Below are 288,358 nucleotides of genomic sequence, written 5' to 3' on the forward strand. Positions count from 1 at the left end.
GAAGACTGCCAGTGAGGGGGAGCTCACCACCTCCTTAGGCAGCCTATTCCACTGCTGAACTGCTCTGACTGTGAAAATTTTTTTTCCTGATATCTAGCCTATATCGTTGTACTTGTAGTTTAAACCCATTAAATCAACCAGCTCCCTGGTGATCATTCATAAATGTTTACACATGAAGAAAACACCAAATATATATCATACTCTTGATTATTTTGCAAAATTGTCATCTGTTATCCCCAAACTAAATGTCTGATTTCTCAATGTTCCTGTTAGTATTAATTTTTCTTAAAAGAAAATTGCTTGAACATAAAGTCCCTGAGAGGAGAAACAGGATAAAATTCACCAAGCAACGAGCAACGATGGAAATTGTGTGTGAACTTCTTTATACTGAACCTATGATATTATGTGGAGGAATGAGCTCCCAGAGGATATTAGGGCCTTGTTGGAATTGGCACAGTTCTGGTTGGGGTCCACGATCCGGTAATATCAATGCCCCCTCCCCCAACACCCCTTTTTAGTAATATCTGGCCTTGGATAAATTTATTGGCAGGGATAAACTTTCTGAATGACAATGACACGTTGTTTCTATTGATGCTTCTAATTCATGAATTGGTTTAAATTTCTAAAGTATTGTTAATCTTTAATGCGCCTGTGAAAAAAGCACTATATACCTTTTGATATTTTATTTGGCTCTGCCTGTCTTTTAGGCTGATAAACATCAGTGTTACCTATGACTGAAGCTATATCAGGAGCTATTGATGACAGCTACCAAGTGAGCTTTAAAACAAAGAAGCAGAGGTTCAAGTTCCACATTTGTACCTAGTGTAGTCTAGCCTGGGTGTGGTGGTTTTTACAGTGCTGTGGCTGAGCATCAGATACAGAGACATGTAGGAGTCACTATTCATGCATATTGATTTGGATTTTACCAATGCAAGGTAGCTTTACGGTGTGGAGAAGATTTAATACTTTGCTAATAGATTTGGGTGGCTGGCTGTGTTGGTCTGAAGGAAAAGAACAAAGTTTGAGTCCAGTGGCACCTTTAACATTTTGTTTTTTCCACAAGGCCCAGAATTAGGCATACCAGCCTCTCAGTGGTACCTAGGGATCCCTCAGAATTATAGTTCATTTCCGGACTGCAAAGGTCAATTCCCCTGGAAAAAATTGCTTTGGAGGGTGGAACCCGTAGCATTGTACCCCACTGAGATCCCTGTCCTCCCCAAGCTCAATTCACAAATCTCCAGGAATGTCCCAACCTGGATCTATCAACCTTACCCCTACCTAACTGTCCCCCAGTGATGGCCAGGGGCAATCTGGTAACCCTACCCTGAATTCTTTCAATAACTAGTAATTTGCTGTTTTGAAGTCATCTATACCATAAAAGTCAAACCTTGGCTTCTTTCTTCTTTGGCCATCATATCTGTCTGCCCCTCCAGTTGCTAACTTTTACTGATTTCATGGATCTTATTTTCCCTTAAAAAAAAATCTTCCTCAAAATTATCTTAGCCAATCCCCTCCAATTCCTTGAAGCAAACAAATCACAAAAAGCTCTTTCAGTGGCAATTAATATTTGTTTTAATAAGTAATGCCCCAATGTCTGTAATCTTCATGTGATGAAGCAGCCTCTGGGAACAGGAAGGGTTTTCCAGCAACAGATCCCTGCCCTCTCAAGCAGGCTATTTCTATTGTGCCCAACTAGGGTTGACAGCTCCTGGTTGGGAAAAAAACTGGAGACTTTGGAGGTGCAGCCTGCAGAGGACAGGGTTTGGGAAGGTGAGGGACTTCAATGGGGTATAATGCTATGCAGTCCGCCTCCTAAGTCTCTGGAAATGAGCTGTAATTCTGGGGGGTTTTCAGGTCCCACCTTTCATGAACTCCTTGCTGCCATCATCTAAATTTTAGATGAAATTTCCACATAATAAAACATGTTCCATACTGACAGACAAACTTAAAGTAGGAGGTGATTGGTTCAGAGCCCTGGAGGGGAGGGGAGACATTTAGAGGTGATAGGTTCAGAGCCCTGGAGAGGAGATGGGACTTTGAGGGATAACTGCTACAAAAGTTCTAACAGCTGTCTCTTCTGGCAGTCGCTGGGCAACTTCTTGGCCACTGCATTTTCTTCTTGGGCACCTAGAATATAGATACCTGCCATGTTAATTGGGGGACTGGACAGGGAAGGGGGGGTGAGGGAAGGGTTGTTCCTCATGAGAAATGGTGCTAAAGGACTGATGGGGTTAGAATACAGTCAGGGCACATCAGGAAAAATCAAGTAATCTAACACCAATGCTGTGGAGAGGGACACTACCCCACAAAATAGACAGGGAAGGATAGTGTGTTATCCCTGTTAGGAAGAGGGACATATAAGAGCTTATTGACCAAAATTATAGAAGAGAAAATTTCAAATATCATCCATACTGTCAGAAGACTGAAAAGGGCTGAGGTAACCATAGAAACTCCAGTGACAGGCTCTGAGCCACAGGAAGCACAGACAGACCAGCAAGGCTCCTGCAAATCCAGAAAGTGCAGGAAGATCTAAATAAGAAATATTTAGAGCCTGTAACAGTAAATGATCAACAAGTAACAGGCATGAGAGACACAGGGGCTAAAGTGACTTTGCTCAAGTCTGGGCTGGGAAATAAAAATTGGATTTTTTTGGGAAGTTTGTACAAAAAGGCACAAGTAACCCAGAATTCAAGTGGAGTTAGCTGAACCCCCAATCAAATACAAAGGCTTTACAGGAAAGTGGACAGTGAGAACTAAGGTTTCCAATTTTATTAGGCAATGACTTGGCCTTGCAGACAAGAACAGTAACTGCAGATGCCATCAGTAGGCCTCATGCTTCAGAAGGGCAGACATCACCAGCCAAGCAACAGACCATGAGCCCAGTGAAAGCCAGGTTTGGCGGTGGGGCCTCAAAAGGGTACAATGGGCTTTATTGCTATTGCTAGAATATAGTGACCAGACGTCCGGAATCTCACGGGACCACCCCGCCTCTGGGCCAAATGCCCCGCGTCCCTCCAATGTCTCTAAATGTCCTGCAACTCGCTCGGAGGCTGGGAGGGAAGGAATGAGGCGTGTCCCTTCTGGGGCTACCTATGGGCGGGGACAGCAGTGAGGCGAGTGAGGCAGGCAGCTGTGAGGGAGGCATGCCAAGTCTCCTCCCCGGAGGCAGGGCGCGCACGCAGGCACAACCCAGTGAGTTCCAGGCTGGGAGGAGTTCAGCGGAGTCAGTGAGCCCAGTTGGTGGATGAGAGGGGCAGGGGTCGGGGAGGGGGTGGCAGCGGCTGGGCGGGCAGGTTTCCACACAGCCTCGTGCATGGATTGCCTTCCGGGCCAGCCCAGGTGTGCACCTCCCCTTCAGGCTGCCTCCTAGTCCGGAGGCACCTGAGCCGTGCATCTGGTACTGCCCCCCCAGGATCCGAAGCAAGGCCCTTCCTCTTCCTTGCAGGAGCTCAGCCGGCAGGAAACGAAGAGGGCAAAGGAAATGGCCGCAGAGGAGGCCGAGCAGGGGAGGCCTCCGCTCGCCCCCTGGCCCGCTATGACTCATACAATCGAGGGGCAGGCTGCAGCCCCCCTCAGGGTTGCCAGCTTTGGGTAGGGAAATCCTGGTGGCATGTCCCACCTTTCAGCCAGTTAATTCTGGTCACTTTAAGTTAGAACATAATATCTGCTTTATCAGAGAAGTAATCTGGTAATCAAAGCACGATCTAAGTAGGCAGAAGAAACAATTTTATTTTCAAAAGAAGAGAAAGAAAAGCAAATCAGAAATCTGCATGGCATCAAAGAAGGCAGAAAGCAGAAAACTTAAAGCATATTTCTCTTCCTCCAAGAAGGGCTCATTTACTTATAGTGTTTTATTCTCAGATCATGGCCTAAAAGAGCAAATCCAAGCAGATATAACTCAGAATTTTACTCAGATCTATCCAATGGGGGTTATAGCATTTTTTGGATTGCACTGCAAGCCATATGCTGTACAACTTGGGAAGGAAGCCAGAAGTTGCCTGGAACTACTACCACCCCCCCCCCCGTTTTGCTTCTTTTTGTTCTTTCTTTAATTTATGGGTTTCTGTTTAATTGAAATTTCAAGCCAGTGATCATGTGTGCCAAGCGAAACAGCCAATGAGAGATAGAAAGTAACCAAGCAACTGTGTGTTTGAACCTTTAAATTTATGGTATTCAGTTAGGCTATCCATTCTAAGGGACGGTCTGGCAAAAAAGATCCTCCCAAAGAAATCTAAAGCATATTCACATTGTGATGAGAAACTGAGTTATACCCTTCTAAATCAATTTTCTTAAATAATTTTACCTTTGTAATTGGGGTATTTGTTTTGGATTAAACTGCGAAAGACCTTTTTGTCTGACAAGAGGAAGTTTTGAACTAACTGGAACAAAGCAGGATAAAACAAAACAATATTTTCTACTGCTGAAGTTCACCGGGAGGGTGTCATGTTTTAATTTCTCCTCTACTTTATTTCTTATAATCTGAAAACCTGAAGTTCAGTTTCCTTCACTTGAATGTTACAGTTAACATTATTGTGTACTTGACTAATAGGCTGTTACACTAAATGCATCAAGCTTATACAGATTCTCCTCCCAGCTGATATCTATTAATTAATTTAAATATTTGTATTCTACTTTTGCTTGTTGATCAAAGCAACTTACAAGTCAAAATTTAAAACATTATGATTTCAGTCCAAGAAAACAAAATCCTAGTTCATACCCCTGCCCAAGAGATGCCTCCAGTTTCTACCCTCTTAAAATACCTGACAAATAAAATTGCAGCATTTCCTGGTGAGATATATTTCTGCCATTTATCTCCTGACAATAATCAGGCTGCTCCATTATAAACCTCCAGTTCTCCCAGGTATTATGAAGACTGATGGATCTTGAACTAGTGCTCTTGACATTAGTTTTCTTTACCTAATTTTGAAGTAATAAACAATGTTCCATATAACCTCATAAAGACCACTGGAAATATTTCGTTGTCCATTTTATGGTGATTATAGCATGTAAATCCAAACCTTTTGTGCATGGGGTTGGGTTTTCTCATCACATCCTATTTAAATGCTTTTAGTACTACAATTACTAATTAAAATGCCAAATGGAGGAAACCAATACCATTAAATCATATTTACTAATTTTGCCCACTGCACAGGATATTTCTGATGAAAGAATTTCCAACATTCTTCCTGTAATCCCCTAGGACAGGGGTAGTCAACCTGTGGTCCTCCAGATGTTCATGGACTACAATTCCCATAAGCCCCTGCCAGCATTTGACTACCCCTGCCCTAGAATATTCCCCAGTATCTGATTATACTGGCATCGATCCTACAAAAAAAATGGGAAGGTAGTGGCACCTTAAAGACTAATGCCATTTATGGCAATATGAGGTTTTGAGTCAGAGTTCACTTTAGTTTCATCTGAGGAAGTCAGTTCTGACTTACAAACACTCATGCTGGAAGACATGTTGTTAGTCATTAAGATTCCACTAGACCTCAGTTTTGTTTTGTAGAACAAACACATCTACCCCTCTGGATCAGTTGTGGAGCTTGTAGATGGGAATCAAAATCACATCTCCCACTGCTAAGAGTACAAAGAAACCACCTCAAGACCCTCAGTGCTAAGGGGAAAAAAAAAGAAACTCAGGTAAGAAAGAATGGCTTACCAAACTGGATATTCTAAAGGTCATCTGAAATACTAGCCTTTTTCCATCACAGTAATTGATTAATTCCTGATGAATAAAATTTAATTAAATTTAAAAGAAGAGAAACATTTGCATTATTTAATTTCCCCCCAAGCAGCAGTATTTCTACGTTTTGTCTCAACTGTAATTATTGTGTTGAATTCACCAAGGAATCTTCTGAACACCACACAAATATCTCAGTGCTGCCATTATAGGGGGGAAAAAAACCCTCCAACACTAAAAACACGTTGCTAACCATCTGGAGGCAAACTTTCAAAGGGAAAATCACATCACTAGAATATCTGACCCATACAGCGTCTTGCAGATGTTTGGGGATAGCTTTTGCGATATAGCTCATTTCAAGTTCTGTATAGTCAAAAACAAATTGTGCATTTACGCAGCTAAAGAGTAACTGAATTCCCAGAAGCAGGTTCAAAAGCTTTTCTGTTTGTCCAGTCTCCACGTTCTGCTACTTTGGCAAGGAGGTATTAACAATGACTTGTTAATAGTCAAGAGCATACTTTTGCCATATGGGTTCCCGGACAGACTGTAGTGTCATCTGCCTCTATTCGAAATCACTCCACCCTCTTTTTTTTTTTCAAGTCAATAAGTGAGGTCATTGTGACCCGGCCTTGGATTAAGTCATGGTTTTAGACATCTTCTTTCATCTTGACTGCTACCTCATTCAGGAAACTTGCTGTGTTAAAGTTACTGAGTCACAGCACAGGGCTTACAGATCAAAACAGTGCATGGAATTCACAGTTTCTGCCAATGTGCCATCCAGATTTTGGTTTATAAACATGAAAGGCCTCAGACACTAGTTTTCCTTCACTTGCATCAGGGATTCATGCCCCATGTGCTGTCTTTTATTTATTTAATTTAGACATTACACTGTGTCCAAAGCAAATAAATTGAGACATAGTATATAAATTATCCATTCTGATCTTACTATATCTGTCTATTTGCATGTAAGGTTTAAATGATTATTAGCTGAGCTGGACAAATACAAGTCAGAGATGATATTATAAAATGGTGCTTCCATTTAAAAAAACAACTTTGGTTATTTGATTTACGCCTTTGCAATCAGAGAGTCTTATATTTTAGGTTGATCTATCTGTATGGGAAAGTGAAGGAAGAGTTTACCACCCATATCAGTGTTGGAATATGCAAGTTCCTTAGCATGCATGATTCAAAAGGATATGAAGAATATCCTAGAAGAAGCACTGGGGGAGATGTGTCTTTAGAATAGTTAGATTAGGAACTTCCTGATATTTTTCAAATGATCTTCTACATGGCTGTACTGGAGATTTTCTGATCCTTTGAGCATATGTCCATCCTGCTTGCCTCCAAAACAGACAGAATGCATGCAGAACAACAGTGAGATAATTAGACCATTTCCACATGAGGAATCTGTCCCTGGACAGCCTTCAAATGTTGGTGGTTTTTAGAGCCCCCTCCATATGATGTCACCTGCATCCCAAGGCTGTCCAGTAGCTGGGTCAAATTTTGTCCATTTTAAAATCACCAAAACTGGATCTACAACCATAATGTGTGCATAACATTGATGAGTAACCAGTGAGCAACCAGGGGCAAGCCTGAATGGAGGGAGAAAAGTGCAATAATCTCTGCACCTTGTTGTCCCATGTTGACACCTGCCCTTCCCTCTCCATTTCCTGACCCAAGTAATTTTTTTTAAATGGCATAGTCCACCATGCAGTGTGACCATAAAGCTACATTGTCAAAAGTATAATGAAATCTGCAAAGTGTCCACAGTCTTTTGGGGATCAGGTAGGCAAAACATAGCCCCTTTTCTGTTTCCTGGAGGTGGGGAATGAGCTAGGAAAGAGGGGTGGGTGGGTGGATGATCAGGCAGCCTTCTCCCAATCATACTGAGGTCTGAGCACTTTGTTTTTAAGTCAACCACTAACACAGAATGTCTTTTTGGGCTCCAGGGATAATGTCCAGGCTTCTCACAACTCGGGAAGGCAAAACACAGCCCCCATTCTGTTTTCTGGAGGTGGGAAATGATCTGGAAAAGGGGTGGGTGGGTGAGTGATTAGGCAGCCTTCTTCCAATCATACAGGGGTCTGAGTGCTTTGTTTTTAAGCCAACCACTAATACAGAATGTCTTTTTGAGCTCAAGGGACCATGTTCAGCATCTCAGAAATCCACCCAGACAAAAATGAAATGCGAAAGAACATGAATCTCCCCCCAAAAGTGGGGGAATGCTTTATCGTTCTGGCATTTCTCCATAGCAATGCAGTAGTGTTGATTTTTTTAATTAAAATGCATCTGTGCTATAACATTACTGCCTAGCAACATGGAAGTGCCTTAAAAAATAATTTTGGGGTGGGGGAGGGGAGTTTTATTCCAAGAGAGAGCTGCTGTGCAGTGCTTGGTGGCTTGCTGTGATTGACAAGCCAAGGAGTGGAGGGAGAAGTTCATGTCGATTTTCCTTGCAGCTTCGTCAGGAGGCAAAAAGCCATGATGAGCCAGAGGGAATACGCGGGAAGGGTCTCCCCATGAGGAGGGCTCTAAACACGAGATTTATCATCCTGCGTTTGCAAGAAGGAGGCCACTCGCGTTTTACCCCTCCACGTGGAAATGGTCTCTGACTGGACTCTATATCTCTTCCTATACAATGGTTCTTTCTCTTCTAAATAACACTATTTTATTCTTTTAAGCAGTTTCGTGCTCCACTGCTCTGCCAACAAGCAGCCCCAAAGTATCATAGAGCCTTAGCTGCTATTTTGGAGTGGTTTCTTTTCTGTGATATGATCACATACAGTGCAGTCATGTGGGCTTTTGGGGTGCCACTTTTATGTGAAAGACTAGTAATCAAGCCCGCTGCAGGGGAATGCAGCGGGCGCTAGGTCCTCCCTCCCTCCCTGGGGGGCCCTTTCTCCACAGAGGAGCACCCATGGGCGGGGGGGGGGGCTCCCTGGTCTTCCTCGCCCCCCTCCCACCACCCCGCCGCCTCAGGCCGGCGGCGGCCGCTCCCCTCCCTACCTGGGCCATGGCCGCGGCGGCGCGGGGGCCACCGGCGTCTCCATCCTCGGCGGGCTGAAGCGGGCGCCGCTGCCAATCGGCGCCAGGGGAGAACCTGCTGGGAGGCGGCGACGGAGGCGGCGACAGCTGCTGGGGCGAGAGCGATGCCGCCTCCGCCCCCAGTGAGCAGGCGCGGCGGCGGAGGGACGCGAAGGCGGCGGCCAGAGGCTAGCTGGGCCGGGAGCCCCGCCGGCGCCGGCTGTGGCAGGGAGGTCGTCCGGGCGCCCGCCGTCAGCGACCAGGAGCAGCCCCGCCGCCCGTGACGGGAAACTCCGGAAAACCCCGCTTGTTTGGTTTGCGGCGGGCTGACGCGGCGAGAGGCGCTTCGCGCCTCCCGCCGCGTCAGCCCGCCAGGCAGGGACCCCCCGGCAGCCGCGCTTCGCGCGACTGCCGGGGGCTCCCTCGGGCGGCGGGCTGACGCGGCGAGAGGCGCTTCGCGCCTCTCCCCGCGTCAGCCCGCCAGGCAGGGAACCCCCGGCAGCCGCGCTTTGCGCGACTGCCGGGGGCTCCCTGGGTCGGCGCCCTGACGCGGCGAGAGGCGCTTCGCGCCTCTCACCGCGTAAGGCCGGGAGGAACTGCGAGCCGCGCTGCGCGCGGCTCGCAGTTCCTGGAGCTGGGAATCGGAGGGACCAATCGGCAGGCGCTTCGCGCCTGCCGATTGGTCCCTCCGATTGTCTGTCGTGAGGAAGGGTCCAATCCGGACCCTTCCTCATCACGGACTAATCCCACCTCTACCCCTCTTAGCGATTTATATAGTCCGTGGCGCCCGTGGCGCCACGGGCGGTTTAAAGATGGCGCCCGTGGCGCCACGGGCGGTTTAAAGATGCTCATGACCAACCCTGCCTTGCAGTTCCATTATTCACTAGGTCTGAGGGAGCAGAGCTAGCCAGAATAGGTCCCCTGTGGCCACAGCTTGTGAGAAATCCACTGTGGTCTAATCATTTGGACAGTCACATGCCTGGGAGGTTTTCCTTTGAAATGGGCCAGTTCACACATGCACTTTCTTGGATAACTTCCAATTTGATAAGCCACAGCTGCCAATATAGTTTAGTAATTATGGCATGTAAACCAGGTATAAATTGACTTTACATAATAGAAAAGTCTTGATTTTTAGTGATTACTATTTAATTGTTTGATTCAGACATGCAAGTCATTGTTTGCTGGTACAGCCAGTAATTGGTGAATGTGCATCTGAGAATGACTTGTAATGTGTGGAGATTCCCTTCTGCCTGATACAGAAATAGGAATGAGTCTTCTATTCCGGGATTCTCTGCAATGCCAATTTTCATACAAAAATGTTTACTCTTCTGCTTTCTAGATGCAGGACGGGATTCTGCTGGGAAAAGGAACCCAAATGCAAGTGATCTTCTAATGCTGCTGGCTGTGAAATTTCTTCATAATTTTGGGTAAATATCAGCTGCTTGAAATCACGTGGATTTCCCCAATTCTAATTATCCTGAATGCTCTACAGCAATCATGTGTGTGTCTTTTTACAATTTAGTTCTTCCTGAATTTTTAAATGAAGTAAATAATTCATAGGCTTTTATGGTACCGTAAAAACTTTGAAAAATGTGCTGTGTGTGCTTGTGTGTGTGTGTGTGGCCTTGGCACATGGTCCTTATGAATTGCTTCAATGCTTCAATGCCGAACATGGCATTTGTTTGCCTTTTCAGAGGCAAGAATGTACAAACAAAAGGTGCCAATGCGTTAAATGTTAATATTTTGGAAACTTGCAGAAGTGTATGTCGGGGGGGGGGGCGATTCTCACTGAAATGAGCTGTTGAATAGTCTTACTGGGAAGAGTGGATTGCTAGTGTGGTTTTTTTTTAAAAAAATAAAAAGCAAAATGTAAAAGAAGATAGACATATACTGAAGCAAAGCAAGACATCAGCCCTCAAAAAACATCAAGCCTGTCTTGGGAAATTAATATTGAGGCAGAATCCAAGCTATAGCTGGAAACAGAACTCTGTCGCTTTTAGAATAAACAGCAAAAACAGATGCCCCAATCTCATAAAATAAACATGCAGTGAAAGGGTAACATGCACATTAACGGCAAACTGATTCAGTAGCCAATACAGTATGATGAGAAAAGAATACACAGTATGGTGTGATGCACAATTGAAGCCATTAGCCATATGGTACAGTGTGAAGACGGCTCGTATGACGGGAAACGGCTGTATACTATGTGGTTTATAAAATAATTATGCCATGGCAAGCAACATTTTTATAATTATTGGCAATTTTAAAATATTTTTTTGTGATGCTAGGAACATTTACTAAGTTGAAGGATGTCAGCAGAATCTGCATTCTCTCCGTCGATTGTGTTTTTAGGCTATGCAGGGAGCTGCCATACTGAAAATAGCGGCCAATTTACATGAGATTATGGTAGACGTTATATGATTTTTGAGGGAGAAAAGCAATGGATGTAAAAATGTAGTGGGAAAAAAATACTTGGATGTATATTACTTGCCACCTGTCAAGAAAGCCTCAATTCTGTATTTGCTGCTGTCTCTTCCCCCCTCTCCCTTAGCAAGTAAATAGGGGAAGAAATAAAAACGCAGAGCTCTGGGGTTGTCATTAGCAATCACAGAACTCATTTTTTTTTGTAAGGGGGAAAACCTGAGGGCATTTGGGGGGATCCAGATAGTTTTGGTGAGGAACTGGCAACCTGTATGATGCAAAGGAAGCGTGCTCATTACTGGAGTAATTGCTAATGTTCGCATACATACAGAAGTAATAGAGACTAATGGTAATTTCCCTCCTAATGTCTTGCTGTTTCCAGCTTGTATTTATTTTCAAGTAAGTATTTTCTGCACAGCCAGTTCCAATAGTTGGGTAGTGTCTTAGCCCTAGGAAGTGAAAAATCCAGATTTTTGTTACACGAAGCCGTATCTGTTTGGAGCATGTGATTTTCAACCACACCAGAAAATCCTTCCGTTTTGCAGAGTTTGAAAGCTCAAAAAGGCTCTAATGGATCACAATTTATAACACCATTAGTATCAGAACACAGATATGAACATTTAATGCATTCACTAATATTAGGCCATCCCATTATTATCACATCAGGCTGTCTGGCCTAGAGAGTGCAAGACGAGCAGAGCACAAACTTGGAAGAAGAGAGAGCGGTGAGAGTATGGAACTGACATGGACGTTTTCCAGTTATTACAGTCACACATACCTTTCCAAAGGATATATTTCTTTCTCTTGACAGGTAGAAATATCTTGACAAATATCTTGACACCTAGCCCACTGGTTAATATTGAGTACTTTTGTAATTCTGCATAATGCTTGCCTCCTTGTTTATCCTATTTCTGTTGTCATAGTATTTTTCAAGTTCTGGTATTTTGCTATTGTTCTTCTGATCGATGCATGTGAGAACTGGAGTCTAATTTTGTTATAAAGTACAGAGAGTGTTGCTGTGGGAAATGAGCAACAAATAGCAGATAATGCAATATAATAATAAAATCAAATGAAAATGTATAATTTTTCAAAAAGGAAAAAAATGGAGCCAAAATAATTGCACATCCCTATTTATTTAGAGCAGGGCCCCCTGGTTTTTGAGCCTTTGGAGCTCTGACATGGTGTGTTGGCCACAGCCACAAAATGGCTGCCTCAGCTTGCCTCCAGTCACACTGTGAAGATTCTTGTGCAGTAGTGGCAGCTGTTGTCAAAGCAATGCTCAACCAATCAAATCTCCCATGGTCAAAAAGAAGCTTTGGTGGCCCAGTGACTCACCAGATCCCATCCATTTTCTAAAAGCACTTTCTGGGCACCAGAAAAGGTATTGGCAGGTAACATGGTGATCCTAGGAACCATGTTGGTGACCCCTGATTTTGAGTAAAAAGGTAAAGGTATCCCCTGTGCAAGCACCGAGTCATGTCTGACCCTTGGGGTGACGCCCTCCAGCGTTTTCATGGCAGACTCAATACGGGGTGGTTTGCCAGTGCCTTCCCCATGATTTTGAGTAGTTCCCCCCCATTTAATTGAAAATTGCCTCAATTACATGGGTAGTTTGAAAACAATTAGCCATACTAATAGGGGACTCACAGAATTGTGCTGTTCAGAGAAAACATTCAGCCTGTGTGATGTATGGATCAAGACTGTTGACCTGTATACTGACTTGCAAAAAGTCCCTCCCTTGAACAATTTCTATTGTGGATCACTCTAGAACAGCCTACTCAGTTTGTAAAGCCAAATACAGCCAACTGACCATATTTAAAGGCCCAGCACATGCCCAAGAAACCTTCTGTTTTTGCTTCCTGCCTGATAGTACAAGAGGATATTCTCAGAAAATATGACATTTAGTGGTTACTATCCTGGAGTAGTAAGGAGAAGCTCCACATCCAGTCAATCTCTGAATATCATTGCTAAAAGGTAGTGCTAAGAGGTACTGTTTGCTGGTCCAACAGGGAAGTGGTTGACCACTGGGCACAACAGACTTCTGAACTAGCTGGACCACTGGTCTGATCAAGCAGACCACTTGCATTCTTAAACCCATTGAAATCAGTGGGCTTCAACTGGAGTAAGTCACCATAGAATTGCACTGAACGAGTTTTAAAACAAACAAGGTCACACTGAATTTTACACTTCCGATGTGTTATAAGAAAAGAGAACGTATGATTTTTAAAATCACACTTCCAGGGATTCAATTAAATTATGCTTGTACTTATCCAATAGATATATAAAATGAGTCAAATCCTTTGTTTATTTTTAATAGCATCTGGTACCTAAGATTCTGTACATGGAGATGCATGAGTTTAAAGTGCCATTAATTTGCATCCAATTTATAGAGATCCCAGCAAGGGGCTTTCAATTGCCTACCTTTACAGTTTTCCTTGGTGGTATCCCTTCTAAGTACCTACACTGCTTAGCTTCTGAGATCTGATGAGATCAAGCGATACAATGCCATCTTCCCCCTGCTGTAAATGGAGATATCTAGAAACTCCTGTCTTCAAAGTAGTAACACTACTACTGAGCTTCTTTTGGGTGAATTTGGATCTTGTTCCTAGGGCTGCCAAACCCACCTATTGGAGATGGAGATCTTCCACTGCCAGGCCCCCGCCGGAAGCGCAAACGCGCATGTGCGAAACTGCTGTGTGTGTGCATTTGCGGCCACACCGGGCGCAAACATGTGTGTGTGGCAGGTCCGCGCATGCGCGTTTGTACAGGTCCTGGGTCGCCCTCTTCCCCACACTCCTTGGAAGCGGTCCGCAACCGGAAAAAGGTTGAGGACTGCTGTTATAGAGGGTTGCTATACCAGGCCACACTTGTGTTTCACACCTTACACTTGATTTCTGCCATATACAATGTTGATGATTTCATTCCATGTTCTCACTAAACTTTCTACATTCAGGTCATAAGAAAACATTAATTCTTTGTTAATGGCATACATTATTCAAACATACAGTAAGGTCATATTTTTTCATCAGTGGTGACAACATTACAAAGGAAACAGTAAAAAGCCTACTTTAAAGCAATAAGATTTTATTAAGTATATATTAGTACATGAAAATAATGTTTTTTTAAAAAAAGAGATTGTGCTGAACATATCCCAAGTACCGTAGTGCTCCAGTGGTCAAATTCATTTTGCCTGGGCACAGTACAAAGGAGCCCGCCCCTCCCCCCAATTCATGCTCTAAAATACTTTTTTTGAAAAAAAATTATAAAATGGAAATGTTGTTAAAAATGCCAGGAAACACAAAGCAACATCATACCAAGATGAGACGCAATATGGGAGATTTTTCCACCCCAGGATATTTTTTTTTAATTCTGATTGTTCATCGATGAAAGGAACTGGCATACACCGTGGAACTGGTTATTTTATCTTATCCAATATTGCTCGCGAAGATACCACTTTCATTTTTGCCAGCATTTGTAGTGTAAATGAGGAGCAACCTATCGTAAAATGATGCGACTGAGATCAAAGGAAGTAATCCCTGCCACCAAGCTGAAATCATTCTGGAAAACTGTTTTTGATTATGGTTAATGATGTAATCAAGCCAGCAAACTGCACGGAAGTTGAGAGTTGTCGTGGGATTACAGTTTGCCATTAAAGAACACCTAATAATGTGAACCAAAAAAAAAAAGTTATGGCCGTAATAAAATAAGATATTAGTTAATGTTTACTTTAATGGCACAGGGGATGAGCTTTGTTTGATTAGAATAATGATAGGTGCTTTCCCACCAAGGAAAATTACAGAAATTTTAGAACAGAAGAGAGGACCAATAATACATAGGGGGAGGGGACAGGACCACAAGAGTCGTTTTTAACATCTTTGATTTCATTATTTAAAGACCAATTATTTTTCTGTCCCCTGTGGGATAAAAAATAAAGAAAAAAGTGAAAACTTCTTTCTTAATGGCAGAATCATTCCGAGACATCTCTGATTCATTTTGTACTTGGTAGATTACAGTTTTAGAGTCATCAGTCAGAGGAGCCCAGCCAACCGACAGACCTGAAATCATGTCCTTTGATTGTAATTGACAGGAAAAGCATTTAAGGTAAAGGGGAAAAATATTTTATTCATTTCTGATTACATGGTGATGTGATTTGGTGACATAATACAGCGGTGAACTGAAGCCAGAAAGGCCATAATTCCTACTTCAGGTCTTTGACATGATGTAGCCCTTTTGGCTTCTTCAGGCCACTGGCGCCAGCTACAATACGCTCCTTGATGGAGGCTAGGCAAATAGATATGCAAACAGCTTTAAAATAACATTTCTCTAGGCCATGTAGTTCAGAGCTAAATGGCCATACAATATTTCTTTCTCAAAATTTATCCCCTCACCTCTTGGGAAAAATCTTTTTTCTTTGATAGAGTCTTAAAAGTAATTAAGAGAAAAACCCTATTTATTGCCACATTAAAAAATTAACTCAAGAGCTGATCAAATGCAGTTAATTTCCATGCAGGAGAAATGCATGAGATATGATAACTGTTTGTGTTCTATTTCTATTTCTTTTATATCGTTTTGATGTCAACAGTTGAATTTCCTACTGGTGTAATACCTTTCTGGTGGCATAAGAATATAAGAGCTCTGCTCAATCAGACGCTAGTCTACCAAGTCCAGCCTATCGCCCTATGCCCCTCGCAGGGCTTTGCGCTCTGTGGGTGAAAATCTGCTGGTCGTTCCCGGCCCTAGGGAAGCACGCCTGGCCTCGACCAGGGCCAGGGCCTTTTTGGTCCTGGCCCCGACCTGGTGGAATGAGCTCCCGGGAGAGCTGCGGGCCCTGCGGGATCTTTCAACGTTCTGCAGGGCCTAAAAAATGGAGCTCTTCCGCCAGGTTTATGGTTGAGGCCGGGGCCAATAATATAGATCTATGCCCCCCCCGGGGACTCGGGATTCGGACCCGAAGTAAACATCATCAGGACCTCCTCTCCACCGGCCAGTAGTGGGAGGGGGGGAAGTTGAGTTGCCATTCTCTGCTATGCCGGTAATATTGGTAATGCTATTATTGATTTAATGGGGTTTTAATGGGGATTCTGGGACACTGTGACCCGCTACGAGCCACAAGGGAGTGGCGAGAAATAAATCTAATAATAATAATAATAATCCCATATCACAGTTCAACCACCTTACACGGATTAACAGTGAACCCTTACCAACACTGAATGTTGTCGCCCACTCCCCCAAATTGTGGCGATCCTCTTGGAGCTCTTCACAGTAATTCTTGGTTTTCACAGTCATGAATAATTTTGTGTCATTTGTAAACCTGGCCATTACACTAGTCACTACTAGTTCCAAATGATGAATGAATACATAGTATTATCCTTAACACCAATCCTTGTGGGATTCCACAGCTTACTTCCCCCCATTGTGACATCTATCCATGACGTTAAATTTACTTAGGAGTCTTTGGTGAGGTACCTTGTCAAAGGACTCTTGCAAGTCCAGGTATATAATATCTAACTGGTCATTGTTGTCATGCTTGTTCACTTTCTCAAAGAACTCCAAAATGTTGGTGAGGCAGAACTTCCAGGCAGAGTTGATGCTGCACTGGAAGTGGGCGGCCAGATGCTGCTTAAATCAATGTGAATTGCAAACAGTAAAATATATACAAATTTAAAATCTGTCCCAGCTAAAAGAGTAATAGAAAAATTATAATTCTGAACATCTTACCACTTCTTACGCTCTGAAAGGCTTCTTAGGCTGCAGTGATCGTACACAGGGCATATAATATTTATAATTAACCAACATTCAAATGCGGCATAAAAAAAACACATTATAAAATAGTAGTTAAAAACAAATCACAACTGCAAAATCACAGAGCACTGACAGAATGAAATGAAGGAAAAATAAATTTGAGTGCAGTGGCACTGTTAAGACCGACCCAGTTTTATTCAAGGCATAATCTTTCATATGCATGCATACTTCTTCAGATACAATGAAACAATTCATCCTCAGCCACTACATATAGCCACTAAATATAGGTAGAGAGGGGTAGATTGTTGCTAGGGAGGGCTAGTTAAGAGTCAAGATGCATAAGTCACTGGACAATTGTAGTTGAGGTTGGATTAAAGTGGTTGATAAAATCAGTGAACAGCAGTAAATTAGCATACAAATACAAGATTTAACAAACAGGTGTTAACAAACAAGACCTGAACAAGCATATGCCTTCATCTAATGCTGGGCTTACTTTGCTTATTCTGTTGGGGATCCTGTTGAATTCAGATTGATTTGAACTCTGGTCTTCTTCTATCCCCACCCCATTGAAACAGAAAGTGTTCTGCACTAAACTGGGGAAGCTTATAACTGGGCGGGGGAGCCAAACACAGCAGGAGCCTCTTTCTTTTCTTGAATGGGGGTAGTGGTAGTGGTGGTGTTGGAGAGGAATGGAGACAGCAGGGGAGGGGGAAAGAAACCAAGAGGCAAATCTCTGCTGAGAGAAGTTGGGGCTTCTGGAGCGCAGTCACTTTAAGACAAGCCTTGCAACCAGGAACCAGGAAGACTTTGAACTGATGCCCTGGCCAGTCAGAAGACTACAGTGAGGCAGCAAGTTAATTTGGAAAAAGCAGAGAGCTGCACATTTACTCATGGCAGTTTTTGAAATATAGAGGCTTATATCCACTCCAGGGTATCACGGGGGAAAGTAGAGTCACCATGAATCAATCATGCTTGTTGCAGAAGGAAAATTTAAAGTGCCCAAAATCAAAATGCAAATAGAATTCTGTGTAGATGGGAGGGATTCATTTGAACTAGGACTGGGTAAAAAGCCCCGTACAGATTACACCCTGGACACTGGGACCAGGTAAGCTGCTGAAAAAGCACTCCACTAGCTGGGGTGTCACATCTAGGAACCTAACCTCTGTTACTTGTGACAGACAAAGCAGGGCCTGCAATGTTGATCTCAGATGACATGCAACATGTGTTGCAATTTCCAAAAGAAATATATATTTCACTTTACTATGCTGCTGTGTGGTCCCCAGATGTGTTTGATGAAGCTGCATTTTTGTTTGATGTCTGATCACAGTGGGTCAGCGAACCATGACTGGTGGAGGAGAGGCCAGAAAGCACAAACTCCCCGATGCCCATCAGTTTTTTTTTAAAGGAATGCTCTCTACTTCTCATCAGATCAGAGAAGCCAAGCAGAGCTGGCCCCCGTTAGTATTTGGATGGGAGACCCCTCAAGGAATTCTTGGGTCACCAATCTGAGGAAGGGAATGGCAAGCAACCTCTGGTAGTCTCTTGCCTTGAAAACCCTATGGAGTCACCATAAGTCTGCTACAAGTTGCCAGCCACTTTACACACACACACAGCCTGAGTGAACTCATAACACTTTCTGCAGCCTGTTTTTGTCTATGTGAAAGAGGGGCAGTAAGCATGTCATTCTTGGTCTTTATGCATATATCAGAACAGAAGATCCTTTCAAAAAGCAACAGCAAATTTAGTAGCTGTGCAGAGACTTGTGACCCAGCAGATAGTGTGTCATGATCTCTCTGAAGTTCATCACTCAAGGATTTGAAACTGTAGCTCTCGATGCTATGCATGGTAGCAGCCATGCTGGGCTGCTGCTGGGCATGCTGCCCTGGCACTTTCTACATGTGCATGGGGGAGGGAATTCCTCAGCATATGCAGGCTGGAAAGCCAGATACGCTGCCTGGTGACAGCAGCAGTGGGGGGGGGGGTAGAGCAAGGGGCATGGGGCTCCCACTGTATGAAAGCCCAGCTCTGCCAATTATGCAGTGTCAACCCAACCTAGCCCCCGTGGCATCCCAGGGAACATGGAAGATACCGCGTTCCCTTACCGTGGGTCTCCTGGGGTGCTGTGCCATGCTGGGATGGCGGTAGTGTTGTTCACAATTGGGGCTGCCCTGCTGCTGCCACTCTGGCTTCCCTGCCCCGTGGAAAATCAGTCAAAGACACTGCTGGATAGTTTGTTCCTATACAATTTCCTGATCACCAGCCAAGTTGATGCCTTCCTCAGTAACTCTGTGAGGCTGCTCTAACATGTTGGAGTCACCATGGAAAAATTCTGTGACTGGGCTTCCATAGGTAGACACTGATAAATTGCTTTGTTGAGATGTGCAATATCAAGATGGTTTCACATGGAGGCATTCCAGAATAACACTGAGGATAACATAACTGGTGAATACATACTGTGAGATGCAGTGAACCTAAGCATATGTCACCTTCATTGAGCATATAAGGTAGCAAGAGACTCTGGTTCTGTTTTTATTGCGGAAGTACTGCATGATCCTAATACTCTGCTGTTTCCCTTATTGACTTACCTACAAGAGAAAACCAGTTTTAGGCTTCAAGTGACAAATTCAAATTCTTCTTTCCCAACAGATAGTACCCTCCCCCTCTGCCCGATTGGCTTGGAGAATTTAATTCTGGATGATTGGTAATATGACAGTAGTGGGATTTTATTTTTAAGACAGAAGGTTGCAATCAGAAATCAAATATAATTAATTATAATCACATCTGCATGGAATAAAAGGATGAGAGGCCACACAGAAATATGATTACCGAATTTATCAAGCAAGTATTCAAATTCTTTTAGAGTTAGGTGAAGCCATCTTGACTAACCCTTTGCCTTCAAAGGACACCATCTATTAGAAATTTTTCCTGCTCAAGCCTGTTGGAAATGAATGAAGTTCTACTAGACCATGCAGAGAATTTTGAACAAGATTGATGCCTTAATAAGCAGTGAGTACAGTATTTGGTGGCGTATAAGACTACTTTCCCCCCCTAAAAACATGCCTCCAAGTGGGGGGGTCGTCCTATACACCGGGTGCACTTCAGTTGGGATAGACATAGCTGCCCATAGGGGCCCACAGTACTGTAATGTAATGTAACAAACTCTATATTTTGAGTGGAAATGTTGGGGGGTCGTCTTATATGCCCAGTTGTTTTATATGCCGGCAAATACAGTAATCAGTTTATGAAAAAAGCCTTGTCAGATGTTGAAAGTGAGGGCCCTAATCCAGACTAAAAGCCATGTTCTCTTCAGGGAAGTAAGATATAGCTAGTCAATATTTATTCTGCTTTCATGTTCATTACAGAGATGAGGGAAAGTAAAGTGAACAGTAAAAAAAATCTATTCAATATACTTTAAATCTAAGAAGATTTGTCCTAAAAAAAATACAACTCTGAACCAGCAGCAGAAAATATCTGCAGGAAATGATGTTTTCCTCCATATTGTATATTTCATTGTGACCCAAAAGTAAAAAAAAAACTGCAAAAATTAGTAATAATAAATCTTTCAATGTGAAATCTGTGTATATTCCTAAACTAAGCTAATACAGACGATTCTCTTAATTATTCATCATTAGCAAATAAAAATCCCAATGAAACCAAAGATCTTCTTGCTTAAGTTCAATTAATATAAATTTGGGACACATTAAACTTGTGAAATATTCTAACCTTGTTCGTAGTGTTAAATTCCATTTTGTGCTTTCCTATGTAAATATTATTTTGCATCAGCCTAAAAAAAATAATCACTAACACAGATGTCAAGTCTTCCACAGATTTTTCCATTTGGAAAGTTAATTTAAGCTAACTACCCTTTAAATCAAACTTTTGGATAATTCTGAGAAAACATGAATAATCCTTGTGAAGAAAAAATGTCCATATTGTAGTATCTTTCTTTTCAAGAAAGGAAAATAACATATCAGAACTGCTTGTAGGACCCCTCAAGAGGTAACAGGAACCAAAAAAAAGGTCAACAACCCCCAATGTCTGTAGGCCTATTGGAGGTGCATCAAAAAGCTTCTAAATTCAATGTAGTTATAAAAATACAATTTAAATTAAAGACAAAGTACAGCATGCAAGAAATCCACAATTAATTTTGTAATGCATTATCTTCTTTGCACAGACAAAAATCTTAATAATAGGCAATGGGCACTATGTGGACTGTTAGTCACATAGATAGACCAAGGAACCAGATAAAATAAATGGAGGCTTCTAAATTCTCAAAAACAGAACCTCTTCTAGGCAAGCATTCACCGTGTCCCAGCTTGTACTTTCAGTGTCCATGTCAGTGTTCTTCAATCAAGTAGGGAGCCAAATTTGTGGAAAGTCCCCCAGAAGTCCCCCAGCACATATGTCATTGTTTATGACATATTTCTCAGTACACATCTGAATTAATTGGAAAAAATAGCATTCGTCAACAGGAAAAAATAATCTGGATAACCTTATTTCAGGCCGACATTCTGTATCTGGCCCAGAGAAATCTCCTATCGATCTGTTCATTTTAAAGTTTTAAAGTTCTTGTCTGCTTCACAAGTATATGCACTTATCTTGATTTTCTTCACTTGAGACTTGTTCAAGCATTCATCAGGATGGAGTCATAGCTGTTACGCCTGCCCTGGCTCCATGCTTTAATATTTCATTTGCCCAGAGCCAACACAACATATCTGCATAAGAACAGGAGAGGACAATCACCATACAGGAGCCAGTGTTCAGAGACTCTGGAACACTTAATGAACTGATCCAGTAGGCATAACTATGATCATTCTTCCATACTGTCATTTGTTCCTGAATTAACACCTGTGCATAATTTTCTTGGCTTTCAAGGAAGTGTGACCTGTTTCTGTTGGAAAATATCATTTTAATTGCTGATGGGGCTATTAGATTTCTACTTGCTAGAATTAATACATAATAGGAAGAAAAAGAAGAAGAGTTGGTTTTTATATCCCACTTTTCACTACCTGAAGGAGTGCCAAAGTAGCTTATAATCACCTTCCGTTCCTTTCCCCATGTGAGGTAGGTGAGGCTCAGAGAGCTCTGAGAGAAACTGCTCTGTGAGAACAGCTCTAACAGGACTGTGGATAGCCCAGGGTCACCCAGCTGGCTGCATGTGGAAGAGTGGGGAATCAAACCTAGCTCACTAGATTAAGGGCCAATGTTCTTAACCACTACACTACAATGGCTAATTCAGAAATGTTGGCTCCCATTTTATCAATTCTACCTTAACAAACCTCCATGTGCAGTGCAATAAAATTATCTTAAAGGTTACCAGTCCTGAGTTATAGATAGGGGAAACGCCACTGATCCCCTCCTTATAAATATGGATCACTCACATTGTTGTAATTCAATAATGATAAATACACAGGCACTATCTATGTTTAGGAAGATGAGAAAGGAAAATGAATTTAAGGAAGCAATGTATCCGTTATTTTATTTCTCACAACAAGCTGTTTCTATAGTGTGTGCGATATCCAGGTTTGTGTGATGATTAAAAACAACTTTACAGCAAATGAAAGGTAAGTTATAGTTACTGCAACATTATCCCTAAAATTACCATTTGAATGATAAGCAATTTGAGGAGTAATTATAGTGCACACTCTACATTCAATGCATTCTGATATATGGATAATTACTCCTGGTAATATGCTTTAGTTAGATATTACGACAACAATAACAATTTATTGCAAAATTAATTCCTTGGCACAATTTAACATTTATTAACATGAAGTCAAAGTGAATTGGTTTATCGGGGGCCACTTGTACGATGCCTTCCCCTGTTCATGTGCTAATTGGTTATTATAGGTCATTTTAGTATTTTACTTCAAATTAATTTGGTTTCAAGGTGCATTTGGTTTGAAAAGGACATGCTATTTACAGCTCATGTGGTTTTATTTGGTAAAAAATAGTAAGGTAATGTAATCATCTTTGGTAATAGAATGATGGATGAATGGAAAAACATTTTTTTTTATGAATCAGGTCAATAGTACTGATGATTAGTACATTGTTAATCAAGTCCCTCAAATTGCCATCAAAAGCTTTATCTTTTTCACTGACTGGTAAGAGGATCATGAATATTAAAGAGATTCAAATGGATCTGCACTCAGATAATATGGAGCACTACAAATGAAAAGGCTAAATGAACCCAGGCTGTGACTTTATGTATTGTTCTATCTCTTAACTAGGGAGGAATGCCTAATCAATTTCTATACTGATACCAGGTTTCATATGCAGAAGCTCCACGGAGATAAACATTTCTGTATAATCTGCGTGGCTCATGGACGAAATACTCATTTAAAACTTCACATCTCTAATCCCAAATACATTGACTTGAAAATCAGATATATTGAAGTCAATGAGATGGAGCCCCTTGGCAAGGCTGTTTTAAAGGATGGCATTCATCAGGTGTTTCGGAGAGAAAGGCGAAAGAACAGCACCATTTATTGCGGATCAATTTCAGGTTTCCCCCCTCCATTGCAATCAAAAGCTGTAGTTCCATGGAGAATGGCACTGAGATTATCTTCCCCCTCCCCCGCCCACCATGTAAAAACAGACTTGTGAGCTGTTGTATGTGAAATGAAAGCAACAGTTATGTGAAACAATTTCATTCGATAACTGGCTTCAAAGCAAAATTTTGTTGCTGATACAAGGATACACAATTGCTTTGGTCCTCGCCCCTATCTTTTGCCACATCTTGTGTTCTTTATTTGAAGCTCTACAAAGAGGAAATGAGCTTTACGGCAAACAGCCTTAGTAGGCGAAAGGCCGGAAGGGTATCTGAAAGACATGTGTAGCAACAAGGATGCAAATGCAGTATTTCTTTCTGAAAGCAATATCCTGGAATTCTGTTATGCCCATGTGAGTCTCACAGCAATTATGACAATACTTATGCACCTTACTAAAAGAAAGGGCATGCTTAGATCATCAGCTGATGATAGACCACTGCTGATTCTGTTGTGCCTTTTGTTCTCTGAGCCTGGCTCAGGTCTGCTCCCTTAGCTCTGAGGAGAGGACTGCACGTGGCAATGAATAATGGGCTGCTGCTGAAAACAGTAGTTCCATCTTGAAATGTCTTCCGGTTTTTGAAAGATCTGCATCAACTTACCCATGCCCTAATGTATTATGATGTACCAGTAGCAGGGGTGGCGGAATTTTTATAATAATGGAATGGTCTCAGATAATATGGACAGGGAGGGAAAAATAATTAATTAATCAATTATATGCAGTTCTACTTGGAATTCGACTTGGAGCCTTGACCTTCACCTACTTGTAATCAAGCTATTGATATATCTAATTTTCAGAATTAGATATATATATATTAGATTGATATATCTAATTTTCAGAAACCTAAATGTAGATACTTAAATCTGGACTCTGGAGACTGGAGCCACAACCAGATCATTCTGAGAAAGACCGCCGCTTGAAGAAAATCCTGAAATCAGAAAAAAGAGAGAGAGAGAGAGAGAGAGAGAGAGAGAGAGAGAGAGATTGTATGTGTGCATGTGTATGTTAGATGTTCCCAAAATAATAGAATCCAAACTGGTCCCTTTAAGAAAGGAGTGGCCATTGTAGGAATTGCTAGTAAGAGAGTCAGTTTAATTTTAAAATGTCTAAATTCTAAATTTAATAAAGTATATTGTTTATGTATTTTAATTATGCTGTAAACTGCCTCAAGCCTAATTTGGGAGATGGTCTGAAAGAATAACAACAACAACAATATTGCTAACCTTCAAACCTTGGTTTCTGTTGGGAAACAACGATGTGTGTGGGGGGGTTTCCAGGGCTATTTTGACCTCCCAATCCACCCCTACTTCCCCCTACTCACCTGGAGGGAGGACTTATTGGGTAACTTGCTACCATTTTATCTGTACAGCTCACCCAGGTGCAGTGGTTGTTACTGACAACTTGGGGGGTTAGTGGCAGCCTCCAATCAACTTGTGAGACTTGGTGTGAAAGAACAGTGGCAACCACACAACTCATATGAAACTTCCAGTTGGGAGCTAGGAATCTCCTGGAATTACAACTTATCTCCAGACTGCAAAGATCAGTCCCATTGGAGAAAATACTGACTTTGGAGGGTGTATTCTATGGCACGGTCACTCACGGGTTCCACCCCTAAATCTCCAGGAATTTCCCTACCCAGAGCTGACAGTCCTGTTGAGCAATTTACTACTGCACAACTTTTACAATTTGGCCAGACTTCTTCCAGGGAGAGGCTGTTGGGAGAGTAAGGGAGGGAAAGCTGATAGCCAGCTAGGCGTAGTGGTTAGAGTGTTAGGGGTAGGCAAACTGTGGCCCTCCAGATGTCCATGAACTACAATTCCCATGAGCCTCTGCCAGCATTCACTGGCTAGGGGCTCATAGGAATTGTAGTCCATGGACATCTGGAGGGCCACAGTTTGCCTACTCCTGTACTAGGATCTGGGAGATCCAGGTTCAAAACCCCACTCTGGCATGGAAGCTGGCGGGGCGACCTTGGGCCAGTCAACCTCTCTCAACAGTCTACTTCATACAGTTGCTGTGAAGATAAAATGATGCAGAGGAAAACAATATAAGCCACTTTGGCTCCTCACTGGGGGGAAAAGGTGTGATATAAATGAAATAAAATAATAAAGCTGAATATGGGGGGGGCAGATAAAAGGTAGGTTGGTTGGTGGATGGGAAAGCAGGAAAAGGGGGAGGATACACAGGTTGCCAGGAGGAAGGAAAGAAGAAATAGTACAGGAAAAAATGAGATATACTTCACAAGTCCTTGTGGGTTCTTCGCTTGCGTCCATTGAACCCTTATCTCTTAAGTGTAATCCTCTCTCAGGAATGGCAGCTTTAGTTACCTCATACTTGAAGCCTTCTTTGGCTCCATGGACAATAACAGGGGAGGGAAAAAAAGTAGTGAGGCAAGATGAAACTCCTCACTTGGATAAGCCTTTGTTCCTGATCACACAACTAACCTCTCAGTCCGTTAAATCCTTTGGTGGTCCCTGTGCCATTTGTTCTTGTTAACAAATATTAAAAGAAAGCTTCCTGTTCCACAGTTTACAAATGACTGTTTTGTAGACATTTCTACATGACATCCATATTTCTTTAAATGCCACTTTAAAGAGAATTTGTGCTATTTTTTCCTTCTCTTAGTAACGTCCCTGATGTTTTTCTACAAACTGAAAATTAACATTGATTTGCTCTAGTTAAGTGTTAGCACTTTTCTAAAACTGCTGAAAGAAATTATAAATTTCCTTAACAGTAATGTGGTACTATTATTAGAAGCAGGCATCCAATTCCCAAAGCACAGTATGACTAGTTTCTGTGGCTGGGGTGTGATGAAGTTGAGTGTGACCTGTTCAAAAGGCAGGGTCAGAAGTTCAGCTTGGCCAGGTTTTTGCTCTGAGTTGCTATCTAATTTTCCTTAAGCTCTTTCTAACAAATAATACACACGGGATATAAACACACAGGAAAAGGTCCAAAGTAACATCTGTGTAACTTGATGGGAATGATTTGGCTCAGTGGTAGAGCATTTCCTTGGCATACAGAAGGTCCCAGGCCCAATCCCTGCCCAATCTCCAGTTAAAGAATTTGGCAATAGATGATGTGAAAGACCTCTACCTGAAAGCCTGGAGAGCCTCTGCAATTGAGTTGACAATACTGACCTTGATGGACCAAAAGGCTGATTCAGTATAAGGTAAACTATGTGTGCTTATATATTCACATCTGTCTGCTCTTTGTATATTTCCTGAAAAATCACTGCAGAAGATTGTGCGTGTTCTGCCCGACACAGGAGAAATAGGATGAGACAACTTGATGTCAACCAATTTTGGGAGGGGGGGCATTGAGGAGGGGGAATGGGCAGGAGACCCAACTATTAATTGTGCCATATTGCACTGTTCATGAAAGGGGAGGTGAGGGAGGGTCTTCCTCTTCTCATTATTCTTGGTTGACAAATCCTAGCTAGTTGTCACCATACCCATTATATTAACAATGCAGCCCTCCTTTTTGCTTAAAGAGTACCCACAGAAGAACAATTATTTCAGTTAATGTACTTGGTTTATTTTTAGCATTCATAATGGCTATAGAAAGGCATTTATCGTTCATTACCATTGTTCACTTTCCCAGTGGTACTAGGTTGGTTCACTCCAGAAGGACCAGGGGGAGATGTCATGACATGACACAAAAGGACTGGGGATCAGACAACATGCTTGTCATATCCTGAGTTCTGCTAGGAAGGATCTCATCACACAATCCAATGGAAACTGGTGAGTACTATTTGACATCCTTTGAATATTAAAAAAAACCTGTCTTCTGCAGAGTCCGACTATTGGCACACATCAGATAGAGGAAGGTCTTTTGTAACAGTGGTCCCCAACCCGCGGTCCGCGGTCCGGTGCCGGGCTGCGAAGGCCTCGGTGCCAGGCTGTGGCTCCTTCTTCCCTCCCCCCCGAAGCGAGAAGCTTGCCAGGCTGCGAGCAAATCGGCCGCTTTAGCGGCAGTCCACACATATGTGTTTGCGCTGGGGCCGTGCGTGCTCGGGCCCCCGGGCCGCCCTCTCCTTCCAATACGACGCAGCGGTCCGCAGCAAGCGAAAGCTTGCAGAACGCTGTTTTGTAACACCTACATAAGCATTTTTTTCCTTTCAAAAAGCAGGTGCATAAAGCCCCAATTCTGAATGGGAAGTGGTATATATAGGGAAGATGTGTAAGTACTATATGTCCCACTGGGGCATATGTACAAATCCTGAGATCCTGAAAAGTACCTGCATGTTTGCTCCTATGAGACAAATGGCACCTCTATGAGACCACTGTGAAAATTGAATGAAGTTAGGAAAACTTTAATGCTACCCGTCCATGCACTAATCCAAATTATTGGGTACAGGGACATTTTTAAGAGTGCTCATACTGTCACATATTTGCCTAATATTCTTTAACTGGCAATGCTTTTAAATTAGACAGTTTGCATAATTATTTTTCATTTTTTTTAAAAAACATTACATTTAAAAATTATGTCTCCTGATTTGTAACTCTGAAACTCATAAATGGGATGGATTGATCCCCTGTTTCTACAATATTCTGGGTTCTTACAATAAATAAGGGAAAGCAGATGAATTCTTCAGTAAAGAAGAATTCTTCAATAAAGTCATGGAACCAATTTCTGGCAAAACTGGAGGGGGTGTCTAGTTTTGTACTAAAAGTGAAAAGCGATAAGTAATGGAAATATAATCCATTACTTGCATGAGATAGAGAGAGGTGACAACTTTTTATTAAGGATGTTTAGAAATCAAATGTTTGTAAATCAAATCTGAGAATTGTTGAGTAGAAATGTTATGACTCAGTTATTTTTCCATTGGCAGTCTTCATTTTAAGCACAATGAAGGTAGCTGGATATGAGCCAGATAAAATATTGTTCTGATGCCATTCAAGACAATGTTGCATATCCCTGATCCATATTAATATTACTGGTGATTTCTAATTTCATATAGTTTCCATTTCAGCAAAGCCTTGGATTCTGCTTCTTTCACATGTACAAAGGCTCTTTTGCTCTCCAGTGTGCCATATTGTGAAGGATTTAGAGAATTCTGCCTGGTATATATATAATCTCTGTATGTTGTGGTAGAGCTACACATGTTCCTTGGAGTCTTGCATCAAACACAGAACATTTTGAGGCTCTATTTGCACAATATTTCTTTTTTTAAAATGATGGGGAAAGATTTGTACAGACATGCACAGATGTGCATGTGTATAAATAAACTTGGGCTTGTCCCACATGGCACAATTTATATGTAAGAAGATGAATAGGTACATCTCTACTGTGCTTTGATCCCATGCAATTTATTCATGCCTGTTTTCCATTTCCCATATCACTGGCATAAATATATATGTCACATACATTTATCTCCCTCTTTTACTATATTTAGAGGCAATCCTAAACATGTGCTTACACCCAGGAAGGTGTAATTAGGATTGCAGCCATAAGCATGTCCTTGACAACTTTCGTCTGTCTTGCTCACAGAAACAGAACATAATCAACAAGTGTTACCAGCCCTGGGTTGAGAAATACCTAGATATTTTGGGGGTGGAGTCTGAAGAGGGCAGGTTTGAGGAGAGGAGGGATTTTAAAGGGGTATGATTTATTTGCATTTATTGCATTTATATACCGCCCTCCCCTAAGGTTCTGGGCGGTTCACATGGAATGAAAACAAGAATGACACATCAAACTCAGCAACTATATCGAATGAAAGGCAACAGTAATAACAATAACAAACAGAGAAAATAACATTCTAACAGATCCATGGTTGGTCAGTTCAGGAGTATGGGTTCAAGGAGGGTGGGTCAGTTCAGGGGCCCAGTAGATGTTATTTAGCTTTGATCGGCCTCAACCAAATGACTGGTGGAGGAACTCCCTTTTGCAGGCCCTATGGAATTGTTTTAGTTCTGTTAGGGCCCTGATCTCCTCTGGGAGCTCATTCCAACAGGTGGGGACCTGGACAGAGAAGGCTCTGGCCATGGTTGAGGTCATGCAGACTTCCTTGGGGCCAGGAATTAGTAGCTGGTTGGAGGAGGCGGAGTGTAGAGCTCTTTGAAGGGCACAGGCAGAGAGGCAGTCCATCAGGTACACTGGGCCGAGACCACGTATGGCCTTGAAGGTAATTACCAAAACCTTAAGCTTAATTCAGAATGCTACTGGTAATGAGTGCAGTTTCTGGAGAACAGGCTGGATGTGGGACCTCCATGGGTGTCTGTGAGGCCCCTGGCCACTGCATTTTGGACTAGCTGTAGTTTCTGGATCAAAGTTAAGGGAAGGCCTGTGTAGAGCTAGTTGCAGAAGTCTAGCTTAGAGGTGACTTTTGTGTGGATCACAAAAAAGGCTGTTTTGGGGCCATGTAGGGTGCTAGTAGTTTGGCTTGGTGAAAGTGGTAAAATGCCAGCTGTGCTACACTTGTGACCTGGGCCTCCATTGAGAGGGAAGCATCTAGGATCACACCCAGGTTCCTGGTGGAGGAGGCTGCTGATAGCTACAGACAATCCAGGTTTGGAAGATGTGCTTCCTTGCTTGGACCCTTCCTGCCCAACCATAGGGCCTTCATCTTTGAAGGGTTGAGTTTCTGCTTGAGCCACTTCGTCACTGCTTCCTGGCAGATGGCTAATGCTTCTGGGTGAGTCCACCTCTGAACATGGCTATTTTCTCTAGGTGAACTAATCTCTCTTGCCTGGACACCAGTTGTAATCCTGGGAGATTTCTAGCTACCACCTGGAGGTTAGCAACCCTAACCAAACTTCAGGCTTGCTTTTTCCTCAGTTGGTCCTTTGTCTGTTTCTTCCTTACTATCATTTGTCTTTGACTTTAGGCTGGAAACCTACAGCTGGGACAAGTTTTATTTTTGTATAGTTGTTTTTTGACACTTCAGAAATAATCTGTTCCACTTAATATTTCTGGTAAGGCCTAGGAGGAGGAGCTGGTCTCATGGCTTAAGTGCCACTCACAGGGTCTGTCCCACCCCTGAGTGCCTCTCCTCCAACCAGCTTGCCTGTATGTCCAGTGGCCAGCCAATTGCCTTCCATCCCCCATCCCTGACCACCCCCTCCCTCCTTCTACTTCCCTCTGAGTCTCAGAGGCTGCAAATCCCTGCTGTTTGAGAGCTGCCCCTGCTGGTGAGTTGCCTGCCTGGGGGCCTCCAGCCTGCAGCCTTTCCAGGTCCTGGTGGGAGAGAGAAGCCATCTGCAGAGTTCTTCCACCCCCACCCCACCCCCAAACTAGCACCCAATGTTTTCCTGAATGCAATGGGCTTTGTCCCTAGTAAGTAAACAATTACCTTTAAAAAATTAAGATGGATACCAACTACAGCAGTGATCTGTTCATCAATTCCAGTCTCTGAAATGATTGAATGGAGCCTTCTGTTTTAAATTATTCACCCAGCATCTTCAATTGGTTGATAGCTTATAATCATGGCAAGAACATTTTGTCATATGAGGCAAACACAATTACACTGCATCATAAAACAGCCACAGTGAAGCCCCCCCCCCCCAAGTCCATTTACAGTACGGAAAGAAAGCAGCTCTCCCTCACTGGCCTGCCTTGGCCCTCTCTGGCAATTAAAAACAGCCTGCTTTCTCTATTGTGTGTATATGTTGGCCTTTTGAAGAGGAGGACTCCTAGTGTGTTTCCATATTAGCCTTTTTTCCCCATCAGTATCCCCAACATTTACTTAGTCTTTTGATTCCTAAAACCTAGAAATGTCTCCCTGATGCATTCCTAGATTATACCCCAACCCCCCACAGACCCTTAGTAGTAACCTGATTTTTTTTTGAAGAGCTCATTTGTGGCATGCAAAGAAAATGCACTTCACCGAGGTATGGCTACTCCTGCTATCTCACCTGTCTTCGGAGTATGGATTAGGTGATGGCTGGTGATTGTGTGCAGTCCTAATGTATGGCTGGAAGCAATTCTGCTGAAGCTGAGTGCGGCTGGGCTTGCATGGGAAATTGGGAGCCTACTGGAAATCTCCGTGTGCAACATCTTCAGCGTCAAGATCCTCAGACTAGATATGGAATCCAACAATCAACAAACAATCCCATCTGGGTCTGTAGAATAATTCTGCCAGACAAACTGCCATTGCACTGATTGAAGAGCACCTTGGCACCCAGTCTCCTCACCTTTATGTCTGGGGAAAGGAATCTCAAGTGAACATGAAAAGTACAATAAAATCAGAGTCCAGTAGAACCTTTAAGACCAAGTAGTATCTTAAAGATGCTACTGGACTCTGATTTGATTGTGCTACTTCAGACCAACACGGCTACTCATTTGAATCTATGAAAAGATAGTGGAAATCTGAGCTCAAAACTAGATGTCACTGAGTCCATTGGTTCAACCTTTGGATGTCAATGTCATTTTTGAGAAGAATCCTTTTAGGGCATCCCCTCTTTCTCTGTCTATGCCTTTTCTAATGCTGTAACAGCCCATCACACCGAAAGGCTGCCTGGGAACAGGACTAAATGCTGAACTATGACTGTCCGCTTCTCCCTGCTTGCAACCTTACATGCAGAAGCAAAAATGGAAAATGCTGTAGCAAAATAAAGGTCCATGTGTACAAAAGGGAGGGACAAACGTGAAAATGTGTTTTCCTTGTTGGAGGTACCCTGTCAAAAGTCTCAGGGGCCAGGTTTGAAGGCTCTGTAGCTTCTTTGGCCAGGCTGTAGGACATTGTAGATTGAACACGAACACTGAAACAGAATCTTTGATGCTGGGAAATGCTGAATGCATGTGGAAAGTAATGCTATTTTAGAAAAAAAAAAAAAACACCCCACCAACTTTTATTGAGTCGTATAATTGCACATAAAAGCACAAACAGAAGTCTGATGAAATTCAATGAACTGCTTAATGCTTTTAATCTCCATATCGTGCAAAAGGGTGAATTCTTCTTCGGCATCAGTCTAGCTGTTTTCAGGACTCAAAACCACTTCAGGTTGGTCTTCCAGTCAGATTCCAGCCAGACGGCATGACAAACCATTCTAAAGTTGTATGTGTAATTGAAACTGCCAGCATTTGCCAAGAAGGGCATGTTTCTGTTTATTTTGTTATGAAAGAGAAGCCCTGGATGTGATTGATCAGTTTCTGCAAGATTTCTTGCCCTTGTGTGACAATCCAGATTATATCTACTCCTCAATCCCCTTTCGCCCTCCCCCCTTCATTCTGTCCTGCTCCTCTCATCTTGCTTGGTGATACCTGGCAGTGACATGCTGTTTGCCATGATGAAAGCTTAAGCAGGAATAGACATAGTTCTCTTTAGTGCATGATTGCCTGGTTCTAGATTATTTTAATTTTTTGTTTAATGTCAGGTCAAAGAACAGGTTTCATAGAATCATAGAACCATAGAGTTGGAAGGGACCTCCTAGGTCATCTAGTCCAACCACCCACACAATGCAGGACACTCACAACCCTATCACTCATCCACTGTAACCTGCCACCTGCTTGAACCTTCATGGAATCAGCCTCTCTGTCAGATGGCTATCCAGCCTCTGCTTAAACATTTCCAAAGATGGAGAACCCGCCACATCCCGAGGAAGCCTGTTCCGCTGAGAAACCTCTCTAACTGTCAGGAACTTCTTCCAGATGTTTACATGGAATTTCTTTTGAATTAATTTCATCCCATTGGTTATGGTCCATCCCTCTGCAGCAGGAGGTTTAATGTGGAAAGAGTTGTCATTCCCAGAAGCAACAGTGTGATAATAAAGGTTTGATAATAAGCAACATAATCCCCTCGCCCCTTTGGCATTACTGCTCTGGCTCCTCAGACTACTTTGTTAAGATTAAACTCCATTGACTAAACTGGAATTGATTTCTGATTAGGCCTATTTAGGGTTTCTCCTGATGTGTACGAGAAATTATCCACATAGAACTCAAAGGAGTACCTTTTAATTCCCCTCCTAGCCCTTCCATGTGTATGGGGCTCAACTATCGCCAGCAACATCAGACTCTGTATGTTTTCCAGGAGCTTTCTGGCATTAAAATAAAATAAAAAGAGAAACAACAGCAGCCCTCCCCCCCCCCCCCACCTTGCAAGGGAGTCAGAGTCATTGTGGCAGAAGGCCAATATTAGTGTGCATTCCATGTGGAAGGCCCCATGTTCCGTCTTTAGCATCTCCAGCTAAAACAATGTCATAGCAGAGCTGGGGGGAGGGGAGGGGAGGGGGACTGTCTGTCTGGTGCCTAGGGAAATGCTGCCAGTCTGAGTAAACATTGTGATGGATAGATGAATGGCCTAACTGTGTAAGGCAGCTTCATATTTCCATATGTTTTAGTTCTTTGAAGTAGTGGCCACACCAACCACATGGAATGTTTCATGTCTTTGAGGAAGACTTCAGCTCAGTGGTAGAGCATTTGATTTGCATGCAGAAGGTCCCAAGTTCAGTTTCCATCATCTCACTTTAAAAGAAATCAGGTGGCAGATCTGAGAGACTATTTTAGAGCAATCCTGTGCTCATCTACTGGGAAGTAAGCTTTATTGTGTTCAATAGGGCTTAATCCCAGGTAGGTGTGTTTAGGATTGCAGGTTAAAGGGATCTGCCTGTTAGTGAAGACTGGGCAAGATGGGCTAATGGGGTTACTGACTATAAAACAGGTTCATTTTTCCCTCACTGAGATTTCTTGTTTTATGACTTGGGAATTTGATATATATATATAGATAGATTTGTGTGTTTCTTTTGTTGGCCCCTGTGATTGTACAGTGAAATTAGTGATCCAAAAGAAAGTACTTCAGGTATAATTCTGTGGACTTACTGACTGCAAGAGGCAGTGATGGCCACTGGTTAACATGGTGAAGAACATTAGGTAGTTTCCTGGAGACTAATTCTCTAGGGGAGATGAACAACCATGCTATCTACATGGCTTCTTTTTTGGACAATATGGAAACATCGTGAGGATTACTGTTAGAAACAAAACCTATCTATCGGCTCCATTCTGTATCCCACCCTTCCTCCAAGAAACACAGGGCAGCATGGTTCTGCTCTTCCAATTTCATCCTCAGAACAACCCTTTGAGAGAAAACAGCTGGGGAAATGAGATTAGTGGCTGAATTGAGATGCGAATTTAGGTCATCCAAATCCTGGGCCCATTCCGCACAAGGACCAATGTTGCCAATTGGTTTCACAAAGCGAAAATGCTAATTTAAATAGTGGAATCTCAGCATTCTGCATACCTTCATTTGTACTGGAATCCAGTAGTGTTTCATTCGTTCCCCACAGGTTTCCGGTCTCACAGGAATTTCTAGAAAGGAAGCAATTTTTTTCTGTGCTTGTTCCTGCCCCTGGCCATCAATCAAACGGAACAGCCAATGGGTGGTTGTTATCATGCTCCTGAAAAGCCCCTTTCCCTTTAAGCACAGTTTTTTTTTTAAACACACACATTGCAACGAATATGCCTTGATTCCTCGCAACATAGTAGAGACCCATCTATCTGGCATGTGAGCTGGCAATTCATCATTACCACGCTCCCCCGAGTGGAAAAAAAATCCCCCCCATGGGCACAATTTTTGGGGGAATTAAAGAGAACTGGCAAACAGGGGGCTGTGTTGTGCTTGGGGACTTAAAAGGTAAAGGTAAAGGTATCCCCTGTGCAAGCACCGAGTCATGTCTGACCCTTGGGGTGACGCCCTCTAGCGTTTTCATGGCAGACTCAATACGGGGTGGTTTGCCAGTGCCTTCCCCAGTCATTACCGTTTTACCCCCCAGCAGCAAGCTGGGTACTCATTTTACCGACCTCGGAAGGATGGAAGGCTGAGTCAACCTTGAGCCGGCTGCTGGGATCGAACTCCCAGCCTCATGGGCAAAGCTTTCAGATGGCTGCCTTACCACTCTGCGCCACAAGAGGCTCATGCTTGGGGACTTAGGGGAGCTTTAAAGCACTTCTGTGGAGGGACTGTAGCCGAAGAAGCCTCGCTGGGTGAATGAAGCCTCGCTGGTTCGTTGCTTTCCCCGCTCCGAGGGGAAAAAAATGGCGATCACTTCGGAGAGCCAGGGGGAGGGACTTTGTTGCAACTGCTACATTGAGAACGCACATGTCTTTTTCACAAGTGTTGCAGGTTGTTGGCAAGAGTGTAGTGATTTTTTGAGGGTGAATCCACTTTTCCCGATTCCCCGGAAATCGCTACAACGAAGTGATTTTGGCGCTAGTGTTGCAGGAGTGCTGCAGATAGCTCATGACGTCATGCGGAACGTAGTTTTAGTGGCGAAAACAAAATGCAAGACTAGTGCTGTATTAAAGTTGTGCGGAATGGCCCCTGGTCTAACTCCTGCACCATACTTGGTGGATCCTCGGTCTGGTTAAATCAGGGTCTTACGGTCCTTGCTGCTCTTTTAGACATCCAGTTCCAGTGACCATACATCTGCACTTGTAAATGAACCTGAGACACCCGACATGAGCATTCTAGCAGGACTGGATTCTAGATCTCAGAAGACTGAAGACAAACTAGACAGAGATGAGTCTGGGTTCTCTGCAGCCATGCAGCAGTGGTGAGGAAAGGAAAGGCCTGCAAATGCCACCATTGGGGAGGGGGAGTAAAGGCTTGTTCTATCCTGAGAGGGTGTTTTTTTGTACCAAAATAGTGCAGAGGGGAGTAATTTCCTCATTTTTGCTCTTCCATGTGCACAGAATGCTCCACACGGAGCAGCAATAATAGGGAAATCACTCCCCTTCCAGTGCTATGTTGGTGTGGAAAAATGACAAGGGCGGGGAAGAAGAGGAAGAAGGCTTGATTTTTATATCCCGCTTTTCTCTGCCAGAAGAAGTCTCAAAGTGGCTTATAATCGCCTTTCCTTTCTTCCCCTGTGGTGGCATTTAGGTCCCCTTTATTTTATATTTATTCCTTACCTGCTTTGGGCCTGAACAGGACAATGCTACTGGCAGTGAAATATTCTCTCAGAAGCAGCTTGTTAATTTGGTTAGTCTTGGTGGCATTACTGTTTGGAAGTAGAAGTTGGGTGAGAAGACTGGTGCTGTCCAAGAAGCACCTGGGATGCCTTTAATTATCAGGCTTCTCAGAAAACCTCTCTTTCATTGTACCCCTTCAGCTATGGATTCAGTTCTGGCCTATTCTGAATATATTTCATGCAGAATATATTTAAATGCAGCCTTTGTAAGCATTCTGTTACTGGAATTCTCAAAATATGTTTTACTTCTTTCCTCCCTTTGTAATTGGTTAGAGAGAAAGGGGGGTGGCTTCTAGTCTCCTGAGATAGTGCTTCATGTGTTACCTGAGAAGACACTTTCTCTTTTTCATATGCAGAGGTCTCAGTAGTTTCCTCGTACTTATGTTCGTAATGTGGCAAGCTGGTGTTTTGTCTTATACAGTTGGACTAGTGGGTGTTGTTGCCTCTGAAATGTACAGAATGCAGGTAAAAAAGGAAAGCACCTTCTTCCTTTCTTCTGTACTTCTCTACCTGGACTCACACTGAATAGGTTTGTGAATGGAGATTTCTAGGACTTTTTACTAGACACAGCAGCCTGCATAGCCTGCCTTAACACAAACCAGTTAGAGCTGGAAAAGCTAAGTAGGGTCAGCCATAGTTAGATCTTAGATGGGAGACCACCAAGGAAGAAGGACCATAATAGCCTCTGATCCTTTCTCCTCTGGAATGCCCTAGGATTGAGGTCATCATGTCAGTTGTGATTCATGAGCACATTCTTCTTGCTGGATGAGCAAACTGCTTTATTGTAATGACCTGGAGGTATTTCTCACCCAATTTCTACCCCTGCGTGCTCCCTACAGAAACACTTTGGATTCTGAGGGTGGCTCTAGATTTCAAGGAGGGTATTAGGAGGGGCACTGGGAGACAGGCTGAAGTTTTACAGTTTCTTTTGTGCTCAAATGTGGTTAGATTATGCTGAATGTTGGGAAGAACGGAAGGATGATGCCCCTTTTCCAATGCAGGCACTATGAACTCAATAATGCAAATCCAGCAGTCAAAACTGTGTGTGCTCCATTGTCCTCAGAAAGGACAATCTGTGAGGTAAGTGGAACTGAGCGAGCTCTTTGTGAACAGCTCTAACAGGACTGTGACTAGCCCAAGATGGAGGAGTGGGGAATCAAACCAGACTATCCAGATTAGAGTCTGCCACTATATCAAGCTATATTATTTATTTAGAATATTTTATCTCTATGTTCTTCCACACCCAGGATTCAAAATCACTTACAAGATAAAATTAACTTTAAAATACAGCTTACAAAACCACGTATCCCCAATAAATGCCCGGTACAAGCTTCAAGAAAGAAACCAGAATTCATTCCTTTCCTTCCTGCTCTGGTGCTTGTCCCTCCCGCTGAAGCTTTAAGTTACCAACAGAAAGGGAGGTCTAAATGCTCCACAGTCTATATAGACTTCACGTTTCTACTTTCCTCTCCTCCTAAATATACTTAAAATTCACTGGTTGGTAGTGGAACTCCAGACATGTGACCAAATTTCCCCATCTACTTCTGCATCCCTTGGCATGCCCTAAAGCTCCCTCCTCAGAGTTCAGAGGTCACTTGGAATAAGGAAAGACTTCCCCCAACCCTCCAAATACCCCCCCCCCCCGAAATGAATCTTGGAAACAACCCACTGTTTCCACAATTAAAGCCTGCCCATATTCAAACCAGGACTTTTCCCCATCTGGCTGTGAATTGTTATTTCTTTCTTTCTGATATCACTTTGTCTCACCAACAACTTGAACTGACACCCTTGTTCCCTTGTCCTTCCAGAGAGAATGAGGGGCATAAGGTAGTTAGCAGCACATGTATCACTAGCATTTTTAGTGCCAAAATTTAGGTCAACAATTGAAAAAAATATGGCACCAGTATCCCATGACTACTATGACTACCTTTCGTTTTAGATTTGTTCCTAACTGCGTTAAATGTATAGGTCAGGAATCAGTTCTTAATGCATAATTTAGGATGTCCTGAGGAGGGTTACAACTTTTTGCTAGATCGGGATAAAGGAGTGATTAACCTAGTCTGATTCTACCAATTCCAGCCGCAATACATACATACAAACATACAAATGCTCAGCTTCTTTTCAGAAAAAAAAATGGTAGCTGCATTGAAATGCAAAATGTTTTTGCCTACAAGATTCATTATTCATAGTATGGCATATCATCTCTGATGACTCATTTAAAACAAGATCTCCCTTTTTGTTATCAGATCTCAGCTCTTTTATTTCTGTTTTATTGGCCTGGAATGTGCATTTTGGTCCCCACATTTACTCTTTCCTGCCCTCTTATGGCAGCACATTGCAAATCCAAGCAGCTGATGCATTAGGAGAGGGGATCTTGTGTTGAAAAATGAGAAAAGCCAACTCAGTTTTTGCTTTGTGCGTGGAAGCATGCTTTGCTCGGCATATTTCCTGCCCTGGAAGATAGGCACAAGCTCTGCTTTATACAAGACTGCACTGATTTGCTACTAATTCCAAAACCTCTTGCACTATTACTTTTAATCCAAATTTTGACAACGGACAGTGGGGAGGCGAGAAGGAAGTGTGAGATGGCTGTACCAAGGGATATACATAAGTACATGCCACATTTACATGTGCATGTACATAAGAACATGTACCTAAACACACATCATTACATGTATTTAGCTGTAAAAGAACACTAAAGCCAAAGGCTTCGTGCATGAAGGAGATAACTTTGAGATTGAGTTTGAAGCATTCTTGACATGAAACCAAGCAAATGCCAAGGGGGAAAGTAGTGCTGCCTGAACTGTTCCAATGACTCCCTTCTGCTGAGTCTTCTTTTAAAAAACAACAACAACAAGGAAATCTTAGCAGAAGTCATTACAGCCTGACCCTCTACCACTAACACTATCAAGGCCAGTGCTCATCCCCCCCCCCTTGCAGTCAAATTTTAAGAGATCATAAAAAATGACATAGCTTTCTTCCTGAACTTCTGCTTCCTTGCTTTGATATACATTAGGTTTGGAAAGTACATCTTGCCACATGGGAGATTGCTTGAAATACTACAGCAGTGGAGCTGCATTACATGAAAGCCATTTGTAGGAACTGGCTCCCGACCCCCTCACCCCCTGCCATGATCCCAGTCATTTCAACCAAGCCAATCCAAACAGAAGAAAACAAAAGCAGTTGGGATGGCATGCTTGAGACCGCAGGAAGCACCATGTGGGAGAAGAGGAGCTGCTTTACGGAAATAGCTTACCACACAGTGTTACCTCCACCCATTTGCCTTTCAAGCAACAATCCATATGGCAGATGGGAAGTTGGAATGGAGTGTGCCATCTATGGCATCAGGCTGTTTCAGATCACATTTGTGGATATCTCCTAATGAACAGTACACAGAAAATAATGTAATGCCAGGAGAAGAATTCTGCTACCTCCACAACTAGTGGGTTCAGTCAAAGGTGTCATTTAAATATAACATTTTGTGTCTCAGCTGGCTGAAATTTCTATAGTTGAAATTCCTATAGTCTATGGCCTCTCTTTCTGACATTATACGACTGGTATTATTGAGTTGGTAAATGTCTATCATAGAGAATACCGTTCCTGCAGAGACATCCGTGAACACATTGTCCCGTGAAGCTATCACTGAAGCACACATCATCTTTCCAACCTTCCAATTTAAGGCATTGTTCCATGATTCTCATTGCACAGTGAATATGACTGCTTCCATTGAAGATGGCTGTTGTGGGTGATGATAGGAAAACTTTGTTTTCTGTATGAGTGCTGTTTCACATGTTAGGTCAACAGCAAAAAAATAGTTTGTGTGTTCATAAATATAGACAATAACACAATAATATATATATTTTAAAAATAATCCTGTTTATTGTCCAATCTTTGGAAGCCAAGGGAAAAATTCTTTATAATGCATGCTGAGGAGGAATCTGGTATAAACCAAATGCGTTTTGACCCTACTGGGCCTTCCTCAATGGTCAAGATTATTAAATAATGCACTCATATCTAAAACCACTGAGGAAGACCCAGTAGGGTCAAAACACATTTGGTCTGTTCATGTGCAATTAGTTTTTTAATATAGTTTTTACTTTGCTTTTAACCTAATATTGGTGCACTGTAATTGTTAAATTTTTATATTGTTTTATAGCTCAACTTTTGAGTTCCTGTCTTTGGTAAGGTTGGGTTTTTGTTCCTTTTTTGGTTTTGCAGGAATCCGGTATAGCAATGCCTGTTTCATAACTTTCTTCAACAGCATTTACCAGTGAATGACACGGAGGATCAGTAATCACTAGAAAAATACCTCCTGCAGTTGCTCAGTTTAAATGTGAGACAAAAACCATTGTGAAGCAGGTGCCGTTGTGAGCTTATGTCTTGATTGGTTAATGCTAATGATTGAAAGCCACATATTAAGTCACCAGTTGAGACTGAAGCCCACATAGTATACATATAAGGAAAGGAAAGGGGAATGATCCCGGAATAGTGCCTTTTAAGCGTCTTGTTGAAAACCCTATGGTAAGTTTCTTCCCCAGTCTCCATGTTTGGGGTTAGTTCAGTGTGAATGTCTCACAGGTTCTATGCTTGCAATCCCCACATCTTCCTTTCACTTGGTTGCTTTGGTTGCATTGGACTTGACTTTCGACAGCTTGTGCTTTCGACTGCTCATGTTTTGCACTCACATCTGTTGCTGTTACTTACAAATGTTACTATCAAAGCAGTATCTAAGACTGCCCGGTGGTAAATAACAAATTAAAGTAATAAATAAATGCAGTCATAGCAAATCAGTCCAGGAGTCCATGTCAACCAATAACAGAACCTGCCCATGATTATTTAATGAAAATGAGCAATAAACAGGAGTCATGTGCACAATTTAGCAAATAATGTTCAAGTTGCATTTATTTAATCCACTATGCTTTCATTCTTATTCTTTGAAACATGAGTCTACTATAAAATTAGTTTTACACATAAGCTGTATTTCGAATGTTGTTTCTCTTAATCAATTTATTCATTTTAAGCCTGTTCATTGTTATTTTAATAGTTTTCAGTTTCTTCGTATACAACGACAGGAGCATTTGCATATTCACCTTCAATAGTCTTCTTTCTAAGTAGAGTATCCCATAACATATCAATATCCCTGGCTGTCCAAACATCTCTAGTGTTAACACCATCACAGAAGCTATATCTGATCCTATATCACTACAGCGAGCACACAACTTGATCAACAAACTTAACATATTCTATGAATATCCGCAGAAACGATTGTAGTACCAATGAGTATAGAATGATTATAAAGAAAGACCACACATAATAGTGGCCATTAGAAATGTTGTGAGTACAAAGCTATAGCTATAACTATCTCCGAACTGCCATGCTTCTTCCTTATTAATAAATACTACAAGTTCAAAAGACATCCTTTAATATGGCAGTGTGATGGGTGAAGATATGGCACTGCACCATATATCTTTTGGGCTGTTATTGAACATATTGTGGATTAAGCAGATAGGCATATTTAAGATTCATGGACAATATGGTGAGGAAGCTCTCAAAGATATTTCACTGTATTATGATTATGTTGAGAAAACTTTGGGGTTTTCAGGACCTGTTTAGATGAATCCTAAACGGGAGGAAAGAGAACTTTTTCTAGGAACTTGGTTTCTTAAACTTCACTTTCTATCCTTAGGGGACTGTGCTTTCTTAGAAAATACTGGTAGTGTCCCTTGCAAGATTACCCCACGCTGCCTTGATATGATTAGCCACTATTAAATTTTCTTTTTTTTCCCTACATATTCTTCACATATTCCATCTTAATGCCTGTTCCTTTCTCTTTCAATCTCTTGCCCCGCCTTTCTCAATATTTTTTACAATTGAGATCCCCCTGAAACATTGTTTAGACTTCAAGAACCCCCAGAAGTGGTGCGATCATACAGATTATAGTTGGGAAGCATAGCTGTGTCCATGTCCACCTGGAGCTCTTCCTCTTCCAAACCAGTACTGGCCCATTATTGGCCATTGGAGGGAGCAGGTCAACATGACGATATATGGGTATATCATGGATAAATGTTTAATAAATTTAAAAAATATTTTAAAAATTTATCAACTCCCACCCATTTGGGAGAGCCTTCCAAGGCCATCAAGAAACCCTGGGGTTTCTTGGTTGAGAAAGCATTCTCTAGCTCCATCCTGTGGAAATTTCCTTCTGTTAAAGTGGCAAATATTCTAGTGTTTTCCTCTGTTAAAGTGGCAGACATTGTCTGTACAGGATATTCTTCCCAGCCATTGCTTGTCTTCCCTATTTTGGCTTTTGCCTATGACTCGATTTTTTTTTTACTCTGATATTAACAATGGGTATTTCAGAAGAAATGATGACGGTGGTCCTGAATTCTTACAGGAAGAAAAGACGTGTATATGCAGTTTGATATGGAAACTGAAGAATAAATTGCTACCGAAGATCAACTGAAACATGTTTTCTAAAATACATTTTAAGGAACAAAGAGACTAAGCATGCTCCCAGAAATCCATATATCATTGTGAATATTAATGACTTGGAACTGATGTACACATTCATGTCCATTGCTTGATCTCATATTACTTCACTATCCAACACAATGGCTCACAGCCAAATTTGTGAAATGAGTTGTATTTGAGTTGGCATTTAGGAGTTCGAAAATTACATCCCCGTGGTAATTAATCTGTAATGTAAACTGGGGTGAACAGATGTTGGGATTGCAAGATCTACTTTGTTTTTAATAGACTAGCCATCAGAATATCTTAAAATGGCTCACTTCTTGTTGTCTTCCTTAGTAGTCCAGGGAAATTTCACAAAAATGTAGAGGCTGCTGCTAAGAAAATTCTCAAACAGAATATCACTAATTGGATTTCTATAACATAGGATACCTGCAGTAAAGCTTCTTCAGCTGACCCCAGAGCACAAGCTGTTCCGTATGGAGGGAGCAGTGAACCAGGTACCTTGGACCCAAGCTATATAAGGCCTTAATAATATTTTTTTAAAGAGGCAGGTATATGTATTGGGCTTGAAAGCATACTGGTAACCAATGTAATTACCACAGAATAGAAGTCTGCATTTGCTGTGCCAGCCTCTATATGCTGGCTGCATATTTTGGGTCATTCTGGATCAGGTGAAGCTTCCAAATCATTTTCAAAAGCTTATGTCCAGTATTACACTAAACCACCCTGGATGTTACAAAACACACGTGAGACTGTAGCTCCTGAGGTTTTCTACTAAAATTCACAGCTGGTGAACCAACCTAGTTTGGAAAAGTTCACTCCTGGCTACTGCAATTGCAAACGTGTCTCTTTAGGGGGAGTACAAACCCATCCAGTCAAGGCTGAACACCTATTATTGGATTAGCTTTACTCATAACTCACAGCATTGTTGTTTTATCTCGATTTAATTGTTCACCCTCATCCAACTGTTTATATCCTCCAGACGCCGGTTGAGTTCATTCAGGGCTTTCCTGGATCTTTATGGAAGGAAGCTGAGTGTCAAATTCAGACTGGTGAAAACTGGGAATGCATGAGCATTATCTGATTCAGTTCATCGTCCTCTTGATGGTCACCAATGAGGAACTGACTGTGCATTGATCATCTCCCTGTTCATGGACACTCTGGGACTGTTTGTTGAGTTAGTTTTCAAGTGTTGAAACAGCACAGAAAAACTGACAGTGTTTCACATATGCACATTCCCAAAGCCCAATGACAGTCCTCCCTCATAGACTTGTTGTTGTTGTACATCACACAAGCATCATAAAGAGTGAGTAAACCAATCTGTTAGCCAGCCAGTGATAAGTAATCCTTTTTAAAATTCTTCCATTTGGTTTTCATTTAATATTTGTCAAGATGATTTTCTAAACAACATGCTGTTTGCTTCTGGGGAATTTATACAACAGGATTCTTACAGTTTGAAGTAACATTACTGGTAAACATTGTACAAACACAATATTAAAGCAGCAACTTTTTTGTGGCCATTCCCATCACAGAGCAAGCCCTAAAATAGTGTTTATTTGTGCACAGATTCAGCTTGGCTCTTCTCCCACATTAATTTTCATAAATAAAAATAAAAATGCATTGATTACTTGTAAATTATTCAATTCTAGAGGCCTGCTAAATCGGCAGCATCCTTGCTGAAGATGAAAATTACCCTCAACCAATACATGTAAGCAGTGTAGAACTATCCTCTTGAGGTGGTTCAGTCTAATTGGATCTTTCATGCCTCGGAGGTTCTGGGCTACTTAAAGCTAGACCAACCAGATAGTGATCTGTCTGTGACTATGGAATTACAAAGAATTTTTCCATGCCCAGATTGTGTTGTCCTTCCCAACCAAGATAAACGTGTGACCTGCTGTATGTTTTTGGATCAATTCAGTGGACTCAGATCTTTGGTCATCATGGTGGTCATGCCTCCCAAACTATTCCCAGAACACAAAGATGTTAGCATTGACCTTGAAGTTCCTGAAAACCCATAGTCTGGGAAATGCCAACAACAACTTGTTCAGTTCATTCAGTTAGTATAGTGGGCCGTACAATAAATAAATGCCAGTTCTTGCTAATGAGTCCATGGTCATTAGGGGGGGGGGGGCACCTTCAAAAGTCACTGAACTTTAAACAGACAACCTGGTTAGGGTCATAGAATCACAGCCTAAGGCAAGACCACTATCCTAACCTCGAGAACATCTGTTGAACGTCTCCTGTTGAGAACTTTGTGAGGCACAGCTGGTAGACTCATACCCTCATGTTCATCCAGACATGACTCTATAACCCATGTCATATCTGCATGAAGTTATATTATTTTCTCTTCCGGTATTAAACAAAAGTTTGAGCTCCCTTCTCTGTACCCATCTCATAGCTTCCCAATGCCATACCATTTGCAACCTGTAACTCTAGTGATGTTACTAGAAATGCCCCTGCATACCACCCCATTCCCCTAGTACCTAGACTCATAGCAAAATGAGAATCAAGCTGCTCCACCAGTTCTGATAAGTAAGCAGCACAACAGGCCAAAGAGAAACAGAATGATGGAGTTCCTGTTTTTGTAGCTCATCAATTTCCTCTGCAGAATGCAGAGAAGATTCTGATTTTATACTGATCAGTTTAGAGTGGAATTGTTCTTCTTAACTATAGTTGGGGGTACCAGGCATGATGTCCATATCAGATCACATAATGCTGAGAACATCTGTGCATGAAATGCAGAAGAACTTGAATGAATTCTGGAGAACCACCAGATAAATTTTTGTTTTACTTACTTTACCTTGTTTTTAATGAAGACTTGATGAGATTAAAAAAAATTAATATTTTGACACACAGTAGGTGCTTCAATTAAACACTGGCAGAATCAATTGCTATTCTTTTCTTCAGTAATGAAAACAGGGCTTTTATTTGAAATTCTTGGTACAAATGTGAAAAGCAGCATCTTCCGTTCCTTCATTAACTGTTTTATTTGAGAAAACAATTAATAAAATCAAAGTCAATCTTTTTTCTCGCGAATCCTCTGAGGTTAAAATAGATTAGTATTCATATAGTTTTTTTGTTGGATATTGGAAAGCTGAACAACACATTTTATTTTGAACAGCAGGGGAAAAATGAAGAAAACCAGAGTTAATTACACTGGTGATGTTAGGCCTTGGAATGGTTAGGGAAGCACAAGAGCTCCTGTTGCAAATTTCTGGGTTCAGGACATTTATAAGTTGTTAGTGAAATTCTCATAGGGCTGAAACTTACTGTAAAACAGCATGGGACCCAAATTGTTTTATTTTCCAAACTTGGAAATTTGAAAAGAAGGCAGCACGAGCAACAAACTAGATTAATTTTTATCACAGATTCATTATATCAGATTCATTTTTTATTCATGTTATTACATTAGTATAATAATACGATTTTAATTTTTAGAGCTGTAGGCATTTAGGTAATACCAGCTGTAGTACTGTGTGCAAGCGAGATGATTTAGTTTAAATCATTCTAACTGTACGGAAGCTGGTGGGATTGTGCTGAGTCGTACCAACTAAAAATCTGACCTCAACAGTATTTCTTACATTTTTCCTATGAAGCAGCCTCATCGTTCCTATTCTCATTAAACATTTATTTAGAATCAGCAGTGTTCTCGGCACTGTATGGGATGCAAAATTAACACGGTTCTTGCCCAGTAGGCTTATGAATGAAAAACCGAGAACCTGTGTATGTCTATTTGGAGGTAAACACCATGAAATCGATGGGACTTCCAATTAATTATAGTAAGGACCATGCAAGTTACATGGACACCAGGCAAGTGAAGAAAGAAGAGGCAAGGATTTGATGAATAAAGAAAAGCACCTTGAGAAGGGATTCAGTAGAGGGGTAACTGGAGGGATGAATGCTGAAGGAAGGCTTTTCCAGACACAAAAAGTGGCACGGAATAAAGTTTGAAGTGTCAAATGGATGGGCAGGAAGTTGGAAGGAAATGTATTCAGTAAACCACTAAGGCCAATGGATTTTATTAGGAGTTTTCCGTAAAAATCATTGTTTAACAAAGACTTTTGGGGTAAATTGCCTTTTGCAACAAAATCCATTTACTCCCTTAACTTCCATCCTCTGCTCTTGAATTTGATTCTTTGCTGCCTGTTGAGGAACATTCATTACGGGGGGGGGGATGAGTGAGGGGTGCTATTTGCACTCAAGCTCCACTTCTTCCTTGTACTTGGTTTGCAGTTGCAGGAAATCACTTGGGTCTCACTGGTTTGCTTTCAGCAAGTTGCAGTAGTAAATGTGCAAGTCAATGGGAAGGGTTTAGTAGTTCTGGCTCAGATCCTAATTGTGCTTTGTGCTCAATATGTGGTCTTAGGAAATTCAATTGTTTCCATCTAGGCACTCTATCCTTAAGAGTGACCAGTGAATGCTTTTGTGAAGTCTACCAGCCAGGCATGAGCACATCAGTGTATTTCTTTCCTTTGTTCCCAGGATGTGGTACTCAAGAAAGATATTGCTGATCTTTAGCTATTATGGCTGACAGCTTCTATGGGTGGTTCTGGAGTACAGCTTTTTGGGTAAATAGAAGCAAGGGAAAATCTAGTGAAAAGGACTTGATTACATCAGTGTAATCAGAAATACCTCCACTGTGGGGAGCATCTGTCTCCCAGCATCAATGGCTTAAGCTCTGCATATCTTAAAGATAGTCTGTCCATGTGTCTCCCATCACAATCCTTTAAGTATTCAGAAAACTTCTTAATTAGTCTGTCTGTGAACCACATTCCCGCTGCAGTGAGAGTGACCATCCCAGAAACATCTTCATAATATGAAATGAAAACTCAAAATGATTTCCTCCTGCTCATAACTGGAGCTATTTTTAACAACACACAGAAATGGAGAGTAGATATCACTATGTGGAATCTGTTGCACAAGACAACAAAGAGACCAAACTGGCCTTGACCAGGGCCAGAGCTTCCTTGGCCTTGGATCCAGCGTGTTGGAACACTCCAGCGTAAGAGATCAGGGCTCTTAAAAAATACGGCCTGCAAGAGGGAGCTGTTGTGCCACAACTATGTTTGATGACTTCATAAACTGCTGGCCTCCCTGCCTGAGAACCCACCCACCAATAGAAAACCCTCCAAGTTCTGGCCAACCCTCAAGAAAGGTTCAAATTATCAGGAGGAAGTTTTTTAATGTTTAATTTATATAATTATTTTAAAGCTTGTTGTCAGCCTCCCTCAGCTGACCAAGGAAGGTCAGAGTACAAACAAAAATGTGCCAGTTGCTGGATCTGGGTGATTGTGTCTTTTATTTGCAAAGACAAGAAGGAAATATTATGGGCATGTTTACTATATCAGTGTAAATACCATTAGTCTGAAGCATGTCAAAGCAATCTATTATGAATTTTGTCTTCCTCCCTCCGCTTTGAACATTATACATCTTGTTTTGTGTTTTTTGCTTTTGACTGTTTTTGGTTGCCTGTGATGAGAACTATGCTGGAGCACACACTCGATTTGATGGTGATGCCCTTGAACGGATTCATTTAAACTGATAGAAATCCATAAGCATAAAACCCAATATTATTTCATGTCTAATATTATCATTGTGGCAGGCGCAGTGCATCATTTCTGCTGGAATTGTTTCTCCTAATGCACAAGTTAGCAGAGTGCATTATAGATGAATGTTTGCTGTTGGCACCTTTTAACCCTCTGCTTGTTCATATATTCATTTAAAACTAAGCACATTGGCTGGTGGAGAACAGAATACTATCAATGTTCCAACCTAGTACCTAGGTATATTCAAAAGCTGATGCTGTTTGGTAAAATGCTTGGAAGTGCTGCACAGCTTTCATCAATTAACAACTTTACAGGAATTACAATTAACATCTTCTCAAGTGGTTGTAAGTTAACATAGTTCACGCAAGACTATAATACTTTCGGGGAAAATGTATATCCAGAAGTGCAATAGAATGACACAAACTTCTAACCTTGCTATTAATACTGTTCTTTATTGTATCAGTTCATTTCCCCTTTTCTAACACATCCAGCATGCTACACAATTGCAAGAATGAGGGTGTATCATAAATACCCCCAGCATTTATTAATGCATTTTGCATTTTCTGGTGACACGAAAAGTACCATTAGGCAGGCATTTAATTAAAAAAGCAATGGTGGAAGATATAGTGGCTTCATTTTACTGTGGATAAAGCTTTACAGAAAGGGAGCTCTGCCTGATTTTTGGAGATCAAGGTTTTCCCAAATCATCATAATATATTTCAGCTGCATGATCCATGAGGTTAATACAGCCTATAATTAAGAATTGGTATTTCACAGGTGTCCTACTGTCTGGGGGGAAAAATAACCCTCCATCTTTCGAAATTATGGGATGCAGCCTTGCAAGAGCAGAATGTAATCTGCTCCCAATTTGTGTCAGCTTTCTGCGTTGGGAGAAAAAAAGATCTCAAATCCTCTCTTAAAACTAGGATTCAGTGGAAGTTGTGCTTGGGCTTCCTGAGCCCAATGCAATTAGGCAGCAAGTGACTGTATGCCATATGCATTTATTGCTCTTCTTAGCATGTGTTACTTTGATGTGTTAGGCAGGAAAGCTAACTCTTTCTTGGTTAGCCTTCCTCCTGGGTCTTTAGACTGCATAGCAGTTGAGCGCAGACTTTGAAACACAGCCTAATTTAGAGGCAGATGCTGCAGCTGCTGCTGTCATTTCAGCCATCTCTCCCCCCCTTCCCCACTTTTGCTTTGATGTCAGCTTAGAGCCCTTGTTGATGCATTCGTACATCGGCCCCTTCCCCAATCCACAAAACAGAACCTGTATAATTTTTTTTTTCTGTTTGTTTTTGCCTCTAAGTCTTGATTCAAGCTGCCTCATACCTTTTAACATTGAAGGCTTTGACTTGTCTGGAGTAACACATTCTGGCAGCCTTGTTCAAAAATCGCACTAGAGAAAGAAAGCTTTAGGAGAGAACACCCCCCCCCCCCCCAATCTCTTTGAATCTGTCTGTTTGATGTTCAGGGAAAGGGTCCTGCTACCAGAAGAAAGAAGAGAGTTTGTGACCCATTCACACATGTCTGAATTATATATAGGTAGCATCAAGGATGGAATATTCAAGTTTATTTATTTATTTATTTGATTTGTAGATCGCTCCTCTCTGGCAACAGTCTCAGGATGGTTAGCAGCATGCAAAACCCATGCATGCATGGTTTTAAATATAGGGCTTTCAGACAGGTTAGGCTTGCATCAGTGAATTGCTGTGGGAAATGGTGCTTCAGACAGCCCTTAGATGAACACATATACACTTGATACATGGTGAAGTTTCCTTTTCTCCTGATACTTCAGGGTGAAAGAGCTCACCGCAGGATAGTTTATAGGTGGCATCTGAGTTCAACAAGTCTAAAGTGTCTGGCAAGCACAGGCTCGAAATGTGTTTCCTTCCATCACAAAAGAACCAAGTAGCAGACACCCACATGTTGTTCCCACTTCCAGTATTCTGGTACCTCATTGTTTAGTTTTACTCTTCCTAGGCAGAAACATCCTGGCAAATAGATGGGGAAGAAATGGAGATAGTGACAGATTTTATTTTCCTCGGCTCCAATATCACTGCAGATGGTAAAGGTAAAGGTAAAGGTATCCCCTGTGCAAGCACCGAGTCATGTCTGACCCTTGGGGTGACGCCCTCTAGCGTTTTCATGGCAGACTCAATACGGGGTGGTTTGCCAGTGCCTTCCCCAGTCATTACCGTTTACCCCCCAGCAAGCTGGGTACTCATTTTACCAACCTCGGAAGGATGGAAGGCTGAGTCAACCTTGAGCCGGCTGCTGGGATTGAACTCCCAGCTTCATGGGCAAAGCTTTCAGACTGCTGCCTTACCACTCTGCGCCACAAGAGGCTCTTCACTGCAGATGGGACTGCAGCAAAGAAATTAAAAGACACTTGCTCCTAGGGAGGAAAGCTATGGCAAATCTAGACAGCATCCTAAAAAGCAGAGACATCACCCTGCCAACAAAAGTGAGTTTAGTCAAGGCTATGGTCTTCCCAGTTGCAATGTATGGCTGCGAAAGTTGGACCATAAGGAAGGCCGAGCATCAAAGAATTGAGGCTTTTGAACTCTGGTGCTGGAGAAGACTCTTGCAAGTCCCTTGGACTGCAAGGCGAACAAACCGGTCAGTCCTAGAGGAGATCAACCCTGACTGCTCTTTAGAAGGCCAGATCCTGAAGATGAAACTCAAATACTTTGGCCACCTCATGATAAGGAAGGACTCCCTGGAGAAGAGCCTAATGCTGGGAGTGATCGAGGGCAAAAGAAGAAGGGGACGACAGAGAATGAGGTGGATGGATGGATGGAGTCACTGAAGCAGTAGGTGCAAACTTAAAAAGACTCCAGGGAATGGTAGAGGACAGGAAGGCCTGGAGGCTCATTGTCCATGGGGTTGCGATGGGTCGGACACGACTTCGCACATAACAACAACAAAGGCAGAAACAGAAGTAGGCAGAAACAGGAGGCGTATGTGTAAGTAGATGTCAGATAAATAATCGTATCAATTTCAAGATTCTGTGATCAGCATATCTACTTTTAACAATTGCTAGGTATAAAAATGTAAAGGTATCCCCTGTGCAAGTACCGGGTAATGTCTGACCCTTGGGGTGATGCCGTCTAGCGTTTTCTTGGCAGACTCAGTATGGGGTGGCCTTGCCAGTGCCTTCCCCAGTCATTACCGTTTTACCCCCCCCCAGCAAGCTGGGTACTCATTTTACCGACCTCGGAAGGATGGAAGGCTGAGTCAACCTTGAGCCGGCTGCTGGGATTGAACGCCAAGCCTCATGGGCAGAGCTTCAGACTGCATGTCTGCTGCCTTACCACTCTGTGCCACAAAAGGCTCTTTGCTAGGTATATACATATGTAATTTATCTGGGTTCACATTCATTTCATTTTGTTAAGGAATATTTTTCCTTAATGCATCCATAGTAATGGATGCATTACTATGATAATGGCTACATTAACCAAATAGATATTAATCAAGTTGGTGATCTTTTCTAATAGTTTAAGGCTGAACTCTTAAGAACACTTTAGTGAGAATAAATGAATAAGTGGGACTCTGAGAAGACCTACTTGAGATTCTCCTTCAGGTGGAAAAATATTTCTTCCTGTGACATTTCTCTACCATCTTGATTGAATGAAATTCCCAAGAATTGAGTCCAAGAATTCTTCCATTGCAGATTCATCTGGAGAACAAAAGGGTCCTTTTTCTAGGTTTCTTGCAGAGATATAAACATGGAGGCACTAAGTCCTACGCCCAGGGAGTCATTAAAGATAAAAGTAAGATAGAGCTAAATTATCTCAATAAAATATAAATAAATTTCTAAAGAAAGAAAGAAATTATGTCCTCTCCTGGTCAAAAGGAGGAGGCAGCAATGAGTGAGGGATCATAATACCACCAGATCCAAGTTTCCATGAATGTTTCTGCACAGTGGAGGTAATTTCATAATTTCAATATGGCCCTGAACTGCCTAACTCAAGCTCTCCTGGTCTCATCAGATCTTGGAAGCTAAGCAGGGTCAGCCCTGTGTAGTATTTGGATGGGAGACCACCAAGGAAATCTAAGATTGCTATACGGAGGCAGACTCTGTGCACTGGGAAAAGGTTTGATTCCATACAAATATATAGAATTGTTCTGTTTGCTTCAGCTATTCTGTTATCTGGGGCTGTATTATATTAAGTTTTAATCTAGCTTTTCTCACCGTGATAAGGAGATAGTGTCAGTCTGCTCACCTGCCTTGCTGGAGAGAGAAGCTTGGGGGAGGGGTACTGGAGTGAAGATTCGGATAAGATCCTCATGTGGGGGATGAGGATGGAAAGTGTCATCAAGACCGTTTACGCACTGGAGGTTTCTTGCCTGGCTGCAGGCTGAAGTTTTAGTCATGGCAGGTTGCCCCACCTCTTCCTGCACCCACACGGGGGAGCATTTGGCCCAGTGCACCTCCTGCCTCCAATTTGTGCTCCCGCAAGGGAGCTTAGACACTGAAGTTCCCAGTGCATAAACGGTCCAAGTCATAGCCAACTTATGGTGAACCTGTAGGCTTTTCAAGGTAAATGTTGAATACATGTTTGCCATTGCCTGCCTCTGCCTCATATGGATCCTTCTCATAAACATTCCTTACTGTTGACAGAAGCATCTTCTGGTGATTTCTTTTTTTAAAAAAATGGTGTTTGTGTGTGTATGCAGAAGGTAAGAGTAGAAATGATTAAATAGTATCTCACATTCTATGGTCTTGCCTCTTTAAACTGCAACTTTCTTAGTTACAAACTGTGAAAGACTTCTGAAGAATTAATCACATGTAATGTGCATTTATTGCCTCATGATTTGGGAAGGGGAAGTACTCTTTGATATCTGTAAAGCTGCTGGAGGAAAGAGGAGGAGGAAAAGAAAAGAAATTTCCCCATGAGCTACCTTCAGCAAGTACAGAATAACCAATTAGATGAATTATTGTGTTAAGTGAATTAATTATTGTGTTAAGTAATTATTGTGTTAAGAAGCTGCAGCAAGCACAGAATGTTGTGGTTAGACTGCTGGTCAGGACGTATTATCAAGAGCATGTGACCCCAATACTACGGTAATTACATGATCCATGTCTGAGCCCCAATGTAAGGTGTTGGTTTTGTTCTTTAAAGTCCTACAGGATTTGGGATTGGGGTTTCTGAAGGACCGTCATCTCCTGCATGTTCCTGCCTGGAATCAGAGTCACAGAAAGAGGCCCTCTTGATTGGAAGGTAGAAAGGCAGCTAATAAGTGTTTTAAATTCTGGGTACAATTTTTTTAAAAATTGCATGGCTGGGAAAAGTACAGGAGGGCAAACAAGATTATAAGAATCTTCTAAATAAATCTAGATGACTAGGGACGTTGTAGCTTAGAAAACTGATGACAGAGGGGTTCATGATAGAAAAGCCACTAAGAAAAGCTTTTGGGATAGATAGTGACATGTTAGATTTTAAGAAAAAATAGTATTCAGCCCAGTCTTAATGGTAAATACATTTACTGCTGCTGTCTTTGTCATTTTTAGCAGAAGAGTCCATTCAGACATCTCTTACTTCCTTAAATCAGGGAAGAAAACACTATATCTATAGGTTGGTCATAGGTACATTTTGAAAAATGTAGACTCTTCTTGACATCTGCCAGGAGGATCTCCAAGTCCTTCTACTTGTAGAAAATAGTGGTCATGGTCTATTTTGGACTGCAAATCACATCTTTAGAGTTTGCTTGCTCCATTTTTTTAGATATCAAATTTATTTTGGCACACCAGGGATGAGGTAGTACCCACAATGATATCTACAGTAGAACCTGATTACAAGTAATTCCAAAAGAATGGGTTAGCTGAATGTCAATCATACAGCTAAAAAAAATTCACCAAAGAAAATGTGATTATTGTTCCACTGGATGCTTATAGCAAGGTTTCGGTGCCTCACCCACAGATTTGTTGCCTGACTTTTATTAGAAAAGGTCAAATTTTGAGTAATTGTTTGATGGTATAATTAAGCCTAATTAACAAGTAATTCCAGGAAGACTGAACTTATTATAGCAATGATTTTGTAGTGACAGACTAACAGAGAAAGTTCATTTTTAACTCTTCAATCACATTTCATCTCTTTATTAGAGAGAACGCAAAAGAGTACAATACTTGGCTTGATCCAGTTCTGCAATACCTGTTCAGCTGATGCTGGTGAAATAGGAAAAACAGTTCCCTTTGGGCCACAAAATAATTATGCTGGAGATTTGTGACTTGTATGTACTAAAGACAGGTAGAACACAAGTTGTAGCAAGGAGGCAAAATAAGCAATATTTTGTGTGAAAGATAGCTGAATCAAACTCTATTTGACCAAATAATCTTTCTTAGTTGAGATTGTATTTTATTGTTATGATTTTCTAAGAATGCATAAAGGATTGTATTTCTACAGAATTAGGGGGGGGGGGAGTAACATTTTCCTTCATTGTTGGTGACTGTATTTGCTGGCTGGCTTTAGTCAAAGGAGGAAAAATGGTATTGTCTTTCCTAGTCTATAATTTCTACCTAAGAATTCTCTTTCCCTGTGAACAACATTGTTTTTTGTTTATAAACTTGTGAATTATTACCACAGAAACTACATTTTCCATAGCATTCCCCCTCCCCCTCTGCAAATCTCAGAGACAAAAATACAAGGCCTGGTCTTGCCTGTATATCTTTTATGTCCCCACCTCTCCTTTGCTTTTATGCTGCTGGTGGTCTTGAGACATGGGGCACAGATGTTTCTTTCTCTGAAATCTTTGGGTTTGTTTGTTTAAGTTGCTTCTGTGGGAAAAAAGCTTCCGTGTGTGTGTCTGTGTCCTTATATCTACTGACACCTTTTCCTTCTATGCAAACAACCTGCTACTGTTATTTAGACGGAGAGGAAAATACCATACACAACACATGCTAAGCAGGGGAGGCAGGTATACATATGGCCACCATGAAACTTCACTCTCAAAGTCAATGTTTTCCCTTAACAAGGGCCATGTGCCATGCTTTTGATTTCATGCCCTTCTGCTTGATTCAGTCTTCACAGAACTCTCACAGTTTATTGGATTTGCGGGCACTCATAAAACATTTGTTTCTATCTACAACTTGCAAAAATGTGTCCATACAAATACTAAATGTACCCCAAGCTATTTCTCTGGCTTCAGCACATTTCTCTTACTTGTCACCTTATTGTCATCCATTGAGTAAGAACAGGCTTTTGCCTGTTCAGTGCCTTTTGCCTGTTCAGTGCAGCATTGGCCTGAGCAGAAGGGCATCCATTCATGAAGCATGACATTCTTGCCTTCCTCTCTCATGATTCAGACCCAAATACCCCTCCATTGCTGCTCTGGGGGATAGAAGCAGCATTTGAGGGGGGATATTTTGGGTCGTAGCAGGAGATGGAGGTGAAACACTGAAACACTCCATTGGATCCCAGCCAATATATTCAGCTAAGCTAGAACATTCAGCTAGAGTGCTTTTTTCCCCAAATGTATTTTAAATTTATTTTTATTAACTGTTAATAGAAGAAGAAAAAGGAGAAGTAGAAGAAGAAGGGTTGGTTTTTATACTCTGCTTTTCATTACCCAAAGGAAGGGTGGGTTATAAAATTAAAATTTTATTAGGGATGGACACAAACATAAAAATCCCAGATCAGTTCATGGCAGCTCTTGATCTGAGCCCCAAACCATACCCCAAACCAAACTGAGCCAGAATTTTCCTGAATCCAAAAAGCCAGTTTGGGCACCCTTTCTCTAGGCTATGATTTTGCCACAGGTGGGAGGAAGGGGGGAAAGCCTAGGAAGGGTTAAATGTCTGGAAGTCCTTTAAGTATTGAATTTTGCTTCCCCACACTTTACAGTGTGTGTGTGTGTGGGGGGGTCAAAACAGATGGGTTAAATGGCTCCAAGCCATTTAAACTTAACAGCTGATAGGCAGTCCCAACAAGCCATTGATTTAAGTGGCTTGCAGACATTTTAGCCTAACAAATGCCTGTCTGCTGTACCATTCCTATGTTTAGATCAAAGGCCTTGGCCAGATCTACATGTGCTGCAAAAGGACATGGTAGCAGCTTGAGATGTTAGATTCTTTTGTACCTTACTGTTTGTTTGTGCCTTAGTGCAATGTTGCAATCAGGGCAGGAGCCTAGCTGAGCAAAGTGGGGTGCAGTACTGCAGGTTGCACTGTGTTTATATGTCGAGGTAACATGGTGGGATATAATAAGCTTGTTGAAAGCCCATTCTGTATTTTGCCACTGAAAAATTTGGCACCATCTACATGGGTGCCTCCATAAGACCATTTTTAATGCCCCTCTCCCATTTAAAAAAACACTCTCTTTAGCTTGAAAACTAGCTCATCAGAGAGAGGGTTACTAATTTTACACTTGCAGGGGCTTTATTTAATCACATGTCCTTATGCACATTGAGATCAGTATTATCAACTCAGACTGGCAGCTGTTCTCTAGGTTCTCTGGTAGGGGTCTTTCACTTCACCTTTTATTTGTTCCTTTTTAACTGGAGAACCCAGGGAATGAATCTTTGACCTTCTTCATGCTAAGTAGATGTTCTACTACTGAAACATGGATCCATGGCAGTCAACATTACAACTGTCCTTAACTGCAATGAAGAAGAAGAAGAAGAGTCGGTTCTTATATGCTGCTTTTCCCTACCTGAAGGAGGCTCAGAGTGGCTTACAGTTGCCTTCCATTTCCTCTCCCCACAACAGACACCCTGTGGGGTGGGTGAGGCTGAGAGAGCCCTGATATCACTGCCCAGCCAGAACAGTTTTATCAGTGCCGTGGTGAGCCCAAGGTCACTCTGCTGGTTGCATGTGGGGGAATGCAGAATCAAACCTGGCATGCCAGATTAGAAGTCCGCACTCCTAACCACTACACCAAACTGGCTCTCGAGTCAGTTCCTCCATCTCATCCTGCAGCTTATGCAGAAGCAGCTTTGGTTTGTATTGTCTCCTGAATGCCTTGCAGCTCAATGATTCTGACAGAGTTACTCTGTGATATCAGGTCAAAGGTTGTGTTTGCAAGAATGAGGCTAGGCTTTTTTGGCCACAGTGCAGGTGCAGCGTCAACAGTGTGATATACTGCAGGGAGGGGGGCAGGGGAAGACAGCTGTGGGCTGCTTTGAAGTTCAGAGGAAGCTTTCTTATTGGAGCCTAAAGCTGGGGAAACTCTCAGTTCTGAAGGATGAAGAGAATCCTCAAGTTTAGACAAGGAAAGCAGCAAAAAATCAGACCTCAAAGTCGGTAGGTGGTAGAAAAGAAAATTAAGATAAACTATGCATTTGCCAAGTCCCTCTTGGTCAACAGTGGGGAATGAGGGGAGGTAAGGCTGCCAGATCCAGGTTAAGGAACTCCAGGAGATTTGGGGATGGAATCTGGGGACCACAGGGAACTCAGTGGGGTAAAATGCATCCATTTTCTCTAGGGGTACTGTTCTCTGAAGATGAGCTGTAATTCTGGGGGATACCTAGGTCCCTCCTGGAGACTGGCATCCATAGCAGGATATGCATCAAGTCAGAAATCAGCAAGTAAATGTGGAGAAAAGGAGGATTGGTATTGCACAGGATGGTGGGAATAGAAGGATCTTGGTAGTGATGCCATAAACAAAACCAGAAAGTGTGATAAAAAATGGTCTTGCAGATTGGTGCAGTAAAAGAAAAAAAAAAACAGGCGGCAAAAGACAAGTAGTAGTTACAAGTTCCTGACCCTAACCCCTTAGCACTCACTGTTGTACAAGCAGGAGCTTTGTAAATTGTCCCTTCAAAAATAGAAATCAATAACAGCTTAATAAAGACTTATGACTAATTAGTACTAATAATATCCCAAGCAATACTACCTCTAGATTGGGTTTTTGTTGTTGCTGTTCTTTTTTTTTGCAGTGGGGAAAGCTGCTTTATTGAAGAAGCATTTTAGACTGCAATTGTGCACATGCAAAAAGGATGTTCTGCAAAACACATTTTGAATTTTTATGGCTAATGTTTTTTGGGTTTTTTGCAATAAGCTCTTCCATATGAAATGCTCTGATTTGCAGAAATGAAAGCTTTCTGTAAATTTGATTAGGCATCTAAACACATCATCCCAGCCAGCGAGCAAGGCCTTGATTATTCACAGGTTTCTTTAGAGTGTAACGTGGAGGCAGTTCCACTTGGGATCATACCTTTACTCTAGATAAAGAGGATTTAGAGTTAATGGGTTTGCAGTATAGCATCCTCTTCTAAGCTGAGGATGAAGCAGCTGCATAAATGGGATGGTGTAATTTATTAATGTAATATGTATATGCCTGTTATGACAAGTGGGTGGTTGGTGTCTCTTTTTATTCTTCATAGGAGCACCTTGTCCTAAGTAACTAAGCCAATATTTCCGCATCTTTAACTTGCAGCTGTTCGCAAGCCCAGATTTGACTAAGCTAAAGAATGACTAAGCTAAAGAACGTTTTATAGTATGCAAGGTCTAGTTTGGTCTCACATAAGTTGTACACCTGGTATTTGAAGAGTACATTTCCTATTTAAAAATTATATGCAACAAAATTAGTTAGGACAAATAAAATCTAACCCCATGAATGAAAATCAGCTATCACAACAGGTTAGTTGTCTCTGTGTCAATGTCATACCACCTCCAAGTTATGTTAAAACTTGTACTTCTCAGTTATACACTAGTACCATCCTTTCTTTGTATTGGTCAAACAGCCAAGATTCTGTGTATCACCATTGTAACAATGGTACTTGGAGACTAGGGATAGTCACTAACTGGCTGAAGAACAAAAGTTCATCACAAATTCTGGCTAGTTTCTGGTTCATGAACTGATGATCCACCATTAACTTCCACAGATTTTGATAAAGTTTGTGGTGGGGCAAGAAGAGCATAAATGATTTCTGTTCTTCATGAAAAACAGCTGAGCATTTTCTGCTCTTCATGAAAAGTTATGGCGTGCTGAAAGCAGGGCTGCAATGGCTTGGAACTATTGACTAGTTTGGTTAAGGAAATGGCATATCAGTTCATGAGTTGGTGCATGGTTCAGCCACAAACCATGAACTGAACCACAAAAATGTGATTTGTGCCCATCCCTATTAGAACACTAGAATGTACATCTACTGAATCATTCACATTGCATCTTCACTTGTCTAGGAAGTGATGATGAATGGATTTCCCTATTTTACTTTAACAATATTGGCAAGCATTTTGTGGAGCTGAACAAATTCACTATATAATCTTAGACCAGTTCTTGTCTCTCCGGTGAGTCCTCAGCCCACCCTCTTCAACCTAAGGATAGCAGGGCTGACTTACTTTACAAGATCATTGCAAGGATTATTGAGGAAATGTATGTGAAGCTCTTTGAACACCAACAAAACACCGGGATCTAACTTGCTTATGCATGAGTAGCAAGTGTTTATCCCCATATACTTGTATGTGGACCTATGGGAAATTCATTAATCCCTCACATCTCATATCCTTTCTCCAGGGAGTTCATGTTAACATGTGATCAGCTTCTCATCCATTTTAAGTTTATAACTTTCCTGTGAGATAGGTTGGGCTGGGAAAGAGTGATCAGGAAAGAGTAACCCAAGGTTCATGGCTGAGGGGTATTTGAACAAGGTTTCCTCAGTCTAATCCAACACCCTAACCCTTATGACCCTCACTGGGTAGTTCATAGACTCAGGATCTTCAGAAAAAGAGCCAGGAATATCACTTGAGGAAGAGTGATATTTGCACTGTAGCAGCCCCCAACTTGACCCATCAGTTCTATGGGCTAATCTTTAGCTGGCTGTTGACATACTACCAGCAGAACCTCCAGCTGCCCTTCCATATCTTGGAACATATATGCATCAGCCATGCTGGACCAGGACCTGGACTATTAGGCCTCCATTATTCTCCTGTATCTAGCAGGAAAAGCAGAAATAGTAGAGAGAAGAGTTCTGGCAGACCATGCCTAAGCCAATGAGCCAGGCCATTGCTTTAGGTGACTTAATCCCATGCAGAATTCTGGCCCTATTAGGACCTATCTGGGTGAGTTCCAGAAGTTACCATCAGAACAGCTAGGGGTGCCTTTTCCTCAATGCATTTTAGCTGGGGGTGAAGAAAGGAGCTATCATCCAGCTTGCAAGGTTACTAGCTTTGTGCTCCAGAGGATGCTATGGTTTAATTAGCAGTGGGGAAGGCACTGGCAAACCACCCCGTATTGAGTCTGCCATGAAAACGCTAGAGGGCGTCACCCCAAGGGTCAGACATGACTCGGTGCTCGCACAGGGGATACCTTTACCTTTACTTTAGAGGAGATTGTCTGGCTTGGGCATCTGAGGCTGGAAAACAAATATACCACACTGCTTCTCTATTTCTTTCTGACAGTAGTCCCTCATGTTTAATGATGCCATTCTGTAGGACATTTGACTTTAAGGAGAAGCTTTTCAGTGGGATAGTAGGGCAGTTGAAGGTGGAGGCACATTGCCCTCATATACAAGAGGAATATTTTTCTTTAGTCATTCTAGTCTTCAAAATACTCTCCAGTCATATCCCCCTCACAACAGGACTTTTAGTGAATTAATTGAAGCTGAGAGGCTATTCTGAATTATGATGGGCCCCAAACCATGAGGGTGATTCTGAGTACAAAAACCAGGTTCAGTAATCCTACACAAAACTAATAACATACCAGAGATTGTGTGCATGGCTCCAGAAGCTTGGACTGGAATGGCATATCCATCATTCCATGACCAGCATTGTCAGATTTGATAATGCTGATCACCTGCCTGTGAAGGTTTAGAACCAATATCATCCCCCCCCCCCCAGTTGATAGCTCTCAGCTGACAAGTTCATAGGCATATGTGCGGAAACCTGGATCTTTGGCTGAAGTCCCAAATCTTCCAAGGTTTTCAGCCTACTACTTATCTGTTGGTACAAAATAAAGAAAAAGCTGTCGAGGTTTTTTCTCTCCCAAGAGCAAGAGCTTTTGGACACCAACAGCTCTGTGATTATTGAGAGTTGATTTTGTGATGATGTGTCTTTTCCCTGCTCTGGACTATCAGAGGCCAATTTCATGCTGTGTAAATTCACTAATCATGCAACAAGGTAGCAATCAGGTGGTGGGTGTGTGATTAGTTTGCTCTCATTTTTTTCCCAGATGAACTTCAACATAAGAGCCATCACCTAATTGCCAACCAGGCAATGTATTTGCCAGAAGGTGAAAAATTGGGCCTAGACAGATCCTAATTTGGAGGTGATTTAAGAGTATCTGAAAATATACCAATGCGGCTGAAGCGCAAAGTTAGACTTGTTATTGGACTCCTGTGTGTAACACAAACACGATAGGATTTCCTGTCGTCTGTCTATGGCTCTATAATAATGTTCTCCCCTTTTATTCTCTGGATTTTGTTCTATATATTTCCCCAAAGAAAGCATTTAGATAAACTATTTCAAATGCCTGCCAAATTTGCATAGGGGTTATCAAAATACATAATTTCATGTAGCTTCCCCTCCATTTGCTGATCAAATATGTTCAGAAATTTGTTGAAATTTGTGTATTAAGTTTCAACAGGAGTCTAAAGACAGTGATAAAGAGCATTCCCATCGAATACTCGGAAATTAATCTGGCAGTTTGACCCAGTAACCGACATGCATACTAAAACACTGATGTGAATTGAAAATAAAATAACCACGCTTGACAGATATAATAGTTTAAGTGATTTCAAATTAACCACATCCCACTGACCGCAAGTGAAGAATGTGTTCATTCTCCCGCAATGAAACATGCTCTAGGGACTCATTATACAGAGTAGAGTAAGTAAAACCAGAGTGGAGTAATTGATGCTGAGGAGGAAGGAAGAATGACAGCTATTTAATGATTCTCAAACTTATACATAAAGATATCAAAGTGCCTAATGTATTATTTTTCTCTTTCTAAACTAGGTATATTATAGGCTTACGTCTGCATTGCATAGCAATTGCCAGCACTTGATATGGCTTTTAGGAATAATGAATTATGACAAAAAAGGCATCAGCTGCTGCATGGAAATAGCAAATAACAAACACCTTGTGCCACTAGGACTGTGTGTGGAGATACATCATGTGGCTGGCTGTTCAGTGGAAGAGGCCATTAAGTAAGGCCCTCCATTTTTCTCTTTCTGTCGCCCTTTCCCCCCTGGCCATTTTATTCTTAATTTCAAGAAGTCTGATCTTTTTTTCAATACTTTGCTTATTTGTGACAGTAATTAAATATATATATAGAGAGAGGTTCAGAATGCGTACAATAAAACAATAACATTTTGCCACATGGAGACAAAATGGGTATTGGTCTACCCAGAAATCAGTGCTATTGTGCTAGCTTGCCGCCTAAGCATAGTCGTTGAAAGGATTGAAAACTTTGGCCACATCTTAGATTAGTTTCACTTGAAAGCACTTTGTTTGATTTGATCACCTGGTGTGATCAGAGAACTACAAATACCATGATAATATCTTTACACTCTTTAATTCCGAGTGTTGGTTCCTCTGCAAATCATGAAATCTGAATAGCAAAGCCAGGCAATCAAAGGGTGGAAAGGAAATAATTCTGCAGGTCTGAATCATTCCCAAGTATTGATAAAAATATTATTCCTTACCCTGGGATAATACCCCCATACCGCACACACACAACCAAGTTATGTTTCTGCAATCCACTTCTGTATCTGCAACATATTGTAGACTACTAAGGTTCCAAAAGTGACAGAAATACAGCCTTAAATCTTGTAGTACTTTACGTGGTAGCTTGGGTTGTCTTAGGAACCTGGCCAGATGTCAAAGGCTCTAACCAGTGTTGTGTGATGGGGCCTTCTTAAACAGTGATCTCAGGGAAGTACTCGGCATCAGGTAAGTCAGCAAATACTTGACTGAGGGCTGGGTATGGTGTGGCCCCCAGCTGGTTTCAGATAGAATCATAGAATCACAGAGTTGGAAGTGATCTCCGGGGTCATCTAGTCCAACCCCCTTCAGTATGCAGGAACTCACAACTACAATTAATAGTAAAATGTCTACCATACGTTGGTCACTAACAATGTGATTCTGTGTAGAGTTATTTCAATCTAGGTCCACTGAAATCATTGGGGATCGGTGGGAGAAAATCTGCATCTAAAGGGAGTATGTTGAAAACAAAATGTCACTGTCCCTAGAGGCATCCATCCCGATATATTAGTGCTCTGGGAATCAAGACAAGATGCAGGTTTGTCAGTTCTGGGCTGGGAAGGCCTGGGGATCCTTGGCTTTAGGGAGGGCACAGAGCTCAGAAGAGTATATTGCCATAAAGTCTGTCCTCTAAAGTAGGGGTAGTCAACCTGTGGTCCTCCAGATGTCCATGGACTACAATTCCCACGAGCCCCTGCCAGCGTTTGCTGGCAGGGGTTCATAGGAATTGTAGTCCATGGACATCTGGAGGACCTCAGGTTGACTACTCCTGCTCTAAAGCAGCCATTTTCTTAAGGTTAACTGATCTCTGTAGTATGAAAATCAATTGTAATTCTGGGAGATCTTCAGGCCCCACCTGGAAATCAGTAACTTTAGCCAGAGGGTATGTTGCTTTGACCAGGTATAATTGATCTGCCTGACCAGTAAGGCAGTAAGGAGTCAGGCCAGGCTGGAGATAGAAGAGCAATGGAAAAAGGAAGGATTCCTAGGACTACAATGGCATCTGAGGACTCTAAACTGCCTGTGCCTCTCAAAAAGAAGGATAGAGAACTGAGGAAGCTTTTATGCCTGAAGGAAGAAATAATAAGCAGTCTCCCACCTTAACTGTCATGGCAAAACCTAACCAAGCCATGATTGCACATATACTGGTGACTTCCAGGTTGGATGATTGGAGAGATATCAAAAACTACAATTGGTCCAAAATGTGGCAGCTCAATAACTGTTAAGTGGTTCACATCATGGCTATTTTATTAGTTCTACATTTCCCTATTTGTTTCCATGTTTAACTCAAAGGATACTTAAAGTACGGTAAGGTGAGGTACTGAGGTAACACGTAGACCTTATTTTCTACAATGAAGCTATTTTAACCACTGAGATAATCTGGAAATGCCTTGTGCCATGTCCTACTCCTATAGGGATTTAATACATAATGGAGCCTTCTTTCATGTGAACACCAAAGTCATTGAATTTCTTTCCTTGTGAACTTATCTGGTACCATCTTTGGTTTGTAAATTTATGTGTGATTTAAAAAAACTAACAAAATAAAACAGAAGATAAAGAACCACAAGATAGGCTTGGATTGACAGACTTTATAGTTTAGGTAGGTAAGATGAGATGCTGCCCTAGCACTGGCAGGTCAGACTGAGCCAATACATACCTAGTGAGTTAGAAAGGCTAGTTGTGACTGCATCCTAATTGACATGATTTAGGACCAAATACTTTCTATGGACCCATGTTGTTTTTCAGTGCATGGCATCTGTGTGGATTCACTTCTTTGGAACTTTCATTGTGAGAAGTTGGTGGGGAAGGTTGGAGAACGTCTTGCAAGATACTATAATGGAAATGGTATTGTTTGCTGACTTTGCATCCAAGTTGGTTTCTTCACTATTATGCTCCCTGAATTCCAAATCCAATTGAGAATGTGGAAGTACTTGGGGAAATAACAGGGCCATTTCGCACGGCTTCAAAATAGCACAATGGTTGCTAATTGAAAACGCTACTAATTTGCCTTAACGCACGACGTCGCAGACAATCTGCAACACTCCTGAAACCAATCAGCAAAAAGCGCTTCGTTGTAGCGCTTTCAGGGGAATCCAGAAAAGTGGATTCACCCTCCGGATAGCGATACACTCCTGCAACCAATCTGCAACACTAGCGCTAAAGATCTGTGCGTTACCATTGTTGCGGGTTCTTCAAAGTCCCTCCTCCCGAGCCTGTCCTCCAAACTTCCGGCGAAGCGATCGCCATTTTTTTTCTCCGAGCGAGCGGGGATAAACGCACCAGCGAGCCTCTTTCTGTTTAGAGGCTTCCCTGGCTTCAGTCCTTCACCTTTAGTCACTAAGCACAAACCACATAAAAGCCCGTTTGCTGAAATAAAGTCCCTTTATTTTTTACACATTAATTCAGCCGAAAATCGGGCCCGTGAGAGGGGGGGGGGATTTTTTTTTTATCACTCGAGGCAGCGTGCCAACGATCATACAATCAAACGACAGCTCACATTAGGCAGCTGGATGGGTCTCTCCGTTGCAACGAATCTACCTAGATTCGTTGCTATGGGTCTGTTTTTTTTTTTTAAACCTTTCTTAAAGGGAAAGGGGCTGTTTGGGAGCATGCTAACGGCTGCCCATTGGCTGCTTGACGGCCAGGGGCGGGACGAGCTTGGCAATAGCACTTCCTTTCTAGTGATTTCTACCGAGACCGGAAGCCTGTGGGAAACGCTAAAAAATGCAACTGATTCCACTACAAAGGCAGGTATGCATAACGACGAATTCCACTATTTTAAATGGTGATTTTTCATTCTGCAAACAATTTGCAACAAAGATCCCCATGCGAAAAGGCCCACAGTCTTCCTCCTTATTCGTCTTTTTTCTTCTTCTGTTGATTGTGAAATGATGTCAAAATCTAGCGTTTCACTGTTAGCATTGCCCATATCCATACAATAATCCCAGTTTACTAGCATGTAAATCCCAAGATCTCCATGTTAAAAAAAATGCAGCTTTATACTGAAATATTCAGTCTTAATGTGCAAATCTGTATCAAAATACAGGCATGAACTGGAACAAAGTATAACTAAGTACACAGCAAATTAATCTATGTATTATAGTGGAATACTTTATTAGTACCATCTGTGCCCATTGGCTGCAGGTGAAATGAACACAAGTTTGGAATTAGAAGTAAGAGGATAAAAGTACTCTGCAGAGAATCAGAAATGAATGTTCTCCTTTCTTAATGGCTGTCCATTCTGCTACTACCAGACACCTTAAGGCCAAATCTGAGTTTTGATAGGTTGTCAAATGGTTCAGATATTATAGATGAAATCCTTCCGGGAGCAGCAGCTGGCTTGTTTTGTAAGCTGCACAGTTATTTGTGGCGATGGGGCTATATATGTGCCTTAGGCTTTCTCAGATGGTTAAGCTTCCTTTTCTCCAGGGTTTCCTTTTTTATTCATCTTTGATTGTGAGGAATTCACGCTCTGCAATGTGTGCTTAAAGCCAAAGCCTAACAATTATTTTGCATTATAGCCTTTTAAGACCTTTCCATTATAAATAACCGCATTTGAAAGCTGGCCATTAATACGTTGGGTTGAAATGTATTATTCACAAAAGGGAGAAAAATGCCACATTAGTCTTATTTGAAACACAGAACAAATTCTATTGCAGTATTCTCCACGCTTTGTCCATAGAATCAGAGAAATTAGCGATAAAGAATGGCTGGGAGGGGGAATCTTTTCTAGTCTCCTCATTAATGTGAAATTATACCCTGGAGTATATTCTCAATTGCTTTGTCCAATCTCATTTTAAATGATCTAGACAGCCAATGTGTTCAGTCCTAACACTGCAGAAACTGGTGCAAATTTCTCTTCTTCTATGGTCCAGAGCAATGGTAGGATGGGAACTGCAGCCAGTGACACATGTGGCTTATCCCAGAGTGACTTTGTGAGTGTGGGCTTATGTGGCCAATAAAAACTGCTTTGAGCATTAATTTTGACAACAGTGGATTTAATTTGTAACAGAATAGTGTCTTTTTCGTGGATCATGTGAACCTGATTCATAGAGGAAGCAGCCTGGCACTCATGTCCTTTGAACATCACAAATACTATAATGGAAAGAGAGATACTACATCTACCAGAAGCACCCAGCCTTTTCTGTTCCCAAACTTCAAACTGATTTCCTGTCATAATGAACAGAATTGGACAGAATTGTTATGATTCTATATAATATAAATATAATATAAATACAAGATCAGTGTAGTCTTTCACTGTTGTCTTCAAATACTTTTTCAACGACATGCTGTTTTAGGGGTTTTGGGTTTTTTTGTAATGACACATCTTTTTTGTTATCAGGGCCACTTCAAAAATGGCTGCCATGGGATATGTGGGGAGAGGAAAGGGAAGATGACTGTAAGCTGCTTTTAGACTCCTTTGGGTAAAGTGGCATATAAGAGCCAACTCTTCTTCATCGTATGGGGGACAGTAATTGGTAGGTTCCAAGACCAACATCCTCCTACTATGGAAGAAGTAGTTTCTGACTAGGTGCTCCCTACAGACACAATGGTGATGCCTCCTGCATTCTTCTGAAGTACCTCCTGTTCTAATTAGATGGAGAAAAGCCAGAATGGATTGATTTTGTTTTTGGAGGAGATACTTTAAGAAAGAAGGAAGTGGGCACCAAGGAATAAAACAAGGGGGGCCATGATGCCCATAGATGCTACATTGAACATCACTGCTTTAGGGGATGACTCTGAAGTATCTTGCAATTGCTTCCCCATATTTACCTAGGGGCATGTCCATAAGGAACTGCTAGATCAGCAAAGCAGAAGTACCCGTAGTTATAGTAATATATAGTTCCACAGTAATATATAGCTCCACAAAAGCAAGAACACTTCAGTGTTCTGTTTCTGTAATTGCTGCTTTTGAGACTAAAAAAATTGCTAAATGTGCTTGCGATACTCATAGAAATCTGCTTTCACAATAAAAACAATGACACATTAATCTGATAACATTTTTATTTTTATTTATTCATAAGATTTATAGGCTGCTGATCTTGGCTGGCCAGCCAGCTAGTGGCAGCTAACAAATTTAAAATTGAAGTTGAAATGTGAACATTTTGTACAGAACTAAGGCTTGGTTCCAAAGATATCCACAGTTGCTTCCAGTAGTCTTGAATATTTGCAGCATTTCCAACTGAGCATCAAGGAGATTTTCATGAGGCAAGTGAGATAGGGCATAGTATTCATGTAATAACAATCCTGAATGGAGAACCTAAACCAGGGGTAGTCAAACTGCGGCCCTCCAGATGTCCATGGACTACAATTCCCAGGAGCCCCCTGCAAGCATTCACTGGCAGTTTGACTACCCCTGACCTAAACTGTTCTTTGGACTCATGTCTAATTTTTTCTTATTTCATATTTTTGTGTGTGCGTTTTGCATATTTAGACATCTGTACATGGGATCACCAAGGGCCATTTCGCACGGGGATCTTTGTTGCAAATTGGTCACTGAATGAAAAATCGCCATTTAAAATAGTGGAATTCGTCGTTTTGCATACCTGGCTTTGTAGTGGAATCAGTTGCGTTTTTTAGCGTTTCCCACAAGCTTCCGGTCTCGGCAGAAATCGCTAGAAAGGAAGCGCTATTGCCAAGCTCGTCCCGCCCCTGGCCGTCAAGCAGCCAATGGGCAGCCGTTAGCATGCTCCCAAACAGCCCCTTTCCCTTTAAGAAAGGTTTTTAAAAAAAAAACACACCCATTGTAACGAATCTGAGTAGATTCGTTGCAATGGAGAGACCCATCCAGCTGCCTGGGGTGTTTGAGCTGTCGTTTGTTTGATCGTTAACACGCTGGCTCCGTTTGATTGTTTGATCGTTAACACGCTGGCTTCGAGTGAAAAAAAAAAATCCCCCCCCTCTCACGGCCCGATTTTCGGCTGAATGGAATGTGTGAAACTGAAGGTCACTTAGTGACTGAAGGGGAGGGACTGAAGCCGGGGAAGCCTCTGTTTGAGCTGTCATTTTATCGTGGCCATGCTGCCTCCGAGTGGAAAAAAAAAAAATCCCCCCTCCCCCCCCCCCACGGGCGCGATTTTCAGCCGAAACAGTGTGAAAAATAAAGGGAAAATACATCAGCAAACGGGCTTCTGCGGGCTTCTTGTGCTTAGTGACTAAACTGCTCTGAGGAGGGACTGCAGCCTGGGAAGCCTCACTGGCTAAACGGAGGCTCGCCGGTGAGTTGATCTCCACTCGCTCGGGGGAAAAAAATGGCGATCGCTTCGCCGGAAGTTTGGAGGACAGGCTCAGGGGGAGGGACTTTGAAGAACCCACAACAATGGTAACGCACAGGTCTTTATCGCTATTGTTGCAGATTGGTTGCAGGAGTGTATCGCTATCCGGAGGGTGAATCCACTTTTCTGGATTCCCCTGAAAGCGCCACAACGAAGCGCTTTTTGCTGATTGGTTTCAGGATTGTTGCAGATTGTCTACGACGTCGTGGGTTATGGCAAATTAGTAGCGTTTCCAATTAGCAACCATTGTGCTATTTTGAAGCCGTGCGAAATGTCCCCAAGAGTCAGACACAACTGAATGGCTGGCGACAACCAGTTAATGTATTACAAGTCGATGATCAACCTGCTAACACTCTTTAGTCATCATATGGCATTGCTTTCTTCATTACCAAGTATGCAGAGGTTGCAGATATTGGAACTTACTGTTCAATGCTACGCCAAAGGTTGCATGAGAGCTCTGGTGTAGATAGCAAGGTTTTTTCAAAACTCTCTCTCATTTCCCTTTCCCAACCTGTGAACCTCCTTTCCTTATCCCAAAACATGAACATTTAAGATGTAGGAGGCCAAATGGATTCTTTGATCTTCAAAAACAATTTCCAAACCCTTCTTGATCTGTATGGTCTGTTGCAGAGATTCAAGGTTCAGCTGTGTCTTCACTTTCAGTGAAGAAACAATCAGGAAAGTTAAACATAATGATTTCATGCCGAGACTATAGTGCAAACACATACTTAACCATCATTACCTCCTCTCCATATAATAACAGCAAACATCTGTATTGTGTACTGAAATGTTACATGTAGCATTTCAATTAGATATGTGCTGAAGTGTTAGATTGTGAGATACAGGGTAGTGATGGTATCTGTGATCCATGAAAAACAAGGATCCTTTTTGCCTAGCTAGAAAAAAGGTAATACAGATTTTTGGAATATAGTGTTTGTTATAAGACCAATTTCATTGCAGAACAAAGCTGGCTTTTCAAGTAAAATCCATATGCTGAAGCATAATAATGTACATTTGCTAAAACATGATACGACATAAGCCTTTTAACAGCTTAAATGTAGGTTCATTTGAGCTTTTGAGCTTTACTGATTTCCTCTTAGGAAAGTACTTTTTGCACACGTACTAGTAAGACTGAACACAATTAAAAGGTATCAGATTGCCTATATCTTTTCAGCCTCAAACATCAGGCCCAACATGGCAGAAGCATTAAACAAAGAACTTAAAATGGAAGTAGTTAAATAATGCTAATAGATTTGTCAGACCCACACAACAGAATGTTAACTACTGAGAATACCAAGATCAGGTGACATTTTTAACTACCATGGTAACTTTTAAAGCATATTAAACCAAAAATCATAGGAAGTGTAAAACCTTACAGTTACATGAGGCCGTTGACATGCTCACAGACCAAGGAGTGAAAGGAGGATCAAAAAACAAAATACAACACTAAACACAGTAAGATTGATGGTCTTGAAAAATCTACCCTGAATTAGAAATGGTATTGCAGTTTAAGCAAGTAATGTTTAGAGCACTATCCCCTTTTGTGAGGGGAGGGATGCCCCTAAAGAACAATTGGAGTATTTTGTCCTTAAAAGAAGCTGTTCAAATGGAACCTGTGAATCAGTGTGGGATACTGGTTTCAGCATCAGACTAAGATTGGAAGGCCCAGAATTTGAACCCCCACTCAACCTTGGAAGCTTGCTGGGTAATCTTGGGCCAGTCAGTCTTTCTCAGCCTAACCTGCCTCACAGACAACCCAAAATATAGAGCTGTTCAAACCAAAGTCAGACGTTGTGTATATTGACATTATTCACACACAATCCTTGGAGCAGGTGGTCGTTTTCAGTGGAAATTCCTCTTCTTATGATACTTCCTGTCTGGCAAGGCTGCTGTTTTGATCATGAAGGCAATGGTTAGTTACTGGGTAAATCTTTCTGTTCAGAAGGGTTTTTTCATATACAATGGTGGTTTTTTCAAGTGAGTTTGACTTTATTATATAGCATTGCATAATGAACTTTAGGATAAAGCGCTCATCACTATGTCAGCAAAGTGGTGCAGACTACAGGCAGAGAAGGGGTTTCTGTTTTAAGGAGACCTCCTCCCCCCAGCTGTGCAGAAAATTATGACTATACTGTAAATAACACAAAATAAGAAATGACCCTCCCAAAATAGACTGATGAGGAATGAATATGTATTTGAAGTTTAAGAAGGCTTTAGGATGCTTTGGTCTGATCCTGCGTTGAGCAGGGGGTTGGACTAGATGCATGGCCCCTTCCAACTCTATGGTTCTATGATTCTATGATTCTAAGGCTAAACTTTAAGATCTGCTTAGGTGACAGCAAGATGAGACATCTGAAGCTCTGGACCAGTGTGTCATCAGTATTTGATGATGCTCCACGATAGCTGCTATCTTCCTACTAGGTTAGTATATGAATGCTGTCATCTGGGAGAAGGATCAATGGAAGCTCAAACTAAATCCAGGCAAGAAAGTGGTTGTGTTGATTGGAAAGCGTGATCTTCTAGAAAAGACCGATATACTGCTACTTGATTGTATGAATTTATCTTTGGTAGTTCATATTAAAATTTTGAGGGTTCTATTGAATGGAGAGAAGCTGGAATGACAAGAAATGCTTTTTTTGCCTTTAACGTCAGAAATGTAAGCTTCTGGTGAAGATTCATCAGGCCTTCAAAGAAAAGATGTTCCCATCTTAATGCATGTTTTTATGAATGTTCTCCCTTATCCTAGCCTATCTCACTGGGTTGTTGTGAAGTGAAATGGAGGAGAGGAAAACTTATATCCCTGAGTTCCTTGGAAGAATGGTGGAATAAAACTATATAATTGACAGAATGAAGAACTTTTAATGCATGCATGCATGCATGCATGTATTGAGTTATCCCCAATAACCCCTGATAAAATCAGCCAATAAAACTCCAGTATGTGTGTCAGCTAAAAGTCCTCCCTCCCTTTCCCCATACAAACAACATCCTGCCTCAAGGGTAGTGAGGGGTGGCCTGATGACCTGGCCCAGCCTGGGGAGGGACCCCTGATCCTATCTGACATATACCACTGACTAGATCTGAAGTTGTAAGAATGGGTTAACAGGAGATATATAGATGTTAAACATTATCCTGTATTAACTGTATTTACTTTCTAAGGAAATTCTAATTTGGTGAAGGTTCCAGGAATATGGATGAGCATGAACAAGCTAATGAAGTAAAGTTCTTGATGAATTTTGGCCAGTTCTTGGTTCACAAAGTGAAGTTTGTGGCAGGTCAACTGGTATGAACTTTCAGACTTTCAAGTTGTTCATGGAGGTTCGTGCTGATTCATGAATGGATACATTTCCAGACAGACTATCTTTGATCAATCTAAATGTTTACTAAACTTCAAAGCAACAAGAGGGGAATTGGAGGGAGGTTCCCTGTGACTTTGACATCTCAAGTTTGTGCAGGATACAATCGAACTTCCTGAACCTGTGCTTGTCAAAATGACCACCTGTCTACTCACAGGGGACCTTCCCCAGATATTTCTCTACATGCTGTCAAAGTTTGGTGTCTCTAACTTGCACAGGGCATGTTCAATACACTCCTGAACTTCTGCCTGTTGAAATAACTTGCATCATTTCATTAGAAAGCACTTTCCTGGGGTCACCTTCTTTGAGGGGGGGCATAATTTAGACCCTGTAAACCTCACCAAACCTGGAGGGCAGATAAAGGACAGTTGGCCATATATCTTGTGTGCGTTTGATTTCTCCAGCATGCTGGGGGGGGGGGGTCTGTTCATGAACCTCACAGGTTGGTCAAGACAGGGCAGCTGAGACAGGATGGAATAGAAGTCCCAATAAATAAACAAATCAAACTGTTTTGTGAAGTGGCTAAAAGTTTGTGACCATCCATGTTTCACAAACTGAGCAAGCCACAAGCTGAACTTCATTTTCCTGGTTCGTGGACCAGGAATCATCTTTTCCCCAGCCTGCCACTTTATGGAACTATTGTTCTCCAAAATAGTAATGGAGGTGATTACAAAACCAATTTAATGTAAGACCAGCCTAAGAAAGGTTCAAGTCAATGCCTGGGTTGTAATAATATGGAGGTACATGGGACATAAAAGGTTAAAAATGAAAAAACATATTAGATTGCTGAGTTTCACATTTATCTGATTTCAAGATATCTCTCTTGACTATTTCTGCAGAGCTAAAAAAAAATGGAAATGTTACTCACATCTGATGAAAATACTATAAGCCTCAATTGCCTCTCATTTATTGGATGTAAGATATTTTGTTTGGAAAACAGGAATATGTATATGTTGGAAATGTATCACTTCTAATGATCTTCATGCATCTTGTAACATCCTACCCATTACTGTAAAGACATAGGCCATTTTGGGATCACCAGAACATATCCATGCAAATTATGCAATGAAATCCTGATGATGTATATGGGCTCTGAGCAGGCACACAGTTAACAGCATAACATATTATTCATTAAATTTACCCGATAAATCAACTGGACCACATTCTTTTAAATTATTGGCTTCAACTGAAGCTATTCTGTTTTGTGCAAGCAGAGACCTTTGCCACTTTGATTCAGAGAAATTAAGCTGAAACGATAATTGCAGTACAGCGAGGTTGGATATGAAACAGCTAGCTAGAGAGCTTTGTAACATTTGAACCATAATAGTGATTGAGAAATAGAAATCCAGCTCTTAATCCCTTAAATTACTGAGTGTTTCTTTATATATTCTGGGTTGTTGTATCTCCCAGTACTCATTCCTGACATTAAAATGCAGCTGTTTTCTTTAGCTGCTGTTTTGCTTGAAATGATCTCTTTGGCTAAAAAAATGTTTGTAGCTTTAAAAAAATATATTGTCAAGTGGCTACTGCATGTGTAAATAAGGTCTGAAGGGGTTTCTGTTTTCTTTAAAGCACATCGTAAGCAGACCAATAATGTCTGTGAACCTTGCCTGCAAGTAGGGTTCATGCCGAACTAGTATATTTTCAATTGAATGTTTTTGTTTTGTTATTGCTTCCTTTTAAAGAAAGCAAGCTGCATAAATAATTAATAAAGAGTGCCTTTAAGGGATTGAAAATCCAAACAATAAACAGGATGTTCTTGAGTGTCCTGCATAGTGCAGGGGGTTGAACTAGATCAGTGGTCCCCAACCCCCGGTCTGGGGACCAGTACCGGTCCATGGATCAGTTGGTACTGGGCTGTGGCTCCTCCTCATTCACCTCCCCGGCTGCTGCCTCGGGGGCTGCCCTGCCACTCTGCCACCGGCTCACCTTTAGTGCTTTCCAGTGGCTGCCATGGCTGGGGCTCCCCCTCAGCATGGCACTGCACAGCTGCTGCTGGCAGCACCCCCGAGCGGGTGGCGGGAAGGGAAAGCAAGTGGAGCAGGGGCTCAGGTGGCAGCGGCGACGTCCCTCAGCTAAAGACTAAACACCCCCCCACCCGGGCCTCAGTAAAATTGTCAAGCGTTGACCAGTCCCCGGTGATAAAAAGGTTGGGGATCACTGGACTAGGACCTATGAGGTCACTTACAGCTCTAGGATTCTATGATTGTCGTGGTCCTATTGAAGGGAGACAATGTGGCAGTACCCTCCACAAAATCCTGTTTATCATGTCAGTCTCAACTGAAACTTCTCTATTTAAAGTTATTGATAAGCAGGATGTAAGGTAGGTTCTTTCATTCCTACCAATTTCATATATTTAGTGTTGAGGAATTTAATCCATGTAGTCATCAAAAGCTAGGCTTTGAACTTGAGTCATTGGCTTGTTTTGATGATGATGATGATGATGATGATGATGATGATGATGATGATGATGATGATGATTTCAGTTTATTTCCCACCAGTCCCGGCAAGCTGGCTCATGGCGGGTTACAAAGTCAATCCCATGGCATAGACAATAAACCCCCCAATAAAACCCTATTAAAAAACATTGAGTGGCATGATAGTAATTGGCCAATGACATGTGAGTTGGCTTTTGGCATGAACAAGGCCACAGCTTGATTAACAACGTGATAGCACTTTCCATGTTCATGGCTGCTTTCATTCTGTTTGAAAACTGGAGATTTCTATTATGGTTTCTTGGTGTTTAAGGGACATATGCTTTAAAAGGGCATAAAAACAAAGTACAAAAAGTAGCAAAGAAAAATAATCACAATGAATCTGTAATTTATAAAAAAATTATTTAAAAGGCATATATATACATCCTTATAAAATGCCATCGATAAGCATTGATTGCATGATTTAAAAAAGAAAGGAACTATTGCTTTTGTTATTTATTTTTGTTTGGTTCATCTTAACTTAGAAGGAATACTTATAGGAGTAATAATTGAAATTCATTCCCAGTTTTCTCCTGCCCAGTTCTGTTTTCTGATTTTGAATAGCTCATTTTGCATATAAAAGCATCTAGAAGCCAGAAGTGAGGTATTCTGCAATTGGGGATGCATCTGCTCTTTGGTCCCTAATCTTGACCTATTTATTTCCTTCACTATGTTTCCCCCCAGAGTTGAACCCAAACAAATGATAACCTTATACATTTAGCTTGTTATTCCTGTATGGTCCTTGAATCTGTCAAAACACCCTCCTAATGCTGTGTAATAATTGATTGCTAATCTTCTGCCTTTCCATGTGGACTGGCAATTCCCATTTCATTGCGTCTGAGGAAGTATGTGTACACACAGAGCCTTACACCTGGAATAAAACTTTGTTGGTCTTATAAGTGCCACTGGACTCAAACTTTGTTCTACTTACATATGTTTATTTATTTATACTGAAGCTTATAGGCCTCCCCTCTCCAAACGGTCTTGGGGTGGCTGACAAATACAGTGTAGACTTACCTGGAGCCTGCCCATTGATGCTGCAGATGAGCAAGCTCAATTGAGACATGATTCCCGTGCTGCTCCAGCAATGGGAAAGGTGGGCATGATGTGAAACACACAGTGCAGAGATGGGACGTGGGGGCGGGCTCATGGCACCATTATAAAGGGTGCCACATGCATGAGCCCAGCCTCCTTTTCCCTGTGGCAGCCAAGCTGAGCAGCTTCCTACCCACCCACCCTGTTATATACTGGTTGCTGTTGAGTTGTTTCAGATAAAGTAATGTTGGCCTGGGGTGGCATGTTTTCTTGTATGAATCCATCACAGCTGGGGGGGGGCTGTTGATTTCAGCATGGGATGGAGCCTGCTTTTGGGAGGCAGTTAGATCAGGGACATCGAACTCCTCATGGTTAAGGCCCTCCCTAAGAGGTGGTTGGCTGCGAGCAGGGCAGGGCTGACCCAATGGGGGAAGGCAAATGGGCTTGCAGGGCCATGTGGCCTGGGGGAGGTGTCCAGAGGAAGTCTGAGACTCTCTTTGGTATCCCAGGTGGGTACACCTCCCTTGGATGGGACCCATTGGCTAAGGGACCCATGTTCCCAGGGGTGGAACCGGCTGGCTACCAGGGCACTGCTGTGGTCAAGGTTCTTGTAGTTGGCTGATCCACATATGCAGGCTCACTCTCCCATGCTGGGCCAACACTCTGATATGCCAATAAATGTGTGCAGTCCTTAGCCCAACACGCCCTCCTGCAAGTCAATAGCATTTAACAATTAAAAACCCATACCGATTTCTTAAGTTGGAAAATCATCTAAAATCATATCTATAGTTATGTGCTGAGAAATTCATGTAGTCAAAATTACTTCACAGTCTTCAGTCTTCTTATCCCAGAGCAATCCCAGTGAAGTCAGCAGAGTTGCTGCAGAGAATACAACGAGTGGATTATAGTTGTTCCTTTAATGTTTCTGAGATAGATGTGGAATAGTATTTTATACCCAGCTTACATGACGTATTAGAGAAAATTCATTTATGGGGGGAGAAGAATTGATCATGAAACCAAAACAGAATGTGTTTCTGTATTTATTTCCTTCCTAGGGTTGTTGTTAACATCTTTCCTTGCGCTTCTTCCTGTCCCAAATATGAAAAAGTTAATCTACATTACCTCAACTTAGGATAATTTTTTAAGCAGCAGGAAACAGAACTATCTGGCTGCGTAGATAATGATATCAGCTGCCTCCTTCCAATACAACAGGTGCTTTGGCATAAAAATGTATTTCATCATACTGAGATGATGACATCAGATCATACTTCAGCCTAATTGTGAGCCACCTCCATTAATCCTCAAATAATTAAACAGCCTTTATGAGCAGTGCAAGGTGAACAGTAAACAATAAATGTTCTTTCTTTAACTCAGTCCAGGTTTAAAAATGCATTGTTCTCCTCCCTGAGAACAAACTTTAAATTAATTGTAAATCACATATTGTATAAGAGAGTAAATCTAATGGAGATTCAATTCAAGTTTCATTTCCATGTCAAATTAATGGAATGACATGTTCTGGAATAAGACATGTTCTGGAACAAGCCAGAAGCACAAGCAAGGGAGTAGAAGCATAAGCCCCATGCGTCCATTTATATATGGGAATAATGGGAAAGCTGTGAAAGATTGGACATCTGATTTATATGGCATCAAATCTGATGTTGTCTTTGGACTTTTAAAGGCATACTCTGTGAAACTGCTCTGAAGTTGGGCTAATGTAGAAATGCACCACTTGTGTGCCTATTTATTTCAGTAGTGGGACTTGCTTAAGACATCCCCCAAAGAAGGCTGGATAGCATTTGAATAAAACATGGATACTGGAACAAGGGCTTCCATGGCTTTCTCCCCCTTCTGTGAGTCAGTGATATTTTTACACATTGTAAGCTTGTGGGATAAATTAGTCTTTGAACAAAAATAATCATACCAACCCATTCCATCACTTGATCTAGATCAGCAAAAGGTCAACAGATATCTCTACTAGTTTGCCTTTAAATCTCATATTGAAAGAAGATGAAACTTTTATTTAGTTGTGAAGGGTAATAAATAGGATTTGATAACCCTATTATGAGTTTATTTTATCCTTTAAAAAGCCATCTTGATTAGTGCCTTTTGTTATGTCACATTAAAACATGTTAAACATTCAAATGGTTAATGTTTGTAACAGAGTGCTCAGATGAAATATGCCCGTAGCTTAATATTTGCTGATGCCGTTAGAAATCATCTACCTAAAACTCAGGAACACTTTTTTTTTTTTAAACCCTAACAAGTATTCATTCATTGCAAGCACATCTTTAATGGGTTCTTTATTATGGTTTTTGAAACTGAACAACAGATTGCACATCTTTTGATTTGGTATGATAAAGAATAAGTAGACAGAACGGAATGTGAATTAACAGTTCCTAGGGTAAAGGAGCAGAGATGCATAACAAATAAAAGATTATGTTGTTCTGCCTTTAATTTTAAAATATAATACTGACCTTCTTTAAAACAGATGCTAGCTCCACAAGCCAGATGTGTCTCTAAGCAAATTAGTTATAAGAAATACATCCAAGGACATGGCCATTTAAGGATCAATAAATTATTCATCTGTCATTTGTTGGTGAGCAAGGTTTATGCTGACATCTTTGACATGAACGAAAGTGTCTCTGTCCACTGTAATGGCATTAACAATTTAAGAGAGGTATATATATTTTTAACTAAAAGGGAAGTGGCTTGAGGAATTGCTGTTTATCGCCGCATGCATATACACACCTTAATTATTCATGGCACATCCACTTTCCAAAACCCCCATAATCCGTTCCGTTACTTGTGCAAAATGAAAACTTAAATCCTCCTATTTGGAGCAAGTACAGCTATAAAAAGGTTTCCAGAACTACCGATTTTGAGCGAACCGTTCAAGAGCACTTTTTAAATTCAATTCTTCCCGTGCGATAATTTCTTTTTAAAATTTTTTTCCCCCTGTAAGCAAAACTCCTACTGGATATTTTTTTTTAGTGGGCTCAGTTGCAACATTTGGATGACCATATGGAACTCTTACAGGCATTGTGGGACCATGCAGCTATGAAATCTGATCACTATCTCCCCAGTGACAGCTGGAGCCTTTACACCATCAGAAAATTTTCAGACTTCTAATTTGTCATAACTACCTCCTGTGGAAAGGAAATATGTTATACAGTCAGATGCAAGAATCTGGCACTACATAACTACAATTGCTGCCTTCCTTCCTTTATTTCTGCATTTCTGCTTCATATGAATGCCTCGGCTGCCTCTTGTGCCTAGATCGGGCAAGAAATAAAACACACACGTAATAAGTAGGAAATAAAAATCTCATCGCCACCTGGGAGTCTTGGAAAACCACAGGTCACTCTTTCAGGAGTTCTTTTAATAATACAATTATGTAGTGTGGAGGAAAAAGCCTCTCCGATCATTTCTTAAATTCCACTAACAAAATTGCCTACATGAATTTTAAAGTTTAAAACTTAATGATATGCCTCTGCTTGATGTTGATGCCCATATTGGGATTTGTTGGTGGAGGAAGACAGCATAACATATGGGCTGAGATAGCATTTTGTCCCTCTCCCATAATACTAGAACTCAGAGAAGGCCTCAGACTGTATGCCCTGTGTATTGGCACTCCTGGGCAACTGGTTGCCCACCACTGGTCTGATCAAACAGGGCTCTTCTTATGTTCTTGTCAAAGCATAGGAAAGGTTATTGAGATGCTATAGTATTGGATGCTCCTCTGGGTTTCTTCTGCTAAATTTTCCTTCAACTGAGTTCCTCCAGTAGAGAATGTTGAAGCCAGTTTTTCTCTGTTGGAAGAAGACTTGGTGGAGGGGAGTCATTGGATCTTATTTAATGAAAGGGTATTATAGGTTTTGTTTTGGATGTTGCATGTTAACAAACATCCATTTGTAGCTTTGTTACCTGGTGATAGAGTTTTGGCAATGATTTTTTTGGGGGAGGGGCAGCATTTTTAACCTGGAGATGTTTTGTTGTGTTGCTGTTTCTTTTAATTATTGTTTTGCTGTTAGTTTTTAGGATTACTATTTTCTTGCTGGTTTATGCTGCTAAAAGTTAATTTATTATGTCTTGTAATATTGCTTTTCAGCATGTATTGTTTTTTTTCCATTCACAATTCTCCTAAAGCTCTGGATTGTTCAATTCATTCACTAAAGTCTGGAACAAGTTTTCTAATGTTTGTTCCATTCCCATTAATACATTAATCCATTACTAGGCAGTACAAAAATAAAATGAAGAACTCTGTGGGAAGAAATCTGACCAAAGAAAAGGTGTTAGGGAAAATAAAACTGCTTGTATTCTAGTAACCAAAATATGAAGGAAATCTTGGAAAATAATTGCTTGTAGTACCAGAAATGATGAAAGACTTTCCATTAAAATGCAATAAGGAAAGGCCATACCTAACCCTAGGAATAAGGAAAGAGACTGCAGGAATAGCATCATGTTATGTAGCAACCTGCCAGTACTTTTGAAATGGACAATAATGACAAATGGACACAAGGGATAAAACCCCAAACACACTGTGAAATCTTATCCTGGACAGATGCTTAGTATATATTATCTACCATTGACAGATACCCAAGGTGTATGTTTTTCTATACTTTCACAGCTCAATATGGCAATTAAATATTTTGACAAGGAACAGGGGAGATTCTGGGAGTAGATTCTGCATTCCATCCTTGTCCAGTAAATGTTAAGAATGAAAGCCAGTTTTCAGTTTGGCTTTGCTGACTTATAGTCAGGGCCGGATTTACATGAAAAGAGGCCCTAGGCTATTCCACTTATGTGGTCCTTTCACCTCCCATTTTTGTTTGAAAATTACATGAGAGATAATAAAATACATCATTACTGTGATATATATCAATATGTTAAATGAAACATGTTGTGATTGGTACTAACCTTTATAAAAAAATGTGGAATATAGGCCCCTCTTGATCTTTAGGCCCTAGGATGAAGTCTAGTTAGCCTATAGGAAAATCCAGCCCTGCTCGTAGTTATCGCTGGTCTAGTTTTTATTTACAAAAGCCACATGGCTCATTCAGGGCCTGTACCCAACTTGCATTTCTGCTTGTGCATAGCATCGTGTGAATAACTGCAGGTATTGCAGAAGTGCTATTGTTTGTGAAAGTGAAACTAGGGATGTCAGTCACCAGGTGGGACCTGAGAAGCTTCCAGAATTAGTTCCCCTGGATAAAAAAGGTGCTTTGGAGAGTGGACTTTATGGCATTAAACCCTGCTGAGGTCTCTTTCATCTTCAAACCCTGTCCTCTATAGTAGCGATCTCCAACCTGTGGGCGGCGGACCACATGTGGTCCGTAGACTAACTGGAGGTGGGCTGTGAAGGACGCCTTCCCCCCCCTGGCCCTTTACTTCATCCACAATCCAGCAGGCGCACATGGGACTATCTCGTTGCAGAGAAACAAGCTCAGGGTTCCCATTGATTTGTCATTGTCATGAGTTAAAATTTCCATGAAAATAAAATGTTCCTTATGTTCATTGTTGTGGCGTGTCTGTATCTTATTTTGAAGGGATGTTTAAACATTACCATAGTGATCAGAGAGCGTTAGGGCAGTGGTTGAGAGTAGAGGAGTAAACTACCCCCCCCCCACCGGGCCTCAGTAAAATTGTCAAGCATTGAGTGGTCCCCGGTGATAAAAAGGTTGGGGACCACTGCTCTATAGGCTCTACCCCCAAGACTCCAGGAACTCTCCAACTCAGATCTGACAACTCTAAGAGAAATGTGAGGATAGCACAACCTCCTCCAGCTGAGACACCCTTGATTAGAAGGGTCTCCATCTTATTTTGGACTCAGTTGTTTTTAGAGACATCTCCTTTTTTAGAGACTGAATGCCGGGGGACTTGAAACAAAGAGGTCTCATAATGGTATAGGGTACAGTCATGACATTAGAAAATCATAAAGAAGAGGAAGGGTGAGTTGGCCCTACAAACTGATTAAGTGCAATCTCCTCTAGCTCAGACTTCACTTTATTCTCAATAACAAAAGACTTTTCAACACAGGAATATCCTGTTGTATCCTGGAGATGTCTGCCCAGTCCAAGGGTGTTATTATTTTATTAACCATCACCTGGCTCATTTATTTTTCTGTTTTTCTCACTCAAGAAGGGCAATCAAGTCATTAATTTACACTCCATCCTGTTTGAGGAGCTATCTTGGGTCACTCAAATTTTTGCATTCTAGTTCACTTCAACTTAATTGTGCCCATGAAGATTTTGCCTTCATGGCAATTGAGATATTTTTCCCACCAGTTTGACAGGAGTTAACTTTAAAATGGACAAAATGGGATTCAAACTTCACATCTGGGACCAATCAAGTTCCTGGGAAAGTGAATTCCCATGTCTAGCTATGGGATTCTCCCCCATAAGACCTTCCCAGTTCAGTGAAATGTGTGTCACTATTACTTGAACATCCCTGCAACTGTATTGCAGGATCCTTTCCAGACCTCAATCCCAGGATTTAAGGTTATATATCCCTTCCCTAAAATTCATCATTTCCTCCCTTTTCCTTTTTATCAAGAAGAAGAAGAGTTGGTTCTTATATGCCACTTTTGTCTACCAGAAGGAGTCTCAAAGCAGCTTACAGTCGCCTTCCCTTTCCTCTCCCCACAACAGACACCCTGTGAGGGAGGTGAGACTGAGAGAGCGCTGATATTACTGCTCAGTCAGAACTGCTTTATCAGTGCTGTGGCAAGACCAAGGTCACCCAGATGGCTGCATGTGAAGGGATGGGGAATCAAACCCAACTCACCAAAGTCGGCTCTCCTAACCGCTACAAGCTGGCTCTCTCAAGTTCACTATCTTGCTGATGTGTGTGATTACTTAGGGAATTAGTTCTCATACGCTTAGTGTAGGTTCTTTACAGTTTTTCTTTTCTTTTCTTTTGTATGCAATAAAGCAATTTGTGTTTAATCACGCTCACTCTTGTTCTTCATCATTTTATTGTGGGGTACCCCTACCAAGATCTACCCTGGTATACATAGACCAACGTCCTACATTATTCCTTTCTGGAACTCTTCTAAACCCAATTTCCCCTTTCTTGGGTCCAATTTGTGCAACAGATACTACTGAGTTTACATTTTCATTCTCACATTGCCGGATCCAACTCTCTGATTGACACAAGCTCCTCCCCCCCTCCCAGAGTGAGCTTCAAGGTAGAGTTAGTATTTGAAACTAGGTCTTCCAAGTTCTCTTACAGCACTCTGACCACTACCCAGTACTGGCTCTCTTTTTAATCCCATCATGCATGGGATTGCACAAGTAAGGAGTCTAAATGATTCATTTGTTTGGCTATGCCAAGTAGAGTCAGCAAGAAAAAAAATGTAGACAAGTTCTGTCAGAATCGTTGGCTGTTTGTGAACATTTAACACCACAGTATCTTGGTCCAATATGATACAAGAAGTTTGGAAGTCAGGCTGCTTTTTGAAGCAAAGTTTTGTGAGATATCCATTAGCCTCTTAGCCTGCATCGGTTTCCCTTGAATAGCAACACACCAACTGGCTCCACTGGGAGCAGAATTAGAAGCTCAATATTTTTCAATTAATTATGCATGAGATAAAGATACAATTAGTCCCATTTCATTACTATTGGCAGCTGGCCCTGGAAATTTTTAATAGCATCAGGGTGAAGTAGAAACTTTGAAGCTGTAAGAAAGCTTTGGTAGAAAATTAATGTCAGGTAGTCAGGTTATGGATTAACAGTGGTCCTGCGTTGTAATTAAGGTTGTCTGTCTTTCTCTTTCTGTGGTTGTTGCCTATAGCAGACATCAGGGGAAGAAAAAGCCTGTGCTTCATTATCTGTACCTTACAGTAGTATAATTTAAGCTGACTAAGCTTTCTAAGTATGCCACAGTTTAATTTGTGTCAGAAGTAGTTTCCTAGTTGTAAGGAACAATGAAAACAATATTGCAGTTGCCCATAATTCTTGTTTAGGATTCCCAGGTGGCCAATGCAGTAAACATATTTTTTTCTCCTCCCCCCGCCCTTTCCCACAATTATCCTGATGGCTGGCAACATTTATGAAAGACCAGTCTAGTCATAATAGCTATAAGAATCTGTGTCTAGTCAGGGTGCCACCAGTTGCCAGATGCTGAGGATTGCAACAGACCTCTTGTGAGCTTCTTGAAGGCATCAAGCTGACCATTCGTGGAAACGAAGCAGTGGACTACATAGGAGTGTGGTCAATCTATCAGGGCTGTACTTATTATCGCAAAATGATTTGATGTCTATTAATCGTACACATGGTTTCCAGTTGAGTATGTCCCCATAGTCTTTCCCAATGGGTTGTGTGTTATTTGAACTAACTGTTCAGACTTATCAAGGCAAGTTCTATCCAGCTTCAAATGATACATCATTGACCATGCAAATACAACCATATGAACTTGGCTTTAATTGACAGGAGGCTTCAAAATCAATGTTTAAATATTTTTAAAGGAAGGCTCTTGAATTTTTGTGTGTGACGATTATGCATGTATAGACTTTTTCTTTCTTTTTTTTTACTTTGATTAGAATTTTGAAAAGAAGTTTTTTAAAAAGCACCAGCTGGATTGGGGCAGGTCAGCAGTACTTGTGTTACTCAATCTGTCAGCTGCATTTGATGTGGTTGACCATGAGTTACTGACCTACCGCCTCACTGGGGCTGGGATTTGGGGAACAGTCCTTCAATGTCCCTGTAAGGACTTGGGTTGCTGCATTTTGAACCAATTGGAGTTTCTGGAGCAGTCTCAAGGGAAGCCTTGCATACAGCAAGTTGCAGAAGTCTAATCTAGAAGTGATTATTGCATGAATCACTCTAACTCGATCTGACTTCAAGAGGCACAGGTGGAAAAATGCCAGGGGCTACCTTCATGATTTAGGCCTCCATTCATAAGGAGACATCCAAAATCATGCCCAAGTTCTTGACAGAAGGCAATAGTGTTAATTGGCCTCTGTCAACTGCTGGAAGCTGTATCACCTGTCTTTTTGCATGCTAGTCCAGCCAGAGGACCTCCTTTTTGACTGGATTAAACTTCAACTGGCTCTGCTTAAGCCAGTCCACCATAGTCTCCAGACACTTGGCCAGCCCATCTGGTAGGGTCAATGGATGGTTTTCCATTACCAGAAATAACTGGGTGTCATCAGAGTACTGATGGCAACCTTCCCCAAAACTCCAGATCAGCTATGTGCAGGGCATATATAAATACTAAATAGCATCAGGGAAAGTATGACTCCGTATGGGACTATACAACTGAGGGCCGTGTGCTTCTACATACTTCTAAAATTGTCAGAATTAACAAGTTGTTTTTAAACAATATTTTAATCCACATATTGCTCACCTTCATGGCAAGCTCTATTACTGTGATTCCTATGCTTATTATTGGGACATCATGAATTTGGGGAAATTTGGGATGTCATTTTGCTATGTAGGTTTTATTTTATTATATCAATCTGAAACTTCCCCACCAAGGATATTTTTTTCCAAATGTATCTGGGTCAGGTAGAAACATCTGTTCTGTAGATTCAAATGTAATGTTGAAAAAAAGCATACTTTTATTTCAGAACATAAATTTGGATTCTGTAAGGCAACTTCTAGTTGACAGAAGAAGGAGCAATGTATTCTTGACAGGCATCTTTCCGAATACATGGAGGAAGGTATGGTGATATTCCCCTAGAGGGTTTTTAAATTAATGGGGAGATGTTAATTTGTTTTATGTTAGTCAGCCCAGCATATGACAGCCAATTTATTTACTTTAAAAAAAGAATTACATTTTGGCACCAGATCCCACTCTTCATCTTTATCATCAAGTTTTGATTAGAAGTCTTCCAGCGCAGTCCTAAGCTGAGTTGCTTCCTTCTAAACCCACTGATTTCAATCCTCTTTCGAATTGCATTGTTGGTCAATAACAGCCAATGTAACGTGGCTTTGGGATATCACAGTGTGAAAAACTGAGATGTATTGAACTCACAACTAAAGGAAAATGCCTTACGTACGATTTGTAACATGGTCGCAGCTAGGATCAATGGAAGGCTGCTTTATATAGGAAAATTGCAACATCATATCTTGTCATGTTTCCTGTGTTATTCTGTTGTATTGAATTTATGGAGGGAACGTGGCATGGTATATTCTTATCAGATTTTTGGAAGCTAAAGAGGGTCAATACTCGGGAGGGAGATTCTGCAGGGGTAGGCAACAACAAATCATCTTTGCTTCCTTACTCAACTTGGAAGCTCCTTGCTGTGGTTGCCAGACGTTGACTGCAACTTGGCAGTTTACATACGCAGACACACATTGGTTTCATGCTCAAGACCATTGGTCAAATGAGCCTTTCACTTAAAGGAAAGGCTGCTATTCTAGGTTTTGCACACTAGAAAACATCTGTTTTAACTGTACTAATTTTAACGTTGCAGTTCGTCAGTTCCTTAGAGTTAAAGAAATTCTAGGCTTGTCAATTTTAATCATGACGGAGATACCCCTACATGCCACTGGATTATTTATTTAACAAACAAGTCTTAATTGTTTCACTCAAATATCAGAGTCTTTTTCAAGCATGTGTAACAGGACTGTGTGCTACCAGTAATCCTCCCGATATAAGTGGACACCATTTTGAATAGGGCAATGCATGCAATCTCCAGCTTCCAACTTCACAAATACTGCACCAGACTTTTTAGGGTATGTGGCTGCACATACCAAAGCTGTGTATGCATGAAAGAAAAATGCCCCATTCATAAAAAGTGGTAATTTATCTTTAAACCACCCCGTGGCGCGGCACGCCGCGGAATAAATAATTGAGTAAGGGCTGTCGGGGAGGAGTTAGGGCAGGCCTTGTCCAGGATAAAAACTTGGAGGGCCAAATCAGGAGCCACGAAGCTCCCCATTGGAGGCTTGGCCCGGCCTCGCCCGGCTGCCAGAAGACTCACCGCGCCGAGAGACAAGCCGCCTTACGACGTTGTGAGTCCTCATGGCGCCCTCCCCTCACCCTAGGGAAAGGAGCAGGGACGCCCCGTCGAAGACGTGATGTCCCTGCTCCTTTCCCACCCCAGGGACCGTCGCAAGTGAGCCCATGCCGCCATCCGCCGCCATGAGATGGATCCCCGCAAGTCCCACCACCAACCTGCCACCTTGCTGCCAGCCCGCGCACCCAGGAGCGGCCTGCGCCGCCAACCAACGCCGCCACACACCTTCGACTCGCCGCCGCCGCCCGCCACAGCCGCACCTACTCACGCTGCCCACCTGTGCCTCCCGCCACACGCTTCGCTGCCGCGAACAGCCTCCACCCCTGGCCGAGGTGGTATTTATATACCACCCTCCCGAAGTCTCATCAAACAGGTTATATAATCATATAAAATATATATAATCATATATATTGGAAGGATCACAGGCAGTGGTTGGTACTGGGCAAGCTGTCTTAACAGAGGCTGCCTGAGGACAGAAGTTGACCTAAGTTAGTAAGCATTCCTTATTGCTACAGGTTGGAGCAAAGGCTCTATCACCCCACCTTCCATCCATCAAGCTATGGGTCTAGCTGAGACTGCACAGAGTGTAAATAATCTAAATAAATAAGGAGTGGGGGGGGGTGAAAATAATGAAGGTGCTAGAGATTGGTTGACTTTGAAAGTCAAACAACGAGCAAAAAATTAGCAGATCCCACCATTAATTGGTTCATGGTCCACTTAATTGACTGTGGGGGGAAACTCATTGTATGCAAGTTATTTGTGGTCCTCAGGCAACTTTGGAAACTTTGGAAAGAACGATTGTGGTCACTTTGAACCTAGACTGTTCACGTGTTCCTTCCCATGTTTGAGGTCTGGAATAATTTTGCCTATAGTCCTGTTCCTGAAAAAGGCCCTAGAGGAGAGATTAAATATTTCAACACTAACCAAAGGGATGAGACAAAGTTCACAAAATGGAGAAACAGTAAGCAGTAGTCCTATTTAGGACAAACCCAGACTTTGTTCTGTTCTCCAGGGCAAGGTAGTTAGATGCCAGGAACAGTGTTTTTAGGAATCTTAGGGACTAAACAGGAATGCTTGAGCCATTTTTTTTTTGGCCCATTTTACAGCCTATTATGCTGACCTATGATTTCATCCTTTCTTGTCATTGGAATTGGAAATATATAATCAAGAAGAACACCTTGATGATAATCCTAATACCAGGGTACATTCTGAGTGAACACATTTGTTGCTATTTGGACACAGACCAAAACCAACAACAACAATAATCAAACACCACTCCTATGTTTGCTGAGGATGTTGCCGTGTTTGTGATTCAAGTGTGTTCTGCATGGCTTTGATTCTACTGAGAAGTGGCTTAGCAAGAGGAAGTAACTTCAAGATTTTGGGGACGCCACGGGATGTTGCCTTTCCCATCCTCGCTTCTCCCCCACCTACTGCTCATCTTTTGTCACCCCTTCTTCTCCAATTTTCAGGAAACGTATGGGAAGGAATTGAGGCAGGCCTAATGCTTCTCACTTGACTTTTGTTTCCATTGGCCTTAATTAACCTCTCCCTAGGTAGATAAAATATGTGATTATAATTTTTAAAAAGCAAATCCCTTTTTTACTCGCCAGGCAGGTTTTTTGCAACTCTATTTGAAACCTGTTTCTTACAGCCTTGAATGTAATTCTGTGTGCACCAGTGGCCCATCCTGCTAATTTATCCCATATTTTCCCCTTGGGCAAAATGGAATTATTCTAATACTATATAATTGTTTTTCATTTCCGGTGTCTTATTTTTTGTTGTTGCCCATCGTTTTCTTTTATTCATGATCAGGACTTCTTTGGATGTATAATTTACCATAGCCACTCCAAATTGCTCGCTACTTCACTAAGAACAGTGAAGAATGCACATTGCTTCATATAGCTCTTTGCATTTGAAGGGAAGTGCATGATGAAAGCACCCAATAATTTTCAGTGGCTAAGATACAGGAACAAACACCTCCCCCCCGCCTCAGTAAAAGATATTCAAAAGGAAAATGTGGTAACTCCTGCCAGGGGAGAAGTATATGAGGATGAGAAATTTAGAGATGCTGGCATGTGGTAAAGCTACAGGCAATCAAATCGATTGCCCACCACCTTACCTTTCCACTTGATAATTGTTACCTGTTTTCACCCATGGTCATTCATCAGTGATCACATAAAATTTTGCAGGCTGCTGGGAGAAACACAGGAGGGGCTTGAGCTTTGTGCACTTTCATATATATGCAACCCTTTTTATATTACTGATGATTCCCTCCCCCCATCTAAACATTGAGCTCAACTATTAAGCAGGCACACTCATTAAGAACAGATCACTGCTCTGAAGCAGAGCAGTGGTCAGTCTTGTCCAGCATCCTGTCTCACACAGTGGCCAACTGGTTCCTCTGGATGGCCAACAACAGGGTATGGAGGCCTTCCTATGATGTTGCCTCCTGACTATGAGATTCCTCTCAGTCACCATGGCTAGCAGCCATTGACAGACTTATCCTCCACAAATCTATCCAATCACCCTTTAAAGCTGCTTATACCTGTGACCATCTCTACATGCTCTGGAAGCAAATTTAACATTTTAACCACTTTCTGTGGAAAGTAATATTTCCTTTGATCTGTCTTGAATTTACTGACCATCAGTTTCGTTGGATGCCCCCAAGTCCTAATATTTTGGGAAAGAAAATTTCTCTTTGTCAGCTCTCTCTACCCCGTGCATAATTTCATGAACTTCTATCATGTCTCCCCTTGGCTGTCTCTTTTCTAAACTTAAAAGTCCCAGGCTCTTCAGCCTTTCTGCATAAAGAAGGTGTACCACCAACTTCTTAATCATCTTGGTTGCCCTCCTCGGTATTTTTTTCCTGTTCTGTGTTGTCCTTTTGGAGATATGATTTATGCAGGTTTATACAGGGACATTACAGTATTGGCCATTTCATTCTCAAACCCTCTGCTAATAATGCTTTTTTACTGTTGCAGCATACTGGGTTGACAATTTCATTGATTGCAGAAATGCAAGTTGATACAACAGTCAATACAATGACATATCCAGGACTCAATAGGGACAAAGGTTTTTTATCTCACTATTCATGCTAACCTTGTTCAACTTGTGTATCCATATTCCTCACCATTTATTTTATTTGTGATAATGAGACTGTAAGATATGGCAATGGAATGGAATTTTGAGTTTGACTCCCTGACCTTGGGATAGATAGTTACCAGCAATTCCCTGGCAGGAATGTTTCACAGTTGTATGGAAATGGATGGAGCAAGCAGCATATGGGGAAGTGAGAGCCTTTGATCACTGATAACAGGCAGTTTGGTCCCTCCTCCTGTTTTTGTAAACTACACTAAATTCCAGGGGATTGATTGGCTGTTTTGACAAAGGATTATCATTGGCTGTATTTGGTTGTGACACAGTCTACTGATGTAGCAGAATTGATTTTGCTATATATTCCCTGTCTTGTAAGGAGATCATAGTCTGACAAAGAATGCTTGCACTCGAAAGCTCACGCCCTGAATAAATCATTGTTGGTCTTAAAGGTGCTACCGGACTCTGATTTTATTGAGCTCCATGTTCAGACACATTAGCTTGTAATTAACTTAAGAATGTTTTATCCCAATGTCTGTCACCTTACATTTACCTACATTGAACTTAATTGTCACATTATTCTATTTATTTTGAGATTTTTATATCAAACCCTCATGAATGGTCACCTTAGGGCGGTCACCCACTCCCCCAGTTTGGGGAAGTCCTCTTGGGGTTCTTCACAGACAGCCTTGATTTTCACCGTCCTGAATAATTGTGCGCCATATGCAAATTTGACCACTACATTACTTAACGTTAGTTCTAGTCCGTTTATGAATAAGTTAAATAGTACCAGCCCCAACGCCAATCCTTGGGGATCCCCACTACTTCTCTCCATTGTGCTTTCTGTCATTTAACCAGTTTTTAATCTATAAGTGAACCTGTCCTTTTATCCCATTACTGTTATGTTTACTCAGGAGTCTTTGATGAGGTATCTTGTCAAATATTTTTTGAAAGTTCAGGTATATAATGTATACTGGGTCACCATTGTCTACATGCTTGTTCAGTTTCTCAAAGAACTCCAAAAGCTAGAAGAAGCAAGATTCCCCTTGGCAGAAGCCATGCTGATTTTCCTTCACCAGGATTTGTCCCTCTATGTGCCAACAATTCTCTTTGATTATAGTATTCTCTCTTTGATTCCCTAGTATATGCAGTGACTTCTAATAGAATTTACTTTGTTCCTAAAACCATGCCAGCTTAACCTTCTGAGTTTATATTACCAATTTTTTTGACAAGGTATACAATACTTGCTTAATATAAATCAAGTAACACCAGAGGAGCAGTCAGATAAAAACCTGCTCATCTTGAAATATCTCCTGTCATAAAGAACTGTTACTGATTGTAAAGATTTGGTGCCAGTTTTTAGACTGAAAATCAGGTTGCCTAACAGGAGGACAGTTATGAGCTGACACAGGTATGGGATGACACACACAGAGGTTCTTTATTGGCATGGATGTGGCCACAGCTTTATTAATACCCCAGCAGGAGCATCAGGCAACCCAGGGAAAAACCTGTGCCTCCTCATGATCAGTGGACCACGAGGAAGCCCTGACCCCAGTGGTGTGACTGGAGTTGCTGAGCCCTTGGCTCTCCAAGGCTACTGGAATCAGAATAGAGAAAAGCAACTTTATGTTGGGGACCCAATGGACATGGGCCTCTGTTTAGTCCCCAAAGTTGCCTGGGGATGTGAGCTTGCCTCCCCAGCTGTGGAGGCACCAAAGCTCAGCATCTATGCAACCACTTATGGAGGCCCCTCCCCAGCTGTTGGAGAGTCTGGTTTGCAGGTACAGACTCCCCCAAAAAGAACCTCCCCAGGCCCAAACTGCCAGCTGTTACAAAACTATAACAAACAGTAACACTGCACAAAATATGGAGGCAACTTTGGTATCCAACAACTCTAACATAGACCACACTAAATTTGTATAACATATATGGTAACAATTTGATAACTAACAATTCTAACAACTTAACATCTGCTATATGGTGGGAGGGTGGGCTCTAGCCTCATGCTGGCTGACCAAGGAGCAAAGAAGCCAGGTAACAGGCAGGCTGCCTCTTTAAAGAGCTGGTCCTGCCCCTGGTCAGCATGAGTGTCAACACTCCATGTGAGCCACACTCATGCTAGCTGGCCTCCCCATGCTCCCTCCACCCGTGCGCCCTCCTTGATGGCCCCGCCCTCCACTTTGGCAACTGACCGCCTTGCAGTAAGAGTGTGGCCATGCTTCCCTTCTTTGGTGGGCAACTCAACACATACTTTTCCTGTATAAAGTTTCACATTGAATCTTGGCATTTTGAGTTAAAGAATCTCAAGTGTGAGCATTCAGAAATACAACTGAATATTAGAAAGACTCCAAACAATCAGACTTCATAGTGGTGGACTGAATAGATTAGAACCTGGTACAACATGCAAATAACTCTGAATATCCACAGAATTTCAAAGTTTCTTGTGGCCAAACATCTTGAAAGTGATGTCCTGGATTGCAACTTTTGCTGTTATTTTGTTGAATTAATCATCTAAGCACATGTATCTAAGTACAGCTTCAACTCTTTTTCTGGCCAGTCCAGTTGCTCCTAGCTTCTGTGCCTTATTCTGCACTCTGGTCTGCAGGTGGGCCACACTGGTGGTATTAGCTAAAGTTGGTTCCTGAAGTTGGTCAGAGCTAATAGCTCTCCATTGTTGAACAAGGCAGTTAGTTCAAACAGTTGATGGTGGGTGGTCATTAACCGAACTGCAGCTGCAACCTGTTTCAAGTAACATAGCATTTTGAGGATAGTCTCAAAGGGAAACTTGACTTTTGAGGTTGGTTCAAGCTCCTAGAATGTAATAGAAGATACTTGCTCCTGGACCTGCAATAATTAATAGGGCTTAATCACATGCTGTGTTGCTGCCTTATGGATAACATGTAATACATTTTGCAGTGGTGTGACTACCTAGATTAATGGACATTTTCTGAAATCCTTTCTACTATTTGAAATCAGCAGCTATCAATGAATGTTTCTCTAACATCAAGCTATTTGGATTATCCAAGGATTCCAACATGTCAAAAATGATCCCCCTTCTTAGAAAAATGATGAATGCTATTAATCAAAGTTCCCTTCTCAAATATTCCCATAGTTGGCCCTGGGAAAATTTGGCATAGATGTTTATTTTCAGAGAAAAAAAATGGTATTAGCAGTGTGCAATGCTTTTATCCTTTCAAAATATTAAACTTATATCTTAGTCCATGTGTATATCAACTGAAATGAAGAGCCAAAAAAAGTATACCTGTTCCAAATTCTTTTAACACAACAAGATGTCTGTTGTCTGAAGAGGACAACTTTGCAGTTTTGACAGCCATTTAGCAGAGTTCTGAAGGAGACAAAAATCCTTTCCATTAGTTAGTTACAAAAAAAAAAAGATATATCATCTTCAAATTGATTGTAGGTTTTAATGTTGACAGGTCAGGATATGTTTCTGCATTCCTTTTAGTATTCCCCTATGCCAGCAAACTGATCACTGCTTTGTATCCAAGAGCAAGTTCTAATGTAGCCTTTCTGAACTTTCTTACAGTTGAGAAACTCCTAAAATATTATTCAGACTTTGAGAAACCCCAGAAGTGGTGCAATTGTGCAAAATATGGTTGGGAAGCATAGCTGTGTACATGCCAACCCAGGATCCCTACCCTTCCCACCCCTCTAGGCCAATCATTGACCACTGGTGGGGGAGCAGGTCGACATGACTATATATGGTCATATCACCCAATAAATATTTAACAAATTATATATATATATATGAAAAATTAACTTGCTCCATTCAGAAAACCTTCCAGGGCCATCATGAAACCCTGGTTGAGAAAGCTTGTTCTAATGCCTATAAACACAACCACAGAGATAATATTTCATCTCTATTCATCACATATGAATAGTCTGCTTAATTAGGGATGCTTCAGAAGGTGGCCATGCCAGGCTGCAGTACAACTACTAGATTCAATTCTAGTAGAACTTTTGTCTTCAGAATACTGTGCTACACAAAACAAGTTGTAACTTTGGTTAAGCATCTGAAGAGGGGAGGTTTCACTTTTGAAAATTCCTAGTCAGAAAGTCTTATTAGTCTTGAAGGTGTCACTTGTCTCAAATCTAATTAGGGATGATTCCCCTCGACAGTCTCTCTCCCTCTGACTGTCTGTCTGTCTGTCTACACATAGGAACCAAGTAAGCCAATACAATCAAGCTAATAAAAACAAATTATTCCAATAAAAACAAATCAGCAAAACAAGCCATGTCAATAAAACAACTCAATTGTGATGGGAAACAACAGCAACAACATTTCATATGTATGGATATGTAAGATGGATGGTGGTAGGAGTCTAGCTTTAAAGATGTAGCTTACTATTTTAAAATATATGAAACAGGTGCTCAATTGATTCACAGGAGGACATTTTGGGCTGGAATAAGATGTGACACACCAATGTTGGGATAAACAAGGCCACGGGAGGGTTGGCACAGCATGGGAGAGGGACCTAGCAGTCAGTGGCCTGCACCACAACCCACAGAGACCAGAGGTACCCGGGGGATCTGCACCATTCCCAGCAGGGAGAGCAGATCCCCTGGCCTACTGCAGTCTGCCCTAAAAGAAGCAACCTATGCGGGGGAGCCAATGGGCATCCACCTCATTTGACTGTCCCCAGGCCACCTGGCAAAACGATCCCCTGGCCTCCCAGCCAGGTAAGCTGCGCTCGTTTACAGGCCATCTCTTATGGAGGTCCCAAACCCCAGGGAGTCCAATCACACTCCGGACTCCCTGCCAACAGGCTCCATCCCATGCAAACCTGCAACTGTGACAAAATATTAACAGAGAAACATCCACTTCAAACATCGACATAGGGTGGGTGGGAAGTTGCTCCTTGGTGTTCTGAAGAAGAAGCTGGACCCACACACATGGCACCTTTATAGGCACCACAGTCTTGCCTTTCCTTTTTACGCTGTGCGTGCTGCAAGCATGCGGTGTGCCAGAGCCCCTGGGGCAATTGCGGCCGCCTGCAGCCAGCCCTCTGCAGTGTTAACTGGCAGCTGTGGTGAGTCCTTGAAATGCATTGTAGCCTACTTATGAAGACTGCTATCTTATCAGTAGATTGCTGTATACATAACAGCTCATCACAGGAGCTTAAGAACTTCTGGTGCAATATTTTAAGGTGGTGGGAAGAGAGAGAAATTGATGGTTTGTTATTTTATCCTTGTTTTAACTGAAAATGATTTTAACTATTATTGTAAGCCATCTTGAACCATGAGGAAAGGTGAGGTAGAAATTTTTAAAATAAATATATATTACCTTTTCCAATATTATTGCAGTCAGGCAATCATGAATGGGTTTGCATTGAGATAGTCCTTGAAAAAATCCTCCAACACTACGTGTAGAGAATGGAATGCAGAACTGATGACAGGATGGCTATCAAGGGGTCAGTTGTTTTCCATTGTTCCAGTAGCAAAATTATACTTCTGAGGAAAGGAGATATAAAATGGCTTGAAAGATACTGTAACTGAAGATTGAAGTTGGCACCTCAGCCATTGTGTCTGTATCAAAATAGACAACTTCATGGTACATCAAAGAGAATGATCTCAGTGACTGTAAATCAAAACTCTTGGCTGTGTTATGATGAGGAAGCTTCAGAGACAACACTGTACCTTGGGCCACTCTTGGCAAGTGTTGGAGAATATTAGCCTTGTTAAGTTTGTAGAGGATCATTTTTTTCAGGTGTCTAGGTTGAAAGTGGAATCCTATAAGCAAGACTTGTTGCCACAGGCTGTTATACTATCCTTTGACAGAGCACTAGAGGCATGGGCCATTTGTCAGCTCTTTACAGGGTTTATACAGTATTCTCTACAAAGGTTTTAGCTATTGCACCTTTAAGAGCATTAGAAGAGCCCTGATGGATCAGACCAGTAGTCCATCTAATCCAGCACCCTGTCTCACACAGTGACCTACAAGTTATTCTGGTTGGTCAACAACAGGGCATAGAAGCTGAGCCCTTTCCCCTGATGTTGTCTCCTGGCGTTAAGAGAGCCAGCTTGGTGTAGTGGTTAGGAGTGTGGACTTCTAATCTGGCATGCAGATTCTGCACTCCCCCACATGCAGCCAGCTGGGTGACCTTAGGCTCACCACGGCACTGATAAAACTGTTCTGACCAAGCAGTGATATCAGGGCTCTGTCAGCCTCACCTACATCACAGGGTGTCTGTTGTGGGGAGAGGTACGGGAAGGCGACTGTAAGCCACTTGGAGCCTCCTTCGGGTAGAGAAAAGCGGCATATAAGAACCAACTCTTCTTCTTCTTCTTCTTCTTCTTGTAAGATTTAGAGGATTAGTGCCTCTGAACATGGAGGTTTCTGTCAGTCAGCATGGCTAGTAGCCACTGATGACTTATTCTCCATGAATCCATCTAATCCCCCTTTAAAGTTTGTTCCTCTAGCCATCACTACATCCTCTGAATACATTTCTGTGTAAACAAGAATTTCCCTTTGTCTGTCTTAGATACCTTTGAATTCTAGTATTTTAGGAGAGAGACTTTTGGTCATTTTATTCTCAGCCCCTTTCCAAATGTTAGGGGTTATGTTAGGGATTAACATAGAGTTTGCCTTTTGCACTGCTGCAACACACTGGGTTGATGCTTTCCTTGAGCTATGCCTTGAGCCACTATGACCCCACAATCTATTTCCCTCTCAGGCTCAGCAAAATCAGTCCCCATTAGCTTATAAGGGAAACTGGGATTTTTTTGTCCCAGTGTGCATCACTTTACATCGCCCGTCTTAAGCTTCCACCTTATTTTCATCGACTAATTGACCCCCAAAATCAGAAGATTTTTCTTTTGGCTGACCTCAATGTTTCCCGGCTTTTGTTTTGGTGGGTAGATTTCAAGGAGTACCCTATTTTAATGCATGTGCATCTGTGGCAACTTAAACCTTACCTCTATCGATCTATCTATCTATCTATCTGTCTGTCTGTCTGTCTGTCTGTCTGTCTGTCATATATAAAAGAATAGGATTTGGGGCTATTAGGTAACTCAGCGGATTGCAAATATACAATTATGCTTGCAGTTTCAATGCCAGAAACTGGATTCATGCAGCTCTTGTCCCCACCATAAGATGATTTCATACGGGGGACGGGGGGATGGGGACGGGACGTAAAGGAGTTATGTGAAGAATCCAACATGCATTTGAAAAATCAGAACTTCAGCACTCCCACTCCATGTCTATCTAGAAAGATCCAGATTCTTCCTTCTCCTGGCTTCTGGCTTCCATTCTGCATACCAGCCAGTTCCCAACATACTCGAGCAAATTCCATCTCCAATCCTGAGCTTAAACTTGAATCAGCCAATAAATATATGTTAAATCACTTTGAAATCTTAATTCTCTGTACGTGACATACAATGCTCTTTACTGCAGTTTAAAAATGTGTTTAGTGCGGGGGATGTCCAGATACTTGTACATGTTATTTGAAACTTATAAAATTATTGTTGAAATCTCAGATGTAATAAATTATATATTTTCATAAAGGGAATTATTGGGGGGACGGGACTAGTAATAGTATAACCCCCAGGCACTGGGTAAGTGCTTCCATCATGTCAGAACAGTTGTAGTTAATAAAGCTGTATTCCCAACAACAAAGGGCTTTTAGAATATTTCTCACTTGAATTACTTTGCTTTGTGGGTTTTAAAGGTAAAACCGTTGGCTTGGGGAATTCAAAAATAATGTTTAAAACAAAACCTGTGAAATACCATATCAAATATTTACAAGCGAATGGCCTTGTTACAAGCAGACATGGAGTTATATGAAAATGAACATAACAGCAATGGCATAATAAACAGATGTTCAGCCCAATCACATGCATGATTACTCAGAAGTAAGTCCAGTTGACTTTAACAGTGCTTTCTCCCAAGTAAATGTCCCTACATTTACCAAGAAGATTTGCAAGGAACAAATATGCATGGGAATTCTATTTTACTCTCTTCTCCCTTTCTCAAATATACCTGGATGTTGGAAACTGTGGAAGTAATCCTGAGCACTTGGATTTACTTGGATGCAAGTCATAGAATCATAGAATCATAGAGTTGGAAGGGGCCATACAGGCCATCTAGTCCAACCCCCTGCTCAACGCAGGATTAGCCCTAAGCATCCTAAAGCATCCAAGAAAAGTGTGTATCCAACCTTTGCTTGAAGACTTCCAGTGAGGGGGCGCTCACCACCTCTTTAGGCAGCCTATTCCACTGCTGAACTACTCTGACTGTGAAAAACTTTTTCCTGATATCTAGCCTATATCGTTGTACTTGAAGTTTAAACCCATTACTGCGTGTCCTCTCCTCAGCAGCCAGCAGAAACAGCATCCTGCCCTCCTCCAAGTGACAACCTTTCAAATACTTAAAGAGGGCTATCATGTCCCCTCTCAACCTCCTTTTCTCCAAGCTGAACATTCCCAAGTCCCTCAACCTATCTTCATAGGGCTTGGTCCCTTGGCCCCAGATCATCTTCGTCGCTCTCCTCTGTACCCTTTCAATTTTATCGATGTCCTTCTTGAAGTGAGGCCTCCAGAACTGCACACAGTACTCCAGGTGTGGTCTAACCAGTGCCGTATATAATGGGACTATGACATCTTGTGATTTTGATGTGATGCCTCTGTTGATACAGCCCAAAATGGCATTTGCCTTTTTTACCGTTGCATCACACTGCCTGATCATGTTTAGTTTACAATCCACAAGTACCCCAAGGTCTCGTTCACACACAGTGCTACCTAGAAGCGTATCCCCCATCCAGTAGGCATGCTTTTCATTTTTCTGACCCAGATGCAGAACTTTACACTTATCTTTATTAAATTGCATCTTGTTCTCATTTGCCCATTTTTCCCATGCTATTCAGTGGAATTTACTCCCAGGAAGTTATCTCTAGGATGGTGGCCTAATGCATATGACTCATGTGTTAACTAGTTCTCTAGAGACCATTCCCATCCATACAATCATGTCTAACTACCTACTCTGCCTTGCTTGCAATTCTTCCCTTGGCTATGTTCAAGGAAAGGGCTGGCAGTAACGGGCCCTGCCAAAAGCTCAGGGACCTGGCAGCTTTAGTTTTAGTCCAAAGTAAATTGGAATAATAATTGATACACCTTCATTTTAATTGATTCGCAGGGTGTATTTTGCCAATGAAGATACAACTCATATTTGGCATTAACTTGGCCACAGCTGTTTATTGAATACCCAAGGAGAGTTGGCCCAGCATGGGGAGCCTGAACCCCTCAGTTGTCAGGCTGCTTGAACCCAAGGGTCCATGGATGCCCTGAGGCCCACTCCATCCCAGCCGGGAGAGCAGGCCCCTACGCATCCACATTCCTTCACAGGGAAGTGACCCTAGCAGGGCCCACCAGGCATCTACCTCACTTTGGTACCCCTGGCCTCCCCATGAGCCAGGTAGGCCACGCTCATGTCACTGCCAGTCTCGTTAAGGAGACACCAAATCCTCAGGAATTCCAGTGCGCAAACTGGAATCCCTGCCAACAGACTCCAACCATGCCTACACCACACCAAACCAGAACAAACCAACACTGACAACCAGGTGGGAGGGAGGGAAGCTGTTCAGGCTGTTGGAGTGCAAGGATGCCGAGGTGGAAGCACGTGGAGCCTATATAGGTTCCTGTGCTCCGCCTCCCATGCACGAGAGTGGCTGTGTCTCTTCCCATGGCCCCCGCTTGCCACCATCATTCTTGACCACCTCCCACTTCATCAATGGCAGCTGTGGTGAGTCCCAGCCACTAATTAACATTATTGGAGTGGTTCTGTACTCTGCTAGCTGAAACATTTCTGCACCAAGAATCCCAAAGCAAGATCACCTGAGGTTTTGATCTGAACCTTTGGAGTAAATGCCAAACTATATGACAGTAATTTTGTTCTAGAAGGAATCATTTTGTTCAAACTGAAAGATAAAAGAACTGCTGGATCCTGATCTATAACTAGGAGGTTCAGATTTCTCAATTGCATGGAACGCCTTTGTCTGAGGCACCAGTTATGGCTGCCCCTTAAAAAGCATGATTTGGCCAAAGTAATACGTGCTCTGATCACATCCAGATTAGGGTAACATAATGCATTTTTGATGAGCTTTACATTGCCATCTCCAGGCTGAGAAACTCCTGGAGATTTGGGGGTGGAGCCTAGAGAGGGCAGGTTGTGGGAATGGAAAAACTTTAGGAAGATATAATGCCATAGAGTCCACCTTCCAGAGCAGCCATTTTCTGTAGAGGAACTGATCACTGTAGTTGCAGTTCTGGAAGATACTCAGGCTCCTGTTTAGCAGCAGGCTATTAGTTGGAGCCTGGATACTGAGACCATGTAAATCCTGTGTTGAAAGATATGCACTGATTGCCTGTCTGTTTCTGGGCACATTTCAAATTGCTAGTTTTTTTAACCTATAGAGTCCTAAATGACTTGAGATCAGGGTACTTGAAGGACTGTCTCCACCTGCATTGTCTAGCCCAACAGTTAACATGTATCCCAGTGTTTGGTGGTGATGCAAGTGGTGACCAGAGACAAACCTTTTCTGTTTTGACGCCTTGCCTTTGGAATGCCATCCCACATGTGGCTCACCTATTTTACTTACTTTTAGACATTCCCTTTAAACCAGGGTTTCAACTAAAGGGGTTTTACTGGTGATCCCTGACCTAAAAGAAATATGTCTGGCTTCAACCAGGGCCAGGGCTTTCTCTGTCCTGGCCCTGAGCTGGTAGAAGGAGCTCCTGGAAGAGCTAAGGGCTCCCTCTAAAACTGAGATTTGAACAGTCCTAAATAAACCGATTGGCCAAGCAGCTGGCATGATTGTTCTAAAGATTATATGGCTTTAAAGTTTTCATATCATATTTAAACTTTAATTTCTTATGTATGTTTTATGAATTAATGTTGGAAGCTACCTTGAGCCAGCATGCTGGGAAGGGTGGGTTATAAATGGAATAAATAAATAATTTTTTGGAAAAAAAACAACAACAAACGTTTTATAGTCTGCTTCTAGCCCAAGGATCATGCTGTCATTTTAGGTTGTTCAATGTGCATTTTATGCTGCTGTTATGCCCTGGCCTGTTTTTAGTATTTGTCTTGTTACATATTTGTTTTAATGGATATGAAATAGCTTAGCTGTAGGCAGCCTTGAGCGTGCAAAATGTCTAGATAAATAAATAAAATAAGTATATTCACAAATAGGTCTTCCTAGTTTTGAATACAAATTATATGGGGATGTATTTGAGGCAACAGCAATCTTGCTGCAACAACTAGATTGTAAATAGAATACTTGGTGGATGGAGTCTTTATACTCTTCAGCCAGGAGCAAGCCTGATTTAAAACTGAATGCCTTGAAGGAGATCAGATCCTTGACTAGTAATACCATAATGTGGAACTTTATTAGTGCTCTGGCTGGGCACGCACCTTTTCTCCAAGGCCCAGGAAAGGGCAGACTCCCAGTGTCTATTCAGGCCACTGCCATTAAAATGAAGGATGTGTGAAATGTTATTGCATCAAGAATTCAACTTCTATGCAGTTTTGATCAGCCTTGGAATCCAGTTTTTCCCACACAGAAATCCTGGAAGTCAATTAATTGTGAGGGAAAGAATCTGGAAGGTGTGCTTATATTAAAGAATAAACCTTTCAGAAATATAATTCTCTTTGATGTTTCATAGTACGGGGATACAATAATAATTTATGGGAAGACGAAATGAATTGACAAGATATTTGGCACAAGTATAGAAAAGCATACGGTATAAAAAGGTATTCTGTTAATGTTTAATATTTTTAACCTTATGAAGCAGATCACATAGCTTTAATAGTGGTAATTTTGCTAGGATCTTTAAGAAAAGTCTGTGTTTGCTTAAAATCTATTTGTATATTATTAGTAAATTTGTAGCACTGTAAAGACAAGCTGGTAGATATGCCTTGAGATTTAGGACAGGTCTTTTTTTTAAGTTTATTAAGAACAACGTTCCATCTACATACAAATAACAAGTAAGTAATCCATACAAAATAACAACATTTACAAAAATAAACTAATGATTTAAAAGCATATTTAAAAGCAATCCCAATCCTAGTTAGATTCATTACCATCATCAAAATCTAATGTATTCTCCATTCCTAACATAGTGGACCCCCAAATACTCTCAATTCTCTCATTTTTTTCTGGTATAATGTCAATTTAATCAAGGTATAAGTTTCTTTAACTCTATCGCCCCAAGTATTCAAATTGGGAAGTTTCTTTCCTTCCAAACATTAGCAAAGTTCAAGGAGATGGCTAGCATTAAAGAATAAAGATAACTTAAAATGGCAGGCATGTGATGAATTCTCCTCAATTTGCTAACATTCGCTAACATCATGACATCACCACTTTGTGCATTTCTTCCCTAACTGTGGTCAACCTGGTGGAATGAGCTCCCGGAAGAGCTGAGGGCCCTGCGGGAATTACCAGCATTCCGCAGGGCCTGTAAGACGGAGCTCTTCCGCCAGGCTTATAACTGAGGCCGGGCGGAAAGAAGATCAGCCCTCCCCTCACAAACTGGCGGTAGAGAGCGTCACCCCCCACCGTAGATGAGGATGCGGAGAGCAAATGAGTAGGCTACGCCATCGCTGTTACAATTATTGTAAATCATTGGTTTTATTGTCATTTTATGGTTTTAGGGGACGGGTTTATGTAAGCCGCCTCGAGCCTTCGGGGGGAGGCGGGGTATAAATATAAATATAAATATAAATATAAATATAAATATAAATATAAATATAAATATAAATATAAATATAAATATAATATAATAATAATAATAATAATAATAATAATAATAATAATAATAATAATAATAATAATAATAATAATAATAATAATAATAATATGCAGGTGGAAAAAATGGCACAATGTGATAATACACGTTTGGGTGAGGTCGACTGAAGCTAATCAACATCTACTGGGACCCCGAACCTCCCTCCCTTCAATCCATATGCCTGAACTGACCAACCATGGGGCTGTTAGATTGTACTCTGTTAGAATGTTGTCTCTTTTTATTGCTATTATTATTACTATTACTATTCATTCGACACAGCCATTGTTTGATGTATGCTCTTGTTCCTTTATTTTTCATGTGAACCATGCTGAGCCGTAGGGGAGGGTGGTAAATAAATGTAATAAATAAATTAAAATAAATAAAATAAAACTATAATATGGGAAACTATGGACAGAAAACAGGGGAAGAAGGAAGAAAATGCAACACTGAGGAGCAGGATTTGGTAACATATAGACTGTAAATGAATTACTGTTTTTAGCCTTATAATGTAATAAATTCAATAATAATAATAATAATAATAATAATAATAATAATAATAATAATGTCTAGGTTAGGGTATAGTGACCAGGTTTACCACCTTTAGCGGGACAACCCCGCCTTTGTGGCATCCACCTCGCGTCCCACAGCATTCCCCAAATGTCCTAATTTTAAAAAAGAATTAAATTTTTTTGGACGCGCGGCAGCCCAGCAGGCGGGCTGGGCTCAGGAGGCCCCCGTGCAACAGCAGCGTTGCCCTGAAGTGCTCTGTGTGATGTCAGGTGCCCAGGCTCTGGGGCAGGGCTTGTGCGGCACTGCCATTTCCACCGGCTGTAGAGATGGGCTGGTGATGGCGGTGGCTGCGGGGCCCTGAAGGGCAGTGCTGAGGATCGGGCGGGCAACAGCGGTGCCTTGTGGCCTCCCACAGCAGCAGCTCCTCGTGTGGTGGGGCACCGAGGTCTGCCGGTTGCAGCCGCCCCTTCCCGAGGCCTCTGCTTAGCCACGCCACTGTCCAACCCTTCTTCTTGAGGCAGGGGGAGCGGCACTGGACTGGAGCGCATGTGCCTGGCTTTCCCTGCGTGCTGGCTGCATCAGTCCAGGTAAGCCCAGCCAGAGCGAGACGATGCTGGTGACACAGAGATGGGGACAGCCAGCCACCCTCTCCCTTAGCGCCTCTGTCCCAAAGACAGGGCAGCCCTGCCTGCTGGATTTCCCATGCCAGCAGCCGAGAGGAAGAGTCCTGCCTCCCAGGATGTTCCAGGCAGCCCATGGCTCCAGAGTGGTCAAGATTTTTAAAATGCTAATGCGGGACCCAGGGGGCAGTAGAGGATGCCCCGCCAGCGAAGCCCACCCACGCCTCCCCCCCTGTGTCCCATGCTTTATCATCTGGTCATCTTAGATTAGGGATGAGTGCAAACCAACTCACGAACAAAATTCATCATAATTTTGGCCCAGTTTGTACCCCCTGAACTGAGGCTTAGGAGAGGCACCTCCCCTGAATATTTCCCTAACTTTGGTTCAGTTTGGTGTGTGGGTTCAGAATAATCGATATGTGTATTAAAAAATACAAAAGTATTGCTACATAAAATATTAAGATAATAAAACAATGTTAAAAACAATGTATTGATGGAAACGAATAATATGTTATTGTAGGTAGGGGGGGAAGGGTTATAACATGTAAAGAAGAAGGGGGAAGAAACCTCAAAGGAGTTAACTGCAGGGACAGGGAATCAATACATCTTCTAGAACAGTCCGCAAACATAAGAGATAAGATGGCCTATCCATTACCCATTACAATCGTTCAGACATTCTTTCCGATCTAATTCTAGTAGAGATGTAAAAGAATTTTGCTACCATGTTAGAAATGAGTGGGTCTTTATCCCTTAGCAAAAATTTAACTAGAGTGTCACTATTATGAGATGATAAAGATGAATGTCTAGAGTAGTAGGATAGTAAAGGTAGGATTAGATGTTTTCGGGAGCTTTCATAAAAAGGACAATATAATAAGACTAGTAATCAAGCCCATTGCAGTTCTAAATGCAATGGGCGCTAGCAGTGAGTGTGGGTTGGGGGGTGCTGGCAGGGGCCCGTGGAAGCGGACGTGCAGCCATAAATGACTAAACTAATTATCGAAGTTGGGCCGACTGGTCAACGGGGCGAACTGAGATCGGGTGGCGGCTGTTCGGCGCGTTCGCTGCTCCGGCAGCCAGAAGGCCGGCGGCCCCCGCCCCCCAGGCTCTCTGAAGCCCTGCCCGGCCGCCCCCCCACCCCACCCGATGCTCTCTGAAGCCCTCTCCTGGCTGCTGGAGTGGCTGCGCAGCGTCTCCGACGCTGCGAAGCCGCTCCAGCAGCCAGGAGAGGGCCGGCCGCCCCCCCACCCCACCCGACGCTCTCCGAAGCCCTCTCCTGGCTGCTGGAGCGGCTGCGCAGCGTCTCCGACGCTGCGAAGCCGCTCCAGCAGCCAGGAGAGGGCCGGCCGCCCCCCCACCCCACCCGACGCTCTCCGAAGCCCTCTCCTGGCTGCTGGAGCGGCTGCGCAGCGTCTCCGACGCTGCGAAGCCGCTCCAGCAGCCAGGAGAGGGCCGGCCGCCCCCCCACCCCACCCGACGCTCTCCGAAGCCCTCTCCTGGCTGCTGGAGCGGCTGCGCAGCGTCTCCGACGCTGCGAAGCCGCTCCAGCAGCCAGGAGAGGGCCGGCCGCCCCCCCACCCCACCCGACGCTCTCCGAACCCCTCTCCTGGCTGCTGGAGCGGCTGCGCAGCGTCTCCGACGCTGCGAAGCCGCTCCAGCAGCCAGGAGAGGGCCGGCCGCCCCCCCACCCCACCCGACGCTCTCCGAAGCCCTCTCCTGGCTGCTGGAGCGGCTGCGCAGCGTCTCCGACGCTGCGAAGCCGCTCCAGCAGCCAGGAGAGGGCCGGCCGCCCCCCCACCCCACCCGACGCTCTCCGAACCCCTCTCCTGGCTGCTGGAGCGGCTGCGCAGCGTCTCCGACGCTGCGAAGCCGCTCCAGCAGCCAGGAGAGGGCCGGCCGCCCCCCCACCCCACCCGACGCTCTCCGAACCCCTCTCCTGGCTGCTGGAGCGGCTGCGCAGCGTCTCCGACGCTGCTAAGCCGCTCCAGCAGCCAGGAGAGGGCCGGCCGCCCCCCCACCCCACCCGACGCTCTCCGAAGCCCTCTCCTGGCTGCTGGAGCGGCTGCGCAGCGTCTCCGACGCTGCGAAGCCGCTCCAGCAGCCAGGAGAGGGCCGGCCGCCCCCCCACCCCACCCGACGCTCTCCGAAGCCCTCTCCTGGCTGCTGGAGCGGCTGCGCAGCGTCTCCGACGCTGCGAAGCCGCTCCAGCAGCCAGGAGAGGGCCGGCCGCCCCCCCACCCCACCCGACGCTCTCCGAACCCCTCTCCTTGCTGCTGGAGCGGCTGCGCAGCGTCTCCGACGCTGCGAAGCCGCTCCAGCAGCCAGGAGAGGGCCGGCCGCCCCCCCACCCCACCCGACGCTCTCCGAACCCCTCTCCTGGCTGCTGGAGCGGCTGCGCAGCGTCTCCGACGCTGCTAAGCCGCTCCAGCAGCCAGGAGAGGGCCGGCCGCCCCCCCACCCCACCCGACGCTCTCCGAACCCCTCTCCTGGCTGCTGGAGCGGCTGCGCAGCGTCTCCGACGCTGCGAAGCCGCTCCAGCAGCCAGGAGAGGGCCGGCCGCCCACCCACCCCACCCGACGCTCTCCGAACCCCTCTCCTGGCTGCTGGAGCGGCTGCGCAGCGTCTCCGACGCTGCTAAGCCGCTCCAGCAGCCAGGAGAAGGCCGGCCGCCCCCCCCACCCCACCCGACGCTCTCCGAACCCCTCTCCTGGCTGCTGGAGCGGCTGCGCAGCGTCTCCGACGCTGCTAAGCCGCTCCAGCAGCCAGGAGAGGGCCGGCCGCCCCCCCACCCCACCCGACGCTCTCCGAACCCCTCTCCTGGCTGCTGGAGCGGCTGCGCCGCGTCTCCGACGCTGCGAAGCCGCTCCAGCAGCCAGGAGAGGGCCGGCCGCCCCCCCACCCCACCCGACGCTCTCCGAACCCCTCTCCTGGCTGCTGGAGCGGCTGCGCAGCGTCTCCGACGCTGCGAAGCCGCTCCAGCAGCCAGGAGAGGGCCGGCCGCCCCCCCACCCCACCCGACGCTCTCCGAAGCCCTCTCCTGGCTGCTGGAGCGGCTGCGCAGCGTCTCCGACGCTGCGAAGCCGCTCCAGCAGCCAGGAGAGGGCCGGCCGCCCCCCCACCCCACCCGACGCTCTCCGAAGCCCTCTCCTGGCTGCTGGAGCGGCTGCGCAGCGTCTCCGACGCTGCTAAGCCGCTCCAGCAGCCAGGAGAGGGCCGGCCGCCCCCCCACCCCACCCGACGCTCTCCGAAGCCCTCTCCTGGCTGCTGGAGCGGCTGCGCAGCGTCTCCGACGCTGCGAAGCCGCTCCAGCAGCCAGGAGAGGGCCGGCCGCCCCCCCACCCCACCCCACCCCACCCGAGGCTCTCTGGAGCCTTCCCCTGGCCTGACGCAGCTTCAGGCCAGCGGCAAAGGAGCAACTGCGAGCCGCGCTGCGCGCGGCTCGCAGTTGCTGGCGGCGGGAATCAGAGGGACCAATCGGCAGGCGCTTCGCGCCTGCCAATTGGTCCCTCTGATTGTCTGTCATGAGGAAGGGTCCAATCTGGACCCTTCCTCATCCCGGACACATCCCGCCCCAGAACCCCTTACTGTCTTATTTAGTCCGTGGCGCCCGCGGCGCCACGGGCGGTTTACAGATGTGCGAAATTGTCTCAGGTCGGGAGTTATCACAGGGGCATACACTTAGCTCCAGAGGACGATTGAGAAACCTGCCCTCGAGGGCGGCTGAGGGGAATGATTTAAAACATGCTCTTGAGAAGGCCCAACGTGGGTTCAGAATTTAAACCTAGCAGCCAAGCAAGGCAGTCCAACTGCCAGCCATTTCAGTGGCTTCCCACATTTTGAGATGGTTGAGGTGAAATGGATGGTTTAAATGGCTTCCAGATTGTTACATCTAATAGTTGAAGAGTGGACCTGCCAAACTTTTAGGTTTAAATAGCTGTCAGCCATTTCAGTGGTTCATTTTGCTTCCCTTCCACTGGCGGGTTTGGTTCTCTTTGGGGGTTCTGTTTAGGAACATCTCAAACCCAATTCATGCCAATCTCTATTTTAGGGTTTTTCCTCCCTCGAATAAGGTGTCCATACATGAACATACATGAGTCAGTCATTAGGGGAATACACTCTGTAAAGGATGGTGTTTTTATTTGGGGGCATATTTTTCATGATTAGTTAGATTTGTGTTTGTAACAAAGTTCTATGTGTGTCCCTACCCCACCCGCAGTAAATATGTGTTCTGATATCCTAGTGATAAACACCTTCTGGATTGTAATGTTCTCCTCAGACAAAACATTTTTCTTACCATGATCACACATGCACAAAATGAAAGAGAATATATTTATGTTCTACATATTGAAGTACAATGCCTCTCTTTTCAACTAAAACACCATGTATGAAATTTTCATATGTTGTACCATTTATAAAAAGCTGATCAAAGAAACCACAGTAATCTGCTTTACAAAGAGCTGGAATTAGTTGTACTTGTGCCTGTTACTGCTTTTTAGCTTGTTTGTAGATATATTTTTATTGTTTTTAATTATTAATGATAAAGTAATTGGATATCTGTATCAAATATTAAAGGCTCATCTTTTTCAGTGTAAATTCTAATATTTTACTGGATGAAAACAGTTTGGTGTTTCTCTATGAACAAAGTTTCATTTGAAATACTTGCGCTTACTTTGTTGTTATTTTAAATAAAAGGCAGGTAACCACTGTTCATTTGAGACATTGTACACTATCCTAGGAGTAAGTCCTCTTTCTCAATTATACTGACTTCTGAGTAGACCTGCTTAGTATGGTTCCATTGGTTCTCTTAATTAATTACCAAATAGGTATTTCAGATGTAATGAAAGCCAAAACTAGAAAACCATTCTGGTTTCAATATCCACACAGAGCTCCTGGGAACTCGATGACAGGACTAACAATCCACAATCACTTGCCTGTGTATTCTGTGATTTGGGTCCAAAGAAAACACACCTACTCTGAAAGCCAGCATGGTGTTTAATAGTGGTGGATTGTAATCTGGAGAATCTGGTTGGTTTATCCACTCCTCCGCATGAAGCCTGCTAGGGTGACCTTGCACCAGTCACAAACTGTTCAGAACTCTCTCAGCTTTACCTACTTCACTAGGTAACTGTTGTGGGGAGAGGAAGTGTAAGCCACTTGGAGACACCTTAAGTTAGAGAAAAGTGGGGTATAAAAAACTACTACTACTAGCCTGGGTAAAGATGCTCAGTAGCTCCCACACAATTGCTCCAGGAGTTTCATTTCATGATCCCAGAGAGCCAGCTTGGTGTAGTGGGAAGGTGCAATGGCCTCTAATCTGGAGAACTGGGCTTGATTCCCCACTCCTCCACAAGCAACCAGTCACAGTTCTCAGAGCGCCTCACCTACCACACAGGGTGTCTGTTGTGGGGAGAGCAAGGGTAGACAATTGTAAACTGCTTTGAGCTCCTTCCGATAGTAAAAAGCAGGGCACAAAAAATGAGCTCTTCTTTCTCTTTCTGCACTGATGATAAGTAGTAACTCCCTTTGAGTCCAATACACATAGACTTAGATCCTATGCAGCATGAGAGGAGCACCATTATATAAACAGTGACTTCCATGCCTCCCTCCTTTGGAAGTCTTCTGTACTATCTGAAATAGTGCCTATTTGGGAGGGTCAAAATAGGAGGCTGTGGTAAAATGGGGTAATCAGCAAAAGGAACCTCCGCTTTGGTGAGAGGAAGTGATAAGAGTTTTGAATTCCATCCACAGCTGTGATATGTACTAATTCGGTTTATTTATGTTTCAATTTATAGGTCGCCTCTTTCCACTTTTACAGACTGAAACAGGTAATCCAATTTCATTCAGATTTGTTTCTTCCATAATGGATTTTAAGGCAGTCTCCACAGGGGTCTCTGGTTTCTGGCCCAGATCTGTCTAGCTTTGAAAATATTGCTGACTCAGGGGTCTTCCATTCATGCTCTAGTACACATTTAGCTATGTAACCTGTGTGCCATTATTGTGGTGCTGACTGAAGACCTGTTTAGTGAAACAAATAAAAGACTGGCTAAAGCAACGAAAAATACTGCCAGAAATCAAGTGTTGTTGGATGGGCAGCTATGTGAGTCTAGAATAAGGTGACCAGATTTCAACATTGGTAAAGTGGGACACTATTGACTGGGGGGGGGGGGGTTTCCTGATTTAAAAATTGGTCAATATGGAGCAACAAAAATTTTCATAGAATGTATAGAACACAAAAACAGTATTGTAATATTTTTTTTACTTGCAACATAAGTACAATTTGCCAGGTGCCCCCAGATGGCCCTCTAAAAGTGGGACAATCTGGTCACCTTAGCCTAGAATGATTATCTGTTGCTATAAGCAGAACTTTTCCTAAATTTGCAGTTTGTTCCAATCCACAAGTTTCTTCTAAAAGCATGTTGATAGTCACTTTGATCAAGATCTGCCAGAGAACAAAGCAGGGACAGAATCTCTACATTGCATGTAGAAAGCCTCTTGTTCAATGCCTGACATCATTTGGTTAAAAAGATCAGAGAATTGCAACAAGATCTCTACAAGAGACCCTGGCAAGTAGCTTCCTACCAAGAGTAGAGAGCACTGACTATTGTAGACCATCAGATTCCTTTGTTCAGTATAACTGGAAATGTTGAACTATCCATTAAGATTGCATTCAGAGTGTTTTGCAGCTGAGAAATTTGGAGAGTTTGTGATAAACCTAATACATTAGCCACACAGATAGTAGAGCTCCAACTTTAGTTCATATCAAAGTCTTCCAAACAAAGAATTTTATGATTTCCCCTCCCAGTCTCTGTGATTTGCACATCTGTCTCTTAGAAACAAGCCTCAAACCACCAACTCATTTTACACAGGCCACCATGCACCTGTTCAACAGTAATAACTTAAAATTCACTCTCGACCTTAAGACCTAAACCAGATGCCAAGAAGTGACCCGAAGGAGCAAGGCTTGCGATCCAGTTACCAATCCCTTGTGGCATCAGTTCCTCTGTGGTAGTTCCCCTGCATCCATAAACAATGCTCTAAACAAAGATATATGAACACAATAAATCCAATGTGATATTGGCAACCTTTCCTACCTACTGGTAGATTAATGAAAAAAGTGTGCAAACAAGAATTTTATAGCTATACATTTAATCACACATATATATGTGATGTAGAAATTTGTGTGAGGATTATTATCAGATCAGATGAGGTTTAGATCAGGAAGGACGGTGGTATGGAAGATGAGCAGGGTCAAAACTTGGATGGGAGATCACCAAGGAAGACTCTGAGTAGAAAGCAATGGCAAAGCACCTCTGCTTCTCATTTGCCTCAAAAGCACTTTGCTGGGATCACCATAAGTTGGCTGCAACTCGCCAGCAGTCATGGACGTATGCATCTGTGGATCCAGTTGTACCCCTAGCAACATTATCTAAGACTGCAGTTTTTTAAAAAAATGAGTAAATGCAAGATGCACATGCAGAAACAAGTACACAGGGCGAGGGGGAATTACTCTGTCTTGAGCACTGAGATAAATGACTGCTTCTGTTATGGCACACATATAGGAGGACATAAGAACATACAGATAGCTCTGTTGGACCAGACCAATGGTTAATTTAGTCCAGCAGGCCCACTGACAAAAGACCTTGACAAGCTGGAAATAAGGCCCACATATAGCACATCTATAAATGTTCTTTTGGTAGGAGAAGACACATGAAAGTCTTCTATTGCATCTGGAGAAAATGTCTCCTGGATGAAGATGCCTTCCTGAATGGAATGGATATATGGAATCCAGCTGTATAGTGTGGTTAAACACAATTCCTGGTAGTAAAATTGGGTAGATGTGCCTTTGTTATTCTTTTTATTCTTCAAAATCATTAAAAAATAACCTTTGTTAGCCAATGTTATATTTCTTAAATGAAAATGTTGAATGCGGGATATACACACACAAAGAGAAAGAGAGAGGGAAGGTACCAGGTACTAACTGTGCTTCCAAATGTACAATTCCCAAGGGAAATGTAACAAGAAATGTGAACAGAACAGATTTGTTTGTCAACATGATGTCAATGACAGATTTATCTTGCTGCTAAGCAATGATTCTCATTGAATTGCTAGCTGCTGTGTTGAGATACCAGAAAGGGGACCTGCATACAAGATTACAAACTAAGAAATATGGTCTAAAATTATTTCTCTGGAAAATGTTGTGTGTTCTGGTTACCCAACAAGCTTTCAAAAGAGGACACATGTATTGTGTACCCCCCATTTCTGAGTCCAGAATATCTTCAGATGCCCATCTTAGCCAAGGGTTACTTATCCTAGGTTCACTCAACTGCTGACAGACATTCCCAGTTACTTATAAATATTCTCAGGGTTTTTTTGGGAACCCATTTACTGGTACCCTGGAAAATCCCAAATACATCTATCTATTTTTAATTCTATAGAGTTCTGATTAGATATTTTTTCAGACATCTAGTTGGACTGGAAATATCCAAATGCACGTCCCTATTGCAAACCATTAAGATGGGGGAAATGAACTAACTTCTTTTAAAATATCCTGTTTCATCAAAGCTATGAGTGATTTAAAGTCAGATTAAAATGGAGGTGACAAAGAACAGAACTCTATCCTTCATTCAGCATACCATATGAAGGAATTAGATTATGTCAGACACTGACAATTAAAATGACCAGAACAGAATATAACCAATACATCGGCCAAATTCTTTTTGTAAAAATGGAGATTACATTTACAGCTCTTCTGCCATGAATTTATTATCATTGTCTGAAAAAAGGGGAGGGGCATGGAGGGACAGCACCAATTTTGTTATTTTATGCTCTGCAGTTGGAGCCCTACAGCTCTGGAAGAAATCCAAACAGCATTCTGCAATTCAGAGGTTGAAATAGAAAAGGGCAGGAACTAATAAAACACTATAAGTTTAAGAAATGTGCTTTGAGAACAGAATGCCCTTTCAGGAATTCAATAACAAGAAACCTTCCCATGACAAATGAACAGGTGGGGGTTGTCTGTGGCAACACTCAATTGAGGGGGAAGAAGTACATCACAAAAACAGCATCTATTAACACTGGTGCTGCTGCTCAGCGTTAAATTAATCTTTGATGGCAGTGTTCCTAGTCTGCTGTTTGATGAGCAGTTCAGCTATTGGCAAACCAAATTGTCTCATCAACCAGGTTTGTTGGCTCGGAGAGTTAAAACAGGGCTTCTGTCCAGACACATAGCCCAAGAGTATCGATATTGGGACCATGTAGCATCCCTTCTCCCATAAGATCTAATCTTATGATATCTTACAAGTGAACATAAGCAACAATCTACTCATGTATGGTAAGCTGGGTCTTATGTGTGTAAAGTTCTGCCAAGTTGCAGCTGACTTATGGTGACCCTGCAGGGTTCTCAAAGCAAGAGATGAATGGAGGTAGTTTGCTGTTGCTTGCCCCTTTATAGCAGCCCTGGACTTCCTTGGTGGACTCACATCCAAGCATTATCTAGGCCAGCCCTGCTTAGCTTCTGTGACCTGATGAGATCAGGATAGCTTGGACCATCCATATCAGGGCAAGATAGGTCCTAAACTGCACATTCTCAGACCTAGTACATTTATTTTGTAGCAGTCCTTCAACCCTCTACAAGCTCAGGAGTATCTTACAAGCACCCCTCCACATTCAGATCAGCTCTGTGGTTAAGTGCACCACTGTTGCAGCATACATGAAGAGTGTCTGTAGCATGCCACTCTAATAGAAGACTTGCCATATTGTACCTGAGCACATCCAGAAGCCCTCTTCTGCTTGGCCCAATGCCTCTGTCACTGTTTCTGCAGGGAGCAACTATGTGCAGAACCACGGGAAGAGCATGCAGATAGTGAGGCATGGAGGAGCCTTAGTTCAGATTGAAGGACACCTTTGCCTAAACATGACAGTGGCATACTAGACATGGTGTCACTAAAGTGGAGAAGAAGTTGCAAATTTCCTCCCCTGAAAGGGCATTTAAATTCATGCAAGATTTCACCTTTGTTGTTAAACTATCCTATGACTATTTCTTCTTTTGATCTTTTATCATATGTCCATCAATAGTGGTATAGTTAGTGGCTTGTTGTTGTTCTTGTTAGGTGCAAAGTCATGTCCGTCCCATCGCGACCCCATGGACAATGATCCTCCAGGCCTTCCTGTCCTCTACCATTCCCTGGAGTCCATTTAAGTTTGCACCTACTGCTTCAGTGACTCCATCCAGCCACCTCATTCTCTGTCGTCCCCTTCTTCTTTTGCCCTCAATCGCTCCCAGCATTAGGCTCTTCTCCAGGGAGTCCTTCCTTCTCATGAGGTGGCCAAAGTATTTGAGTTTCATCTTCAGGATCTGGCCTTCTAAGGAGCAGTCAGGGCTGATCTCCTCTAAGACTGACCGGTTTGTTGGCCTTGCAGTCCAAGGAACTCGCAAGAGTCTTCTCCAACACCAGAGTTCAAAAGCCTCAATTCTTTGACGCTCGGCCTTCCTTATGGTCCAACTTTCACAGCCATACATTGTAACTGGGAATACCATAGCCTTGACTAAATGCACTTTTGTTGGCAGGGTGATGTCTCTGCTTTTTAGGATGCTGTCTAAATTTGCCATAGCTTTCCTTAACAGGAGCAAGCATATTTTAATTTCTTTGCTGCAGTCCCCAGTTGCAGTGATCTTGGAGCCCAGGAAAATAAAATCTGTCACTACCTCCATTTCTTCCCCATCTATTTGCCAGGAATTGAGAGGGCCGGATGCCATGATCTTTGTTTTCTTGATGTTGAGTTTCAAGCCAACTTTTGCACTCTCCCCCTTCACCCACATCAACAGGCCCTTTAGTTCCTCTTCGCTTTCTGCCATTAGAGTGGTATCATCTGCATATCTGAGGTTGTTGATATTTCTCCCTGCAATCTTGATCCCAATTTGTGACTCATCTAACCCCACCTTTCTCATGATGTGCTCCGCATACTAGTTAAATAGGCAAGGCAACAGTATACAGCTACAGTATACAGTATGTAGTTAGTGGCTACAGTAAGTCAAATGGGACTAATTGATGATCACTGGAGGAAAAGGGGAAGAGTATAGAGTGAGGAGCAGGGGCAGCAGTGACCAGAGTGATATGTGGGTCCTGCCCATTCCCACACTGTTTGCTGCTGATGCTGCCTTGACCAGGTTATGGTGTCATGTAAGCATGGAACTGTTTAACTCTAGAAGTAGCCATGCTGGACCTCCCTGTGTCAAGAAAATATGAAGTTGCCTTATATGGAGTCAGAACCTTGATCCATCTAGTTCTTTATTGTCCACAGTGCCTGGCAGAGAAAAAAATACCTGAGATCCTTTAACTGGAAGGTACGAGGCTCAGTAAAAGAGCATCCACTGGGCATGCTCTGCAGAGGGCTTCAGTTTCAATTCCCAGCATCTCCAGTTTCAATCACTAGGTAGTAAGTGGTATAAAAGACTGTCCGAGCGAGAATGGAGGGTTAGGGAACAGGGGATACAAACAAGATGAGAGAGACTGTATGGATACGCCTGGACTTCAAAGCTGGAAGGAAGACGCTAAAGACACTGGCCTGCTATCGGCAAACAGAGAACGGCCCCTCGCAGATAATGCCCAGACAACCCGTGACAGGGGCGTGGAGAAAGGGAGTTGTCAAGTAAACCTCCCCGCTTGCACGCCCCAAGGAAGGGCCCGCCTGAGAAGCCGCCGACGCTGGAACCTAGAAAGAAACACTTACCTGGGAGTAGGAGGAAGCTTCCGGACACCGAGGATCGACCGGGACGGAAGGGCGGGGGCGGAAAGAAGGGTTATGTAGGAGGGCGGGGTCCAAGGCGGGGAATATAAGGTGGGGTATGCGCGTGGTTGGGGGTTGGTTGGTGTGAAGGAGAAAGAAGGACGGTGTTGGTGTCCGGTGAAGGGAAAATAAATCAAGCCTACGTCGTGGTTCCTGGGCGGAAAGAAAGGGATGCCACGGCAGAGAAGGGCGAACCCTGCAATGGGACGAGGAAGAGCCCCACAAAGACAGAGGTCTGAGACTCTGCAATGCTCCTGCTGCCAGAGTAGACAGCACTGCCCTTGCTGGACCAGTGATCAGACTTCATGTGTATGAAATGCCAGAGACTGAAATCGGGTATTTTGCATGCAAAGCATAGGTTCTCCCCCAAGAACTTCCACATTCATTGCAACTTGATTTTGTAATGGTTGATATATCATCAATTTTGTCATCAACAACATCCCTTATTTTCATGCATTCCAAAGAAACTGAACAAAAATATGCTTATCTTATGATAACACATCATGAAATCTAAGAAGAAGGTAGGCTGCATGATCTAATCACCACCATCAGTGTCTGGGAGAGGCAGTGATAAGCATAACAAAGAAAGCACAATAACTTTTGCATGCTCCAGTGTTAATCCAACATCTGTCATTTTCTAAGAATGTCAAATAAAGTACCAGAATTTGAATTGGGACTCCAAATTACAGCTGAGGACACACGTTTTTGGAAAGGGGGAGGGAAGGTCTCAACATTCTCAGCAGGGGATATGTTCCATAACAGATGCACCAGAGGAAAAAGAAGGGGGAAAAAACCCCAGATGTAGATATGGAGAGAAGCTAATCTCTGCAGAGAAAAGCTGTTCCACAATGCCGACATCACATGGTGCTATATCTGGTGTGAGCAAGTCATTATGGTGGTGTATTCTAGTTCATTTGTTATTAGAGAGGGTTGTTGTTGTGCTGATTGCAAGCAGTCAAGTGTTCTGAAGAAAGAATCGAGGATACTGAATGGAGAAAAACAATACACAAGAGCCTAATGTCTTTAAGAGGGTAAATTATTCTTTCCTTGAGAAAGCAGCACAGTGGTAATGGGCAAGTCTGCCAAGACGGTTTCTAACAGAGGTAAATAAAGGAACAATCAATTGTTTCTTCCTTTTAGGTGAAGTTCTACTGAATTTACACAGAGTTGGAAAATAAACCTATAGGTTGTTCCCTCTTTATGTGGTCATGTACAAACAATCTACGACGAAGCTACGCCCCAGTCTGTGGGGATTTTGAGTTCATATGAAGCTCTGTTCAAGACTTGAATACAAATAGAATAATTGCAAGGTACATGGCTAATTCTGAGGACCAAGAAAGATACATGGCCTTCTCAGTGTTGGTCCTCTTTTTGGCAAGGAGGTTCTGGTGCTCTCTTTGATAGCATTCAAGCAAACATCTTTCCCCAGATTGTTGACTTCTGCTGAATGGTCTTTTAACTCTATAATGAGCCTGCTAGATATTGTTGCCATTTTAAAAATCAAAGACAAATGCCTTGGAACTTTTTTTTTCTTTTGAAATGTTTTAGGATGCATGTGGTAGTATTTTATTGTGATCTAGTGGTTTTTGTGAGATGATAACTGCTGTAAGAAAAGCAGGTGTTTATATTTATTTATTTTATTTTATTACTAGATTTAAAGCCCATCATATATTTGAGTACAATGGGCACTAACAGGGTGGCGACTGGCCCCAGCTGCCTTGCAGCCCTCCTAGCCCCCCCCCCCAGCACGCCGGTCCTGCCATCTTTCCACCAATGACCCAGTTGGGCGCAGAGAAAGGAGCCTGTGCCTCTTGCTGTGCCAAAGCCTTTTCCCCACCTCCACCCCCTCCCCGAGGCCCCAGCTTTGGTGCAGCGAAAGGAGCTGGCCCGCCATGTCTCCAATGCAGCGGGCCTGCACCTATCGCTGAGGCGAAGCCTTTCCCCTGCCCCCTCCCTTCCCCAAGGCCCCAGCTTTGGCGCGGCAAAAGGAAACACCTTTCCCCCACCCAGGCCCATGTCTTCGATGCAGCGGCCCTGCTCCTTTCCCGGCAGCAAAGCCTCTTACCCCGGCTCCCTCACCTGCAAGTCTGGGACGGGCCAAGGGGCCAATCAGGAGCCACGCACTTCATGGTTCCCGATTGGCCACTTTGAGTTTTTATCCCGGACTCGCCCTGCTCCTTTCTCTTCTCACTTACCCTTACTACATTATTCTTACCACTCCCGCAAAAGCAGTTTACAGATTGTATTTCTATACTGCCACTCCCAGAAACTGGCTTGCGGCAGTTCACAACAGTATCAATAAAATTCACCCCCAAAACAGTAAAACGTTATCAAATATAAATACAAATACAAGCACAAGATGGTGGCATTTTAAAAATTGCTCCCCATATTCTGGGCATCGGTCCTTATATGTATGTAGTGGCTGGGAGATGGAAACAGGCCCCTGACACATTCTACCACCACAGTAGGAGCCAGGAGCCGTGGGGGGAGGACCAAATCTAATACCCCAGGGTTCCCACCCAGCTTCAACAAAATGCCCGGTGGAAGTACACCATTTTGCAGGCCCTGTGGAACTCAGAGAGTCCTGACAAGGCTGGCAGCTTGTCCAAAAGCTCATTCCACCAGGTAGGGGCAAGGACTTAAAAGGCCATGGCCCTGGTCAAGGCCAAGCATGTTTCCCAAGGCCCCAGGACCTTCAGCAGATTCATACCCACAGAGCAAAGTGCTCTGCGGGGGAGCATAAGGAGGCAGGCTGTCCCGAAGGTAAGTAGGGCCCAAGACACATAAGGCCTGAAAGGTCAAAACCAATACCTTAAACCAGATCTGGAAGCAAACTGGTAACCAATGAAGTTGTTTCAGTGGCGGCTGAACATGAGTCCTCCAGGAGGACCTGGTCAGGATGCATGCCACTGCATTTTGTATCAAGTGCAATTTCTGGGTGACGGACAAGGGTAGGCCTGCGCAGAGCGAATTACAGAAGTCTCGCCTAGAAGTGACCGTTGCATGGATCACAGTGGCCAGGTGTTCTGGGGCCAAGTAGGGCGCTAGTAGCCAGGCTTGGCGTAGATGGAAAAATGCTGTCTGAGCTACTTTAGTGATCTGAGCCTCCTTAGACAGGGAGGCATTGACAATCACTCCCATATTCCTGGCTTGTGGTACAGATGACAGTTGCACCCCATCCAAGCAGGGAAGACCTACCCAGCCAGAGGACCTCCATCTTGGAGGGGTTGAGTTTCAGGTGACTCTTCGTGATCCATCCAGCTACAGCTCCCAAATGTATCTGGAGGGGAGTCTGTCCGGCTGTCCATCAGAAGATAGAGCTAGGTATCATCCGCATATTGGTGACAGCTGGGGCAAGAATACAAAAATATATCTATATCTATAGATCAAAACAGCAGTCTATGCTGGTGGCATTTCCAGCCTCAATGGAACATTCAGCATTTCCTCCTTTATATGTCAAATTGGGTCATGGCATTTCTATGTGGATCCTTTTCTTTAGATTTACCCTTGGAAAAAAAAGTTCTGTCTGAAAGTGCTCCAAATTCCTTAATTTACAGAAGAGCAACCTGGGTATGTTGTTGTTTTTTTCTAGACATTGTTTCTTGTTGATAGTAACCATGAGGTCAGCAGAGGCAGGAGGAAAAGTAGATAATTTACTCTTGGATAGTTGATTATTGGAAATTGAATGTGCCAAGTAACACCTTGGATGGTATGGTGCCTGAGAAGAGGTGGATGATGTACAGGCATGCTATCTGTAGTGGCTTATCCATGTGGGCTTGTGTGACATTGCAGTCACTAAACATGCAGGTGGGGGCTAAAAGGATTTGATTGCCTGTGGCATTCATTTTCAAAGATCAGAGACAAAGACTGTGCGAAGATTTCTTGTGCTGGGTGGAAAACACCACAGTGTATCCATAGGATCCAACTCAAATGGGACCATAACACTGCACAGCTTCTTTTTTTTTAATTGAAAATTGAATCCAGTGTGGCTTCATTTATGAAGAACCACACATAGAAGGCTTTGAAGGGCCGCTCCAGGAGCTAACCAGTAATTTGGTTACTCATCCAAGCTTTCTTCTAAAAAGAGATGCTTCTACCCGCACACTATCTTAAAAAATTGTTTTATTTTACATTTTATGCTTCCAGTGGATGAAACAGTCCATCAACATACTGTATACTTTGACGTTACCATTGTACCTTGCGGCCAAATACTGACGTTATATTCATTTTTACTGTGTTTTCAAAAAATAGTGGGACCATGTCATGCAAACCCCTTGCCTAGAAAGGGGTGGGAGTTATAGAAGGAAAACAGCAGCCTTCCAATGCCCCCCCCCACACTGCAACCAGTTCCAAATGTGCCACTGAGCCGATAACATCTCATAAACACCAGGACAATAGCACCAGCTGCTCCTGACTCTGAGGGAATGCTGTTTCCTCATATCTGGGTATAAATGGCACCCTCCTTCCTCTCCCCAAAGGAAAGCCGTCCTTGAGAGCTGCCGCAAATGTATAGTGTGGATATAATGGCATTTTGCACAAACAATGGGATGCGATATGTCTCTCCTGGCTCCCAGTCCCCATAAAAAGATAGAAGGAAACGATACACTAAAACAAGCAAAACATAAAATGTGTTTGCAACTGGAATGCTTTAAAAAAAAAAAAACACCAGGCTTTTTTGTAAACCCCCCTCCCCCCTTTATCCTATAACTATTTCAGTGCCTTCCCTGTTCCTCATTGGATGGTGCCAATAAATCTGGCCACATGCCAAGGGGCTTTTGCATCTCAATTCTGTTTAGGGGTGCCACATGAGTGCCTCCTAATTCCTGACGTTTCTTGGAAGGGCTTTTGGGGAGGGAATGAGAACTTGTGGCAAAGTGCTTCATGTTTGCCTAGGTTGAAATGATAGGCCCATCAGAAAAATATCGCAAGTAGCTCCACTCCAATCAGGGATGCTCTTTAGTGCCTTCCTCACACTGCCAAATGCAAACGGAAGGCTCAGCCTTGCCGTGTCTTAGCCGGCACTCCAGAGAATTATGGCGTTACTGCCCATCTGGGTACACTCTTGGCATGGCTTGATTCAGTTGCACACCATTGTTTCGGCTTTTTTAATTTAAATAATAATAAAAAAGAAACGTGTTTTCTAAGCTGTTGTTGCTAACGGACCACAGCTGTTTCGTGCTGCTTCTATATTTTAGTGTGGCCCCATCTGTCCTCAAGTCCAACCTTTCTTTCTAGATTAGCAGCGCAAATACACACAGAGGTGGGCATGTTGTATCTGCCTAGGTGTCATTTATTTGTTTCAAATCGGCTATCGCCCTTGAGGCAGCCACCGTGCATTGAACAGGAGAACAGATTAAAACACATTTATAAATATCACAGAAACGTTGTCGAGGCCAAGCATAAACGAACCAAGCAAACCCGACAGAATGGCACAAAGCCAAACATGGTGCAGCAATTTCAGGAAAAAAAGTTCTGGCAAAACTATAAATCCCTTAGATTAAGGGAAAGCCCCCATATGGTTTGTTGGCTTTATTTGACCCCGTTTTTATTTTATTTTTAACAATTTATACCTTACCCCTCCCAGCATGCTGGCTTGGGGTGGCTTCCTACGTGCCCAATGGAAAACCAAAGTTACTTCCAATAGGTTCCCTTTCTTCATTTTATCCTAACAACAACCCTGTGAGGTAGGTTAGGCTGAGCCAACATCCCAAGGTCACTCAGCAAACTTCATTAACAAAGTGGGCATTCAGACCTGTGTCTTAAACCCAAAACTCTAACCCAGGGGTAGTCAAACTGCGGCCCTCCAGATGTCCATGGACTACAATTCCCATGAGCCCCTGCCAGCAAACGCACCATACCAGTTTCCTATGTGTGACCACAGCACTGTTTTTTTTTAATGAAGAAATTATGGCATTATAGAAAGGACTGAATCCTTTGCACACTGATAGAAGTTAAGTAGAAGCAATTGTAGCACCCAGCTTCTACACCACTGGAATTCTGGAATTCTGTTAGCCAGTCTATGTTTACGATTTAATATCTCTTTTAGAATGCAACACTGCTATTTGCAGAGTGCAACAAACAGAATTAATCTAGCACACGCACACAAAGGATATCCCACAAACCCACTTTGAGACTCAGTGAGAAAGGTGAACTTTTAGTAATATAATAAATTAGGTCTCTCTACATCCTGCTCCTCAGCCTACAGGTTTTGGAGCTGCTTACAATAGAACAAAATACAAAAAATAAAGCCCCCACCACCCACCACAAACAACACACGACTAAAGCAATTAAAACAAGCCAATTCTAAGCGTATAAAAATGTGCCAAGTAAGTAAAGCAGACATGTTCTACAGAAGAAGAATATATAATATTTAGCCATGTAAGTGTGAGAGTTTATCAAAAGCAGGGTCGTCAGAAACATGGCAGATGTTGAATAGTCATCATAGTTTTTGCTTGGACAACAACAGCAACTGTGTTCTGTTAGATACCTGCTCTGCCAGGTGTTGTAAATGGTATAATGAGAATATGTCATTCAGGAACATCAGATACCTATGGTTACTCTCTCAGACATTTTTCTTATACTTTAGTGGCAAAGGGAAAAAAATTACAAACAGTGTCTAGTTCTAGGTGTCATTCAGGAAGGATATCAACAAGTTGAAATGTTTTCAGAGAAGGGCAAATAGGATGGTTGACTGGAATCTATACCTTATGAGGAATGGTTGAGAGAGTTGGGTATGTGTAGCTTGGAGAAGCAGATAGCAAGAGGTGATATGATAGCTCTGTTTAACTATGTAAAACGTAGACCTGTTGAAGAGGGGGGCAGCTTATTTACTGCAGTTTTAGAGACAAGGATTAGGAGCAATGGATTCAAATTATGGGAAAGGAGGTTCCACTTAAATATTAGAAAGCATTTTCTGATGGTGAGGGCTGATTGTAGATGGAATATGCATGGCTACCAAGGGTCTATGGAGGTGAGCTATTTATAGGATTATCTTCCATATGATACATGGATTGTGTATGATTGGTACCCATAGTGTTTCAGAGTAAAGACCATTCCTCAAGTCCTATCTCATGTAGAATTTTGGGGTCTTAATGAGTGCCTGGTCACAATTTATGAACCTATTCAAAAGCTTATTTAAAGAAAAATTTAACTGTACTTAGGGTGCCTCAGTGTCTTTAGTGTGGACTGAGCTTGGTTTACACTCAATCAGAAATGTTTTGTCCGTTGCCTTGTCTAGAGTCTGTAGAAAGGAAGAGGTTTCCCTATTAGCCTACTTATTTAAGGCAAAACTTTGCATTGTTGTGATCAGACGCCACCTGCAAAGTTGGCAAAATAATTAATTGCTAATTCTTTGCTAATTCCTTTGGCTGGCTACAAATATATCCTCAAAACTGATGTCATGTTAGACGAATACACTAATTCTTGATACAGGCTTTCTCCCTAGTACAAATTGTTTAAAAGGGATCAGTGCAGATCTTCTAATCTTTCCAACATTACTTTTGACATACTAAAAATGACCTTAACATCTATCCTGTTTCAAATTAGACCTTCAGCTATTTTAGCTGGTTGCTGTTTTCAACAACTGATCGCTATACATTTGTGCATATGTAAAGCCTCAGTTCTGGAAAAATTCCATGTAATATTTTTTCCCTCTTTACTCAGAGTCTAAAAGCAAATTTCACAATAAAATTTTGAAAGGCTTAGATTCTTCCACAGTGGAAGAGAAATTAATTTTCCTTCTCACAGACTCTGATCTGTCTTCTATAGAGTGGTGTGGTTTAATTCAAAGTAAGGACTAAAACATGTATGTGAAGTCTAAAATATTTTACTGATCCATTTTCATCTTTGTAAGGTTCTTTTCATATGTTTTAATTTTGTTTTGATCTACTATTCATCATTACTTTTTCATTTTATGTTTCTTTACTTTTGTGTTTTAACTGCAATAGCACTTGACCTCATACAATGAATTCTACCAGACTTGGCTTGGATACGATTAACTTGGGGTTAGACTGAGAGAATCTTTCTCTGATTGTCTATGGCAGTGCTTGGCAGTAAGAGAGAGAGGGCAACAGAGAGACTGTAATATACCAAGCACTTGCATATTTTTAACAGGACATCCCAAATTCACATTTTCACACAAATTCACATAGATAAAATTGAAAGGGTACAGAGGAGAGCGACGAAGATGATCTGAGGCCAAGGGACCAAGCCCTATGAAGATAGGTTGAGGGACTTGGGAATGTTCAGCCTGGAGAAAAGGAGGTTGAGAGGGGACATGATAGCCCTCTTTAAGTATTTGAAAGGTTGTCACTTGGAGGAGGGCAGGCTGCTGTTTCTGCTGGCTGCAGAGGGGAGGACATGCAGTAATGGGTTTAAACTTCAAGTACGATATAGGCTAGATATCAGGAAAAAGTTTTTCACAGTCAGAGTAGTTCAGCAGTGGAATAGGCTGCCTAAGGAGGTGGTGAGCTCCCCCTCACTGGAAGTCTTCAAGCAAAGGTTGGATGCTTTTCTTGGATGCTTTTCTTGGATGCTTTAGGATGCTTAGGGCTAATCCTGCGTTGAGCAGGGGGTTGGACTAGATGGCCTGTATGGCCCCTTCCAACTCTATGATTCTATGATTCTATGATTCACATTTGAATCTGCACTTTAAATTGCCCTTTTGGACTAGCCTTCCACTGCTTAAATGTACCTTCCTTACCTTTTAACTGCTTCGTTAAGCATGCAGGCCTTTTTAAAATACCAGTTCTGCAGTAGTTAGTGTGATCTGCAGTATACATTTTATCTGAGTTTCTAAAATTGTAGTTTTAAATAATCCCCAAGCTTCCAGAAGGAGTTTGACCCTCCATCCCTATGAGTTTCTTCTTCACAAGCATCCTGATTTGAGAGAAGTTACCCCTTCTAAATTTAAATGTTACTGTGTTGGTCTTTTTGAGCAACTCCCTATTTACATAAATGTTAACTGTAATAGCATTATGGTCACTGTTCCTAACTGATGCTATCATGTTTACGTTTCTCACTAGGACCCATTATGCACGGGGGGAATGGTGGTGACTAAAATCACCAATAACACACAGAGCCGGCTGCAACCAGCCACAGCTTCGGTGCATGCCACCGAAAATGCCGCATTAGCGAAACGCAGAAGAAAGCACAGCTTCCGGGTGACCGGGGTGCAACCAGAAGCGGTGCCAGGATTGCCGCGTGCATAATCGGTTACTCTGGGTTTTGCCGCCGTCACGGCCCGTCCCGTGCATAGCCGGTGTACTTCGCGTCTTCCCCCTCCGCGTTTTCCATGTGACCCGAAATCGCCGTTTCGGCGGCCATGCATGGTGGGTGTCAAGGAATCGATGCAGAGCCAAGGGGAAGCGAGGTGAGCGTGCCGCTGCATTGGCGAGCGTCGGAGGCGGAAGCCAGGAAGGGCGGAAGCAGCCTGCGCAGGCCCAGCCCTGCCGGGTTTGTTGGGCACGGAGGGGGAGGGAGCATGTTTCCCCTTCTCCTTAGTTTACTCCCAGTTCGCCACTCCCCTTCTTTGCTGCCCCGGTTCCTCTGCCCCATAGGTTTCCCCTTTATATTGTTTCCCCTACTTTAAGCTTTGTATTGTATATTTCTGCTTTGTTCATTCACACTGTTTTATAAAGTTTTTGTATTTTCTTAGAGACCTCGCCTCTGTTCTCGTTTGTGGTTGGGGGGGTGTTTGGGAATGGGTGGGAGGTGGGTGGCCGGCCTCTCTGCCATCCTTAGCTGCGGCGATCCCCTCGCCCCCTTCCACTGTGAGCTCTCCGGCCGCCTTTCCGTCCGTGTTCCCTTGGGTTCCCCCCAGCCTGCGCCGCCGTTCATTCCGGCAGCCGCTTGAGCGGTCGTGCTGCCTCCGACCCTCCGGCCTCCCTGATTATGCACACAGTCAATTCGGCGCCGCCTCCGGTTGTGCCCTGGTCGCCCGGAAAGCTGCACTTTCTTCTGTATTCCGCTAATGCGACTTTTCCGGCGGCGTGCACTGAATCTGCAGCCGGTTGCAGCCGACTCCGTGCGTTATCAGTGATTTTAGTCGCCGCCATTCCACCCCGAACGTGCGCTAAAACCCCCGTGCATAATGGGTCCATAATGGGCCTAGGTCTTGAATATTACTTACGACCAAGTCCAGGATCATGTCCCCTCTGGTAGGTGATCTGACCATCTGTTCCATGGCACAGTCATTGAGAAACCTAATATGTTTCTCCTGACATGAAAACATATTGACCCAATTAATGTGGATAGTTAAAATCACATATTATAACACAGTTATTTCATCTAGCTGCTTTCCTTAATTTACAGAATCACAGAATCACAGAGTTGGAAGGTGCCACATAGGCCATCTAGTCCAACCCCCTGCTCAACGCAGGATCAGCCCAAAGCATCCTAAAGCAATTCTTTTGCTGTTTTTATTCATCTTTGACCTGGGAGGTAAGAACAAACTCCCACAGTTAAGTTTGACCTGGGAGGTAAGAACAAACTCCCACAGTTAAGTTTCCTTTTGGGCCTACTATTTCCACCCATAGCTTTTCTGTAAGAGAATCTATTTCACATAGATTCTCAATTTTACTGGACTGTATACTCCCTCTGACATATGGAGCCCATCCACCTCCACCCCATGCCTCCCTATCCTTCCAATATAATTCGTATCCAGGCATTACTGTATCCAACTGATGATCTCCATCCCACCAGGTTTCTGAAATGCCTACAATGTTCTTCTCTGGCACGAAGCTTTCCAGCTCTCCCCTTTACTCTTAGATATTTCTATCACTCAGGAGGCAGCTAGCACAGTTGCTTTCAGATTGGAGAAATGTCTTTTTGCTCTTCTGAGGCATATGCAGTTGCAAACTATTTGAACACATGCACTGAAATGGATATCCATTAATGCATGTCAATTCACTCTTTTGTGATCACCATTGGTGTTTATTAAAAGAATGGTAATGGGCAGCTATTGATTTCTTTTAAAATTAAAATATTTTTCTCTATCACTTTTCCAAAAGCCTGAATTAAACCATAGAGTGAATATGTTTTGAAGATATAAAGATTGTTCATCAGGACAAACTGGGGACACTTGGCAACCAGGTAAAAACAAAGAACAGGCTTGAAACCAGTAAATGGCCTTGATAGAAAAAGGATTTTAAAAGCCTCTGTGTTTAATCAATTTGATCAAATTTAACCTCTGGTAAAGTAGGCTTTGCCTGCATAAGTCATGCACACCCCTGCTGTGTAGAAAGAGAAAATCTACTGTATCTAGGAAACTACAGCCAGCTAATCAACCTTAACAATATATTATTTTCATGTTTTAAAATTTTCCTCTCTCTGTCTAAATCTTATGGGCAAGCAAAGAGAACATAAAGGACCTGTGATGCCGTTTGTTTTATAGCCATCAAAGTTTGGCTTCTAGATAAAATTTACTTTTTTCATAACCACACCAACCATGTACCAATAATGGAAAGCTAGTAGGAACAAGTTGGTCTTGGTAACAAGAGAGTAACAGTAGTAATAGAGGAATCTTAATTTTATATATTATAATGAACATGATAGAACAGACAGAGAGGCCTTAACCAGAAAAAACATTAATTATGATAACAATCAAAGCTTTATATTGTAGTAGGAGCTTCTTGGTTCAATGGAGATAGGAATTAATTCATGGTTGTGTGCCCTGACATCACAGTAGATTTTGTCTGAGGATACAGAGTGCTTTGAAATGTCTATGTCATCTTGACCTTTGACATTCCTGGCATTACCATCCTGCAGAACAAGACTGATTTTCTTAATAGACAGTACAAGAAGGATGTCTACTGGCCACCTTGAAGGGGATTGTTATTCAACCTATTCCTAAGGATCTTTGAATCCTCTTGACTTGGGCTCTTAACAGAGCTTTCTTGGGACAAGCTGATTATCACTGCAATTCTGAATAGAGTTCCAACCTTCTCAGCTCATTGACTTTGTTGGACAGTGAAGAATGTCATCGTAACTGGCTGACAAGTTCATACGCTTGTAGATGAAATTGATTCTGATTATTTTAAATTGAAACTGACTTGAGCACCCTTGCAAGTCACCAGGACCGTTTCTGCACTGAAGACTCACCTAGCTGTCATTTGGGCACGACTCCTGTTTTTTTGATTCGGGTACACTCCCTGGATCATTTCCGAGTTCTGCATTTGGGCTTTCCTCCCCTCGTTATCCAGGCTGCAATTCGCCATTTGCTTTCCACATTGGGGTGGGAAGCCATGATGCTTTAATTCGGGTTTTCATGCACCCACCATTTTGAGTGTTTGGGCACGCCCCTCCCCCTCGCCATTCTACTGTTGTCCAAACAGTCATGAGCACCCTGCTCCACAGCAGCTCCCGTTTCTGGATTACTTTCTATTGCGAACTTTAGATGACATAATTTCTGCTGTCATTGTGAAACTTCTTAAAATGTTTCCTTTCAATTCTTACTTTGATGTGAGATCTGTTTATTATGTTACTTCTGTATATTATGCTGTTTACTATGTTGCTTCTGTGATTTTAGCTTAATATATTGCTGTTTGTATGCAATTTACTTTATAGACATATAACCTGGAACGACATAAAATAATTGTGTCTAAAATAGGTTCTCAAATCCATATATGAAGACTGTGAAGACTGCAAATAGGATTGCCAGGCTGAGTCTGGCAATGAGTGAGAGATTTAGGAATCAGAGAATCATAGAATAATAGAGTTAGAAGGGACATCATGGGTCATCTAGTCCAACCCCCTGCACTATGAATGACACTCACAACCCTATCACTCTTCCACTGTAACCTGCCACCCTTTTAAGCCTTTACAGAATCAGAAGGTGGGAACGTGAAGACAATTATGTCAACACCATTGCTGGCATTACTGTGTAAATTCTGGGTACAACCCAGAACTCAAAATGGGTAGCTCTAGAAAGCATTAGAAGTGCGATAGAAAACCTAGAAGTGACAGCAGAGAGGATGCTGGTGGCTTAAAAAAATTCTTCCACCACTGCTCAGTCTGGCTATGGCCAATGGTAGCGATCAATGAGAGACCTCCTGCCATAAGAGAAAGACTGGCAACCATAACTGTAAGCCATGAAAAACTTGGGCAGGTTGGTCGATCATAGGCAAACACAGGAAGCAGCTGCTCTGGGACCAGAGATACTTAATGTTCCCACTAAGACAAGGTCCCAGATTGGTGCAATCCACACTCAAACTTATCTGTTGGTCTCCTGAGGCTAGGAAAACCAGTAGAGGGGGTGGAATAAAGACTGTAATGGATATTCTCTCAGGCAGCTGTCCCCAACCCTAAGTCCAGGGACCAGTACCGGGGTTTAGATCAGTCAGTATTGGGCCGTGGCTCCTTCTTGTTCTCCTCAGCTGCTGCCTTACTTAGGGGTTGCTCTGCCACTCTGCTGCCGGCTCACCTATGGTGCTCTCCAGCGGTCGCCATGGCTGGGGCTCCCCCTTGGCGTGGCACTGCGCAGCTGCTGCTGGCAGCACCCCCCAGTGGGCGGCAGGAAATCAAGGGCGTGGGCGGGAAAGCAAGCGGAGCAGGGGCTCAGGCGGCAGCGACGTCCCTCGGCAAAAGACTACCCCCAGGCCTCAGTAAAATTGACAAGCGTTGATCGGTACCTGGTGATAAAAAGGTTGGGGACCACTGCTCTAGGGGATGGCCGATATGCTACATCGTGTCCCTTCCAGAGTGAGATGGTGCCACATCCTGTCTCTTGGGAAAGTTGTCAGGGAGGGCAATTTGCAGCATCAGCCTAAGCACACTTCTGAGTTACACACTTCTGAGGCTACACACTTCTGAGGCTATTAAAATCAAGGGTGTAAATCTGTTTGGGGTTGCATTGTTAAGGACCAAAGAAGTTGCTGAGCATCAAACTTGTTCCAGCAGAGGGGACATCTCTTGCTTGGCCCCAGATTTCTTACCCAGATCCCACAAACATCTGGTGCAGGCTCTAAATTGGTGGCTGAGGAAGACAGTGTTTTGCATACAAATATGCATGTAAAGGATTTACAGCCACTTTTAGAAAAAATAGTATTCTAGTCAAATTGGGTTTTTAAAAATTATTATTATTAGTTTTATATGCTGTTCCTCCTTGAAAAGCAGATGGTCACTCTCTGGTTTTCCCTTGGTTTATCTTTCATGGCTTAAGGAAATATTATTTCCCTGAACTTATTAATGTATTCAAGGTAATACATATTATATACTTTGAGTATACACATTTAAAGCAGCAATTATCTTTTATATACACACATTTGCTGGAGGGAATTTTGTTTTTTATTTATTCCTAATTTTAAGGGCAATCCACATCTCAAGGCAGTCAAAAGTGAAAACTCCCATTGATTTTAATGCATTTTGATTATGTTCTCTACTTTGCTTTCTTCTTCTTGCGGCTGATGCAGAAAGGGGGAGGGGACCACTTTTCTCCAGAAATCCTCATACGAAAACAGTTAACTGGTTATACGAAATCTGCAAAATATCTTAGAATGTCCTGAACTTCTTTGTTGAATATTCATTAAATATCTTTTCCTCAAAGGGCATATAAATCATGAGAAATGCAATACATACACATTTTAAACTTTGACAGAAAACACACATATTTCTAAGATAAAAGGTCCCCCCCTCTTTTTTAAGCACTCTCTCAAATCATATATAATCAGGAACATTGGCAACAAGGTTTCATGGAGAAGGACTGTGCAAGCCTCAAGAAATCCAAATGAATTCAATCCCATTAAACGTAATGGTGTGGTAAATCTCACTACACCATCTGCTGTAGAACACTGACACACTATTGGAATTCCACATCTTATTTACATAACAGATAAGAATGTGTAGGGAGATTTATATGGCAAATGAATACCGAGAGAGAAAAAAAGAACCCCTAAGTTACTAGTCTGTTCACATCTGGAGGACATCTATTTTGACAGTATATATTGTGTATGTATGTATATTAAAGATATGGTCATTTAGCCTTCTTGAAAGACAATCACCCTTCTAGTTATTATGCATTTAGCAAAAAAAAAAAAAATCCTTCCAGCATTAGAGAGTTATTCAGTACTTTCATGAGGCAAAACTGTTGTCTTTCTCTAGATGTGTACATTTTTGAAAGAAATGGTAGAAAGGACATATCATATTTAAAACATCTGTGTGAAGAGTTCAGCAAATCACCTAGAGGCAAAACATTAAGGGAAAATATGCCACACATTTATTCCTGTCTTCACTTACCCATTAAGATTGACAGTCTTCTACACGTGAAATGAGATTTGTAACTTCATTTACCTGGTATGGAGGGGAGGGGGAAGAAGACTTCCGTATCATATTATAGCTGAATACATTCTGCACAATGCAACTTTCTTTCTTTCTTTCTTTCTTTCTTTCTTTCTTTCTTTCTTTCTTTCTTTCTTTCTTTCTTTCTTTCTTTCTTTCTTTCTTTCTTTCTACTATGTGTACTACTATGTGTACTACAGTGCATACACCATAACACTCTACCACATATTCGTCTGCCTCTCTGATATTTATCATTTATCACTCATTATGTCCCACACTGGTTTTCTCTCCCAATCCACCCCTTTCTTTTCATTCTCCATATCTTTTGAAGAAACATGCCTGACCAAGCATTGACTTATTTTACTATTTACTACTATCGCCAAATCACTTTATTTATTGCTCTCCAACATTGCAAAAATCTGCTTCTTCCCTTTGGATGTTGACGGTGTTTCATAAATGACTATCAACAGTAACAACAGGTAGGTAGAATGGGTTTCTCTAACCTTTTCCAGATGGAGGAAAAAGCCCCTGCAGAAGCTCATGTGGCAGCAGTGCTAATCAGGCCCTCCATTGTCCCAAGGCAAGGGAATGCAGATATTTCCACATTCCCTTTTTTGTGTGGGCACCAATGGGGCCTATCCCAGGCCAGGGTAATGTGGAAGGTCCCTCCAGGCCCAACTCCTCCCCCTAATACAGCATCCCAGAAGGGACAAACAATGCCCCAGTTGGCTCTGCAGCACTTTGTAGTGGTGTGGAACTGACCGGGGCATTTTAAAAAAAATTCATGAAGGTTTTCATGAAGTGTTAAAAATATCCCCCCTTCCCCAAACAGACACAGTGTGGCGGAACCTCTCTGCCCTGACTGCCTCATGTGTAGGCAGTAATCTGGGGCAGACCGGGTCTGGCAGGGAAAACCTTCCTCCAGGGAAGGTTCCTCCAGGGAAGTGGTAGGGCCTTGTTTCAAACAAGTCTATGAAACACAGTGTTATTGCAGAGTGGCACATTTACCCATGCATTGAAGCTTACTTTGAAAAGCAGTATAAAATATATTTTTTTAGAAAACTGAATAAGCTAAATGGTAACATTTATCGTTGGGGTGCTATTTAATTTGGTCTCCAAGAGAGAGCCATAATGTATAAACAAAACTGTATCAACTATACCCATACAGTATGTTATAGGATTTCACTAATATTTATTTGCTTGTTGTTTATTTATCTTTTAATTTATACCCCGCCCCTCACAGCATGCTGGCTCGGGGTGGCTTCCAACATTTAAAATAATAAACAGACATGGTAAAATTACAATTTATCAATAATTTAAGTTAATGTAATAATAAAATCATAAAATTTTAAAAATCAATCCTTTTAGTTGTTTTGCCAATTAATGTGTTCCATAATATTTGCTTATATATTTGTATTGAAAATATTACAGGATATTTACTTGAGGCTCCATTGTATGGAATGATAGAAACTAAGTTGTTTTCTTCTACTAGGAAAAAACGAAACTGAAAAGATTCCACCCATCATTCTTCCTGGGGATAAAGAGAGCCAGTGTGATGTAGTGGTAAGATTGGCAGTCTCTAATCTGGAGAACCAGGTTTGATTCTCCACTCCTACTCCAAATGCAGCCAGCTGGGTAACCTTGGGCCAGTCACAGTTCTCTCAAAACTCTCTCATTCTCACCTACCTCACAGGGTGTTCACTGTGGGGAGCGGAAGGGAAGGAGATTATGAGCTGCTATGATAAAGCTGCTTTTGAAAAGCCAAGTTTTGTTTTTTGTTTTTTGTTTTTTTGTTTTTTGTAATAAAAACTTATTTATTTATTATATTTATATACCACCCTCGCCAAAGGCTCAGGGAGGTTTACATAGGAACAAACTTCTGCAAAGCTCACTGAGCTGCTCTTCCTGGAGAAGCAGGAAGTGAGTGGGAGCCCTCCTTAAACAAATGATCCTTAGCCACTGCAATTCCATAATAACCATTAGATGCCACTAGTGAGCACATAGGCACAGCTTGCCTTCTTAAACAGCTTAACAACAGCCCTTCAAAGGTGACTTCACCAAATTATTTGATGATTGCAGTTCCAACTCCTTTTTATCCCACCTGGAATAAATCACTTGATATCTAAGTAATTAGAGCAGGAGAGACGGCATCACAGTATAGATCTCATCAGATATCTGAAGTTAAGCAGGGTTGGTACTTGGAAGGGAAGGAGATCACCAAGGAAGACTCTGCAGAGGAATGCAATGGTATGTTACCTCTGCTTCCAGCTTGCCTTGAAAGCTCCTTGTTAGGTTTGCCATAAGCCATACAGCCAATCAGTTAAACAGGTCTATTAATATTTAAGCATATCTATCTCGCAATATTTAAATAGTAGCAACTGACAAAGTATAAAATAGAACAAAACTCTCTTCTTTTACTGGGAACTTGAATTAAACAAATAATTTCATGGAATCTGGCAGGAATATGTACACTGTGGATGAACAACTGTTTCAGCAAATGTTCCGGGCAAAACCCTAGCCTTCAGAGGGGAAATCACTTGCTAGTTATGTCTGGTTCCATTAAGATCAGTATTGTTGCACTGGCAAATTACTGCAATGTATTTTAACAGTAATGGGTGATTTTGTGACAGCCTAAAATATATAGTTTACAAGCTACCACCTTTCATATAAGGCCAAATGTGAGCCTAAGGATATTTTCCTGGAAAATGCAACAATTATTATGGCACAGATGTCAGTCCAGCTCCTATGATTCATTGTTCTTTAGTTAATAAGAAAACTGTCAGAAAGTGTTCAGATATATATAAAATGAAATTCTCTTAAATATTTACCCAGGGCTTGGGATTTAGAGATTGCTTGCCCATTTAAATAGAACAGAATCAGTTAAGTGGAGCATCCCTTCCAAATATGTCACTGTCAAATCAATTTTGGTCCATAGGTCCATAATGGGAAGTCCATAAAAAGGAACAGAAGTATATCCATGCTGTTCTTTTATGGGGTCTTTCTTATGGGCTTTGTAAAGAAATGGCCAGATAGCTGCATAGCAAGTGCTGATAATTCTCTCTTCCAGTTATGGATCATCTGACAAACTAGTCATAATACCTCAATGATAGCATAGCACCTCTTAAAATACTCTGCATGCTTCCAGCACATCTTAAAAAATGTTTTTAAAAAACGGCTTCTTAGCTACAAAGTGTTTAGGTTTCCTCAGGCAGCATGTGTTACCAAAGCACAGGTTACAACTGAATGTTACACATCCAATTGCGCTTCCTTATAGAACAGAAATGGAATCACATTTGAAGTTGCATTGACGGGAATAAGAGGAATTTTAAAATGCACTTTCCTTTTGGCTGGATCATGCACAGAAATCTTAACTTTTCTCCCTCAGAAGTCAGTCATTGAGGACGAATCAGTATGAATTCTGTAAGGGAAAAGCTTGTCTCACTACTAACATTCTACTAACATTTTTGAGTTCTTTGATGGGGTGAACAAACATACGGACATGGGTGACCCAGTTTACTTCCAGAAAGCTTTTTGATAAAAGTTCCTCATTAAAGGCTCCTAAGTTAACTCAGCAGTTGTGGGATAAGACAAGTTCTCTTGTGGATTAAAAACTGGCTAATAAAAAGGAAACTGAGAGTGACTATAAATGGGAAGTTTATAAAGCGGAAGGTGGTAAACACTGGAATACCTCAGGCACAGGACTCATTACTAGTTCCACTGCTTTTTAACTTGTTCATTAATGATTTGGGGTTGGGAGTTAGAAGTGAAATGGCTACGTTTGCAGGTGACACTACGTTCAGGATTGTGAGAACCAGGGAGGACTATGAGAAGTTCTAGAGGGATGTGGGTGATGTGGCAAATGATGTTCAGCATGGGTAAGTGCAAAGTAATGCACAACGGAACCAGAACACTTGACTATAAAGATACATTGATGGGATCTGAACTGTTAGTAACTAACCAGGAAAGAGATTGTGGACATGTGGTGATAACTCACTGAAGATGTCAACTCAATGTGCAACTGCAATAAAAAAGGCCAGTACTATGCTGGGGATTATTAGGATGGGATTGAAAACAAATGAACTAGTATCATGGTACAGCCTCATTTGGAATACTATGTACAGTTCTGGGTGTAAACTGCACGGAGCTTTTATTCCAACTCCAGATCGATTCAGTCGCTGCCCTCTACACAGAATGCGATTTCCGTTTGGATTTGGGGCAATTTAAAATTTCCTTCTGCAGCAAGAAGGATTGATCCGGATTGACCCTACATTTATTGTGTGATATCTTAGAGTGCTCTTAATCCTGAATATATTATAAAATGACATTATTTTGAATCTGGGCTCTCCTCCGTGGTAGCGGACCCGTGATTAGCTACAGGTGGTCATGTGACAAGCCTGCTTTAAAGGAGAAGCCCCTAATTTCTCTCAACTTCTGTCGGCCTTGGATTTTTTTTGTGCCTTCTTCATTGCCCCCCCTTCAAGAAAAGAAAGGATTTTTTCGTCCCTCCTCTGACTTCTTTGATCCTCTCCCCCCCTTCAAGAAAATAAAGAAAGAGTCTCCATTTGCCTCCCCCCCTCTTCTGAGCCTCCCTAACCACATGCAGAACACTTTTCTGTTTCAATGGGGAGGGGGGGGGGAAGAGGAAGGATACAAATTCAATAACAGGATACAAATTCAATAAGTAAATGTGTTGGTTCCAATCAACTTTTCTGCTGGTGAAAAAGGAAGGGAGGGTCCTCTCTGACCACTCAAAGAAGCTATACTGGGTTTCATAGGACCTGCATATATAGTAGCCATCTGAGATTGCTGAGTGGGATGGAGAGATTCAGCAGAAAGCCAGCTAGATCCAAATCAGTGAATGAGAATTCATCTGGGAATTGCTTCCATTTCAAGTAAGTGGATTATTCTTATTCATACATGATAGGTCATTATCTGAGCTGGCTTGCCAGGGAGGATGGTCTATAAACAGACAAACAAACAAACAAACAAAATCAACTATTTATTTATTTGGCTTTTTGGCTGCATCTGTCCAGATGGTCTCGAGTGGTCTACAACATTTTAAAAACTCATATAAAAATATAATATCAATTAATTATTTAAAAGTAACCAATTTAAAATTTAATCAGTTTAAGAGCGTGCTCTGTTGTTTCCCCCACAAGCCTGGAATAGTATAAACTGAAACCTCTGGTGTCCTGCCCAGGCTTGCATGGAGGAAGTAAGGCCGGTGGCTATCACCCAACTAGATTTGAGTCCAGGAGCACCTTAGAGACCCACAAGATTTACAGGGGATGAGTTTTCAAGTGTCAAAGCTTGTTTCCACTGCAGACCAGCATGACTACCCACTGAAATAATGGCTATGTGATATCTGCATATATATTTTCTAAAAATGTTGTCCCAGATTAAATATATAGCTCCTTCTTTACCAAAGGGGTATATCTCATGATATCTTCAAATTTCAATGTTATCTCCCATTCACTCTCACATGGGCACTGTTCTCACAAATCTCTTGATATGTAAGTGCCACAGGTGAAATGCTTAATTCATTGGACAGATGTATTATAGGGGAACCAAGCAAATAACAGTGTGATGTGAAGTAAACATCTCTACAACTCTATTTATAATCTGCCTTAAAAAACCAACCCCCTCCACTCAAATTTCATGCTGTGTGGCAACCAGCTACCTCAGGTACTGGCTTAAAACAAAAGATGCAATATGAGATTAATCCAAACCATCTCCATCTTTCCTTCAGAGGGCTGGCGTTAAAAGACATACAGAGAGAGAACATTTGGAAGGGGAAGAATCATTTAATTGTTAGACTGTTAGGGAGGGACAGTGAGGGGGAGATCATTTTAATTGTTTGTTCAGGGCATGAAAAGCAAAGCCTCAAAGGCAGAATACTGGCTCTTTGATCTTTAAAGGTTTATAAAAGGATAGTCTCACTTGTGTTTATTCAAATATTTGCAGGTAAACGCTGATAATCCAAAGTGACTCAAAGCAGCAGAATTTAGCATAAATCATTTGCATATCAAGAACCTGAATATAAATACCAATTCAGACATCTTAAATGTTGCTGGAGAACTAATAATGGCTTGAAACAAAGATGGTTAATGTAAGAGCTAGGCCAAAATGTGTATAGTAAACATTTCATTTGATGAATTTCACCTCTGAGCATGTTTGTTAATTATTGGGAAGACAGGAGAGAATTAAGGGAGCAGAAAAGGCAGCTACAGAAAAATGGTTGGCTTGGCTATTTACCTATATTCAGGTAGTCATGAAAACATCATGGCATGCTTTAATTTAATTTATTCATTTGACTGAGATTCTGCACTCTGCATTAAAACTATGGTACCCGATAGTTGTTAAAAATAAACAATGTTTGTAGGTTACTGAAGTAGTTGCTTATTCTAGTAGGGATTGTTATGTAACATAGCCAGAGTGGTGTAGTGATTAGCATGTTAGACTAGGGTCTGGAAGAGCCAGGTTTGCATCACTGAAACTTGCTAGGCCGGTCTTACACTTTTGGCCTCACTTAACTCATAGGGCCATTCCGCACCGGGATCAATGTTGCAAATTGTTTGCGGAACGAAAAATCGCCATTTTAAATAGTGGAATTCGTCGTTATGCATACCTGCCTTTGTAGTGGAATCCAGTTGCATTTCTATCGTTTCCCACAGGGTTCTGGTCTCTGCAAAAATAGCTAGCCAGGAAGCGCTATTGCCGAGCTGTGTCCCACCCCTGGCCATCAAGCAGCCAATGGGCGGCCGTTATCATGCCCCCAAACAGCCCCTTTCCCTTTAAGGAAGGTTTAAAAAAAAACAAAAAACACACCCGTTGCAACCAATATGCATTGATTCGTTGCAACGGAGAGACCCATCCAGCTAGCAGGTGGTGTTTGAGCTGCCGTTTCATCGTTGCCACGCTCCCCCCAAGTGAAAAAAAATCCCCCCCCCTCACGGGCATGATTTTCGGCCGAAAACAGTGTGAAAAATAAAGGGAAAATAAACCAGCAAACGGGCCTCTGTGTTGCTTGTGCTTGGTGACTTTAAACAGAGGGACTGCAGCCGGGGAAGCCTCACAGTGTAAACGAAGGCTTGCCAGTGCGTTGATCTCCGTTCGCTCAGAGGGAAAAAAATGGAGATCGCTTCGCCGGAAGATCAGAGGAGAGAGCTAGGGGCGGGACTTTGCAGAAACCGCAACAATGGTAACGCACAGAACTTTCCCGCTAGTGTTGCAGATTGGTTGCAGGAGTGTAGCGCTTTCCAGAGGGTGAATCCACTTTTTGGGATTTCCCTGAAAGCACTACAACGAAGCGCTTTTTGCGGATCGGTTTCAGGAGTGTTGCAGATTGTCAACGACGTTGTGCATAATGGCAAAACTGTAGCGATTTCAATTAGTAACCATTGTGCTATTTTGGACGAATGCAGAACGGCCCATAGAATTGTTGTGAAGATAAAAAACGTTGAAGAAGTGAATGGTGTGGGTGGCCATTGGGGATAAAGCCAGGGTTTACATGAAAATAAATAATGAATTAGAACCAATTCAAATTATTTATACATGTTGTTAAATTATGATGTTGACTTTATTTTTGTGTGCAGCTTGTTGTTGATCTGAAACCAAGCTGGGTTTTTATTGCTGATGAAAGATGCCCATTTAAAACTGGATGAAGGTCAGTCATCTTGGGCAACGCTATTGGATTGATCAGTAGCCTATTGTCATCTCAATATGACTCTAATTCTTCAGACATCCGTTCTAAGAACAGTGGCTCCTGACCAAGCATGTGTCCCACATTTTCCATTGTACAGATACAAAGAATCCATTCATTTTCTCTGTCTTCTTCCTATTTTCCTTAAGCAATTATTTTATACCTTTGTCCTCCAAAGGTCCAAATGCTTCCCTAGCCAGTTTCCTGCTCCTAATATTTGATGAAATACTTATTGTTTGTCTTTATATTTTTATTTATTTATTTATTTGATTTCTATACCGCCCTTCCAAATGGCTCAGGGCGGTTTACATACAACATGGGGGATACATGGATTCTCTTTTTCCTCATCTTTTTACCTTCTTATATTTGTTTTGCCAGAAGTTGTGCTTTCTGGTCATCTTGATCAGAGAATCCTTCTACTGTTTAAAAGACAACTTTCCCCCCTTTTATGGTTTCCTTGAGTTGTTAACCAGGCAAACATCTTCTTAGACTTTGTGTTGCATTTCCTGATTTGAGGTGTGAATTCTATGGGCTTCATTTTGAAATTGTTTCCAGGCATCTGGTAGGGATCTGACTCTGCTAATTCTCTGTTTTAAGTTCTGACTTGGTTGTACATATGTTTATTCCTTTGATGACACCCTTTATCTCTCCTTAAACCCTGCAAACTTTTTGTTGACTTGAATGCTGGTCCCCTGGAACCCCTGGAGTTGCACTAACATTTATAGTTGCTAGATGTTGATCCTCACTCAGAAAAGGCCAGAGTTGCTATACCTCTAGACCAGGCTTTCTCAACATGAGTTTCATGAAACCCTGTGGTTTTTTGGCAGTCATGGAAGGGTTTCCCAAATGACTGAGAAATGGCTTGTTAAAAATTTATCAAGTGATATGACCATATATATGACCATTCATTTTCTCTGTCTTCTTCCTATTTTCCTTAAGCAATTATTTTATACCTTTGTCCTCCAAAGGACCACATATATGTTCATAACGACCAACTCACTCACTCCCAAAATGGCCAGTGATGGGCCTGGAGGGGATGGGAAGGGGAGTGGCCTTGGGTGGGTTTGTACACAGCTATGGTTCCCAACCGTCTTCTGCATGACTGTACCACTTCTAGGATTTCTCGAAGCCTGAAGAATATTTCAGGGGGTTCTCAATGATAAAAAAGGTGAGAAAGGCTGCTCTAGGCTATGACAAATGCTACAATAGACAGTCATTTATGCTATCTAGACAACTTGTTTCTAGACATTTGTCGTATGGTGCAAGCACATTTGCTCAATCAGTGTGAGGTTAGCTGAAGTTACCCAATATTTTAACATTTGCCCAATTGGTAACCATTCTTATTCCCCTCTCCATCTCAAGGGGCTTTACGCACCGGGATCTTTGTAGCAAATTGGTCACTGAATGAAAAATCGCCATTTAAAATAGTGGAATTCGTTGTTATGCATACCTGCCTTTGTAGTGGAATCCAGTTGTGTTTTGTAGCGTTTCCCACAGGCTTCCGGTCTCGGCAGAAATCGCTAGAAAGGAAGCGCTATTGCCGAGCTCGTCCCGCCCCTGGCCGTCAAGCAGCCAATGGGCAGCCGTTAGCATGCTCCCAAACAGCCCCTTTCCCTTTAAGAAAGGTTTAAAAAAAAAAAAAAAAACAGACCCATTGCAACGAATCTGTGTTAATTCGTTGCAACGGAGAGACCCATCCAGCTGCCTGGTGTGTTTGAGCTGTCGTTTGATCGTTGCCACGCTCCCTCCGAGTGAAAAAAAAAATCCCCCCCCTCTCACGGGCCCGATTTTCGGCTGAATGAATGTGTAAAAAATAAAGGGAAAATACATCAGCAAACGGGCTTCTCTGTTCTTTGTGCTTAGTGACTGAAGGGGAGGGACTGAAGCCGGGGAAGCCTCTAAAATGAAAGAGGCTCGCTGGTGCGTTTATCCCCGCTCGCTCAGAGAAAAAAAAAATGGCGATCGCTTTGCCGGAAGATCAGAGAAGAGAGCCAGGGGGAGGGACTTTGTAGAAACCGCAACAATGTTAACGCACAGGTCTTTTTTGCTAGTGTTGCAGATTGGTTGCAGGAGTGTATCGCTTTCCGGAGGGTGAATCCACTTTTGGGGATTTCCATGAAAGCGCTACAAGGAAGCGCTTTTTGCAGATTGGTTTCAGGTGTGTGGCAGATTGTCGACAACGTTGTGCATAACAGCAAATCAGTAGTGTTTTCAATTGGCAACCATTGTGCTATTTTGAAGGTGTGCAAAAAGCCCCCAAGTTCTACCCCTTGGTTTTGATTTAGGGAAGCAGGGTAGTACATTCCCTCCAGCCAGTTTGGTGTAGTGGTTAGGAGTGCGGACTTCTAATCTGGCATGCCAGGTTCAATTCTGCACTCCCCCACATGCAACCAGCTGGGTGACCTTGGGCTCGCCACGGCACCAATAAAGCTGTTCTGACCAAGCAGTGATATCAGCACTCTCTCAGCCTCACCCACACCACAGGGAAGGCGACTGTAAGCCACTTTGAGCCTCCTTTGGGTAGGGAAAAGCGGCATATAAGAACCAACTCTTCTTCTTCTTAAGTAAACTCCACAATAAGAAAGATAAATCTTCCTGAGAGAAATGACATCCGATGGCGAGAACACCCAAAAAAAGGGCCTTCACATATTATCATCATAATTGGGTGATCCATGACACTAGGGAGCACTTAAGATATGGAGAGCCAATACAGCATAGGCCTTTAAAGGACAATGCCACCATCTTGAATTGGGCTTGGAAGCAGATTTGAAGATGGGTAAAAAGTGATATTGCCCCAGACAGCATTCTTATTGAAGAATTCTGTGCCACCTGTAGTTTCTGGACACTTTTCAAGGGCAGCCCCATGAAATAGTCTAACCTAGATGTTATCAGCTCATGTTACACTGTGACAAGATATTTTTTACATAGAAAGGCCACAGCTGTTTCGCCAGTAGAAGCTGGTGGAAGGAGCTCCTAACAAGTTCACCGCAGTAATTCAACCAGAACTAATTCTATTTGATATGGCCCTAGTCTTTGAGATAAACTTCCTATTCATATTATGTTTGTTGCAAGTGAGAAAGTTAGTGCACATGGCAGCTGGAGATAACTCTGGGATAACATAGCATTCATTTATAGGCAGTGTATATACACACACTGTGCAATGTTGTTCTCATGTCTGTCAAAGTGACAGACTTGAATGTTATGAGGCATCTCTCCCGCACCCCCATAACTGGGAACAATCTGTGTGCATTAGCTTCCCTCCCCATCATGCTTGCTTTAAACAGGGTTATTGTATTTTTTAATAAATCCCATTACCCAAGAAACTGCCAAAAAACATCCAATCATTCATTAAAAAAAACAATCAAGCAGGTTTCCCTGATTGTCACCTCTAGTTGTTCACAAAAGGCAAGAGAGACTACCTACAAAGCCTGTGTTCTGAGCACCAGAGGGCAGAGGGGCTTGGCACCTTCATAGCTTCAGGCGTGCCCTCTGATGATGGCACCAGACACTGACACTTTGTAAACTTCTCTGCTGGTGTTGCCACAGTTCCCACCGTTCAGCACCTGCAGCCCAGCTGCTCCCCTGCAGCTTTAACTCATTGACATTTCAGCAATCTGCTCAATCCACCTTATTGCCTCTCTTGCTTGACGCGGTTTTGCTCTTTTACTTGGTTAATCTGCACATAATTGGCTTTTCCCTCCCTTGTTCTTCTCACCGGATTCAATTATTGCTCGGTTAAATTTCCAAACTAGCAGCAAGCTGATCCCACTCTGACCAAGCTTCTAACACCCTTGGCGATGGTTGAGTTCTCAATATTCTTCTTTCCTTCTCTCTCTGTTCTGCATTCCTTCCTTTGTGGACATTCCTAGATCTTAGTAGGTCAGGTACAGTCATTCAGCATCTCCAACTTTCCCTGTGCAGCCCATATAGATCTATTGTATCTCTATACCACACATTCAAAGCACATAAGTATTCAAGGGACAGAGTGTTCCTAGACCATCTTTTCTTGCATTTCTAGTTTAAATGAGTTTATGGAATCCCGATGCAGAATCTTAGAGTATATGATGATGGCTACCTTTATGGGTGGTTTAACATGGTAACTCTAAGTCACTATTTTGGATTTTGCCACTATTTTGGATTGTGTCATATGTATTCTCTTGTACCATGTGGTTTATGCATATACCACACGCTTAAAAAAACAACCCACCTTCTCAATTTGCAGCATTTTCCATGTCACCATTCTTTTTCTCCAAACCACCAAGCCCTTTCATAGATCTTTGACTTGCTGATAGCTTTATTTGTATGTTGGTTTCCCTGAACCTGCATCCTCAGCACATATGAAAAGTATTAATAAGTAAAAGATCAATCAGCAAAAGTGGGAAATATCAGGGAAAACAATAGCAAGCCTTAATTTGCAAGGCAAAACTGAAAACAGTCTGAGAATTTTCTGTCTGGAAATACTTAGCAGCAATTGTCACAGCTATTATTAAATCCTTCTGGGGTAAAATGACATTTACTTAATGTGTGTGTGGGGGGGTTAGAGATTTGAAACTTAGCATGAGGTAGACTATTTTGGGATAGGTACAAAGAAACTGGAACTGTTACATCTTGAACCAAGGGGAATTCAACTTAAGATGTTGATAGAGTGGTGGGAAATCTACCACAGATAAAAAAAAAACAAGATGTAGTGAACTTGCTTCTAGTTCCATAGAATTCTTCCATAGGCTAGATTGGGAGAAGCAGAATGAAAATACAAAGACTTTGCTGGTAAAGGGCATGGTGGAAGGCCTGTGTACAATATGTGACATTCCTACAATGGTAATCCAAAAGCTCATGGGTAACACTGAAATGCACCAGGACATATAAAGAATACCCACCCTATCATGCAAAATGTAAGCATTACATGCACTGGATGCATCTCTTTCACTATTTGGTATGCTGGTCCTAATACAGAGAGCAGAAGTAAAGAAAAATTGGTAGTTATATTTACAGTGTTTGAAATTAGTTATAGAGGACACTCTATAGTTATAGAGGACACTCTATAACAGGGGTAGTCAAACTGCGGCCCTCCAGATGTCCGTGGACTACAATTCCCAGGAGCCCCTGCCAGCACCAGTTTGACTACCCCTGCTCTATAACAAGACACTCAAATGTGTTATCTAACCACTGGAGAGCATGTAGCTTTCCTGCATAACAGAAACTTCCATCATGGTGCCGTCTATCTGTCTAAAGCAGATGCTGTTCTACATAGAATATTTTATAAACAGCCTGGAAGAAGCATCGCCTGAGGGTAATTCTTGTAAATGTCATATTTGGTTAGGATATTGGGAATGACCCATTTCACTCCAAAAATGACCCATTTCACTCCAACTTAATAACAAAGTTTATTTCCTAGTAATATGTATATGGACAGGTCATAAATCAGCATGAGTCCAAGGCACAGGTCATATGCCTGTAAAAATGTAGGTGTAATTTTGTGCGCCATGACAAACGTGATGCTGGGTTGGTGAGACTGATATTTCTACCCTAATTTACCTCTGCTTTTCAAAAATAGCATATTTGCAACTTATCATCTGTGAACCAGCTTGCTAGATCTTGTCTCTTAGTTACACTTGTGCAATTTTCTTCGTTCAGAAAAGTAAAATTTTCACAGTTTCTTGTACATGCTATCATGATTGTACAGTGTGGAACATGGCCTGTATGCATCTCAACCATCTCCCCCTTACAGCAACACATTACTATTCATTTTTTAATTAGAAAGGCAAGATAAAATATGAGTGCTGAAGGAATAGCAGCAAGTTTCATAGAAAGAACAGTTGCAACAACAACAAACCCAAAGGGTACAAATATCCACTGCTCTTCTAATATTGGAGCACTTGCTCCAATAGATCTAATAGAAAGATTCACAGCAAATACAAATATACAGGAACTGTTGAATCAGTAAAGACCCAAGTTCCAATATCTGCCGGGGGCCTATTGCCATCTTTCTAATGGACCTCATAAAGTGTCCCCATCTCCAACACCCCCAAAAAAGAGAAGGGTAAGAACCAGCACTGCAGGCTTTAGATATTTAACCTCCATTTAATTGAAACAGTTAAATTAGTTCAGATTTGAAGATCTGGTCAATGTATTTAAACCATAGTCCTGCAGACACTTAAACCCACTGAATTCAGATCCTACTGTGTAGTGTCTGCATGTTTTAAAGGATGCAATCTTAAGAATTTACATTTTACATCTAAAGCAGGATTATACATCTACATTGTTGCCATTTTAAAAAAATATAGTAAATTAGACAATACTTTCTCATTTCAAATGTTCCCTCTGACTCTTTCCTCTGAAATTAAGTTCATAAGCTATTTTTTACCATTCTCTGTGATCTTGCTTGCCAGAATACTGCTTTCAGATTTGAATGCTTAATTTCAGTTCCGAAAAAGCTGTAACATTTTAACACACTTTCCCCATAAAGTCACTGAGTAAATTGCCAGGGATTCAGTGATGTGATCCCAGGAAATCCTGATTAATAGCTTGTCGGTAAAGTCAGACCACCCTGCACGTATTTAGGGAAAAAACTGATTCATTTCATAGCCATCCAAATTGTAACTGAGCTTGTTAATTTACTTATTTTTTTGGTCAAAGAATGCCACCATAGCAGCAGAAACATTCACATTCATATAAATTCAGATTCAATCCATACATGTCTATAATAATGAAATATTTGTGTGTAGGATTATACATCGCCACTCATTCTAAATGGATAGGATTATTTCTAGAGATTCCTGACTAGAAATAACCCGACTGAAAGAATAATGAAAACTTTTGGGAATTATTCTTGTAAGAAATAAAATAAATTAAAGTGAATTTTTAAAAGTCTGCTATACCTCAGAATCTTGGGTCTCTAGAAGGCAGCGAGTATACTCACAGTTTTAAGGGATAATGTATACATTTTGAGATTAAAAAAAAATAGAATGAATGATAGAATCCTCATCTATTACAATAGGGGCAGCGTATTAGGTGGTTTTTCAAGAGCCTTGGAAGAGTGCTCAGACTTTGAAAGGGGCTGTCTTTTCTAATTGCAGTATAATTAGCAAGAAAGAAGAAATGCTAACTGTGACAGAGGCCTAAATTCTTCTATTGTTACTGTGGGCTAAATAACACAAAGTGCTGAGAGCTGCTCATGTCCTACTGAGTTGAATGAAGATGATGGTCCCTTGCATTTCACAGGAGGAATCTGCTTGCCTTCGGAGATATACTTCAGAGATATTGTCTTGAACAAGGCTTTGTGGTTATGGGTAAAAATTTGGCCCAACCTGTGACATGAATTTTAAAAACAAAGCGAAACATGAAAGCGTCTCCTCATGTAAAAGATTGTATCATAATTTTCATGTCCTGAACTACATTTGTAGCCAATATAAGTCAAAAGCGGTTAGTGCCAATTCTGAAGAGCCTAGGGCTCGATAAACACATGCAGAAATGTTAAGAATCATGCAATTAAAAAAAATTCCAAGATGCACAAAGCTTTTAATCCACTGTAATGTTCTAGTCATTTTGAAAGAAGGGGTTCATAAGATAGCATTGTACTTTTTAATGGGGAAAATAAAACATGTTTGAGCATTAAAGTTTACATTGGTTGTAAGGCATAGAAAGGCAATGAGTGTTCTGCTATTAAATAATACAAGAAAGTGGTCTTTTTTGCCTAGCTTTCCTTTGCTTAAAGTGATTGATGTAGAATTTTACTGCCATCCAATGGTAGGGACCTAATATAGCCTAAGTGAAAGTCTAATGCTTTTTGATCCCATTACAGCCTAGGGAATTCAACTTATGTAGTTTGCTTAGAACTTACATCAATATATCTCATTTCCTTACACAGCAAGAAGAAATATGACTACAGTTTCAATTTATTGTGTGTTTTCCTAATTTAATCTAACTGTGAATTATATAATAGCACTGTACATAATTACCTACATGAATAAATCAACCTGGGTCATTTACTAAACAGAGTGTTAGCACATAACATAACACTAATTCACATACGCATTTTATTATATTAGTTTAAAATGTACTTTTTAATCAATTAATATTTCCTAATAAGCAAGGTCCATTTTATTTTATTTGGAAAAGGCTGTCCTCAGATGCTGCTTCTTAGTTCAGAGAAAGGAAAGCTACATTATTTCTGTTTTGCAAAGGGGAACATGGGTGCAATTCTGTTTTTTCCAGAGGGTTTCTGTGCATGGAGGGCAAGTTGCAGAATGAAGCCGGACAAAAGCACACACTGCCTCTTCCTCTCCCACCAACTCTGCACCAAGTAAGCAATGGCTTTGCCTGAAGACAACCTTGAGCAGGGCATTTCCACATTTTTTATTGGATGATCTCATCCAGGAACAGGCAGCCCCCAGCACATATGCCAAACAGTGGCACACTTTTGCTGGACAAAAGTACAGGTATCAGTGACTTGTCACAACTAGGAGCTGGAATGGTTGGCTGGGAGCCAGCAGGACAGACTCATTTCTGAAGAGCAGAATTTGGAGTGTGGTAGTTGGTGTAAAGTGTTTTCAGCATATTCCACCAGGATTCGGTTGACATTATGACAATACATCCCAACTGAAGTCTCTCCCCTTCCCAAATGTCACCCTTCTAAGGCTCTTATCTTCAAAATCTCCAGGTTTCTTCCAACCTGGAGTTGGCAGCCATAGCTGGATCATTCAGAGCTACAGACGTCAAACCATGGACTAAAGGTCGGGGCTAAGAGCAGTTTGTCTCTTGTCCTTTGAACTATACAATGGACTCATTCCTCTGGTCATTCCCAAGTTAAATACCTGCATGGATATGGAACAGAAACTCAGTTCATATTCTGAGACAGTGTGGCATAGCGGTCAAAGAATGGCGGGCTCTAATAGAACTGGGTTTGATTTCCTGTTCCTCCACATGCAGCCAGCTGGGAGACCTTGGGATAGTCACAGTTCCCCTAAAAATGTTCTTGCAGAGTGGTTCTCTTGGACCTCTCTCAGCCCTACCACAAGGTATCTGTTGTGGGGAGAGGAAGAAAAAGATGTTTGTAAGCCATAATTATCATGTCAATTGAATAAAAAAAATATTCAAAGTCCTACACGACACAACTTCAAAACCAATAACAAAAAATGAAAACCAAAACTAATGAAAAATAAAAATTGCAGGGAGCAGATGTATGTGGAAGTATTTTACACAAAGCAAGTCGTTATAGGCAGCCACAGGAAAAGGTTACAGCAACATCAGTGGAACAAAAGACACTGTGGCACGACAGGTAAAAACCAACCCAAAAAGTTTTTTTAAGGGTGCATATAGAAGTTGCCTTCTTTTTTATTCCAATATGTGACAAGGTTCCAGGATTTAATACCTTGTTTCATCTTCGCTTTTTCACAGAATGAACTGCTATCAAGTTATAGGTGCCTTGTGGTGATCCCACAGGAATATCAAGGCAAGAAACTACCATAAGTGGCTTGTCATTGCTGGCTTCCACATAGACAACATAATGGTTTCCCTTATAATTACAAATCAGGACCCTCCCTGCTTAACTTCTGAGATCTTATGAGATTGGGCAAGCCTGAGCCAACCAGGCCAGGGCATACTAACAAGTGCATATATTCAGTACACGTGTCACTGAAATAGGGATGCATGATGGATTACAAGAGCAGCAAAAGCATCGGAAGGCCTCGTTTGGCAGATTTGCAACACTAGTGTTCACAAAGCAAACAGGGGGTACAAACAGACATAGTCTGGATACCAGCATCCATAACTGAAAATAGAGGTGAGTTTATACATGGTCTCATGCAGAGCCACTACTGCAGAAGGAACCGAAGGCAGCTATGGGAGAGACTTCTCCTGATGGGCACCCAGATCCAGTGCTGTCATACAAAGAATTTACAGGTACTTTGCACAGGTTGCAGCCAAGTTTAAATAAAATACTGGGGGAGTGCAAAGTCCCACAGGACAGTAATGGGCAAGACATACTATTTCTGAGTTCTTTCCTTGGCATCTGAAATTGTAAATTGCCACAAGTTAGCCTTGGGAGTGGCGGTCATACAAATCCAATTATAAATAAATAAAATAAAATCTAGGGAATGTAATAAACAGGAGACCAGAGATTAGTGAGCTCAGGTATCTTTGATGAAGACCACTTTTCAGACTTGATTCCCACATCCTGAAACATAAGTTGGAAACGAAGTGGTAGAACAAGCATGACTATTTAAAACTGCGGATGGAGGATTATATTTTGGAACTCTCATGTAGGACAAGAACTCCCTGCAAATGGAAACCAGTACAGAACCCTTCACTTTGCTGGGCTAATGCTTAATACAGCTAATGCTGTATTTCTGCTCAGACTTTTTTAATGTAAGGAAGTATTCAGACCAGGAATCCACCAGTCTGATTCCAGGTCTACCATCCCAGGGCTGTGCTATTTCATTCTCCTTCACATGTGAGCCATACCTTGGTTTAGCTGGCCAGAGTTTTTCCTAGAACACAGAGATTTTATGGCTCCCTTCTGTTGTAATTGTTTGCAGGATGTATCCACAATGAATTGGGTCACTGAGTAGCATACTGCTTTGGTGATAATCATGTTAATGTATTCCAGACACAACAGCTAAGTAAAAGAAGACTAAGTACTGAATGTAAGAACAATTTTGCTTCACAAAGGACAAAATGTCTCATAGACAAAGAGATACTAAAAATGTTCCACTTCTTTCAGGAGCGGGGGGGGGGGGGGGAAGGGGCTGGAAATGTTCAAGTAGGTTAGAAAAAGTGATGTATGGGGGGAAATTCTTTGTGGCTTCACAAAAACAAAGGTGGCAACCTTATCGCAGCATGATAGTAATTATGTATAAGGTAAAATGTGTTCTTGACTCCAGTGTGATAGTGTTTATATATCAGGTGTAGTGCAATTTTTAACTTTAGTGGGTTAGTAATTAAATTTAAGGTATATATGAATAATACATGGTGAATGAAAAGCAACATTATTATAAGAAAGGGAACGGAAATAACCAGTTGGAGATGTTATTACAGAATTTGGAAAAATGCAAGCTTGCAGATGTTTATGTACCCCATCGTAAAAGATTCATAAGAACACCAAGGATTTATTCCACCTAACCCGGGAGCAGAATAAGAGAAGAGCTCTCAGATGTGAATATGGCCACATCAAGAAACTGTTGTTTTCAAACAACGTTGTGATTAGAACTAATTGGCTCATGACTGAATTATCCAGACCAAAAGCCATTTAAACTCGGGCCCGGCCGAACCTCCTGGGACAAACTTTGCAGAAGCAGAGATGACTCCTATAACCTTTGCAGTACTCCCACAATGTAAACAATATTATTCTATCTCTTGGAAGCCAGAACTCAATAACACAAGGGCTATGCAACTTTTAAAAAATGTATTTCCCCTCAGAAAAGAGTATTGTAATTCTGTGTTAAAACATTGTACCACAGTGGTCGTTAGCAGCTGAGGGATACTTAAGTAAGGATTCATATGGACAAGGTTGGGTTTTTTAAATTACAGCATAAAGGCTGAAGGTGAGAGTGAGCAACAGGGCAACCTGGCCAGCTGCCCTTATCTGATTGGCTGCTTTGCTTTCTCTGCAGCCAATGGAGACTCGTGCTTCAATTGAATCAAGCTGAGGGTCTGGAAAAATCAACCCATAGCATAATTGGCCCTGAATCTTAAGGTGTTTTTTTCCTTTTTAAAATAATAATAATAATAATAATAATAGTAATAATAATAGTAGTAGTAGTAGTAGTAGTAGTAGTAGTAGTAGTAGTAGTAGTAGTAGTAGTAGTAGTTGTTAGATTTATTAGATTTATTTCCCACCACTCCCTGGGAAGGCTCGTGGCAGATAACAGTTGTCTTAAAACCCCCAATTAAGACCCCCCCAATTAACCCCCAATTAAAAGACATTAAAAATCATAACATAACATGGCGGCAGCCAATCACAGTCTACTCCCACCTACCAAGGCGATAGAGAATGGAAGGAGGTGATGTATACTTCAGACCCCCGGGGGAGGGGCAACGCAAATAGCAACTGTTTAGCAGAAAATTATCCCATGTGAAACAGCTACTACTTACCTGTTCTTATGGCTATTTGGACATAATGTCTAGCAATACCGAGTTAACACAGAGATGCCCAGCTTTTCTCTTCACAACTAATTTCTTCTCTAAACATTGGGGAGGGGTCACCCAGCCATGCTTGCACATGGCCTATTATGGAGGCCCCCTTCAAATGTGGAGGCCAGCACACAGGATCAGCCTCCTCCCTTGCTCCAAACCCACAAACTGTGACAATATTTATTTATTAACTTTCCCAAACAAAACCAGTACTTAGATAACAACATATGCCAACATCACAAACTGTCCAACAGAGGAGGGTTGGGTGGGTGCCTTGGTGGTGAGGGAGGGAAGAGGCCTCAACACATGCCTGGCTTGACATACTTCCTTTGCCACTCTGCCTGGCACACCAATGCATTTTCAGCCACCCTGGAGGATTCTGGGACCCATAGTCCCCAGCCTTCAGTCCATGCCTGGTCCCTCCAGGCACAGAGTCCCCTGCAATGACATTGGCAGCCCTTATAAGTCCTGGCTGCACATTAGTATTTGGATTTTAACTAATATGAGCCATATTATGAGGGTGGTATAGAAATTTAATTAATAATAATAGTGATAATATATCATGACATTCACAAGCCTTCTTCTAAGAAGGTATTTGCATCTTTGATAAAAACTCCACATACATTACTATATAGTAAGTCTTGTTTCTAGCTCCCCTTGCAGTTTTCCTGCCTACCATTCATTCCACTATAGATCTACACAATTCGCAGTCACACGTATTCCTCTTTTTCATTAGCCTCTCTTCTCTCTGGCCCCCTGCTGTCCTTTTCTTCAGACCTCTGCTCCTTTAGCTTCTGAGAGACCCTGAGAATTTTTTATGTACCCAGGGCCTATCTATATCACAATTCCAACAAGGAAGGTACATCATTTTCCCTTCTACATTTTAGTTTTACAACAATCCTGTCAGGAAGGTTATACTGAAGATGTGTGGCTGGCTCAACATCACTTAGCAAGCTAAATAGCAGAGTGAGACTTGAACCCTGACATGATAGACTGTACTTTAAAAGCTCATGAGTATTTTATAAATGTGTGCTGGGCTGTGAAGGGTTGATGCCTCACAGAGCCAGAGAGCCTTTGAATAGCAGGCATTTCAAATGGATTTTATTGGATGGAGTCAGTTGAGGGGATTGGGAACTGACTGATGAAGAGAACTCAGCTTAGCACTGGCTTAGGACAGGGAACGTTGACATGGATGAGGGGATTGCTAAAGACCCCTGTTCAGGTCTGAAATGGGGGCAGAGCTTCTAGTTTAGAGAATTAATTCTCTGCCCAATTAAAAAGGGAAATAGCACAAAGGACTGGAGTGATCCTTGGTTTATTTAGACAATGATTTGGTGAACTTGGTAGTGTATCTCTGCCTTCTGAACCTGTTAAACTCAAAAACAAATACTTTAGCAGACCCTGAAATAAAGCCTCTTATCTCAAAGACGATTTCCACACAAGGAATCTGCCTCTGGTTGCTAGTGGGTTTTAGAGCCCCCACCACATGATGTTGTCTGCATCCCGAGGCAGTCCAGGGGCTGGCTTGAGTTTTGGCCAGATTTGCCTTGGGATAAGGGAAATTGCCCAAACTGGAGTCCATTCTGCACATCTGCCAATGTTGCTGGATGTCCGCGGCAGCCCGAACCACTACAATTTGTAGTGGAATTTTGACATTTTGCACAGTGAAAATTGTATCACAATATTCATGTACCCATAGCACTTTTTTGGTAACACACATGTTTCCTGTCTTGCAGGAATTGCAAACAAGGCGCTCTAAATTTGTGGCGCTTCTGCCTGCCTCAGCCTGTCTATCAAACTGAAGAGCCAATCAAATGGATCACCCTTGTGGCTTCGAAATGCCCCTCTCCCTTTAAATTTTATCTTTAACAAATCTGTTAACACACGTGGCAACAAATACGTGTTAATTCATTGCTTCTTTGCTCCACACGGAACTATATTTCTTTGTATTCCTCCCTCCCAATGGCTTTTTACACAAGGCTAAGCCAGGAGGGAGAGCCTCTTGTGGTGCAGAGTGGTAAGTGGCAGAAATGCTGTCTGAAGCTGTCTGTCCATGAGGTTGGGAGTTCGATCCCAGCAGCTGGCTCAAGGTTGACTTAGCCTTCCATCCTTCCGAAGCCAGGGGGGAGGTATTCATTGGAGATGGGAAAAAGTCAGCTGAGGGAGCTTTCACTTTTCCTCCATCCACGCTAATTAATACGGTCTGCTGGCAGACATGCGTGTAATCGTTGACATGCATCTCCAAGAAAAAAAAGCATACAATGCATGTTAGTGCAGGCAGGACAACATTCGGGCACACGGTGTGCAAGGGACTCTGTGACGTTTTGATGTTCACTTTGAAAGTTTAAAGTTTAAAACCTTCTGTTGAACGAAAAGTGCGTTTGCTTGTTTGTTGCTTTATATGGTTTACTAGAAATAAAGCCCATTTTATGTCAAAATAAAATGGGCACTAGGTCCCCGTCCCCGGGGAAGCCCTTGCATGGCGAAGGCTTCGCGAGGGGGGTGGTATGACGTGGCACAGCAAGCCGGTTCCCGCAGCCGAGAGAAGGCCGGCGTGGCCCCCCCAACCTCCCTGAAGGCTTGGGAAGCGGGGACGCGGGGCAGGAAAGAAGCAGGGCCCTGTTGTTGTGAGGTTATAAGGAAAAGGTACAAGTACTTGTTCATTCAAATTGCCTGAAAAAGAACAGTGGGAAGAATCAGAAGCTGCAGGATAACTAGCCATAGTTAACCCCTTCCTGACTCAATTCATTCTCATCCTTTCTGTGCATCACCTTCCCCCCATCCCCTGAATGCTTTGCTCCCTTCTTATGTCCACATTGGCAAGTGAGAACAGTGTGCAGAAAACTGGTGTGAAATACATATATCTATGTGCTATAGGAAATTTGCAAAAGGAACAGAAAAATGAATTTCCATTTTCTCTTAACTTGGTACCTGTGTTTTCATATCAATACAGTTCTGCAATAATTAAATTAAATTTTATCTTTTACAAAATGCAAACCCATTTAGAAACTAGGCAAGCATGTGTCTGAGTTCTTCATTGCCCAGCCAAATAGACCCAGTGATGTGACTCACAGATGATCACAAACACACACACCACAATATTTGCAGTACTTGTAGTAATGATGAACACACTCGTCAACATTCTTTTTGTTTCGGTGACATATAAATAAATGACATCAAACATGGCATAAAAGAAACAAACAGCCATAGAGAAACTGAGGTGATCTGGAGCTGTGACAATAGTAACAAGAGAAACAAAAAACAGCCATATCAGCTCTTTCCTACTTCACATATCTTGGGAAAGCATAATTAAGTTACCTTAACTGAGGTTTGATGTGATATCTGAATTGAGCCACAGGTATTGCAATGTATTTTTGAAAAGTGTTTTAATTTTGCCGAAGGCTGTGTTTGAACAGACTTCTGGGAGTATATGAGGATAGCAAGTATTTTCAAAAGAACTTATTCAGGCGAAAATGTATTTAGGGAAACAGCGCTAAATCCCATTGAAACTCAGCACAGCCAAGTGGCAATTTATTTTCAGACCTCAAATGCCAGTATTTGTAGAGTGCTGTGTGTGCACAAATGATCATTATTTCTTAATTAGGATCTGATAAAGGACTTTTGAAGTCAGTGGAATTTCTTGCTTTGAATTCAGTGGATAGTGAATTAGATGCCTAAACAATATGCACTATCAAAACATGGCATACCATTAAAGTGTAAAAGAAATGTAATCGTGTCCCCTTTTATGTTATTTCTTTTCCTTTTATCCTCCTGCTATCAATATTTTTTCCCTTCACTGTAATGTTAATTTTCATCACCCATTTTACCTGAGCTTATTTTAAAAATACCATTAGGCTTATTATCTTTCTCTGTAGTTGTATTTCTATAAAATCAGTGCCAGTTGATTAAATGATTTTGATCATAGTAATGTCATCCAAGTGAAGTTTTAATCAGCCTTCTGTGGACAGGAAACATTTCCTGAGAATACACTTCCCCATCACCAGCTTAGGGAACTTGCGTTGTTGTTATTATTGTTGGATTTTTAAAAATTGTCCCTCCCTATAAGGCTCGGGGTGGTGTCCAAGGTATAAAATTGACATAAATCATTTAATAAAAACTGTAGATAATAAAACATTTAATATGTTTAAAACAATCATTTCAATTGCTCCACAGATTTCTGAGTTGACCTTATTATTGACCTGAATTATTGACCAGTTATCCTGGTGTGTCATGGGGGTGGGGTATGTATTGAGAAGATGGGAAGACCCATTTGTTTTGTTATGTGCCCTGACCTCAACCATATGCCATGTAGAACAGTGCCATCTTACAGGCCTTGCAGAACTGCAATAGTTCTGTAAGGACCCAGGTCTCTGGTGATTGCATGTTGTTTGTCTATTTTAAACAAACTGTAGGATGTAGCCATTCCAAGACCATTTCCACATGGAGGGGTAAAACACAAGTGGCTTCCTACTTGCAAACACGCGATGGTAAATCTCACATTTGCAGTCCTCCTCATGGAGAGAACCTTCCTGCATTTTCCCTCTGCCCCATTGTGGCTATTTGCCTCCTGACGAGGCTAGAAAGGAAAGCAAAACAAACTTCTCCCTCTGTTCCTTGGCTTGTCAATAATAGCCAGCCACCAATCACAGCATAACAGTTCTCTCATGGACTGAAACTCCACCCCCCCCCCCTGGAAATTTATTCTTTTTATTTTAAAGGCACTTTCACCTTGCTATGTGGTAATGCCACAAGAAAGATGCATTTTTAATAAAAATCAACACTGACGCGTTGCTACACAGCATCATCCCCCCCCCTCCTTGGGAATTGTGTTATTTTGCATTTTATTTCTGTCTGGGTAGATTTCTGAGACACTGAACATGGTCCTTGGAGCCAAAAAGACATTTTATTTGAACTTTGGAAGTGGATGGTAGATTGTGCAAATTCAGCACCATTATCTTTATAAACAGCTGTTGCCAAACCTCCAAGAGATTCCCCACTGAAATTAAAGTTCCAAAAGCATTGTAACCCCCTCTCCAACCCCTGATGTTTTTGAATCCCAAGCCAGCAATGTTCTACATGAACATAAGCAATAATGGAAAAAATCCACCCCTAAAACCTCCATATACAAAAGTATAATTAATTTTTGGCACATACCAAAAATTCCTTCTTCCATTTCAGTTTGCAGAATGCTGTTCACTGAAACTATTCCAGAATCTCCTGATGGCTTTGGGCTGTCTTCACCTGAATTATCCACAACCCACTAGGATGATCTTGTTGAATACTCTACATATTTATTCACTGTCCAGCTGGACAGAGGAATTATTCTTTTTAAACAGAATGAGAATTTAACTTGTCACAGATGCAGTTAGCATTTTCTTCTTTCTAGGAACCCATTTCAAATATAGCTAGACTAAACTTTGGTCATGAAATGCCGAGTTTCATGAAGCTCCTTTGACTTCAGGTCTGGGCAAACTGTCACCCACCAAGCACATTGTGACTCTCTAGAACAGGGGTAGTCAACTTGTGGTCCTCCAGATGTTCATTGACTACAATTCCCATGATCCCCTGCCAGCATTTGCTGGCAGGGGCTCATGGGAATTGTAGTCCATGAACATCTGGAGGACCACAAGTTGACTACCCCTGCTCTAGAAATCCAGCAGCTTAACATGGATGTGTCCTAATTTTCTTGCCATTATTCTCCTCTTGGTACCACCAAAACCTGTTACAAACAGATCATAGATATAAAAAAGGCCCTACTGTTCCTTCTTCTCAGCTTCCCATCAGAAATTATTGACCAAATTGTTGATTCTGTTTCAAAAGAATTAATACAGGATGCACATATCTCAGGGAGTTCATAGCATCTCTGCAGGAAAAACCAGCAGTTCATTCTGTTGGACTACTGCCTGCTCTAAGAGTCTGAGAAACAGCTGAGAGTTATTGCAACCTGTCTACATGATATAGCCTAAGATAAATTTTGATGTAAAAGCCATTTATGCACATAGGTAAGGACTCTTGAGTCTTGTGCATTTATCTTCGTCCAGAAGTTAAAATAGGCTCATTTATGACAGATATCTGTCCAGCTACAAAAATAGGACACCCGAGACTTAGTAACCTGGAAACATACATTATCACAAACTTTTCCATGATGGCCTCTCATATTGTCAGAGGTGTATATCAGCCACTGCAGTTTTAAATAGTCAAAAGAAATTTTAACTTTCCAGTTTTTTTTTCTTACTTGGAGAAATGAAAAGGCAAATCCATCTTCCCTCAAGGAGTGGTGGTCAGGGAAACCAGATATCAAACACTTCCTGCTTTTGAGAGGGGCTGTAATATTCTATGAATGGCTGACCTTAGTCTGACCTTGATCATGGGAAGGGGTTTGTTTTGGTAGTCTGCTATAGCCAGCTACCTGCCGTGAGGTTTGGAATTCCAATCAGAGGGAATTCTTAACTGTACTTAAAGGCACATTTGTTTGGGTGGAGTTGTTATTGCACAGGATATTGTTTTATAAGTAGAGTGATGTATGGTTGCTTAGCTTTTTCATATTTAGATTTCTTTCACAAACTGTCCAAATGTGTGGGTTATCAGATTTAGTAACAATGTTCAAATGGATTAAATTAGGCCATTTTTGAAAGCTACAAGAGGAAAGGACCATGACTGTGCCCACCTAACCCACTCCCCAAATCAGAACCTCTAGATTGTGTTGGCCTCTTGATCCAAGAACAGTGGTCCCAGGAGCCTCGTGAAGGCTTACGTGTCAGAAATGTTAAGGAGGGTTCCATCCTTTCTATGAAGAGTATAATGACATGGATGATGCCTCAGGCATTAATTGTGCAATCTGAATCTGGATTTTGTTGTTTTACACAAATCTAGTCACTATGGCTAAAGAACACGGAAAGATGAAAAGAAGACAAGAATACTTAGATATAAATGTCACCTACACATATACAATACAAATACACCCTGAAATGCCACAACCTTACTTAAAGATAAAGGTAAAGGTATCCCCTGTGCAAGCACCGAGTCATGTCTGACCCTTGGGTTGACCCCCTCTAGCGTTTTCATGGCAGACTTCCCCAGTCATTACCATTTACCCCCCAGCAAGCTGGGTACTCATTTTACCGACCTCGGAAGGATGGAAGGCTGAGTCAACCTTGACCTGGCTGCTGGGATTGAACTCCCAGCCTCATGGGCAGACAGCTTCAGACAGCATTTCTGCTGCCTTACCACCCTGAGCCACAAGAGGCTCTTAGCCTTACTTAGAGGTATCATATATATGTTGAAGAGTACCATGAATGTACAAATATTATCTGGAGATAAAGCAAGCAATAGCCTACTTTTATCTTTTTGGGCAATCTCACTGTGAAGGCATTAGCAGAGCCAGTAAAGCAGCAGGTTTTCACAATAGATCTTTCCAGCCACATATCTGACGCATGCATCATCACGATCAATTATGTTAAAAATCACTAGTAGTATTATGCATATTTAATGCAAAATATTAGCCAGCCAATGTTATAAGCAATGCTTTTTTTAGGCTGGAAATGGAATACAGGAGTCCCTAACTTGGTTGAGCTAGCAGGCAGCTTTGGAATACTGAGAGAGGGTGATGAGATGAGGGAAGTGGAGCCAAATATAATTCTTCTTTGGTTCACAGAAGTATTGATAAGGGAATAAAAATAAACAAAGGAAAGCTGGGGGAAGGAGAAGAAAGAGGAATGGATTTACACACTGACCAGAAAAAGTCAGTCTTGATTCACCAGTAGCTGTGGCTGATATTGCAGGTAGGGAAAACATTTTCGCTTAAATGAGAGCAGCTAATAGTAAGCCTTGCCTTACAATGACCTTGCTTACTTTTGAAAAGCTTAGCAGACACCAAAGGATGTATTGGTGGATAACCTGGTGCCCACATATGCTATGCTGGAAAACCCTCACCCAATGGGAATGCAAATAATTAGTAACACACAGCTTAATGTCCATTCCATTTTAAACATTTTTCAAGGAAAGATGACAAAGCTAGTTAGAAAATGGCAAAGAAGCAAGGCACACATCTTTTTAACATGCAGTACAGTGTTATAGTTTAGAATGTCTATCCAGATATGTTCATCTTGGTTCTGAACTGGTATTTCAAGGCTGTGATTATGGGATTAAGGTAGAACATTCTGAAGCAGAATCCAGATGGGAGAAAGGTAATACTAGTCTTGATGGCTGATATTCTAGAAAAATTGGTTTCACTTGTCCTATATAGGGTGGAGTTAGCTTTTGCAGAGCAGGTTGAAAACTTGGGAGTACTCATTGGGAGTACACATAGCCTTGTTGTTTAAAACATAGATTAGCACAGGAGCACCTTCTATCAGGTGCACCTTGGTTTGGCAATTCTTTTTTTTTTTTAGCTAATCTGGTCCACCCATGTTTTTGTAACTGCATGATTAGATTACTGTTGTATTGGTTTGCCCTTGAAGACACCTCAGAAATGACAGCTGTTCAGGAATGCAGCAGTCCAGTTCTCATTTGGTGCGATCTGATGGGGGTATGTATTGCCTATTTTGAAAGTTACGTTGGCTGCCATTTTGTTTCTGTATTCAATGCAAGATGCTGATTATGATCTTCAAAGCTATTCTGGGGTTTGGATTCATATATTTCCTTCCATCCATTCCCATGTATCAACTATATTCTTTTGGGATTCCAACTACTTAAAGCAGCCTAACTAGATGGAGGTCTTGTGGCTGGGTAGGAAGGGGCCAGTGGAGGACATGTTTTTACCTAGCCTGGCTGGCATGCAGCTCACCGCTGTACGGACAGCAAGGAATCAGGATGTGATTCTTGATACCTCCCTGTCCTTGGAGGCTTAAGTCACCAAAGTAGCTCAACAGGCATTTTTTTAAAATCTTAGTGCTCCATCTGCCCCTGAATCACTTAGCCAAAATCACCCATGCAACAGTCACCTCCAGATTGTAACTTCTTCTATATGAGCCTTCCCTTGCCTCTACTGGTCCAAAACTTAGCAGCCAGAACACCATGGAGGTCTCATATACACCCTGTGCTCTGGCAGGTGCACTGGGTTCCAGTAGAATGCCAGATTAGGTTCAATGTGCTGATATTGACCTTTAAAGCCATTTGCTGTTTGGGCCTGGCATACCTGTGAGACTGCCTCTCTGAATATGTCTCATGAAGAGTGCTACGCTCTGCTGGTTCTAACAGGCTAGGGTCTCTGACTCAAGAGAGGTCCACCTGTCCTTGACCAGAGCCAGGGTCATCTTGGTTCTGCCCCCCACCTGGTGGAATGAGCTCCCAGAGGAGACACGGGCCCTGATAGAGCTCACTGAATTCCACACGACCTCCAAGACAGAGCTTTTCCACTGGGCATTCGGTTGAGGATGGGCTACAAGGAACATCTAGGAGCCCCCCTTCCTCGTATTATCCTAGATAGATGAGTGTTTGGAGTGGGCATCGGAATGAGAAGGATGTTGACTGCTGTACTGTGATAGTTTTAAGCAATTTATATCTATTGTTTTATTGTATTATTGGTTTTAAATAGTACACCACCTTGAAACAGCTATGCCAAGAGGGGTGGTTTCTATAAATCTAATAAATCAAAATCTAATCAACTGGGGCTATGTCTTTTTTATTGCAGCTCCCACTTCATAGCAAACAACTCCCAGAAAAGGGGAGGGGAGCCTCTTCACTGGGGACCTTAAGGAAGCACTGCAAGGCTTGATGGTTTGCCAGAGCTTTTGATGGGAGTGGGGGTTATTGAGAGGGCGTTATTTGATTTTTATGTGTAATATTTAAATTAAATAGCTACTTGTAATCTGCCTTGAACCAAGAGAAAGGGAAAGGATATACATATTTTAGTTAATGAATTAGTAAATATGTTTAAATATGCAAAGAGGGTCAGAGTACCAGCTGCTTAAAAGAATAAAATAATGTTACTTTGAAGAGAAACAAACGTATACAGAAAGAGGAGAGATGAGAGTCCTAGCTGTCTGCCCGTTGGGTTGTCTTCATTCTGCCTGTTGTGGAGGCAAGCAGGGAGGAAGGGTGCTCAAATGAGCAGGAAGTCTTCAAGTCAGCTAATCACGACTCAGGAAGAGCATATTTGAAAAAGATCAGGAAGTTCTTATTCTAACTATTCTAAAAACGCATCTAATGCCCCCAGTTGGATAGTCTTCACATGCTTTTAAATATGCACACTACAGACTTTGTGTATTCCAGCAACAGACATTCATTCACATTTCCACCTATTTCATACATAAAATGGAACATACAGGTAAGCTAAGCTAAACCTTTCTTCTTTCTCATCGGACTTTACTGGGTGCCATTGTTTCGAACACATTATGTCTGCTTGGTATCAGAGCTGGTCTAGGAGGAACACAACGCATCAAAAAACTTACAGGGCATGCACAACTTGGCATGGACTCCAGCTAAATTAGTAGTTACTAATTCTTGTTTATCAGATAAAGAACAAAGAGACTATACCTGTATGAGAGTTGAGATCCCTGCAGGAGCCTTCTCAGTTCCATAGGGCCTGCAAGATGGAGCTTTTCTGCCAGGTCTTTGGTTGAGGCCAGTGCCACTAAGACCTTTGGGCCCTCCTCACCATAGTTGTAATGACATGCTATCTCCCCGCTTATCCCCCCCCCCACAAGGCACAGCACATGGTGGGAGGCTGTTGAGTTTGGTGGTGGGTGGGGGCTCAGGGACTGCATGGTTACCATTGTTGTTAATTTTAAGGAGTGTGGTTTTTATGTTTTACTGTGGGGATTTTTATTGGAACTCGCCATGAACTAGCTCGTCCGGGAGTGGTGAGTAATAAATCAAATAACAAATCAAATAAATAAGACTAAGATACTAGCAGAAATCGATCATGAATGTATATCTCTTGGACTCAAGTCCGTGGCTCCGTATAGAAGGCTATGTCACAAGTGTTCTTGTCAGTTATCCACGTTGGGGGGAAAATCCTAGCCACGCATCCATAAATCCTGGAAACTTTTTCAGTAACAAATGTTTTGAAGTATATGAAAGTCCTCCTCCACTATGAATATCAATCAAACAAACTGGCAGTATTGGAAATACTCCCACATTGGAAAATTTTGACAGTTGTATTTACAAAATTGTTTGGCTGTCAGAATTGTTGAATGCTCACCTAACGGTTGAAACAAATCAACTCAAAGCCCTCAACTATATTTTTCCTTTCAACCCCACCCCCTCTTCACTATTTATTATCATTTCAAATTGCAGGCAGCAATAGCAGGTGAGTGGTGAACAGCATCTGTGGAAAGCCAGAAGATAGTAGAACTGAGCAAATCTGATTTGTACAAATTTACCCAGATGCACCTGAAAAGCTCAAAAGCTCACAGAGACTGATTATGCATTGGAGGGGGGTAGTCTGGGGTGGCAGCAGCAGGACTTATCCTCGATTATGCATGATTTTGCTGCCACCCTGGCCCTGGCCTGGTGCAGCACCCCAGATGACCTGTGGTATGCATATGTGGGAACTCCCACATTGCCCACCTCCGTGGCCCTCTGGTGCCAGCCCCATGCATAATCAAAAGAGCTGGGCCTTTGGGCTTGGCTCCACCCTGACCTACAGTGTTCCTGCAGGGACACCACACACCCCTGTCAGCTCCACGGAGCTGCAGAGCTGGATGGGGGCATTCCCCCACCCCCATCTTGGTGGGAGAGTGGCATGCCACTCCTCTGCCATTGTGCAGTGGGGGCCCCCTGCCCCCTGCCCCACGCTGCTGCTGCTGCCACTGCCGTGCAGTGCACTGGGCTCTTCCAGCCCTGGTGTTGTGCGCGCTATGCTGAGGCAGTCCATGTACACCAGGAATTCCCTCCCCTGTGCATATGCGGGAAACAGCAGGGCATGCCACCCCACCATAAGGACCCGGCAGCAGCCCGGCATGCCATTCATAATCAGTCCTAATGATAGGCTCACAACTAATAAGAAAAATGTGATCCAAACCAGCAACAGTTCAAATATAACTAGTACTAAATCTCATGCATTCAGGAATAACATTATATGTGTACATTTAAACCTCCTCAGAGGTATACAAATTTGAACCTGATATGACAGTTTCCTGTGCTCTAATTCCACAGCCAGAACCAGGAGGTCTTTCTGAACATGGAAAAGTTGATTCCTTTGGTTACAGGACATGCCTGGATTATTAGACACGTAAGTCTGGTGAAGCCGGGGGGGGGTTAATTTCCCCTTCCTTAGTACAACCATCAATCCACATGGGTCTCATGACCCTGGGAATCAATTTTTCAAGGATCAGTACTCAGTAAGGATTTATATCTACCAGTGCCCTCCTCTAATTCAATCATTAGTAGGTTTGCCAGCCCATGTCTGACAATCCCTGGGAGACTGGGCAGCTGAGATTCACCAGAACAGCATCCTATGACATCATAACATCATTTCTGGCTGCACAATCACATTGTCACATCATATAGCACTCTAGGATTGGCTTGAAATTCAATGGTACTGGCAACAGAGTGGCAATATATCTCCTGGTTAGGCAGTCACCTTCAGTTTCCCCTGCTACTCATTGGAGTAAGGGCGGGCAATGGGCAAATGGCAATCCTTATCCTGAGGTTTTCATTGGTTTGAGGTAATTAAACAACACAGTGTTTAGAAAGAGAAGGAAAATGGGAGTAAAGTGCATGTGTTTGGTATGCAGACGCACTTGTAGCATGAAAATCAGCGGTGATTCTCACTACTGTTCTTTTCTAATATGCTAATAAAAATTACTCTTCATGGTTTACCAGGTAAAATCAGGCAGATGAACACTTTGAAACTCTATAATCGATCACAGTGATCTCAATCAAACTGTTCTATCTCCTTCTTTCTCTTTCTACTTACCTCCCAATTGTGTTGTTAGGGGTGAGAGTACAACAAAATCAGAGTCCAAAGCACCTTTAAGACCAACAAAGATTTATTCAAGGTGTGAGCTTTCGAGTGCAAGCACACACCCTGGGCACTTGTGACTATTCCCCTGTAAGAAAGCATCTCAGTAATATAAATTTCAGATGGGTATTTGTATTAGCTTGTTGAAAAACAGCAGAGTTCTGTGGCAATTTGCAGACTAACAAGTTTATTGTGATAAGTCTTTGTGAGCTAGAGCTCACTTTCTCATATGTACCGTGGGAACAATAATATATGTGCAAAAAATGACATCCAGCTAGAACTTTTCCACACAGCTCCTTATAATTTCATTCTTTGACATAGATAACTCTCTAGTCATCAGATCTAAACTATAAATGATTATTATAATAGGGGGAAAGTAGTGGGGCATGTATATCAGGAACTTTAGAATTTGTTTTAAAGTCACTGACACTCAAAATTATTATGCACGTAGATATGTGTGGTAAATTGCACTCCATCAAACAGCAGGCACAAAGGTACTAAAAGTTTCTGAATATTGCCATTTCATTTACAGTGAGGGGGAGTTTGTGGGTAGGTGCCCAGCCAGTGAGCTCTATTATCTCAGTCTGTAATAAAGTTTCAACCACGGCGAGAACTGCGGGTTATGCCAATAGAGAACATGAACAAAGAGTGGGTCACAAAATACCATATCACTTTTTAGTATTGCTCCTGCAGCTGTCAAATGATTGAGCATTTAAATAAATAATACCAAGATTCCTATCAAGGTGCTATGTACAGAACCAAAATAGTGACATTTGAGTCAGAATTCCGGATAAAAATAATTCCCCATACTTCTATTGTAAAGCCATGAACAATAGCACATAGAGAGGACAGAGCCAGGAATATTGGATGCAATTAAAGTAGATTGCCAGTAGAAAGAAGGGACCCAAATAACCTTTGAAGCATTCTTAATGAATTGCCTATGGAGGAGACATTTGCGGTAGGGTGGATTAGGCCACTGTTCCAGGTCACTGTTTTAACCTGCAGTCAACCAGATGGCCATATGACCTTAGAAGCCAATCAAGATGGAGACTGACGTCCTCTGCTGTGGGTTTGCAGTATTAAATAATCCATCTAGTTCAGCTAGATTTGAGCCCAGTAGCACTTTGGAAACCAGCAACATTTAGAGTCAAAGCTCCCTTCGTCAGATACAACAAGGAATGGAAAGCTCTGAAATTGAGTTTTTCATTCCAACTCCTATCTGACAAAGGGAGCTTTGAATCTTGAAAGCTCATGCCCCTCAAAATATTTCTGTTGGTCGTTGAGGTGCTACTGGACTCAAATCTAACTGCTCTTCTGAAGATAAATATTGCATGGCCAAAGACCATTGATAGAGCTATATCTTTCTAAAGCTACCCAAGGCCATCAGTAGCATGTGGTATAGGATTCAACTTAGGTCAGATCTGAAGCTTCCACCAGTCAGTAATTGCCCCCTAACTTACCTAACCCAGCTGTATGTAGAATTGTTTACAAGGACCCAAAAGCAACAGATAACAGTTAAGCTGCTCCAAGCCCTGGTGATAATTGTAGCAGCAGTTCTTAGCACCAGCAAGAACCTGCGTTAGGAATTTGGGCATGAAAGGTAAGATTGGGGGTGAGCAAAGTTTTGTAAGCAAATAAATAACAATGACCATATTATAAGTTCTGTTTTAACCCGGAAGGCAGGGACAGCAACACAAGGTTGCACCGTTGGCCTCCTCTAACAAGGGAAACAAGTTGTAAGTTTCTTTCCAAGTTATTCAAGTAGTGCTGCTTTAGATGTTCCAGTAGAAAGGAATGTTTATCCAATGACAGATAAGATCCTTGCTATTTGTACAATCAAAGGAAAATGCATTGGTGGCACTGGGTGGGGTCACTTGGTGGCCATGTATTAAGTACTGTGAGTAACAAAGATCCTGTAGATATGGCTATTGGAGAGGGTGAAAGATGGAATATGTACTTACATCTTTTTTATCAGGGCCATCAAATGCAAGTCTTCTTGTGTTCTCTGTGTGATCCACCTCATGAAATGGGTTTAACAACAACAACAACAACAACTTTACTGTCAATTTTAACTCAACAGTGACTACTGCAAAATGTCTTTCTGTCTACAAAAAATAACTCCCCTAAAAAAATGTTATGGAGACAGTCGACATGTCAAAAAACGTTTCTTCACCCCTCTCTCCTTCCTGTGGAAGGAATCTATAAATGCTGGATTAGTGTCATAAGTACAGGGGCCTTTCATCCCAACGGCCTTTAAGAGAAACACACCCACCCACCCACACAATATACCTTGTGGTTTCTTCTCTGCAATTATGCTAACAAGCATCATGCTGAGAAAGGATTAGGCTTGATGGACAATGAAAGACAATGCTTCCTTCAGGATAAAAAAAGGTGCAAAGAGATACAGGCACTAGAGCTGAAGTTATTAGGGCTACCTGCAGGAGGCCGCCCATATGTTAGTTATGTAAGTCAGCCAGAGAGGTGCTAAACCACAGAAAATGCTTAGTCACTCTTCCAAGATTTTCAATGACATCTTGTAATATATATTTTTTTGTCTATTCTAAAGGAAAAGCCATAATGCAAATAGTCCCCTGACAGGTTCTGCTTAGTGTTTATCACTCAGCGTGTCAGCCATGACACCTGGCTGAGTAAAAATCCCAGTGGGAGTCTAGCACTCGGCTTGCCAGCAGGATGTGGACATCTGCAGGTTCTGAAAGAGCAAAGCTCTAAGAGGCAGGAAGAGCCCACAGAATACGGCTGCTGCCAATTTCACCCCATATACCATAAAATAAGAGCATAAGGCAGATTCAAAAGGGACTTAGCTCAAGGCTTTCTAAGACCCCCTTTAGCATCAATGGCTTTTCTTCCTTTCTTTCTTGGGAATGTTTTGAAGAACAGCAAAGGAAAGATGATAAGGAGAGATATTTTTTCGGTTTAATCACCTTATCCAGCAATCACGTTATCTTCTCATAGTATTTATATACAATATCTGTAATGTGCTGGGAACTATTTTACTTCCATTTCAAAGAGCAAGATTTAAAGATAGTCTTTCCCTTTTTCTTTCCAAAGGAAAACAGATTTAAAAAAAAAATCTTCGGCCCTTAAAATGAGTTTTTAACCCCAGTCTCTGTACCCTTCTTTGAAAGCGAATTGGAACTAGAGTTTGATGTATGAAGTCTCTTTTGTAATGCCCCATCGGTACACGATTGAATTTATCACAAAATGCTAAGTAAATCTTTGACCGCCTTCAGAGTATGTATATATTGAGTTACACTCCGTGAAGACAATGGGAAATGAAAATATCGGATCTCAGGACGGAGTATCTAATAAAAGTGCTATTAATGTACCTCCCAAAGATTGCTCAGAGGCAGAGGTGACCATAAGGGCAGAGGTAGATGGTTACAAGCTGCTTTTGCTCACATCTGTGTAAATAGTGGAGTGGTGGACTACTCAGAGTTCCAAGGGCTGAAATTTCAAAAAAAAATTAAACTACAAAAAAAGTCTGTATCTGTAACAGTACAAAAAAAAAAAATCAAATCCATATTACTCCCCCACTTTCCCCCTTTCTTCCCTCTCTCTCTCCTTTCTTGACTTCAGCTTAACAAAAATAGAAGACCACCAAGGAAGAACAGAATAAAAAGGAACTTGGGAATAATGAATGCAAAGATTAAATTGACACGGTACCTATTGGTACTATCTGTCCTGCTTAAAAGATGCATATTAATAATGTTAACCTACTAAGTAACCATATTGAACAGGTTTGTTAGGGGAAAAAACAAGTATTTTGAAGCAAAGGTATTTCTCCCCCTCTTAAAGGAGAAAATTTTGACTATTCAGCTAGACAGAGAGGACACCATCCACAAGGCTTGGCAGCACTGCAAAGCTACTGAGAAGGTAAAATCCGTATCTTCAAACAGTTACTTTTTGAGGTGTCCAGTTTAAACTTTTTTTTGGGGGGGTGGGACTTCACTGTACAATGCCCAAATGCACAATCCTATGATTAGGCCAAGGTCTGCCATGAAGGCAGTCAATCAGACATGCTCTTATTATGAGCTTCCTACTAGTAGATCAGGCCCATAACTCATGAATAAATGTGGACTTGTGGACACTCATATGAGTACACATGGACCCTCCTCATGGCAAATAGCAGCCCCCCTGAGCCAGTCAGTTAAACAGTACAGATGATTAGGGTTGCCAGTATTACACCTGATCTTCAGACTACAGGGATCAGTTGCCCCAAAGAAAATGGCTGCTTTGGATGGTAGACTCCATGGCATTATAACCTGATGGTCCCTCTCTTTGACAAATTCCACCCTCCCCCCAGGCTCCACTCCAAAATCTCCAGGAATTCCCCAACTTGGAGTTACCAACCCTAGTGGTAAGCATAAGTTCCCACATGCCATAGTCCTAAATTGGTCCCTGCATTTGCATCTCTAGAAACTGAGTGCTTAAGTAGAAATCTGATTATGTAGATGTGGGGAGGATCCAGGAGGAAAAAAATAACATAAGCCCTTAAGAATTATGTTTTATGGTTAAAGTACAGAATTCAAATAGACAGCTAGGGTGCTTTTTCTACATAAAGATGAAAGTGGCAGTAGTTATTTCATAGGCTGAAAGTGTTTGCACAGTTCCACCAATCTTCTGGAGTGAGGGGGGGAAGCATCCCTTTTATACTTATTTTTTTACTATGTTGGTCTCTGGGTGTAGTGGTTGGTGAGCTATGGCCTCTAATTTGGAGAATTGGGTTTTATTCCCCACTTCTCTACATGCAATCTGCTGTGTGGACCTTGGGCCAGTCATGGTTCTCTCAGGTCTCCTTCTTCTTCTACCAGTATTATATTTATGAGGCACACATCTCTTATTTGAAGTGTGAATCAGAATCAACAAGAATTCGTGATAATGAATGCTTACAGAGGCAGAAGTTGGGTCTTGGCTCAGTGGTAGAGTTTCAGCTTTTCATAAAAGATTCAATTCCTAACATCCCTAGTTAAAAGAATGAGGTAACAGGTGATAGCAAAAATTTCTGTTTGTGAGAAGCAGCCCATCGGAGCAAATAATATTAATTATAATAGACTAGTGATGTAGCTCAATGCAGAACATCATCACAGGGTAGTTCTGAAGCAAAGGGGAGGTAAGAATGACTGCATTTTTATAAGGTGATCACTTCCAATGGATAAAGGGTCAGTTTAGAAAAGGACAAAGAGATTAAAGTAGTCAAATGAAATCCAGAGCTGTGGGTGGAGCACTGTTTTGCCTTACCTGAGATTTAAAAAAAACACCATTTAAAATTTTTTTAATGACAAGACAACTATTAAAGGAATGAGAAACTCTTGTTTTAAAACTTCCTATTCTTAAAAAGTGGCTGTTGGTGCCAACAAATGATTGCAATGTTCAATGGTCCACCACATCTCTCCACAGTGATGATAGTGCCTTTTAAAGAACATTGTCACCTCTCCTCCTTTTTATTCTTGCAACATATCCGTGAGATAGGTTAAGCTGAGAAGTGGGACTGACCCAAAGTCACCAAGACCACTTCGGCTTAAAGAATTCGGCTTGGCTCAGTGCTTGCCTGGCTGCAGGCTAATTCCCACTTCCTGATGACATTGGGGCTGCTCCAGGGTGGTTCCAGGCCTGGCATGACTCAGCCCACAGTTGGCTCTTGGCAAGGGAATGCAGATAAATCTTTTACACCAGGCTTTAACAGGCCATATATCAGGCTTGGCCATGTGTCCATGGAAAATCTGGGCCAGCTCCAATTATGGCATTGTTCCTACCCTCCCCCCACACCCGAATGTCAATTTCATCCTCGATCCTTGCAACCTGTTTTTTTATTTTTTACAGTCCAATCACAATACATCATAATTGCAAAATAACAAAATAGCAGCCCCCAAACACATTTGATTTTCTTGGCTTTAGACAGATTTGGACAGTTTGTGTGTGGGAGGATGGAATGGTGTGATAAAACAGCTCATTTTTAAAATCCCCTTGTGTGTGTTGTAAAAGTTTTGCATTAAAATGCAATCCTAATAATTAAAAAAATATATATTTCAGATTTGGAGGTGGGGATGCTCAAATGGCATTGGAAGGTGATTGGGGAATTCTTGCCATGTCACAATGATTGACGACCTAAACCAGGGGTAGTCAAACTGCGACCCTCCATATGTCCATGGACTACAATTCCCAGAAGCCCCTGCCAGCGAATGCTGGCAGGGGCTTCTGGGAATTGTAGTCCATGGACATCTGGAGGGCCACAGTTTGACTATCTCTGACCTAAACAAACAGTGGAAAGTTTCTACTTCCTGTCCATTAGTTACCTCATGCAGTAGTGAAAATCCGGGGAGGACAGGTGGAAGTGGGCCAAATGCTGCCCATGCTGTCATGGGAAGACTCAGGGCAACTAGCCCTGGACCGAAAACCAGGCAGCAGTGTGGCTTTACATCCTCCATGCAGTAATGGTCCCAGTGAGCTTCCAGGGTAGACTGGAGATTTTAGTGATAAGGCACCACACTTTTACTTTGTGTCTGAAAACATTTTTTTCCCATTTATTCCTTTTAAATCCCACCTAAAAAGTGGCAGCTTCAACAAGTAAGGAAGGTGGGATATTGCCCTACCACTGGGTTCACCAGAAAGACAGATTACTTCATACGGGTCATTTTAATAGGCAGGTTCTTGACCAAGGAAAGGTGCTTCACTCTTTGACAGTAAACTATTCACTGGCAGTCTTCAAGCAAAGGTTGGATACACACTTTTCTTGGATGCTTTAGGATGCTTTGGGCTGATCCTGCGTTGAGCAGGGGGTTGGACTAGATGGCCTGTATGGCCCCTTCCAACTCTATGATTTTGTGATTCTGTGATTCTAAGCCTCCATTGGGCAGGCCCAGTATGGATATTCTGGAGTTCTCTGATTTGATACTGGTAAACAGGATGGATCATTGTTCAAATAAATAATGTTCTCTGGACTAGCTTCATTTTAATTCATAATATTGTTCCTGATTCTAGCCAAAAACTGAAACCATTTTGTCTGGAATAAATAGCCAGACACAAATCACTGGGATTAAACAGGCCACATTTTAAAGAAACATGACTTCTCATTGTCCAAATGGCCTTTTCTTCCATTCCAGCCAATGCATTTTGAATTCAGAATGACTAAAAGCCTATGTCAATGACTGCAACTTCTCTAAACATCAGCATACATGACAACTGGGTCAAGGGAACCAGTTGTTATTCATTAATAAAGGCTGCTCCTGACATAGCATGCATACCCTTTAAAACAATGACAAAATATATATGTGACAAAGCTTACTTTTAAACTAAACCTTCTATCCTAGCGGCCATTCTGCTGGGACCTTGTTACCAGCTTATTAACACTTAGTGTACAAATACAGTACTGAAAGCTAACATTATGAAGAGGCATCTTCACCAACTCTAGTTTATATGACACAAAAGTCCATTTTCTTAATGTAGGTGATGTCATGATCATTTCATAACCAGAGTGGAACTAGCAGGTGTTTCAGCATCTAAGGTATATTGATTCACCTCAAGATTACTATTATTATCATTTTTAAACACCATATTTATTGGTGGAATTATAAATAAAGGTAAAATATTATTTTGAAATTCTTGTGGTTCCCCAACCCATTGAATTCCTATGACAATGAGCAATATATTGGCGGGGGGGAGGGGGGCAAGGAAGTTATTGTTTAAGTAAGATGTTCTGTAGGTCAGTGTTTCAGATCTTTACATCTCGTTCCTATTCAGTGTTTACATGTCTGGCACTAGCAATTCACAGACAACAAAATTGGCATAGGTACTTAATTCAGGAAGAAGATTCTAGGAATTTGGGTTAGTGATAATTGCCAATTTCCCTTTTATTTCTATTACTAGGGGGAAAGCCCATATTATTAAAAAATAAAATGGGTGCTAGGCCCCCTCCCCGGTGAAGCTTTCACAGGGCGAAGGCTTCCCAGGGCCTGGCGGTCCTGCGGGCGAATATGCCGCGCTCCCTGGACCTCCCCCCCCGCTGCGGCGGGCAGCGCTCGGTGTGTGGAGAAGACCAGGGCCGGTGAGTCGGGGACGCGGCAGGCCCGGTCTTCATGCCACGGCGAAGGCCTCGCGTCCCCGGCGTTGCATGGCTGCCCTCCCCGCCCGTGGGCCATGGCTCCTTTCCTGTGGCCCCCCTCCCCGGCCAAGCCGGCTGTGTGGTCAGTAGGAAAGGAGCAGGGCCGACGTGTTGAAGACGAGTTGAAGACTGTTCCTTTCCCCAGCGTGAAGGGACCCCAGCCAGCGGACTTACCTGCGGGGAAGCCTCTTTCCTTGGTGTGGCAACTCCCCAGCTGGGCCAGCAGAGGATGGGCCAAGCAGCCAATGGGGAGCCGCATTTTTATCACTTTGTGTTTTTATCACTTACTCGGCCCTTCCCTTTCTCCTCCCCTTTACCCCTTAGCCTTAAAGATTATTAATAAGAATAAGAATAAGAATAAGAATAAGAATAAGAATAAGAATAAGAATAAGAATAAGAATAAGAATAAGAATAAGAATAAGAATAAGAATAAGAATAAGAATAAGAATAAGAATAAGAATAAGAATAAGAATAAGAATAAGAATAATTGAATTTATAGCCCACCACTCCCGCAGAGGCTTGTGGCAGATAACAGTAACCATAAAACCCAAATAAAATTCCCATAAAACAATTTAAAACCCCAGCACTAAAATGCAACAATCTATACATAAGCACCAAGATGTTCCATGGCGAAAAAGCAACCAAATTCTATGCAATAGTAGACCCAGGGGTCCCTGCTAGAAATGTAGAAGTCTCACTTAGCTGTGTTTAGATCTGGATAGCATTATTTCTGTGCTGGCAAGCTTGCATTCTCCAGTCAGATTCTTTGTCAATCAAAGGGAGGAGTTTACCTCACTAAAACCAAGGCACTGCTCCTTTGTAGGTTAAACACCTGCTGACGTAGCAATGTATGAGCCAAGACTGACTCCTTGTAATATAATTTTGTAGAATATGCTATGCCACCATAGACAACAGCAACAGACGTATGACCGTGCCCCCAGTTTTTCCAAACTTTTATCAAGGATTCCAATTATGCAAGCAACTTCCAGTAAGTAAATGGATATTTCAATTGCTGTAAGTTATAGTCATAATTGTTCAGCTAACCATTTAATTTATCAAAGATCTTTACATGTGCCATATCATATAAAAATCCAGAAATTAAAAATTAATCAACACGATGTGCATAACTAAAAGCTCCCATCTAATGGGATATTTTTCAATAAGAAGACAGCAGTAATTATGCTCAGAAAAAAAAAATTCATTCCTGTAGTTTGAACGATTATAGCAATTTCCACCGAGGGATTTCGCAGCCAGATTCTAGTTCTGGGCAACAGTGATTAATATAATGGTTATTAATGAGAAGTCATTTTTGTATGTCTAGAGGTGTTTAGGTGTCAGTGCTCTGAAAGCAATGCGTTTAGCATATTAATAATAAAAGATAGCATTGGATTGGTGACTAAGTAACCATATTGATTTTCCTTTTTCTGTTTTTCCCCCCTCACTGATGTGAAAGGTCAATTAGAATTATAGAAACAATGAGGCCCTTCGCAGCAGGGTCTATCGTTTCCCTGTGCTGACATCTTTTTAACCATGTACAAAGTTCATTAAATGTGCAAAAGTAGTAGTGTTAAAAGGAAGAAAGTGATTGGGTCAGAGGTCACAAACCACGGCAAGCTGACAGCCTCTTGTGGATTACACGGCAGGGAGCTCAGCTAAGTAACAGTGAGAATTGCCTTTCAGGTTGCCCACTGGGACCAAGCAGAATGAAGTCATAAGCGGCTAATGCCATTGGCTTAATTAAAATGAATATTGACAGCAGCTGTGTTTGTCTTGCGTCAGGCGCGATGCTAACAAAGTCCTTTTGGGGAGGGGAAGGGGAAGAGAAAAGAACAACAACAAAACAGATTGCGTAACAGTAGCAAATCTCATCTTAATTAGCAAATTGCCAAAATGTAATGTGTTACCGGTGTGCAGAGAGACAAATGCTCAGCCAGAAAGGTTGGCGATTGCTTAGTCATAGACAGCACCCGTCCTTTCCTTAACTGTGCTGGGTTGAGTCTCCTCTTTGAGGTGTTAACATTCATACTTGGGGGGGTGGGAAGCATCTAGAATGCCCATCTTCCCTAGGTGGCGCAGCTTAATGTATTTTATAACAGACTGTGCATTTGCTATTCAGTGGCCAAAGTGCTTCATGTTTTCTTTTTCAAAATGCCCGTTTTAGATTCCAAGTACACCAGAGCAGAGCTAAAGCCCCACCCCAAGGACACGAGGTATTTTGACATGTGACTTAAAGGTTGCTTCATTATTATTCTGATGTTTGGCTGAACGGCTGAATAAAACATTTTTTGACCATCCTGCTGAAATTAATATTTTTAATAGCACATCTGTGAGGATTTGAGAATTGATGGCTGCTGTTGTGTGAACATGACATGTTTTTATATGCCCTATATCCCACAGAAAGGGGAGGAGAGTGATGCTAGTCATTGGGACCATGGCTTTCTCCTTACATTCTAGATGTGACTACTTTGGCAGGGCTATTCAGCACAAAACCACCATTTTTGTGTAAACCTCCCCTCCCTACACATGCACACAGTGAAACAGAAGGGTTTGATGTGATAACTCCAGGTAGCAATCTATCTCTGATTGTTCTGAATTTTGTGTGATCCATCTTTGATTTTGAAATGAGCTTTGAGTTGCTGCTGCACTACAGATATACAGCTATTCTACAAAGGTGACTTTCTTCTTCCTCTATTCCATTTTTGACACACCAAATGTCTTCCAGTTTGGTTTCGCTGAAGCCTACAGGAATGGCATTATCTGATGTTGATCAGAAGAAACATGTATGCATATATGGAGAAGTATCCTGTTTTCATTATGTGGAATGACAAACTTTGTGGGCCTAGAAAGATTTAATGCTCATCAAGCAGAAATCCCAGCTACAGCCCTCCCTTTGTGGGCATCAGATGTAATGGCCCAGTTACTCTGCTGCACCTATATCCCAGGTAATGCAGGATGAATAGTACATGACAAGGTCCTATTGCCCTACATTTACAGAGATGCCTTTCCCCAAAGTATTCATAAGACTTACCCTTTCATAGTCCTGGCAAAATTTTGTTTGAGCATTTCTATGTTGCCTGTTTCTTCCAGGAGAACTGCTCGAAGTAGGTTTACAGAGACATCACTCTACAAAAATTAAGATAATACTTCCAGTGTGTGCCAGAAGTGATGTTGGTGCATTGCCAGTAACACAGGCCTAGGCTTCCTTTTGCTGCCAGTAAGTCCCAGAAAGCTAATTGATGTTGCAGGGATGTAGAATATCCCCAACCCAACCCCCTATCAGAAGCCTGACAAATCTACAAGAAGGGAATGGTGAACTAAGAAGGAGACAAGCGGTCCCTCATATATGCAGGGCACAGGCTGTAGATGGCCTTAAAGGTAAGAACCAAAACCTTAAACCTGACCTGGAAGCTAGCCTCAGCACTGGCTGGATATGGGCCCTCCAACATGACTACATGAGGACCCTAGCAGCTGCATTTTGGACCAGTGGCAATTTCTGGATCAGAGATAAGGGAAGGGAAGCATAGAGCGAGTTACAGAAGTCAAGTCTAGAAGTGACCATTGCATGGATCACAGTGACCATGTGTTCTGGGGACAGGTAGGGCACTAGTAGCCTCACTTGGAGAAGACGATAAAACACCACTTTGGCTACCTCCATGAAAGCTAGGCATCAAACATCACACTGAAAATCCTGGCAGATGGTACAGTGGTAAGCTGTACCCTGTCCAGGAAGGGTAAACGTGCTTCCTGGTTCTACCCTCTTCTACCCAGCCACATGACCTCTACATTGGAGGGGCTGAGTTTCAGGTGACTCTGCCTGAGCCATCCAGAGACTGATTCCAAACCTCTGAGAGAGTCACCTAAAGCCATCAAAGGCCATCCCCAGCAACAGCCATAGAGTTTCCAGTTCACAATCTGTGTCAATTGTAGCAGAAAGGTCATGGTGAAACAACAAGACTTTATCCACAATAAAGCTCACTAAAGCCAAGACCAATTTATTAATATTCTGGCACTCATCTTCAGGGGCAGTAAGAATGCAAACTACCCTAAATAATTGTGCCAGGTGAGATTTGATGGATGTGATTTTAGTGGCATAAAGCTTCCATTTTGCCATGTTCACCGCCATCTCATACGCCTTCCCAAGCCTTCCCCAGAGCCAAGTCTGGTGAAGAACCAAGAACCCAAGCGAGGCCAGATCTTTCAGGGCGACTGTTTTGCCCCCCCCCCCCATGCCCAGGTCTCAGTCACGCATGCCAGGTCTACCTCATGCCTTGCGAAATAATCCAGCAAGGTCAAGGATTTGTTGTTGATCTACCTGGCATTGCGTAGCATCAGAGTCGGCTCCACCTTAGCCTTCATCCCCCCCCCCAATGCAGAGATGGGACACAGATTTGAAGGGCAGCATGCATATTGACCAGGCCCATGGCCATGGGAATCCCATGGCTGGGGCCTTCTTGGACCTGTATATGTTGCCACCCCCCTAATATTGAAGGTCCTCCCACCGCTATGTCTCCCTTAGTCCCAAATTGTTGGAATCCCGCATCCCAGGAAGATCCCTCCCAAGTTTTTCTCCTGTCCTGATAATTTCCCTATTGGTACTGACAAATCTTCCCACCCAAGACACGACTATCCTAAACTATCCCTCCCTCCCTCCCTCCCTCCCCCCTAACAGTCCTAACTAGGGTCAAAAATCCCTTTGGCTAGCCGAGAGCTCCCCATATCCCCCTAACTTACGGGTTCTCTGTAGGTAGCCCCCCAAATGGCCACTAAAATCCTAAAAGGACCCTCCCAATATGTCCTCCCCTTGGCTCCTGATGACCCAGGGGATTCCTATGTGTGGTAGTGTTCCAAGAGTTCTGCTCAGTCAAGTTGCTCTCAAGTTTCCTAACCAAAGCATAGTTCAGAGGCAGTACCTTACTGCTGCCTATAGATGTCCCAAATGGATGATTTTTTTGCAGACTTCTTCAGCCACCAGCATCTCTGCTCCAGCTTCCTGGCTGCCGTAGATCTTCCCACCACACAGCCAGCTGTCCTTCCAGTGGAGGGCTCTCTCCCCAGCTGATGTTGCATAGCGGGGGAGAGCCTCTACAACGGTCCTGACTTTTGCCCTCCCTTGGAGCTGCAAGATATTCAACAGCCCTATCGTCCAGCTGCCAAGCAGGAGAGTCCCCTGCCACCCAGGGCCCTCCTGCTGGATGTTACTGCACAATCCTTCAGGGGTCTGTTGTCCTGGACCACTGTGAAAACCCAGGTCTCCTGCAGTACTCCACCAGGAACCCCAATGGTAAGAAAGGAAATCGTGGGGCAGCATGTTCTGTGCTGTTCTGGTGCCTCCAAAGTCTAGAGTCTGTGGCTTCCTCTTGGCCAGAATGTGTGTGTGTGTGGGGGGGGGGGAGAGTCCAGGGAGATAACCTCCTAATGCTAAATTTCTTCCTATTCTCGGTTGCCTGCCACTATTGCTACCGCTAATCCCACCACCTTGTGTTGGTTTGCCTTCCCTGCTCTGATACAGACTGCTGTTGCATGAGTCTGTGGCCTCAGGCTGGTCTCCTGTGATCCCCCCCCATTTCACTGCACCCGATGGAAACTGCTCACTGACTGTCCACAAAGCAAGAGAATGGACTGTCATACCGTCTAACCTCCCCCTCTGCTGTTGCAGGTGAGGGGGGATTATGGCTTGTACAGCTGCTACAGCCCTAAAAATAATCTGATGGGCGGAGCACTCATGCTCCATCCTCCATCCTCACTGCCATCTTTAATCTGAGTTTATTGCTATTGAAACTTTTATTTAAATGTATTCGGAGTTTTAAATACATACCTGGGTTTCTGAATTTTTTGACAGCATGGCATTGTATACAGGGACCAATGAGTCTTCTAGGAATTTTCATAGCAGATCATGCTAATTGTTCTCTTACATCATTTCCTGTTTCCAGGACTGTTTGGTATTCAGGAAAATGAACACACACACACACACACACACACAAAACCCTTCAGAATACTGTTATGGAATAAATTGACCTGAATGGGAGAAGGATCTTTCTGTGTATACATTTGAGGCTTACTTGTTGTGCAGGATGTGAACTATACAATATACCACAAGTGGCAATGACAGAGGGGGGGTGGGGAGAGGAGAAAGGAATGCTAAAATTCAGCATAGTGTTTTAATTGACATATAAAATAATTGTGTGTTTCAAATGTATATATTACATTTCAATAAATTTTTCAGCTATGTGCAAATTCATACTCAATCTATTTTTTATTCCATTCACGTTTCCTCCAATAGTTCCAGCATAGCTGGAAACAGAAGTTATGTACAAATGGTCCCATGGAAAGGCTGTGACCTGTATGGTATTTAGATGTCCAAAGGAGCATATAGGAATGAACACAGCAGTTGTTCCTTCATACTCTGTTATTACAGAGAGAACTGGGGGTCAAATTGCATGAATGATAAATGGAAGGTGCTCAAAATGAGTTAGTTCTCTTTTTGAACGTTATACATTGACCTTGGCAGTTTTGACAATTACATCCATCATTGCTAAGAATCCATTTCAGCAAACCCATCTGTTCTCTAATATGGCCAAATAAACAGGATTTGTGAATATAAGTATCAAAGATTGATCTTCTGTGCAAATGCACTGATTAACAGTTGGTTCTCGGGTCCAGTTTTTTTCATCCTATAAATTATGCAACAATAATAATTTACTGTGGCACACCTGTATACGAGTGTGTCAGAATACTTTAATCTTCACTTACAATGCCCAAGTAAGATCAATAGCTTGAGTTCTGAATATGATAAGATGATTATTAAAAGACACAATGTTCGCAGCAAAACTAATATTTAATGGTGGTTTTTTTCCCCCCTGATAGGCAAAGTGCTTGTTGAGCCCGTCTGTTCAGATAACTTTATCTTCCTCAGTGTACAAATACCCCCCAGCACACAGGAGTAAAATAAGCTATTTATATGGGAACATCCCTCTCTATTAGGTTATTGAAATAAATCGTGCACCCGCAAAAGTATTAATGAAGGTACATTTCCAGAAGGATTGTTTAACATTTTATCTATTCTCTCCAGCTTCACTTGATATAATGGTGCTGCAATTACTGATAATTTGCTATGCATTTTTTTCTTAATTGTTTTGTCTTTAATTCTTAAAATAGGCACTTTGGTGTCATCTTACGGTGTGTCATCTTGTACAAAGTCATCCCACTGGAATTAAATCCTGGTGTAGAATTGTTAAGACTGCTGGTTAGTTTGAATTTACAACCATTCAGCTAGTTTGAAGACTGCAGCCATTCTCAGACCTTCACAATACAGACATTCCAGTCCTTTTGAACTGGATCCTGGTTGCACTAAAGAGTATTTTATTAATTTAAAAAAAAATCATGAAGTGTGTATGTTCAGTGATCCTGAATCACAAACATACCACCCAACAGGTGGTTGGTATGGCCCTTCTAAGCTGTTAGCATCCTAAACCTCCTAAACACTAAATGATGTAACTCTACTTAGGAGGCACTGTGGTTCTGACAGATTTGTCCCATCTAATATTTTTTTATTGGTGGCAGAAGCCTTAACTGCCAAAGTCCCCCTTGTGTGCCCTCAACTATTTCAAAGTTGACTGCGGGATATGACCTAGTAAAAGTCAAAGGTACAAAGCTGTACAATGTGAGGCTTCTGACTATTGGCTTGCTTTCCTGGTCCACATCCAAAGAGCATCTTATTGAAACCTTGAGTAACTGGATCATGCACCCAAGTAAATGCACTGGGAAGTGCATCATTAGAACACTCTAAATTAAGCCTGGAGTGGCTGTTTTAAAAGTGTAAGTACTTAAAAGTTTGGGTCAAACATGTTTTTTTTATTTAGTAGTTGCCCTTACCTATCTGTTTATAGCCATTCTGAAAACAGGGTGGGATGGGCGGTGGGGAGACCCAAGGTGATCAAACAAATCAAAGTACAGAAGTACAAACAGAACAAATTAAAACAACGGACAATTAACCAACAGTAATATGATCCCCAAATCCCTGGGCATCAATTGTTTGTTTAATCTGGCAAGAGCCAGTTTGGTGTAGTGGTTAGGAATGCGGACTTCTAATCTGGCATGCCAGGTTCAATTCTGCACTCCCCCACATGCAGCCAGCTGGGTGACCTTGGGCTCGCCATGGCAATGATAAAACTGTTCTGACCGAGCCGTGATATCAGGGCTCGCTCAGCCTCACCCACCCCACAGGGTGTCTGTTGTGGGGAGAGGAATGGGAAGGCGACTGTAAGCCACTTTGAGCCTCCTTCGGTTAGAGAAAAGCGGCATATAAGAACCAACTCTTCTTCTTCTTCTTAATGATAAAATGTTTGGAGGTTGTATTAAAATAAATAATTTATGGTAATTTAAATTAAATTACAACGTGCAGTATATAAATCAAATGACTTAAATCAAATTACTTTGATTCACCTAGACCATAGATTGGGCAGTGTTGATGCAGATATTTGGGAAAGCAACCATACACTGAGGCTTAAACAATGGGAGTGCATCCCTACTTAAGAAGCTCAGTATGACAGAACTAGATGTACTTTTCATGTTTCCATAGGTAATAAGGTGACTTTAGAATTTAGAACTGATATGGCTTTAGCATGAATGGGAGTCTCTTTTCCCTGGCGCACTGAAGGAACGATTTAAAAAACCAAGAGTGGATATATGGTTTAAGGAATTAGAGATTCAGGTGGGAGAGATCAAAAGTCCCAGACCTAATTCTTAATGACACAATCTCATGTCCTGTTAAGAGGCAAGCTAGTGGTTCTCATTCTGTGACTCAGTCAGGATGGGGTAAAAAGAGCAAGATCGATAGCTGCAGGTCAAAGCTGAGCCTATTACAGGGGATTATTTTCATTAGTGAGATTAAACATACAGGAACAGTTCACTGTGTCCAATGTTCTAGCTTTGAATTTAGTGCTTAAAGGTAGAGGTGATTGTCTCTTCCAGCGCTACTGAAAATAGAATGTGCTGGGTGGTGTGTGGCTTTGGAAGGCATAAGAAGGGCCCACAGTGCAGCCAAGCCGCTAATGACTGAAATGAGCTTCCCTTTGGAAATCAGTCAAGCCAGGGACACCAGTGCCCCTCTCCACTCAAAAGGGAGCTTCATAAAGTCGCACACAGAAAATATTAATTTTTGAGAGTTTTCACATAGCAGACTCAAATAATGAACTCAGAGCCGGGCAATCACTTTTCTACTTACATTGTTATTTGATTCCAAATGTCAAGTACTCACCAAAAAAACAAAACAAACCCCAAACACCCTGCTAATGTTTAATTGAAATGGAATGTCACAGTGTTACCAGTTGGCATGGGATTAGGGAATGGTGAATGCTTGCAAGGGTTCATATATTCTAGTAGAGCTAACTGGGTCTAGTGGTAGGCATTCATCCACTCAAATTGATCTCAAATAGCAAGCAATAAATTGACTCATTTTTATCAAATGGTTTAGAATGGTTCTAAACTGGATTGCAGCTACTTTTACAAGACATTGTAAGAACTATTGTGCCCATGCCAGGGATGGCAGCAGTCTAGAATGAAACCGTGTTGCTCCCCTATTCCCTAGTGACCAGCCCATTCAGAAAAGCTTAGGAAACAAAATATTCACACAATTAGTAGATGCTCTGCTCCTTTATAGTGGTTGTTTGACATGCCTCTCTTGGAGTTTTAGTCATGTTCGATGGGGAAAGTTATACAGACTGACTCTGTGATCTTTTTACCTGGCTGCCCATGTCACATGCCTGAGTTTTTTCCCCCAGGGATGGAAAAAAATGGGTCATCTATTCTGAATTGGACTGCAAATACTTTCTTGGCGACTCTGGTTCATATGTAAAGGAAAGCATAGCATTCCTTTAACAACCTTATGATATGTCACGGACCATGATGCTTTGCTCCATACTTTTGAGCAGCTCCTGGCTAGCTGCCCAATATGATGATTAATACTTCCACTTAAGCCAAACTTCACATGCACTAAAAACATACTATAATAAATGTATACACATTGTATAATGGATGGGTTTGTGGTGGAACTATCCAGGCCTACCATCCATGTTTTGAAGGGAATGGTCCAGCTCCATTCGGTGGAGTTCTTGGAATTAGTGTCATTCTCAGCAAGAAAGTATTTGTGAATTTTGAAGAAGTCTGAAAAAGCTCTTCGGCTCGCAATTAAGTCACTGTGCAACTGTTCTTTTCTAACTAAAAAGCAGTTGTTATAAGCCCACTTGTCTCTGCTGAGTACTAGCCTAAGAGCAGGACCTGTGAGTACTCCACCTCTGGAACACCCAAGGGAAAATATCACAGTGAACATAGTTGGAGAGTCTAGGTGATTAACTCAAGAGAAAAATGGGAGCTATCAGCACAGTAAGTATTTCAAGCACATTAGTGGAAAGGAACGGACCGTCATTAGCTTCTTCCAGGCACTTGAGAGTTGGTCTTGAAGCTAAGTGAACTGGAAGAAGCATTCCTTCCATGAGGGATTTATGCTATGGACTTTGGTAAGATACCTCATTTGGCTTGTCCTCATTTTCTCATCAGTAAAATGGAAATAAAACTTAAATGACATATTACTTTGAGTAATGAGATTTTTCTCTCATCCCTTTCTTAACCACAAAGCAACTTGGGACATGCAGAATCTGACGCAAGGTTTTTAATTCTTTCCTTAGAAATCACTTTCAAAAACCCACTGCCTTTTCACCTGTGTGTGTGTAAGGGAAAATTTGGGAGGCAGGCTGAAGGCCAGAAAGAAAAGAGTTAAACAGCTACTCTGCTTCAACTGTTTTGAGTAGAGATGACAAGAACTTCACAGTTAAAATATTTTAATATGTGGACATAAAGTGCTCAACAGCCACCATCACCCATGAGCCAAATATTTGATCATTTCAGCTGACTGCCTTGACTGGCTGTTGAACAGATTTACAGTTGTGCAGCAGTTGCTATGGTGGAATTCACTTCCTTGTAGTGGTGGAGTTCCCCCCCTTTTGGGGGGGAGGGTCTTGAGGGAGATTATATGTTTGCACAATAAGTGAAATTATTCTACCCAGAATCACAGGGTCAGAAAGTTAAATGCTGGGGGGGGGGGGGTATGCCTCCTGTAAAGCTGGTTAAAGATGAGCATGTGCAAATTAACAGTAATAACATGAACTTACTTCACCTGCAGTCTTCAATCAGTGGCTGGACAGCTACTTACCCTGGATGCTTTAGGCCAGGTGTAGCCAAACTGTGGCCCTCCAGATGTCAATGGACTACAATTCCCATGAGCCCCTGCCAGTGTTTGCTAGCAGGGGCTCATGGGAATTGTAGTCCATGGACATCTGGAAGGATGTTGTTTGACTACCCCTGCTTTAGACTGATCCTGCACCGAGCAGAGGGTTGGACTAGATGGCCTGTATGGCCCCTTCCAACTCTAGGATTCTATAAATTTATGAACACCGAATGGTAATGAACATAAGGTATTTATAAGTGTTAGCTGACTGATTTGCTCACTGCTTCTTGACACTATTGTCTGGCATCCAGTGTGCAGCAACAAAAAGTCTGTGGGGCAATGGGAGACAGAAAGTAATGTAAGCATATGTAGGCATGAAACTCAATTGAACTCTACTGTATTGCTGGAATGCATGAAAAATAACCCAATGAACAGGCTCAGACTATTTACAAGCAGCCAAACAATGCAAAGAAAAATCCACTCTCTCGGTAACCACAAACAAACTGCAAGGCAAACCAGCATGATGTTTGATCATCCCTGATTTATAAAACTTCCCACAGTACGGGGAACATGAGTGACCTACTGCAGAAGGATGTAGAAAAGGAGAACATAATATCAATTGCAAAACACTCTGCAGAATAAATATGCAAAATGGCAACAGTAATAGCTTCTGAAGTACTAAATTCAGACAGAGGAGAAAAAGAAAACTTCCCAAGCATACAGCCACTGAACCACTTAATAGAAGCATTTAAAACATTTTGCATGAACACGCTTTTAATGTTTGCCATTGTCAGCATGATTTACCAGTTAAAAATTTATTAGAGCAGTTAGGTGTAAATAGCCCTCAGCTTTTGTATGCTAATCTCCATTCAAAATGGCTTCCAGGAACATCAGTCAACTTGATCTCTTTGTTGAAAGCCTGTGATAATCATGCTTGCAAAACCCTTGCCAGAAATGAGTGTGATAGACATGGCACAAGCTCACCCCTTTTAAAATCTACCTCCAGTGTCCTAATAAAAACTGACAATTCAAGAGCAGAGTGGCACATGAACTGCTAGGATGATAGTAGAGAGATGAAACATAGACAAATTTGGTTATATACTTCTTGGAATGCTAAGGGTTTTGAAATACTGTCTGGTTTTCCTTGTTTTATGAAACTCACAGCCGTTTCCCATCCATAAGAATTTGGAGAACATATAATCTGTAGAGGTAAAGTTCATTAAGAATAGCCCTTTCAGGCGTTCTTCACATGAAGTGGCAAACCATGCATGAATGCTCCTGGTGTATCCCTGGGCTAGCATGCTCTGTCCTTTTCATCCCCTTGAACACTGCCAACTAATGCTGCTTGGGGAACGACATGATTCCTTACTATCTCCCATCTCCCAAAGGTCAGGCCAGGCAAGAAAGGCCATGTGGGTGGGTTGCTGCTTTCTGACCCACCCTCACATCTTCCAAAGGCCAGGCCAGGCAGGGACAGTTGTGGGGGGGGGCTGCCCCCTTCCAATCTCCCCACATCTCCCAAGAGCCAGGCTGGATCCCCCTAGCCCCTCTGAAGAGCAGGAGGGTGGGGAAAAGCAAAAAGCACTAGCTGGCTAGTGGCTAGCTGCAGGACCATGGGGAGATGTGAGCCCGGTTCCTGTTAGGATGGACTACTCAGAGGAAAAGCCTAGCCAGGAGTTTCCAGCTTCACCTCAGCCTTAGCTGGATGAGAGCTTAGCCCAGCCAGATGTTCAACAGGCAAAGAACACTGACCAGCAGAAGGAAATGGAGTTGCACACAAACTCAGGCTTAGATTCCAAGGTTATTGCAGGAGTTTGTCATTCTTCTGCCCAGCCTCCAGCTCCCTGCCTTGTCAGCCCACCTGGCTCACCTGGCTCACCTGAGCTAGTTAAGCAATGGCCGCTATGTGCTGGAAGAGAGCTCCAGTTCAAAAGGCACCACACCATGTTGGGAAGACAGTTGCTGACTGGAGAAGACTGTGAGTCATCACAGAGTGGGGACTGAAAGACTGCCGAGAGCCTATATTAACTTGAGGCTGGGAGGCCTGGGTTGTGGGCACAACTGTGACCTGCTCCTTCTGCTGATGCCCTTGGACTGCCTGAACAAACCCTTGCTGGACTGAGTTAAGATATTCATTACATTCTGTCTGTCCCTTGGCATTCTGTTTTTGAAATATTGATTGTCTCTGCCTCCCTCGTGGCTTGTCTGTGCTTCCTTCCAGCAGAGAGATGAAACCAACACAGGAGGCACAGGAAGCAACTGTCCCTTGTCTGGAGGAGATGGAGGGTGGGAAGACACTGCTAATGGAACAATTTACCAGCAGCAAGGCCTTTCCGAGATGCCAGCAACTCTTCTACCTGGCAAGCAGCAGGAAGAGGAAAGATAAGCACAATGATTTACCTTATTGGCAGAGCTCTCTCTCTCTCTCTGTTGGTAGCACATCCCCAGGGACAATCAGGTAGGGAGCGAGTTGTCTGCATGCACCATAAGCCAATTGGCCCTCATTAACAGAGTGCAATGTGAACTGATTGACCCTCACTGGTAGTGAATGCAATTTGAACTCATTGGCTCTCACTGGCAGAGTGTTCTCTCCTTATTGGCAGCACACCCCCAGGGAGGGCCAATCAGGTAGGGAACAAGTTGTCTGCATACAACTTCAACTTTCTAATAATGTTTAGTGATCAGTGATTAGTGATGGGGATTCTCCTTCTCTGCTCCAGTTCTGCTGTCTAAGGAGCGACACCTACTGGCATTTCACTTCTTTGTGATCCATGCCCCAGTAATGCAGCCAATGTTCATCCACTCATGTTTGCATTTGGCATGAAGAAAAGGGAAAGGCCATCTCCATTCTGAATAATCACCAAATGGACCACAAGCTAGCAGGTAGCCTGGCTTCCTCTTGTTTTTTGCCTGCCAGTTGGCTGGGCTTCTCTGTTTAAAGAAAATTTATTGGCGTTAAACCCATGGTAGATATAATCAGTCAGGTTTATTGGCACTAATATGCATGGAATGCAGACTTCCAAGTAATGTGCAGGTGAATTTCCATATATAAATATAATTGAGGATAAATTTGTGGTCTGCTTTTTCAGCCAAGAAAGATTAATGATTCTATGTAGCATAACTCATCTTTATCTATTGTTATACCACACCAACCGGACCCTCCATTAGGCCTTCCTGATCTGTGAAACAAACTTTCTTGCATTCAGTAAACTTTGACATCTAGCTCAGACGTGCATCTGAGATTCTTCTGGGTCTTTAGTTGTCTCACCTGTTCTTAAGTCCTAGAGATAAAAGGTTATTTACAAAACATTTTCCATAGTTTTTTTCCCCCTTAACATGCCGATAAATGTGAGATGTTACCACTGAGCATAGGCAAGGCTGAAAAACGATGTCCACTAATGTACATTAGCCAAGAGACTGTGACCTCTGTGATGCAAGAACAACACATGAAGTAACACTTCCAGCTTCCAGTGCAGAGTCTCCTAATATAGAGCCTTCCTGTTATCAACCTTCTGCTTCCAGTTCTCAGCCAAACAGTATTCAGGTTGCATGTGAGGAGGCAATCCTGGGGTGAAAGACCCTTGCCAAACAGTATTCAGGAGACTTATTCCCGACTTTCCTGCACATTGCCTTTTCTGTCACTGCAAAGTGACATGTTCTCTACCTGCAAGTGTTATTGCCCCTGTGCACATCAGCATTTCTGCAGCACAATAGTATAATAGCTGGAGGGGAAGTTTCCAGGGACAGTGAAGACATGGTACATCCATGGGTAAATAGCACTGACCATTTTTTAGGAATCCAGCTCTGAAGATCTGAAACTACTTAGTGGGCTTCATGTGCTTTGAAGCTCATACAAATTGACATAGGCATTTTTCCAAACTTACTTTAAAAAGGCAGTCAGATAAATATAATGAAATGCCATTCTTTGAAAACAATTGAAGTTTGATGTGGGAGTGGAATTTTTCTTCCATACCACATATTGCAATATAAGGAATATTTTGTTATGTTAAGCAAATTGCCCACATTATGTAAGACATTATAGCCATCGTTAAGCCATCGTTGTTGCCACTATTGTAAATTATTGGATCTTATTGTTATTTTATGGTTTTTAGGGGACGGGGTTATATAAGCCGCCTTGAGCCTTCGGGGGGAGGCGGGGTATAAATACAACAACAACAACAACAATAATCATAATCACAATCATAATCATCATCATCATCATCATCATCATCTCCAAGCAGGTTGATAGGTGGTATTAATGTGAAATGTCAAAGGGCCAGCATGCAGTTTACACCCATTCTTTGGAGAAACAGAAGAGGGTAAACAACAACAACAGATTTTCCCAGTCTCAGAAAATAGTTAGGTGTTGATTACGTATTTCCCAAAATCACAAAATGTATCTATGAAGACTGGAATCGCAATCTAAGATTGGCGGACTCTGTGATTTCAGGTGTGCCTTGTAGGAAGATTACTTCAAAGCAGGGCTACCCCCCACTAACTTGGATGCCCGAAGGTACTTATAGGTATTGACAGAGCTGATAAATATCAATAAAGTATAGGAAGGCATTGCGATGATCAGCACAAAAGTGAATTCATATTCTCTTTTGTAAAGTGCAACTCTTGACTGTTTATATCACTTTTGACTTGTTTTTTTGTATTGACTCAGTGCTGCATTATTTATCTTGCTCCTGGCATCTTATTTAACCATTGATTACCTAATGTACCTTGTGTTTGAAGTCAGACAGGTGAAACCTGAAATGTAGCCAGCAGTGGTGGCTTTGAAATAAAGACACTCACCAGTGAGCAGCCCCTGAAAGACATTAAATATTTTACAGCACAGTTGTTACTAAGCAGCCATTGGTCTTCACCAAGAGGTGTATGGGAGAAAACTATGGAATTATGGCCTCATTGAAGCTTACTTAATTGGCAAGTCCTTGAACATGACATTTTAATACAGTACGATCAGTGTTATTGTTGTATCACCATTTTTGGACATGTGCTGGCTTATTGGAAATGTTCACAGGTCTTTTAATTATCTCTTTTTTTGCTACTGGAGCTACCAAAGGCCTGGGAAAGCTCTTCTGATCTTTTCACTAACATGATGACTTTCTTGTGAATTTACATTCATACTTGGTGGTTTTGCAATACCTCGAGCCTACTAGATTAAAATTCATACCAGTACTAAAAAAAAAAAGCTGGTTATTCATAGATGGGCACAAACTGAAACACAAACAAAGCCATAAAATTGCCCTAGTTCATGCTTCCTGAACCATATCGCAGGGACTTTTGTCCACTTTAATTCAGGATTCAACTGGCAGCCATTTTACAGATACAGAGATGAATGCCCTGCTAGGTAAGCCTAAAATGGTTGCAAACCATTTCAGCACACTGGTTTACTTCCCATGTTTTCCAAGGAAGAAGAAGAAGAAGAGTTGGTTCTTATATGCCGCTTTTCCCTACCCGAAGGAGGCTCAAAGCGGCTTACAGTCGCCTTCCTATTCCTCTCCCCACAACAGACACCCTGTGGGGTGGGTGAGGCTGAGAGAGCGCTGATATTACTGCTCTGTCAGAACAGTTTTATCAGTGCCATGGCGAGCCCAAGGTCACCCAGATGGTTGCATGTGGGGGAGCACAGAATCGAACCTGGCATGCCAGATTAGAAGTCCGTACTCCTAACCACTACACCAAACTGGAAGGGAAGGGGACCAGCACTCTGAAATAGGGAAGCTAAGCAGTCTCCAAGCCACATGCAGAAAGGTCACTTTCCATGTGATCAGCTGCTTGGTGGAGTCTGCTGGATTGCCTGGCCCACACCAGACAGCCCAGCAGACCCTGAGCCCAATCAGCTATTTGGCAGGAAACCATTTTAGTCAATCCTATGGCTCAACTATTGCCATGATTTTAGCTCTTGCTGTTGTGTAATGTTCTGGCTGGTGTCCATTTTGATTGTATCTAACCACTGTGTTCTTTGTCAGCTTGGTTTCCCATTTCCACTGACCAATCCTAGCATAATTGCTTTCTGCATTGAGTTGGATCACATGATATAACCAAAATAAGTTAAACCTCCCACTTACCTGATACTGCAGTATAGGCCCATATCAGGCCCTCCTCCTGTAACAAGATCAAAGGGTAAATCTCCAATGCTGTGTGTCATTTAGCCTTGTTTGAAGCAGTCAGTCAGAAAACATGTTCTCTTTTTTCTTTTGCTTTTCAAGACATGGTAGCCCTAGATTAACGTTTGCTACACATTAAACATGATCACATTTCTTTTGCAATAATTAGAAGGTCAGGAAGATATTCTTGTGTGCAGGCAAAACAAGCATTAATGATTTATAAAAAAGGAACGTGACAATGTCGTTCCTCTGACATGGTTGCGCTGCTGAATCAAACAGTGAGAACAGTGATGTGTATTCGTTTTACATTGTATTATGGATGCACAGCACCCTCTACTTTCATTCGATCAAATAACACACCAAAGTATTGGAGGGGGGGCCTGGATGCCGTTTCTCTGGAGTTGTGTGTGTGTGTATTTTTTTTTTTTTGCACAGAAACCAGAAGAAAGAATTTGTCTATAGGGTTCATTAACAGTTGGCCTCTGCTGGCAGTAACCCATGTTATATAGGCCACCATTGTGACATCCTCAAAAGAACTCCCTGAAGGAGGCAAAGTCTAGGAGGGGAATATCTACTCTGAAGTTTCCCACCTTCCCTGAACTGTATCTGCAGAGCCACCCCAGGAGGGGAGAATTGAGCTTTGAAAAATAACACCTTTGTTATTCCAAGTGTTAGAGATGAAGCAGAGTTTTCAGATGGCCTCGAGGTTTTTTGCACCCTTCACCAAACACAGATGGAAACTGGACTCTTTGAACTGCTTTGAAAATCTGTTTCCATGCATTGCTGCGGGGAGGGGGGGGGGCTGTGAAACAGCCATTGCAAAGCTCTGTCTCCCTGCAATTTTTTTTATGGCTGTTTAAAGAGTTTAAATAGCTTCATTTAGAGGCAGCCGGCTCTAAATGCAAAACAACAATAGCAATGGAACCTTTGTCTGCACATCTAGTTGGGAGCAGCTCTCGTTCAATATGACGGTAGGATCTACTGCCAAATAAAGAAAGGCGGGATGGAGCTGCAATGATTTCTAGCTGGAGGCCAAGATGTAAAAAGTGACATGGAAGTGTCTCAATGAATTAATTTGTACATAGTAATGGTGTGCAAGTGGAAGGTCTGCTGTATGTTTTGTCCAACTTAGTTTACTCTAGAATTTAAAGTTACTATTTCTTCCGCAATTTAGCCATCATTTAAAATATAATATATGAATGCACTTGCTGTGCAGGACTAAATACTTTCTGGGGAATCAGCCTGATTAAACAGAGCAAGGTAGGATTCTGGATACAGCTGCTTGGAATTGACGGTCACCATCCACTGTGCCCAGACTTGAAAGCTAAGCAGGGTCAGTCCTGTTTAGCATTTGGAAGGGAAACCACCAAGGAAGTCCAGGGTCATGCTGCAGAGGCAGGCAATGGCAAGCCACCTCTGTATGGCCGTTTATGCACTGGGAACTTCACTGCCCCACCTCCTGTGCAGGAGCACATATTGGGGGCAGATAAGGTGCACCAGGCCAAATGCTCCCCCATGTGGGTGCAGAAAGAGGTGGGGCAGCCTGCCACGACTAAAACTCCAGCCTGCAGCCAGGCATGAAACCTCCAGTGCGTAAACGGTCTATGTCTTTTGCCTTGAAACCCCTACAAGGTTGCCTTAAGTCTACTCTGACTTTAAGGTACTTTTCTCCACTATATCTTCCAAGTGGGGACTGGAAATCTCTAGGAATTACAACTGATCTCCAGATATCAAGGATCAATTCCCCTGGAGAAAACGCCAGCTTTGGAGTTATGAACTTTATGGGATCACTTCCATGCTGTACTCTCTCCCCTCCTCCGATTTGCTTTGCCCCAGGCTCTGCCCTCAAATCACCAGAGATTTTCTGACCTGAAGCTGGCAACCCCATTGGGACTGTTCTCAGTCTGGGGCCATGAGTGTTCAGTGGGGTATTAGCAGTCATCTAAATATCCGATCAGAAACTCCTGGTTCCAGGGTAGTGCTGCAAGAGGCATTAGTCTGCTGCTGGGCATAAGACCATTAGCTTTTCTTTTTTTAAATCAGAGAGATGAGTTCCCCTATGATTCAACAGCCCCTGGCTGAGTAATTCCTGCATATTTATTATCATTATCATCTTATAATTATTATTAAATTTCTAGGCCACCCTTCTAATCCATCGAGTTAAAACAGTAATAACATTAAATATTATCAGTACATTAACAATTAAAACCAATTAATAAATTAGAAGCATCAACAAAGCAGAGATGTGTCATTGTCAGCCAGAATGTTCATCTCTGCCAATAAGTTTATCCGAGGTCAGATATTACTACAAGGATAGTAGTAGAGAGGCATAGATGTTACTGGATCATTGCCCCCAACCAAAAGCTTGGTGGAAGAGCTCCGTCTTACAGGCCCTACGGAACTATGCAGAAGTGATGCTTCATGGGATCTTCTGAAACAGCTGCTCAAATGTTCCTAGCTACCAAATGTTTTATCTATTAGGAATCTCGAACCTATTACCATATAATTATCTCAGATTTACATAACTGCCTAGTCTCCATTTAAAGACAACTATTGATTACTATAGAAAGCATATGTGGTCATTTCCCCAGAAAGCACACCTTGGGGCACCTTTTTATGTGGGGGGGGGGGGACTGTAACTCAGACCCTGTAAATCTAATTCTTACCAAACTTGGAGGAAGGTGGAGAAAAGTCAGCTACAGTTTTCCTGTAATTTTGGTGTTGCAGGCTTGCACAAGCTGCATCCTATACATTCCTGAACCTGGGCATGTCGAAATGATCACCTTTCATTGACAGGTGGTCATTTTGACAGGCACACATTCAGGAGATTCAGGAGTATATAGAATGTATACAGAGTATATAGAATGGGTCCTGTGAGACACCTTAAAGTTGCAGAGGACCTCCCCCAAATGCTCCTGTACATGCCCTCCAATTCTCCCCCTGTTGCTTTTAAGTTTTGTAAACATTTAGATTGCATAGAGACAGTCTGTCTGGAAATGTATCTATTCAAAAATCTGCCACAAACAACTTGAAAGTTTCTGGAAAGTTCATGCCAATTGATCTGTCACAAACTGCACTTCACAATCCACGAAACAGCCAAAACTCATTACAAACTTTTGGGGGTATTGGGGGAAAGACATGCATGGTAAGCTACCTGGTTTTTTCTTCTCCAGACTTTAAAGAAGACAGACATGGGGGGTGGAGGAACAACGGGAAGGATTTTCTTTTTGAAAAATAGCACGAGTGAGTTCATCTCCTCTTCTCCAGCACCACATTTCCAAACCATATTCCCTCAGCAGCACCCTTACCCTTCAGGCACCTGATCATGGATCCCCAATGTCATAGGGAGTTTGGTGTATGAATGACAGTGAGACCAATTCTTTGCAGAGGCATAAAAGTCGTGCCGCCTCCTGCTTACAAATGCACAGTTGTAAGCCATGTGTTTGCAAGCTTCCTACCAGAAGACCCCTCCTGAGTTTTCCTACCACCTCATCGTGACTTTTTGCCTCCCGACAAGGCGGCGAGGGAAAACAATGTGAACTTCTCCCCTGCTCCTTGGCTTGTCAATAATTGCAACCCATCAATCCCTGCACAGCAGTTGTTTTGGGGACTCAAACTTCCTCCCCTACTAAGCCCTGAAATTATTATTTTTTTAAAGTGCACTTCCATGTTGCTACTGATCGATCTATTGATTGATTGATTCCCCGCCACTCCCTGGACGGCTCATGACAGGTTACAACGTCTTATAAAATCCCCATTAAAATCCCCATTAAAAGACATCAAAAGAACTCAACATGGCGGAAAACCCACTCCCAACCCCCACTACTAGAGGGGTGGAGAAGGAGGTCTAACAATGGAGAAATGCTGCAACACCCGAACTTTTTTTAAAAACCCACTAGACTTCTGCGGGATCACATCACAACAATAAAACTTTCCATTGTCTTTTTAGGATTCTTGGTGTACTGGTCTCTATTTATGTTCAGGTAGATTTGTGATAGGTTGACCATGGTAACTGGATCTTGATGAGTGATTGTTTGTTCACAGTAAGGTGTTGAAACAAAGAGCACAGAAGCCTAGCTGATTGGCATAGGGCTGCTTCATTATACACCTCCCCCTCTTTCCCTGTTCATACCCCACCACTAGAAAAAACAAACGGGAATGTGTTTTGGCTGCCCAGTCCCAACATGCACAGTGAGGAGAACATTTTATTTTAACATAGGGCGCATAGTTTTGCGGTCCTGCAGGAGCGAGGACAGCACCATTAAAAAATCGCTATCAGGAGATGGAGAAGGAAGGGTGGGTGTGAGGACAGGCAAAATGCTGCTGAGACTGTTGTGTGTTTCTTCCTCCACACAGGCTTTCCCCTATTTGCTCCCCAGATCGCTGTGTGGCAAGAAACGGCAAATTGAGTTTTGGTGACTTCCCTCATTGCAGAGCAAATCTGCTGAAAACTCACACCAACCCCTGAACAGTCTCGGGTTGCTGCCGACATCATGTGGAAGCAGCACTAAAACCCAAGAGCAACAAGAGGCTGTCCTGGGGGCAAATTCCTCATGCAGAATCAGTCACCAGCTTGCTGGTTGGCTCAGATATACATTTCTGTCTCACTTCTTTATGAGAAATTAATCAGAGAAGTTTTTTAAAGCATAATTTTTTGTTTCCCTTTTCAATCCCACCCCCTATAAAATATGTGCACATTTGACATTATTTGTGAGCATCAGTTGTGTATGTACAGTATGTAAATGTTGTAAAAGATACAAAGAATCATTTGGGTCAGCAATAGAATATGTGGGATTAGTGTATAGAAAAGCCATGACTGTAATAAATTCATTAGTGTTTGGGGTGCTGAATAGATGCATGTTATGATAGAGGCAAAGAAACTTCTGACTTCAGAGGTTGTCTGGTGTTACTAAGGTCTGTTTCTATTTAAAGTTGGTGCACACAGGAAAGTGGATCCTTGTCAGCCTCAGCCTCAAAACAAATCTCCAGTTTCTCAGCACTCTAGAATTGGTTATTGTCCCAAGAAACTTTTTTTTTGATGGTATAAAAATACTTTGATGCAGATCAAGACACAGGTTGCTATGTTAAATAGTACATATTGTTACTACTTTCTCTATTTTGATTCAATAATTTCTGCCGATTCAACTGCTGATTGTGAGTGCACAAGGTTTTGAAGTTACATACTGTAGACTGGAAGGACAGCTAAACCTGGAAGCGGCATACATATTACTTTGATTACATCACTATCACATGTAATCAAAGTAATTACCTGTGAGACAAGCTCCTGACTAGATTGTCTCAATGGATGTTGGGGAAGTTCATCTTAATCAGCCTTTCATTTACATAGTACGTGCCTTTTCTCCAGGGCCAGGTCATTGCAGCTTGCAGCTGCGTTTGCCCTAAGTACTAAATTTTCTTAATTGACAGTTGAGGTGTATGTTCCCCCAGAGTCATGGTAGGGTTATCAAAGAGACATTCTTATACAGAATCACTGGCAGTTCATCCCTCTTTATGCCTGCACAATCAGACTCACACATTAAATGATAGATTCTGGCTAGCCTTCATTGCCTACTTTAGGAGCCTACGTAGTCTGTTACATATTCAAGGAGGTTCTGTAATGGCAACTTGCAAGATGAGTTCGGACGATGGATAGACACTGAAGACATACTGAGACATCTAAGTAGTAAATCTCAATTCATAAGTGTCATATGATTTTTTTTAAAAAAAACTTTTAACTATTTGCCTTAGGGCTAATGTGAAAAGGCACTGTCATTGTGTGAAAAAGCAGCATAATCAAACATGGCAGGCACTTTGAGTTCACTGAGATACATCCAACTAGACTCCCAAACAGCTTCAGCAAGCCGAGGGAGAGTTGGTGCCAAATTCTTGATAATGTTTTGTTGTAAGCATACTTTTAGCTAGGCAAAACTGCCCTAGTGTGAAGGATTGCTGTTGTTTTTTTTAATACAGCATTTCACTGCAGTGATAATAAAATTCCAGTTAATGGTATAGGATGGCAAATAGTTGATCAAATGCATTGATATGAACTATGGAAGGGGCCTGAAAGAAAGAGGCTTTGAATTTAATTATGACCAGAAGTGGGGAAAAACAGACTATGAATGTTGCTAAAAGTTCCTTATGGGCAGAACAGCTTAACAGGATGTTGGGATGCTTGTCAGATGGCATCTAGTTCCTCACAATGATAATATGAATCCCCAGGCCTAAAAGATGCTGGCAGTGTAAAAGGCTGTGCTTTGGATCCATCTTGTATTTACATATAGACATATACAGACCATGGCAATCATTCATAGCGGAAGGCGCATCTTTTTTTGGTTCGCAGAAGCTCCAGTTTTTTCTCTCTGATTCCACAATATTGGTTGCCAGTTTATCAAACTGAGACTACATCTTGGAGAGCTCTAACAATGAAACCCCCACTGTACCAGCATTTGTGCTTCTTTGTCACTACTAAACCATTTTTAAACAAATGGGCCAGGCTGTACATACCTTCTAAAAAGAATCAATTGCACTCCTTCAATCTGGCCCTGCTATATTGGATCAGTTTCAATTATTGTGGTCTGAGGAAGTGGACAAGCTGCTTGCAGGGATGTGGCCAACTACTTGTTTCCTTGATCCTTGTCCATCATGGCTAGTAAAAGCTAGCTGAGGTGGGCTGGCTGGGTGATCCAGGGAGTGAGTGATACATGTCTCTTTAAGGGAAGGAGAGGTGCCAGCAGCATTAAAGTATGAGGTGGTACAACCCCTCCTCAAGAGGACCACTTTGAATCCAGAGGTATTAGATAACTAGTGTCTAGGGGGGCATGGTGTTGGAGAAGGTGGTGGCTACCCACCTTCAGGCATGTTTGGAGAAAACAGATTATCTAGACCAATTTCTGGTTTCAGGTAGGAGTTTGGCATGGAAACTTTCACCTTGACATGGGAGAGGGAAATGTGAGTTCTCCTTGATCTTTCAATGGCTTTCAATATCACTGACCATGGTATCCTGCTGAAGTGGCTTCAGGGACTGGAATATGGAGGCACTGCTCTACAACTGTCCATGTCCTCTCTCTGAAACAGGCTAGAGGGGACTTGTGCCTGAGGCCATGGGAACTTCATGTGGAGTTCCCCAGGAGTCAGTTCTGTCTTCCATGCTCTTTAATATTGATATGAAACTTCAGGGAGGGTTCATCAGGAGTTTTGGAGTGATGACACCCAACTCTATCTCTCCATTCTTTCTGAGTCAGGTGAGGTGGTTGAGATGCTTGTTCACTGCCTGGAGGGCAGTAGTGGGCTGAATAGGGACCAATAAATTGAGGCTGAATCCTGATAATATGAATCTACTGTGTGTCAAGGGTTCTTGAGTTCAGGAAGTAAAGGGGCACCTGGTTATGGATGGGGTTGTTATGCCCCAGAAAGAATGGGTGTGGAATCTGGATGTTCTCATAGATTTGTTGCTGTCATTTGAGACTCAGCAGTAGCCCCCTTATTTCCATTTCTGACTGGTCAGCCATCTTCAGCGTTTCTTGGATAGAGATAACATGGCCAAGGTGATCTTGTAACCTCCACATTGGACTGCTGTAATACATAAAGCCCTACATTGTTTGGACTCCAGTTATTTGAAAGAAAGCCTTCTCCCTTATAGTTGTGCACAAGCACTGAGATGTCAAGAAGAGAGCCTTCTTGGGGTGCAAAGGGCGATTACATGCAGAAGGGCTTTTTCTGTGGTGCCCCCCAGATTTTGGAACAGCCTCCCACTGGTAATTTGCCAGGTGCCTACAATATATGGTGTTCCGCACCTGGTGAAAACACACCTCTTTTCCCAGACCTTTGATGACTAGTTTCCTCTGGGTAAGGTCCAGCCAGGGTATGAAGGTAGGGGGCTATGATTTAAATGTTTTAATGTATTTTTAGATTATTTTATTCTGTATTTTATTTTGTATTGTTGTCACCTGCACTGGGACTTTGGGGTGAAGGTGTGGGCTATAAATTCCCAAATAAATAAAATAAATCAGTGATATTGAAACAGCCTAGAGAAACCCACTTGAATCTAGAGAAACCTTATTAGTGACACCTGGTGGCTTTTAAAACCTTCTTGAGATCCAACTCTGATTACACTTGGCAATCTTCTATTTTAAAAAGAATCAGGCAAGTTTCTTGTGAAGTAATTTGAGGGAGGGGTGGTATATTTTCAGTGGCTGACTTTTAATGATATAGTTAAGAGTTACATTTTCTTTAAAGCTGCTAACTTAACATCCTGGGTCTAAGGAATCTTTATCAAATACTGTATTTGCTGGCATATAAGACTACTTCCCCCCCCTGAAAAACATGTCTCCAAGTGGGGGGGTCATCCTATATGCCGGGTGCACTTCAGTTGGGATAGACATAGCTGTTCATAGTGGCCTCCCGATGCCCGCCCGGTGCCCATAGTGGCCTCTCGATGCCCGCCCACCTCATTCTACATACTATCCAGTATCACGCGGTATCCAGTGCGGCCCTGGTGGGTCATCAGCGTGGCTGTGGCGAGCATCAGCAGCAAGACAGGGGTGCTGGCCTTTTTGTCGTGACTGGCCCGTTCTGCTCGATGGGGAGCAGCGGTGCTCTGGCCCGCCCCTTGTCTGCGCAGAGCTCGCACATGCGCACTTGGGCACTAAGTGCCGATCGCAGGGAGATGCAGGGGTGGGTTGGGTATATAACAAACTATATTTTGAGTGGGGTCGTCTTATACGCCCAGTCGTCTTATACGCCAGCAAATACGGTAATTATGCAAAAAGTGCATACGACTTCATTTGTCTGAGAAAACCAAGGCCTAGTAATTCTTTTCTATTACACCTGTATCAGCATATCATTTCCTAAAAACAAAGGAGCACACTTGTTTTTGGAAGGCTTTCAGTTGTTTCTGGGTTTAGCAATGAAGATTTTGTGACAGGCAATGCAGAGTAACTTTGTGATTTTGTTTTAAACTTTCACTATTTTGGAATAGTTTTAATTTTGATTTTCATGGTCTTGATTTTGTGTTATTTATTGTGATTTAATCTTGGTGCGTTACAAGATTTGAACAGATCAGAGGCAGGCTACCAAGAAAGTAAAAGAAACAAAGTTCTAGCAGCAATCTATTTGGTCCAAATAGTTGGTCTAATGAAGTTACAAGTACTTGGTTCATGTTATGTGCATGCCTATTGTTTCAAAAAGAAAGGAAATTCATGTAGAATATAAGGGTCAATATAATAAATGCCATGTCAAAATAGTTTTGAGCAGCAGAGCAAACTAGGTATTATTATTGTCTGTTCTTGATGGAGTGTGCAACTCAGCATGCCTGGACTTTTTTTTTGGGGGGGGGGTTGCTACATCACTCTATGATCAGCACCCCAGGGTTTTATTTCTTCTTGGACCACGTATTTTGGTCCCAAGGCTGGAACAGTTGGGATTAAGAAGTTTTATGCCGCCATCTATTTTAACTGTTTATTGGGGATTTTGTGGATTTTATTGTGATTTTACTGCTATATTGTGAATGGTATAAGTGGTATAAAAGTTGATAGATAGATAGATAGATAGATAGATAGATAGATAGATAGATAGATAGATAGATAGATAGATAGATAGATAGATAGATAGATAGATAGATAGATAGATAGATAGATAGATAGATAGATAGATAGATAGATAGATAGATAGATGTGTATAGGTGTTATCTCATTGGCCCATTATGCACGGCCGCCGAAACGGCGATTTCGGGTCACATGGAAAACGCAGAGGGGGAAGAAGCGAAGCAAACCACTTATGCACGGGACGGGACGCAACGGCAGCAAAACCCAGAGTAACCAATTATGCACGCGGTGAGCCTGGCGCCGCTTCTGGTTGTGCCCCGGTCACCCGGAAGCTGCGCTTTTTTCCGCGTTTCGCTAACACGGCTTTTTCGGCGGCATGCACCAAATCTGCGGCCGGTTGCAGCTGGCACTGTGCGTTATTGGTGATTTTAGTCGCCACCATTCCACTCCAAATGTGCGTTATTCCCCCCGTGCATAATGGGCCTTTGAGTCTGATGGCCCTCTTGGGGTGCTTTCACACACACTAAATAACAGACTTTCAATCCACTTTCAATGTACTTTGAAACTTGATTTTACTGTGTCAAATGGCAAAACCCACTTGCAAAGAGTTGCTGAAGTAGATTGAAATTCCATTACTTAGCATGTGTGAAAGCGTTGTTTGTCTTAACCAGACTGCTCCTCTCGCTTTGTTATTTCACTCTCTGCACATGGCCTTCTATGGAGACACACATCTCTAAAGGTCCCTCCAGTGGAAACAATGCCCTTATATTCCCACACATGTGATACCAGATTAGGTTGCCATTTTTTAAATAAGAAAATTACTCTTTAGAGTAGGCTTTGCTTTCTTCTTTTGACTGCAAGTGGAATTTGAACTGAATTCACTTGAATAAATGTATGTTTTTATCTTTTTTTGCAATATACTCAGTATCATGCTTCTGTGATTGGGCAAAATCTGCTATATTAATCAAATATCTCAATAATTATTGTTATGGATAGAACTACCTAGATATCAATTAATGTCTCACGGTTATGATTATTGCCAGCTTATCTGCTCCACTGATCTTGGTTGAACTTTTCTAGTCCACATTTTGATTTTTAAAAGTTATGGGTAAGATATTATGTTCAGCTCAAATGAAAATTAATGTGAAGGCTAGGAAGCTAATTACGTTTTTAAGCCACTGAGGATCTCATTTAGAGAGGAAATTAAATTGCTTTGTTTGGAAGGAATTTTCTTAGGCAACATTTGCCAAATAAACATTAGAAGATGCTTTGTTAATAGTAACTCCATTTTTTTCTATATGTGTCTATCATATATAAATTCTCCAATGTCACACTAAAAAAATATGCTGATTTCATAACCCAAGCTTTAGGAGAAAGTGAAACTGTACAAATCAAGAGACATAAAATGTATACGAGGATTGGCTAGTACAAATGAAGAAGTCCAACCGGTATTTTCAAGAAATGCAGCCGTGACATTAACAAAGTCTGCTAGATCCCTGAGAGCAGGGGCCATAGGGAAGAGGCAAAAAGGGTACCCAGGGGTGCTGTATTTATTATGATGTCATAGTCCCATTGCATACGGCACTGGTCAGACCACACTTAGAGTACTGTGTGCAGTTCTGGAGGCCTCACTTCAAGAAGGACGTAGATAAAATTGAAAGGGTACAGAGGAGAGCGACGAAGATGATCTTGGGGCCAAGGGACCAAGCCCTATGAAGATAGGTTGAAGGACTTGGGAATGTTCAGCCTGGAGAAAAGGAGGTTGAGAGGGGACATGGTAGCCCTCTTTAAGTATTTGAAAGGTTGTCACTTGGAGAAGGGCAGGATGATGTTTCCGTTGGCTGCAGAGAAGAGGACACGCAATAATGGGTTTAAACTACACGTACAATGATATAGGCTAGATATCAGGGGAAAAAATTTTCACAGTCAGAGTAGTTCAGCAGTGGAATAGCCTGCCTAAGGAGGTGGGGAGCTCCCCCTCACTGGCAGTATTCAAGCAAAGGTTGGATACATACTTTTCTTGGATGCTTTAGGATGCTTAGGGCTGATCCTGCATTGAGCAGGGGGTTGGACTAGATGGCCTGTATGGCCCCTTCTAACTCTATGATTCTATGATTCTGTGATGGATTGCTATTGTAGTTGTTACATGTACTGGTTTTGCTGTTTTTCCTTGTTGTAACTGGCAATTTGTGCATGGGTTGGATCCTTTTGGGGCCAGTCTGTGGCTGTGCACCAGACTCATCATCATGGTGGCTTTGATAAGAGTTGTGTGTATATGGATCTGCAACAGCCCCACCCCCTGCTGGCGAGGCCAAGCCAGCTCCATTTCCAGGTAGGAGGAAGAACTGCAAGTTAGCAAAAAGGAAAACAAAAACCCAACCTGGAATACAGGTGAGAACCAAAAAGGTAAAATCAATTTTAGAAAAATATAATCGGTTTATTATAAGAGCTCAAATGTTTAAAAACCATAGAAGAATACCTATTTGGCACACATAAAACATTTAAGCGCATACACCCATAAGGCCAAATAATTTTTGACCTTCATCAGATGTCATTTGTACAGATGTACACATATAACTTCAACGAGGGGGGAGGTTGTGTGTGTGAAAAAAATGTTTTTAGTCTGCAAGGTGTTCATAATAGCAGGTTCCTCATCCTCAGCCAGCAAATATTTCTTGTTTCTCTCTGAGAACAGGCTCAAAATGCTCATTTTGAACCTGTCCTCAGAGAAACACACAGTTGGATTCTCCAATATCCAGGGAAGGATATTGTAAAATATTGTTAATTATATCTGTGTGCAGCTGTACAATTGACCTCTGATGAATATCTATTTGATCAAAACTTGTTAGGTCAAGGTCAAAACTTTATTTGGCATTATTGGTATATGCACTTAGATCGAGCTTCCAGGGGAAGGCGGGATATAAATTAAAGGATAATAATAATAATAATAATAATAATGATGATGATGATGATGATGATGATGATGATGATGATGATGATGTTTTATGTGTGCCAAATAAATATTTTTAATATTTAAGCTCCTATAATAAACTGATTATATTTTTCTAAAATTGATTTTACCCCTAACCTTTTTGGTTCTTGGCAGGGGAAACTGAACAAGAGGCTTGCACATACATGGTTCCCCTCATGGAATGACCCCCCCAGGGGGGTCCAGTTGGCTGGGAGAGCCATACTCCATCTGAGGCCAAGTGTAAGGTGACCAGATTTTAACAATGGTAAAGCAGGACACCATTGACCGGGGGGGTTCTTGATTAAAAATTTGGTCTATATGGAGCAACAAAAAGTTTCATAGAACGCAAAAAATAGTATTGCAATATATATAACCCTGCAAACACTGGCAGGGGCTCATGGGAATTGTAGTCCATGGACATCTGGAAGACCACAGGTTGACTACCCCTGTTCTAAAGTATTTTTAAACTTTCAAAGAACTACAGGAGACAGCCTGAGAAGTAAGGAAGGATCCCCCAGGACATGACTTTCCTTCCACTTTCTGCTGGTTGTGGCTTAAAACCCACCTTTCTGTTCCCCACAGTTCTCTGTGAGAAGCAGGAAGCAAACCTAAAAGCCAGCATGGTACCCAGAGAAAACCTGTTGCAAGACAGACCCCAAAGAGACAATAACAGGATATCGCTAGTGGCCGCATACATCTTTCATCTCAAATAGTTGAATGCATTATTGGCAATTTACAACCTCTACTGAATACTGACAGTTCTCTTTCACAAGTACTGGGGGGCACATAGGCAGCCCCTTCCATCTCAAACAACTACTCATCCCCAATAATACAACATCTAATTTGAACATGGATACTGCTGCCAGAGTTTGTAATAAACCCAGAAGTCCGATTTACTGCCACATATTCCCTGTACTGGAGGTTGGAGTCTGGTGTGCTGCTGCAGCACCACAGTGCTGGGTCAGAAGGGAGGCCTTGATCTGGAACAGCTGCTGAGTACGGATTCTGACCGGGAGTTCCTATAACCCCCAAGCTGCACTGAAAGGAATGTCCAACAGCAGGGTTGTTAACAAGTAATGAATTGAGCCAGAAGGTTACCAGAGCCAGGGGAGTCCAGAGACCAAGCTGAGAGTCAGAACCATGTAAACAATATGCCAGCTAGGAGGATCCAAGGTCAAGGTTATAGTTACCAGTCCAGGTCATTAGGAGATTCACAGGCTACGAAATAGAAGCAGGCTTTTTCAGATAAGATACAAACCAGCTTGCAGTCTGCATGGGAATGCCCTCTGTAAGTACTCACTGTCCAATCCTTGCATGCAGTACAGCTATGTAGGCATGCTGATTGACGTCTTCTTTGTAAAGCGACACTAATCTTCTGCTGACAGCATTGGACTGTGGGAGGAGGCTTCAAAAAAGCTCTCTGTTTCAGAGGCTGTAAGTTTATCAGAAGCTTTGCTACTTGTCTGAGGCTGATTAGCAAAAGTTGAAATAGCTGGTATCTTCTTCTTCTTCTTCTTCTTCTTCTTCTTCTTCTTCTTCTTCTTGTGATTCCACATTCTCATCAGAGGAACTGTCAGTGCTGACAGGAGGGACATGACATACCCAGACAACACAACCACTGGACCTAACAACATCAACTACACCATCTCAGGCTCATTCACTTTATATATGCCATTAAATGCCAATTCTCTACATAGGGCAAACAGGTCAAACCCTATGCCAAAACCCTAGACACAAAGTTGACATCATCAAGGATAGATTCAAATGGGTAGCCATGTTGGTCTGAAGAACCACAATAAAATCAGAGTCCAGTAGCACCTTTAAGACCGATAAAGATTTATTCAAGGCATGAGCTTTCAAGTGCTTGCACTCTTCCTCAGTCTTTGTTGGTCTTAAAGGTGCTACTGGACTCTGATTTTATCATCAAGGATGAATAGACACAAAGCTGACATCATCAAGAATCATAAAATTGAGAAAACTATAAGAGCACACTTCCACCTCCCAGGGCACTCAATCGGGGACTGCAAACAAATTTCAGAAATGCTCAGCTACCTTCCTCAGGTATAGCAGATGTGACACTGGGTGGTTGATGATATTCCAGAGAGGGACTCACCACTTTCTCACCCCCAGAGAGGGACTCACCACAAAGTGCCCTTTCACCACTGGCTTTTACTACCCATGAGCGACATGGGTCCAGTGAGCAAACAGTGGGCTGAACTGCTGACAGAGCTCTATCCACATTGGCAAGGGAGAGCGGACTGAAGCAGTCCAAAATTGAGCTTTGAGACAGTTACTTGCATCAGTTTTGGTGAGCAAGTCCTGGTGGAGGGACCAGAAGTTCCATGCAAAAGAAGTTTGCAAATGCTTCACAGCTGATAACCAATTTAGGGATTTCTGGTCCACTCACGATGGTCATCAATGACCAAATTGTTTTGAATAATTGTCCTAAGCCATTCAAGTTTTCTGTAATAATTGTCCTTTCTGTTGCAAACACCTGACCATTCTTTATACAGCCAGAACCTAAAATCATATTAGCTAGTCAGGACACTTGACTTCTGGATGACCTTTGTTGCAAAGAGTACCTGAAAACAATCCATTTTAGTTGGCATTTTATTTACTTGTTGAGTTCCATCAGTGCGGCTCTTTTTATAGCTTTTTAGCATCTGTGTTTTGGGTCCCACCAGAGTGGGAAGTCCTCAGCCACTGAAGTCGTTGGGGGATTTGTTGTTGACTCCCGTGAAATGTAGGTCTCAATTATGGTTCTTCATAATTGCCCTTGATGCAGTTGTAAGCTGTAACATGACTTTCATTCAAAATGTGTAAATTATTATGAGTAGGCTGTTTCTGATTTGGAATTAATCCCTTAGGTTACAGTTTCAGGACATGTATCATACTTGGGGAAGGAAAGCCCCTACACATGAAGCTAGGATATAGAAATAATCTCTGTGTATAGCTGCTGACAGGTTTGCTGGATTAGTGTGTTTATAGCGTTTATTGATATCCCCTGATAGCTTTCCATAGCAGAACAGCGTTTAGATTGACTCTGGAGTATTAGCACTTGATGAAGGTAATCTGTTTTCTTGGCTGAGGCTCACAAACAAAGCAGTTAAATCCCCATTACAAATGGCTAAACTGGGACTCATAAAACTTCTTATAGACCTTTCTTGTTTCTATAGCCCCTGCAACATTTATAAAGGGCAATGTTAAAAATTTACAGAACCTTGTAATTCTTTGCGTCTGTGTACGTGTGTGTGGTATGCAGAATTTACAGTCCCTCTTCTAATAGTAACAGCCATTTTCTAAGGCTTTGAGTCAAATATAAACATGAGAATAAAAATAATATTCCAAAATGGCTTTGATTTATAGCGACCGCTTTGGTTTTATACTAAATGCAACACAGTGAATTAACATGAAAAGTGGGTGGGGGAAAAAACCTTAACTTAGACTTCAGCTATCATACAGATGTCTTTGTTACAATCCATTTCACTCAAAATATTATTTCTTCCCTCCCCTTGTTTATGCAAGAAGGCCGCTTTGGAAATTTGTTGGCACTGGATTTGTGATGGAAATGTTGATAAAGGATGTGTTCCTTTAATGAGCAACCCCATATTAAGGCATCCATGATACTTATTATTTTAATGACTCTGCTGGCATCCGACTACAGGAACTAGAAAGTTATTATTTTAATGAGAAAAATCTCATAGGCCTAAAATAATTGGGAGGGGGAATCATCAAGATTTTCTCATTACACTATAACACATTTCCATAACACTGTGACAGATTACAACCTTTTTTCTGGAGTGTTGCATGAAACCCAATGTATGTATGGATGGTTGGTATTAGCCTTATTGAAGCTTCGCAGGTGAGATCTTGATCAATGCCTGAATGAGAGATTGTCACAAGAGATACCACATAAGCGACACCACGGTGTCTTAAGAAAGCATGTGGGGCATGTGTGTGCATGGTCAGAATGTGACTCTATGTTCCTAGGCAGGCCTGGCCCTGTAATACGCCTGGGTGGGAAATCACCTTGGAACTGCTGGAAATTGAAGGAAGATCTACCCTCATCTGTCCAATCATCTGCCCCCCCCCCAGCCTAAATTCATTGGGGCAATTGGGGTATAAAATATCATATTGAGTGTTTATATGATTTAATATTTTTATCAGTTGTTATTACATTACCCACCCTGAGAGTCTAGGGAGGTTGGGTTATAGAAATAAAGATTTATTGATTGTTGTTTAATTTAACTACTGTATGTACAACAACAAAAAATCAGAGTCCAGTAGCACCTTTAAGACCAACAAAGATTTATTCAAGGTGTGAGCTTTTGAGTGCATGCACGCAAAAGCTCACGCTTTGAATAAATCTTTGCTGGTCTTAAAGGTGCTACTGGACTCTGATTTTTTTGTTGTTGTGCTACTTCAGAGCAACATGGCTACCCACTTGAATCTACTTTATGTAGTTAAATAGCTCTTCCTCTATGGATTTCAGGACAATTTTATTTATTTATTTATTTATCGTTTATTTGTTCATTTATTTGTTCGTGTATTCGTGTATTCGTTCGTTCGTTCGTTCGTTCGTTCGTTCGTTCGTTCGTTATTTATTTATTTATTTATTTATTTATTTATTTATTTATTTATTTATTTATTTATTTATTTATTTATTTATTTATTTATTTATTTATTTATTTATTTATTTATTTATTTATTTATTTATTATTATACCACCCTTCCCTACGGCTCTGGGCGGTTTACATAAAACATTTTGAAACATTTACATGGAACACTCTCAAAATCACTATAACAATCCATAGAGTTTTCACACGGCAGGTGTTTCAAGAGGTGCAGCAATTTTTTTAAAGATCTCAGTTAAAGTATGTTAGATCTTTAACTGAACTCAGAGCCTCCTTCACACCAAGAAGGGCTGTCCCTTTTTTTCTTATACTCAAGAAAGTATTATCCACATTAATCTAAATGAGGATGAGTCAGAATAAACATTTACACGTAATCTCTAGAGGGCAGGTCACATTTCTGATAGATGTTGGTGGCTAAATAGCACAGACCCATTCTTCTACAGTAGGAGCTTTCTTGCAGTGAAGGGTGCCATCTTCTAAGGCAAGAAAAGTACCTGCATTAGAGGACTGGATCCATAGAATCCAACCTGTAACACTGGAGCCCTGTGCTGGAAGATTTAAAGAAGATTTAAATAATGTGTTCAGAAAACTTGCCATCACATCAAGATTTTTCTTCCTAATATAATTGTCATAAGGGCATGGCCATCCCCCCCCCCCCACCCCGATACACTTGCTAGATAGGTGTGAGTAGACAAATGAGCTATTTTTGTATTATTGAGTGTGAAGAAAATTATAATAAAGCCAAACATTTTATGCAATCAGTATATCTAATTGTCCATGTGGCCCCAACTGGGGTTACTTAAATACAGAGATTGGACCTATGAACAAAGACTGATGTTTATAGAAACCCAAGAAAAGCCATTGGAAAATACAGAAAAATCTTAAATCATAAAAACTCCCTTCCACTATGGAAGTAGTGCCTGTATCTTTAAGAAACCAATGCCACTGAGATATCATTAGACATTTTATGGGATTGCTAGTCAATCATAATTATATTGCCAACCTTCAAACTTTAGTTTCTGTCAACGAATGGAAGAAGTAGGGTCGTTCCTGGACTATTTTGGCCTTCCAACAACCTGTGCTTTGCTCCCTCCTGCCCTGGCAGCCAGGAGGAAAGAAAGAAGAAATCATGTGGGCCAGGAGGATGTAGAACAAAATCAAATGATGTTGTGTGTCCTGCTTGTCTACCCATTTCTTAGGCATCCCGATAATTGGAAATGGGATGTTTTTCAGGGGTGGCTTTTGTTGTTGTTGGGATCACAAGTCAGTTTTCATCATTGTTCCCCGGATGTTAGATATTACATTTTCCCTTCTTGATGCAGCAAAGATCAGAAATTAAAAGTTTGCTTTTCCTCCAGTAACATAAATCTTGAAGATGTATGCTAGGTCAGCTGTGCCATCTGCTGTATCGAGTGACGCTGCACAAACAAGGAATGAGTCCTGAGACTCATTTTTTAAAAATGAACTGGAGCTAGAATTTAATGCTGTTTTTCAGAAACCTTAAAGAAAATTCATATACACTCATGTGTTATTTTATATCTCTATAAATTTATCCCTTTTTGTAAACCAACTTCACCCCCATCACCCTCACATTTTCCAATCACTTTTAAGTTGTGCCAAAATGCAATTTCTTCTCTAGTGTCTGCAAGAAATAGGCACTTTTTACCTTTCCATGAACGAAGAGGACAGTGCCCCTCTCCACGGGAGTTCCTGGACTACATTATATATTTGATGGTTTGCTTTTCAACATTTGCACTTGCTGCTCAATATGCTGTTGTGCCATATTTTATACATGATGAAGTAGCTTTATGTAGGTTTTATCTCGATGGAAGGACACTGACATGGAGTGGAGTGGCCTTCTCAAACAAGTGTTCCCCATCTATCCAAGATAGGGATAGAACATGGTATGCTACAGAGGTTTGAATCCTATATCAAGATGGCTTAAGGGGCTAGTTTCAGCACTGCATTGTACATATGAATAATTTGTTTTGTTGGCCTTCCTTTGAGAAGCTCCAAGTAGCATACATGGGGGATATATCTTTATAATCTGTGAGGAAGGTACTCCGAGCAAAAGTGTAGGTCTGGAATTGCTGTAGGATTGGGGGGGGGGTCACATGATCCTGGTAACTGACCCTGCCCAGCAGTCCAGCTGCAGCATTCTGCACTAGCTGCAACTTACAAGTGGCTTCGTGTAGATATTAAATCACATGGGGAATAAGATTGAATCCTGTGGAAGCCCTAAGGTCAATAGCATGGGAGAGAGCCAGAATCCTCCAGCACCACCTTCTGAGACTGACCTTAAACTAGTATAAAACAGTATTTTTTAATCCCAGATGTGAAAGATGGTACAGTAGGATACCACAGGCCATGGAGAGATCCAGCAGAACTACCAATTACATCCCCCCTGTCTAGTTCTTGATACGGGTCAATCAAAGTGGCCAAAGCAGCTCTGTTCCAAACCCTGATCAAAAGTCAGATTGAAATGGGTCCAGAAAGCTAATCTCTCCCCAGATTCCCTGGAGCTCCGTAGCAGCCACCCACTCAGGCACTAAAAAAAAACTTGGCTAGCAAAAAATAAAATAAAAGCATTACTAATTTTCTATTTGCCTGGAGTTTTTTTTAATATAAAGGAATATTCAAAGGTGAAATCCATAATCTGCATCTTGAAGAGGTACTGTCAATTCTACTACATAATTCCTCTGCACGTGTGGTCCAGGAATTGTGTCCATTTTAACAGAGGGCCATTGAGAGATCACAGAGCCTACAGCCTTTCAATATCAGGGGGATGTAGTGGTGCTTACAGAATTTGTAGCTGCCTTCCTGTGGCCCAGCTCCATGTAGAATGGTGGTTGTGTAACTCTCTAAGGGAGAGATGTATTGTTTATGAAGCCTTGTGGGTTCAGCCACCCTATGTTCCTCAGATAGTGTTTTTCTAAGTTCACTGAAAAAGAGTTATGTAAGTTTACAGGCATGGCTAAGAACACCTTAACATGGTAGACTTGTATATATATTTTTTCTACACATATGTAAGAAAGAAAGAAAGAAAGAAAGAAAGAAAGAAAGAAAGAAAGAAAGAAAGAAAGAAAGAAAGAAAGAAAGAAAGAAAGAAAGAAAGAAAGAAAGAAAGAAAGAAAGAAAGAAAGAAAGAAAGAAAGAAAGAAAGAAAGAGCAGGAAAAATTGGTCCTATTTCTTCATTTTTTTCTCCCTAGCCCTACCAATTACCTTTTCACTTCTTGTTCCATATATCTGAGACTTGCTTATTTATTTATTTATTTATTTATTTATTTATTTATCATACTTCTATACCGCCCTCCCCGGAGGCTCAGATGAGAAAAAGGGGAATTACAGTAATGGAGGTATGACTGGATGAAAGGAATTGTGGCTATCCTCTGTTCTGCTGTGGTAGGAGGTTCAAAGAACATTTCTTGAATAAGACAACCTTGCTTAGCAGTTTTAATTCTGCACTCAGTACTGACTAACTGACATCAGGCGAGAAACAACCCAATAGCCATTTGTTTTCTACTGCCTCTTTCCAGGTGACTGGTGCCATGCCAGCTTCATTGGGTCTGTAGTGCTGGGTTGTAATACAGAAATCTCTAGCATAAATTTAAGTTATACCTCAAGTAAAGAGGGGAAGGAGTGTGGTCTATTCCAAGCACTCAGCACCATCTCACTTCTGGAATTCTGGATTCATGTAGCACAAAGGGAATCCTGTTAATTCAAGATGTTAAGCAAGTGGGATGGTAAAACAAGAAAAAGAAGCAGCTGTCTCATTTCCCAACTCATGGAAAAATAGAATGCTACCATGCCAGGCTGTGCCCTCATAATCCAGCTGGTGAACCACATCTAGTTGCAGTTATTCAATTTTTAAAATGAACATAAAACCCTTTGAATATCCAGATATCAATCAGGTGTGCCTTCATATTGGGTTATATCTTTCTTTTAAAGTATCTTGACCCTTCTGAACTCATCAGAATAGAAATGATTTGCAAAAATTTGGTGTATATTTCCAGACTCCTCCAAGCTGTAGTATCTGTTTGCAAGAGACCTATGCTTATATTTGGCAGACTCAATAAACACTTGCAGCTTAAATCTATTACTATGAAGCACAATTTTCTGTAATTTAATTTCCTTAGCTTAATGAACCTAGTAAATTTGCTCTCATGCCTTCCCAAGTTAATATGTTAAATCCAATTTATTTTGGGGGGAGGGAGGTACAAGTTTGCTCTTAATTGAATTAATCTAGAATTGAAAATATAGTATTGTTATCAAAATCGGCGATTTTCTAATTCACAGATATGGAAGTCCTCCATCACTGGCTTAATTTCACTTCTGCAGTATTTAACTAGAGGGGAAAAGATAAAGTTGTCTGGGTTTACTTGCTTCTTTCATGAGTTAAATAAAACTTTTGCAGGTTTTTTGGGGGGGAGAAGGGGGAGGGTTGCTCTGTCATATATGAAATACTTTAACCCAAATGCAGAACAGGTAGGTTGAATTTATGACTATTTGTAATGATGCTTGTGTGGATCCTACCACTCCATTGAGCATTTGAAGCCTTCCTCTGAGCTAAGGAGCCTTCCTCTGGTTTAAGCGGCTCTATCCCTAGATAACTATACAAAGTCTTTTGACTGTTCCCATTAGTTGCATGAAGGAGACATTCACAGCAGATGGTGCTGTGGATCCGTTTGCTCTGGCACCCTTAACTTCAAATGAGACAGAAGAGACTATTGGCTCTCAGCAAATCTGGTTAGTCAGGAGAGGATGGCAGGGAAGCTGGTTGCTAAAGTCTGGACCAAGCAGGAATCTGCTCAGATTTCACCAGATTGAGTGGTCTCTGTGGACAGGCTTTCCCCCCATTAAATGGACGTGGTTGTAAAACTGATTAGGCCATAATTAGTTGACAGGAATAGTGTGGGTTGTTCAGGAAAGGTAGGGTTGATCAGCAAGCACCCTAACCTCTGGTGTGATGGGGGGGGGGTGTCCAGAACAGGCCATCATATGTAATGCAGCTGGGTGTTCTGTGAAGGAGCACCTAGTAAGAGCCTTTCAGCACTCTGTGGGAGAGGCACAAAGCTTGGCACCTTTTTGTGCACACAGCTAGGTGATGAGCCAGGCTGGCGGAAGCACCGGCTGAGTTTGGAGACAGGGTGGATCTAGCCAAAAGTCAGACCAGGCAGATGCCTGGATGCGTCCACCCTCAAAATAGTCTATTGAAATAAACAGAGGCAGAATCAAAAATGTGATTAATTTAAATAATCTTTAATAAATAAAAACTGGCCAACTCCAACTTGTGCCATGCCATCAATTGTGTCAAACTGCAATTCAAGTGAGAGAACTCCATGTTTGTTACAATGCACACAGAGAATTTTCTCACTATTGGATTTTCTCTTTTGCTTCAATAGAGCAGGCAGATACTCTGCATTTCAAAGTAAGATGTGTATCCTTGCCATTATAGTGAATGTGAAAGCCCTTTTGGAATGAAAATTTATTGTGTTCACTCACTGGAATTTCCAAACCAATGAGGAATTGCTGGATCGGATTGCTGGCTTGTGCCCTTTATTTCCACTAGGGGCAGTCAGTCAGTGGACAGAAGGGATAACTGCCCCTGTGCTTTTTTTTTGGGGGGGGAGCTGCACCTGCTTCCCAAGGTAGGGGGGAAAGAAGAAAAGGGGGCTCCCATCACTGCTTTTCTGTTCATTTCTGCATTCTACATCCAAACACTACCTCAAATTGCAAAGCTGCCTCTTACTGGTAATCATCAGTGGTCTTGGACATGAGCACTTCTTTGCACATTATCAGTTTTGATCTTTTTTTGAGCAGCGACACAATGAAAAGTTTTCTGTGCACTGTCAACTTAGAGTCATCCTATACCATGAAAAGCAGATGTGCTACCCCTGAGCCATGGGCAACTACTCAGGCAGAGAATATTTGATACAAGAAGGTGTCAGATTAGATTTGACAAAGAAATGTAGAGGTTGGGTTGGATCCAATGCAAAATTTCCATTTGTTCTGGAAGATTGGCACTCGGGGAAATGCAAGAAAAAGATTGCTGTAGCTACTTATTTATTTATTTACTAGCCGTAAAGCCCATTGTGTGCAGGGATGCTACAGGCGCTAGAGGGCCCCGCCTCCCAGGTTTGCGACCGCCCCTGCCTATGCCACCCCACCTGCTCCTCTCCGTCACGAGCTGGGCTCCCTTTCTCTTGGGGGAATGGGGGCTCAGCAGAACTTTCCAACTCTCTGCCACCCACCCCAGCAGCAAGTCCCACCATAGGCAGCAAGCTGGCCCCACACGTTGCCCCCATGTGTGCTGTCACCGCCGTGAATTGCAGAGGAGGCAGCAGCCTGGTCCTGGCCGTAACGTGTGTCACCAGTGGTGCCATCGCAGTCATGGGGACGCCGGCTCTGGCAGTACTCAGCACCACGTTATTATTATACTATAATTCAGAATATCAATTCATCATAAATCAGGCATCAAGAAAAAACTGATAAAGAAAATATGTTGTAATATTTCTAGTTCTATATATAGTTATACAGCTTTTTGAAAAACAATATTTCTCACTATTGATTTAACTGTGGTTCTGAAAGTAGATTCTCCATCATTCCTCAAACTTCAAAAATTTTCAGATATGATGTTAATCTAGCTATAATTACATATTCAGCTATTTTAGCAATTCAAGCTTTTAAACTTGAACAAACAGCGTTTTTTCATTTTGCCACCTAGATAGTTCCAGAGAACATTCACATGTTCAAATGTCTCTTCCAAAACTTTTGATGGCTCATCAGGTAATATTCCCAACAGCATATTCTTAGGGTCCATAAGAAAATTGAATTTTAATACATTTTGCATTTTCATTGCATTTTTTTCCAGAATGTATTTGTTTTTTTGCAGGTACACCACATATGACTAAAAGTTCCATCTAGTTCTTGACATTTCCAACATTTTCCATTATAGTATTAACCCATTTTCTCTATATCCTTAGGAGTGATATATCATCTAAATACATTTTGTACTAATTTTCTCTTCATGTTTGGCTGGCTGTGAACTTGATTTGTTTCTCCCATAACCATTCCAATTGTAACATAGGTATTTTCTCTCTAAAATTTTCTATCAATTTAATCATGCATTTTTAAAAATTCTTCTGTTTTAAGACGTAACATACATCTATATCCATTGTAGCAAATGATCTATTTGCTTTATAAATGTCTGTTCTCCAAATGGCACATCTTACATATTGATTAGGGTTGGGAACACACGAGTACACATGGCAAAATTTGTAATGAATTTGGCTTGGTTCATGTCCCCAAACTGAAGTCCAGGGTGGGTGCCTCCCCCAGTCATTTTTCAGACTTTTGTCCAGTTTCAGTTTAGGGCTTCAGTGCATTTAAACTTAGTTGCTGAGCAGGCCCATCAACTGTTAGGTTTCAATGGCTATGAGTCTACTTTATATTCAGATTTACAGATCTTTTCATGCTGCCAATATCTTTCTGAGTGTTGGTTCAAAGAGAACAAATGTTAAGGTACAATCTTCAACCACTTAAAGCCCATTTGATATTTCAATCATAGGTGGGAGCTATCTTGATATATAATTTGAACCCAGACTAGGACTGTATGAAATGCAAGTTAATGCAGACTATAAACCCAAATGTTTAGAGTAGAAATATTTCTGGAAGTCTTGCATTTAAACTCTATTAGTGGAAATTCTGTAGATCATTTATGAACACACCAGGAGTTTCCTTGTCGGCAATGTCTATGCAGCATTTATATATCTTCCAGTATAAGAGCAATTGGAAGAAAAATGCTCAGTAAACTGTGATATTAAGGTCAACAGTTTTAGTATTAAAATCAATTTACAGTATGTTTGCTTGATGTCCCCGTAAATTCAACAAGGCAATAAGCATAAACAGAGTGGCTGACTCCTTGGATGCAATCCAATATAATTATAGCTATTCACCCTAGGTGACTATTTGTGTGTGTGTATGTAGCTTAAAGCTATTTGCATGCTTGCAGGTACAGAAGTAGTATACTTCTACATAGCTGCAGCTGGTTGAAATGCAGAACTCAGCAAACTCAAAGAAAATGGCTAACACATTTAACAATTGCATATGTAAAATTAAACAGCTTTTAAGGGCAAATGCTCTGTGTGTTTTAACCAGCACCAGCATCCTTCACTATCTTTTTCTGTATCTGAAACAGAGATCTCCCCAAAGGCTATGTTACAAAACAGTATATTTTCCAACAGACAATTACATCAAATCATCTTCAGTCACATTTATGGCAAACAACTCATAAAATGTTAAAACATTTAACATTAGCAATAGTAGGCAATTGGCAGCATAGGCAAAGCAGAGATGGCAGGCAGGAAAGTGTTCTTTCTTTTTAAAAAGTGGGCCTTAGGGGAGGGTGGTATACAAATGTAATAAATAAATAAATGTCTATGTCTCATGTTTTAGATATATATATTTTAGATATATAATCGATGAAGTGCAGCTTATGCCTAACCAGTCTACAACCACCTTCTGGTATCTGGGGCCCGAGTCACTGGAAGATGTTGTGTGCTGTATATCAGGGGTAGTCAACCTGTGGTCCTCCAGATGTTCATGGACTACAATTCCCTGGAGCTCCTTCCAGCATTTGCTGGCAGAGGCTCATGAGAATTGTGGTCCATGAACATCTGGAGGACCACAGTTGACTACACCTGCTGTATATCACACACTCTGAATGTCCTGTTTCGGCTGGGACACTCACATTTCTAACCTCAGGCATCTGGAGTTCAAAACAACAGCTGTGTGTGAGAGGGAGAGAAAGAGAGAGAGGAAGCAACAATTCAGATTATAGGCATGTGTGTTTGTGTGTGTATTGTATATATGCATGCATACACACAGGGAGGGGGGAAAGGGATGCCTGTTGGTTATGATACCAACTAATAATTGTTGAACATGTATTTGTTTTTACTGAAACATGCAGAGAAATTGGGAAAAAAAAATTTATGCCAATGCCTTTGCTGATTATTCTTTGGTAAATTTTCCTCTCAAAAGCTTCAATGCAAAGTACAAATTAAATGTTTTTAGTATTGGTTACCTTTTCCTGTAATTTACTACTGTTAGTTACTACAGTTATTCTATTCATAATGGAATTGTCAGTTGAACTGCAACAAAAAATTTCAGGTACTAATAATGGAGAAGACTAGGGTGGAGTTTGAGTAAAATAAGTGTTTTCTTTAAAGTTTCTTACACTGTCATAAATATCCCTGATCAGTGATTTGTACAAAACAGACAAGTCTGGCACAGTGCAGGATGGTATCTGCTAGAATCTTAAATCTCAGAAATTTGCTAGTTCCTAGGTCCAGTATGACATTAATGCCAAGGCAAGGCATGATTTCTAGAGGATTATTTAGACAGGACAAATGTTGGATGAGAAACTAGAAATCTGCCTGCAGTATATCAGAGGACTGGAATTCTGTGCACGGGTAGGGATGGGGACAAACCAACTCACAAACTAAAGTTCATCATGAATTTTGGCCGATTCTTGGTTCATGACACAATATTTGTGGAAGAGTGCCTGGCATGAACATTCACAAACTTTAATGCTGTTTGTGGTGGTTCAGGAATTATTATATTTTCCAGACAGGCTACCTCCATGCAGTTAAACTGTTTACAAAACTCCAAGGCAATGTGGGGGGAGAGAAATCTCCAGTATTGCAAACACCAGTAGGAGCCCTCCAAAGCTTTACAGGCACTGCTGGCTGCCAATAACATAGTTCCCATTCCGCCCTGTGGGATAAGAAAGCACTTGTATACACTTGTATACACCCTGCAGCCTGATTTCTCTCAGTTGTTTGTAGTTACAGAGAGAGAGGGAACTTCTTAAAAGTGAACCAGCAAAGCACATTCCCTTGTGATTGGGAGCTCCTCTGTCCTGCTGGGGCTTTGGTTAGGTTAACTCAGGGCTCTGAGCCACCCGTATGTCTGCTCAGGGCTTAGGTAGTAGGTTCTTCAGTATTAACTACCCTCCATAGTCTCAAGCAGAGAGAGATCTTTCTCACTATCTGGGATCCTTTAAGTGGAGATGATATGGGCTGAACCGGGAATTTTCTCCATGCACAAAATGTGCTCAACCATGGAAATGCTCCTTGCTTCACAAAGCTTTTGAACTATGGCTGAATGATGCTAAACAAATCTCTCCTCTTAAGCTTTCTAAAAATCAACTCTATATGACAAGGTCAACCATGCTACAATCATCAAATATTTCCATTTGGTGGGAATTATGAGTAGGACAAAGTAGTTCCGGTAATGCTAATCAGATAGAGCACCACATGGGCCTTCCTGTATAAAGTTTCTTCACACCTCCTTGTATAAAACAGATTAATACTTATCGAGTTCCCTGCTTCCTTTCTGCCCATAATTATTTATCTTGATAATTTGACACATTAAACTGTTTTTATTTTCAAATCTATTCTGTATTCATGGACATCTGTATTCACTGAAGATCCATTGGTGATCTGCATTGTTTCAGCGCCTGATAAAGAAGTCCCTTCGCCCCCAAATGCAATTTTATGGAGAGAAATGAAGCATGTTTTATATGCTGCCTCATGACAGCTGACCGTCATTCCCTAAATCTACTAATCCCAACTGTAATCATGTCTTGGCATGCTGTGCAAACACTCAGAAATAATTTTCGAAGCCCACTTTTTATGGTGCAGAGTGCATATAGCAAGGAGCTGTATGATACAAAATGACTAACAAAATGTTAGGCTATTTATATGTCAGCGCGGATAACAACTGTCTTTAGCTAGGTCCCCCCTCCCCTCCACCAGCCTCAAAGAGAAATGAAGCAGACAATGCTGCTCAGAAGAGGAAATGAATGGCATTCCCTTGTAGAAATCCATAGGGGTTTTGACATTTGACTTTTCCGCCATCATTTTTAGAGGTTCTGTCTTCTATTTACTTGTCAGCAAGTAGATTTAATTCTTAGATGCTGGAAGGAGTTTTTCCTGTTAAGTAAGATATTGGTATAACAAACTGCTGATTTTTTTTTTAAAGAAAAGACTGATTGTTGAGTTTTCAAGTGGATAAGGGCCCACTCCTTTTCTCCTCTTCCTCTAGGAAACACCTGCTGAGGCATGGAACTGGGTGACTTCTTAGTTAGCCTCTACCTAGCAATTCTAAGATCTTCTAAAAGACTGATTTTCTTTTCTTTTTTTTTTCCCTGAATGAAAATTACATGAAGGGATTTGTGGAATAACCTCGCATAGAACGGACTCACTTGACTATCCACTGTCAAGTGCCCTATTAACATACTGATTGGTTGTTACTCCCGTCAGTCTTACTTCGGCAAAATTATGACAGGCCGCACAGCAGGGAGTAAATGATCATTAATACCCTCTCCTTTAGGACACAATAAACTGCCTTTCACTTGCATACAAATAAAATACATAAAGCTTGTCAGGCAAGGTGACAGAAGGAGAAAGATGCTTTTTCCCCTTCAAAAACAGCTTTGGGAGATGTGATCATTTGAGAGATTTTGGTTTTGTCACCTTGCCAGCAAACATCTTTATGAACAAGCATCCCCCCCACAAATCTCTCAGCTTTTTTTTTCTTTTAAAAATGTTTAAATGTTGTAAATGCTGGAAATTGCTTTGGTTTAACAAAAGGTAGTTTTACTGCATGTATTTTTTTAAAATATATTTTTCAGGAAAAAAGACATCAAAGGTCCAGTGCAAATCTGTGCAGATTTAAACAAAAGGTCCACTTTATTCAGTGGGGCACAGGGATACAGACTTACATATTTCACTGACTTCTAGTCTCTGATCTATCATTAACACCCACAAAAAAATCTAGTCTGAACTTTTCTTGTTGCAACAATCTTGCCTCCTTCTCTGCTTCCTATTTTATAGCAAAGGCATTGGCTATCTCTGTTCCATTGGTTTAAATTATGCTGAAAATTGATCTTCCAGATCTCTCCATTTTCTCATACGTTTATGGAGTCCTTTCAGTAAAGACATTTGTAGTCAGGATGGTGATATTTGGGTGCATGCCATCATCAATTCCAACATGGTGCCCTATGAGTTAATAACCCTCCAAATATCCTATCTTGAACCATCTTTCTCAGTTCTTCCAGACTAGGGGCTATAGCTTCCTAGAATGAGTCCATCCATACCATGTTGGATTTTTCTCTTTTCCTGCAGCCTTCATTTTTCCTAGCATGATTGTCTTTTCTAGTGACTCGCAGCTTCTCATAACATGACCAAAATACAATAGTCTCAGTTTAATCATTTTAGCTGATGGGGGGAGTTTGATTTGATCTAGAACAGGGGTAGTCAACTTGTGGTCCTCCAGATGTTCATGGACTGCAATTCCCATGAGCTCCTGCCAGCAAACACTGGCAGGGCCTCATGGGAATTGTAGTCCATGAATATCTGGAGGACCACAGGTTGACTACCCCTGATCTAGAACACACTTATTTGTCTTTTTGGTAGTCCACACAATAGCCATAAAACTCTCCTTCAACACCACATTTCCAAGGAAACTTTCTCCCTGACAGCTTTCTTCATTGTCCAATTGAGCGATATGGAAGGGTAGGATAGAAATAAAATTTTTATTATTGTTATTTTTATTATTCATTTATTTATGTTTCATTTTCTATACTACCGCTCCCAGATGGCTCATGGTAGTTAACAAGCTCTTAACAATAAAAACCCCATAAAACAATAGTTAAAACTTCCAATTACAATGGCCCCCTTGATGGTGAAAAAATCCCTCCTCCCTCTGGCTCAACAGTCTTTCCCAGTGAGCCTGATGACCTCAGTGAGGGCCCCTGATCTTCCTTACCTGGCCTCTACCCAAAACCTGGCAGAAGAGCTCCATTTTGCAAGCCCTGTTGAATTGTGAAACCTCTGATAGGGGCTGCAGCTCTCCTGGGAGCTCATTCCACCAGGTAGGGGACAGTACCAAAAAGGCCCTGGCACTGGTTGAGGCCAGACAAACTTCCCTTGGGCCAGGAATAACTTTCATATCCATACATATTAATGGAGTATACTATGGCATGAATTAAGTTGGTCTTGGTCACCAGCCATGCATACTTATACTTAAGGATCTTTTCTAGCTTTTTTTGCAGCTGCCCATCCCAGTCTCAATCTCCTTCAGGTTTCTTGGCTGCTATCTCTCTTTTGGTTGATGGTGGTGCCAAGGAACAGAAAATCTTGAACCAGTTCATTTGAGCCAGTTCAATTGAACCAGTTCAACTTTAAGGTAAAGGTAAAGGTATCCCCTGTGCAAGCACTGAGTAATGTCTGAACTTTAAAGTTGTATAATTTCTCAGTAGCCATTACTTTTGTCATCGTGATGTTATCCTGCTTTGTCACTTTCTGCTTTAGCCTTCAACAGTAGTTGTTTCAAGACTTCCATTATGATCTGCCAGCAATGTGGTATAATCTACATGTTTCAAATTGTTACTGTTCATTCCACCAATTTTCACCCCACCTTCATCAAAATTTTAATCCACTAGCCTTATGATATATTCTTCACACAGAGTAAAGGGGTAGGGAGATAAAATACATTATTGTCTGATACCTTTGGCAACTGAAAATCATTCTGTCTAGAGTACAGGCTGAGCATCAAAACATCAGATGATGTGGCATATGTTCCCCCCCCCAAAAAAAAACCAGCCATAGCTTTTCATGAACCCCACAATCAAAGCTTTGCTGTAATCCAGTGGTCCCCAACCTTTATTAGGCTGGGGACCGGCAGGGCATTGGGTCGCGCCCGCAGGGACCGCGCCCGCGCGGGCCACGCCCATGCTTCGGGCCGCGCCCGCGAGCCGCGCCCGGCCGCGCCCGCGAGCCGCGGATCGGGCCGCGCCCGCGAGCCGCGCCCGGCCGCGCCCGTGGGCCGCACCCGCGAGCCGCGCCCGGCCGCGCCCGCGGGCCGCACCCACGGATCGGGCCGCACCCGCGGGCCGCGCCCGCGGATCGGGCCGAGCGGGCGCGGCCTGCACGGGCGCGGCCCGGCCCTGATTCCCTCCCCGCCCTCCCGCAGTAAGTACCTTCCCGGGCCGCAAGCTTGCGGCCTGGGAAGTTTTTTACTGCGGGGGGGGGGCGGGGAGAGGAGAGGAAGCCGCGGCCCGGCGCCATGGCCTTTGCGGCCCGGCGCCGGGCCGCGGCCCGCAGGTTGGGGACCACTGCTGTAATCTATAAAACACAGCTGATTTTCTTCATAAATACTCTCATATGCTTCAGTAACCAAAGTAAATTTGCAATATGATCTCTAGTGCTTCTGCTGAATTCAGCTTGACTTTCTGACCTTCTTCATTCCTTATATGGTAACTATCTTTGTTGTCATATTTAAAGTTACATTTTGCTCATAGATTCAACTGGTAGCCATGTTGATCTAAAGCAACAGAACAGAAATATTTGCTCATGTAAGAAATTAATGTGATGGTCCAATGGTTGCTGCAATCTGTGATGTCCCCCTTTTCAGATTTGGAATGTAAATGGAGTGTTTCCAGTCTGTAAGACATTGTTTTTGTTTTACATATTTCTTGGGATATTCTTCTTGAGATTTTGATGGACTCTATTTCTGTGGCTTGGAATAGCTATATTTGTTTCTCCCAGTTGTTCTTAGTGCAGCTAAGTGCAGCCCTCACTTCACTTTCTAAAACTATGTTTTTCCTCAAAAGATTCTTCTTAATAAAAATCTGTCGCCCTTTCATCTCTTTGCTATAGTTCTTCAGTGTCCTGTTCCGATCTTTTCATTATTTACAATGTAACAACTTGTGACATCAGATCATTACTTCAAACCAGTGATAACTGTTGATGCTTGCATATCTGCATGGACCCAGGACTTGAAGAAAATCAGTCATGAATTTAACATGAGCTTCTCTAAAATTCTGGCTGAAGGACAGAATTGCTGAAAGATCATCCATAATATCAGAACATACTGAAAAGTTATGGGGGGAGGGGGCAGAATTCAGGGCCAATAGCCACATCAGTCTCAGGACAGGATGACACTTCTACTGCAGCTCCATCAGATTGCGATGTTGGGTCTGTATCTTTCAGCAAACTTTGGTTTTCCAAATAACGCACTGTTGTTTTGCTAATCAACCAGCAATTATCTTGACTGTGTGAATTAATCTAAATAGGACTAAGGAGATCTGGAAACATGCCTTGAGAACAAATCTTGAACTGCAGTAACCCCTTAGGGGAAAAAAAACTACTTGCATTCCAATAATCTGTTGAGTAATATTGCTTTCTGTTTTATGAGAAAGAAACTGACTTCTCATGAGAATGTTTGAAATGTCACTTAGGTTCAGTGCTGAATAGGGTGCAGGTGGTCCTACAAAGCATTCATTGGAAGAGATATGTGTTTGTACAGTTGTGGCAGGAAAATGGAATACCAGTTGGCTGAACAACTAATAAGTAATCTCACTTTCATCTTCTTGTTGTGGAACAATGGAGAAGTGGTTTTAATTGTTTATTCCTTTTTTCAGCTTATTTTAATTTGTCAACCAGCTCATTCATTGACTTGCTTTGCTCCTCTCTTGCACCCATGAAGGCAATAGGGAATGAAGTTCCTGTGGACAAAACTGCTGTTTTTCTACAGCTGCAAGTGATCAGGAGAAGGCAGGATGTACTGAGACTCAGCTCTTCAAAGATCACATCTCTTCGTCATAACAGTACCGCCTTTGGAATCCTATCACCAGCGAAGGACACAGATGTATTTATTTGACAAAATATTCTAGTAGTTGGAACACTTCATATATTTTTTCACGGTGACAAAATACCTGACAGCTTCTACAGATCACAACTTAAAGAAAGAAAGAGACTTCATGCCTGTACTTGCATTGTTTGGATGGATAGATAGATAGATAGATAGATAGATAGATAGATAGATAGATAGATAGATAGATAGATAGACAGACAGACAGACAGACAGACAGACAGACAGACAGACAGACAGACAGACAGACAGACATAAAACTAGGACTTTAGTATTAAATAAATTTAGGTGGAAGGAAACATTATGATCTAAACCAGACAATATACCATTGTTTCCTATGAAGGAAATGTTTGTCTAGAGAAGGAGTAATTCCTTGCCTTTAAAGAATGCTTTCCATATTAACTTATCTACCATAGGTAAAGGTAAAGAGCCTCTTGTGGCACAGAGTGGTAGAGCCTCTTGTGGCGCAGGGTGGTAAGGCAACATGCAGTCTGAAAGCTCTGCCCATTAGGCTGGGAGTTCAATCCCAGCAGCCGGCTCAAGGTTGACTCAGCCTTCCATCCTTCCGAGGTCGGTAAAATGAGTAGCCAGCTGGCTGGGGGGTAAACGGTCATGACTGGGGAAGGCACTGGCAAACCACCCCGTATTGAGTCTGCCATGAAAACGCTGGAGGGCGTCACCCCAAGGGTCAGACATGACTCGGTGCTTGCACAGGGGATACCTTTACCTTTACCTTACCATAGAGCCCCTGAATTATTCTGGAGGTGTCCAAACTCAGTGAACACCTGATTGATAGCCAGGAGTATTTGGGATTCATTGCTGTGATTTGAGAAGAAGGCCAGAGCCAGAACCCACACAGCCATCCACTATAGGTGCTCATTTTAGAGAATGGTAAGTTATGCTGGAAGAGCTGAAATGGAGGGAAGTTTCTGTTCATGTTCTGACGAATGCCTGTGAGACTGAGAAACGTCAGTGTTCACCAGAACCCAGTTTGAAATCCATTTGCAACAAAAATAGAAAGGTGGTGGTGAGGAATAGGGAGGCAAGATGAGATTGTTGTACCTCCTGCACTAACCTTTGAATGGCACCAGTAAAGGTTGGGACATTGATATCTGTCCAGTGCTAATGAAGAATTCCCAGGAGCACCTAAAGACCAGTTTATTTCCCCTGTGCAGGCTAATTCACACGGCTACCATAATCAAAGAAACAAAACAAAACAGAAATTTCATATATTATATTCTGAGTTCATACGACAGGCCATATTCCAGTATTTTTTGGAATAGAAAAGTATTCTCCAAAAAAAAAAAAACAGTTTGTTATGGGAAAAGACAAGACATTGTTTCTTATAATACCCTAAGACCTGGAGACAGTAAACATACTTACACTTAAAGCAGAAATAATGGTATAATACTACAATACTATGGCATATTTAATTCAAACTCCCACTGTTCATGAAGCCTGGCCAGTCACTCTCTTTCAACCGAATTTTTACTCTTAGAGTTGTTGTAAGGTTGAAATAGAGGAAGCAAAACAAAAAAATTATGCATACTACCCTATGTTTTTTTGGATGAAGGGCAGGATAAAAATGCAATGTGTGTGTAGTGCCATCAAATCACAGATGACTTTTGGACATTTCTATAGGGTTTTCAAGGCAAGAGACTAACAGAGGTGGCTTACCACTGACTTTTTCTACATAGAGACCCTGAAGTTCCTTCTTGGTCCTCCCATCCAAATGCTAACCAGGGCCAAGTCTGCTTAGCTTCCAAAATTTGACAGGTCTAGGCTCTCCTAAGCCGCTCAGATTATGGCAAAAAAATTGCTGTAGACCAGGGGTAGTCAACCTGTGGTCCTCCAGATGTCCATGGACTGCAATTCCCATGAGCCCCTGCCAGCAAACACTGGCAGGGGCTCATGGGAATGGTAGTCCATGAACATCTGGAGGACTACAGGTTGACTACCCCTGCTGTAGACAATAGAAAACCTGCACTTTGAATTGGACCTACAAATTCTCTGATGCCCTGTATAGACTGACTAAAATGTGAGCATCCATTCACCGATCTAGAAGCTTCATTTTGCACTAGTTGCATTTTTACCATTCTTTGAAGACAGTCCCAAATACAGAGTGTCACAGTAGCAGAAGGTATGCAGGTATAATTCTACCACCGTGCTATCCAGCTGTGAAGAACTGAACACGTTCATACAGAATAATCTTAACCTCTTGATGATTGTATATATTCTATAATGTTAACTTATCCTCATAAAGAGGCTACCATGAGCCATAGTTACATGCAGACTTCCAGAAAAGAGCAGGAGGACATAGTCTTCTGAAGTCTCATACAGTTTATAAATCTGACATTAGGCACAGCTGACGATACATTTCAATGCCCAGCCCAAACATTGCCCCTGCTGTCTTCAAACTTTCTGGGAAAGGAGGGGGAAAATAAAACAATAAACATCAGAGTTTCCAGATGGCTCAGTGGCTGGTTCCAGGATAAAACAAACAGATTTGTTTTTTGCAATGTATTCCTCTTTTTGAAAATGCCTACTGGGCTTTGGGGGAGCCATTTGCTAATGCTTGTGCCATTTACAAGTTAGGAAATGTGTTCAGGTGGATTGAAGAAGAAATAAGGCTTGAGAAATGCATATTCTCCAGCAAAATACGTATTGTTGAGAAGGCAACAGTGAGAAGAAAACAATGAAAAAACATTAGCTGAGTTCAGACATCACGTGGATTGAGAGTTTATTTTAAATGTAGTTAGTCTGTGAAATCAGGAGTCTACTCACAGAGGATCATTCAGTCCTGGTTTGTTTGGAGAGATCCTGGTTTCAACCTCTTCATTCTTCCATTCCAAAACCAGCCTGTTATCCCAGTTTGCACTGTAACACCTGCCAAAGGAAAAGTCTTCCTTACGTCAACAAGTCCTTTCTTGTTCGCTCCTTGCAATTGTGAAAGCAGGGGAAATCAAAAGCAAAGAAAGCACTCTCTCCATCACTTAGTTTCCCAGCTTTTCTCTCACACCCAGACCATATACATAGGCCTTGCACCTCAGCGGTAATTAAACTGATCAGGGGACTAATGTGCTTCACAGGTGACAGGAAAAGGTAGGCAGTGCACCTCTTGCAAGCATGCACTTCCTGCAAGTACAAGTACAGGCAGAGAGGTCTGCAAATTTAGGTGTCACTTCAGGCCTCAATCATAACCCTGGTGGAACAACTGTGTTTTACAAGTCCTGCAAAACTGTCTAAAGTCCTACAGGGCTCAGATCTTGTTGGCAGAGTGTTCTATTAGACCAATTTCATCTTCTTGGGGCCAGGGATCCTGAGCAGGTTTGGTCACTGGACCTTAATGCCCAGTGGGAGAAGCAGTCCCAGGGGACATATTGGAAGAGGTGGTCACAGAGATACTTTCTAATTAATTATGGTTAGTTAAGAGAGTTGAGAAAGGGAAGGTGGCATGGCATAACAATAAATCATCCGATCTCATAAGCTAAGCAGAATCGCTACTTAAATGGGGACCACCAAGGAATGCTTTGCAGAGGAAGGCAACTGGCAGACCACCTCACTTGCCTTGCTCCTGTTCTCTTTCAAATGCAATATATGGTATAGCACCAACCATTACTTTGGACTGACATACCATACCACAGAGAGCTTCTTTCTCTGGCTGTTGAACAAGTTTTGTTGCATATAAGGAGCTTCCCAGATGGATATACACAAAATGATGGATCCACAGAGATGCCTAATAACTGTAGCATTTGTTCATTCAGGAGTTCCATATGCCCAGAAGAACATATCTGTCACTCTTGAGTAGAAATCATATGTGGTTGGCATCTGTAAGCTACAGTGGCTACCAGTTTGCTACAGTGGCTACCAGTTTGCTTCCAAGGTTAATTTAAGTTGCTGGTTCTTACCTCTAATGCTCTTTATGATGTTGAACTCACATATCTAAATGACCATCTCTCCCCATATGAACCCATGTTTCAGTTCCATTTTTCAAACATTTTCCATTGGTAACCAACATGGTACCTTTGGGTACCATAGTGCCTCCAGATACATATTCTTCCCCAATGACAATATTTTGTGATTGTCCTTCCATGGCAGCCTTTTGTGATTGTTTCTGCCTCCCATGGCAGCCATTTTGTGATGATGCTCACTACCCTTTCTTAACAGTCCCAAACTGCCCACAGAATCGACCTTTGAATCAGTCCTTGTCATTCTTCAACCTTGAGCTGTTCATTCTTCCTTTACCAGGACTAAACCTTTTCCCCCATTGTGCTCACCCTTGAGAATGGTCTCCAGAAGGAGGTGATGAGGGCACTGAACTTGCAGCTGTTGAGGAACCACTGTGAAGCTGTTCATTTTCTAGGGTTGTTAACATTTTTTAAAAGGTTACTGCAGAGTACATTATTTGAACACCTTTTTTGTTAGTTGGTTGATTGGTTAGTTGGTTGGTTGAGGATATTATGTACTCTACCTTTCTCTAAGTAATGACAGAACCCAATACAAATAATAATATTATGCAAAATATTATACAACTGTATCATATACTGCACAAAGTATTTTAATTGTTTGTTTCTTGCATTACTGTCAGAATCCAAGTTGAGTAACAACACCAAATAGTATTCAAAAATAACCGTTTATTATAATCATTAGAACATGTTATACAAATAAGCCCACATCTATACCATTCAAGTTTTCCCAAAAGCTGTCTTAAAATACTTTTGTTTCCAAGCTCACTGGTAGTCTTACTCCTCCTGGGGGCTTGTTCCACAGCAGTGGGGCAGCAAGAGAAGGGGCCTTGGTCTAAGAGGTAACAAATTGTATTCCTGGAAGCTGTCTGGGCTAATATCCTTTTATAGTCACATTTTATTTATGATGTTTCTAAAATTCAATGGAATCTCCATATTTTTTGGCTGCCTTGAGCCCATGGGGGTATAAATAAATAGTCTCTGCAGTACTCAAAACTGCAGTCTCATCTTGAAAACCCCTTATTGTGATCATTTCCCCCCATTCCTCTGCAGTTTTGTCAGAAAATACAAACTTCTATGAGGCTGAATATATTCCTTTTATTAGTTGTGCTTTATTCCATCTCAAAGTTTTCTGTTATCTCATGCTTCTGCTTACATCATGGAAATGATTAGTTGCAAGCAAGCAGAATGAGCCCATCTAAGTGCAGAAGAGACCTGCATTTTCCAGCTTTCAGGGAAATAAAGTCTAGAAAGCATGTAAATGAGGCATGCAGTTTATAATGAACCACATGAAACGTGATGATCTATCTTTTTATCAGCATTTCATTAACTCTATGCATTAACTCAAAAAGAGAGAAGTGCAGCTTGTCTCCAATTAAAAGGGGAGTTTTCAGATTAGGGAGAAGGACAAAGCTGCTTCCTCCTCATCCTCTTTTGGGACAAGAGAACAACCAGAAAACACTTCATAATTACAAAGTGAATTTGCTGGGTCAGTAGTTTATTGATTAAGAGCCTCTTGTGGCGCAGAGTGGTAAGGCAGCAGACATGCAGTCTGAAGCTCTGCCCATGAGGCTGGGAGCCAGCAGTTGGCTCAGCCTTCCATCCTTCTGAGGTCAGTAAAATGAGTACCCAGCTTGCTGGGGGGTAAACGGTAATGACTAGGGAAGGCACTGGCAAACCACCCCGTATTGAGTCTGCCATGAAAACGCTAGAGGGCATCACCCCAAGGGTCAGACATGACCCGGTGCTTGCACAGGGAATACCTTTAACTTTACCTTCAGTTTATTGATTAATCGGAAGGGCTAGGGGAAGTTGTTTCATTTCATTTCATCAATTACAAATTAACATCTATTTTCTCCAGGATGAAATCCTTGTAAATCACTGCATAAATGCACGTAATATATTTATTTTTAATTAAGACCCCACAAAACTAACAAAAATAGAGATGGAAAGAAACCCACCCGTGTTCATGAACTGCAGTGTGCGGAAGACAGAGACTTAAAACAATGCTTTGACCCTGCAGTTCGTGCTGCGACAGTAGAGGTTGAATGAGTGAGCACAGCCCACAGTAGGCTCAGAATAATTCTAGGGTTAAGGCTTTGTTCTGCTTTGTACTCGGTGCTTATTAACACAGAAGTGGATGGAAATTGAAGAGATAAAGAGTATATATTGCAAGGCACTGTGAGGCATTATATAGGAGATGTCATTTCTGAAGCTATAATCACTATTTGTTTGCCTACCCTGTGGTTCATTTTGTATACCCCTATGCATTAAGGAAGCAAAAGGAGACACTGTGACACATGCTCTGCGTACAAAGTTATATTTGTAGACGAGACTTAATTGAGACAGGGGAAAATATGCGAATAAAATGGGGGATTTATTTTAAAGTCAACCTTCCAACAGGTGTTTTACACACTCAGACAATGTTGTTGTCACATGGAATTTTAAAGAGGTCTGAAGGCATTAATTAATTGATCAGTGTGGTTCATTAATTTATCAGTCATGGATTTTTCAGTTGCTGTACATGTCTGTGGCAAAAGGGTATCCAATAACAATGGTACCATGGCAAATAGTCTGAGTACAGCCTTTGACTCCCACATGCACTGCATTCTAGAGCCACAAGTTCACACATACATTCACATATGCCCAGACTTTATTTATTCTGATAATGAAATTGCGCATTAAGATCTGAAGTCTGATTGGTAGAGTCCTTGTTTACACAAGAGCGCTATGTGCATGTTTTATGCTTCTAGGACAGCAATGCATCATGCTGGTATGTTACAATTTTATCTGTCTGTCTGACTGTCACCTGTCACTCCCAGACTGGCTGGCTCATGGCAGATTACAAGTAAAAGATCCCCACAATGAAACATAAAAAAACCCCAACAACAACAGAGGCAGCACATCCAACCCCCCTGTCCCCCTCCCACTGCCCAAACTCAACAGACATGACCACATCCTGTGCCTGGAGTGTGTGTGTTCGTGTGTGGGATAAGTGGGAAGATAGCTTGATGTTACAGCTCCGGCGAGGAGGGTCCATAGATCTAAATCACTTTGGCTTCAACCAAATACCTGGTGGAAGAGCTCCATCTTGCAAGCCCTGTGAATTTAAAAATATTCATGTTTGGATTTGGGACCCGGAATGATTGTCTATTAAGAGCATTTTCCCCCCTATCATTATCACCTTTTATGTAACTGTATACGTAATTGTATTATGTATTGTGGCCTTCATGCCACTATTGTATTGATTCATGTATATTAGATCATCATGGTTTAATTATTAGATATTTGCGTCGACCTTCATTACCATGCCTATATTTACTCTCAGTACTGCTTTTTCAGTTAGTTTTGGAGAGAAGACTTGGCTGAAATACGAGTATTAATGTTCATACCCTTGTTGCCCTTCTTCCAGAACAAGGGCACAAGGGAACAAGAGAACGCTTACATTTCTTCTCTGTGCAGCAGTCCTCAGCTATGGTAGCAGAACACGGTTAATGGGAAACATTTCTCCAGAATCAGTGAAACTGTCAAAGCTTCTTGCTTCCTCAGACAATCAGAGAAAAGGCAGATTGAAAGCAATTTACAGCAGAGCTAACGGCAAGAATTCCCCTCATTCTCCGCTTTTCAGTAAAGAAAGGTGGAAAGCCATTCCCAAATGCGTGTATATGGAATGGTGGTCTGGTGGTCTGAAAAGGAGCTTTAGAAAGGATGTATCTATTTACAGGTGATACCAAAAAAGACACTGAAAGGGAGAAATGCATTTGCAGATCCATAGTTTGATTAACAATCAATACAAGGGTGTCCCGGTCTTTTACACGTGTGGTGACAACCAAGGAGAAGCTCAGAGTGTTTGAAATAACACATGTGAAATATGTTTAAAACAGGCAAATCCGCAGAGGTACTTGCTTAAAATGTCTTCCATTATGTGGGATGCCAAGAGACCACCTCCTGCTGTTTCCTATACAAATGAACGGGAAACCCAAAGATAAATTACCACCCACCGTGCTTGATAGTGGACATTGTAAGCAGCTGTCATGCCAGCTCTGTAATTATGCATGTATTCTTCCAATATTATACAATTAGATGGCCCCATCTCTCTTTCTTTCGGTTGATAATGTTTTTGTGGGTGTCAAGAGCATTGAACGATCTGCTTGTTCAATCACTTATGGATTAGTGGAACACATATCCAGGGTTTGTGCTGAGTACTACCGCTGCTGGCTCGCAAGCTACAGAACAGGTTTCTTTAAACATTGAGCTGCAATCGGGGGGGGGGGGGCTGGAGATGCCTAATTGCACAGAATCCTTTCATAATTCATGCTTTTTGATGCAGACTGATTTTCAGTCTAGGGTGCAAATTATAGAGTTCAACAAAGAATGGATAAACATTTTCCTGAAATACCGTATTTACCTTCAATCACTGATCTGTGACTTTGTAGCCATTTTCCCCCAAAAGAGCATCTGTCAGACCTAGTCACAGCCAATAACAGATCACATGGATGGTGAATGGGCAACTTGTAGGGGAAAGAGGTATTCCACCAAAATATTGTGGGCCAATTAGAAGTTAAAATCATAACTTTCAATGGCATCCAGAAATGGATGAACTTTCGCTCGGGCTCCCTTCCACAAATAAGTGCTGATAGCCATCAACAGAAGATATTTATAAAACTTTGGGCAAAACCTTTGAAACTCTGAATAAGCTCAGAGAAGCTTATTAAGAAGCAGTTTAAATTTCTCAGTAAACCTTTCTGCCAAAGAAATGTAATACAAATGCTGTATCAGTGGCACCTATCTCCCTCTAAACTAGCAAAAATATGCCAAGGGGCTAGTGGGGACTGTTGATTATGTTGGGCTACCAAGACCAATTTTATACATATTTGATGGGAGAGCAAGAGAGCAGCAGAGCCATGAAATATGACTGCTACAGTTATTTCTAAAGGTATAGGGAAAGAACTACCATTAACACGAATTGTTTTTGTTATTGTTAAATCATATAAAATTCCCTTTAACAAATGCTTGTGAATTTATTCTTAAGTCTATAATATCTGCAAGGCTAATTCTTCTCAGAACTGGAAGAACAAAATCCTGACGAAAGAGGCTTGATTAGAGAAATTAGGAGAATGCATCCGTTTATGTAAACTAGTCTACTACATGATCAAATGTCTGATCCATCTGGAAAATTTTTCTCTCTAGAATTAAAAATTAATTTCAAGTTTGTATAATTGATGTGTGTATTTCAAAATTTTTGTATTAGTTTTATTTCTATTCTATCTATCTATCTATCTATCTATCTATCTATCTATCTATCTATCTATCTATCTATCATCTATCAAATAAGCAGACTACTGCATTCTGAATCAATTGATGTTTCAAGGCAGTTTTCAAAACCAGTCACAAACAGTTTGTACTACATTAGTCCATCCTGGGTGAAACCAAGACATGTATTAAAAGCAATACATTGTTTAAATTATTATTTTATTTTGATGGTGATGTAGACCCTGACATATACCCTAGGTCAAATTTACTCGCGATGACCGTTTATGCACTGGAGGTTTCATGCTGGGCTGCAGGCTGGAGTTTTAGTCGTGGCAGGTTGCCCCACCTCTTCCTGCACCCACATGGGGGAGCATTTGGCCTGGTGCAGCTCATCTACCTCCTATTTATGCTCCTGCACAGGAGCTGGGCCAGTGAAGTTCCCAGTGCATAAACTGTCTATGGCAAACAGCTACTATAAATTCATATAAAGAACATTTGAGGCTTGTGATAGATAGTCCTTGCGTGGTATAGTGGTTAAGAGTTATGGTTTTAAATCTAGTGAGCCATGTTTGATTCCTCACTCCTCCCCATGCAGCCATCTGGGTGACCTTCGGCTAGTCATAGTCCTGATAGATCTGTTCTCACAGAGCTGTCTCTCTCAGAGCTCTCTCAAGAACCTCTGTCTGTTGAGGGAAGAGGAAGGGAAGGCAACTTTAAGCTTATTTGAAACTCCTTTGGGCAGTGAAAAGCAGGGTATAAAAACAACTCTTCTTCTTGAAGGCCTCTTCTCAGATGAGCTAAAGGCTACTTTATACCTTGAAGATTTTAGTAAAAGGATTCTCTGTCCTTTACTTTTTCAGTCACAGCACAAATGATGACGGAGTATAACAGAGCCTGTAAACCATAATAATCCCTATAATGTATTCAACTGTATAAACAGTAAAACCAGAGAGATTCAATAAAAAATGTTTGAAAGGTATATGACTTGGCTCTTCTGTGTGAACAGAGTTCATAACTATTACACAATACCTGCCACTAATCCTCTTATTTACCTGAGCCTCGGGAAAGGGCAGGATAAAATTCATACGTTTAAAAGCCTTTAACGGAATCTTCATTGCTTTCCAATTCCTCTTTGATATTACACCTTTTTTAAAGCCAAAGGCATAGCATACTCAGTTAACTGTATCTCTTATCTTCTCTGGTGGAAATAACTAAAGGGTTTTGGCACAATATTTGTGAGCAATACTGTGAGCAAGATTTTGAACTGCAAGGAGTCGTGCGATCCAGTGCTGATATTATTTTGCTTGGTGAGAGGGAGAGGGATGTAATCTTGTTAAAGACCCCTAGAGAAGCAGGGAAACAGTGGGCTCAGAAAACACTGCTTCAATTGAGATTTGCTTTACAAAGTGCTGGTCTAATAAGTTTGAGAACAAGATTAGGAAATGATAAGCTTGAGGACAAGTCTAATCAATTCAAGGGCGAAACATCCAGTACATTTTGGGCAAAGTTTCTTCTGTATCTATTCTGTATTTCGTAATGGAAAAAAGCAAAACTTGAAAAAAAAAAGTCACATTGGAGATATTATGAACTTGTGTGTCATTAGTCGGCAATAAGGAAGCTTACAAGGTATATATACCTATTTCTCTGTGTATTATTTTGTAGATTATATTTTATTATTGCAGTCCAATGTTTTTCTTCTTTTTGACATCTATGCTGTTTTTCCCTAAACAAAAACAAAGCAAAAGGTTATTTACTGATCACAAGCAAAGGATGCATTTGAGGTCCTGCATTAAAAATGGTTACTTCTACTCCAGAAAGACTGGCTTGGGCTGTCATATATTAAAACAACCACAGGGTGGCAACATTTTGCTTCATAAATGGAAGCACACCTGTAATTGACTGTAGGAAGTCTGAAATTTAAAGACAAAGTTCAGGTATGCCTATATTGGTATGCCTATATCTGGGAATTACCAGAAGATAATGTAATGTGTTCATGTCTAGGTATTTTCACACACTCACACATACACACTCATGAACAAACCTGTTTTCTTCTTCTGCCTTAAAACAAACCATTTCTTAAGCAGATATGAGTAAATGTAGCAATAGAGGACTTAGATTCAAAGACAAAGAGGATGTCACTGCCTTTAAAAGAGGATTCCAGCAGAGATTGCTTTTGGATCCCTGTATCTGAATGGTCAATCAAAGCAGCTAACTATTACTCTCCCATTCCCCCATGAAAGCAAAGCAAGGAGAGTCCACTTGCATTAGCAAATGAGCACACCAGAGTAGTATTGAAGCATACAATTAATTCAGTAGAACAAAATTAGATCAACGAGTAGTTATATAAGTGAACAGAGACCCACTGAAAATATCTACAGGGGAAATGTATACCAAGTGCCATCCTCCCCATCCGGACAATTGTAGGAATTGTAGTCTAGACTCTAGCAGATCGGGATGGTCCAGGCTACCCCAATCTCATGAGATTTCAGAAGCTAAGCAGGGTCAACCCTGGTTAGCATTTGGATGGGAGACCACAAAAGAAATCCAGGGTTGCTTGCTACACAAAGGCAGGCAATGGCAAACCACCTCTGCTCATGGCTTGCCTTGAAAACCCCTACAGCAGGGATAGTCAACCTGTGGTCAGATGTCCATGGGCTACAATTCCCATGAGCCCCTGACAGCAACTGGCAGGGGCTCATGGGAATTGTAGTCCATGACTACAGGTTGACTACCTCTGACCTATGGAGCTGCTGTGACTTCAAGGCACTTCCATCACCAAGGTCCGAATAATGACTACTCTCTAAGATTCCCTCTTACACCTCTATAATATCCAGAGCTCCATCCATCGGTAGGGAAAATTATTATTAACCCATTCAAGATTGATAATGTAGATATCCCTGAAGTTAATGAGACCCACTGAGCAGAGCAGATTCATTTGCAGTTTACAAGGCAAGCAGAAGGAATGATGATCTAGGAGCATTTGCATGAAGCTTTTAAGGGGAGACCCAATTCCCATAAATGTGCCAAATGGATTGTATGTTCTCTTCTTGAACCCATTCATTTGAACAAGATGGGGACCAAGGAGTTATGGACAACAGAAGCAATCCACTCAGAGAACCGTCTGCTGCTGGCAAGTGAAATTCCACAGTGAGCTGCACATTCAGATTTTGTGAACTAAGTCCTGAATGGGGGCTAAAAATGCTGATGATGAAACATCGGAAGCGCCATGGAAAAGTACTTTGATGTTTTAGGTACTGGTCACAGGTCATTCAGAAAGTCACCATGAGTCAGAAGTAACTGGATGCAACCTAACAGCAAGAACCCAGGCTGCAGATAAAGCACAGAGATGAGCTCATCTAGCTGGCAGCAATTCTTTGTAAGTGCAGGAGCTCCAAAGCAGAGGGTTTGGCTGCTTGCAAGTGGTTCCTCATCATTTTAGGTTCCCCATTCATTTCTGCACATTAAGTTCTGTACACATATAACTCACACTTCCAGTGGCAAATTGCTAAATCATTAAGGCACCACTGGCTGTGTTTTATTCTGCTAGTAGGGAACAAGCCCGTTTCATTCAGGAATACAACAGGCACTAGATTAGGGGGGTGGACTGGAAGAACTCTGTGGATGGCCTCCCCCTCCCCCTGGAAAGGCAGCAGGCAGCTGTTAGGGAACTCACCAGCAGAGGCAGCTCTCACGCAGCAGGGATCTGCAGCCTCCAAACCTCGGAGGGAAGTGGAAGGAGGAGGGGGTGGTCAGGGGTGGGGGACGGAAGGTGATTGGCTGGCCACTGGACAGACAGGCAAGTCTGTCCAGTGGCCAGCCAATCACCTTCCGTTGGAGGAGGAGGCACTCAAGGGCAGGACAACCACCCTGAGTGGGTGTTAAGCACTGAGTGGCACTTAAGCCATGACACACGGTCCTCCTCCAAGGCCTTACCAGAAATATATAGTGGAACAGATAACAAATGAACATAGTTGCTGCTTTGCAATCATATATAATCCTCCCCCACTCCCCGGTGAATGCAGAAACTCTTTCAGGAAGAAAGACAGTGTGTTCTTTGACACGGACCAAAGACTTCCAGATCTTGAAGAGGGAAAGAGCACGAGTCCATATATTTGCCTGGCTTCTATGCAAAATTTTAACAAAGCTGTTTCCTTAGCCCTACTTCCAGGACTCTGAAATGAGTTGTGTGGTCAAGGGGAAGTCTGAAGTTTATTTACTTTTCTATAATCTATAACACTTCTTAGCAATCATGCCATTAGCTTTCCTAGGGTTCTGTGCAGCGGCGCTAATAATGCAAATAAGGTTTGTGTAGTTAAACACTGCTATTGATATTTTGTGTCCCAGGAGGCCTCCTTGTCTGGCAGCCATAATCACCTTCATTGTGGAGCAGTATGGATCCCGCTTTTCACTTAGAAAGAAATCAAACAGCGCATTACTATCAAGGATATTTTCCTAATGTTTCTGTAAGTACCAATTTGAGTAACAATTTACCAAATGCTCAAGCCTATAAAAATCTACTGTTTGGGTGAAGGTAGGTAGGTAGACATAGATAATGTCTGAATTCTTCTCTAAACTCTGAGGATAAATAGGACTGTGAGTAGAACTGGGGTCATTGTTTGATAAACTTTAATGTGGAGTTGTTTTCGTATTTGCCACTGTTGTATATCCACCAAACTCCACATACTGCTATAAACGATTGTTTTATCACCTATTTCCACATCCTCCATCAGCCTTAAGCTTTCTCCTCATTAGCACTTTCTTAAGCTTGCATGGAAGACAGACCATGGTTTATAGTAGGATATGTACCTTGCATAAGGCAGATTCCAGGTCTGGTTCTTAATTTACTAACATGCATCGTAAATGAAGATGCCAAAACAAGCTAAGGTTTATCAATTACTTAAATAAGAACATCAGAAGAGCCCTTCTGAATCAGACCAATGGTTCATCCAGTCCAGTATTCTGCTCTATGCAGTGACCAATGAGTTGCCTCAGGTTTTTACAGGTTTATTGACTCTAAATATGAAGGTAAACCTTTAGTTACTATGGCTAGCAACTACTGATGGGCCTGTCCTCCGTAAATGTGTCTAAGTGTCTTTTAAAGCCATCTGTATTAATGGTCATTGGTACATCCACTGGTGGTGAAACCCACAATTTAATTACTCCTGATTAATGAAATACCTTTGGCTGACTGCTTGACTTGCCTGTATCACTGTGACAGGGGTTGTGGTCTATGGCTGTCAGAAGGGGAAAATGGCATTCCTCCTGCAGATCTACTGAGCAAATGGGCCTAGCCTGGTAGCCAGCTCAGTGCAGAGTTTTCCTAAGGAGAGACAGCCAAGAGGCAGGAAAATGGAAATAGCATGGGGAAGTGGAGACAGGAGAAAAATTAGGTGTCATCTACAAGTCTCCAAAGTCCCCGCATGCAACTGCTCCCACCTCTGCAGTCAGCAATGCACAATTGGGACACATTTTACCTGGGCAGAGGCTGCCAGGGAAAGGAAGGAAAGCTAAAGATGGGGGTAGATAAAAGTAGATGGGCTGATGGGTGGGAAGGGGAGAAAAAAAAAGAAAAAGATGAAAAGCCATGGGGACTTTCAGGAAAGGAAAACAGAAAACATTAGGAGAGGTGGAAATGAGATATGCTTTGCACATCTTTGTGGGTCACCTTCTTGTTAAAGTAGCTTTCTCTCACCATGACTTCACCTGTGGGTTCTTAAATTGGCTACCCCTTAATAATATAAGCAAAGACTGTACCTTTAAGAAATGAATGTCATCTGAGATCTCAGTAACTATTACTGGGGTTGCTAGACAACCCCAACAATATTGCCAGCCTTCAAACCTTACTTTCTGCCCATAAAGGCAAGTGAGCAGGGGCAGGGCTCTTTCCAGGGCTATTTTAGTTTCTCAGTCCACTCCTGCTTCCCTCCTTCCTACACTGGAGGGATGACTCCTAGGGGCCAGGCCCAGCAGCAACTACCATGCTATTTGCTACTGTTCAATTGTGGAATGCATCCAGGTGCAACAGTGGCTGAGACTTAGACAACTTAAGACCAACAAAGATTTATTCAAGATGTGAGCTTTCGAGTGCAAGCACTCTTCGTCATAGTCTGATGAAGAGTGCTTGCACTCAAAAGCTCATGCCTTGAATAAATCTTTGTTAGTTTTAAAGGTGCTACTGGACACTGATTTTACTGAATTGGGCTATAATTCTAATTATAACCAGCAGATGAGGCCACCCTCCTCTCCCATCTGGAGGGTATAACTCCAATAGGAGAAAAAGGGCCTTTGCCTGGTGTTCACCTCACACAGTAAATTCAGCTGTGGTAACAGATGGGCAGTGCAGAATGTCACTGAAGTCTGGTGCGGGAAAAAGAACATCTTAAGTCCAAGAAGAAAATATTCCACAGGTGTGGAGATATAGGGAGGTCACTCTTTTCCACAGCACTTAATATTACTAGCAACATAAACTTCTGCAGAGGCATATACCAGCACAGCAGGTATACATAATATCGAGGCTCCTTAATGCTGTTTGCCAAAAACATGGAATTGTTCTGGCTCTCTGGTTTGTTTACTTTAACTGCTTTTCTTATAAACCTGCAAAACGAGGAGGCATTGAGGCAGAAATAATGTGGTGCTGCGTTATATATATAAATAAAAATATGTGTTTAAGCAAATTGCAATAGTTGCACCTGTTACAGCAAGACACATTGTGCGTGCATGCATAATACAGTATGCTCAAAGTGTATTCAAACACTTGATAAAACTTGATTCTGGTGTTTGCTCCAAATGCATAGTGAGTTCAAATGAATGAGATGCCTTACAGACTTTTTGAGTCTGTAAATTTGTTGTTTTTTAAGTTATAGATGGTTAAGCATCCCAGTGGCTCTAAGCTTCTCAGGACAAAGGACCACCCGGAGTTGAACTGGGAGGCGCTCCAATGTCATCTGTTTGCATCACCTCGGCCTGCATTAAAGGCCTATTTGGAAGGCTTCCTAGGAGCATGAAATACTTTAGAGGGAAAGGACTGTCTGCATTATGCTCAGAATCAAGGGAAAGGCAGAGACTGAGGGTGTTTCCGCACAAGGACCAATGTTGCCAATTGGTACCACAAAGCGGAAATGCTATTTTTAAAAGTGCAATCTCGGCGTTACGCATACCTGCTTTTTTAGTGGAATCCAGTAGAGTTTCATTCATTTCCCACAGGTTTCCGGTCTTGCAAAAATTACTAGACAGGACGCGATTTTTCCTGTGCTTTGTCCCGCCCCTGGCCGTCAGTCAAACGAACAGCCAATGGGCAGTTGGTATCATGCTTCAGGAAAGCCCCTTTCCCTTTAAGAAAAGTTTAAAAAAAACACACGTTGCAACGAATATGCGCTAATTAGTTGCAACGGAGAGACCCATCTAGCTGGCAGCTGGTGTGTGAGCTGGCGATTCATCGTTGCCATGCTCCCCCGAGTGAAAAGAACCCCCCCCCCCGCATGGGCGCGGTTTTTGGCCGAAAATAAAGGGAACTTGCAAACAGGGCTGTGTTGTGCTTGGGGATTTAGGGGAGCTTTAAAGCACTTCTGCTTTAAAATCCTACAAAATCCTACAAGCTAGGCTCCAGCAATATGTGGACCGAGAACTTCCAGAAGTACAGACAGGATTTCGAAGAGGCAGAGGAACTAGAGATCAAATTGCCAACATACGCTGGATCATGGAGAAAGCTAGGGAGTACCAGAAGAACGTCTACTTCTGCTTCATTGACTATGCTAAAGCCTTTGATTGTGTGGAGCACAACAAATTGTGGCAAGTTCTTAAAGAGATGGGAATACCAGAGCATCTTATTTGTCTCTTGAGAAATTTATATGCAGGTCAAGAAGCAACAGTGAGAACTGAACATGGAATCACTGACTGGTTCAAAATTGAGAAAGGAGTTCGGCAAGGCTGTATACTGTCGCCTTGCCTATTTAACTTGTATGCAGAGCACATCATGAGAAATGCGGGATTAGAGGAGTCACAAATTGGGATCAAGATTGCAGGGAGAAATATCAACAACCTCAGATATGCAGATGATACCACTCTAATGGCAGAAAGTGAAGAGGAACTAAAGAGCCTTTTGATGCGGGTGAAGGAGGAGAGTGCAAAAGTTGGCTTGAAACTCAACATCAAGAAAACAAAGATCATGGCATCCGGCCCTCTCAATTCCTGGCAAATAGAAGGGGAAGAAATGGAGATAGTGACAGATTTTATTTTCCTGGACTCCAAGATCACTGCAGATGGGGACTGCAACAAAGAAATTAAAAGACGCTTGCTCCTGGGGAGGAAAGCTATGGCAAATCTAGGCAGCATCCTAAAAAGCAGAGACATCACCCTGCCAACAAAAGTGCGTTTAGTCAAGGCTATGGTCTTCCCAGTTGCAATGTATGGCTGCGAAAGTTGGACCATAAGGAAGGCCGAGCGTCAAAGAATTGAGGCTTTTGAACTCTGGTGCTGGAGAAGACTCTTGCGAGTCCCTTGGACTGCAAGGCGAACAAACCGGTCAGTCCTAGAGGAGATCAGCCCTGACTGCTCTTTAGAAGGCCAGATCCTGAAGATGAAACTCAAATATTTTGGCCACCTCATAAGAAGGAAGGACTCCCTGGAGAAGAGCCTAATGCTGGGAGCGATCGAGGGCAAAAGAAGAAGGGGACGACACAGAATGAGGTGGATGGATGGAGTCACTGAAGCAGTAGGTGCAAACTTAAATGGACTCCGGGGAATGGTAGAGGACAGGAAGGCCTGGAAGATCATTGTCCATGGGGTCGCAATGGGTCGGACATGACTTCGCACATAACAACAACAAAGCACTTCTGAGGAGGGACTGTAGCCGGAGAAGCCTCGCTGGGTGAATGAAGGCTCCTGGTTCATTGCTTTCTGCTCGCTCCAAGAAAAAATAAATGGCAATCGCTTCGCCGGAAGTTTGGAGGAGAGAGCCAGGGGGAGGGACTTTGCTGGAACCGCAACAATGGGAATGCACAGATCTTTTTCGCTAGTGTTGCAGATTGTTTGCAAGAGTGTAATGCTTTTCGGAGGGTGAATCCAATTTTCCCGATTTCCCTTTAAGCGCTACAATGAATTGCTTTTTGCGGGACTATTTCAGGAGTGTGGCAGATTGTGTGCGACGTCTTGCGGAACTGCAAATTAGTAGCGTTTACAATTTGCAAGCCTTCTGCTACATTGAAGTCGTGCGGAATGGACCTGACAATTCTCAGTAATTCAACTTGTGAGAAGGTAAGGACTGACTTGGATATGAAAGCGAGATTAGAAATTAAGTCCAAATTTGCAAATCAGAGAGAGCTGCTGAAGATGTGCAAAGAACAGCAAAGAAACCTGTGAGTGGTGCAGCAACTTAGAAGTGTTGGTCCTGTGGAATATTGTTGGTCCTTGCAACAATCCTGTGTGGTTTTAAGAGAAAATGGCCCATTGTTTTCTAGAAAACTGTGTAGTTGAGGGCTCTGTCCAACAACATAGAAATTATGAATCTCATTCTACTGGCAAAATGCAAATCTTGGGCTTGTGCAGCAACAATTCCCATGAGGGACCTGCAGGGCAGTATGCTTAAATTTCAACCTCCACTTGTTTTAGTTTCTTTGTTATTATCCTTTTAAAGAGAGCCAGCGTGGTGTAGTGGTTAAGAGCAGCATACTTTAATCTACAGAATCATGTTTGATTCCCCACTCCTTCATATGCAGCCAGCTGGGGGACCTTGTGCTAGTGACAGTTCTCTTAATGCTGTTCTTAGAACATGTATCTTAGAGCTCTCTCAGTCCCACCTACCTCACAGGGTGTCTGTTGGGGGGAGAGGAAGGGAATGGATTATTGTAAGCAGCTTTGGGGCTCCTTTGGGTAGTGAAAAGCAGGGTGTGGGGGGAAAAACAGATCTTCTCTGAAGGGTTTGTGTGTGTGTGTGGGGGGGGGGTGTTCTATAAAGTGCTAATAACAAAGTTGGAAATTCAGTTTGAGTGGGAGACCCAAAGTGGAGTTTGAAGGGTTACACTTCTTCTCCCTTTCTTTTAGGGCAGTGGTCCCCAACCTTTTTATCACCAGGGACCACTCAACGCCTTTTACTGAGGCCCGGTGGGGGGGGTAGTTTACTCCTCTACTCTCAACCACTGCCCTAACGCTCTCTGATCGCTATGGTAATGTTTAAACATCCCTTCAAAATAAGATATAGACACGCCACAACAATGAAGTGTGTTGTAAAGGGCTGGGGGGGTGAAGTAAAGGGCCGGGGGGGGGGGGGGGAGAAGGCGTCCTTCGCGGCCCACCTCCAATTAGTCGAAGGACCACATGTGGTCCACGGCCCACAGGTTGGGGATCGCTACTTTAGGGCCTTGAGGCAAACTGAGGCTTCATAAGCTCACATGTTCCACTTTAGGGTTGGGATGCCTCGCCTGGTCTGTTGGAATCCTGAATGGAATCCTGAACTTACATCTCCCAAGTCTAACCACTCTAATCACTATACCACTAGGCTTGCAATGAAGTGAGAATATGTAGGATATAAACTTAAAGTAGGGTTTTAAAAATAGTCAGAAACAGGAATAATAGGTGGATAGGCTACCACGTTCCAGCTCAAACAAACGTAGCCGCTCAGGGTTGTAAATCTTGCCCAGTACATGTGACTGTATTCCCCACAGTTTACACACAGGGAAAAGAAATACGGACTGGATTTAAAGATAAATTAAGAAGATGGGTTTGCCTCTTGTGCATTGCATGGTATTTAATGGATGATTCTGCTCCGTGCATTTATAAAAATACGTTCTGGGATTTGTCCAGCGATTTATCAATTGCATACTGGCCACTGACGTTACAAGGTATCTCCAGACAGAGTCAACCTGCTGTGCTGGGAATCCGGCAGTTCCATCTGAACCTGCTATTCATTCTAATGGAATGTTAATGGAAAACAGCCACTTGAGTTTATCAGTTGGGGGGGGGGGAAGTCAGATGCACAAAAAGGTTTTTAAGAGCCCATATACTTTTTGTTCTTGTTGTTATCAGAGTTAATAGCAGGGAAAATAATATGAAGAATGAACTGCTTTGATGCCAATTGGGGAAACAGAATAATGTTGCCATCTCTGCCATCAGGAAGAAATTGGGAAGGAATTAAAGCACACACACAAAAAATAAAACTTTTATGAATGAAAAAAAGATTACTCTGCAGCTACATCGCACAGTGTCTCTAAACATTGCTATTAAATGTAGAAAATAAATTGGATTGAGACCCTTAATTCCTTTTATTATTATTTTTTTAGGAGATGAAATGCTTTATTACAATTAAACTCATCTGAAACTTATTATTCTTTCAGTATGCTAATTAATAGAGTAAGAACATGGATTTGTTAATTAAAATACGGTACCTCAGGGAAACTGAAATTAATTTTGATGTCCTAATAAAGCTACCATTATGTCATTAAATCTTCACGATACTTTATCTGCTTTATTTTTTTTAAAGGAGTAAATGTTTTTATTTCGTTTCCATTTGTAATGGAATTGCAGAATGACATATTCTAATGTGGGCAAATGTGATGACTCAGGAGGATGGAAATGCTAATGCAGTTAGAATATAAATTCAGACAGTAGGTCATAATCCACTCAAAACTGAGTAGGGTCACCATTTCTTGGTTCACCATCCTTACAGAATTGGGTAATTTAGAGTGGTTTTCTTTTTTAATCTAAGCTTTTTTCAATAGCCATCAGATTGGAGTAGTGTTGTTATGGACAATCTTGTTATGGAAATATTTTTTTAAAAACATGCAATCTTCCTGCTGAAGAAAAATAATCTCAGGGGAATACCTAGGTTAGACATAGGCCCAATTTGTATCCCTTATCAGCACTTAGGAGAGAATGTTCCTAGTTGGTTCACATGTGAACTCCACACAGAAACTCCATTCTGAGAACTGTACTCTGGAAATGTGAGGACTACAGCAGCCATGTTCCTACAAATCTCCTCTGCTTGAGTGGCACGTGGCCATATTCCTTCATTCACTGATTTACTTACATATGTGGTCATCAGGAGAAGGCAACCCTAGGAGAAGACAACCCTAGGAGAAGGCAACCTGGAGTACGCAACCAACCCTAGGTGTGGAAACTGCAAGGAATTTCGAGGGGCACCTCACTTTCTCCTGCATTCCTCTCTTCATACTATTTATTTTCCTGTTTTTGGCACTACCAATATCCTCACCTTTCCATTCTTCCTTCTCTCCTTCCCATCTACCTACTAACAAATCAACCTTTTATTGCCCCCTATCTTCAGCTATATTTATAATTAACTTCATTTTTACCCTGTCTTTCTCTCCAATGGGGTCCCAAAGCAGTTTACTTTATTCTCCTCCCCTCCCCTGTGAGATGGTTAGAAAAAGAAGAGTTAGTTCTTATGTGCTGCTTTTCTCTACTAGAAGGAGTCTCAAAGCAGCTCACAATCGCCTTCCCTTCCTCTCCCCACAATAGACATCCTGTGAAGAAGGTGAGGCTGAGAGAGGCCTGATATTATTGCTCGGTCAGAACAGTTTTTTCAGTGCTGTGGCAAGCCCAAGGTCACCCAGCTGGCTGCATGTGGAGGCGGAGTGGGAGATCAAACACGGGCTCGCCAGATCAAAAGTCCATACTCCTAACCACTACACCAAGGTGGCTGGGAGCATGAGATTGGCCCAAAGTCACACACCGTAAATTTCTATGGCAATATGGGGATTTGAACTGGGTTTCCCATATCCTAATTCAAAGTTCTAACCAATATAACACACTGACTTTTGTGCAGTGGCTACTGCTGGACAATAGTGGTTGCTGCTGGCCCTGGCCCTGGTAAGTTCTCCCTCAAAAGCCAAAACAGACCTGGAAAGGTCCTTGCTCCCTTCCTCTGCCATTTTATTGATAGAACCAAGGCTTGAACAGTGGCTATATTGTTATGGTTGTCTAGAAACCTCTACAAAGTCAAGTGCAGAAGGCATTCATTTTCTTACAGATTCAGGCACTACTTCTATTGCTTTGAGGGGATTTAATTCAATATCAATGATTTCAGAGTTTTGTACAAACCTGGAGCTTTTGCTTAGATTGTAGAAAGATATATTTTCTTTGTTTGTGGCTCTAGTATTTGGATTTAAGCATCCACAGATGGGGGTCACATATGTACATCCCACATTTCTCTCTGCATTGCCAAAGGGGTAATGTCCCCCCCCCTTCAGTTGTTGGGAAACCATGAAGAACATGGTTCTGCAGTTTCAGCCTGCACTGAGGTTCAAATCCCAGGACTACTCCCAAGGTTTTATATGCCATTTTAACATTCATTAATTCCACCACCCCATTGTATTGCTGATCTGGCTGGCTGGCAGAGTCAAGTTTGCCTAGAGGCTTCTAGGCAAGTTCCTTTATCTTCTCACCTCTGACTCAACCTAAGCCAGTCTGCCAGGGGAAATTGTTCCCTCTCCACAAAACCTAGACCTATTAAGACATGATAGTTTCCTTTCTTTAAGTTCATCAGTACCCATCTCTGGACCCAGCATACTGGGTCATTTTCCAACTTTTGGAAAATTCTATCATGCCTCTACCATGCCCCAATCACGAGCCAAGCATAACCCCCTCCTCTCAAAAAAAAATATTAAAACACTAGCTTTACTAAGCCAAAATGTGCATCTGATCAGGATCCATTCAGATCATTCTTCACACTGCTGGCTGGTCATGTTGCCTCTCTGCCTCCTTGTTCTTCAAGACCAGTAAATATACTTATTGCAATCTCCCCCTTGCCCTTAAATTTCCTATCTGATTGTCTGTTAGTAGGCCAGATATCTGTGTCTATTTATTTTTATTATTTTCTTACAAATAAAGATTGCTTGTTATTTTACTATAACTACTTGTTTGTTTGCCTTGAGTTCTAAAGGGTTCAATTACCTTGTAAACACTGGCAAATGATCCATTCGCCGGGAGGTTACCAACCTCTTGCAAGCCATTCCCCATTCTATAAATGTACATGTGTCTTGGACACATGTGTGTTTTTGGCAAAACCATGAGCAAAAAGGAAAGCAAAGTTTTTATGATCCAAATCACTGCAAGTAGGGATATCACATTTTCTTTAACTAAAGTCAACATTTGAGATGGAGCCAGAAAAGAGACATAGGTAATGGGGCACCATGGGTTTAAAATAATGTATACTTTGGAACTTTATCCTACCCTGAACATTTAGGTATAGAACATTTGCTGCCTGAGCTGATGAGTTCACGTCGAGGGGGAAGTAGATGCATACTTCCTGTCAAACAGTAACTCAACGCTGCAAACTCCAAAAAGTTTCTTGCCTTTCCCAAAGCATTTTCTACCCCATTCTTGTCATGGCAGAAGATGGCAGAAGAAAACCACACTTGCTTTAAGTGTTCAAAAACTAAAACTCATTAGTGTAGGACAGAGGATTGAAATGTGTAATCTTGTTTTGCCTTGCCATTTGTCGAAATGTATGGCTAAGTTATTGTCATGACCTGGTTCTTCATTTCAGTTAATTGCTAACATAAATAGTGAATTAGCTACTAAGAAAATTTGCAATAAAGTGTTAATTGTTATTCTGAAGATTTTCTTCTTTATGGGTAAAACAAACAAACAAACAAAAAAGTCCTGATTTCAGCTCCAAAGAGTGGCAAGGCAGAATTTTCGTGATGAGCTACCCAGAACTGGCTGCACAAGCAGTGTGTGGCGGAAGTGTGGCCAAATTAAAATGTAATGGCCTGACCAGGCATGGCTGGGGACTCTTCAGACACAGAGTCAGAGGTGAGAGTATTTGCAGGAGCCAACCTGGAACCTCAAGCTCTACCTGCAGGATCAGAGCCCAGAGTCTCTGCAGGATCAGGCCCAGAGCCTCAGGAAGTACAGGCAGACTCAGATGTCAAGCCACCACAAGGCACCATGATGGTCACAGGAGTCCCAGCACCAGGTGACTCGCCCTTCTTGCCTCCTAAGCCCCATGAAGAAGAAGAAGAAGAAGAAGAAGAAGAAGAAGAAGAAGAAGAAGAAGAAGAAGAAGAAGAAGAAGAAGAAGAAGAAGAAGAAGAAGGACCACACTATTGGTCCTGGTTTGGATTAGCTGAATTGGTTTGGAGAGTTTATTGTCGAGTTATACCATTATCTTTATAATTATACTTGAATAATCTTTTAAAATGTTTAATGGGTTTATTTATGGGTTATCTTGTTCTATGGTTTTATTCTATAAGCCACCTCGAGGTGACATTTGTCAAGAAAGGCAGAGTATAAGTTTCAAAATAAATAAATAAAAATAAAATTAGCAGAGTCACACTCCCCACTCCTGTCCATCTCCCAGTACGGAGAGTCCACCAGAGAGACCAAGCCTGCTTCAGTCCCATAACTAATTCTGAAACCGGATTGAAATGGATTGAAATTATAATATTTGGAGGTGGGATCCCAGTTCTGAGAAGAGCATTTCATCTCAGCAGGATAAAAAATGAAAATGTTAAAAGTTTTTTCTTTCATGACCTTTAAAATGGAAACATTTCCTCTAATGGCCTGTAATTGCAGGCATTATGGGCAAAGGATACAGTTTCTTAACTTATCCAAATAGGAGTGGGGGAAATTTTGAGTTGGAAATATATTTCTACTTTCAACTAATGGAGAATAAATAGCATAATGAACCAAAATGGGGGGGGGCTTTAAAAAAGTAAATGAAACAAAAGGTGTTTTAAATCCTTATCCATTGTTCCTCTTAATATTTGTGAAACAGCTCTGGGGTAGAGAGTGTCCTGGCTGTCTGAGTTGGAAAAGGGTCAATTGGGGTGCAGCCAGTTTGCCCTGCATCTACAGCTCCCGCATTGCCCCCCCTGGACGCTAGCCACTTTGCTCTCAGACGCAGCAGGAGCCAGCATGAGAGAGGGAGACACAGAGAGCCATGCCAAACTGCAAACCAGCCCTGATTACCTGCTATGGCTCCTACTGCAAGGGGGAGAGAGAGAGAGCGAGAGAGGTCTGCGCCTGCCGGTGTCCCCTGGGTCCTAGCGCCCATTGCATTCTTGGTTGCAATGGGCTTTCTTGCTAGTAATAATAATAATAATAACAACATGCCCCTGTGTGCTAGGCATCTTGATCAGTCTAAGGGGAAATGAGAGTTCAAGTAAACTTTTCTGATATCAATAAGACACATATGGTTCTCAAAAGCAGAAGAAAGCAGTGCCATTCTCCAGACTGAAGGCTCCATACCAAACAGTCAAGATTTGATTTTTGCAAATCAATTTTCCAAAAAAATATTGCCATTGGATAGGTCTGTTTCTCTCTGTTTGGTTTAATTATTACACCGTCCTTCTTATACTAATCTCCAGACAACAAAGAACAGCTCTCCTGGAGACAATGTCTGCTTTGGAGTGGGGACTCTGCTGAGAATCCTCCCCTTCATAAACCCTGTCCTACCTGGGCTCCACCTCCAAAAGTTTTTCCAGGCCCGGAGTTAGGTACCTTATCCACATCAAACTCAGGCTGATACAATCAAGGAACATGTCTCTTTTGAAAGGCAATTTTTGCCTTGTGGTTGGATGATAGGCTGGGGCAGATGAGAGAAGGAGACCAGAAGAGGAAGAAAGCCCATGAGCATATGCCTGCACTACAATTTAGGGGGGAAAGTGGATGTTCGATATAAGGGAATGATTTGGGGAACATTCAATACCATTGCTTGCAATTTGCAGTCAGACAGCCATCTCTGAGTTCACTCAGCACACATAGCAGGGATCATGGACTCACCCATTAGCCCTGCTCCTGAAGTCTGCATCTGAGAATAAGTGTCTGCAGTAAGCCATTAACCACATGGAAGGGTATATGAGCCTGCATGCATGTTCTTCATATGCGGAGACTTGCGTAGTTGGGAGCCTGCATAGATGTTCTTCATACCGCATAGTTGGGAGCCTGCATGCATGTTCTTCATATGCGGACACTTGCTATAGATATTCAGCTGCATGGCTGAATTCAGTGGTGGCGCCAGTGAGGGCATGAGCAGGGAACAAGAGAATGAACACTGGGGGTGGGGTGGTGAGGGCTGTGTAACAATTATTCTTATTATTACATTCCCTCAAGATAAAAAAAGAAGAAAAACCCCAGAGAGGTGTTTCCAAGTTCCCGTTCTACTTCCATTCCTCTCATAAAGATACTGTCATGTATTTTTGAACACAGCTGGAAATAGGGCATCTATGCCATAGTTGCCACTAACTTCTCTGTAAACAAGCCCTGAGAAATATTAGACACGTAAAAAAGAGAGAGGATGTAACATTGTCAGGCAGCCCACCTGACAATGTAGTCTCGTTTCTTTCTTCTTTTGGAGGGAGCCAATCAAAAGTGGTCATGGGAAGCAACTGCTTTAAGTGGTGTGCAAATGTCAGAGCCCTCTAGTGTTGTGCCTGTATTGGAAAGTGAAGCACAAATGAAACACACACACACACCCCAGCCCTGTGATGCTCTCATTCTATAAAGCTGCTGGTGGCCTGTCAGCTTGAAACCATCTCATCCCGCAGATAACAATTAGGACTGGATTTATCAAAGGGCGGCAATTATTCTTAGGCCTTCATCTGAAAAAAAAAAGGCTAACTCCAAGTAGAATTCCAATTAGCACTCCACAGTAACGACTGAGCATGTCTATGTTGCATTCCTATCTCTGAAGGGATGTGTTTTATCTGATTTCATATAAACAAAAGCCAATATGCAAGACAGGCTAAGAGTTTGATAAGGATGCTGAACACTTCACATTTAAATATTGTTTTGACAGTTTCAGAGCCGAGATTTCTTTTCAAAGCAACGAGAAAGGGAACAAGTGGCACTCTAAACATGCATTTAAACCTACAAGGCATTTAAACCTACAAGGCAGGATTGTGGCCACACAGTGGATTGTGTCTGCAGTGTGTGGCGGAGAAGATGTTTAACTTGCCAGCCCAGGGTAGAGTTGGCAGCTGGTGGGGGATGAGGGAGACTTATCTTTACCTCACACCAGAAGTGATGTCATCATGCCAGGTGTCACTCTGGTATTTGGGCAAAATCTCTATGATAAAACTGGCTTCTACCAAAGAGTTTTTGCCCAAATAACAGAACATGACCTGGACACCGCTGGCGTGATGACATCACTCCTTTTATGACGATGCTGACAAAGCTTAGGTCTTCTCCTTTTTCTTTCCCGCCTCCCACCTGCCAGCTGATCTGTGGATGAGGGTAGAGGCTGGTGACCTGGAACCCCCACCTCCCTTGGGGGTGGATCGGGCAACCCTAGCCCAATGTTGGGTCCAACACAAGGATCTTCCCAGATTAATTACAGAAGAATCCATTCTGGTCCAACAAAAGGTTATGACTTGTGTCATGGGAAAAGTAAGGGGTAACTGTTGAACATGGGGTTCCCTGGAATAGCTGAAAGTAGACAGAAATGGAATAAACTTTATATGGGGAAAGAAGCCAGGATACATTTGTCATCTATCGCTAATGTCCCAGTCCATTATTGCTCCTTCCACCTGTTGGAAATGTAGGGGTTTTTTCATGCTTAATAACATTTTAGAGTTCCAGCCACAGCATTCCAATGCCATGGGATTTGGGCTCTTGGAAGTAAGTCCACTGAATTCAGGATGCCTTGTACCTTCCATAAAGCATGCACAGCTTTGCAACGCAAGTAGCATGCCACTGATTTTATTGAGTTCTAGTTTTGATATCAAGGTTGACTCAGCCTTCCATCCTTCCGAGGTCGGTAAAATGAGTACCCAGCTTGCTGGGGGATAAACGGTAATGACTGGGGAAGGCACTGGCAAACCACACATAATGAGTCTGCCATGAAAACGCTAGAGGGCGTCACCCCAACGGTCAGACATGACTCAGTGCTTGCACAGGGGATACCTTTACCTTGATATGTTCCTGCAGATAAAAGTTTCAAAAGTCATCATAACAAATTTAAAGTCCAGTGGCACATTTAAGACCAACAAACTTTTATTTAAGGTATGAGCGTTCATGTGCATGTACACTTCCTCAGATACAATTACATGGAATGAAAGTAATCAGCTACCTCAATCTTGTAGGTAGTGTGAGAGAGTAAATTAACGTACAATAGCATGGTTTAAAGCTTTCTGGTTTCCCTGGTAGTGGACACATCTGTAATTCTCAATAATATTGGGACAATAGCAAGGCTCACTGCTATTTGAACATACTCTATGGCTTCTGTGGTTTTCTGAGAAGGCAAGCTCACATAAACTGTCAATAGACAGTTTCCATGAAACAAAGGACAGCTATCTAGCAACAGCTTCTCTTGCCATTCCTCAGGCAGGATCAAGGCTAGCATGGTGTCAATGTGTATACCTAGAGAAAAAAACAATGTGTCTGATTCATAGGAAAGAATGAAGACTGCTGCTGACAATCTTTGTCTTCTTCAAGAAAGGGAAGATATGCAAAAGCTAAATATTTATGCCTTATACCTCTACTGGGTCTCAGTTTTATATTATTCCTTGCTGAAAAGGAAGGCAGAAGCCAAGGTTCCAAACAATCAAAGGAGTATTAGCTTCCCAAAGATAACAAATCATATTGACACTTCAATGGCAAATCACTCCATTAGGAAAACATGTTTGAACTGCAAATCCTGCAGGGGTGGGCTTTCCCCCCCTCTTTTTTTGTCAGCACGAAATGGTTTTGATAGCTGGAAAGCCGGAGCAGCAAAGCTGAAAAATCTTTTGGATGTCTTCTGAATTATAAATAAGGCCAGATTTAATAGAGGTAGGATGGGTAGCCTTGTGCAGGTTCCTGTGCAGTGCCCCATTAGTTGAGGCCCCTTTTATCAAAGTCACTGTTGATTGGTTCCAGATGTGTCATTATTGTCTGCAACACGTGAAGCTGTTGTGTTTTACTTTAGGAGACGGGCCAGATTAAAAAACAGTCCAATTTTGTTTCCACCATAAAATTACTGGTGACTTTGGACAACATGAAGGGGGAGTGAGTTATGCTTACAGAAGGACATTACATCTGAAGCAGGAAGTTATGAATCTCAGCTCTGGAAAAATCATGTGTTCCAAGTATGATCAGAGTACATTCATCTCCCCACAATGTGTAGCAGAGATGCACAAGACTCCACTGTGGGTGTTAGTGAGATGTGTGAATACAGGCACCATCAGTCATCTACCTCCGGTCCTTATATTTGACTACCTGGGCCACTCTCGGGGGGCATAGAATTGATCTTTAGTAAAAGTGTATTATGGGCAGGGGGAGTCAGACACAAAGCATAGAGACTCCTAAAAGGAACTATACAACATGCCTCAAATCAATCAGAAGCAAGAAGAGAGCAGCTATGCATAGGAAGGGATGGGGAAACCACATTCTGGAAGGCCCAGTCATCCTACAGACCTAGTTATGTGATTAATTACCATAAAATGTTGAGTTAAATCTGTGCAGGATGAAGAGCAGTTAGGTTGTCATTGTTATCAGTTTAAATATGCAAAGAGAAGCAAGTTTGTAAAAAAAATTTAAAAAACAGGAGACAGGAGACAGGCCTAAGTAGTTTGTTTGTTGAGGAAACAACAGGGAGGAAGTATGATCACAGGAGCCGGAAGTCTCCTAAAATGCCAATCAGGACACTAAAAGGGATTATTTGAAAAACATCAGGAATTCCCTATTCTAACTGTGCTAAATGCCCTCTGTAGGGTATTCTTATGCTTTTAAATCACGCACACCACAGATCTTGCATATTCCAACAGCCAGCTCCAGGTTAGGAAATACCAGGAGAATCTGGGGATTGTAGCCCATGGGAATTGTAGTCCATGGACATCTGGAGGGCCACAATTTGCCCACCCCTGGAGCCACCTGGTTCCACCTGGTTCCTGATTGACATAGAAATTTTGTCACAGGGAGACTCTCGGAAACGTTTTTCACATGCTGATGTCACTTAACTTTGATCTAGCAGCCATCATCACCACAGCTTGTATTTGTGAATACCATAATCATGCTCCATTCTGTTATGAAGGCAAATCAGGGACGAGTCAATTGTAAACTACAAAACGACTTACCGCAATTCTCAATGCTGGAACCCCCCAGTTTAATACAGAATAACCTGGAGGGGGAACTGAAGAAATATAGGTAGCTATGATATGAATAAGGACTTTCTTTCTGCTGAGTTTGCAAGATAGCCTTTTACTGTATTGCCTTATTTTGTGGTCACTTAACAGTAGTGAATCATGCCTGCGTGACTCACACAGATGCTATCTCCATGGCAACGTGGTCACTTGAGTTAGAAATATGAGCAGACAACTCAAGGTTACTCTCTCCCGGTGCTCTTAGAGTAACAATTAGCTTTACAATTGAGGCTCCATTCTGAAGCAGGAGCCTAAATTCTGTCTCCATAGCAGTTAATGTGTTCCAGCCTGCAGAGCAGATGGCGTGGTTTTCTGGATCTCCGTCTCTGAAGGAATCATCATCCTTGACAAGTGCGGGCCGATGGTAGGACAAAAAAACCAATGCCATTTCCATGTTCCATCTAGCTGAATAGAAAGCACCGTGTTTTGCTTTGGACAGGCATTGTCAAATGCATCTCACTGCTCCTTTGCAACATAGTCTGCTGAGAGCTCAGGCAGTCGGTAAATATAACGTAGACTGAATTTGTGCTAAAAACAAATATGGACTCAGCACATTTAATTTCTGCATAAGCATAAGCGTTGTTTATCTTCCCTGTTCAACCTTTTCACCCTGGTGCAAAATGTACCTGGAGTAAGTAATCTATATCTATTTTTTTCTCCCCTTGCTTACAAGCATCAGCTCCCCCTGTTGTCCATAAAATGCACCGTTCTGGAATATGAGACAGGAGCCGTGTTTCTTTGCCATTCTTTTGCAACCTGACATGAAGTAGACAGATACCTTCTGAAGTTTTGCACATGCTGTGCTTCCCCCCCACTCTTGCTGCAACAAGAAAAGCCTTTTCTTTTAACCTGGCTTCCTTTGAAGAAGTGACTCAGGCAGCTTCATGGCCTCTCAAGGTAAGCAATTATATATAACCTATAAAGACATGTTTACCAAGACAAAAAAAAAGAAAGAAACCCAGACCCTTAAAGTATAGCACTCAGCAATTTAATTAAGCAGTAACATTTCCAAGGCATGGTAATTCTGCTCAGCCTCTGGGTTGCACGCTGGGGCCAGAAATCTATAAAGGAATGACAACTAATATAAACAAAAACATAACCTTAAATTGCCTCTTGATTATATGATGCCGGTTTTTATCTAAGCTTGACTTATGTCTGCCTCTGCATACTATTTATTTGGAAATGCAAAACGTGGAAAGGTCATGCTTCCATTTAAAGGCTTGTGTCCTTCAAGGATCTTCACTTGAGAAACGTTTGCATCTAGTCTAGATGTACTAATCACGGTTCACAACATTTCTGCTAACTAGGAAGACTGAATGTGCTTGCCGAGGTTCTTTTGCTTTAGTTAGAGGCAGCTAACTTCTCATTAAAGGTGAAAATTGCAGGCAACTGGAAATCCTCTCAAGCATCTTTCTTCCGCTTCTAAAAAAAAGAAAAGAAAAAAGATTAAATGTTACACATTCAAAATGATGACAAATTCTTCACTCACACTTTCTAGGGGCATTTCTTTAAATAGCAAAAAGTGTTGGAATTTGGTGTATAGGCTTTTGGGGTGTCATAAGAAATTCTCACCCATACTCGATCCCCCTCCCCTCCAAGGAAAATCACACACACACTGTGTGTTTCATATTCTTCAGAACTGCATCGTTTTTGATGGCTCTCTCTGTTTTACAAAACCCCGTGATCCATTTACGTTTTGTAAACTGATCCAGTTCCTAGTAAGATAGAAAAAAAGTTCATTCCTTCATCTATAAAATGTAGGGTTGCCGGCTCTGGCTTGGGAAATACCTGGAGACTTTGGGGGTGGAGCCAGGAGTGGATGGGATTTGGGATGGGGGGGGAAAACCTCAATGGACTATATTGCTATGGAATTTCTAACAACAAAGAAGCATGAGCCGTATGCTGTAATCCTAAACAGAGCTACCCCCTTTGAAATCCGTTGGCATCAAGGATCACAGAAAGGCTTATGAAACAGCCACTGGATCACATTAAAGCTGCATCATGTACTTTATTTACAAGGTACCGTATTCTAAGTATAGGGGGAAAAAACCCCATTGAAATAGGATTCCTGGGTTCTGCTGTAATAGATGCACAGAGTCTTCCATGAATATTTAGTGCACCTGATGCTCAGTTTTCTCAGTCTGACTTACAGGACAGGTGTCACTTTCTTTTCTCTCCCTCTCTTGCCCTTCAAAAATTACACCAACACTCAGTCTGTAAAACTTCACGGCATTCCGTGTAACACGAATTCCAGCAACAACAGGACTCTGTGAGGTAAAGCGATGCAGGGAGAACACATGAAATATTTATGACCCAGTTATAAATTTTTTAACAGTTAGATAGAAATTCAAAGGGATTCCTTCTCTTTCCTGTGGTCCCGGGCTTTGAAGGAAAGCTTTGGCTGCAATGATAAATTAAGATCAAAATGTGATTACACGATGAAACAGCAGCGCTCACGTTCAAATAACGCTTGCTTATCAAGCCCGCAAGAGCAGACAAGAGTATTTCACAGTGAAATTCACAGGGCCACAGAGAGAGGGCCTGGCTGGGTTTCCCCAAATGGAGGATCTGACCTCTTCAGAGGTGACTGACATCCTGAGAAAGTGTCTGGGATAGGTAGGGATTACCACTGGAGGGAGGATGAGAGAGCTGCAGCTACCTGTAGGACTTCCTGTGATTTGAGAGGGAGAAAGACAGGCAGCAAAACTACAAGGATGAGGGCTGCTAGGTATTGGGTATCATCAGTTTTTGCCTCCCTTTTTTATTTCATTTTGTTTAAAGGTTTTTATGTTGACCATCTTGTGGGCCCTAATCAGAGAGCAAGGCAGTATGAAAATGTCTCAAATAAATAAATATTGTATTTCCCCCTCCATGTGAGTGAGTGGCAGCCACTGATTTATTTAGGAGAAAGCAAGAAAATGGGTGCACTAGGGGAACACGAACGTGATAAAGAATGAGCTCTCCAGTCAGATGGAAAATTGATTACAGATGGTTAACTGTGGCCTTCAAGGCTTAAATAAAGAAAGATTCGCCCCGCCCCGCCCCCAAAAGCTCTCAACATTATTTTGTGCATGTGAGTTTTCATACTGCTTTCACCATAGCCGTGTCCTGCTTCTTCAGAAGCCAGCCCACATTGTTTGCAAGTGAAATTCCTAATAGATGTTGAACCTGCTGTAGAACTGGGGGGCTGTAGCAGATTTAGACAAAAAGGGCCATTATACAGTGAGGAGACAGTGAATCTTTACAGAACACCCAGAATACCCTCTCTGTGCCTACTTTCACTCCCTCCCAGGCTTCAGATCCGCACTGTTAACTCCCGGATGATTACTGCAGTGTCAGGGATCATTCTGAAGGCAGTCAACAGCCTGCCGGTGGGAAAGTATCCCAAGGACAGGTACTGGAGCTTGTCTGCTATTAGGCAGCAGCAACTTTTCCAAGCCTTGAGGTCTTTGGCTCTTGCTGATTGATGGGGAGCTGCATAGACCTGCAACCTGCAAAATATGCCTTGTATAATATCTTGTGCAAGCAGCAAACGTAAGATGAGATACGGACATGTTAGCTTTGTGCAAGGGCTTATTGTCATGCTTTCCTGGTGTATCAGGGAAATCAAGTGACTCCCTTCTGGAAGTGCTTCTTATGAAGAAATTGTCTTTTAAAAGTACAAATGGATGCATTTTCCCTTAAAGTGAAATCTCAGGCAGATATATATATACACACACACAGCAGAGGAAAATCAAAAGATTGAAGAGGTACAGGGCTGGATCCAGCAGAAGATTCATATGAAGCAAGGTGTGTGTGTATGATTGAAACTAGATCTCAATTCACTCCTAGGCTCAATTCAAAATGCTGATATTGATCTTTAAAGCCTTGTGTGGCTTGGGGTCAGCCTACCTGAAGATCCATCTTTTCCCATATAAACCTACCAGAGCATTCTGATCATATTCAGAGGCCTGCTCTAGGTGCTCCTGCCATATGATGCCAGATGGTTGGTAACCCAAGAAAGGGTTGTCTCAGTCCTTGTATCAAAACTATGGGACTCCTTCCCCCTGGAGATATAGTCATCTCCTGTTATTATTCTCTTCTTTCTGCAGGTGAACCTTTTTTGTCATTTCAAACTGCACCATGGCTCTTCCCAATAATTGTTAAAAGCCCTCTTTCTTGATTGTTGTTAAGTGTGTTTATGTTTTGTTGTTGCTGTTGAATTGGTTAAACAGTTTATATATATATACTATATTTTAAATGCTGCTTTGCAGTCTTGATGTCACTGTTTGAGTGGAAAGGTAGCATAGAATTGTTTTTAAATAAATGAATGCTCCTGGATGCTACCCACAGTCTGTGACTCAAAGAACGATCATGCATGGCAGCAGACACACCGGGCTGGTGCCAGGTACTTGTGGCGGGGAGGAATGCGTTGCTGCTTCCCGAGCATGCATGGGGGATGGAAACCCACAGTGCACATGGACTGTCCCAATGTAGCGCATGCACACCCACAGCATGGGGCTGGAAGAACCCAGTGTGTTGTGTGGTGGCAGCAGCTGTGGTAGGGAGAGCAGTGGAGGGTGGGACATGGTGGCCCCATCACACAATGGCAGGAAAGCAACATGCCACTCTCCCACCATTGTGGGGGTGGGAGAATGCCCTGTCCAGCTCTGTGGCTCCACAAAGCTGACAGGGGTGTTCAGTGTCCCTGCAGGGACACCACATGTTGGAGGAGTAGCTGGGCCCAAAGGCCCGACTCTTCAATTATGTGAAGAGCGGGGCCAGCAGGTGACTGCAGCATCACAGGGAATGTGGAAGTATCTACATACGTTTACCATAGACCATCCAGGGCACTGAGTCAGGCCAGGGCTGGGAGTTGGTGAGGATGGTGGCAGCATCATGCACAATCAGGGATTCGCATCGCTGCCCTGCCATCACCAGCATGGCATTTCCGCCCTGTGCATAATTGGTCAAAAGAAAAGCAGATCTGTACCTACAATTAGTTACAACAAACAAATCAGTTTTTTTTCTGGACAATTTTAACTGGCCAAAGCAAAAAGAATCCATCCTTCATACTTGTTTATTTCATGCAGATATTCTTGGCCACATTCATAAACCCCTAGAAGATCCTCTTCCTGGTTCTCCAGATCCTCCAGAGCAACTGAAACCTTCAGAGACAACTGCCATCTGTAAACAAGCCCAGCCTGCTGCCAGTTTGCCTCCCGGTTTGGAATATCTACGCCAGGTTCTGTTTTCCAAATACTTTGAATATTCCATCTGATGAGTTAATGGACCCATCTTATATACTCTTATTTCACCTAAGCCTAAACAATTTTATGTGTTTTTTTTTCCCTCTGTAATTCTGCAAAACAGTTACTTAGGTTTACTTGTTTCCCCCTGGAAATTATTTCTCTGGATGAAAATAAGGGACTAATTTTGGAGCAATTCATCCCTCTCACTGCAGACCACTTACGTTTAGTGCACTGTTCTGCCCTGGTATTGCATGCAGCCAGCCTGACACCTCATCTCCTTTGTGCTACTGCCACCTGGGCCTACTGCCACCAGTTATCATGGGACTGGAAGAGTGTCCGAGGTGGGGAGGAGCTCTACAGGGCCAGGCTGAAGACTTGCATGGCAGACCTGGGACTGGTGGAGAGATTTCTCTTACAGGCTGAGGAGGAATCATCTGAATGTGGCATTGCAGTGCCAGGCCTTTCCATATCCCCCTGCTGCTCCTCAGTCACTAACCTTGGCACCTGCCTTAGGGATCGAGTCAGAATTATTGAGTAGGCTGGAGGGGGTCATCACAGGATCTATGTGTTAAAGCACTGTATAGACTCTTGTACTAGCTTTTGCAGGGCAACGCAGCACAAGAAGCCGCATTCCTAATTGCTTGGATGCCACTAGTTTGCTCTCATAGTTTGCTCTTAAACAGTTTTAATGCTTAATCACTTCACAAAGGGTAGTGGTGAGCCAAAGCAAAACGTCATCTTGGGGGTTCCAAAGATGGCTTTCATTTGGAAGAGTTTGATGCATTTTTCTTCTTGCTATAAACCTGTCAACATACCACTAGACTGGACCTAATAACAGATGTGAAGTTAGAAGTCATCTGTTACCTGTATTTCCATAACACTTGACCATCACTAGAGAGGGCAGACTCTAAAATTTAAAGAGATGGTTTATTATTATTTATTATATTTATATACCATCCTCCCCTACTATATGCTTTTGAAAGTTAGTTGCTCAAACCAACATCCATCAAGCAAGCCTCTGCTTGCAATCCAGCATAGATTTAAGCATCTTGAGACTGCTGAACTGCATGGGGTAACTATGCTTAGCTGTTGGACCCTTGAGTTTACAACCCGGAAAACCATAACAACCAGTTCACTCTGGCTATAAAAGCCTCTGACAATGCTTCCTTCTGATTCTTTATAACTTTATAACTTTTATAACTTTATAGCCAGTTTGGTGTAGTGGTTAGGAGTGTGGACTTCTAATCTGGCATGCCGGGTTAGATTCTGCACTCCCCCACATACAGCAACTGCGTGACCTTGGGCTCATCATGGCACTGATAAAACTGTTCTGACCGAGCAGTGATATCAAGGCTCTCTCAGCCTCACCCACCTCACAGGGTTTCTGTTGTGGGGAGAGGAAAGGGAATGCAACTGTAGGCCGCTTTGAGCCTCCTTCTGGTAGTGAAAAGCGGCATATAAGAACCAACTTTTCTTCTTCTTCTTCTTCTTCTTCTTCTTCTTCTTCTTCTTCTTCTTCTTCTTCTTCTTCTTCTTCTTCTTCTTCTTCTTCTTCTTCTTCTTCTTCTTCTTCTTCTTCTATAAAGTGTGAATGCTGCACATTTCTTATCTGAATCCTCATGGCTCAAAACCCTATAGTCTCTTCCCCTATAGCCCCCTGCTGATATGACTTGTGGAATTTAAACTTCTGATTAGTCAAGAGCACTAGGCATCCCCCAAGTCAGTTCAGTAAATAAGAGTGCAATATAATAGCTTTCCACATGAAATTGGAGACTAACTACAGTTTGTGAAGCATGGATCCTGCACAGGGTTGCCAGCTCAAGGCTGGAAAATATCAGGAGGTTTTGGGTTACGGACTGAAGAGGGCAGGGTTCATGGAGGGAGTGACTTCAGGGGGCTATAATGACAATAAATCCACCTTCCAAGGTGTCCGTTTTCTCCAGGTGAAATGTTCTCTGTCACCTGGAGATCAGTTTTAATCCAGGAGATCTCCACCTACCACCTTATGGCTGGAAACTTTAATCCTGCATGACCTGCCACTCTTGGCATTGGCTGCCACAGTGGAGATTCCGTCCATTACTTAAACTGGGGACCATTCATGGACTTTGCTCACATTCTCATTTTGCTGCAGGATCAAGGACTGCAAAGTATTAGATTAGAGAGAGAGCAATTTTTTTTCACACATCCGATGGACCAGAGATTCTGAGATGTTTTCCATCCTAATAAGCATACAGCATGATCTACTAGCGCAAACATACTGTCATCACACAAGTGTTTCTGGAATGTTTCCCCTCTCTGATTCCCTCAGCTAGGAGTCTAGTCAATAATATCTTTAGTGTTCCGCAGAACTTATATTGTCTTATTTACTTCTGTTTCTCTACAGTTGGACCAGATCATTATTCACCAGCAAGTGGAGCTTCTTCAAGGTATTGGCCATCTATGTCACACCATTTCTGGGGGGATAAAAACAACACTGGCTCAGTGCATATGTAAGGAAAAACCATGACTTAATCCAACCATATAGATTCAGGAGGAGGGTAATCATATTGGTCTGAAACAGCAGAACAAAGTTTGAGTCCAGTGGCACCGTTAAGTGGATCTTAAAGAAGAAGAAGAAGAAGAAGAAGAAGAAGAAGAAGAAGAAGAGTTGGTTCTTATATGCCGCTTTTCCCTACCCGAAGGAGGCTCAAAGCGGCTTACAGTCGCCTTCCCATTCCTCTCCCCACAACAGACACCCTGTGAGGTGGGTGAGGCTGAGAGAGCCCTGATATCACTGCTCGGTCAGAACAGTTTTATCAGTGCCGTGGCGAGCCCAAGGTCACCCAGCTGGTTGCATGTGGGGGAGCACAGAATCGAACCCGGTATGCCAGATTAGAAGTCTGCACTCCTAACCACTACACCAAACTGGCTCTCTAGTAGTAAAGGTGCCACTGGACTCAAACTTTATTCAAACTAACTCTAGCTGGTGTGATTGTCTTACTAATTGTGATTACTTAGGGACCCACAAGCTAAAATCTGAAATTTGTTTATTAACTCCAATTATTCTTAACTATGGTTTCACATTTTGCCTGAATATAGGCATCCTGGCTTAATTTCAGTTTAGGTCTAGCTTGTTTTCTAGCAAATACTCTCCCTCAGAGGAGCCTGAGGAGGAGCTGAGGTTTTGGGGAGGAGCCTGAAGATTTTGGGGAGCAGCAGGACTTCAATAGGCCTTTTCTGTCAGCTGAGGGAACCCACACAGTCCCCATGATTTGGGGGGATCCAGGTTTGGTTTAAAGAATAAACCTTCCCCTCAGTTACCAGGTCTTTTACAGGTAGCAAGAATATGGCTTTGGGTTTGTTGCAGTGAAGTAAGTTTTGTGGTGCATTATGAGAATATGGAGACCACTGAGGCAGGAATTGTATAGAAACCACAAGGTTTCAAGGAACAGATCAAGAACAGATGAGCAGCACAGGTGAGTGGCTGTTTTCCCTTCCAGTGGCTTAATGGTAGCACACAATAAGCACAGTATAGCCAAAGAACTTTTAAAGAAGTTTGACATATGCTTATTTTTTCGACTGACGTCTTTTTACTTTGGCTGGATTCCACCTCAAACGGCCAACAGCCCGTGTAATTATTACATTTATTAAAAAATATCTAATAGATTCAGAAGTTCTTACTTATTGAAACGTGGCACTAAATCAGTTCGATCTCTGTTCAAAAAAATAATGATGCTAAGTACATTTCTGCACGCTTGGTTTCATTTAGTTATACTTGGCACTGAAACCTGCAGCAAGTATGAGATAAAAAACCACCTGGGGCAAAGAGTTTACTTTGCAGTGGAGGAAAATGGTTGCTTTGATCGGAACTTCTGTTCACCTCTACGGTCCTTCACCATACGGATTACAGACAACACTGGTCAAGAAGTTATCACTGTGAACAGACCCTTAAGATGTAACAGCTGCTGGTTTCCATGTTATCTGCAGGAGGTTAGTAGATCGTAATATCAATACCTTTCATCTAGGTATATACCTTGCAAAAGATACCTAAGTACGACTTGGGAAATAGGACAATCATTTAATATTTTATATACGTTGAATCATGAAAAAAAAGAGTAGTAGATGTAAAAAAAAAACAAAAAAACCCAACATAGAACTTAAACAACTGAGTTGCCATAGAGAACAATAGTTTTTATCCTGAAAAAATAACAACTGCTCCCATGAGGCAACACAGGAGTGAGCATACAGAAAACGTTTCCAATCTAAACAGTTCACCTGCCTTTTTTGTTAAAAGGCACAAGATCATTGGGCAAGGTGGACCAAAAAAAGCCACGATCTGTGGGAAAGCAGAATGAGATAATACATGGAAAATATTTTGAAAAAACAGTCTTTGAACTCTGGTAAATACTTTATTGAATTGGCTGTGCTGGCTACTATTGGTGAACAGGCTTTCCCTCCTGGCAGCCTCAGCAGTTCTGTGCTGCTCTGCACTGCCATTGTTCACAGACAGAAAGTAGGCAGCTTTCATGCACACCCTCTTGCTCTCACCAGATTGGTGTGTTCGGGATTTTATGGCGTTATGCAGAGAATCATACTTCTGCCTGCACATCACTTGCTATATCTGGAGTTAATCCCATTTAAATATGTCTCTCGGTGTGGATATACCTACAGAGTAATGTTGTTCCTAGGACAAGCGTGTTCTGTACCATCCTGATACGGGTCGGATGGCTTTGTTCGTTTAGAGAATTTTTATTTCTGTTCTCCAGAACCTGATTGACAGGGCTCAGAACTAAATTGATAAAACTAAACTAGATAATAAAACAAGTCAATTAAAAGCTTGGCCTTTTATGACCTTGGTTCTCTTGGTCTTGAACAAAATCTCCTCCTAGCTCAAAATGATCAACCATCCATTTTTTGCAACCAATTTCGCAAATAGATGGCTACTCTAATCCAATGATCCATCAGCTTTTCTTTTTGAATCAGCCTTTGAAATACTGTTTCACCGTTGTTTATTAAACAATCAAATCCAGAGTATTTTAAATCTTTCATTGATCAAGTCCCCAAATCCTACGTGATGTGACTACCTAAATCTTCATTGATCCAAGTATGCCTAGTATGAAATACCAATGGATATTGTTATAATTAGTATGGTCCTTCCAGCATCATTAATTAGCAGGTCTATTCATATTCTTTATATTCTCTTACTATTATTATCCATAAATATTGCCATAAGTATCTTTTTAAAAAGAAAAGTTTAAAATGGTACCAATAAAGCAGGCTCAAAGCAGGCCATTAAACAGCCAATAAAGATAAACAATTTAAAAGATATGGATTTAGATATCATGATCTGGATGGGCATTTATTTAGATGTGCATCAGTCACAAATGATGCAGTTGTGGATAAATTGTTCCCGCACATGGTTATGCCTTGGAATGTTCTTTATAATACATATTCTATGGGGCAGTCATCTACCAGCTTAAAGAATAATATGGGAGCGGAGAAGATGGAGGAGGCCAATGGGTTGCTACCGTTTCTATGATTCTTGGTAGGAAGGCCCATGGCCAACCATACCACTCTTGTGTCCCATCGTAATGCACAGGTCTAGTGGGTAAGTTTACTCACAACAGAAAGACTCTAAAGCATGATTTCTTCATACTTTAATGGTTTTCTCATATATGGTGACTCCCTTGAGACCTTTCCCTAGCAACTAGAGCCTCCATTTAAAAAATAAGGGATAATTATAACAACTGTGATGATTATTATTAGCAGCAGGGTATTTGCATAGCATCATCAGTGTCCCTGATTCATTAAAGGAAAAATATAAGCAAAATACGAATTTCTCCATCCCAAGGAGACAATCAAAATTTTGGAACTACAGTGGCAATTAATAAAAAACAAGGAAGGCACAGTAGTTCCTACTTGAAATAAATTAGGAACTAAATTTGACTTCAGAGTAACTAAATAAAGATATCATTTGACATTACGTTGTTGATGTTTCAGTTGTGTTGTTGTTCAGAAATTATAGTTGTAAGGTCCGTGTCACATGATGAAATTTTTGACTGTCCAATAGTTAGAAGTTCAGTCTCCTCCTGGGACCACAGTTGGCTACGTGATACAGAAATGGGACCCCTTTCTGCCAAAATTCACAATCAGGAATGAAAGCAATGAAGATGTGCTGAAGATCACAGGCCCTTATGCAACATGTGGTTGCTTTGGAGATGTTGATTTTGAGGTATTTTTGACATGCTATTTTGAACTATTAGATCTCTGTCGGTAGACTTCTGTTCCTTTACTCCCACCAATAGCAAGATGGGGATATGGAAGTTACACCCAGCGACAGCAGTTGCATCTGCCACATAAGTGGAACTCAATTATAGTCTTTAAAAAGGACTCTGGGAGCTGACATGGTCACCTCAAGTGAGAAGCAAGAATTCCAGTCTGCCATTCCTGTACTTGGAAATTACAAACGTCGGTGCCTTTTTCCCTATCGGTAAACTATTTATTTTGAGTCTAATTCCAAAAACGGTGATAAAACCCCACATAGAATGATCAAGTTGCCGTTTTTTAATTTCAGAAATTTGAAGAGTCCAAATGCAAATTGTAGTCATCAGGGCACCTATATTAGTGCTACACTTCAACTGATGGGATTTGGTTTTCAGCCTAAATTAATATTCACTTTGTATTGATGACGGCACAATCCTATGCAGACTCAGAAATAAGTAGGCATGGTATAGGATTCTATAAACCAGGAGCAACCACAGACCCCTAGAAACCCCTGTGGCAGTGGGGGGGGGGAGTAAGGCATAGCTGGTGATGAGGGGATGAGGATTCTTCTTCTCCCTGCAGATCCCATTCCATTTGCAGTAGTTTACCTCATATCTATTCAGATTTCCAAGCATTTGGGGAATGTTTACAATGTATACTTTCCTGTTTCCCCCTGTTCTGCAGGTAAAATCTCTCAATGAAATGTCTACAATTGGCAAGATTTCCAAGTATTGGTCTGGTTTTGTCAATAACATCTTTACCAACACAGCCAACTTTGGTATTCAGGTTCCGGTGGATCTGGATGTAAAAATCAAAGCAGTAATGATTGGGGCTTGCTTCCTCATAGTAAGTATATTCTCATTTTTGTAAAAAGAAAAAGCATATTCCCATAGGAACATAACAGCCTGCTGGATTAGACCAGCGGTCCATCTAACCCACCATATTATTTCACACAGTGGCCATCCAGTTGCCTGAGAGGGCCAAACCAACAGGGCATAGACATCGAGGCTCTTGAACTGGTCTAAATGACCAAAATAATTGTCTTGTATTGTCTTGACATGGAGGCCCTCCCTTACTGCTGCTGCTGCCTCCGCCCACTGGCATTCAGAGATTTCTTTCCCATGTAGATGGAGGCTCCCTTCATAAACATGCCTAACCCTCCCCCTCCTTTTTGAAACTATGATTGTGGCCATCTACTGTCAGTGAATTCCAGAGTTTAACTGCTCATTGAGTAAAGAAGTTGGAAGTAAAGAAGTATTTACTTTGGACTGTCCTAACCTATTTCCAATCAACTTCATTGGATGCCCCCAAATTCTTGTACTATGGGAACGGGTGGAAAGCTCCTTCTATCCTCCTCCTGCACTGCAAGCATATATTATTATATGCTTCCTGTGTGTTACTCTGTCATGTGATAAATAATAAATACTCCAGGCATACTTTTATACATCTCTATCATATCTCCCCTTCGCTACCTTTACTATACAGCCCCAGGTTCTCTGGCCTCTCATCACAGGAAAGGTGCTCTAAATCCCCCAATCATCTTGGTTGCCCCCCCCCCCCCAAATCCTTTCTCTAGCCCTGCAGAATATTTTGGAGATGCAGCAACCAGAAGTGAACACAATATTCCCAATGAAATCACACCGTATCTCAGTACAAGGGCAGTACAGAATTGCCTGTTTTATTTTCAGTCCCCCTCCTAATACTTGTTTCCCAAAGTGCCGCATCATTTGCCAATGATTTTGTTTTCCTAAGTTCAGACATTGCAAAGTTACATTAGGCGTTAAACACTAGAGCAGAAGTCTCATGGATACAGGCAAAATGAGTGGCCAAGTCCAGTCAATTCTCTCATGCAAGTATACACCATATTGCGTTAAAACTAACAGCTTGTCAGTTTAACAGAGCTCCTTCGATCAACTATTCCCACCCCTCAATGTTCATAGCAATAAACTTTTATACACCAAGTCTTAGCTAGCATTACAAGCAGCTCAAATCAGCCTTTAGGATTGGGATCCAGTCATGCTTCACATTCATACTTGTTCTCTGGCCAGGTGAGCCAAGCACAGTAAAGCTCAAGTCCTACCAACCATCATTAGTATGGAGGCTATGGGCCTCCTCTCCAGTACTTGCACTGCCATTGGTTGGGTCTAAGTCAGTGCCCTGGGCTCAGACTTGGCTAAGGAAATAAATGGGGGGGGGGGCTGCTTGGTGGAGGCGGGCTTGTATAATACTTTGAAGTGGCCTGCTCAGAGGAACAGGACTAGAAGAATTGGTGAGGAGTTCTTGGGAATTGAGTCATTAGTATCCTTTTCCGTGCTAAAACAACCAATGTTTAAGGCTTTACTTCTGGTGGTGAAGAAGAAAAACCAAACCAAACCTGAATGGTTTCCTAGATAGTGTCTAACAAATCAGAAATGGGAATGTCCATTAGACAGCTGTCAGGATATTTTGAAGGTTTTTCCTTTTCCTTAGAGACTTATGGTCCTAATGTGATGGGGGAAAGGACTAACTGCAAAACATTCTTGGGAAGGACCTTGTGAATTCCTTGAATACAAATATGACATGGTGTGACATTGCTTATCAACAGTCTTTCTTTGAGTGATTGGAGATTTCACATCAGAAACTGGGTTTTGTTTATTCTTTTACTTGCTGAAACATTATCTACCAGTTATGATTCAATTGATTGGGCTGAAGGGGTGTATAATTTTCTGTGCTCCCCCATCTGAGTTGTGGTATTCACAAAATAATAATTCAGTAGCCATAATATCAATAAAAATCCAGAATTTGAATGGCTGTCATCTAGTATCCATGGAAAAGTTGGCATATGCAACAGGAAAACTTCTAAGAGTTGGCAGATTGGTTTGATGGCAGATTGCATTTTCAGGGTGAGACACATGCTCCAATATTTCACGGGACTAGGATAATCAGGCATGTCTCTTGATGGATCCAAAGTCATGACCAAACATCAAATGGTGGTACATAAAGAATCAGTTTTGATTCCAACTCTTTATTCTCATATGGCTCAAAGGAAAATTCTCCTGACCTTTAAACCCCTCTGATTTCTCACATAAAAATTTCCTTGATCAGAGATGCTAAGCCCGAGAACTGTTGCCTAATGAAAGAACAGACTTGAAATAAAACCCTAGAAGTCGGTCTTTTGATATTAATTGTTGCCTTTTTGTATCTTCCTCCTCATTCACTGTTTATTTATGTGTAGGACTTAATGTTCTTTGAGAACTCCTTAGATGGATTGTAACAAGCAAGATGACAGAAACAATGAAATATGCAAACGACATTGTAAGTAAGAATGAAACATAAATTGGATGCCTTTGCTTTGAAAACTTCTACAGAAGACACTTCCTAATTCTTTTTCATTTTCTTCCAGCCATCCCTTGAGCTTTGGGTGTCGCTTTTGAACTCTTCAATTCTACAGCTAGGGCAAAGGAAAAACAGGGGGGGTTGGGAACAGTGACGTTCATTAAATGGTAACTTATGTAAATAATTATTTTCTCATTTTAATTGTGTGGACAGTTGCTAAACATATAGTTTTACAGGAGGGAGAGCTCAAGAGCAGCATTGCTTTGGAGGGCTGCAATTCTCTTTGGACTCGTTTGATCTCTGTGCGTCAGAAAGCATGAAAGATTAGAACGAAGACCGGAAGCTCCCGTGATGAGAAGTCTTTACTTATCAGTCCCTTTGAAGTTTGGTGCACATTGGTGCCAGCGATTAATGAAGAAGAAGAAGAAAAAGAAGAGAAAAGATGGGTTTCTTTCATTACATCCCAAGAAGCTTTCTGATTTAGAGTTCAATTAGCAGTAACTAACAGAGACATCATCCACAGGGAAAGCTAAAGACCGATATCTGCGGGGATACTTGGGAGGTGATTGTGTTAATTGCTCAGATTTAAGAGATACTTACACAACACAGTTAAAATTTATAGGCTCACTGAAGGTAATTGTCTACTCCCTGCATTAGGCGATACATCAGAACTTATACAGCCAAATAATGTGAAACGCAAATGAGAGTAATTAAACAAATCAGAGATTCCAAAATCAGCTCTTACATTATATGTGTATGCTATATGCTCAGGTTCTCTGGTAATAGGGTTATAACCAAAGGTTCTGGCCCATCATTAACGAAGAGAGAAACTGTAATAATCACCAAGCTGAATTTTTCCTTATAAATGTAATTTCAGGTGCTAATAAAGGTGTGTGGGGGGAGGGGGGAATGGCAGATTTGGATCCAGTTCTTTTGCCATTTTGAAAACTCATCAAGTTCTTTAATCCTGAAATTAAAACAATCACTCCAGCAGCTGTTTCCATTGGGAAAAACAGATGCATCTTCCCTCCAAATCCTACTGGGATGGAGTTTGATTGGTGTTCACTGCTTGCCTAAGGGATCTTTCCTGAAAAATCAAAAACAGATAGACTAGACAGAGAATTAAAAATTCACCTTTGACATACAAATAAATTATTTTGTCTGCTGTGTCAGGAAGGGTGAGGATTATCATTTTGCAAAACCAGAATCTGCAGGTAGGGGTAATGAAACCCTGGCTACACCTTGTGTAGCATGTTGTGTTGGTATTGTTGATATTTGTCTCCCTTCCTGGTTAACTTCTGGGGCTGGAGTCTGGCCTGGACAAAACAAATTTCAAAAAAACAAGGTTCAGTGAGGTAAAGTTGAGGGAGGGAGAACTTAATTTGCCTCTGCATGCTTGTTTGGTGGGAAAATAGGAAACTCGACTGATTTATCCATGAAAGGGTGGACATGCATATCAGGTGACTTCTCAACAGCACAAATAATAAAGATACCTTCAGAAGTTCCAGTGCTCTGACCTAGATGATCCAGACTAGCTTGATCTCATCAGAGCTTGAAAGCTAAATTGAGAGGGCCCTAATTAGTGTTGCAGTATGCAAGATCTGTTATGTGTATGATACACATCTGAAGAAAATCCTACATTACAGGAGATGTGTATTTAGCATAATTAGATTAGGAACTTCCTGATATTTTTCAAACAGTCTCCTCCTGTGTCCTGGCTCTTTTGGAGACTTCCTGCTCCTTTGAGCACACTTCCTCCCTGCTTTCTTCGAAACAGACAGGATGAAATAATAGAACAGTTAGGCAGGACACTTCCTGTCCTCATTCTTGCAAAGTTCTTTCTCTTCATAATAAAACTATTTGATTCTTTAAGTAGCTTGGTGCTTTGCCCTGCTTTGCAAGTTTAAACTCTGCCAATAGGGTTCTGGGCCCAGCATGAGCAATCAATAAGAGCAATCAAAATAAGAGATAGTTTTTGTTAGCAAAGAAGAAACAGAAAATAGTTTACTGAAGGCAGCTAGTTGATCTGGAAGTAGAGAATGAAGAGCCATCTGCTAGAGTTAGCAGAGTTCTTAAGCACATAACATAGCAGAAACTATTTGGATATGAAAGGAACCTCTTTTACCTTTCATACTAATAAGAGTTCTTTATTATAGTGAACTCCTTTCTAGATCTAATAGGGTAGAGATAGGATTCTAATCTAGTCCAACTATCTAGTATGGATGGAGATGCAGGAAGTATGTCCTGCTGTCATGATGCTAAGTTGAAGAAGTCTAGCAATGTGTGCAAGAGAAGTATCGAGCCAGAAGGAAGGGAAATTCTCTAATAGTAGCAAGATACACATCAGAGCATAGCAACAAAGACAGAAAGGAAGTCCTAACTTCGTTTTCTCTCTAACTCTGCACGATCCCCCTCTGAACTCTGAGGTTAAGAGACAGTGCAAAGTCCTTTACTTCCAACACCTCCTAGTGTCTCTTGATTAGATACAAGATTTTATCTTCTTTCTTAGAGTTTCAAAGTGAACTCTAGGAAGTGGTTTAGTGAGCACTTCTGTTGGACAGTAGGGCAGCTAGATAATCTCTTTGCAGATTTCTCACTAGGTGATACTTTATGTCAATATGCTTGGTATGTTTATTCACAACTTCGTGTTTAGAATTTGTATGGGTTGTGGTACATCTATGCCTAGATATGTCAGTAGGTGGCATAGCCACTGTATTTCTTGAGAAGCTTTTGCAGCTGATACATATACATATAATGCTATTATATCTTGTCTCTTACTTGACTAGCTTATGGCTCCTTCTTCATTGAAAAATATGAGACCACTAGTGGATTTTTTCTTCTATGTCTCCACCCCAGTGAGTGTCTACAAAGGTCTCTAGATTAGGCTGTCATTGATGATGATGTCATCCATTCAGTCGTATCTGACCCTGTCATTAGCTTGATTTCTACTTGTTGGTTCAGATGAGTCACTAGTTCTTCAATGTCATCTTAATCTTCATACGATACAATCAAATCATCAATGTAAATTATGATAAAAATCAATTTGCCATCTTTGTACCTGGTGTATAGATAAGGATAAGATTCACTCACCTTTGTTCCCCCTTCCCTCCTTCATTTTCCTATTCACCTTTTCAGTTCCTCTCACCTAAAGCTTTATTTTCTTTTGGTCCTATCTTTTATTCTGTTCTCTGCCCACCTGTTCTTCTGTTCTCTGCTCACCCTCCCCCATATTGTTGGCTCTGTGCTAATCTTCCTTGGTCATTGGTGTTCAGCTCTGCCTCCACCCCTATTGTCAGCCTTCTGCTTGCCTGGATCCCAATTGTTGGTACAGCACTTGCCTGTCCATTTCCTCCATTCCCTCTGCTCCCCGCACCTATCCATAGCACAGCATTCACCCACCTGCTGCTACCAGCCTCATAGCAATGTCTGTTTATTGGGCCACCAGCTCTCCAGCCTACTGTGCCACTCACTGCCAGGCTACCTATCTGGGCTTGTGCAGAAAACCTCTCATGTTTAGAGGGGTTTTAGCTGCCAATGTATTTTTAAAGGATTTTAGGGATTTCCCCCCTGAAAACCTGGGGGGGGGGGGTTGCAGGAAAATTATAAAGCCAAACCATGGCTTTATAAGTCCACAGATGGGAGGCCACATGTCACTGTAAGATATATAGATTTTTATATCATGACTTACTTCCACAGTGAAACAAACGGTGGCTTATATAGGTAATCTGGGAGAATATTCCCCCTATCACTGGAGAAGAAGAGGAACACAGCCTTTGTTTATGTTCTTCCCAAAATCTGCAAGTGAGTTCTGTCTCATACAGGGGGAGGAAAATGGTAACCTTTGCCTATATCTCCACTCCCCCCCTAACTGCACAATGATAGGTTGTTGCTACCTAGCAGCTCCACCACTAGAATAGGAATAGAAGAACTAGATTAAAAGTTAGCTGATTAGCACATGTTTGTTATTTGTTTATTTATTTATTTATATACCACCACTCCCAGCAAACCGGCTTGTGGCAGTTCAGAATCACATAACATACAATATCCAATTTCCATAACACCATAAACAATAACAGCAAAAACCTAAAAACAATTCCCACAACTAAAATTATGACTCCATAACTCTATAGATGGTGGTAATAATTAAATTAAACCTCTTCTCCCCATAGCGAACCACTGGAGTCGGTCTAGATATTGGGCCAGTTTTCAATGTTGGAGATGGTAGTAGCAGAGGGAAGAGCACCCGACAACTCAGGGCACATTCTAATACCATGCCCAGGAAGCTTAGGGGGAAGACCCAATCTTAAACCCTGGGGCCGCCACCCAACCTCAACCAAACACATGGTGGAAGAGCTCCATCTTGCAGGCCCTGCAGAACTCAGAGAGCTCCGTCAGGACCAGCAGCTCTTCGGGGAGCTCATTCCACCAGGTAGGGGCCAGGACAGAAAAATCTCTGGCCCTGATTGGGGCCAGGCACGCTTCCTGGGGCCCCAGGACCATCAGTAGATTTATACCCACAGAGCAGAGTGCCCTGTGGTAAGTGTAAGGAGGCAAGCAGTCCCTCTGGTATGTATGGCCCGAGCCATGTAAAGCCTTAAAGGTCAAAACCAAAATCTTGTACCTAATCCAAAAACAGACTGGTAATCAATGCAACTGCCTCAACAAAGGCTGGACATGGGCCCTCCAAGATGTCTTAATGAGGACCCATATAGCCACATTCTGTACCAGCTGTAATTTCAAAAACAAGGACAGGCCTGTGTAGATCAAGTTACAGAAGTCTAGCCTAGAAGTGACCATTGCATAGATCACAGTGGCCAGGTGCTCCGGGGACTGGTAGGGCGCTAGCAGCCATGCTTGGCACAGATGGAAAAACACTGTCTGGGCTATCTTAGTGACCTGGGCCTCCATAGAAAGTGAGGAATCCAATGTCACTCTCAAATTCCTGGCTTGGGGTACAGGTGACAATTGCACCCCATCCAGGCAGGGACAACATGCTTTCTTCGCCTATCCCCTTCAACCCAGCCAGATGACCTCTGTTTTGGAGGGGTTGAGTTTCAGGTGACTCTTCCTGATCCATCCAGCCACTGCATTCAAACAGCTGACAAATGTTTCTGGGAGGATATCCGGCTAGCCATCCATCAAGAGATAGAGCTGGGTGTCATTTGCATACTGATGACACTCTAACCCATAATCCGGACCAACTGGGCAAGAGGGCACATATAGATATTAAACAAAGTAGGGGAGAGTGCCACCCCCTGTGGCACCCCACACGTTTAGTGCAAAGGAGTCAGATAACTCATCCCCCCCAGCAACCCTCTGTGACCTGTTCTCCAGAAAGGAGGTTGTCCACTTAAGGGCCATTCCTCCTATCTCATTTTCAGTGAGGCAGTGGACCAACAGCTTGTGGTCAACCTCATCAGATGCAGCCAACAGATATAATAGCGTGAGAATAGCCAACCCGCTTTGATCCTGTTGGCACCAGAGATCATCTATCAGGGTGACCAACACGGTGTCCACTCCATGGCCAGAATGGAAGCCAGACTGTTATGGATCCAGGGACCGAAGTTTCCTCCAAAAATGCTAGGAGCTGGTCAGTATGCTGTTGATAGCAAACTCCACTCCAACTTCCTGGTTGGATGTTCAAGGGGTAAAGAAGGAATGGAAACAAAGTACAAATATTAGTGGTAGAGTCATTTGCATTCTACATGAGCCCAAATGAGGAGATGCCTAAATGTGCTCAACACACACAAGACCCCATCATTTCAGGGATGCAAATTCAATGCCAATCTATACATTCATTAAGGAATCAAGATGGGTCACTGTGTTAGTCTGTCTACAGCAGAAGAAAAGAGCATGCCTAACACAATTTCTGTCAGGGGATGAGCTTTTGTGAGCCACTGCTCACTTCTTCAGATACTTGAAGAAAAAGAACATCTGAAGAAGTGAGCAGTGACTAACAAAAAACTCATTCCCTGACACAAATTGTGTTATACATCAATTGTTGAAGAGATCATCTTTCTATGTTTTTGGAAGCCTTTTGTATGATCTACATTTATTTTTTTAAACTTACTATGTCATAGAGAAAGTTTGGCTTCTGAATATATTAAATGTGCAGTATTTTTAACTTGACAGCTATTTCACACAGGTCTTCTGGTGAAAATGAGGTGGTAAGATCACCATGTCAAGTAAAGTCACCATGTGGACTTACAAATAGACACATGGCTCCAGGAACCATTGTCTTCCACAGTGCTAAAGGAAACCATAAGATGGCAGCATTGCTTCATTATTCAAATATTTCTAGCTCACTGAATGGTATTTGAGTAACCAGACAACATTTTTAAATCTCCAGCTTTAAAACTAATTCTTGTAAACTGGATTATCTAATTTGTCTGATCTTGAAGAGGCAGTCAAATGTTTTGTTGCTGTTGTCGCTATCATTTAACAAGTTGACAAATTTGGCCTATTTTTTTGCCTCAGAGTATGGGCATGGCCCTCCGCTGGAGTTCGGGCAAAAAGTTAAGTTGTCCTTAGGAAAGAGCTGTAAATCTTGTCTGAGAAGACATATTTCAGAGGGAAAAGACAGAGATTTTCTGCACAGAACAGCATGGTCTGCTGGGGAGCTCTTAAAACAGCCTCTGGATATCTGTGGCTGCTCCAACAGCGACAGAAGCCAAGTCACAAAATCAGTCAGACTGCAGGAAAGCTGGACAGACTCAGAGAGGCTATGTCAAAGACTTGGTCAATTCTGGTGCCTCAACGTTAGACTGTGTTCCTGTCTGGGAGTGGCTTCTGCTCTAGAAATGCTGGCTGCCAAGTGAGCCTAGGAGATCTCCTGGAATTATAGCCCATCTCCAGACTTCAGAGATCAGTTCCCCGGGAGACAATGGATGCATACAAGGAAGACTGTATGGCATTGGACCCCACTAAGGTCCCTTTCCTCCCCACATCCCATCCCCAAATCTCCAGGAGTTTCCCAGCCTGGATCAGGCAAACCTATCCCCCACTGGTGGCTAAAGGGGGCTTGGTAACCCTATTCCACACACATACACACAACACAATTGTGAGAATGTTCTTGAGCCCAACCAGAAGCCTTAGGCAAAGGCAGTAAGATCCAGAGATAAGCAGGCAGCCACAGGGACCCAGGAAGAAGAAGAAGAAGAAGAAGAAGAAGAAGAAGAAGACGAAGAAGAAGAAGAAGAAGAAGAAGAAGAAGAAGAAGAAGAAGAAGAAGAAGAAGAAGAAGAAGAAGAAGAAGAAGAAGAAGAAGAAGAAGAAGAAGAAGAAGAAGAAGAAGAAGAAGAAGAAGAAGAAGAAGAAGAAGAAGAAGAGTTGGTTCTTATATGCCGCTTTTCCCTACCCGAAGGAGGCTCAAAGCGGCTTACAGTCGCCTTCCCATTCCTCCCATTCCTCCCCTGGAAAGTGCCAGGGGAGCTAGAGACATGGCAAAACATAGTGCAGTGGCCGATGGGGCAGCTGGGAGTTCAGGGTAGCTTCTTATCAAGTCGTCATATGATGGTCAGCCTGTTGGGCCCAAAGCTATGCTGCATCACATATCACCACTTGTCACAGCTTGAGGTTGGAGATTAGTTTGATTCATTTCTCCCATTGTTATTCTATAGAGACTTCCACACTGCTGGTTCTCCCCTCTCCTTCTTTTCTTCCCCTGGGGACCCAAAGCAGCTTACAAAAAGACCAATACAATTAAAATAAAATATAATGTGAATGCACAACAAGCAAAATAAAAAAATATAGTAAATATCCCAGTCTGGTCTGGGATCCATTAAAGTGATCCAATAGAGCCAGACACAGTTTGCCAGACACAGGCTACCAGCCAAGGGCTAGGGACCAACTGGCTTTGGCCAGTCTTATTGCACCCAAAAGTTCACACCTCTGGCTGTAACCATGAATAGAGCCACACCCAAAACAGGGAGGGAATGCATTTCAGTCTGGATCTTCCAAACCTGGCAGACATCTTCCCACACTTTAGGCCAGTTAAACTCAAACAGAGGCTTAAAAGAACAGCAGCAACTTCAGAACCAGAGGAAGGCTCTCTTTTCTTCAGAACCAGGGGAAGGATGGTTTAACCCCCTATGCCCCCTGCAGGGCCTTGCACTCTGCAGGTACGAACACGCTGGAGGTCCCTGGCCCTCATGAGGTTTGGCCAGCCTCAAAGAAGGCTGTGGCCCCTGCCTGGTGGAATGAGCCCCCAGGAGAGCTGAGGGCCCTAATGGAACTTCTTCAGTTCTGCAGGACCTGCAAGACAGAGCTCTTCTGTCTGGCGTTTGGTTGAGGCTGGGATATGGAAGATTTGGTCCCTCCTCCAGTACCTTTTGGTGGCTTCAATGTCCTTGGTGCCCAGTCTAAGTTACATCTTCCCAAGCATATGTGGCAGCATATTGGCGGCTTGGTAAGGGGGAAATCTGGGGAAGGGTGGTTGGGAAGGGTGGAAGGGGTTTTATAATATAATGTCTTATTGGGCTTTATTGTATTGTCTGTTGTAAACTGCTGTGGGCTAGCTGGCTAGGAGCGGCAGCACAGAAATTGAATTAATGATTGATTGATTGAAGTAACAGTAAACTTGAACGCATGCTTTAAAATGTTTCTACTGTGTTATGTACTAGAAGGGTACAAATCTTTTTTCACAGCACAAAGTTAACAGTGCAATCCAAAGCAGAATCTTGTACTTCAGCAGCCTTAGAAGGGTGCAAAACTCTGCTTAGGGCTGCAGTATCATTTATACTGGGGAGCTGTGGACAGGGACTTCCCATGGCACCTTTGCAATAGAGAGGAGAGGGACATGTAGTTCTATTGCAGGGCAGGAAGGTGGGTCCTGCAAATAATGAATGCAGGCTACTGCACTGAAGTGTGGGCTGCCCTTGAGCTGAATGAAAGTTAAGAATTACCAGAGATAAGAAATAGCGTCAGTGTACCACAAGATGGCAGTGTGAGGACAGATAAGATTAGCATTCCCAGACAGTTTAGGTTAACTGGCTGTGATTGTTATATGTATACTGAAGTAGATAACTGAACAACTGAACAAGATACGGGGGGGAGACGTTAGGCTGGGTTGGATACAGATAAAACAGCCGTTTCCACTGCCTCAGCCTCCCCATTCCTCAGGGTTCCCCATCCTTAGAGCTGAAAGGGGATGTAGTCCAACCCCCTGATCAATGCATGATCAGCCTCAAGCATCCAGGATAAGTATCTGTCCAGCTGCTGCTTGAAGACTGACAGTGAGGGGGAGCTCACTAACTATTCCACTGAAAGTACTCTGGAATTCCCCCCCCCCCTCGAAATCTAGCAGAACTACATCTAGCATGACCTAATCCCTTTGAATTCCAACCCTGGCATGTATCATTGTTTCCGAACTGTACAATATTTGTGGCCCTTCCTGCAAGGAAGTGCCTTGCCTGAATCATGAATCATGAATCACTTGCCTGAATCATGAATCACTTCATGACAGAAATGAGTTTAGAGAACTTCCTGGTTCAGTCAGTCTCCTCAGGACGGTGCAGTCCCTTGCTATGAGGAAGCACCCAGCCTCCCATGACTTCCAGACTTAGAGCACTTAGAGTGCTTCTTATACTGCCCAGTCCCCCAGTTAAGCCCCTTTTCCCCAGTCTTGCTCCCAGTGCCCCACTGCCTGCAGGGGTGAGGGGAGTGGCAGCCAAAGACATGGCTTTTTCAGTGATGACACCTCACTTTTGCCTTGACCCCCCTTCAGAATTGCCTGCCACCCTCTTAAGAACCAGTCCTTTAAGAGCCAGTCCAACACATTTCTTTTAAGAAGAAAAAGAGTTGGTTCTTTTATGCTGCTTTTCTCTACCCCAAAGAGTCTCAAAGGGGCTTACAGTTGCTTTCCCTTTCCTCTCCCCACAACAGACACCCTGTGAAGAAGGTGAGGCTGAGAGAGCCCAGATCTTACTGCTCAGTCAGAGCAGCTTTCTCAGTGCTGTGGCGAGCCCAAGGTCACCCAGCTGGTTGCATGTGGGGGAACATGGAATCAAACCAGGTTCGCCAGATTAGAAGTCCACACTCCTAACCAATGCACCAAGCCTTTTAATCCAGTCTTTCAGTTGAGAGGGGTCCTACTTTTGACAATTGTTCTTATAGTTCTAGTTGGAGGACTGATTTATGAATATCATTTTTGAAGGTTTTTATACCCTGTTTTTCTCTACCTTAAGGAGCCTCAACGTGGCTGCTTGCTATCTCTTTCCACTCTGTTCCCCAAAACAGGCACCTTGTGAATGTAGGTGGGGCTGAGAGAGTTCTGATAGAACTATGGGTGGCCCAAGGTTACCCAGCAGGCTGCGTGTGAAGGAGTGGGGAATCAAGATTAGAGTCCACCACTCCTGACCACTACACCACTCTCTCTACTGTATGCTGTTTTTATGCCCCAGGCTTGTGTTGACTAGCTTAATGATTCTTACATTTGCTGTTCTTATGCTTTTCTCTGTCACTTTTACTTCGTAAGCTGCCTTGAGCAGGTCTCTGAAGAGGTAGCATAATACACTCTCTAAATTAATGAATCGGACCAGTCAGCCTCATCCACACCACCAGTTTGCCACGTGCAGAGATGGAAAACAGTTGCACAAATAGGTCTTGAAGCTTACAGCCTGAGCATCAAGCTGGAGAATATAACACCCCCACCCACCCCAAGAGCTCGTATAGCTTGGATTCTTGCCCTGTATGTAGTGATGCAGCAGATGTGAGAAGTTAAAAAAAAATCACAGTGCCACCTCAATATGACCCTTGCTTAGCACAATGAATGGCAGCACAGAACCATCTATTTTCCATCTCTTGTCTCAGCTACACATGAGGAGCCTAGACAGAAGCCAGGCATCGGTATAATCGACCAGACTCTGCCTCCCCCATTAGATGGTCTCTGATTAGATTAAACCGATTTCCCAGATAGTTATCTCCCGACGTAATTCTGGTGGTTTTACAGTCACTGCAAGCTGACCAGAGGGAAGGATCTTATCTGTTCACACCCGTGAGACACCAGAGCGTGATTTTCCACTTGGTTTATTTGTTGCTCTATTACTACATTATCGTTGTTATTGGGTGTGGATTTGGGGAAGGCAGGGAGGATTTTTATTATTATTATGAATTGCATCGCCCATAGACTGAGATCATGCAAGAGGAAATGAAAGTCCCGTCCCCATCCCTCCCCCCCCTGACAGGAGAGTGGTTTGCTTGTCAGGGTGCCAGCTGGCTCACGTCATTGTTTTGTGCTGCTTCTGGCTAGGCAACATCTTGATCAATCTTTCTTCTTCTCCCTCCCCCCACCCCCTGTTTCTTCCTGGCTTCACTGATGGATTCACATGGGGCCAGCCTTTCTTCTGGTGGGTGGCAGCTGATTTTTATAGCCGCTGTAAAAGTCAGGCCCTTGCTCTGCTTCCTCTGGACTGTTCTGCAAGTGTACATTTTAAATCATGTCACAATCAGCTCTCCGAGAACTTGACATCCTCCTGATGATTCTTCTTCCAGTACAGAACAGTCTATAGCAGGCTTTCTCAACTTTTTACCATTGAGAAACCCATGAAACCTTCTTCAGGCTTTGAGAAACCAGGAAGCAGTGTGATCCTGCAAACAATGGCTGGAAAGCATAGCTGCTGGAAAGCATAGCTGTGTAACGCCAATCCTCCCCCATCCCACCCCCTCCAGGCCCATTATTGGCCATTTTGGGAGGATTTTGGGAGGACATGATTATATATGTTCATAGCGCCTGATAAATGTTTCACAATTTTTTAAAAAACATATAAAACATTAGCCATAAAGCCTATTATATGGAGGCATACAATGGGCGCTAGCGGTAATGGACCATGGAAAAAGATGGAGCAGGAGGCAGCCAGGGATGGGATAACCTACCTGACTGGTTGTTCCTAGGATGGACAGCCAAGTAGGCAATGAGTCATCCTCATACAATCTTGGTTTTGGGAAATCTTTCCAGGGCCATCAATAAACAGCAGGGTTTCATGATACCCTGCCTGAGAAAGTATGGTCTACAGCAGTGATTCCCAAAGTGGGCGCTACCGCCCCCTGGTGGGTGCTGCAGCGATCCAGGGGGGCAGCGATGGGCCACAGGTGCATTTGGGGGCAATGGATAACTATTAAAATTAAAAAATAATAATTTCCAGGGCGCTGAGTAATATTTTTTTTTGGAAAGGGGGCGGTAGGCCAGATAAGTTTGGGAACCACTGGCCTATAGCAAGTGACCTGCAGAATCAGAGGAAAATGTCTATCATCCCAGTTAGATACTTCTGGGATATCCTAAAACAGGGTATGATGGCAATACCCTTCCCTGCAGCATTCATTTTTTGTATCTACCCATCCCACTTGACTCCCCCCAAAAGTGTCTTATTACCTTGTTCTCCCCTCATCCTTTCAACAACAACCCTTCAGAGTAGAATTGGCAGAATGAGAGAGAAGGTGCCTCAAGATCACCCAACAAGCTTCCATGGCATAAGGAAGATGTGAAAGACTCTCATCAGACAATCTACCCCATGTTGGATTTCATTCTCCATAAACACATGGAAGCTGCATTTCGTGACCGGCAACTGCTGAGAGACACTGCTGCCAGGATTATTTATAATTTCATTTCAAAGTAACTGAAGAAGAAGGGGGAAGGGATGCTGAGAAGCAACTGTCTCATTGCAGCTCCCATGACTGTGGTTTACTAAAAATCGAGGGAATTACCCATTGAATCGGGCCAATGGCCCATCCAGTCAAACACTGTATCACACACAGGGATGCCAGTCCTCAACTGGGCCCTGGGATCCCCTGGAATTACAGGTCTTCTCCAAACAGGTCTTCTCCAAGAGATCACTTCCACAGGAGAAGATGGCTGCTTTGGAAGGTAGATTCCATAGTATTATTCTCCACTAAGGTCCTACTAAATATGCTAAACGAGGCATACATTAATAGTAAGATCAGGCTTAAAGCAGCAGATAGTATCTACTATACATTGTACCATTATACATAGTCGCTGGCCCTCCACCAAAGCATTTTTCAGAAAATCATTTTATTGCAGCACAGCTTCATTACCTGTGTCAAAATGCCTATTTGCCTTTGGATACTTTGCAGAATGCCAGGACAATGGGAGCCTTCCTGATATCAGGGCCCTGATGGAACCTGAATAGTTCCACAAGGACTGCAGAAAGGAGCTCCTCCACCAGGCATTTGGTTGAGGTTGACCTAAACCATCGCTTCCAATGGGCCCCCAAGCCTCCCCCACTCCTACCACAACTGCTACGAATCTGCCCAGCCCACTGGGTCTCAATAACAGTGGAGCTGAGGCTCCTTACAGTTTCTACCATCCTTTAGTGTTATTGTTGTTATTATGTTACTGTTATTGTTGTTATCACCTTGTTGTTACTATAAATGATGTTACCTGTATCATTTTCTTGTTTCATGTAAAGCGCCCTGAGCCTTCAGGGAGGGTGATATATAAATGCAATAAATAAATAAATATAAGGTGGAGAGGCCTGCAGACTGCCCTGATCAGTTGAGAACATTGTTGGAATATGCAAGATCTGCAGTGTGCATGACTGAGCAGAATATAAAGGATGTCCTGCAGGGGGCATCATTGTTGTTGTTATGTGCGAAGTCGTGTCCGACCAATCGCGACCCCATGGACAATGATCCTCCAGGCCTTCCTGTTCTCTACCATTCCCTGGAGTCCATTTAAGTTTGCACCTACTGCTTCAGTGACTCCATCCAGCCACCTCATTCTCTGTCGTCCCCTTCTTCTTTTGCCCTCGATCGCTCCCAGCATTAGGCTCTTCTCCAGGGAGTCCTTCCTTCTCATGAGGTGGCCAAAATATTTGAGTTTCATCTTCAGGATCTGGCCTTCTAAAGAGCAGTCAGGGCTGATCTCCTCTAGGACTGACCGGTTTGTTCGCCTTGCAGTCCAAGGGACTCGCAAGAGTCTTCTCCAGCACCAGAGTTCAAAAGCCTCAATTCTTTGACGCTCGGCCTTCCTTATGGTCCAACTTTCGCAGCCATACATAGCAACTGGGAAGACCATAGCCTTGACTAAACGCACTTTTGTTGGCAGGGTGATGTCTCTGCTTTTTAGGATGCTGTCTAGATTTGCCATAGCTTTCCTCCCCAGGAGCAAGCGTCTTTTAATTTCTTTGCTGCAGTCCTCATCTGCAGTGATCTTGGAGCCCAGGAAAATAAAATCTGTCACTATCTCCATTTCTTCCCCATCTATTTGCCAGGAATTGAGCGGGCCGGATGCCATGATCTTTGTTTTCTTGATGTTGAGTTTCAAGCCAACTTTTGCACTCTCCTCCTTCACCCGCATCAACAGGCTCTTTAGTTCCTCTTCACTTTCTGCCATTAGAGTGGTATCATCTGCATATCTGAGGTTGTTGATATTTCTCCCTGCAATCTTGATCCCAATTTGTGACTCCTCTAATCCCGCATTTCTCATGATGTGCTCTGCATACAAGTTAAATAGGCAAGGCGACAGTATACAGCCTTGCCGAACTCCTTTCTCAATTTTGAACCAGTCAGTGATTCCATGTTCAGTTCTCACTGTTGCTTCTTGACCTGAATATAAATTTCTCAAGAGACAAATAAGATGCTCTGGTATTCCCATCTCTTTAAGAACTTGCCACAATTTGTTGTGTTCCACACAATCAAAGGCTTTAGCATAGTCAATGAAGCAGAAGTAGACGTTCTTCTGGTACTCCCTAGCTTTCTCCATGATCAAGCGTATGTTGGCAATTTGATCTCTAGTTCCTCTGCCTCTTCGAAATCCTGCCTGTACTTCTGGAAGTTCTCGGTCCACATACTGCTGGAGCCTAGCTTGTAGGATTTTGAGCATAACTTTGCTAGCATGAGAAATTAGTGCAATGGTGCGGTAGTTTGAACATTCTTTGGCATTGCCCTTCTTTGGGATTGGAATGTAAACTGACCTTTTCCAATCCTGTGGCCATTGTTGAGTTTTCCAAATTTGCTGGCATATTGAGTGTAGCACTTTTTCTGCATCGTCCTTTAAGATTTTGAATAGTTCAACTGGAATGCTGTCACCACCACTAGCTTTATTGTTACTCAGACTTCCTAAAGCCCATTTGACTTCACATTACAGGATGTCTGGCTCCAGGTCAGTAACTACCCCATTGTGGTCATCAGGGATGTTAAGCTCGCTCTTGTATAGTTCTTCTGTATAATTTTGCCACCTTTGTTTAATCTCTTCTGCTTCTGTGAGGTCCCTACCATTTTGGTCCCTTATCATACCGATCTTTGCATGAAACGTTCTCTTCATATCTCCAATTTTCTTGAAAAGATCTCTGGTCCTCCCCATTCTATTGTTTTCTTCTATTTGTTTGAACTGTTCATTTAAGAAGGCATTCTTATCTCTTCTAGCTTTTCTCTGGAATTCTGCATTCAGTTGGGTGTATCTTTCTCTTTCTCCCTTGCCTTTCACTTCCCTTCTCTCCTTAGCTATTTGTAAAGCTTCCTCAGACAGCCATTTTGATTTCTTGCATTTCTTTTTCTTTGGGATGGTTTTAGTTGCTACCTCTTGTACAATGTTGCGAACCTCCATCCATAGTTCTTCAGGCACTCTGTCTATCAGATCTAATTCCTTAAATCTATTTGTCACCTCCACTGTGTATTCGTCGGGGATATGATTTAGTTCATACCTGAGTGGCCTAGTGCTTTTCCCTACTTTCTTCAATTTAAGCCTAAATTTTGCAACAAGAAGCTCATGATCTGAACCACAATCAGCTCCTGGTCTTGTTTTTATTGACTGGATAGAACTTTTCCATCTTTGGCTGCAGAGCACATAGTCAATCTGATTTCTGTGTTGACTGTCTGGTGATGTCCATGTGTATGTAACCCTTTGTAATGGGGAAGGTTCAATTCAATAAAAGACAGCACCTTTACGGCCTGACAAAATGAGAAATTACTTCAAAAGAAAAGAAACCATTTCAGGCATTGGATAAATTTAACTATAACAATATTTATCATCAACCCCAGAACAGTAAAACTAGATATATAACAAAATCATAATGGCTATGAGCATAGCAACATTAATGGGAACAAAATCTTCAGTGTCCTTCAAAAAGGGCACTCAGCACAGAACCAATCCTAACACACTGGAAGGAGAAAGTCCAACTTTAAATTATAGAAGTGCCTGGCTGCTGCTTCTTATCTTCAGGAGCTGGCTTGCTGCTGCTGCTGCTGCTGCTCAGGAACTCACTCCCTGGCTTGGGCCTGCAAAAGAATTAGCAGTTCCCTCAGTCAAGCTCTGGGCCTTCTCTCTGCTGCTGCAGGGCCAGACTGACTCAGAGGGGAAAAGCCTTACTTCCAAAAAGAACACAATTGAAAAGAAGAAATTATAAGGTGCAACCTTCCCCCCTGGCCATTATGCCCACCAAGTACCTGCAAAAGAATTAGCAGTTCCCTCAGTCAAGCTCTGGGCCTTCTCTCTGCTGCTGCAGGGCCAGACTGACTGAGGGGTGGGGCTTTTGCACTAATATATGAGCAACTTACTTACTGCTCATGCTCAGTAACCTTTGGCTTTCTAGGCCTAAATCCTAAACTGATGGAATTTATTAAAACAAAAATAACATGGGTTACATTCTCCCCTACTAAACTGATGTCGTCCTCGACATCCTTCAGTGTGGTGAGACTAATCTGTGTGCACCACATACATAATCATGAAGTCTTGCAGGAATACGTCGTTGCCTTTGTGGTCTATAATGTAGGTTTTCAGTTACCTCTTCTGGACTGGATGTTTCTATGTCTGGTGTCTCATCATGTCTGTCTTCCATTTCAATCCTTGGAAATTCAATAGAGACATCAGCCAACTCATCCCCTTGAGTGTAAGGTACTGTATCATTGGAGTCCAACAACGTGCTTTCAGCCTCTGGCTGCCAAGTCTCTGGTGCAGATGAAAGGCTAAAGTCTTTTGGTTCAAACTCTGTTGCTTCAGGATTCAGTTCACATGCTGAGAAGTCATTATTAGAATGACTAACCTGCAAAAGTTCTTCCTCATCCACAGCTGAAATGAACCCACATGGCCGCAGCAGATCACGATGCAATGTCCTTTGAGGACCATCATCATTTTCAGGTCTGACTATGTAAACTGGGAGATCCTGTAACTGTTGAATGACAACGTATATCTGCTTTTCCCATCTGTCAGCTAATTTATGCTTTCCTCTTAGATTAAGATTACGGACCAGCACTCTATCGCCTTCAGAGATATGTGCAATCTTGACCTTTGAATCCCACCTCCTCTTATTAGCTTCCTGGTTCTTTTCAGATTCTTTCCTAGCCAACTCATAAGCATGCTTTAGTCTTCTCTTTAGGTCTTTCACATATTGTTGATGAGTTACTCTAGATTTTCCTTGTAGCCTAATACCAAAACATAGATCAATTGGTAACAAAGGCTGTCTACCAAACATTAAAAAATAAGGTGACTCACCAGTTCTATCATTTCGGGTACAGTTATATGCATGAACCAGCGGCTTAACATACTTTCTCCACTTGGCTTTCTCAAAATCTTCTAAAGTCCCCAACATGCTTATTAGAGTCCTATTGAATCTTTCCACAGGATTCCCTCGTGGATGGTAAGGGGTGGTTCTTGACTTAACGCCAACAATGCTGCAAAGTTCAGATATTAATTCAGATTCAAAGTTTGCTCCTTGATCACTATGGATCCTCTTTGGGAAACCATAGTGACAAAGAAAATTTTCCCACAAGGTAACAGCAACAGTCTTGGCTGTTTGATCTTTCGTTGGATAAGCTTGTGCATACCCTGTGAAATAATCAGTAAGCACCAAAATATTCCTGGTATCTTTGTCATCAGGCTCTAACACCAAGAAGTCTATGCATAAAAGTTCCATTGGTGCATAAACTTTTATGTTCACTAAGGGTGCTGCCCTTTCTACTGGAGCTTTCTTTCTGATGCATCTCTCACAGTTTCTACACTTATGATCAACATCAAGTGCCATTTTAGGCCAGTAGAACCGATCCCTGGCTAAGTCCAATGTTCTCTCTATGCCCATGTGTCCCACTTCATCATGGATACCTCTTAATGCTCGACTTCTATGGGAATGTGGAAGGACTAGCTGATCAATAAAATCCTCTTTTCTTCTCACTCTTCGATAGAGCACCCCTTCATGTAGACGAAGTCGTGTCCACTCTCTCAACAGCAACTGGACTTCGTAAGGTTCTTGTTTTTCTTCTCCCCTACTAGGCCTGGTGCCTTCCTCTATTATTTGGATCACTCGAGCAACAAATTTGTCTCTCCTTTGGATTTCTTTCCAGTCTTCAGAACTAAGTCCAGGCATACTCGATGTTCCAGGCCATAACTCTGGGGATTCATATTCATTTGGCACGGCTTCATCATCACAGGATAACATTTCAATCATTGGAAAGCTATCTTCAGTGGAATCTTCTTCATTTGTTTGCATCAGGACATGAGCAGAATCTCTCTGCCACACAGCAGCACAACCAGCCACAGACACCTCTTTCAAATCTTCTATGTCAGGCTTAGCTCGTGCTAATAATTCTGAGATACGCTCCTGAGATTTTAACACACTATCATCTTCCAATTCAGGGTCATGTGGTCTGCGGGATAGCCCATCTGCATCTGTATTTAATTTGCCTGCTTTATATGCAATGGTAAAATCATAATTAGACAATGCTGCTAACCATCGATGAGAAGTGGCATCCAACTTTGCAGTTGTAAGAACGTATGTTAAGGGATTATTATCAGTTGTAACCTTAAATTTTGCTCCATACAAATAGTCGTGAAATTTTTCTGATATAGCCCATTTAAGAGCAAGAAATTCTAATTTATGTACTGGGTAATTTCTTTCACTTGCACTCAACCCACGGCTGGCATATGCAATTACCCTGAGTTCTCCCTTTTGCTCTTGATACAGGGCTGCTCCCAATCCAGTCAAGCTGGCATCAGTATGTAATATATATGGGAGCTTCCAGTTAGAGAACCCCAAGACAGGTGCAGAGGTCAACAATTTCTTTACAGCATCAAAGGCTTCTTGGCATCTTTCGCTCCACTCCCCTTCTAATTTCTGAGAATGTTTACTAGTGTCACCAGTTCTTTTTCTACCTTGTGCTCTGCCTGCCAGAAGTGAAGTCAAGGGCTTAGTAATACTTGAGTAATTCTTTACAAATCTTCTATAATACCCTGCGAACCCCAAGAAGGTCCTCAGTTCTTTCACAGTCTTTGGCTTTGGCCAGTCCATTAAAGCAGACAGTTTATCCGGATCAGGTTGTATGCCTTCTTGTGAGATGACATGCCCCAAGTACTTCACTGATGTTTGAAAGAATTTACATTTGGAGACTGATAATTTTAACCCATGTTCTATCAGTCGTTGTAGAACCTTCATCACCCTGTCCTCATGTTCTTCAAGTGTAGCAGAAAATATTATTAGATCATCCAAGAATGCTATTACTTCAGTGAGGTTGATATCTTTCATGACACGTTCCATCATCCTTTGAAATGTGGCTGGAGCATTTGTTAATCCTTGTGGCATCATACGGAACTGCCAGTTCCCCATTGGTGTAGTAAATGCTGTTTTTGGTTTATCTTCCTTCTCCATTTCAATTTGGTAATAACCACTCTTCAAATCTAAGACAGTGAACCACTTTGATCCAGAAAGCAAAGTAAAAGTTTCCTCAATCCTGGGCAGTGGATAGGCATCCTTCCTTGTGATGCTATTAAGACGTCTGTAATCCACCACCATCCTCAGTGCACCAGTCTTTTTCCTAACCAAAACTATAGGAGAAGCATAAGGACTATCTGATTCTTCTATAATACCACTTGCCAGCAATTCATAAAGATGCTGCCTTAAGTCTTCAAAATCAGCTGGTGAGACAGGTCTTGTCCTCTCTTTAAAGGGCATATTATCTGAAAGGTGAATAGCATGCTTCACTCCTTTAACATGACCGACATCTAGGTCATGCCTGGAAAAAGCTGCCCCTGTTTCTTGGAGAATCCTTTTCTCAAGGTGCTGCTTATACTCAGGATGTATAGGTGACTCTCCAAAATCCAAAGGCAGAAGAGTGGCATTTTCTCCTTGTGCAACAGGCATAGGCTTCACCCAATCTACGACTTCTCCTTTTGCAACAACACATTTGGAGGGCACTGAAATCACATGGGAGCTTACATTTTGTAGATGTACCGTTATCCTGTTACAAGATGCAGAATTCGTGGCAGCAAATTGAGTTTTTAGCACCAATCCTCCTGGAAAGTATTTGTTTCCTGCATCTTCCAATAACATTTCAAGTTGTCCTTCACCTGAGTTTTTCCTTACAGTTCCAGCTATTTCCTTTACTTCACCAGGGAGGATCGTTACTGGTTGGCTTACTGCAGCTCTTATTATTCTTTTGGGGGTTTCTTTACGCAATTTTTCCTGCACTTCACATGCTGCATATGCTTTTGCCCATACCATATCGATCCTGAGTTTTTTAGAAAATGTGGGCCAGCCATTTGTTCACAGTTCTCTTTAAACTTCCACAGAACATTAGTACCCACAATAACTGGAACTTCGGTAGGAGGATTTTGATCAGGGCATACTAAAGCAAAAACAACCTGACTTTTTTCTGTTCCACAGTTTTGTTTGGGAAAACTAACTGATACAATGACATACCCCAAATAAGGAACATCTTGACCACCTGCTCCTATTATCTGAAGTGCTTCTTCAATGGGATGCAATTCTACATGTGACAAATATTTATCATAAAACCCTGAAGTTATGCAAGTCACTTGGGAACCAGTGTCTATCAAACACTTGCATGGTTCTCCCTCTATAAACATCTGAGTATGGCATGGCTGTCCCACTAATTCATTTAATACTTTGCTCATCTTCTTATCTTTATAGTTGGTTCCTTGGAACTTGGCATCAACTGTAGATTTCCCAGCTGTTTTTGAAGATCTTGAGATACGACTTTGCCTAGAGATTAGTTTCTCTTGTACTAACTCAGCATTGGGTACTTCTGTGCATTCAGCCCTAGAGTGACCCTCCATTCCACAGTTATAACAAAAAAACCAAGGTTTGCTCAATCCAGA

General features: G+C 42.2%; 1 protein-coding gene and 1 long non-coding RNA gene across 3 annotated transcripts; both read left to right on the forward strand.

The window, feature by feature from the left end:
* Positions 1-10,045: 10,045 nt before the first annotated feature.
* LOC143842600 (uncharacterized) lies at positions 10,046-236,201 on the forward strand. The gene is made up of 4 exons (XR_013233210.1): positions 10,046-10,134; positions 27,020-27,159; positions 109,896-109,928; positions 235,782-236,201. It is a non-coding gene; the product is annotated as an uncharacterized LOC143842600 (long non-coding RNA).
* A 16,517-nt stretch (positions 236,202-252,718) lies between these two features.
* On the forward strand, positions 252,719-270,142 carry PLSCR5 (phospholipid scramblase family member 5). Of its 2 annotated transcripts, XM_077348744.1 has the most exons (9): positions 252,724-252,875; positions 253,185-253,408; positions 257,584-257,735; positions 260,126-260,168; positions 261,491-261,711; positions 263,792-263,953; positions 264,670-264,831; positions 267,200-267,279; positions 267,368-270,142. In XM_077348744.1, the coding sequence occupies exons 2-8, from the start codon at positions 253,396-253,398 to the stop codon at positions 267,236-267,238; spliced, it is 792 nt and encodes a 263-aa protein (XP_077204859.1). In that variant the 5' UTR covers positions 252,724-252,875; positions 253,185-253,395; the 3' UTR covers positions 267,239-267,279; positions 267,368-270,142. The 2 variants fall into 2 exon arrangements, with proteins under 2 accessions (XP_077204858.1, XP_077204859.1); XM_077348743.1 differs by having other exon boundaries at positions 252,719-253,408.
* The last annotated feature ends 18,216 nt before the right edge of the window (positions 270,143-288,358 follow it).

This window comes from Paroedura picta, chromosome 8 (assembly GCF_049243985.1).
Source record: "Paroedura picta isolate Pp20150507F chromosome 8, Ppicta_v3.0, whole genome shotgun sequence".
Taxonomy (NCBI): domain Eukaryota; kingdom Metazoa; phylum Chordata; class Lepidosauria; order Squamata; family Gekkonidae; genus Paroedura; species Paroedura picta.

Coding starts and splice junctions, on each gene's coding strand:
- PLSCR5 (XM_077348743.1), top strand. Junction 261,712..263,791: donor TTCCATGTTATCTGCAGGAG/GTTAGTAGATCG, acceptor ACTGTCCAATAG/TTAGAAGTTCAGTCTCCTCC. Junction 264,832..267,199: donor TTGGGGCTTGCTTCCTCATA/GTAAGTATATTC, acceptor ATTTATGTGTAG/GACTTAATGTTCTTTGAGAA.